A 288,358-nucleotide genomic window follows, 5' to 3' on the forward strand; every position below is an offset into this window, starting at 1 on the left:
CTCCGGCCCTGCACCCCCGCCATGACCTACTACTACCACCCTCATCCGCCCTGGGGACCAGCTCTGCCTGTGGAGAGCTTTACCAACCAAGCTGCGTCACCATCTGCCCTGGGGTTCCCATCCCGCAGCGTCGGCTATAAGTGGCAGAGTACCACAGGTGGCGTCACAAACTACCATCCCCATCATCATCTTTATCTTAACTGACACTGCCGGGGTCACGGAACCGAGCCTTGCCGGCACCACAGCGTCCTAGAAACGGAAACCGCGGCCCGGTAACAAGTCACCCCAGGCCCCGGCACGGGCGTGTCACAGATACTCCTCCCGTGTAGTATCGCACATGTAATACAGACACTCCCCCCGTGTAATATCATATTGTCCTGTATCATCCGTGTCTGCAGCCCTCCAGACATGAAGCGGTTAGTGTTTTCGTGGCTCCCGGTAATGGGTCCCTGTTTGGCTTCAGCTTCCTTGGACTCTGTACTGATTGCACAAAGTGTTTGCTCTCAGATTCCAGGATTTGCCCCTCAGGATTCTGTCTGTTAATCAGAAAGGACGACTTCCCCCACTAATAGAATGATGGCCGAGTCCAGATAACACCCGCTGATTGGGTGAAAATCCTGCACAAGAAGATGTCAGATACATTGTATCACTGTTATTATGGGGCACTGTGGATATCGCTGTTATTATGTGGGCACTGTGAATATCGCTGTTATTATGGGGGCACTGTGGATATCGCTGTTATTATGGGGGCACTGTGGTTATCACTGTTATTATGGGGCACTGTGGATATCACTGTTATTATGGGGACTGGATATCACTGTTATTATGGGGGACTGTGGATATCACTGTTATTATGGGGGACTGTGGATGTTGCTATTATTATGGGGGCGCTGTGGATATCACTGTTATTATGGGGACTGGATATCACTGTTATTATGGGGGACTGTGGATATCACTGTTATTATGGGGACTGGATATCACTGTTATTATGGGGGACTGTGGATATCACTGTTATTATGGGGGACTGTGGATGTTGCTATTATTATGGGGGCGCTGTGGATATCACTGTTATTATGGGGCACTGTGGATATCACTGTTATTATGGGGTACTGTGGATATCGCTGCTATTATGGGGCACTGTGGATATCACTGTTATTATGGGGGACTGTGGATATCAATGTTATTACGGGGGACTGTGGATGTCACTATTATTATGGGGGCGCTATGGATATCACTGTTACTATGGGGGCACTGTGGATATCACTGCTATTATGGGGACTGGATATCACTGTTATTATGGGGGACTGTGGATGTCACTGTTATTATGGGGGCACTGTGGATATCACTGTTATTATGGGGCACTGTGGATATCAGTTATTATGGGGCACTGTGGATATCACTGCTATTATGGGGCACTGTGGATATCACTATTATTATGGGAGCACTGTGGATATCACTATTATTATGGGGCACTGTGGATATCACTGCTATTATGGGGCACTGTGGATATCACTGCTATTATGGGGCACTGTGGATATCACTGTTATTATGGGGCGCTGTGGATATCGCTGTTATTATGGGGCGCTGTGGATATCGCTGTTATTATGGGGCACTGTGGATATCACTGTTATTATGGGACACTGTGGATATCACTGCTATTATGGGGCACTGTGGCTATCACTTATTATGGGGCACTGTGGATATCACTGCTATTATGGGGGACTGTGGATATCACTTATTATGGGGCACTGTGGATATCACTGCTATTATGGGGGACTGTGGATATCACTTATTATGGGGCACTGTGGATATCACTATTATTATGGGGCACTGTGGATATCACTGCTATTATGGGGCACTGTGGATATCACTATTATTATGGGGCACTGTGGATATCACTGCTATTATGGGGTACTGTGGATATCACTATTATTATGGGGCACTGTGGATATCACTGCTATTATGGGGCACTGTGGCTATCACTATTATTATGGGGGACTGTGGATATCACTTATTATGGGGTACTGTGGATATCACTATTATTATGGGGCACTGTGGATATCACTGCTATTATGGGGCACTGTGGATATCACTATTATTATGGAGCAGTGTGGATATCACTGCTATTATGGGGCACTGTGGATATCACTGCTATTATGGGGCACTGTGGATATCACTATTATTATGGGGCACTGTGGATATCACTGCTATTATGGGGTACTGTGGATATCACTATTATTATGGGGCACTGTGGATATCACTGCTATTATGGGGCACTGTGGCTATCACTATTATTATGGGGGACTGTGGATATCACTTATTATGGGGTACTGTGGATATCACTATTATTATGGGGGACTGTGGATATCACTTATTATGGGGTACTGTGGATATCACTATTATTATGGGGCACTGTGGATATCACTGCTATTATGGGGCACTGTAGATATCACTATTATTATGGAGCACTGTGGATATTGCTCCATTTCCTCGTAACTGTCCCTTTCCCGTCACTGACCAGTCACGTGTTCTCAGCACATAAATCCTGAGCTCGGGGCAAAGTCTGCAGTTGGCAGTGTCCAGTCCCGGCTGCGGACCTCCAGCTTCTCTCTTGCAGCCCAGTGTCCAGTCCCGGCTGCGGACATCTAGCTTCTCTCCTGCAGCCCAGTGTCCAGTCCCAGCTGCGGACCTTCACCTTCCCTCCTCCAACCCAGTGTCCAGTCCCAGCTGCGGACCTTCACCTTCCCTCCTGCAGCCCAGTGTCCAGTCCCGGCTCCGGACCACCAGCTTCCCTCCTGCAGCCCAGTGTCCAGTCCCAGCTGCGGACCTCCAGCTTCCCTCCTCCAACCCAGTGTCCAGTCCCAGCTGCGGACCTCCAGCGTCTCTCCTGCAGACCAGTGTTCAGTCTCAGCTGCGGACCTTCAGCTTCCCTCCTGCAGCCCAGTATCCAGTCCTGGCTGTGGACCTACAGCTTACCACCTGCAGCCCAGTAGCCATCATGATCCTTGTCTTCATAGCGGCTCTCCTCGCCCTGGATGGACGTGGCCTCTGCCAGGAGCAGACGTGAGTCTCACACCTGCAGTCCCATGTAAATCTCCGCAGCTCCTGATTCTGGTGATTCTTTGTCACCATCTTCAGGATCTCTGCTTGCTGTCGGTACGTAGCAATGTTCTTGGCTTCAGAACCCGGAGACCTGTACAGACTTTATTCTCTTGGAGCTGGAGGTTTGTTACAGTGTATCAGTCTAGACAATCCGCACATAATACAGATAACCTGCACACTAACCACTATAATAATATAAACATGAAAAATGGTAAAGCATTACTGCTATAGGGACACTATGGACAATGAAAAATACATTTAGCTATCTGGAAAAAATGAAATACATGAAAAATGTTATTGCAAAACTGCTATGAATATGAAAATAGTAGAGATGTTTAGCAAATGTATTGATCAATGCAAATGAGCCCGAACACCAACGACAAGGTAATCTCTAATTTTTCGGGAACCTAACCTTAATGCCTCTCTATATGCTATTAAAAATCTGCAAGTATGGGCAGACAGGCTCCTGGCTTTATAGGATCATGAATAGAGTCTGGTAATAGGGCGGGGTTCTGGGTTCTCAGTCAGAAGAAACTGCATACTAATCAGAAAAAGACTGACTGGAACACCTACGTGTGTGAATTTGGTGCTATCTTAAAAATACATGACATACAAGCACCTAATTCACACACATAGGTGGTCCAGTCAGTCTTTTTTCTGATTAGACAATCTACACAGACCTATGTTGGGATGATCTGATAGATGAGATTGCACAGATGTTATTTACTCCATAAATGTTTAGACAGAGGTTGGTAAGACATAGCAACGAATATGGATCAGAAGATTTCCAGCTGAGGGTTTGTTACATTGTCTCTGTGTTGCAGGTACCTGGTGATGGGCCCCCGGGAGTGGCGAGTTGGTGCACAGGAGACGGTGCTGGTCCAGGCCTTTGGGTACCGGGAAAATCTCCCCATGACAATCTCGTTACTTACTTACCCTGATAAAAGGAAAACATTCCACAGCCAGAGCGTGGAGCTGAACAGTGGCAACAACTACCAGGGACAGGTGACCCTACAGGTGAGTGCGGGGGGAGAAGGGATCAGGGGCGGGGCACAGAGGAAGGGCAGGGGTGGAGCAAAGGGAAGGGCAGGGGTGGGACAAAGGGAAGGGCAGGGGGAGGCAGCAGTGGGGCTCAGGGGAGAGCGGGCGAGGCAAAGGAAAGAGGGGGAATGGCAGGGGTGGGGAAAAGGAAAGGGCACGGACAGGGCAAAGGGAAGGGCAAGGGTGGGGCACAGGGGAGCTCAGGGAGGGGCTGAACAATAGAAGGGCGGGGCACAGGGGAGAGCAGGGGAAGGCAGCTGTGGGGCACAGGGGAGAGACAAAGGGAAGAGTGAGAAAAGTAGGTGGGGCAAAGGGAAGGGCAGGGGCGGGTCACAGGGGAGCTTAGGGAGGGGCTGAACAATAGAAGGGCGGGGCACAGGGGAGAGCAGGGGAAGGTAGCTGTGGGGCACAGGGGAGAAGAGCAGGGGAAGGCAGGGGCAAGGCAAAGGGAAGATCGGAAAAGGCAGGGGTGGGGCAAAGGGAAGGGCAGGGGCAGGGCACAGGGAACTCAGTGAGGGGCTGAACAATAGAAGCTGCGGGGCACAGTTGAGAGTAGGGGAAGGCAGTGGTGGGGTACAGGGTAGGGGCAGGGGAGGGCAAAGGGAAGGGCAGGGGCAGGGCACAGGGGAGCTCAGGGAGGGGCTGAACAATAGAAGGGTGGGACACAGGGGAGAGCAGGGGAAGGCAGGGCGAGTCAAAGGGAAGAGCAGGAAAGGCAGGGGTGGAGCAAAGAGAAGGGAAAGGGCAGAGCACAGGGGAGCTCAGGGAGGGGATGAATAATAGAAGGGCAGGGAACAGGGGAGAATCAGGGGTGGTGCACAGGAAGTCGCTGAGCAGAGGCAGGGCACAGGGGAAAAAGGGAGAGGCTGAGCAGGGGCAGGGCACAGGGGAGAGTGGGGCAGGGGCAAGGCACAGGGGAGAGCGGGGGAAGGCAAGGTGTGAGGCAAGAGTAAGGGGTGGTGAACACAGAGTCGCTAAGCAGGGGTGGGACAGGGGAGAGCAGTGCAGGGGTGAGGCACAGAGGAGAGCGGGGTAAGGCAGAGATGGGGCACAGGGAAGGGTAGGGACGAGGCACAGGGGAGGTGACTAAACAGGTGAGGGGCGCGACACAGGGAAAGGACAAAGGCAGTGCATGGGGAGAGAGGCTGAGTGGGGCACAGGGAAGAGTGGAGCACAGGGAAGAGCGAGGCAGAGGCAGGGCAACTGGGAGAGTGGAGGAAGGCAGAGACGGGGCACAGTAGAGAGTGAGGAAAGGTCAAGGGCGTGGCACAGGGGAGCTCATGTTGGGGGCTAAATAGGAGAGGCGTGGGACACAGGGGAGGGACAGGGAGGCACTGAACAGGGGGTGGTGCACAGGGGAGAGTGGGAGAGGGACTAAACAGGAGAGGTGTGGCCCATAGCGGAGAGCGGGGAGAGGCAGAGCAGGGGAAGGGCAAAAGGTTGGTACATAGGAGGGGTTGAGTAGGAGGGACATGGAAGGGTGAGGGTCAGGAGGACACTGGGGAGAGCGGGGCAGGGTAGGTGCAGGGCACAGGAGAGCACAGGGAAGGACTGAACAGGGGAGAGGCGGAGCATAGGGACAGAAGAGAAGGGACAGGGGCATTGCACAAGGAGTAGCTAAGCAGGGGCGGTGCACAAGGAAGAAGGGGAGAGAGGCTGAGCAGGGGCAGGGCACAGGGGAGTTCCGGGAGAGGGCTAAATAGGAGAGGGGCAGGAGACAGGGAAGTACAAGAGAGGGGCTAAACAGGATAGGGGCACAGCACAAGGGAGAGTGGGGGAGAGGCTGAGCAGGGGCGGGCACAAGGAAGCAATGGGAGGGGCTGGGCAGGAGGGGTATGCGAAGGGCTTCGCAGGGGCGGGGCACAGGCAAGCTAAGGAAAAGGCTGAAAAGCATCAACTACCAGGTGAGCATGGGGGAGGGACACACAGGAGTGTGGCAGAGGGGCTCAGCAGGAGCGGGGCGCAGGGGAGTATCTGAGCAGGGCCGGGCAGAAGGAAGCATGGGGGAGGGACTGATGAGTGGCAACAACTACCAGGGATGGATAACCCTACAGTTGAAAGTGGGGAGGGGCTGAATAGGGATGGGCACAGGGGAAAGCATGGGAAGGGGATGAGCAGGAGAGGGATGAGGCACAGGGGAGCTCGGGGAAGGGGATAAGAACAGGTGCGCATGGAGATGAATATGAGTACAGTGTGGGGCTTAGTACAGGCCAATGCGGTGGAGGGGTGGTGTGCACAGAACACTGAGGGTGGAGAAAGGGCAATATGCAGCTCATTATATCATCTACCATATTCCACCACAAGGTGGTATAATATGGAGGATTTCTGTAAAGTTAGTGCCCCCTTCAGGTGGTGTTCATGTGTTGCCCCCTGGCATCTAATTCCCTGTAGTGACAACCAATGTGGCGGCTCTTCCAGTTCTGGCAGGTTGTCGGCCATTAAACGATCACGCTTTTGGTGACTTCCACAGATACTTCCCGTGGATTTCCCACGAAAGATCGGCACCACGCAGTTTGTGTATTTGCAAGCTCAGAGCAGTTCATTCACGAAGGTGCAGCAAGTTCCCGTCTCACATCTTAACGGCTTCCTGTTCATCCAGTGCGATAAGCCGGTGTACACCCCCGAGCAGTCCGGTGAGTCCCCTCCCACTCCCACACGTGACTTGTGGTCCCGCCCACACGTGGTCCTCGCGTCTGCGGCACATCTCATCCTCCTCTCTCCACAGTGAAGGTTCGGATCTACTCCATGGATGAGGAGTTGAGACCAGCACGCAGAGCGGTCACCGTCACCTTCAAGGTCAGTGATGGCAGCAGCCGAAAACTAATGCTAATGGGAGCTTGTTGTCATAACATCCCAACCTGGAGATGAGGGGTTAATCAGCCGCACAGTGCGTCATACTGGGCCGGCTGTCAGTACGCGTTGGGGACGGTTACAGCTGAGTCACCTGTCAGTCCAAGCAGGAGGCAGTCACAGCTGAGCCGCTTTTCAGTCTGCGCTGGGAGTGGTTACCGCTGAACCAGCTGTCAGTCCACAACGGAGGCATTTACAGCTGAGCCGCCTGTCAGTCCACGCCGGAGGCGATTACAGCTGAGCCAGCTTTCAGTCCGCGTCGGAAGTGGTTACAGCTCAGCCGGCTGTCAGTCCACAACGGAGGCATTTACAGCTGAGTCGCCTGTCAGTCTGCGCCTGAGGCGGTTAGAGTTGAGCCAGCTGTTAGTCCACGCTGGGAGGAGGTAACAGCTGAGCCGGCTTTCAGTACGCACCGGAGGGCGTTACAGATTATCCGGCTGTCAGTCCGCACTGGAGGAGGTTAGAGATGAGCCGGCTGTCAGTTTGCGCTGGTGGCGCTTACAGCTGAGCTGTCAGTCCATGCTGGGGTGCGCTTACAGCTGAGCCAGCTATCAGTGTGCGCTCGGAGGTTACAGCTGAGCCAGCTGTCAGTCCGCACCGGAGGTTACAGCTGAGACAGCTGTCAGTTCGCACCGGAGGTTACAGCTGAGACAGCTGTCAGTTCGCACCGGAGGTTACAGCTGAGACAGCTGTCAGTTCGCACCGGAGGTTACAGCTGAGACAGCTGTCAGTTCGCGCTGGGGGCGTTTACAGCTGAGACAGGTGTCAGTCCATGCTGGGGGAGCTTACAGCTGAATCAGCTATCAGTCCGCTCTGGGAGGTGGTTACAGATGAGCCGGCTGTCTTTCCACACGGGGGGGGGGGGGGGGGGTGGTAACAGCTGACCTGGCTGTCAATCTGTGCTGAGGGCGGGGTTACAGCTGAGTTGGCTGTCAGTCCGTGCTGGGGGTGGTTAGCGTTATGCTGGCTGTCAGTCTGTGTGGGGGGACGGTTAACTGTGCAAAGCTGTGACTGAAGCAGCAGTGTTCCAAGAGAAATAAGGATAATTTCCTCTGATATTCGAGCTGTCACTGCAGCATCAGAAAACTATTATCCTACAAACAGACTAGCCTCATATCTCCAGGAAAATAGTGTATTTTGATGTGACAGGTTACCTTTTAAAGGTATTGACACGATGTAACAGCAGAATAGTGAGTGCAGCTCTGGAGGTGACTGGAGGATAAGACACAATGTCACAGCAGAATAGTGAGCGCATCTCTGGAGGATAAGAGACAATGTCACAGCAGAATAGTGAGCGCAGCTCTGGAGGATAAGACACAATGTCACAGCAGAATAGTGAGCGCAGCTCTGGAAGTTAATTTGGTGTAGTATAAGAGCGCGCTCAGGTTGGGGAGCCCTGGTTGCCGGTTGTAGAATTCTTCTTCTCTTTCTATGAAGGATCCGGACGAGGTGAAGGTGGATGTGATAACGCAGGAGGACGTCACCGGCATCATCTCCTTTCCTGATTTCAAAATCCCCGCCAACCCCAAGTATGTGGCTCCCACCTCCATCTGAATCGGGGGGGAGAGGGGGTGGGGAGGGGGAATCCAGATTGCCGCCATCTTGATTTTGCAATCAGACGTTAAAGGGCTGGCGCAGCCTGAAGATTTGTTAGAACTTTATAATAAAATGATGATTTTCCAGGAGTCTCCCTGTGTGAGAGCTGGAGCCTCCTCCTGCGGGTGCGAATACTGCTGCTATTCACTGGCAGCAGCTGTCATATTGGAATGATCTGGAGCTGCTTCTTAAAATGTTTTCTTTGCGTTTCTGTCACCTGAACATAATTTTTCGTTGTCGTTTTCAGATATGGGACATGGAAGATTGAAGCAGCGTACGGAGCGGACTACACCACGTCTACGGCGGCAGCGTTTGACGTGAAGGAATACGGTACTCATCAGCCCCTGTGCCCGGCCCTCATCACTCCTTCTCACCCCCTGTGCCCTGCCCTCATCACTCCTCGTCACCCCCTGTGCCTGGCCCTCATCACTCCTCGTCACCCCCTGTGCCTGGCCCTCATCACTCCTCGTCACCCCGTGCCTGGCCCTTATCACTCCTCGTCACCCCCTGTGCCAGGCCTTCATCACTCCTCGTCACCCCGTGCCCGGCCTCATCACTCCTTGTCCGCCCCCCTGTGCCCACCCCTCATCACTCCTTGTCACCCCCTGTGCCCGGCCTCATCACTCCTTGTCCGCCCCCCTGTGCCCACCCCTTATCACTCCTCGTCACCCCCTGTGCCTGGCCTTCATCACTCCTCGTCACCCCCTGTGCCCGGCCTCATCACTCCTTGTCCGCCTCCCTGTGCCCACCCCTCATCACTCCTTGTCACCCCCTGTGCCTGGGCCTCATCACTCCTCGTCACCCCCTGTGCCCGGCCTCATCACTCTTTGTCCCTCCCTGTGCCCAGCCCTCATCACTCCTTGCCCCCCCCGTGCCCAGCCCTCATCACTCCTTGTCCCCCCCTGTGCCTGGCCCTCATCACTCCTCGTCACCCTCTGTGCCCTGCCCTCATCACTCCTTCTCACCCCCTGTGCCCTGCCATCATCACTCCTCGTCACCCCCTGTGCCTGGCCTTCATCATTCCTCGCCACCCCCCTGTGCCCGGCCTCATCACTCCTTGCCCCCCCCTGTGCCCAGCCCTCATCACCTCATCACTCCTTGCCCCCCCCCTGTGCTCAAACCTCATCACTCCTCGTCACCCCCTGTGCTCAGCCCTCATCACTCCTCGTCCCCCCCTGTGCCCTCATCACTCCTTATCCCCCCGTGCCCAGCCCTCATCACCCCCTGTGCCCGTCCTCATCACTCCTTGTCCCCAGCCCTCATCACTCCTTGCCCCCCCTCCCCCCGTGCCCAGCCCTCATCACTCCTCGTCACCCCCTGTGCCCAGCCCTCATTACTCCTCGTCACCCCCTGTGCCCAGCCCTCATCACTCCTCGTCACCCCCTGTGCCCGGCCCTCATCACCCCTCGTAGCCACTCACCATTATCTATATGTTTCAGTGCTGCCGAGATTCTTCGTCGCCATCGTACCGGCACAGAACTTCATATCACACGACACTTTTGATGAATTCACGATCACAGTGAAAGCGCAGTAAGTGACCCCCCAAATACAAGGAAGCAGACACCAACTCTAATAGGGGCACTAGAGCTCGGCTGCTCAGTGACGTGTATATTGGGGATTTCAGAGAGGAAAGCTCTCTTTCATGTCATTCTACAAGAAGTGGTGTATGCGTATTCCTGATACAGAGCTCCAAATGCACAGCTCTACTGTACAGCCATAGACATAAATGATGACATTGTACTGCCACATGCCACCACTAGGGGGAGATCCTATCATAGGACTATAATAAATTCAAGGAGCTTTTCCTTGGTGGCTGTATATACTGTACATCCGTGTGAGCTCCCCCTAGTGGTGGCTGTATATACATCCATGTGCTGGGAGCTCCCCTAGTGGTGGATTTATATACATCCATGTGTAGAGCATTGCCCTAGTGGTGGCTGTATATACATCCATGTGCAGAACACTCCCCCTAGTGGTGGCTGTATATACATTCATGTGCAGAGCACTCCCCCTAGTGGTGGCTGTATATACATCCATGTGCTCGGAGCACTCACTAGTGGTGGCTTTATACACATCCATGTGCTCGGAGATCCCCTAGTGGTGGCTGTATATACATCTATGTACAGAGCACTCCCCCTAGTGGTGGCTGTATATACATCCATGTGCTCGGAGCACTCACTAGTGGTGGCTTTATACACATCCATGTGCTCGGAGATCCCCTAGTGGTGGCTGTATATACATCAATGTACAGAGCACTCTCCCTAGTGGTGGCTGTATATACATCCATGTGCAGGGAGCTCCCCCTAATGGTGGCTGTATATACATCCATGTGCAGGGAGCTCCCCCTAATGGTGGCTGTATATACATTCATGTGCTCGGAGCTCCCCCTAGTGGTGGCTGGATACACATCCATGTTCTCGGGGCTCCCCTAGTGGTGGCTGGATACACATCCATGTGCTCAGAGCTCCCCCTAGTGGTGGCTGTATATACATCCATGTGCTCGAAGCTCCCGCTAGTGGTGGCTGTATATACATCTATGTGCTCGAAGCTCCCCCTAGTGGTGGCTGTATACACATCCATGAGCAGAGCAGTCCACATATACTAGATCTAGACCCTCTACTTCTATATGTACATAAGAATATTCCCATTCACTGACAGCAAGTAGAGATCTTGAAACTCTTGAATTTCTGAACATTTCTTGATTTCTTTCAGCTATTACTATGGAAAGAAGCTCGAGCAGGCGAAAGTCTTCATCCGCTATGGAATCATTACGGACGGTGAGAGAAGTATGCTGCCGAAATCCATCGATGTGCTGACGGTAAGAGGGGCGCTGTCAGTTAGCGTCAGGGCCCCCATTATTGGTGTGCGCGGTTCTGGAGGTTGTGCTTCCTCTTGTAGATGAGCGGTGGAGAAGCCGTGTTCCAGTTCAGCAGCCGACGAGCGGTGGCCGAGCTCGGATTGTCAGAGCTGGAGGAGCTGAGCGGATCCTACCTGTATATAACCACCTCGGTGGAGGAGACGGCAGGTAACGTCATGAAGAGGATTGCTGAGAGCGGCCAGCAGATGGCGCTGAACACTACATAATGCAGACGGTGTCCACGCTCAGGGAAGGATCCACGGGGCGTTTGACATTACCTCCGTGTCCGTGCTCAGGGAGGAGGGATCCACGGGGCGTCTGACATTACCTCTGTGTCCGAGCTCAGGGAAGAGGGATCCACGGGGCGTCTGACATTACCTCTGTGTCCGAGCTCAGGGAAGAGGGATCCACGGGGCGTCTGACATTACCACCGTGTCCGTGCTCAGGGAGGAGGGATCCACGGGGCGTCTGACATTACCTCCGTGTCCGTGCTCAGGGAGGGATCCACGGGGCGTCTGACATTACCACCGTGTCCGTGCTCAGGGAGGAGGGATCCACGGGGCGTCTCACAGAACATTATCTCCGTGTCATCTTCTCATTGTCAGGGTCACAGTCAGAAGAAAGCGAAAACGCAGAAGTCAGATACGTGATCACTCCGTATACCCTGAAACTGATCGGGACGCCATTGTACGTGAAGCCCACGCTGCCGTATTATGTGAAGGTGAGCGCTCTGCATCCTGTCAGAGGAGACCCGCAGCGTTCACTGCCAGAGCAGAAATCTGTGGGCAGTCAGAAGACACAGACTGGGCCCTGCACTACTGGCCCCTGCACCACGCTGTCCCCGGTAGTGTGCCCCGCACCACGCTGTTCCCGGTACTGGGCCCTGCACCACTCTGTACCCGGTATTGTCTCCACGCACCATGCTTTCCCGGTATTGTGCCTCGCACCACGCTCTCCCCAGTATTGCCTCCCCGCACCACCCTGTCCCTGGTATTGTCTCCACGCACCACGCTGTGCTGTCCCTGGTATTGTCTCCACGCACCACGCTGTGCTGTCCCTGGTATTGTCTCCCTGCACCACGTTGTCCCCGATATTGTCTCCACGCACCACGATGTCCCAGTATTGCCTCCCCGCACCACACTGTCCCTGGTATTGTCTCCACGCACCACGCTCTCCCCGGTATTGTCTCCCTGCACCACGTTGTCCCCGATATTGTCTCCACGCACCACGCTGTCCCTGGTATTGTCTCCACGCACCACGCTGTCCCTGGTATTGTCTCCACGCACCACGCTGTCCCCGGTATTGTCTCCCTGCACCACGTTGTCCCCGATATTGTCTCCATGCACCACGCTGTCCCTGGCCTAGTATTGTCTCCCTGCACCACGCTGTCCCTGGTATTGTCTCCCTGCACCACGTTGTCCCTGGTATTGTCTCCACGCACCACGCTGTCCCCGATATTGTGCCTCGCACCACGCTCTCCCCAGTATTGTCTCCATGCACCACGCTGTCCCCGGTGTTGTCTCCCTGCACCACGCTGTCCCCGGTATTGTCTCCATGCACCACGCTGTCCCTGGTATTGTCTCCATGCACCACGCTGTCCCTGGTATTGTCTCCATGCACCACGCTGTCCCTGGTATTGTCTCCATGCACCACGCTGTCCCTGGTATTGTCTCCATGCACCACGCTGTCCCCAGTATTGTCTCCCTGCACCACGCTGTCCCCGGTATTGTCTCTACACACCACGCTGTCCCCGGTATTGTCTCCACGCACCACGCTGTCCCCGGTATTGTCTCTACACACCACGCTGTCCCCGGTTTTGTCTCCACGCACCACGCTGTCCCCGGTATTGTCTCCACACACCACACTGTTCCTGGTATTTTCTGCCCACACCACTCTGCCCCCAGTATTGTACCCCGCATCACACTGCCCCCCCGTACTCCACGTATCTGATAACGTCACACGATTGTCACAGGTTCAGCTGAAGGACACGTTGGACAAGGCGGTGCCCAGGATCCGGCTGACCTTCTCCGAGGAGATGGTTGTGGAGGGCGGAGAATCCCTCACCTCGGACACCCATCACTCACAAATGCAGATAACAAATGATAAAGGGATCGCTGAGTTTGTGGTTAACATCCCGGGCAACGTGGAAGCCCTGCACTTTACCGTGAGTCACTGACCGCTGCGGACGCCGCTGCCGATCACAAGCGATTGTCACACCCGATTTATGTCTCTATTAGATAAAGACCGCCAACAACAAACTGCCAGACGAAAATCAGGCGACAGCCACGTACACAGCGACCGCCTACAAGTCACCGACCAAGAGCTACCTGTATATCAACTGGGCACGGGAGAGCGAAGTGCTGCAGGTCGGGGGCTACCTCAATGTCCAAGTGGTGCCCAAAAGCCCATACATGGCCAAACTGAGCCATTACAGCTACCTGGTGAGTGCTGGGGGACCCGGGACTGTGCTGGGGGGACAACGGACTGTGCCATGGGGTCCCCCCGGGACTGTGCTGGGAGGGGCCGGGACTGTCCTGGGGGGACTATGGACTGTGCTGGGAGGGTCTGGGACTGTGCTGGGGGTCCCGGGACTGTGCTGAGGGTCCCGGGACTGTGCTGGGGGGACTATGGACTGTGCTGGGAGGGTCTGGGACTGTGCTGGGGGGACTATGAACTGTGCTGGTAGGGTCTGGGACTGTGCTGGGGGGGGTTTGGGACTGTGCTATGGGGGCCCCTGGGACTGTGCTGGGAGGGGCCCTGGCCTGTGCTGGGGGGCCCGGAGTTGTGCCTCGGGGCCCGGGGCTGTGTTGTGGATGTTGTACCCTGGGGCGGTATTTGTCTGGGGGTCTTAGGGTACCGTCACACTAAACGACGTACCAGCGATTCCGACCGCGATACGACCTGGTCAGGATCGCTGCTACGTCGCTACAGGGTTGCTAGTGAGCTGTCAAACAGTTAAATCTTCCCAGCAACGCAGCAACGATATGGCGGTCGCTGGGACCCTGTAGCATAGCACGATTCAAATCTTGATTAGTAACATAGGCGTGCATCTACATTGCCTTTTCCGCGCCCCCTCTGCTCCGATTGGTGGTCGCAACTGCGTTGTGACTGGCCGGCCTTGCCTTTAGAGAAGGCAACATAATAGCGCTTCCATCCTTCTCCATCCATGTCCATCCTACAGTCCCGATGCAGAATGGACTGTATTACGATCTGCTGCTGCACGCGGTCCGGGACAAGTTAATTCAGCCCTCTGAAATGTACTGCGATCTACAAGCCAGAACAGAGGATGGAAGCGGCCAATCCGTACGCAGTATCGATCACCAATCGGAACAGAGAGGGCGTGGAACACAACGAAGATGCACACCTACGTGAGTCACGAACGAGGTCGTTGGGTAAGGTGTCAAACACACCGGTGCGTGCTGCCCTGCGGGAGCCCGACGGCCAAAAAATGAACCAGAACAGTGTGTAACGATCAGCAATTTCACAGCAGGGGCCAGGTCGCTGCTTAGTGTCACACACAGCGAGATCGCTGATGAGGTCACTAGTACGTCACAAAACCTGTGACTCAGCAGCGATCTCGCTATGTGAGAAGTACCCCTTACTCTACATCTCCATCTTTGGTTTCTCTCCCCTAGGTTATCTCTAAGGGGAAGATTGTAACGTATGATACGGTGCAGAGGGTCTACGACTCGACCTCCCAAAATCTGAACATCCAGATAACGGCGGCCATGGTGCCCTCCATCCGCCTCCTAGTTTATTACATCATCACCGGAGACTCTACCGCTGAGGTCGTGGCTGATTCCATCTGGGTGGACGTGAGAGAGAAATGCGTCAATAATCAGGAGGTGAGAGGAGGCCGAGAGCCGGAGGCCGAGAGCAGGAGGCTGAGAGCCGGGGGCCCCCGTGTACCATTGTAACCAGCTCTGGGGCCACACGTGCAGGAGTCACTGTGCTTTTCTCAGGGGAGGGTCCTGGGTGTCCGGAGGGCTCAATGCTGCGGTCAGAGGGGGGTCCTGGGTGTCCAGGGGGCGCTGTCCTGCATTTAGAGAAGGGTACAGAGTGTCCGGGGGCGCTATGCTCCGGTCAGTGAAGGGTCCTGGGTGTCCAGAGGGTGCTGTGCTGTGGTCAGTAGAGGGTCCTGGGTGTCCGGGGGGGGGCGCTGTCCTGTATTTAGAGGAGGGTACCAAGTGTCCAGGGGCGCTATGCTCAGGTCAGCGGAGGGTCCTGGGGCGCTGTGCTGCGGTCAGTGGAGAGTCCTGGGTGTCCGGGGGGTGCTGTCCTGCATTTAGAGGAGGGTACCGAGTGTCCGGGGCGCTATGCTCCGGTCAGTGGAGGCTCCTGGGTGTCCGGGGGAGCGCTGTGGTCAGTAGAGGGTCCTGGGTGTCCGGAGGGCGCTGTCCTGCATTTTAGAGGAGGGTACCGAGTGTCCAGGGGCACTGTGCAGCATTTAGAGGAGGGTCCTGGGTGTCTGGAAGGCTCAATGCTGCGGTCAGAGGAGGGTTCTGGGTGTCTGAGGGCGCTGATTTTTGGGGTCTTCCTCTCTGCAGGTGCAGCTGTCAGTCAATAGTGGGGGGCTCCTACCCAAGGCCTCGGTGCCGCTCAAAGTCCAAGCTCAGAGCGGATCCATCGTCGCGTTGTCCGCTGTTGACGTCTCTGTCTATGATGTGACCAAGAAGACGCAGAGACCCATGGACAGAGTAAGCACTGCGTCTGTACAGGCCTGAGGTTCTATGACAGTGGACTCGGTCCTAATGGATTGTCTCCATTGTCACAGAACCTCAGCTGTGCTCAGCCTCTGTATGTCATCCTCAGGTTCTCCGGAGGATCGAGGAGAGCGATCTGGGCTGCGGTGCCGGAGCCGGGCAGGATAACAAGGACGTGTTCAGAATCGCCGGTCTGACCTTCATCACAAATGCTAACATCCAGGCATCACAGAGCACAGGTAGGGCATACTGGGGGTTGTAGTGTCCACATAGAACACCAGTATGGCAGCAAAACCGCACCGTGTGTAGGAACAATGTGCGCCGTGCGGACACTCCTAAGGACTAGAGATATTTACCCTGGAGTATTTTCCCCCAACTCACCCACCGGGGGGAGCGGATACTGTCCTCCTACCCAGCCACCGGGAGGTGCGGATACTGTCCTCCTACCCACCCTCTGGGGGAGCGGATACTGTCCTCCTACCCACCCACCGGGAGGTGCGGATATTGTCCTCCTTCCCACCCACCGGGAGGTGCGGATACTGTCCTCCTACCCACCCACCGGGATGTGCGGATACTGTCCTCCTACCCACCCACCGGGGGGAGTGGATACTGTCCTCCTAACCACCTTCTGGGGGAGTGGATACTGTCCTCCTACCCACCCACCGGGAGGTGCGGATACTGTCCTCCTAACCACCCTCTGGGGGAGCGGATACTGTCCTCCTAACCACCCTCTGGGGGAGCGGATACTGTCCTCCTACCCACCCTCTGGGGGAGCAGATACTGTCCTCCTACCCACCCACCGGGAGGTGCGGATACTGTCCTCCTACCCACCCACCGGGAGGTGTGGATACTGTCATCCTACCCACCCTCCGGGAGGTGCGGATACTGTCCTCCTACCCACCCACCGGGATGTGCGGAAACTGTCCTCCTACCCACCCACCGGGAGGTGCGGATACTGTCCTACTACCCACCCACCGGGAGGTGTGGATACTGTCCTCCTACCCACCCACCGGGAGGTGCGGATACTGTCCTCCTATCCACCCACCGGGAGGTGCGGATACTGTCCTCCTACCCACCCTCCGAGAGGTGCGGATACTGTCCCCCTACCCACCCTCCGGGAGGTGCGGATACTGTCACCTACCCACCCTCCGGGAGGTGCGGATACTGTCCCCTACACACCTACCGGGAGAAGCGGATACTGTCCCCCTACCCACCCACCGGGGGAGTGGATACTGTCCCCCTACCCACCTACCGGGATGTGCGAATACTGTCCCCTAGCCACCCACTGGGAGGTGCGAATACTGACCCCCTACCCACACACCGGGGGAGCGAATACTGTCCACCTACCCACCCACCGGTGGAGCGGATACTGTTCCCCTACCTACCCACCGGGGGAGCGGATACTGTCCCCCTACCCACCCTCGGGGGGGGTGAGGATACTGTCCCCCTACCCACCCTCAGGGGGGTGCAGATACTATCCACCTATCCATGCTCTGGGCGTGTGGATACTGACCCCCTTCCCTCCCTCCAGGGGTGAGGATTCTGTTCTCCTACATTCCGAGGGAGCGGATACTGTCTGTCACGAACCGACTCAGAGAGTCCTGCAGGTAATTCCATCACTGCCACCAATATGTCACAAACAGAGTCGTGGGGGGGGGGGGTCACGCAGACGTCCCTCCGCTCATTTGTGGACCTGTAAATCTGCAGCCCCACCCTGACGTCTCTAATAGGTTGGGGCCACATGATACGACCTTGTCACTTCTGCCAACATGCGACGTTCCGCTGCCCCAAAGGGATACGTAAGGTCCGCTTGACGCAATGTAACACTGGCACCTCCTGTCCACGTGGGCACAGGGAGGCTCGGGGAGGGAGACAGAGCAGGCTGCGCAACCTCCGGCGCGACACCCAGCTTTCTCACAACCCCGACAGACTGCCAGATTGTTACGCTCGCTTGGCGAGCAAGGGATTAGTGGACTCACTAGGACACAGCATACAGAAAACACAGATGGACCTGACTGCGGAACCACACCTGGTCTCCACCAGAGCCTCTGATGGTGGAGGGTGTTACGTTGCAGGTGTGAGACCGGGTGCCACTCAGGAAGACAGGTGCTGCCACGGCTGGCCCCAGGGGTATGGGAGCGATAGTCTCTGATGGTAACAGTAGCAGCAGGGTTCCAGCCGGGATGGATGTATGGGTTAATTGATGGGAGCAATAGCAGTGGACGGTGAGGAAACATGCGGCAGCGGGTATCGTGGTAGGCGACCGGCGTGACAGCTTGTAGCAGCAGTGGCAGACTTGGGATAACAACAGCACATTGAAACAGAGACACAGATCAGCAGCAGAATATAGCACACTACAGCAGCAGCAGAGACAGCAGCAACAATGCTATGGGACCTGCGAACTAGCAACGTATCTGACTCATTGTCCAGGCACTTCCCTGAAGGGGAAAGTGCCTTAAATACCTGCAGCTACTCGGCCGAGCTGGGAGGTCACTTCCGGGTAGCGTCGCACTGGCCCTTTAAGAAAAGGGTCGTGTCCGCACATGCAACATACGGGCAGTTCCACGAGGCCTGTGAGGTGTGCATAACATCCGGGAGACAGCACCATGGACCGGGGACAGGGCAGCCACCGCAGGACAGCCAGACAGGTGAGAGAGCCGACATCGCCGCTGGGGAGGGGGCAGGACAGTGCGGGAACACTGGTATGGGCATTACACAGAACCTTTCCACTAGCCCAGTGAACCAGGATTCTGCCGGCCCAGTACAGTAGTCTGCCACCAGTTCCTCGTTTGATATAGGCTTGGTCCGTTAGCAGGACTATATTAGGCCAGAAACCAGCCCAGGTAGCGTCTAATGTTAATCCGAGCTCACGGACAAGGGATTCGGGGATCGAGATAAAAGAAACAGCCCAAGATTAAATTATATATTTAATCGCCTTAAGGGCACACTAGATAATACACTATACACAGGATGGAATTTGCAGAAAATATATGTCAGACGTACAATCACATATAAGTTATGGTTGCAAACAGACACACAGATACATCAGTTACCTTGTACCTTATGGCTAGGCCTGGTGCTGGCTCGGCATAGGGGAGGCGCTGTTGATCCACAAGTTTCCTTAGGACTTTCCCTACACGTAGCACGACGCAACCTCCCAGAGAAAAGACACAAAGAAAATATCCGCTCTTATTTTATGAACCTACGCACCTTCCATGTCCCATCCCACCTTGTGACCTAAGACTGGGCTGGACATGGGATGTGCATTCAGTTTCAAGAAAGTTATGAATTGGCAGTTTTCCCCATATCTCCACCCCTGAATGTCCCACATGGAAGATGTGACCATCATATTCCTACTTTTGATTTGATCGACCAATGGAAAGAAAACACAAAGTATTTGTTGGCTTACCTTGGCGAGTTATTAATTATGGATTGATACACACATCCCACAATTTAAGAAAAATGTGTGACGTGCATCTCGCCATCAGTAAGCCGGAAATATGCCTGCCCTATTATTTTCCATTCTCCAATATTGTAACTTTTTCCCCGAAGCCATATTGACTACAGAATGTGTTTGAAGCCATCTTGAATCTTGCAGTTTCCCCGACCCCTTCCCTAGTTGAATTCATCTTGACAGCAGGGAGCCTGGTTCTATTCAGGAACTCTTCCTGTATCTTGATTAACTTTTGTCATCCTACCATTTGGTCCTTGCTGCAAGGCAGGGGGTGTGTAAATGGAAAGTGACAGCTGACTGACATGTATGAATGTCATATTCCTGACAATATTGTCCCCCTACACACTCTCCTGCGGGTGTGGATACTGTCCTCCTACCCACCCTCCGGGGTGTAGATACTTTACAACCGCTTATTTTTCACTGCATTGAAAATATTGCATTAAATTACAAATACCATTGATTTACTGTCCTGCTGTTTACTGTCTGCAGCTCCCAGACGGCGCTATGTGTTTCCATGGTTACAGGCTACAGTAATCCCTGGACGCTATAGTTGTTACTGTGTGTGTTTCATCCTTTTGTATTTGGGGGTCTATCTGTGCAGATATTGGGGGATACAAAGCCACGCCATAAGTAAAGCAACCAAAGGGCAACCCAACCCAATCCCCCTGCGCCGGCCCTGATAACCCTGGTCCTGATAGCTCTGCCCCTCCACCGGTCCTGGCAGCCCTGCCCTGCACCAGTCCTGGTAGCCCTGCCTTCCATCAGTCTTGGTAACCCTGATCGTGATAGCCCTGCCCCTGCCAGTCGTGGTAGACCTGACACACGCTGGTCCTGGTAGCCCTGCCCCCCCGCTGGTCCTGGTAGCCATTTCCCCCGCCAATTCTGACAGCCCTGCTCCCCAGCCAATTCTGGTAGCTACAGTGGCATGAAAAGGTTTGGGCACCCCTAGTCAAAATTACTGTTATTGTGAACAGCTAAGCAAGTTGAAGATGAAATGATCTCTGAAAGGCATGAAGTTAATGATGACACCTTTCCTTTGTATTTTAGGGGAATATATATATTCATGTTTTGCATTTTTAAATTAACAAAAATGGAAAATGGGTCAATTCAAACGTTTAGGCACCATACACAGTTAGTACCTAGTAGCACCCCTTTTGGCAAGTATCATAGCTTATAAATGCTTTTTTTAGCCAACCAAGAGTGTTTGAAATCTTATTTGAGAGATTTTCATCCATTCTTACTTGGAAAAGTCTTCCAGTTCCTGAGTCGTCTTGCATGCACTGCTCTTTTGAGGTTTACCCACAGATTTTCAATGATGTTCAGATCAGGGGCCATTGTAAAACCTTTAGCTTGCAGCTTTTGAGGTCGTCTATTATGGATTTTCACATGTGTTTAGGATAATATCCATTTGTGGAAGCCATCCTCTTTTCAACTTCAGCTTTTTTACATATAGCGTTATGTTTGCATCAAGAATTAGTTGAAATTTCATTGAATCCATTCTTTTTTTCTACCCGTAAAATGTTCTCCATGCCATTGGCTGCAGCAGAACCCCTCCACATGATTGATCCACCCCCATGGTTAATGGTTGATGAGATACTCTTTTCTTGAAATTCTGTGTCCTTTTTTTCTCCACATCAATCATTGTGGCCAAAGAGTTCTTTTTTAACTTCATCGCTTCACAGGACTTGTTTCCAAAATACATCATCTCCTTTAGATGTTCTTTTGCATACTTCTGACACTGAATTTTATAGTAAAAATGCTGGAGAGGTTTTATTTTGATGACTCTTTCATGAAGGCCATATTTGTGCAGATGTCTCTGAACAGTAGAACAATATACCACAACTCCAGAGTCTGCTAAATCTTCCTGAAGGTCTTTTGCAGTCAATCAGGGGTTCTGATTTTCCTCTCTAGCAATCCTACGAGCAGCTCTCACAGAAACTTTGCTTGGTTTTCCAGACCTTATCTTAACCTCTACTCTTCCTCGTAACTGACATTTTTTAATTACATTTCAAACTGAGGAAAGGGCAGCTTGAAAACACTTTGCTATCTTCTTATAGCTTTCTCCTGCTTTGTGGGCCTCTACCATTTTCATTTTCAGAGTGCTAGGCAGCTGCTTAGAAGAAGCCATGGCTGCTGTTTTTTGGCACAAGGTTAAAGGAGGCTTGTTTTTTATAAAGCTATGAAATTTGCATCACCTGGCATTTCCTAATGATGATAGTGAACAAGCTATAACCCTAACAGGCTAAATAAGGTCTGAAATCTTGGTCAAAGTTATCTGAGCACACAAATCTCCAAGGGTGCCCAAACTTTTGCATCGGCCCATTTTCCTTTTTGTAATTTTTAAAATGTAAAAGATGAAAATACATTTTTTTTTTTTGCTTAAAATGCAAAGGAAATGTGTGATCTTTAACTTTATGCAATTTAGAGATCATTTCATCTTCAACTTGCTTAACTGTTCACAATAACACTAATCTTGACCAGGGGTGCACAAACTTTTACATGCCACTGTATGCCCCCTGCCGATTCTGGTAGCCCTGCCCCCCTCCCACCGGTCCTGGTACCCTGCCCCTCGTTGGTCCTGGGAGCCATGTCCCCCCAACGGTCCTGGTAGCCCTGCCTCCTGTCGGTCCTGGTAACCCTGCTCCTGATAGCCCTGCCCCCCCGCCAGTCCTGGTAGCCCTGCCACCCCTCCCCCGCCAGTCCTGGTAGCCTCTCGAGTGGTATTTTATTTTTACAATGTCTAATTCACTTTTTAGAATTCTCCTGCAATGAAACACCAAGGAAAAAACGATCCGCTTACCTATTGGACGAAACCCAAAAAGCAGGTGAGTGCCCCCTCCCAGTATGTTACGTAGATTCCTCCTGTTCAGCATTGGGTGAGCCGCCCACCTTCATCGCAATCAGGTGACCCTTGTCCCAGCATGGCTGCCCTCAGACTTGACTGAGTTGATTGGGTCATCTTTCTCAGCCCGCAAGTATGATGCCAAGCGTCTCCGGCAATGCTGCGAGGCCGGGGGCCGGGCCTTCATAGAGGACCACCAGTGCACGGCAGGAATAGCGCGGATCAAGAAGGACAAAGGGACACCCTGTATGAATGCCTTCAAGGCTTGTTGCGAAGTGGTGCAGAAAAGAGACCGCGAACTGGCTCAGAAAGACCTAGACATGGGCCGAATGTGTGAGTATTCATAGTGCCGACCCCAAAGGGCAGCAGGAAATAATTGGCTGCCGTCAGGCCCTAGAGGAGCAGCAGGAAATAACTGGCCGTCTTGTTTTCCAGTCATCAGAACGGTGTTGGATCTGGACGAGCCGGAAGTCCGCAGTTACTTCCCCGAGAGCTGGTTGTGGGAAGAGCTCTCCATCTCTGGCAGGTGCTTACAGGGCATGGTCAGGGTTTGCCCCTCAGAGGCGGAGTCTGCAGTTCTGATATATATTGCTCTTATCTCAACAGAGGCTTTAAAGAAACCAGGCTAACCCTCCCCGATTCTCTGACGACGTGGGAGATCCAGGGGATCGGCATGTCTGACAAAGGTACGAGCACAGACTGTGTCCACGTGTGGCACGGACCCCTAGACCTTGCCACCGAGATAAGAGCCCCTAGTGGTCAGGAGGAAGTAAAACAGCAGAGCCACCTAGGGGTCTGGAGAAGATAACAGTGATAGAACAGAGCCCCCTAATAGTCAGGAGAAAGCAACACGAAGGTAACGGGATAGAACAGAGCCCACTAATGGTCTAAAGAAGGTAACAAGAAGATAATGGGATAGAACAGAGCCCCCTAACGGTCCGGAAAAGGTAATGGGATAGAACAGAGCCCTGTAGCGGTCTGGGAAAAGGTAACACGAAGGTAAGGGGATGGAACAGAGCCCACTAGTGGTCCAGAGAAGGTAATGGGATAGAACAGAGCCCCCTAGCGGTTCAGAGAAGGTAAGGTGATAGAACAGAGCCCCCTAGAGGTCCAGAGAAGGTAATGGAATAGAACAGAGCCCGCTAGTAGTCGAGAGAAGGTAATGGAATAGAACAGAGCCCGCTAGTAGTCGAGAGAAGGTAATGGAATAGAACAGAGCCCCCTAGAGGTCCAGAGAAGGTAAGGGGATAGAACAGAGCCTCCAAGAGGTCCGGAGAAGAGAACACGAAGGTAAGGGAATAGAACAGAGCTCCATAGAGGTCCAGAGAAGATAAAAGAATACAACAGAGCCCCCAAGCGGTCCAGAGAAGGTAATGGGATAGAACAGAACCCCCTAATGGTCAGGAGGAGGTAACACAAACGTAACGGGATAGAACAGAGCCCTCTAGTGGTCCAGATAAGGTAACAAGAAGGTAACAGGATAGAACAGAGCCCCCTAGCGGTCTGGAGAAGGTAATGGGATAGAACAGAGCCGCCTAGCGGTCCGGAGAAAGTAACAAGAAGGTAACGGGATAGAACAGAGCCCCCTAGCGGTCCGGAGAAGGTGATGGGATAGAACACAGTCCCCTACTGGTCCGGAGAAGGTAACAAGAATGTAACGGTGATGGAACAGAGCTCCCTAGTGCCCTTTGCTTCTTTGACATTGCTGGTTCTGGTTTTGCAGGCCTTTGTGTGGCGGATCCGGCCCAAATAACTGTGTCTAAAGACCTGTTCATTAACGTTCAGCTGCCGTACTCTGTTATCCGGGGAGAACAAGTGGAGATACAAGTCACCGTCTACAACTATAAGAACTCCAATGTCAAGGCAGGTGATCCCCACTGATGCTCCAGGGAGCCGGGCGGATGCAGTGTTCTGAGGCTGTGAAAATCTGCAGATCTGTGGCTGTCCGTATCTGTGGCTTTGTGAATCTGTGGCTCTGCTGTGTGGATTTGCAGCTCAGTGGTTCACAGGCTGTGTAGATCTGTGGCTCAATGGTTCTGTGGCTGTGCAGTTCTGTAGCTCATTGGTTCAGTGGTTGTGCACATCTGTGACTCTGTGGCTCTTCGGCTGTGTGGATCTGTGGCTCTGCAGCTCTGGTGTGCGGATCTGTGGCTTGGTGGCTGTGCGGATTTGCGGTTCAGCAGCTGTGTAGATCTGTGGCTCTGCGGTTGTATGGATTTGCGACTGCGGATCTGTGGCTGTGTGGTTCTGCGGCTGTCTAGTTCTGTGTCTGTTCGGCTCTATGGCTGTGTGGTTCTGTGATTCTCCATCTGTGTAGATCTGTGGCTCTCTGGCAGTGCGGTTCTGTGGCTGTGTGGGTCTGCAGCTGTGTTGGTCTGCAGCTTTGCGGTTCTGAAGCTGTATAGATCTGTGGGTCAGCAGATCTGTGGCTGTGTGGTTCTGCAATTCTCCGGCTGTGTGGATCTGTGGTTCTCCACCTGTGTGGCTCTGAGGCTGTGTTGATCTGCGGATATGTGGTTCTCAGAATGTATGACTCTGCAGTTGTGTAGATATGTGGTTCTGCGATTCTCCGGCTGTGTGGCTCTGCGGCTGTATGGCTCTGTGGTTCTGCAGGTGTGTGGATCTGTGCTTCTGCAGCTCTGGATCTGTGGCTGTGTGGATCTGTGGTTCTGCGGCTTGGTGGTTTTGCAGCTGTGTGGATCTCTGCTTCTGCAGCTCTGGATCTGCGGCTGTGTGGATCAGTGGTTCTGCGGCTGTGTGGATCAGTGGTTTTGCGTGGATCTGTGGCTGTGTGCTTCTGCGGCTGTGTGGATCTGTACTTTTGCGGATCTAGAGCTGTGTGGATCTTTGCTTTTGCAGCTGTGTGAATCTGTGGTTCTGCGACTTGGTGGTTCTGCGGCTGTGTGGATCTGTGGTTCTGCAGCTGTGTGGATCTGTGGTTCTGCGGCTGTGTGGTTCTGTGACTCTGGATCTGTGGCTGTGTGGATCTGTGGTTCTGTGGCTGTGTGGATCTGTGGTTCTGCGGCTGTGTGGTTCTGTGACTCTGGATCTGTGGCTGTGTGGATCTGTGGTTCTGTGGCTGTGTGGATATGTGGTTCTGCGGCTGTGTGGTTCTGTGACTCTGGATCTGTGGCTGTGTGGATCTGTGGTTCTGTGGCTGTGTGGATCTGTGGTTCTGCGGCTGTGTGGTTCTGTGACTCTGGATCTGTGGCTGTGTGGATCTGTGGTTCTGTGGCTTGGTGGTTCTGTGGCTGTGTGGATCTGTGGTTCTGCGGCTCTTTAACATGCACACCGATTGCTGCATCCCTGTTGCATCTCAGGGCTGTATCTCTGTGTCGGTGGGTAAGGAAATCTGTCTGGTGACTGAACTGAAGAGCGACCATCGTGGGAGATCCCGAGACTGCAGCGAGGAGTTCAGGTCACAGGTGCCGCGGGTATTCACCTACAGCGTCCTGCCCCTGGTGCTCGGTCTGCACACGATCACCTTCACCCTGAGCGGGAACTTCAATGGCGAGTCAGTGGTGAAAACGCTACGGGTCGTGGTAGGTGGCGGAGCAGCAGCGGCTCCTGGGCACCGTCCCTTTAAGTGGCAACATTATGATCACATGACCTCTGCTTATTTTCCAGTCGGAGGGCATTAAAATGGAGCAGAGCGCGGGGTTTACGCTGGATCCGCTGGGGCTGCGCGGTATGTGGGGGAGGAGCTAGCACATCTCATAAGTAAATGAGGCGTCTTCACTTCATGTTTCAATTCATCACATCTTGAAGTTCCACTTGCAGTCAGTGAATGGAAACCTGTGCTGACACAGCTGAGGATCTGTTACATTGTGCAGCAGCACACATCTCTCCTGTTCTGATAGTTTGTATCAGCCATCAGATGGACACGTCTGATGCCATTTACTGACAGCAAGCAGCGGAAACGGTGCTGGACTGAAACAAAACGAAAACAGCAGCTCGGTGCCAGCTGGATTATAACCGGCCCCCGCTGAGCCGGGCACCGAGCGTCCGCCACTAACACCCTCATCATCTGCTCACAGGGGTGACGAAGAGGCAGCAGGACCTCCCCTACCGCATCCCCAGCAACACCGTGCCCAAGTCTGGGGTCAGCCGCATCTTCTCCATCAACGGTGAGGGACTACAAGCCCCAGCATGCACCGCGTCACAGCACTGCATGGGAGAACATGATTTAACAGCAGAATAGTGACCGCAGCTCTGAAGGATAAGACATGATGTAACAGCAGAATAGTGACCGCAGCTCTGGAGGATAAGACATGATGTAACAGCAGAATAGTGACCGCAGGTCTAGAGGATAAGATACGATGTAACAGCAGAATAGTGACCGCAGCTCTGGAGGATAAGACATGAGGTAACAGCAGAATAGTGACCGCAGCTCTGGAGGATAAGACATGATGTAACCGCAGAATAGTGACCGCAGCTCTGGAGGATAACACATGATGTAACAGCAGAATAGTGACCGCAGCTCTGGAGGATAAGACACAATCTAGCAACAAAATAGTGACTGCAGCTCTGCAGAATAAGACACAATGTAATCGCAGAATAGTGACTGCAGCTCTAGAGGTGACTGGAGGATAAGACATGATGTAACAGCAGAATAGTGATTGCAGCTCAGGAGGATAAGACATGATGTAGCAGTAGAATAGTGAGTGCAGCTCTGGAGGTGACTGGAGGATAAGACACGATGTAACAGCAGAATAGTCAGTGCAGCTCTGGAGGTGTACAGGGTTTTGACATGGATCTTTCTTGTCTCTTGTAATCAGGGCATATTATGGGGGAGGTGATAGACTCGGTTCTTAATGCGGACGGGGTGAAGTATCTGGTCAGTTTGCCAAAAGGGAGTGCAGAGATGGAGCTGGCGCGCGTGGCCCCCATATTCTACGTCTATCACTACCTGGAGACGAAGAATCAGTGGAGCCTCCTAGGGACCAAAATCCTCCCCATCCAGCTGGACATGAAGAGGAAGCTGAAAGAAGGTAACGCCCTCGCGGACCCCCAGACCTGTGTCTAGCCCCCATTTCCTGTGCACCCCCCAGATCTGTGTCCAGCCCCCACTCCCTGTGCATCCCCCATCAGATCTGTGTCTGGCCCCCACTCCCTCTGCACCCCGCCACAGATCTGTGCCTGGGCCCGTTGCTGTGCATCCCCCCGTCAGATCTGTGTCGCCCCCACTCCTGCTCATTCTGTGGCCCCCTTATGTCTTCTAGGGGTCAGCAGCGTTCTGGCGTTCAGGAACAGGGATTATTCCTACAGTCTGTGGAGGGACAGTGAGCCGAACACCTGGTACGTACAGGACACCGCTCCTCCCACAATCCTCTGCTTTCCACTCCGCCCTTCTGGGGGGGGAGACTGGAGCTCTGCTCATCCTGATCCTCCTGCTTCATGAAAGCAAATGCTGGCGATGCAGTGAGAACCGACACTGATGTGTAGCAGGGGTGTTATTAGAGTGTTATTACCCCTCACTGAGTGACTGTGGTCTCTCCTCAGGATGACTGCTTTTGCTTTGCGCATCTTCGGGGACATTCAACGATATGTGACCATCGATGAGAAGTCTGTGTGCACCACCCTGCTATGGCTGCTCGACCACTGCCAGGCCACAGACGGCTCCTTCCAGGAGAAGGCCACCTCTTCGCCTGTAAAGCTGCAGGTGAGGAAACCGGGGGACACCTACAATGCAAGACTAGACTCTGGCTATGGGACCAGGGACTGTGGGACCAGGGGATGCAGGACCAGGGGCTGTGGGTAAGCGGATCAGGGTCTGCGGGACCAGGGGCTGTGGGTAAGCGGATCAGGGTCTGTGGGACCAGGGGCTGTGGGTAAGCGGATTAGGGTCTGCGGGACCAGGGGCTGTGGGTAAGCGGATCAGGGTCTGCGGGACCAGGGGCTGTGGGTCTGCGGGACCAGGTGCTGCAGTACCAGGGGCTGTGGTTAAGCGGGATCAGGGGCTCCAGGACCAGGGGCTGCGGGACCAGTGGCTGTGGGTCTGTGGAACCAGGGGCTGCAGGACCAGGGGCTGTGGGTCTGCGGGACCAGGTGCTGCAGTACCAGGGGCTGTGGTTAAGCGGGATCAGGGGCTCCAGGACCAGGGGCTGCGGGACCAGGTGCTGCAGTACCAGGGGCTGTGGGTAAGCGGGATCAGGGGCTGCAGGACCAGGAGCTGCAGGACCAGGGGCTGCGGGACAAGTGGCTGTGGGTCTGTGGAACCAGGGGCTGCAGGACCAGGGGCTGTGGGGAAGCGGGATCAGGAGCTGTGGGACCAGGGGCTGTGGATAAGCTGATCAGGGGCTACGGGACCACAATTATATAAAAGATGCCAGGGCCCAAGCTGCATCAGAGACAAGTCAGACAGGTGAGTGCTCTACATCTTCCGCCCGCTGCCCCGGAATGAGGGGTCCCAGCTTGCATGGCTATATAAAGGAGAGACCTGCCAGTCACTGACAGAGGGCAGGAGAACCCGAGGATCTGCTTGTGACTTGCCAGGGTCCAAGTTGCACATCTTTTAGATCATTGTGGACCCGCAGCCCGTTGACCTGCAGCTTGTGATCCCTCAGCTCATGGCAGTTCTTAGTGCCCCTCTAAATTATTATTATTATAGCGCCATTTATTCCATGGCGCTTTACAAGTGAAAGAGGGTATACGTACAACAATCACTAACAGTACAAAACAGACTGGTACAGGAGGAGAGAGGACCCTGCCCGCGAGAGCTCACAGTCTATAGGAGGGGAGAGGACCCTGCCTGCGAGGGCTCACAGTCTACAGGAGGAGAGAGGACCCTGCCCGCGAGGGCTCACAGTCTACAGGGAATGGGTGATGGTACAATAGGTGAGGACAGAGCTGGTTGCGCAGTGGTTTACTGGACTGAGGGCTATTGTAGGTTGTAGGCTTGTTGGAAGAGATGGGTCTTCAGGTTCCTCTTGAAGCTTTCCACAGTAGGGGAGAGTCTGATATGCTGAGGTAGAGCGTTCCAGAGTATGGGGGAGGCACGGGAGAAATCTTGTACGCGATTGTGAGAAGAGGAGATAAGAGAGGAGTAAAGAAGGAGATCTTGTGAGGATCTGAGGCTATGTGCAGGTAGGTATCGGGAGACTAGGTCACAGATGTAGGCAGGAGACATTGGGAGATGGGAAGCCAGTGAAGGGATTGGCAGAGAGGAGAGACTGGGGAATAGCGAGGGGAGAGGTGGATTAAGCGGGCCGCAGAGTTTAGGATAGATTGGAGGGGTGCAAGAGTTTTGGAAGGGAGGCCAGAGAGCAGGAGGTTGCAGTAGTCGAGGCGGGAAATGATGAGGGCATGCACTAATGTGCATAAATAAACCTTTCCTGCCGCAATAATGGCCTCCTCTATAGAAGTCCTATGTGCTTCAATGTACGGACTGCGGGGAGAGGGGTCAGTACACGGGTGTAGCGGGGGCACCATATGGCTGTAGGAGACCGTCCTGGATTCTGCCCGCTGACCATTCATTCTGCACCTCCAGGGCACCATCCCCCGAGAAGCCTCAGAGAAGACCCTCTACCTCACTGCATACACCGTCATTGCCATCCAGAAGGCTTTCCACATGTGTCCAGTCATCGTGAGTAGCCACATATACACCTCATATACCTGCACACCGGTATACGGACTACACACCCCACATATATACACCATACACACACTAAATACACTGCACACACTATATATACACTGCACACCGGTATACGGACTACACACACACACACTATACTGTATATATACTGCACACTGGTATACAGATTACACACACACACACATACACACTATATACACTGCACACCGGTATACGGACTACACACACACACTATATACACTCTATATATACACTGCACACTGGTATACGGATCACACACTATATACACTACACACACTATATACACTCTATATATACACTGCACACCGGTATACGGACTACACACCCCACATATATACACCATACACACACATACTATATACACTGCACACACTATATATACACTGCACACACTATATATACACTGCACACCAGTATACGGACTACACACACACTATACTGTATATACACTGCACACCGGTATACGGACTACACACACTATATACACTACACACACTATATACACTCTATATACACTGCACACCGGTATACGGACTACACATTATATACACTGCATTCACACTATATATACACTGCACACCGGTATACGGACTACACACACACTATACTTTATATACACTGCACACTGGTATATGGACTACACACACTATACTGTATATACACTGCACACTGGTATACAGACCACACACACACACTTTATACACTGCACACCGGTATACGGACTACACACACTATATACACTACACACACTATATACACTCTATATATACACTGCACACCGGTATATGGACTACACACTACAAACACTGCATACACACTATATATACACTGCACACCGGTATACGGACTACACACACACTATACTGTATATACACTGCACACTGGTATATGGACTACACACATACACACATTATATACACCGCACACACACTATATACTCCGCACACACTATACACCCGCTATACTCACCGTCTGCTCTGTTGTGCAGAATGTGGAGGACAGGCTGAACCTTGCCATAGACTATCTGTCCCGGCACGCGAGTAACGCGCAGAGCACCTTCACGCTGGCGGTCACCGCCTACGCCCTCGCCATATCCCAGGCCACGCTGCAGAGTAAAAGCTATACTCTCGGAAAGCTAAAGAGTGAAGCCTACAGTAAGGGGGCCGGTAAGTAAGAGGCGACCTGCAGGGGGCGCTCTGCTGACTGTGGGACGGCGATGGTCTGTAGGATCAGGCAGAAAAGATAGTGACAGTCTGCAGAATTTATTCTACCAGGAGATCAGCGCTGCCGGAGCCTCAAGGAGCCGCTGCTCTCCCTTCTATTTAAGGAAGACTGCAGACATACAAGCAGGTGCGGCAGGGAGGAGGCCCGGCATATCTCTGCCTATTACAATGGGGTCTTGATGATTTGTTACAGTGTACCAGTGCAGACAATCCTTTGTGTGCTGAACACTGCAGCACATCCCTCCTGTCCTGATGGTTTGTTACAGTTGTGAGGCTGCACTCACTGAATGTACTGAGGGATACTCGCTTGACTGCTAGATTGAGGCATACAGGAACGGTTTCTAGTTAAACAGTCCAATTGGTTTATTCACAAACACATAAACCGTCTTGCAGGGACAAAACATGAGCCTTCCTTCAGCTTTAGAGATATGTATATGACACTGGATATCCCAGCAATACAGGAATATCCTAGCCTTACAGATATGTATATGACACTGGATACTGCCAGCAATATCCCTCGGTCAATATACAACCTCGTTTTGTGAGGTTACCTTTCTGAAGCTTGAGTCGGGCTCCACACACTGACTCCTAACAGTCCAGATCCTCAGAAGGTCTGCCGCTTCCTAAGCACAGAGGGATCGCAGGCTCCACACACTGACTCCTAACAGTCCAGACCCTCAGAAGGTCTGCAACTTCCTAAGCACAAAGCGACCACAGGCACCCCACACTGACTTCTGACAGTCCAGATCCTCAGAAGGTCTGACGCTTCCTAAGCACAGAGGGATCGCAAGCTCCATACACTGACTCCTCACAGTCTAGACCCTCAGATGGTCTGCCGCTTCCTAAGCACAGAGTGACCGCAGGCTCCATACACTGACTCCCAACAGTCCAGACCCTCAGATGGTCTGCCGCTTCCTAAGCACAGAGCGACCGCAGGCTCCATACACTGACTCCTGACAGTCCAGACCCTCAGAAGGTCTGCCGCTTCCTAAGCACAGAGAGACCGCAGGCTCCATACACTGACTCCTCACAGTCCAGACCCTCAGATGGTCTTCCGCTTCCTAAGCACAGAGTGACCGCAGGCTCCATACACTGACTCCTCACAGTCCAGACCCTCAGATGGTCTGCCGCTTCCTAAGCACAGAGTGACCGCAGGCTCCATACACTGACTCCCAACAGTCCAGACCCTCAGATGGTCTGCCGCTTCCTAAGCACAGAGTGACCGCAGGCTCCATACACTGACTCCCAACAGTCCAGACCCTCAGATGGTCTGCCGCTTCCTAAGCACAGAGCGACCGCAGGCTCCATACACTGACTCCTGACAGTCCAGACCCTCAGATGGTCTGCCGCTTCCTAAGCACAGAGTGACCGCAGGCTCCATACACTGACTCCCAACAGTCCAGACCCTCAGATGGTCTTCCGCTTCCTAAGCACAGAGTGACCGCAGGCTCCATACACTGACTCCTCACAGTCCAGACCCTCAGATGGTCTGCCGCTTCCTAAGCACAGAGTGACCGCAGGCTCCATACACTGACTCCCAACAGTCCAGACCCTCAGATGGTCTGCCGCTTCCTAAGCACAGAGTGACCGCAGGCTCCATACACTGACTCCCAACAGTCCAGACCCTCAGATGGTCTGCCGCTTCCTAAGCACAGAGAGACCGCAGGCTCCATACACTGACTCCTGACAGTCCAGACCCTCAGATGGTCTGCCGCTTCCTAAGCACAGAGTGACCGCAGGCTCCATACACTGACTCCTGACAGTCCAGACCCTCAGATGGTCTGCCGCTTCCTAAGCACAGAGAGACCGCAGGCTCCATACACTGACTCCCAACAGTCCAGACCCTCAGATGGTCTGCCGCTTCCTAAGCACAGAGAGACCGCAGGCTCCATACACTGACTCCTGACAGTCCAGACCCTCAGATGGTCTGCCGCTTCCTAAGCACAGAGCCACCACAGGCTACATACACACCAGAGGACCTCCGCCACCGTGATACATAGTAGCCATTTACAATATAGGTAGTCGCTATCTCACGCAGTGTATCAGTGCAGGTGACAGGCTGATTACCCCACAGACGAGTGATGCAACAACATGCAATTATCACAAACCCTCAGCTGTGTGATGGGACGGGCATCAGTCAGAGCTCCTGTAAATCATCTGTCACAGGATCAGCCAGATGGTAGCAGCACTACTCTTGACACCACATCTGCCTAGGGCCGACTTATGTGACACTTGTATCTTCTCGTAGGCTCTCCAGTTTATCGATATTGGAAGGATACATTGAAGAAATTTGACATCACTGAGCCAAGCGCCGAAACTGCCAAGATGGTGGAGACGACGTCCTACGCGTTACTGACCATCCTGAAGAACGCCGACAAGGAGTATGCCCAGCCAGTTCTACGCTGGCTGAAGGAGCAGCAGAGATACGGCGGCGGGTTCTTCTCCACCCAGGTGATGGCGCAAACTCTGCACCGTGCACTTAAGAGGCAGCAAGCCCACAACTCACACCGTGTCACACCAAATCCAGGACACCATCATCGCACTGGAGGCCCTGACTGAGGTCGCAATACTGGACGAGAAACTCACCCTTAACATGGATGTGAAAGTCGCCTACAAGAAATCCGGAGACTTCCAGAACTACCGGCTGACCGACGAGCAGCCCTTCACCAGGCCTGTAGAGGTAAGGACAGCCAGACAGGAGATATTATGCTCCAGAGCTGCAGTCAGTATTCTGCTGTTACACCGTATCTTGTCATCCAGTCACCTCCAGAGCTGCAGTCACTATTCTGCTGTTACATTGTGCCTTATCCCTCAGTCACCTCCAGAGCTGCAGTCACTATTCTGCTAGTTTATCGTGTCTTATCCCCCAGTCACCTCCAGAGCTGTGGTCACTATTCTGCTGTTTTATCGTGTCTTATCCCTCAGTCACCTCCAAAGCTGCAGTCACTATTCTGCTGTTTTATCATGTCTTATCCCTCAGTCACCTCCAGAGCTGCAGTCATTATTCTGCTAGTTTATCGTGTCTTATCCCCCAGTCACCTCCAGAGCTGTGGTCACTATTCTGCTGTTTTATCGTGTCTTATCCCTCAGTCACCTCCAGAGCTGCAGTCACTATTCTGCTGTTTTATCGTGTCTTATCCCTCAGTCACCTCCAGAGCTGCAGTCAATATTCTGCTAGTTTATCGTGTCTTATCCCCCAGTCACCTCCAGAGCTGTGGTCACTATTCTGCTGTTTTATCGTGTCTTATCCCTCAGTCACCTCCAGAGCTGCAGTCACTATTCTGCTGTTTTATCATGTCTTATCCCCAGTCACCTCCAGAGCTGCAGTCACTATTCTGCTGTGACATCATGTCCTATTCCCCAGTCACCTCCAGAGCTGCAGTCACTATTCTGCTGTGACATCATGTCCTATTCCCCAGTCACCTCCAGAGCTGCAGTCACTATTCTGCTGTGACATCATGTCCTATTCCCCAGTCACCTCCAGAGCTGCAGTCACTATTCTGCTAGTTTATCGTGTCTTATCCCTCAGTCACCTCCAGAGCTGTGGTCACTATTCTGCTGTTTTATCGTGTCTTATCCCTCAGTCACCTCCAGAGCTGCAGTCACTATTCTGCTGTTTTATCGTGTCTTATCCCTCAGTCACCTCCAGAGCTGCAGTCACTATTCTGCTGTTTTATCATGTCTTATCCCCAGTCACCTCCAGAGCTGCAGTCATTATTCTGCTAGTTTATCGTGTCTTATCCCCCACTCACCTCCAGAGCTGTGGTCACTATTCTGCTGTTTTATCGTGTCTTATCCCTCAGTCACCTCCAGAGCTGCAGTCACTATTCTGCTGTTTTATCATGTCTTATCCCCAGTCACCTCCAGAGCTGCAGTCACTATTCTGCTGTGACATCATGTCCTATTCCCCAGTCACCTCCAGAGCTGCAGTCACTATTCTGCTGTGACATCATGTCCTATTCCCCTGTCACCTCCAGAGCTGCAGTCACTATTCTGCTAGTTTATCGTGTCTTATCCCTCAGTCACCTCCAGAGCTGCAGTCACTATTCTGCTATTTTCTCATGTCTTATCCCCCAGTCACCTCCAGAGCTGTGGTCACTATTCTGCTGTTTTATCGTGTCTTATCCCTCAGTCACCTCCAGAGCTGCAGTCACTATTCTGCTATTTTATCGTGTCTTATCCCCCAGTCATCTCCAGAACTGAGGTCACTATTCTGCTGTTTTATCGTGTCTTATCCCCCAGTCACCTCCAGAACTGAGGACACTATTCTGCTGTTTTATCGTGTCTTATCCCTCAGTCACCTCCAGAGCTGCAGTCACTATTCTGCTGTTTTATCGTGTCTTATCCCCCAGTCACCTCCAGAGCTGTGGTCACTATTCTGCTGTTTTATCGTGTCCTATTTCCCAGTCACTCACTGCTGTAAGCTTGTTGTTTCTACCATGATGAATAATGATCAGATCGCAGCGATCGTCTGGTCAGGGCGGAGCACTTTGGACACAGGAGGCCATTTCTGACATTGACCCTTTAATTTGTTTCCAGGTTCCAATTTTAGAAGATCTCACAGTCAGTACGAGGAGCGCCCGAGGCATCGCGACAGGAAGTGTACGTACAGCAGGAGGGGGGCACTTACGACATCACCACACTGCGGGCAATGACTGCCAGAAGGAGGAGTTAACAGGGCTCTTCCCCTCTTAGCATAGTGATGTAATCCTGCCAGCCCCGCCCCCGAGGAGCAGCGATACTATAATGCCGTCCTATGCTGTAGCTGTAATGACGCCCTGTGTGTTCTGCAGGTGCGGACTGTGTTTCACATCATGGCCCCCCGACAGGAGAAATGCAAATTTGACCTGCGCATTCAGAAGAAAGAGCCTTGTAAGTATCAACATGTGTGAGGGTTACATGCGCCATTGTGCCACGTGAGCTGTACGTGGACTAGTCCCTCTCTGCAGTACTGCTCTCCGCCTGCGGGGGCAGCATGACAATCACTGCTGGGACGTACTGGCCCCCGTGCATTTGTTATAGTAGATCCGACAGAACCCAGGACAGGGACTGGATGCAATTGTAACAGAACCGCAGCTGTTCATACTTCTTTCCATCCAGAGGTTGCAATGAACTCTTAAAAGGGACCCCGTCCTGATGGCTGATGGCACAGAGCTGATCACACTGATGGACATCTGGGTGGAGACGTGTCAGTGATGCTTGTAGTTTATTCATTGCGATCCCTGGTGATTATCTGCAGGAGTCCAGTGAGCGGTCCTACTCGGGGATTACATGCAGAGAGCTGTCAGACTATTAGGACCACCCAGTGGACCCCTGCAGACAATCACCAGTTACACATTATCTTCTCCATCGTTCTGCTCCAGTCACCGCTCTCCACAGATCGGACGCACAGACAACGGCATCGGCTCCTTAATGCTTGAGAATAGAGAAGATCAGAAAGTTGCAGATCGTTCCGTCATTTATTAACCCTTCATTGCCCTGACATTCCTCCTCCGTCTTGTTTTCTCTTTAGTGCAGACCATATTTGATGACAACACATCTCAGATGCTGCTCTTAGAAGTCTGTGCCAGGTACGACCCCTGAATGTGCATCACACGGACCCCCTGTGACTGGACTATTAAAATCGAGGCATGTGACCGGCAGGCGGCGCTGCTCTCCATCCTCGTGTGATGGGCGGGCAGCTCTGCTCCATCCTCTTGTGTGACCGTCAGCTGCTCTCCATCCTCGTCTGATTGGCGGCCGGCGTTGCTCTCCATGGTCTTGTGTGACCGTCGACTGGAGCTGCTCTCTATTCTCGTGTGACCGGCGGGCGGCGCTGCTCTCCATCCTCGTGTGTGACCGTCAGCCGCTCCTCCATCCTCGTGTGTGACCGTTGGCCGGCGCTGCCCTCCATTCTCTTGTGTGAATGTCGGCCGGCACTGCTCTCCATCCTCGTGTGATCGGCGGCCTGCGCTGTTCTCCATCCTCGTGTGTGACCATTGGCTGGCGCTACTCTCCATCCTCTTGTGTGACTGTCGGCCGGAGCTGCTCTCCATGCTCGTGTGACTGGCGTCCGGAGCTGCTCTCCATTCTCGTGTGATCGGTGGCCATCGGTGCTCTCCATCCTCCTGTGTGATGGGCGGGCAGTGCTGTTTTTCATCCTCCTGTGTGACTGGCGGGCAGTGCTGTTTTTCATCCTCCTGTGTGACTGGCGGGCAGTGCTGTTTTTCATCCTCCTGTGTGACTGGCGGGCAGTGCTGCTCTCCATCCTCCTGTGTGACTGGCAGGCGGTGCTGCTCTCCATCCTCCTGTGTGACTGGCGGGCAGTGCTGCTCCCCATCCTCCTGTGTGACTGGCGGGCGGCGCTGCTCTCCATCCTCCTGTGTGACTGGCGGGCAGTGCTGTTTTTCATCCTCCTGTGTGACTGGCGGGCGGTGCTGCTCTCCATCCTCCTGTGTGACTGGCAGGCGGTGCTGCTCTCCATCCTCCTGTGTGACTGGCAGGCGGTGCTGCTCTCCATCCTCCTGTGTGACTGGCGAGCAGTGCTGCTCTTCATCCTCCTGTGTGACCAATGGACGGCGCTGCTCTCCATCCTCCTGTGTGACTGGCGGGCGGTGCTGTTTTTCATCCTCCTGTGTGACTGGCGGGCGGTGCTGCTCTCCATCCTCCTGTGTGACTGGCGGGCGGTGCTGTTTTTCATCCTCCTGTGTGACTGGCGGGCGGTGCTGCTCTCCATCCTCCTGTGTGACCAATGGACGGCGCTGCTCTCCATCCTCCTGTGTGTCTGGCAGGCGGTGCTGCTCTCCATCCTCCTGTGTGACCAATGGACGGCGCTGCTCTCCATCCTCCTGTGTGACTGGCGGGCGGTGCTGCTCTCCATCCTCCTGTGTGACTGGCGGGCGGTGCTGCTCTTCATCCTCCTGTGTGACTAATGGACAGCGCTGCTCTCCATCCTCCTGTGTGACTGGCGGGCGGTGCTACTCTTCATCCTCCTATGTGACTGGCGGGCGGTGCTACTCTTCATCCTCCTATGTGACTGGCGGGCAGTGCTACTCTTCATCCTCCTGTGTGACTGGCGGGCAGTGCTACTCTTCATCCTCCTGTGTGACTGGCGGGCGGCGGTGCTACTCTTCATCCTCCTGTGTGACTGGTGGGCGGTGCTACTCTTCATCCTCCTATGTGACTGGTGTGCGGTGCTACTCTTCATCCTCCTATGTGACTGGCGGGCAGTGCTACTCTTCATCCTCCTGTGTGACTGGCGGGCGGTGCTACTCTTCATCCTCCTGTGTGACTGGCGGGCGGTGCTACTCTTCATCCTCCTGTGTGACTGGTGGGCGGTGCTACTCTTCATCCTCCTGTGTGACTGGTGGGCAGTGCTGCTCTCCATCCTCCTGTGTGACTGGCGGGCAGAGCTACTCTTCATCCTCCTATGTGACTGGCGGGCAGTGCTACCCTTCATCCTCCTGTGTGACTGGCGGGCGGTGCTACTCTTCATCCTCCTGTGTGACTGGCGGGCGGTGCTGCTCTCCATCCTCCTGTGTGACTGGCGGGCGGTGCTACTCTTCATCCTCCTGTGTGACTGGCGGGCGGTGCTACTCTTCATCCTCCTGTGTGACTGGCGGGCGGCGCTGCTCTCCATCCTCCTGTGTGACTGGCGGGCAGAGCTACTCTTCATCCTCCTATGTGACTGGCGGGCAGTGCTACTCTTCATCCTCCTATGTGACTGGCAGGCGGTGCTACTCTTCATCCTCCTGTGTGACTGGCGGGCGGTGCTACTCTTCATCCTCCTGTGTGACTGGCGGGCGGTGCTACTCTTCATCCTCCTGTGTGACTGGTGGGCGGTGCTACTCTTCATCCTCCTGTGTGACTGGCGGGCGGTGCTACTCTTCATCCTCCTGTGTGACTGGCGGGCGGTGCTGCTCTCCATCCTCCTGTGTGACTGGTAAGCGGTGCTACTCTCCATCCTCCTGTGTGACTGGCAGGCAGTGCTACTCTTCATCCTCCTGTGTGACTGGCGGGCGGTGCTACTCTTCATCCTCCTGTGTGACTGGCAGGCGGTGCTGCTCTCCATCCTCCTGTGTGACTGGCAGGCGGTGCTGCTCTCCATCCTCCTGTGTGACTGGCAGGCGGTGCTGCTCTCCATCCTCCTGTGTGACTGGCAGGCGGTGCTGCTCTCCATCCTCCTGTGTGACTGGCGGGCGGCGTTGCTCTTCATCCTCCTGTGTGACCAGCAGGCGGTGCTACTCTTCATCCTCCTGTGTGACCGGCGGGCGGTGCTACTGTTCATCCTCCTGTGTGACTGGCAGGCGGTGCTGCTCTCCATCCTCCTGTGTGACTGGCGGGCGGCGTTGCTCTTCATCCTCCTGTGTGACCAGCAGGTGGTGCTACTCTTTATCCTCCTGTGTGACCGGTGGGCGGTGCTACTGTTCATCCTCCTGTGTGACCGGCGGGCGGTGCTACTCTTCATCCTCCTGTGTGACCGGCGGGCGGTGCTACTCTTCATCCTCCTGTGTGACTGGCGGGCGGTGCTGCTCTCCATCCTCCTGTGTGACTGGCGGGCAGTGCTACGCTTCATCCTCCTGTGTGACTGGCGGGCGGCGCTGCTCTCCATCCTCCTGTGTGACTGGCGGGCAGTGCTACGCTTCATCCTCCTGTGTGACCGGCGGGCGGTGCTACTCTTCATCCTCCTGTGTGACTGGCAGGCGGTGCTACTCTTCATCCTCCTGTGTGACTGGCGGGCGGTGCTACTCTTCATCCTCCTGTGTGACTGGTGGGCGGTGCTACTCTTCATCCTCCTATGTGACTGGTGGGCGGTGCTACTCTTCATCCTCCTATGTGACTGGTGGGCGGTGCTACTCTTCATCCTCCTATGTGACTGGTGGGCGGTGCTACTCTTCATCCTCCTATGTGACTGGTGGGCGGTGCTACTCTTCATCCTCCTATGTGACTGGTGGGCGGTGCTACTCTTCATCCTCCTGTGTGACTGGCGGGCGGTACTGGTCTCCATCCTCTTGTGTGACTGGTGAGCGGTGCTACTCTTCATCCTCCTGTGTGACCAGTGGACGGCGCTGCTCTCCTGCCTCTGTATAGCACAGTGCTGACCATGGAGCCTCCGTCATGCCCTATACATAGTAAAGTGGTGATCATTTTTACACACGGCCTCTGCTGTATTGCAGATATAAACCCCAACAGGATGAAATCCCTACATCTGGCCAGGCTGTCATGGAAATAACGCTGCTGACCGGGCTGCAGGCGGATGAGAAGCAACTGTACAAGGTAACGGACAGCCGGTCCCAAAGTATAGAGGTCACATAATGTAACTGTCCATGTGCTGCCCCAGCAGAGGTGAGGGGGAGCCATACTGAGATCCAAACAACAGGCAGAGGAGGGGGGAGCCATACTGAGATCCAAACAACAGGCAGAGGCGGGGGGAGCCATACTAAGATCCAACCAACAGGCAGAGGCGGGGAGCAGCCATACTGAGATCCAACCAACAGGCAGAGGCGGGGAGCAGCCATACTGAGATCCAACCAACAGGCAGAGGCGGGGGTGCCATACTGAAGTCCAACCAACAGGCAGAGGTGGGGGGAGCCATGCTGAGATCCAAACAACAGGCAGAGGCGGGGAGCAGCCATACTGAGATCCAACCAACAGGCAGAGGCGGGGGGGTGCCATACTGAAATCCAACCAACAGGCAGAGGCGGGGGGTGCCATGCTGAGATCCAAACAACAGGCAGAGGAGGGGGGGAGCCATACTAAGATCCAACCAACAGGCAGAGGAGGGGGGAGCCATACTGAGATCCAACCAACAGGCAGAGGAGGGGGGAGCCATACTGAGATCCAAACAACAGGCAGAGGAGGGGGGAGCCATACTAAGATCCAACCAACAGGCAGAGGCGGGGAGCAGCCATACTGAGATCCAACCAACAGGCAGAGGCGGGGAGCAGCCATGCTGAGATCCAACCAACAGGCAGAGGCGGGGAGCAGCCATACTGAGATCCAACCAACAGGCAGAGGCGGGGAGCAGCCATGCTGAGATCCAACCAACAGGCAGAGGCGCGGAGCAGCCATGCTGAGATCCAACCAACAGGCAGAGGCGGGGAGCAGCCATACTGAGATCCAACCAACAGGCAGAGGCGGGGGGTGCCATGCTGAGATCCAACCAACAGGCAGAGGCGGGGGGTGCCATACTGAGATCCAACCAACAGGCAGAGGCGGGGGGTGCCATACTGAGATCCAACCAACAGGCAGAGGCGGGGGGTGCCATGCTGAGATCCAACCAACAGGCAGAGGCGGGGGGTGCCATGCTGAGATCCAACCAACAGGCAGAGGTGGGTGGCGCCATTCTAAGATCGAACCAACATGAAGAGCCGGGGGGTGCCATACTGAGATCCAACCAACAGGCAGAGGCGGGGGGGAGCCATACTGAGATCCAACCAACAGGCAGAGGCGGGGGGCGCCATACTGAGATCTATCCAACAGGCACAACAGGCAAAGGCGGGGGGGAGCCATACTGAGATCCAACCAACAAGCAGAGGCGGGGGGGGGGGGAGCCATACTGAAATCCAACCAACAGGGAGAGGTGGGGGGTACCATACTGAGATCGCTACCAACAGGCAGAGGTGGGGGGTGCCATACTGACATCCAACCAACAGGCAGAGGCGGGGAGGAGCCATAATGAGATCCAACCAACAGGCAGAGGTGGGGGGCGTCATACTGAGATCCCTACCAAACAGGCAGAGGAGGGGGGGGAGCCGTACTGAGATCACTACCAATAGGCAGAGGCGGGGGGGAGCCGTACTGAAATCACCACCAATAGGCAGAGGCGGGGGGGAGCCGTACTGAGATCACTACCAATAGGCAGAGGCGGGGGGGAGCCGTACTGAGATCACTACCAATAGGCAGAGGGGGGGGGGAGCCGTACTGAGATCACTACCAATAGGCAGAGGAGGGGGGGGAGCCGTACTGAGATCACTACCAATGGGCAGAGGCATGAGGCGCCGTTCTGAGATCACTACCAATAGGCAGAGGCGGGGGGGAGCCGTACTGAGATCACTACCAATACGCAGGGGGGGGGGGGAGCCGTACTGAGATCACTACCAACAGGCAGAGGCGGGGAGCGCCATACTGAAATCCAACCAACAGGCAGAGGAGGTGGGCGCCATACTGAGATCTAAAAAACAGGCAGAGGTGGGGGGGAGCCATACTGAGATCCAACCAACAGGCAGAGGGGGGGCGTGGGGGGACCCTTCTGAGATCCAACCAACAGGCAGAGGTGGGGGGGAGCTATACTGATATCCAACCAACAGGCAGAGGTGGGGGGTGCCATACTGAGATCCAACCAACAGGCAGAGGCGGGGGAGAGCCATACTGAGATCCAACCAAGAGGCAGGGGGAGCCATACTGAGATCCAACCAACAGGCAGAGGCGGGGGGCAGCTATACTGAGATCCAACCAACAGGCAGAGGCGGGAGGGGAGCCATACCGAGATCCAACCAACAGGCAGAGGCGGGGGGCGTCATACCGAGATCACTACCAAACAGGCAGAGGTGGGGGGTGCCACACTGAGATCCAACCAACAGGCAGAGGCGGGGAGCAGCCATATTGAGATCCAACCAACAGGCAGAGGCGGGGTGGAGCCATATTGAGATCCAACCAACAGGAAGAGGCAGGGGGAGCCATACTGAGATCCAACCAACAGGCAGAGGCGGGGTGGAGCCATATTGAGATCCAACCAACAGGCAGAGGTGGGGGGCGTCATACTGAGATCCAACCAACAGGCAGAGGCGGGGAGCAGCCATACTGAGATCCAACCAACAGGCAGAGGCGGTGAGCAGCCATAGTGAGATCCAACCAACAGGCAGAGGTGGGGGGCGTCATACTGAGATCACTACCAAACAGGGAAAGGCGGGGGGGAGCCATACTGAGATCACTACCAAACAGGCAGAGGAGGGGAGCACTGTATCACTGAAATCACCACCAATAGGCAGAGGCAGGAGGCGCCGTACTGAGATCACTACCAATAGGCAGAGGCGGGGGGGGGGGGGCCGTACTGAGATTACTACCGATAAGCAGTGACTACTGGTTGGTCAGAGATTGCCGGGAAATGACAAAACCGTCATCTGAGCAATTATTGTTCATCTCCATTTTCAGCTTATGAACAGAGTTGATCAGGCCGTCAAAGACTACAGCATAGAAGGAGGAAAAGTCATCTTATATTTTGATTGGGTAAGACTATTGCTGAGCTAAAGACCTGACTCCTCCCTGAAACCAGCTGGACTCCGCCTCCATGCCGTTCACATTCTGTGTAACACGCTGGAGCAATATATATTCTACACTAAGCCACTTCCAAAACATCATCCATGCCTTTATATGCGCCCACTCAGAAAGAGTCTCCTAGTGAAGCCCACTAGTATTCCCACATAGTACAACAAGTCATTATTTCCCCCACTTAGTATAATGTCCCCATAGTACATTCCCCCACACACAGTATGATGTTCCAACAGTACATTCCCCCACACACAGTATGATGTCCAAACAGTACATTCCCCCACACACAGTATGATGTCCCAACAGTACATTCCCCCACACACAGTATGATGTCCTCACAGTACATTCCCCCCACACACAGTATGATGTCCCCACAGTACATTCCCCCCACACACAGTATGATGTCCCCACAGTACATTCCCCACACACAGTATGATGTCCTCACAGTACATTCCCCCCACACACAGTATGATGTCCTCACAGTACATTCCCCCCACACACAGTATGATGTCCTCACAGTACATTCCCCCACACACAGTATGATGTCCCAACAGTACATTCCCCCACACACAGTATGATGTCCTCACAGTACATTCCCCCCATACACAGTATGATGTCCTCACAGTACATTCCCCCCACACACAGTATGATGTCCTCACAGTACATTCCCCCCACACACAGTATGATGTCCTCACAGTACATTCCCCCCACACACAGTATGATGTCCTCACAGTACATTCCCCCACACACAGTATGATGTCCCCACAGTACATTCCCCCCCACACACAGTATGATGTCCCCACAGTACATTCCCCCCCACACACAGTATGATGTCCTCATAGTACATTCCCATCACACACAGTATGATGTCCTCACAGTACATTCCCCCCACACACAGTATGATGTCCTCACAGTACATTCCCCCCACACACAGTATGATGTCCTCACAGTACATTCCCCCCACACACAGTATGATGTCCCCACAGTATATTCCTTCACGCACAGTATGATGTCCTCACAGTACATTCCCCCCACACACAGTATGATGTCCTCACAGTACATTCCCCCACACACAGTATGATGTCCTCACAGTACATTCCCCCCACACACAGTATGATGTCCCCTCAGGACATTTCTCCCACACACAGTATGATGTCCTCACAGTACATTCCCCCACACACAGTATGATGTCCCCACAGTACATTCCCCCCACACACAGTATGATGTCCTCACAGTACATTCCCCCCACACACAGTATGATGTCCTCACAGTACATTCCCCCCACACACAGTATGATGTCCTCACAGTACATTCCCCCACACACAGTATGATGTCCCCACAGTACATTCCCCCACTCACAGTATGATGTCCCCACAGTACATTCCCCCACTCACAGTATGATGTCTCCACAGTACATTCCCCCACACACAGTATGATGTCCCCACAGTACATTCCCCCACTCACAGTATGATGACCTTACAGTACATTCCCCTACACACAGTATGATATCCTCACAGTACATTCCCCTCACACACAGTATGATGTCCTCACAGTACATTCCCCCCACACACAGTATGATGTCCTCACAGTACATTCCCCCACACACAGTATGATGTCCCCACAGTACATTCCCCCACTCACAGTATGATGTCCCCACAGTACATTCCACCACTCACAGTATGATGTCTCCACAGTACATTCCCCCACACACAGTATGATGTCCCCACAGTACATTCCCCCACTCACAGTATGATGACCTTACAGTACATTCCCCTACACACAGTATGATGTCCTCACAGTACTTTCCCCACACACACAGTATGATGTCCCCACAGTACATTCCCCCACACACAGTATGATATCCTCACAGTACATTCCCCCACACACAGTATGATGTCCTCACAGTACATTCCCCCTACACTGTATAATGTCCTCACAGTACATTCCCCCCACACACAGTATGATGTCCCCACAATTCATTTCCCCACACACAGTATGGTGTCCCCACAGTACATTCCCCCACACACAGTATGATGTCCTCACAGTACATTCCCCCACACACAGTATGATGTCCCCACAGTACATTCCTTCACGCACAGTATGAGGTCCCCACAGTACATTCCCCCCACACACAGTATGATGTCCCCACAGTACATTCCCCCCACACACAGTATGGTGTCCCCACAGTACATTCCCCCCAAAGACAGTATGGTGTCCCCACAGTACATTCCCCCCACACACACAGTATGATGTCCTCACAGTACATTCCCCTACATGGTCAGATGCCCCCCTAGGTTCAGTTATGAAATTGGACATTTCCTAATGATTTTGATCTCCTGAATTGTCTCTTCTTTCTATAATATTAGAGTTTCCCTTTCACTGCTACTTACAATTAATGCATACAAGTTTCAGTACTTTGAAACATTATTATTTTTGCAAATATAAAGATGCAGAATATTTTGTTACTCCAATTTTCTGATATTTATTTAGGGGAGACTTAAGCGGGCTTTACACGCTACGATTTCGCTACAGCGATCTCGTTGTGGTCACGGATTTTGTGACGCACATCCGGCCGCTGTAGCGATGTCGTAGCGTGTGACTCCTAGGAGCGATTTTGGATCGTTGCAAAAACGTCCAAAATCGCTCCTCGTTGACATGGGGGTCCGCTGCCAGTTATCGCTGCTGTCGCTGGGGCGACGTTGATCCTTGTCCCTGCGGCAGCACACATCGCTACGTGTGACGCCGCAGGAACGAGGATCATCTCCTTACCTGCCTCTGGCCACAATGCGGAAGGAAGGAGGTGGGCGGGATGTTACGTCCCGCTCATCTCCGCCCCTCCGCTTACATTGGGCGGACGCTTAGTGACGTCACTGTGACGCCAAACGGATCGCTCCCTTAGAAAGCAACCTCTGCTCAAAATATTATGTTTTGCAAAGTGTGCACAGTACCAACATTCCAACCTGTACTTTGAAAAATGAGATTTTTGGCAAAAAATTGCAATTTTTCGAGTTACCTCGCCACGTCACGGCAAATCTCTTGAGGCAGTCCTACACTAAAATATTTTTATTTAAAGTGTGCCAAACGGCCTCACATATGCACAAATAGGACTGCACAGCACGTACCTGGCGCATTTCAGTCTCGTCTCCATGACTAATTCATGGTTGTGGGCGGGATAGGCCCAGGCACATGCTGCTTGGAATATATAGCCTGTGGACAAGGCTAGATGGCAATGTGTGAACAGCCACCAATCGCCAAAAATCAAGACAGATGGAAAAATAACAATGAAGTGCACTGCAATATGGGGTGTAGGACTGCCTCAAGAGATTTGCCGTGACGTGGTGAGGTAGCTCGAAAAATTACAATTTTTTGCCAAAAATCTCATTTTTCAAAGTACAGGTTGGAATGTTGGTACTGTGCACACTTTGCAAAACATAATATTTTGAGTAGAGGTTGCTTTTATGCTGTTTTTTAATTGCTATATAGGTTTTTGGTCGCTCCCTTAGAAAGGAGGCGGTTCGCCGGTCACAGCGACGTCGAAGGATAGGTAAGTATGTGTTACGGGGGTGCGCGATTTTGTGCGCGACAGGCAGCGATATGCCCGTCGCGCACAAACGATGGGGACGGGTGTCATGCTAGCAATATCAGGCCGGATATCGCAGCATGTAAAGCCACCCTTAGCAACATTTCAAAAACTAAAATAAAAGGAAAACAAACTGTCCCTAAACATAAATGAAGATTATAAACGGTTACAGAATTTGCTCCTCATTCAGTGACCACTCTTTTTTTATGGTCTTTTATGTTTGGCTGGTTGTGATGGTGGAATATGGGGGGTTGTGTATCATGTTGTGTAGGTTCATATTTTAGGCGTGGTTCACTGTCCATTCTCTGTATTGCTTGTGTGTACATTTTATTGTCTGTAGTTAATCACCCCCTGTAGTGTTTCTGTCCCTAAAGCCTGCTTCACACGTTGCAATTAGTTGTACAATCGCATTTGCGATGTGACACGCCCAGGTTGCATACGAGATCTTATGAGATCGCACGTAGGTCGTTCATTTGCTGTCACACGTGCGTTAGTAGTCTATGTTAAATTGATCATTTTTGTGTGCGATCCTTTAGATCATGTGTTCTGTGACGTATGCATTGGGCACCCTTTTTTTTTATTTATTGACTTGCCAAGCGTGTATAACGTGTAGGGATGCGTTTTTACTATGTCATCTGCCATTCAGCTCTGCTACATGGCCGCTGACAGCAGACACAGACAGCCATGTAGCAGAGCTGAATGGCAGATGACAGCAGACACAGACAGAGCCGCACGATCAGAATGAACTCGGGTTAACTTCACCCGACTTCATTGTCATGCTGCGGCTCTGTCTGTGTCGTGTCCTGATTAGCGGTCACCTGTGAAGGGCTCACCGGTGACCGCTAAACTCCTGAGTAACTGAGGTGAGCAGCCCTCTCTCATATACTCACCGATCCCCGATCCCTGGCGCAGCGCTGCACGGCATTCACACTGCTCCAGCGGCTTTCACTATTTTGAAAAAGCCGGCCGCTCATTAAACAATCTCGTATTCCCTGCTTTCCCCGCCCACCGGCGCCTATGATTGGTTGCAGTGAGACACGCCCCCACGCTGAGTGACAGGTGTCTCACTGCACCCAATCACAGCAGCCGGTGGGCGTGTTTATACTGTGCAGTGAAATAAATATTAAATAATTAAAAAAAACGGCGTGCGGTCCCCCCCAATTTTAAAACCAGCCAGATAAAGCCATACGGCTGAAGGCTGGTATTCTCAGGATGGGGAGCTCCACGTTATGGGGAGCCCCCCAGCCTAACAATATCAGTCAGCAGCCGCCCAGAATTGCCGCATACATTAGATGCGACAGTTCTGGGACTGTACCCGGCTCTTCCCGATTTGCCCTGGTGCGTTGGCAAATCGGGGTAATAAGGAGTTATTGGCAGCCCATAGCTGCCAATAAGTCCTAGATTAATCATGTCAGGCGTCTCCCCGAGATACCTTCCATGATTAATCTGTAAGTGACAGTAAATAAACACACACACCTGAAAAATCCTTTATTAGAAATAAAAAACACAAACATATACCCTGGCTCACCACTTTAATAAGCCCGGAAAAGCCCTCCATGTCCGGCGTAATTCAGGATGCTCCAGCGTCGCTTCCAGCTGTGCTGCATGGAGGTGACCGGAGCTGCAGAAGACACCGCCGCTCCTGTCACCTCCACGCAGCAACTGAAGACAGCTGCGCGATCAGCTGAGCTGTCACTGAGGTTACCCGCGGCCACCGCTGTATCCAGTGAAAGCGGGTAACCTCAGTGACAGCTCAGCTGATCGCGCTATTCCCTTCATTAGCTGCGTGGAGGTGACAGGAGCGGCGGTGTCTGCTGCAGCTCCGGTCACCTCCATGCAGCAGAGCTGGAAGCGACGCTGGAGCATCCTGAATTACGCCGGACATGGAGGGCTTTTTCGGGCTTATTAAAGTGGTGAACCAGGGTATAGGTTTGTGTTTTTTATTTCTAATAAAGGATTTTTCGGGTGTGTGTGTTTATTTACTGTCACTTACAGATTAATCATGGAAGGTATCTCGGGGATACGCCTGACATGATTAATCTAGGATTTAGTGGCAGCTATGGGCTGCCAATAACTCCTTATTACCCCGATTTGCCAACGCACCAGGGCAAATCGGGAAGAGCCGGGTACAGTCCCAGAACTGTCGCATCTAATGTATGCGTCAATTCTGGGCGGCTGCTGACTGATATTGTTAGGCTGGGGGGCTCCCCCTAACGTGGAGCTCCCCATCCTGAGAATACCAGCCTTAAGCCGTATGGCTTTATCTGGCTGGTTTTAAAATTGGGGGGGACCGCACGCCGTTTTTTTTAATTATTTATTTCACTGCACAGTATAGACACGCCCACCGGCTGCTGTGATTGGGTGCAGTGAGACACCTGTCACTCAGCGTGGGGGCGTGTCTCACTGCAACCAATCATAGGCGCCGGTGGGCGGGGAAAGGAGGGAATACGAGATTATTTAATGAGCGGCCGGCTTTTTCAAAATAGTGAAAGCCGGAGCAGTGTGAATGCCGTGCAGCGCCGCGCCGGTGATCGGTGAGTATGAGAGAGGGGGTAAGAGGGATAGACTGACATTGACAGAGAGAGAGGGACAGAGATAGTGACCGACTGACAGAGATTAGTGAATGACAGACATTGTGAGGCGCTTCAGAACGCAGCTTTTCAGCTGCGCTCTGAAGCGGACCTTTTTTAAGCTGCGGTGCAGAGCGCACACCTGCGCACATAGCCTCAGACATCAAAATCGTATGAGGGATGTCACACGTTACAATTGACTAGGTTCGTGCAACAAAACGTTCAATTCTAGACAAAGATGTGATGTGTATGCGATCAACGGTTTTGAGTTCAATCCTAATCGCTCTTAGGTGTCACACGCAGATACCTGACTAACGATGCCGGATGTGCGTCACTTACAACTTGACCCCAACGACGGATTGTGAGATATATTGAAGCGTGTAAAGCGGGCTTAAGTCTGGGGGAGGGGAGCCTGGGATCCACCTAAACTCTCTGCTTTACCTGGGAGATTAGTCTTTCTGGTTCATTCTGGCTGGCAAGGACAAGAGAGAAGGATTGACCCTCTGAGGGAGACGCTGAGGCTGCGGCCAGCACCCCAGAGAAACTGTGAGAAACTTCGATTTCCCTGGAGAAGGACTGCTGGATGATTGTGACTGAACTCCGGGACATTAGGCCATTTCTGGACTATTTTTACCCTCCGTGTGGCGGCTTATTTGATGGACATTCTGGATTGCATGAAGTAAATATTCTTGGATTGCTTGCTCGTCTCTCTCTCTGTTGATTGTGTGATATCAGAGAAGGACCCCGTCACAACTGGTGGCAGCGGTGGGATCAACAGAGCACAGCCTAATGGAGAACCACCCAAAGAGTGAGTACAGAAACTGGACTGCATCCAGTCTACAGGAGAGAGCCAGAGATCTGGGCCTGCACTACCAGTGACTGACTAAAGAAGCCTTAATTGATCTACTGGTGGGTGCGAGCCAGTCCACCTCCTCCCAGATGTCTAATGGACAAACGCTGGAGACAAGGATCCCTGCCCCAAAAAGCCAGTGGGTGGTATGGTTCGAAGAAGAGATGGCAGCTCTGGGCCCAGGTGTATCTCAGCAGTATAAGGAGGAGGCTGCTCGCCGAGCACAGTGGAGACAAGAAGCAATGGAGTCCGGCAGAGGGAGTAATACGAGTTTTAGTGTAAACCCAGCGATCCGGGAGCCTGTACGGATCACCTGGGCGTACTTCAAGCCATTTGATGAGGCTTCCGGAGATGTGGAAGGGTTCTTCAAGGACTTTGAGCAGCAGTGTGCGGTGATGGAGGTTCCCCACTCTGGCTGGATGCATTTGTTAGTGGGACTCCTAAACGGAAGCCTGGCAGAGGCTTATCGCACCATTGACTCTCAGCGGAATCGGGATTATAACATTGTAAAGCAGACTATCCTGGATTACCATGCTATCACCCCAGAATCACATAGGGGACAGTCCCGAGACCTCCCAGGCACCACAGGGGGATCATTTAGGATGTATGCCCATAAGATGTCCCAGGCATGTCGGAGATGGCTGGAAGCGGAAGACGTTATACAGATATTTCTTATAGAACAATTTCTTTACAAGTGTCCCTCACAAATACGGGAATGGGTCAGAGAGCGCACGCCGCACACCTTGGATAGAGCTGCAGCCCTGGCTGATGAGGCCCTTACTATCCGACCACAATGGAGGAGGCTTCTGGACAATAAGCCACAGCCTGTTCCTGCACACCAGTCCCCTCAGGTTATATCTGCCCCTCCAACCAACCACAGGCCAATGACAACCACTGCTCACAATCCTGGGCTCTAACAGTTCCGACCACGCCCTGGGGGAAACACAGAGAGGAGATGTTATGGGTGCGGGCAACCTGGGCATCTGCAATTGAGTTGTCCTGCAAGGACTCGGGGGGACCCCCACACACCTCCATCTCGTCCGGTACATTTTGTGCACTCCATCCCGCCTGAGGAAGAGTTACCACCACCTCCACTGGAGTGTACCGCTGACCACTGCCCCACAGATGCCCCTTTGGGAGTGTATGGCCTCCGGCCTTTGTCTCCAAGTTCTCCCAATGCCTTTTCCAGCATGCAAATGGAAAGCAGTACGATACAGAAAAGATGCTATGGGTGTGGGCAACCTGGGCACCTGCAATCGGGTTGTCCTGCAAGCAAGCACTCGGAGGGAGCCCCATGCACCTCTACCTCATCCGGTGCATATTGTGTACTCCATCCCGCCTGAGGAAGAGCTATCACCACCTCCACTGGAATGTACCTCTGACCCCTGCAGCATAGATGCACCTTTGGGAGTGTATGGCCTCCGGTCTTTGTCCCCAAGCAACACAGGGCAATGGCGACGCCACCTGCAGGATGTCTTAATCGATGGATACAAAGTGTCGGGATTTAGAGACACAGGGACCTTCCTTACTATCGCTGACTCTCGTGTAGTTCGACCGAGGCAATTCACCAGGGCCCTGGAATCCCCATTGTCCTGGCGGGAGGGACTCGCAAATATATACTGTGAGCTTCTGTGCGTTTGGATTATGGTTATGGAGAAAAACTGTGCTGGATTGGAGTTATGGGAGGACTGCCTGCCAATATCCTCCTGGAAAATGACATTGGGGAGTTACAGTGCCAATTTGTGGGTGCAGAAAGCACAGTTTGAGTGAAGGAGGACACCAAGGGAAGCTTGTGTCGCGGGCGGAGGAGGGGACGCTGCGCTCACCCACTGCTCGGGTCCGGCTACTGCTGCTCGGTGGTGGCTCGAGCGGTGGGCCGGATCCCGGGGACTCGAGCGGCGTTCCTCGCCCGTGAGTGAAAGGGGGGTTGGTGTGTGGTTTGGGGATATTGTCCGTGACGCCACCCACGGTTGTGGTGAAGTTGTGACACCACCGCTGCTCTGTACGGGGATCCCGGGAGCGATGACAGGGAGCAGCGTGGATGTTGGTTCTCCCCTCCGTGGGTAGGGGGATTGGTTGTCCCGGGGCCCAGTGAGGGGTGAGGGATGATGACAGGCGGGTTACGGGGCCTGGTGAGGTGCAGGGTCGCGGGGGGCAGCGCTGTGCCGCAAGGCACGGTGGTACTCACTCAGCCAGTAATTCACACAGAGTCTCTGGTCAAACAAACAGCTGGATGGACGGGTCCCACAGGCGGCTGCGGTTGTTCTCCTCCCGGTAGGTTGATGGTGACTGCCTTTCCCTGCACCTGTGTTGTGTTTACGGTTCCAATGGCTTCCCACCGGTAACCCGCTCCCCAGCTTGGGTGGATGCTGAGAGAGCCCCTTTTGCCCGCAGGCTCTGGCCCTGGGAACTGTAGCCTTGGCGGTGACTGTGTTTCCCTCTACGGTGTGAGCTGTTGCCTTCAATCGGGTCTTGGCTGCTGGGAAACCCCGGAGGTTCCCTTCACTAACGGATTTGACCGGTTTTACGGCGACTCCTAGCCTGGTCGGGGTCCGTAGGCCCTGCCGGATGGTGCTGGCTTCTCTTCACTCCCCGATCCGGTACCGGCGGGCCACCGCCCGTCTCCGGTCCGTACGGTTCACTCCAATCAGCCTCTCCTGCAGACGGTCACCACCGTCTGCCAACCTTGCTGAGTGCCCGGACCACGCACCCGGACACGGTCAGTCTCCTCTGCTACCACTTCACTCTCTCCAACTAAACTGAAACTTTTCCCGCCTCCAGGACTGTGAACTCCTCGGTGGGCGGGACCAACCGCCTGGCCCACCCCCTGGTGTGGACATCAGCCCCTGGAGGAAGGCAACAAGGATGTGTTTGGCTTCGGTGTGCCTAGCTGGGGTGTAGGGTGTGTTGGTGTAGTACCTGTGATGACCTGGCTTGTCCAGGGCACCACACTTGTCTTTACAATGTCACTGCTGTATAAGGGACTATCCACAGCTGAGCAACATGGACTTAAGTGAGGTGGCCAGAGGTCTGTGTAGACCTCATGGCGTACTCACTTGTTAAGGAGGGAGAGGTTGTGATGGTGGAATATGGGGGGTTGTGTATCATGCTGTGTAGGTTCGTATTTTAGGTGTGGTTCACTGTCCATTCTCTGTATTGCTTTTGTGTACATTGTATTGTCTGTCGGTAATCACCCCCTGTAGTGTTTCTGTCCCTAAGTCTGGGGGAGGGGGGCCTGGAATCCACCTAAACTCTCTGCTTACCTGGGAGATTAGTCTTACTGGTTCCATCTAGCTGGGAAGGACAAGAGAGAAGGATTGACCCTCTGAGGGAGACTCTGAGGCTGCAGCCAGCACCCCAGAGAGACTATGATAAACCCCGAGTTCTCTGGAGAAGGACTGCTGGAGGATTGTGACTGAACTCCGGGTTATTTATGCCATTTCTGGACTATTTTTACCCTCCGTGTGGTGGATTATTTGTTGGACATTCTGGATCGCATGAAATAAATATTCTTGGATTGCTTGCTCGTCTCTCGCTCTGTTGATTGTGTGATATCGGAGAAGGACCCCATCACACTGGTTTCTTGTGCTCCTGCATCAGATCATGTCATACCATTGTCCAGCAGTATCTCTAGCATTGATGGATTCGTTTTCCTTGGTATCTTTTCTCCACAGCTGCAATATCTTGATGGAATATCTCACTGCGCTCGTTGCTCGCTGCTTTGCAAATTTGGTAGAAAATAGTCTAGATGCGAATGTAAGAAATTAATCTTTAAAGAACATGTTACAGCCAGGGTCCTTTATACCTTTTGAGGAGATTTTCCACCAACTCTTCCTAGTTATCTGCTCTTGAGTTTCCCAAAAAATTAGTTACCATTAATGTGAATACTCCCATGCTGCCTTTTCCTTATCCTGTAACAAACAGAGAAACTCCTCATCTTAAAGAAGCTGACGAATCTGAGGTCCAATAAAAGACACCGTCCTATATCTTTGCTTCATTCATGTCACACTGTGCTAAGGTAGACGCTGAAGCTACAAGCAGTGTAGCCTCAGAATGCAGTTATCAGACAAACCACAAGAGGGGAGTAAAGTAGTTGGTAAACCAGATCAGCAGCAGGAGATCTCGTCAGTAGCACAGGGATAATCAAACCGTGGTCAGGTGATAGTCGAGGGTCGGAAGACGGGAAGTCACGTATCAACAGAAGGGAGTGACTGAGCCGAAGTTGGGAACGAGGATAGAGGTCAGATGTCAGGAAGTCCAAGTACAAATGAGAGAGGAGGACAAACAGGTCCGGACCGGGATAAGACAGACAAGGAAGGGTACACAGTAGTCAGGGACCGGAAAAGAAGGACGACCGGAGGAGAGAACGGGTCAGAAAAAGGTAGCTCGGAGCAGGACAGATCAGGTAAGTCACCAGAGCCAGTAATATAAGAAATACATTGGAGATTTTACCATATTGGAAAAAATCTCATGAACCAGCGCTGAATAATAAGACACTAATAAACAGAAAACTATTTTATTACAGAAAATCTAATGCATACTACTAAACAAACATTAGCCACAATAAAACCTCAGTATACAATAGGGCTACACTGTCGTGAAGCCCCGGCCGGTGGCGGTCACGATATATAGCAGATCAAAAAAATCCTACTAGAGGCTTAAACCAATAAAATGTTCGAGAATAAAAATATCAGATATATTTTTAGAGGATGATTGTAAAAGCTGAGAAGCCGGTAGGTGGAAAAACCGGTAGGTTGAAAACAATCCTCCTATTTCGGGATACCTGCATCAAGACAAGGACAATGTTCTGTGCTTAGTTGGATTCTCACACGCTGCACTCACAATCCCTGAATGGAGCTGGGTAAACCACGCTCCTAGTATGGAATATAACGGTAAATGTGCCAGCACACTGGGGGCCCGTTACAGATCCCCAGTGTGTATTACCTGACGCTGATACCGATCAGGAGGGTACCGTGGTAGGTGGTCCTTGCGTGGAACAAAGTTTTCCTCCTAGCTGATAGAAACAGCTGATGCCGGGTCCCGATGCACAGAGGATTGCGTCCAGACACCCGAGTGCCAGATGAAAGTCTGCTGGATTTACACAGAAGACAGTCCAAGACTGCAGACTTAGCTAAAGGCTTGTTTTGGGCGTTAGCCCGCCAAGAGAACAGATCCCGTAGTGGATAGAAGGAAGAGACAGTTACGTCCACTTCATAGTCAAGAACTGAGCAAAGTCCAAATCCGACGCGCGTTTCGGGGGCGTCACCGGTCCCCTTCCTCAAGGATCTGCTATATATCGTGACCGCCACCGGCCGGGGCTTCACGACAGTGTAGCCCTATTGTATACTGAGGTTTTATTGTGGCTAATGTTTGTTTAGTAGTATGCATTAGATTTTCTGTAATAAAATAGTTTTCTGTTTATTAGTGTCTTATTATTCAGCGCTGGTTCATGAGATTTTTTCCAATATGGTAAAATCTCCAATGTATTTCTTATAATTTTATCTGGGCAATTTTTTGGGGTGTTTTGCCTGTGTAACCAGCTGCAGAATCTTAAGCAATTACTGGGTTAAGCGCTTACTATTGTCCCAGAGCCAGTAATACATGCTACAGAAGATAAACTATCACTGGCACTGAACCGGAGGTGCAGCACCAGGATATAGTGTCCCGGAAACCGGAGTTAAGGCCGCTTTACACGCTGCGACATCGCTCAAGCGATCTCGTTGGGGTCACGCAATTTGTGACGCACATCCGGTCGCTTTAGCGATGCCGTTGCGTGTGACACCTATGAGCGATTTTGCATTGTTGCAAAAACGTGCAAAATCGCTCATCGGTGACATGGGGGTCCATTCTCTAATATCGTTGCTGCAGCAGTAACGAAGTTGTTCGTCGTTCCTGCGGCAGCACACATCGGTACGTGTGACACCGCAGGAACCTCTCCTTACCTGCGTCCCGCCCGCAATGCATAATGAAGGAGGTGGGCGGGATGTTCGTCCCGCTCATCTCCGCCCCTCCGCTTCTATTGGGCGGCGGTTCAGTGATGCAGCTGTGACGTCGCTGTGACGCTGAACGAACCGCCCCCTTAGAAAGGAGGCGTTTCGCCGGTCACAGCGACGTCGCAGAGCAGTAAGTAATGTGACGGGTGTAAGCGATGTTGTGCGCCACGGGCAGCGATTTGCCCGTGTCGCACAACCGATGGGGGCGGGTACCCACGCTAGCGATATCGGTCACGATATCGCAGCGTATAAAGCGGCCTTTAGGCAGAAAGGAGTTAACCCCTGACATGACCAAGCCGGAGCTGGGTGAAATCACTAATTAATCACTAGAAAGACAATAGATACAAATGCAAAAACATTCTCAAAGTTCTTCATTAGGCCCAACTTGATGTGCAATGGTGATAACTCAATCTTCTTTAGGTCACAAAAGCCAGATGTCGGACATTGTTACTCCCTGGTTGAATGTCGGGGAGGCCGATCTCTTATTGTAGTGATCTTCTCCTGCACGACTTTCCCACTCCCACAGAAAGCAGCAGCATTTTACATTATGTATCCACCTTGGAGACCAAGTATGAGTGCGAGCACCTTTAAGTCACCACTGAGGGGCCACAAATGTTGGTCATAGTTCAGGCCCCATAGCAGCTGTTTCATGTTGTCATAAGTTTCTTTCATGTGGACGGCGCAATTCACTGGAATTGAATGAAGCACATGCAGCAAAACGGATTGTAGGCTTTTTTTGGACGATTCGATGAAGAGCCTATATTCCTCTGGATTAGGACTTATCTTCAGAGCTTCCATTAAACGGTTTATGTTGTTGCCACAAAATCGCCCTCCATGAAAAAGTATTGGACAAAATCTTTATCACGGTTGCGGGGCAAACAAACCCGAAAATCGCCAGGGAGGAGATTCCACTGATGTAGCCGGGACCTAAGAGCGCAGCCTTAAGCGGGCTTTACACGCTACGATTTCGCTACAGCGATCTCGTTGGGGTCACGGATTTTGTGACGCACATCCGGCCGCTGTAGCGATGTCGTAGCGTGTGACTCCTAGGAGCGATTTTGGATCGTTGCAAAAACGTCCAAAATCGCTCCTCGTTGACATGGGGGTCCGCTGCCAGTTATCGCTGCTGTCGCAGGGGCGAAGTCGTTCCTCGTTCCTGCGGCAGTGCACATCGCTACATGTGACGCCGCAGGAACGAGGAACATCTCCTTACCTGCCTCCGGCCACAATGCGGAAGGAAGGAGGTGGGCGGGATGTTACGTCCCGCTCATCTCCGCCCCTCCGCTTTCATTGGGCGGCCACTTAGTGACGTCGCTGTGACGCTGAACGGACCGCCCCCTTAGAAAGGAGGCGGTACGCCGGTCACAGCGACGTCGCTATGCAGGTAAGTATGTGTGACGGGGGTGCCAGATTTCGTGCGCGCCGGGCAGCGATATGACCGTTTCGCACAAACGATGGGGGTGGGTCGCATGCTAGCGATATCGGGCCGATCCAAATCTCTAACAAGATGGTTCGGGTCACTTTGTCTTATAAGGTGAAGAGGTGCAGGTGAGGTTGCTGACGTCTGGGTCATTAGAGGTGTCCTCGTTTTCCTCACTTGGCTCAACTAAAAATGTTTCTGGTGTTTTTGGAGCCGGCAGTTCTTCTGTATGTGCTACTGAGAGTATTGCAGATGGAAGGTTTGGATACTGTAAAGTCCACGTCTTCCTTGCAACTCCTTCCCCAAGGGGGGCTACGTGTAGGGACTTCTCCCCACATGTAGCAAAAAAAAAAAATCCACTTTCTTAATGCAACAACGAGTCAAAACATAGAAACATCAATATGCTAAGAAATCCTAAAACTATACACCTTAGGCCCCCTTCACACGTCCGTGAAAATCACGCACGTGTTTCACGGACGTGTCAAAGATGCGTTTTCCCCTCCGTGAGCCATGTTTATGGCACTACGTGTGTTCTCCGTGTGTTATCCGTGATAACACACGGAGAATGAGAACTTTCAACTGACCTGTCCCTGGCGTCGCTGTCCGTGGTGCTGAACTTCAGTCTCCAGCCCTGCCGACTCCCCGCTGCTGCTGCTTCCGGCCGCAGTGAAGTGAATATTCAATGAGCATAATGAGCGGCGGTCGGCAGCAAGCGACAGGAGGGCTGGAGAAGGGGAGTAAAGATTTGTTATTTTTTTTCTCTAACACGTGAGTTTTCTCCGGCGCGTGTCACACGGGACCGCATCCACACTACATCCGTGTGGTCCGTATGCGGGCCGCGTGACACCCATGATGCCGGAGAAAACGTGGACACGTCTACGTGTGGAACACGGACATGCGTATGCTCCACACGTACACACGTTCCATGGTAAAAGACGCACGTGTGCGCAGACCCATTGATTTTAATGGGTCTACGTGTGCCAGTGTCTCCGGTATGTGCAGGAACGGGCCTACCACGTACCGGAGACACGTGCGTGTGAAGGGGGCCTTACACAGAGAGCATTTATAGAAGTAGGTAATTAGGATACATCATCGTTGTCTTGGAGTCTTTTGACTGATCACACTAAGATGATAAAATACTGATGCCTCAATAGACTACATAGAGGATGTCATATTCGTTTCCAGCGCCACAAAATGAGTTGCGTTGAACTGTTTTGGTATCCGGAGCACTTTGTAGACCAGTGACCGGCTGCGGTTTTGTAGACCAGTGACCGGCTGCGGTTTTGTAGACCACTGACCGGCTGCGGTTTTGTAGACCAGTGACCGGCTGCGGTTTTGTAGAACAGTGACCGGCTGCGGTTTTGTAGAACAGTGACCGGCTGCGGTTTTGTAGACCAGTGACCGGCTGCGGTTTTGTAGACCAGTGACCGGCTGCGGTTTTGTAGACCACTGACCGGCTGCGGTTTTGTAGACCAGTGACCGGCTGCGGTTTTGTAGACCAGTGACCAGCTGCGGTTTTGTAGACCAGTGACCGGCTGCGGTTTTGTAGACCAGTGACCGGCTGCGGTTTTGTAGAACAGTGACCGGCTGCGTTCTGACTCTGCTTCTTGCTGCAGATCTCTTCTGATGATTACACCTGCGCTCCATTATATGTCAGGAACATATTTAAGACGTCTTCTCGGAGCCCCGGGATATTCAAGGTCTACGAGTTTCACGCTCCAGGTGAGTTCTCACTCTGCGGCTGCTCCTTATACCGTCTAGCTCTGTGTAATGCAGAAATATTGCCCACCACCACCACCACCATTAATAATAGTCTTGTCTTCCCCTACAGAACATGAGTGCACCATATTCTACAACCCCCACCTGGACGACACCCTGCAGAGAGTCTGCATCGGAGATGCCTGCAAGTGTATCGCAGGTAAACGAGCCACCATCAAAAGCTGCACCACACACAGTGCACTCCATAATCCTGACACAGGGGTGCTGCAGCGCTGTCCAAAACCAAGGGTCTTCTCTTCAGGCAACTGCAGTGCCAAAACATCAAACATAAAAAGCTCCGTGTCATGCAGCATCGCGCTCTGCACCGATCGTGGACGATCCTCAGCGACGTCTCAGCATCGCGCTCTGCACTAATTGTGGACGATCCTCAGTGATGTCTCAGCATCGCGCTCTGCACCAATTGTGGACGGTCCTCAGCGACGTCTCAGCATCGCCCTCTGCACCAATTGTGGACGGTCCTCAGCGACGTCTCAGCATCGCCCTCTGCACCAATTGTGGACGGTCCTCAGCGACATCTCAGCATCGCCCTCTACACCAATTGTGGACGGTCCTCAGCGACGTCTCAGCATCGCGCTCTGCACTAATTGTGGACGGTCCTCAGCGACGTCTCAGCATCGCCCTCTGCACCAATTGTGGACGGTCCTCAGCGACGTCTCAGCATCGCCCTCTGCACCAATTGTGGACGGTCCTCAGCGACATCTCAGCATCGCACTCTGCACTAATTGTGGACGGTCCTCAGCGACGTCTCAGCATCACACTCTGCACCAATCGTGGAAAATCCTCAGCAATGTGTCGGCATTCATCACTACACCAAATGTGGACATTGCTCAGCAACGTCTCAGGATCGCCCTCTGCACCAATTGTGGACAATGCTCAGCAACGTCTCAGGATCGCCCTCTGCACCAATTGTGGACGATCCTCAGCGACATTTCAGCATCGCCCTCTGCACCAATTGTGGACAATGCTCAGCGACGTCTCAGCATCGCACTCTGAACCAATAGTGGACAATCCTCAGTAACGTATCAGCATCTTGCTTTGCACCAATTATGGATAATCCTCACCAACGTGTCGGCATCGCGCGCTGCACCAATCATGGACAATCCTCAGCGACGTCTCAGCATCGAGCTCTGCACCAATTGTAGCCAGTCCTCAGCGACGTCTCAGCATCGAGCTCTGCACCAATTGTAGCCAGTCCTCAGCGACGTCTCGGCATCGGGCTCTGCACCAATTCTGGCCTGTCCTTAGCGACGTCTCGGCATTGCACACTTCAGTGATTGTTGACAATGTTTCGCAATGTCTGAGGATTGTTATTTGTTACCCCCTCAGAAATGGCTCTAGAGTTCTTATTTGCACATGTAATTTCCCAGAGGAGCATTGCACGGCCTACAAGTCTCCTTACTCCGGTGCAGCACTCTCCACAGATGTCGCCCCTTAGCACTCACCACTACTGTGCATCCATAACAATAGTAATTATGTTTTTGTCCTCAGGCGAATGCCCCAAACCGAAAAACAGACTGGATACGACTACGACGGTGGATCAGCGGAAGGATGCTGCCTGCAAGCGGGACATGACATATGGTGAGGAGGCCGCTAGTATGTATGTGCTCCCTATGTGGGGGAGGGGTGCGCTGAATGACAGGGACCAGAGCAAAGAAACACAAAGGTGGACAGTAAGCACTGACCTGAATACACCTGAAGGGTTGTTACAGTGTGTCAGTGTAGACAACACTGAGCTCTCCCCACTAGACGCCAGGCTGATGGCTCTAATTTACACCGATACATTGCAACAAACCCTCAGCTGTTACTCTGGCTTTTCAGTCACTCTGTTTTGTTGTCACCTTACTCAGCGTATAAAGTGAAAGTCATCTCGTACGAAGAAGAGGGGGAGTTCCTGAAATACACGGTGACCATAGTGGATATATTCAATGCAGGTAAATCCAGGAGGTGGCGATAGAAATGGCATCTGTGCGCCTCCTCTCCCGTCTGTGCCCGGCGCTCACCCTGCACCTCCAATCCCGTCTGTGCCCGGCGCTCACCCTGTGCCTTCTCTCCCGTCTGTGCCCGGCGCTCACCCTGCACCTCCAATCCCGTCTGTGCCCGGCGCTCACCCTGCACCTCCAATCCCGTCTGTGCCCGGCGCTCACCCTGCACCTCCTCTCCCGTCTGTGCCCGGCGCTCACCCTGCGCCTCCTCTCCCGTCTGTGCCCGGCGCTCACCCTGCGCCTCCTCTCCCATCTGTGCCCTGCGTTCACCCTGCGCCTCCTCTCCTGTCTGTGCCCTGCGCTCACCCTGCGCCTTCTCTACCGTCTGTACCCAACACTCACCCTGCACCTCCTCTCCTGTCTGTGCCCGGCGCTCACCCTGCACCTCCAATCCCGTCTGTGCCCGGCGCTCACCCTGCACCTTCTCTCCCATCTGTGCCCAACACTCACCCTGCACCTTCTCTCCCGTCTGTGCCCGGCGCTCACCCTGCGACTCCTCTCCAGTCTGTGCCCCGCGCTCACCCTGCTCCTCCTCTCCCATCTGTGCCCTGCGTTCACCCTGCACCTTCTCTCCCGTCTGTGCCCGGCGCTCACCCTGCGCCTCCTCTCCCATCTGTGCCCTGCGTTCACCCTGCGCCTTCTCTACCGTCTGTACCCAACACTCACCCTGCACCTCCTCTCCCTTCTGTGCCCGGCGCTCACCCTGCGCCTCCTCTCCTGTCTGTGCCCGATGCTCACCCTGCGCCCCCTCTCCAGTCTGTGCCCCGCGCTCACCCTGCGCCTCCTCTGCCGTCTGTGCCCCGCGCTCACCCTGCGCCTCCTCTCCCGTCTGTGCCCGGCGCTCACCCTGCGCCTCCTCTCCCGTCTGTGCCCGGCGCTCACCCTGCGCCTCCTCTCCCGTCTGTGCCCGGCGCTCACCCTGCGCCTCCTCTCCCGTCTGTGCCCGGCGCTCACCCTGCACCTCCAATCCCGTCTGTGCCCGGCGCTCACCCTGCACCTTCTCTCCCGTCTGTGCCCGGCGCTCACCCTGCGACTCCTCTCCAGTCTGTGCCCCGCGCTCTCCCTGCTCCTCCTCTCCCATCTGTGCCATGCGTTCACCCTGCACCTTCTCTCCCGTCTGTGCCCGGCGCTCACCCTGCGCCTCCTCTCCCATCTGTGCCCTGCGTTCACCCTGCGCCTTCTCTACCGTCTGTACCCAACACTCACCCTGCACCTCCTCTCCCTTCTGTGCCCGGCGCTCACCCTGCGCCTCCTCTCCTGTCTGTGCCCGATGCTCACCCTGCGCCCCCTCTCCAGTCTGTGCCCCGCGCTCACCCTGTGCCTCCTCTGCCGTCTGTGCCCCGCGCTCACCCTGTGCCTCCTCTGCCGTCTGTGCCCCGCGCTCACCCTGCGCCTCCTCTCCTGTCTGTGCCCTGCGCTCACCCTGCGCCTTCTCTACCGTCTGTACCCAACACTCACCCTGCACCTCCTCTCCTGTCTGTGCCCGATGCTCACCCTGCGCCTCCTCTCCCATCTGTGCCCTGCGCTCACCCTGCGCCTTCTCTACCGTCTGTACTCAACACTCACCCTGCACCTCCTTTCCTGTCTGTGCCCGGCGCTCACCCTGCACCTCCAATCCCGTCTGTGCCCGTCGCTCACCCTGCACCTCCAATCCCGTCTGTGCCCGGCGCTCACCCTGCGACTCCTCTCCCGTCTGTGCCCGGCGCTCACCCTGCGACTCCTCTCCAGTCTGTGCCCCGCGCTCACCCTGCTCCTCCTCTCCCATCTGTGCCCTGCGTTCACCCTGCACCTTCTCTCCTGTCTGTGCCCGGCGCTCACCCTGCGCCTCCTCTCCCATCTGTGCCCTGCGTTCACCCTGCGCCTTCTCTACCGTCTGTACCCAACACTCACCCTGCACCTTCTCTCCCTTCTGTGCCCGGCGCTCACCCTGCGCCTCCTCTCCTGTCTGTGCCCGATGCTCACCCTGCGCCCCCTCTCCAGTCTGTGCCCCGCGCTCACCCTGTGCCTCCTCTGCCGTCTGTGCCCCGCGCTCACCCTGCGCCTCCTCTCCAGTCTGTGCCCGGCGCTCACCCTGAGCCTCCTCTCCAATCTGTGCCCAGCGCTCACCCTGCGCCTCCTCTCCAGTCTGTGCCCGGCGCTCACCCTGCGCCTCCTCTCCCGTCTGTGCCCGGCGCTCACCCTGCGCCTCCTCTCCCGTCTGTGCCCGGCGCTCACCCTGCGCCTCCTCTCCCGTCTGTGCCCAACACTCACCCTGCGCCTCCTCTTCCGTCCTCAGGGTCTGCCTCAGTGAAGCTCAATAAACAAGTCCGGCTCATCAAGAAGACGACGTGCAACACGTTCACCCTGCAGACCGGAGAACAGTATCTGATCATGGGGAAGGACGGACTGCAGATCCGCGGGGAGCGGGAATATCAGTAAGTGCCTCCGAGGGGGAGGACAAACATCAGTAAGCGCCTCCGAGCATGAACATCCACAAGAGCTGCTGAAGGGGGGAGGACAAACCTAAGTAAGTGCCGCTGAGGGGGGAGAACAAACATCAGTAAGCGCCGCCGAGCATGAACATCCACAAGTGCCGCCGGGGAAGGGGGGAGGAATAACATGAGTAAGCGCCGCCGAGGACAAACATCGAGGCGGGGGGGGCGGTTAGGACACACATCAGTAAGTGCCGTCGAGCATGAACATCCGCAAGTGCCGCCAGGGAGGGGGAGGGAGGACAAACATCAGTAAGCACCCCCGAGCATGAACGTCCGTAAGTGCTGCCGAAAGGGAGGACGGACATCAGTAAGTGCCGCCAAGCATGGACATCCGTCAGTGCTGCCGAGCATGAACATCAGTAAGCGCTACGGAGCATGAACATCTATAAGTGCCGCTGAGGGGGGGGGGGAGGACAAACTTCAGTAAGCGTCGCCGTTGGGGAGGATGAACATCATTCAGTGACGCCGAGGGGGAGGATGAACATCAGTGAGTGCAGCCAAGTATGAATATCAGTAAGTGCCGACGACGAGGACGAACATCAGTAAGGGCCGCCAAGGGGGAGGATGAACACCCTTAAGCGCTGCCGAGCATGAACACCCGTGAGTGCCACCGAGGAAGGGACAAATATCAGTAAGAGCCACAGAGTATAACATAACATCAGTAAGTGCCGACGAGGATGAACATTCGGCGGGGGTGGAATATATATCGGAATGCACCGCTGAGATGAGTGGGGGAGGTAAGCCCGGGAGCAGCGTAACCAGTGCTCCAGCTGTCAGCGGATTGGCTGTAGCAGGTCACATAATTAGCGTATTGGTGCTGCCGTTTCTTTCCTGCAGGTACGAGTATCCCCTGGACTCCAGCACGTGGGTGGAGTGGTGGCCGGAGAAGTCGTCCTGCTGGGACCAGTTCTGTGGACCTTTCCTCTCCATCTTGGACGAATTCTCAGAGAACTTTCTCCTGGAGGGCTGTGCGTCATAGTCAGCTCGCTGTAGCTCCGTTACAGTGTGTCCGCAGAGTCTTCTTCTGTCGCATTTTATAGTCACAGAAATATTGTTTAAATAATAAACCGATTAATTGCCACGAGTACGACAAATTACTCTGCAGAGGCCGCATCTGGACGCCGGACGGAGGCAGTCACTGACCACAGCCTCTGATCACCTGTGACCAGGAAGCGGCACGGATACAATGTAACAGTCGCCATGTCACATGACGTCCCCTACACTGACAGCAACCAGGAGCTGAGCTGCAACACTCGACACAGCCACAACCAGAGGGAGGCGCAGTGACCTGAGAGGGAAAGAAGACAAATCCTAAAATAAGGAGACAGCCACGTTATTACAGCCTGGTATGTTAGAGAGATGGTGTAATGATGAGAGTAGAGAGCAGGGGACCGGGGCTCTAAGACTGACCGTCAGGCTAAGGGACCCTAGCTATCCCTGATCTCAGAGTTACCTCTGAAGGTGAGGATGTCTGAGCCGCCTTCCTGGTCCTGCTCCTGACCAGCACTGATAGTATACCCCAGGGGAGGGCCAGAGCAGGGGTGTGATAATACCAAAAGAGGTAGACAAAGAGGGGAAACCAAAACTCTACCTCACAGCACACACACACACACACACACACACACACACAAAGGGATAAGACAAAAAGAGCTTAGGAGGAAAATAAGAGCAGGGAGGAAACAACAAGATAACCGGAGAACTCTCCACACACAAAGTAAAACAGTCACCAGCAGGACTAGGATACAACAGCACACAGACTGGTTTAGCAAAAGCTATAGTCGGCATGGGAAGACAGGCTCCAGCATCTTAAAAAGGGCAGAGAATAACTTTGATAGGTTTCCCACAACATGTGATCCAAGAGCTAAAAAGCACTAATTTCTGCAAACTCGATCACTAATGGGAACACAGCTGGAGACAGATGATAGCCCTCCATATATCCCCCTTATCCTTCAGAGCTATGGTCCCTATTCTGCTGTTATATCAGGTCTTGTGATGGGCAAACATGGACTGTAAAAGTTCGAATCCACGGAGGACACCAAGTATCCGTGCGCCGATCCCAAACACAGAGTTCTTAGACAACGCCAGGTAATTATCCAGATCCGGCCATCTCGATAAGGAAAATGAGACAAAATAGGAATACAGCAGGCACGTTATACTTACCAGTCTCTGGCATGGCTGTAGCACTACTTCCGGGGCCGCTCATTACGCTCATAAATATTCACTGCTTCCCCCGCCCACCAGTAGTCCTGGTGTCTGATTTGTTGCAGTCAGACCACGCTTCCACCCTGTGTGACAGCATCTGTGATTGCTTGGAATCAAACTCGCTTTCTGCATCTTAATTGTGGTGTAAAAATAAATGTAAAAAATTGCCATAGGGTCCTCCATATTATGATGGAAATATAAAGCATACGGCTACAGGCTGCAGCCATGCGCTTACCTTGGCTGTGTATCAAAATCAGAGGAACCGCATGCAGATTATTTTTAAAAGAAATTATTTAAATAATTGAAAAAAAATGTAGTGTGGTCCTCCCCCAATTTTGATAGCAGACATGAAAAAGCCAGCAGCTGGGGGCTGGTATTCTCAGGCTGGGGAGGCCCATGGTTATTGGGCCCACCCCAGCCTAAAAATAGCAGCATGCCAGAATTTTCGCATTCATTGGATGTGACAATCCCTGCACTTTACCAGGCTCATCCTGATTGTCCTGGTGTGGGGACAATCAGGGTAATAGGGATTAATAATCATAGTTGCCACTATGTCTTTGCTTAGTAATGAGAGGCGTCTACGAAAACCCCCAATTACTAATACTGTAAGTGGAAATAAATTAAAACACAAATACCAAAAAAATCCTTTACTTGATATAAAATTAAAAACCAAAACAAATAAACTCTTCTTTTTCCAATGTATTAACCCTAAACACCCAGTTTAGATGTAATCCACACGAGGTGCCACGATGATCCCGGCTCTGCTACATACTGAAGTCACAGGAGGCAGGCACAGAACATGCCTGCCCGCTGTGGCTTCAGGCAGAAAATGAGCCGCAGCTGTAACATCACCAGGTTATCTGAGGTTACAGCTGAAGGTGCCCCACCTGTGATCGCAGGTAACTTGACCTCTTTAAACTCTGACCTCACTGCAGGTGAGGTCACAAAATTCCCAGACCTGTATCTCCTGGCAGAAAACAGTGGGTTTTTTTTCCCCAAGAGAACCAGATTTGATGCTGAAACTTATACACCAAATTCCTACACCAATACTGCATCTCCTGAGAAAAAAAGCATTAAAACGCGATGCGGTTTTGATGCGATTTTTATTTTTTGCCAGGAGATGCAGATTTGGTGCAGGAATTCAGTGTATAAATTTCAGCATCAAATTTGCATCTCTTGGCAAAAAAAAATGGTTTGGACACGGTTTTGGTGCAATTTTCTGCCAGGAGTTTCAAATTTGGTGCTGAAATGTCTGCACCAGATTTAAACACTAAATTTGCACCTCCTGGCAGGAAACTGCCCCGAAACGGGGTTGAAAGTGTTTGTGTGTTTTTTTGTCAAGTGGGTTTTTTTTTGCCAAGAGATGCAGATTTGGTGCTAAAAGTTATACACCAAATTCCGGCACCAAATCTGCATCTCCTGGCAAAAAAACACATCAATAATGCATCAAAATCGCATCACATTTAGATGCATTTTTTCCCCAGGAGATGCAGTATTGGTGCAAGAAGTGGTGTATAAATTTCAGCACCAAATCTGCATCTCTTGGCAAACCCCCCCCCCCCACGGTTTTCTGCCAGGAGATGCAGGTCTCATTGAAATCAATGAATTCACCTGAGGCGCGGTCAGTTAGTTTAATGAGGTCAGTTTATCTGGGGGTCACAGGTGGAGGGACTGTGAGACCCTCCAGCTGTGACAGCAGATAACCTGAGTGACATCACCGCTCACAGGTGCGGCTCAGTCAGTGTCTGCCTGAAGCTGCAGTGTGCGGTAATGTTGTGTAACATGCCCGTGAGCTGCATCTTCAGTATGTAGCAGAGCCGAGATCCTCGTGGGACATAGGGTGGATTACGACGGAAATGTATTTTGGGTTTAATAAATTGGAGAAAGAGGGTGTTTTTTATTTTATGTCAAATAAAGGATTTTTATCTGTTTTATTTTTATCTATTTCTTTTCACTTACAGTATTAGTAATGGAGAGGTCTCATACACTCTCCTCATTACTAATATATAGGGCTTAAACAACCAATGAATGGCCAAAATCATATAATGGCTAACTCTAAAATGAGAACAAAATCCTACAAAGAACAAAGAGTAAATAGCCTAAAAAATTGAATCAAATTATATCTTTATTGAAACAAAAATCAGCAGACTAACAAAAAACAAACAATGGGGGATAAGCCATGAAAAAATATTTACATCCATAAGCATCATAAAAAAAGCACTGAAAAATAGAAAATGAAAATAGAATACCCTAATGCGCATTTCACCAGGGGCTTCTTTGTGAGGGTATTCTATTTTCATCCTCACAAAGAAGCCCATAGCGAAACGCGCGTTAGGGTATTCTATTTTATTCGTCTGCTCCTTGCATTTTACTCTGGCAGCCTGACACTGGTCTGTATGGCTGCATTTGTATCCTCTTGCTTCTCCATGCTTCTTTTGCTGCTATTTCGGGACTTTGGGCCAATGCAATAATTATTTGCCTCTTCTGCTGCTATTTGCTGCTTTTTGGTGCTTTGGGTTAGTGCAATAAGTACCGTATTTTTCGGACTATAAGACGCACCGGACCATAAGTCGCACCCTGGTTTTGAAGGAGGAAAATAGGAAAATAAAATTTTAAGCAAAAAATGTGGTCATGACACACTGTTATGGGGCGAGGATCTACTGCTGACACTACTTTCGGGGTAATGTCCCAAAATTCTCAACTAAGGTACCAAATCCTGGTAATGATCCTCCTGCCTTGAATATGATCCACATCCTTGTATATATGTCCCTCATCCTGGTATAGCCCCCATCCTGATAAATACCCCCATCCTGCTATAGCCCCCATCCTGTTATATACCCCCATCCTGTTATATACACCCATCCTGTTATATACCCCCATCCTGTTATATACCCCCATCCTGATATATACCCCCATCCTGTTATATACCCCCATCCTGATATATACCCCCATCCTGATATATAGCCCCATCCTGATATATGGCCTCATCCTGATATATACCCCATCCTGCTATATACCCCATCCTGCTATATAACCCATACTGCTATATGGCCTGTATCCTATGGCACAGAAAAAAATAAACGTTTATACTCACCTTGCCTCACTCCCTGCAGCATCGCTCATCTTCCTCTCTGTGTCAGCAGCAGCGCCGCTGACCTGTGTGGAGCCGTTCCCCTGACGTCATCACTGTGCTCACCGATCTCTACAAAGATCAGCGGCCGGCAGACAGGAGGACATCGCAATGATGCAGGAGAACGGTGAGTATCCCGTACTTATTCACTGCCACCCGCGCTCATGATGATGCGCGGAGGGCAGTGAATATAGCCGCACATGATCACTCCAGGCTGTAGTTGCCAGGGGTGGTCAAGCGGCCGGCTGATTATTATACGCGCACCCCCCACCCATCATACCACCCACCTGTTAGCGCCGGCTTCAGCGCTGAGAGATGATGGGCGTGCATATGAAATGAGTGGGTCCACGTGGTCATGGCAGACGCTGCTATAGCCTGCTCATGCCACCGATGACCCGCTCCACCGCAGCACCCTCATTCCCCGCAGCCATGCCCTACATTCAGACTATAAGACGAACCCCCCCACTTTCCCCCAACATTTGGGGGAAAAAAAGTGCGTCTTATAGTCCGAAAACTACGGTATTTGGTTATATCATATATACCAATATCTCTTTGCACTTTTTTTGTCCATCTTGCTGCTGTTTATTTATGATATTTGGGTCGGTGCAATAAATATTGGGCAATGTTATTTATACCAATTTTTGGTTCTTTGTTTAATGATTTAACTACAGCTCATATACTGCCCTTCCCCTCTATTCTGTATATTTTGCACACTTGGGCTTGTTTTATATGCTTGATCCATTTTTCACATGCACGGTTTGAGGCCGTGTTTCTTTTTAGGTCCTTCCTGTTCAGCTATGATTTCTTGAGAGTGTCAGAATTTTCTCGTGATCGTGCAATTTTTGGAGAGTGCAATATTTAATAACAAAAAAATCTTTTTAGAGAAAGTGTAAAATTCACATCAATTTCAAATTATTTCTTTGCACTGAGAACCTCTAGTGGTCAATTTATAGATTTCTTATTAAATAGTCATTGGTGATATACTGTATATGTGCTTTTTTTAGGATGCTTATGGATAAAAAAAAAAAATTTCATGGCTTATCCCCCCCATTGTTTGATTTTTGTTTCAAAAAAGATATCATTTGATTAATTTTTTTGGGCTACTTACTCTATGTTCTTTGTAGAATTTTGTTAATATAGGGCTTAATGGCAGCTGTGAGCTGTCATTAATCCTTGATATTACCCCGATTGTCCATGAACCAGGGCAATCAGGAAGATCCAGGTAAAGTGCTGGGATTATCGCATCTAATGGATAAAACAATCCTGGGACGCTGCTATTTTTAGGCTGTGGGGCGCAATAGACATGGGCCTCCCCAGCCTGAGAATACCAGCCTCCAGCTGTTGGGCTTTATCTTGGCTGGGTATCAAAATTGGGGGGACCGCACGCTTCTTTTTTTAAAAAATGTATTTAAATAATTAAAAGATAAGCCACATATGGTTCCCCTTATTTTCATACACAGCCAAGATAAGGGCATGGCTGGGGGCTGCAGCCTGTAGCTGTGGGCTTTAGCTGTGCTGGTATTATAATATGGGGGGACCCTACACCAATTTATTTATTTTTACACCACTATAGGGACACAGACAGCGAGTGTGATTCCAACAAATCATAGACGTTGCCACACAGGGTGGAGGCGTGGCCTCAATGCAACCAATCAGGCGCCGGGACTGATTGTGGATGGGGAAAGCAGTGAATATGTATGACGGTTAATGAGCGGCCCCAGAAGTAGTGTTACAGCCGCGAAGGAGATTCGGTAACTATAACGCTCTAGTCTTATTCCTTACTTTTACCTTTCTTTTTTTACATTATCCGGGTGGCCGAACCCAAACAGTAACACGGAATTCCCTGAAAACTACCGTGTCCAGGGTCAGTGCATGAGTACAAGGTATTTGGGACATACCCCGAACTTTATAGGACGGGTTCGCCCATCACCAGTTAACAGCCATTCTCCAGTATTTGTGCCGCCATCTGTGATAACGAATCATAGAGCTGTAACGGCTGCTGCTCCACAGAGAACACATTGCTGAGGTTGTTACATAGAATATACAGCGATCTCCCAGAATCTCCTGCACTCACTATATATTTTGGGTGAGTAGGACTGATGGAAATTGAAAAGCTGTGATAAGCAGCGCCTCCGCCTGTCCCCAGCAATGGCAGGAGATCTCATTCCCCGCGTCTCCTAATCACACGATCAGAGAATGGACCCCGTGGCCTCTTTGGACAAGTAATCTGTAAATGTAGACACATTGTATCGCCATGTAACCGATCACAGCCACCAGCTGCCGCTCCCGTTATCTGCTGCTGGAGCGCGGCCTTAATCTCTGTATACTGCACTATGGTTACACGCTGTAGGCAAAGCCTAGTTGTGCGGAAACAACAGCTCACTGATGACTGCGTGTCTGCTCCATTACATGGAGAGGAGGGAAAAGGACAGTGTGAGCCGGCAGCTGGAGGCACGATGAGGCGCAAGGGAGACGAGGCGCGAGAAGGACGACGCATCAGGAGGTGGCAGCAATGCAGGGGGAGAAGGGCCTCACATAGCCCTCCATACAGAATAATGGGCCCCACATAGCCCTCCATACAGAATAATGGGCCCCACATAGCCCTCCATACAGAATAATGGGCCCACATAGCCCTCCATACAGAATAATGGGCCCCACATAGCCCTCCATACAGAATAATGGGCCCCACATAGCCCTCCATACAGAATAATGGGCCCCACATAGCCCTCCATACAGAATAATGGGCCCCACATAGCCCTCCATACAGAATAATGGGCCCCACATAGCCCTCCATACAGAATAATGGGCCCCACATAGCCCTCCATACAGAATAATGGGCCCCACATAGCCCTCCATACAGAATAATGGGCCCCACATAGCCCTCCATACAGAATAATGGGCCCCACATAGCCCTCCATACAGAATAATGGGCCCCACATAGCCCTCCATACAGAATAATGGGCCCCACATAGCCCTCCATACAGAATAATGGGCCCCACATAGCCCTCCATACAGAATAATGGGCCCCACATAGCCCTCCATACAGAATAATGGGCCCCACATAGCCCTCCATACAGAATAATGGGCCCCACATAGCCCTCCACACAGAATAATGGACCCCACATAGCCCTCCATACAGAATAATGGGCCCCACATAGCCCTCCACACAGAATAATGGGCCCCACATAGCCCTCCACACAGAATAATGGGCCCCACATAGCCCTCCACACAGAATAATGGGCCCCACATAGCCCTCCACACAGAATAATCGGCCCCACATAGCCCTCCATACAGAATAATGGGCCCCATATAGCCCTTCATACAGAATAATGGGCCCTACATAGCCCTCCATATTTAATAATGGGCCCACATAGCCCTCCATATTTAATAATGGGCCCCACATAGCCCTCCATATTTAATAATGGGCCCCACATAGCCCTCCATATTTAATAATGGGCCCCTCCATAGCCCTCCATACAGAATAATGGACCCCACATAGTCCTCCATACAGAATAATGGGTCCCACATAACCCTCCATACAGAATAATGGGCCCCACATAGCCCTCCATACAGAATAATGGGCCCCACATAGCCCTCCATACAGAATAATGGGCCCCACATAGCCCTCCATACAGAATAATGGGCCCCACATAGCCTTCCACACAGAATAATGGACCCCACATAGCCCTCCATACAGAATAATGGGCCCCACATAGCCCTCCACACAGAATAATGGGCCCCACATAGCCCTCCACACAGAATAATGGGCCCCACATAGCCCTCCACACAGAATAATGGGCCCCACATAGCCCTCCACACAGAATAATCGGCCCCACATAGCCCTCCATACAGAATAATGGGCCCCATACAGCCCTTCATACAGAATAATGGGCCCTACATAGCCCTCCATATTTAATAATGGGCCCACATAGCCCTCCATATTTAATAATGGGCCCCACATAGCCCTCCATATTTAATAATGGGCCCCACATAGCCCTCCATATTTAATAATGGGCCCCTCCATAGCCCTCCATACAGAATAATGGACCCCACATAGCCCTCCATACAGAATAATGGGTCCCACATAACCCTCCATACAGAATAATGGGCCCCACATAGCCCTCCATACAGAATAATGGGCCCCACATAGCCCTCCATACAGAATAATGGGCCCCACATAGCCCTCCATACAGAATAATGGGCTCCACATAGCCCTCCATACAGAATAATTGGCCCCACATAACCCTCCATACAGAATAATGGGCCCCACATAGCCCTCCATACAGAATAATGGGCCCCACATTGCCCTCCATACAGAATAATGGGCCCCACATAGCCCTCCATACAGAATAATGGGCCCCACATAGCCCTCCATACAGAATAATGGGCCCCACATAGCCCCCCATACAGAATAATGGGCCCCACATAGTCCTCCACAGGAATAATGGGCCCCACATAGCCCTCCATACAGAATAATGGGCCCTACATAGCCCTCCATATTTAATAATGGGCCCACATAGCCCTCCATATTTAGTAACGGGCCCCACATAGCCCTCCATACAGAATAATGGGCCCCACATAGCCCTCCATATTTAAATAATGGGCCCCACACAGCCCTCCATACAGAATAATGGGCCCATCCATAGCCCTCCATACAGAATGGACCCCACATAGTCCTCCATACAAAATAATGGGCCCTACATAGCCCTCCATACAGAATAATGGGCCCCACATAGCCCTCCATACAGAATAATGGGCCCTCCATACAGGGATCTCCCTTTAGTGGTGGCTGCAGACAGGATCTTATGTCTTTCTCTATACAGGGAGCTCCCCCTAATAGAGGCTGCAGACAGAATCTTATCATGTATCTCTGCACACAGGGAGCTCCCCCTAGTGGTGGCTGCAGACAGAATATCTGTAATGCAAGTAACTACTTATGGGTAGAACAGACGGAAGAATAGTCAGGAAAGCCGGGGTCTGGTAACAAGAGGGCACGTATGGATACAAGGAGAAAACAGAGGCGTAGTCAGGTAACAATCTGAGGGTCAGAATTCTAGGAAGGAACGTAGTAGATACAGGGAGTAAACTGATTAGTGGTAAGGTAACAGTCCAAGGTAAAAGCCAGGAGGTCATGGCAGGAACAGAGAGCGAGCAGAGAATAGTCAAACAACAGTCCGGGGTCAGGAAACAAAGATCTGAATTCTAGCAGAAAGACAGGCCAACAGCACAACTACAGAACCAAAATGTACGATTGGCGAGGTACAGAGAGAGCATGCTCAGTAAAGAAGCAGAGCAATTACCAGGATAATGAAAATACCTGAGCAATCATCCAGCTCAGTAGTCCAGGAAAAAAGAGAATTTTGTTACTTACCGTAAATTCTTTTTCTTATAGTTCCGTCATGGGAGACCCAGACCATGGGTGTATAGCTACTGCCTCCGGAGGACACACAAAGTTACTACACTCAAACGTGTAGCTCCTCCCTCCTAGCATATACACCCCCTGCTAGGCAGTCTAGCCAGTTTAGTGCAAAAGCTGAAGGAGGACATCCACCCACAAGAAGAGACAGAGTAAAATCCGGAAGAACCGGAACGTCTGTCTACAACAATAACAGCCGGTGAAGACACACGGAACAAGAAACCTGCCAACAGGCAATAGGGAGGGTGCTGGGTCTCCCATGACGAAACTATAAGAAAAAGAATTTACGGTAAGTAACAAAATTCTCTTTTTCTTCATCGTTCCTATGGGAGACCCAGACCATGGGACGTCCTAAAGCAGTCCATGGGTGGGAATAAACAGACAACTGAGAAGCAGGCAAACCCAACTTCACAAATGGGCGACAGACGCCTGAAAGATGCGTCTGCCTAAGCCCGCGTCTGCCAAAGCAAGAGCATGCCTTGGATAGAGCTTCGAAAAAGTATGCAGACTAATTCGAGCTGCAGTCTGACAGACCTACTGAGCCGTAGCCTGGCGCCTGAAAGCCCAAAAGGCACCGACAGGTCTGATCAAATGTGCTCTGATCCCCAGCGGGGAAGGCACTTGAGTACACTGGCAGGCCTCGGAAATGGCCGACCTAAGCCAACGAACCAGGGTCGGCTTAGATGCCGAGAGACCGCTACGTTGACTAGCAGTCAGTACCAGAGAGAGGTGCACCGCCTAATAACGGCATTGCAAGACACATAGATCCGGGGCGCCCGCACCAGATCCAGGATATGCAACGCTTCCTCAAAGCGATGAACAGGAGCTGGACAAAAGGAAGGCAGGAAAATTGCCCCGGATAAGGTGGAAGCAGTAACCACCTTAAGGAAAAAAGTCCGGAGTCGGACGGAGACCACCTTGTCTTGATGCAAAAGACCAAAAAGGGGGTGACTCAGAGAGAGTGCAGCCAGAACTCCCTGGCGGGAAATTCTAGCCACCAGAAAGATTACTTTCTGTGAAAGATGAAACAAGGAAACCTGCCTAAGAGGCGCAAAGGGGGGTTTCCGGGAACCGGGAGGACCGGATTAAGGTCCCAGGGCTCCATAGGCCGCCGGAAAGGCGGAATGATGTGAGATGCGCCCTTAAAGGAGCGCACCGGAGCCAGCCGGACGATACGCCGCTGGCACATACTGACAGAGCCGAGACCTGTCCCTTAATGAGGGATAGTCCTAGCTGTAGACCGGACTGTGGAAGGGACAGGAGGGTCGGCAAGGCTAAAAAGGTCCAAGGACACTTTGGGGCTCGAGTCATAGCGGAGATGACTTCAGGAAGGATACCAGAAGTCGCCAAGATCCAGGACTCAATAGCTACGCCGTCAATCTGAGAATCCAGAATTCTGACGGAAAAAACGGACCTTTTGAGAAAAGGTCTGGACGGTCCGGAAGATGCCATGGCAACCCAACGGACAGAAGGAGCAGGTCAGGGTACAAAGCCTGCCTGGGTCAGTCTGGAGTAAGAGAATGACCCGACGGCCCCCTTTACTGATCTTGCGCAGGACTCTGGGCAAGAGGTAGAGACGAAGCTGGGATCAAACATGAACCAGTGTGTCTACCGCAAAACCTGAGGATTGTGGACCACGGTTGGACAGCTGAAATAGTCTGCCTCGCAGTTTGGACATCTAGGATGTGGGCTGCGGATACGGTGGACTAGGAGTCCCTTGTCCACTGAAGAATGTTGAGGCGCTAAATTGCCAGGCGGCTGAGTGTCCCGCCCTGGAAGTTGATGTAGGAAAACGCTGTCACGTTGTCCGACTGGACTCGAATGTGCCTAGCCGCCAACAGATGGTGAAGGCTTAGAGAGCTAGGAATACAGCTCTGATTTCCAGCCCATTGATGGAGATATACTGCTCCCAAGGCGGAAAGACCAGCACCCTGGTGAGGGTCACCCGGGACGGGGCCAGGAAGTCCCTGAGACAGAGTGGCCGAAACCACTGAAAACGAGCCCCTGGTCAGTGGCAAAGCCACCACCCCGTGGAAGGAGGGAGTTCGCGTGTGCAGCGGAAAACATCCAGTCTCAGAGGACGCAGGAGAAATTGGGCAAGGAATCACTTCCGTTGACGCCACCGTCTGAACAGCACCTGTATTTGGTGTCTGATAGAACGACGTCGACCGCCAGCGGAGGGACTACTGATCGACTAAGAGCAGCTTTACAAGAGCCGACAGAGTCTCGAATTGCGTCCTTGAGAACCTCTGGTTCGAAGTCAGAGTGGACTTGAACAGAATGACAAGCCACCCGAATAGGTTAGAGTGGCGAGAGTAAGCGAAGTACTCTGCTAAGAGTCTGCACTGGATGAAGCCCCGAGAAGAAGGCCGTCCAGGGCAAACGATCACTGCCAATCCCTAGGGGTGCAGGACCCTAATCACAGCAGCCCCAATGAGAATACTCGAGGGGCCGTGGCTAACCCCAAGGGAAGAGCCACGAATTGGACCACTCCGATGGCAAAACGTAGTCAACGCTGGTGTGAAACTGCGATTGACCCCTGCAGAAAAGCATCACTGATGCCGATGGCCGCTAGGGAATCTCCTTGGGTTCTTGATTGATCCGGTGAAAAAAACACACGGAACAAGACCGAGACTCCATGTGAACACGCCACACCTGACCATGCTTGAAAAGCTAAAGATCCAGGTCGGAAGGCACCGCCCTCTTCGGGTACTAGAAATAGATTTAAACAAAAATCTCAGAACCGTTCCCAGTCGGGAACCGGTACAATTCCTCCATTGGCCTGCAAGAAATGCCACGGCCTGTGAGAAGGCGGCGGCCTTGGAGCCGGGAGGGGGTGACAGAAAAAATCTGTTTGGCGGGTGGACAGAATTCCATCCTGTAGCCATGGGAGATATATCCCGCCCCCACTGAACGGAGACGTGTTACGCCAAGTGGAGAGAGCCTGCCACCGACCAGGAGGAGGTTGGCGTGGCTAGATAGCTCGGAGGAAGCTGACTAAGTGGCAGCATCTCCTGCGGTCTTCTGAAGACGCAGCTTCAAGCCAATTGGTTCTATGAACCTAGGCCGAGCTAGAGGACGATCAGATGGAGGAACGGAAACCACCGAAACCTCTACTGATTCCTGCCCTGGACAGGATCCCTGGTTTAGGTTTGTGGCAAGGAAGAACTCTCCTCGCCAAGAGCTTCCTAAATTTCATCCAGTTGGTCCCGAAGAGACTGGTCCCACCAAAGGGGAGCCCAGCCAGGAACCTCTATAGAGGCATCTGCCTTCCATTTCCGAAGCCACAGGAGCCTGCGGATAGTGAGGAAGTAGCCAAGACCACCGCCGTGCGGTGTCCAGCATGGCAGGCCTGGCAGAGGATGAGAAGACTGAAGTTTGGAAGTTCAGGCAACCGTCTTGGGCATAGCGTCCCTGTGAGGGAAGCATCTCCTCAGAGGAGCCATCAGCCACTGACGTAACGGTCCGGGCCGAGCCACCTGAGGTGAATGAGCCCACCTTTTGACCACCATTGGTGGACAGGGGAAACACAGTCCTCAGAATCACGCTTCATGGGAAGCGACTGTCAGAGCGGACCCTGGGCTGGTCACAGGGCCTGAAAACTGGAGTGGTTAAGGAACACACATAGTGTTCCCCTAGATAAGGTAACTCCGGCGGATTGAGGTCCAGTACAATAATTAATGTACCGTGGGATCCTCATAGAGGTGCCGTCAGCCACTGATACAACTATCCGGGCTGAAAGTCTAGACACCGGAGTGGCCACCCCTGGCGAATGAGTGCACTCCTTGACCACCTCTGATGGGAGGGGGAGACAGGCAGCAGAACCCCGCTGTGGGATCTGCAGGACAGGCTGTGGGCTCGGACGCAGCGGGCTGAAAACTGGAGTGGTTAAGGAACACGCTCCTCGTCCTGTTAAAGGTATACTGATGCCTTTCTGCCAGCGGGGAATACTCCCCTGATACAGGCGGATGGAGGTCCAGTACAAGTATAATGGACGCAATCCAATCATTCGCATCCGCGTCACCTACGGACGGATCAAAGTACCTAAAGTAGCGTCCGAGCCCCTGGTAGGGACATCCTCCTCGCCCAGTGAGTCAGCTCGTAATCAGAGCTGCGGGACGGGGAGTACAGGGGACCCTACGTCTCCCTGTGAGGAGGACGGGGTCTGTGAGCTTTGCTGAGCGAGCAGAAAACGCCCTGAGAAGGGGGCTGCATGCTCAGCAGATGCCGGGACAGCCGACCCCTGGAAAAAAGATTCCCCCAGGGGTCAGCCCCCGAAACCGGAGGAGCTGGAGGGACCATAAATGAGCCTCCAAGCTGAGGGGCCACAGTGGTTATGAGCTCGGTAGAGCCGTACGAGACTACCAAGCCTGCAGCCTCGCTCCGTGAGACATGCTGCAGAGGTGGGGGGCTCTGTCTAGAATGTTTAGAATACCCAAGACAGGGGTTCAGCCCGGGGAGACTCCAGGCTGAGGTACCACCACATAAGAACCATTACAGTGTGTGTCTGTGCTAGTTCAGACAATATGCCTACATGCAGAACATGTAGTGTACAGCCTTGGAGCTTTGCTCCTAGTGTGAGACATGCTGCTGAGGAGGAGGTTCTATAATAAAGAATTAACTCCTTCAGAATGCCCTGCTAGTGTATAAAAGTGCACAACCAGAGGTTGTGACTTATCAGGCCGCTATTATGAGTGCCCCCCGGGTTCCAAGCCTGGACCCCCAGCTAGATATCCACTCCCTCTGCACTGCAGAGCAGCCAGCGCCGACCAGCGTACTAAGAACGCTGAGAAAATGGCGCCCGAGTGAGGGGGGGGGCGGGGGTTAACCCAGGAGCGGGAATCGGAGGGCTAAGTAGATGTACAGGGGAGGGAAACATCTCAACAAGGAGTGTCCTCCCCTGTGCAGAGCGGCCGGTGGACGGCGCTGCAGTGTCCCCCTGCATGTCTGCCATGCAGGGGAACGAAACGAAACTAGGCCGCGGCTGAAGCCGGGGCCTAGAGTTATACATGCGGCCGAAAATCAGGCATCATCGGCGCGGTACACAGTAAAAACCGTGGAACCGGCCGGAACACAGTGAAAAGCAGCATTATCAAAGTAAATCACTGTCCCCCCAATAAAGTGCCCCACATTGCAGAAGGACCCTCTGAATAACGTCTCTATACTTAGCTTTGAGACGCAGGGTCCAGTCCCTGGGTGGGGTGGGGGTCCAGTGCTCCGTCCAGCAGGGTCCTGCCAAAGGGCTGCGGATGGAGGCCGGTCTCCTGCAAGGCAGTGAGAACCGTGTGGGCTCTAACTTCAAGCCAGAGCCCCAGCATGGGATGGTGAAGGAGCGCGGCATGAAGGGCTCTTGCCCTGAATCAACCTTAACAGCACCGCCGCCAGGGGGGTGTGAAGGGACATGCCGGGGGTCCAGTGGACCCGCTTTTCTTCCAAATCCTTAGAAAAAATGAAAAATCAAAAAAGGATGCATGTGTGTGTGTGATCCTCCTGACACAAAGCATGAAACTGGCTAGGACTGCCTAGCAGGGGGTGTATATGCTAGGAGGGAGGAGCTACACGTTTGAGTGTAGTAACTTTGTGTGTCCTCCGGAGGCAGTAGCTATACACCCATGGTCTGGGTCTCCCATAGGAACGATGAAGAAACACAGCAGAGCATCTCCTAGTGCGCAAGATGCTCTGCACAGAGGAATCATGACAGTACCCCCTCTTCAAGAGGGCCACTGGAACCCCAGGTTTCTCAAGGAACTGCCGATTAAAGGCCCTGACAAATCAACTGGCTCTCACAGAATGAGTCGCAGCCCATGATCTCTGCTCGGATCCGTATCCCTTCCAATGAACTAAGTATTGAAGGAAATTCCGGACCCCATGAGAGTCAGTGATCCTTTACACCTCATACTCCAATCCTTCGTCAATGGGGTCAGGAGGAGGTGGGAATGAGGGTGATAAAGCTGAGGGAACAAATGTTTTCAACAGGGACTTATGGAACAAATTCAGTATATGCAAAGACTGAGGAAGTCTCAGTCTAAAAAAGGCCACTGGATTGACCACCTCTAAGATCTCATATGGCACAATAAATTTAAGGTACAATTTAGCCAAGGGTACTTTGAATTTTATATTCCTGGAAGACAACCACACCTTATGTCCCACCTTAAAGACAGGACCCAAAGCGCGTTTCCTATCAGCCTTTAGTTTCCGGCGAGATTGGGTCAACCCAATATTTTTTGTACCTCCCTCCAGACATCCCCAAGCTTTTGTGCGGCGACCTTGACACCAGGACACCCAAATCTTATCCTAGAAAATTCTCCAAAATGGGGATGAAAACCATAGTTATAAAAGAACGGCGAGGTCCCAGTAGATTGATTGACCTGATTGTTGAAGGCAAATTCTGCAAGAGGTAAGAACAAGCATCGTCCTCCTGTCGTGCCGCAACAAAACACCGCAAAATCTGCTCCAATGACTGATTTGTCCTCTCAGTCTGCCGGTTGGTTTCAGGGTGATGAGCAGCGGAAAATGACATATCAATGCCCTACCTTTTACAGAATGCACTCCAAAACTTAGAAATTAATTACACCCCCCTATCGGACATGATATTTAGGGCAATACCATGCAATCTTACCACATGACTGAGGAGCAACCTGGAAAGTGTCTCGGCATTGTGCAACCCCGATAATGGAACAAAATGCGCTTGCTTACTAAATCGGTCAACAACCACCCAAATCACCGTCTTCTCACCAGACATAGGTAAGTCGGTAATGAAATCCATGGACAGATGAGTCCACGGTCTTTCGGGAACTGGTAAAGGAGCCAATTCCCCGGCCGGCAGCTCACGACTTACTTTAGCGCGTGCACAAGTCTCACAAGCAGATACAAAATCCTTAACATCATTATGCATAGATGACCACCAGAAGAGCCTGGAAATAGCCCTCTCAGTGGCTGTGACCCCAGGGTGACCAGTTAACACTGAGTCATGAAATTCCTGTAACAAACACAACCTCAGGTGTACAAGAACAAATAACTTGGACTCTGGAGTAGTGGAAGGAGACAATTACTGAGCATCATGAACCTCTGCCTCCAACTCTGAGGACACCATGGCCACCACAACACACTGAGGAAGAATGGAGGATGGAGGTTCTGGAGGGGAGACAGGATCCACACTACGTGATAAAGCATCAGCCTTCACGTTCTTAGACCCTGGCCTAAACGTGATGGAAAAATTGAATCTCGAGAAAAATAAATAATGCCCACCTGGCTTGTCTAGAGGGTCAACGGTTTGGCTGATTCAATATACACCAATGTTTATGGTCAGTAATAACCGTAATTTGATGAACAGCACCGTCCAAAAAATGCCTCCATTCTTCAAACGCAAGTTGTACAGCAAGCAGCTCATGATTACCGATATCATAATCTCTCTCTGCAGGTGAGAATTTCCTTGAGAAAAAGGCGCATTGCCTCAAGTTGGTTAATGTTTTAGGACCTTGAGACAATACAGCTCTCACCCCAACCTCAGACACATCCACCTCCACGATGAACAGCCTCGTGAGGTCCGGCTGAATAAGGACCAGCGCGGATGTAAAACATTTTTTCAACTTATGAAAGGACCTACCAGCCTCACCCTCAGATCCGTCTCCTTATCTGTGAGATCAGTCAGAGGTAACAATGTGAGAAAATCCCTTCAGGAATTTCCTGTAGTAATTGGCGAACCCCAGAAAACACTGCAACGCTTTTAAGGTCGCTACCTTCCCAGGGTCCATCTTACCCCAATCGCTGACACAATGAACCCCAGAAAACACTGCAATGCTTTAAGGTCGCTCGGTTGCACCCAATCAATTATGGCTTGCACCTTCCCAGGGTCCATCTTACCCCAATCGCTGACACAATGAACCCCAGAAAACACTGCAATGCTTTAAGGTCGCTCGGTTGCACCCAATCAATTATGGCTTGCACCTTCCCAGGGTCCATCTTACCCCAATCGCTGACACAATGAACCCCAGAAAACACTGCAATGCTTTAAGGTCGCTCGGTTGGACCCAATCAATTATGGCTTGCACCTTCCCAGGGTCCATCTTACCCCAATCGCTGACACAATGAACCCCAGAAAACACTGCAATGCTTTAAGGTCGCTCGGTTGGACCCAATCAATTATGGCTTGCACCTTCCCAGGGTCCATCTTACCCCAATCGCTGACACAATGAACCCCAGAAAACACTGGACTGCTTTAAGGTCGCTCGGTTGGACCCAATCAATCATGGCTTGCACCTTCCCAGGGTCCATCTTGAACCCAATCACTGACACAATGAACCCCAGGAATGAGATTTCTTGAACAACAAATGTACATTTTTCTAACTTCACGAACAAGGAATTCTCTCTAAGCCTTTGTAACACAGAGCGGATATATCCATAGAATCCAGATAAGGCGAAAAGATAAGAATATCATCCAGATAAACCGCAATAAACCGTAATCAGAAAAAATGTCGTTCATGAAGTTCTGAAAGACACCGGGTGCATTGGTCAGTCCAAAATGCATCACCAGATTCTCACACAGACCCTCAGACGTTAAGAATGGCGTCTTCCACCCATCCCCTCCTGGATGTGTATTACATTATAAGCCCCTCTAAGATTGAGCTTAGAAAACCATTTGGCCCCAGTCAGCTGATTGTATAGGTCGGGGATAAGTGGAAGCGGATAGGTGTTTTTAATTGTTATCTTATTCAGTTCACGCAAATCGAGGCAGGGTCGGAGTCGGACATCTTTTTTTTGACAAAGATAAATCCAGCAGCTACAGGAGAGGACGGATGTGCCCTTTTCATAAACCTTCCCTTACATATGCCTTCATGGCAGCCGCTCAGGGCTAGACAAGTTATACAGGCGAGCTTTAGGCAATTTGGCATTAGGGACAAGATTGATGGCACAATCATAAAAGCGATGGGGCGGTAAAATCTCTGCCTCTGTTTTTGAAAAAACATCTCTGAAATTCTTCAGGTTCTCCGGAAGACTCCGGACTAGCAGAGAAAACCTGAACAGAATGCAGACATCTCTTATGACAATCAGAACCTCACCTGACAATATCCCTCTGACACCAATCAATGGCAGGATTATGCATGTGCAGCCATGGGATTCCCAACAACAACCCCGCCGGTAAATATCCATCACATAACAGGAGATGGCATCGGTATGGAGCGATCCCACCTTGAGCGTGAATTCCACCTTCCGAAAATGTCCAGTGTGACCACAGTAGAAACAAAGTCCCAGATTGCGACGTTGCCTCCTCTCCTTGTCTCTAGGACTGGCTAGGCCGACTTCCATAAGCTCTGCCTCAGGTAGATGACCAAGGCTGGGAGGACTGAAGGGAACCTCCTGTCGCTCCTCTCGTCTCTCCTGAATCCTGCGGTCCATTTGGATAGCCTGAGTCATGGCCTCCGCCAATGAACCAGGTGGAGAGTGGACAGCCAGAGCATCCTATAAATAAGGCTAGTTTCACACTTGCGTTGGACGGGATCCGTTGCTATCCGCAGCCTTGAGGAATTACGGTAACTGTTACAGGAAACCGTTATATTCCTCATAGACTTCTATTAGCTACGGATAGCAACGGATGGTCTTGAATTGCATCCGCCCCGCAGCGCATCAGTTGTTTTGACGCTGACCGTCAGTGAGCGTCAGGCAGATGGAACGCTGCATGTAACGTTTTTTTGAGCAGCGGAAACCTTTATTTTTCACTGCGCATGCTCTTTTTTTTTTATCACAAACTTTATTTTATTTCTCGGTGGCCGAACGTTCAGCTGAGCGCTCGGCCGCCGGCATGTCAAGGCTCTCAGCTGAACGCTCGGCCGCCGGCATGTCTGTGTGCCCAGCTGAGCGCTCGGCCGCCGGCAAGTCAGGGCGCTTAGCTGATCCGCCGGCATGTCAGGGCACTCAGCTGAACGTTCGGCCGCCGGCATGTCTGTGCGCCCAGCTGAGCGCTTGGCCGCCGGCATGTCAGGGCGCTCAGCTGATCCGCCGGCATGTCAGGGCGCTCAGCTGATCCGCCGGCATGTCAGGGCACTCAGCTGAACGCTCGGCCGCCGGCATGTCAGGGCACTCAGCTGAGCGCTCGGCCGCCGGCTATTAAGAGCGATCAGCTGATCGTTCACAATAGTCGGCTGCCGGTAAACTGTAAGAAGAAAAGAAAAAAAAAAAAAGCTTTCCGTTATTTTGTACGATCCGTAGCATTGCGTTGTGCCACTATATGCAACGCATCCGTTGCATGCGTCACACAACGCAATGCTACAGATCCCGTCCACCAACGCAAGTGTGAAACTAGCCTTATCTGACAGGCCCCTGAGATACTGACACCTGAGGGCTGCATCGTTCCACAGGACCTCAGATGACCATTGTCTGAACTCCGAACTATAATGCTCAGCAGTGCGGCCTCCCTGTGTCAGGTTCATGATCCTTGCCTCTGCCGCCTGGACTCTGTCAGGTTCGTCATATATCAACCCCAAAGCATCAAAAAAGGCGTCAACAGAAGACCGTTCTGGGGCTAACAAAGAAAAAACCCACGACTGAGGACCCCCCCTTAAAAGGGACATAATAGTTCCCACCCGCTGGGACTCACTCCCTGACGATAGGGGTCGTAATGTAATAATTAATGTGCAACTCTCCCTGAAGACTCTGAACTGGTCTTTCTCCCCTGAAAACGTATCAGGGAGCCCTACCACGGGTTCAATGGGAGCTCAGTTGTACGTCAGTCTGTAGTGAGGGGTTCTGGGAGGTTCCCAACATACTAGAAAATTGCCCGGCAAGTGAGTCTGAGAAGCCGCTAATCTCTGCTGCTCCATGGCCAGATCCTGGACCAACTGAGTCAGGTTCACCACCTGATCACAGAGTGTGCGCACTGAATCCATGGGTAGAGAAAAAAAAAGTCTGACCAGTCGTTATGTAATGCAGTCACTACTTACGGATAGTATAGACGGAAGAATAGTCAGGAAAGCCGGGGTGTGGTAACAGGAGGACATGTATGGATACAGGGAGAAAAAGGAGGCATAGTCAGGTCACAGGACGAGGGTCAGAATTCCAGGAAGGCATGTAATAGATACAGGGAGTAAACTGAGACATAGTTCGGTAACGGTCCGAGGTAAAAGCCAGGAGGTCACGGCAGGAACAGGGAGCGAACAGAGGAGTCAAACAACAGTTCGGGGTCAGGAAACAAAGATCTGAATTCTAGCAGAAAGACAGGCCAACAGCACAACTACAGAACCAGAATGTACGACTGGCGAGGTTCAGTGAGAGAATGCTCAGTAAAGAAGCAGAGCAATTACCAGGATAATGAAAACACCTGAGAAATCAATCAACCTGCCAGCTCAGTAGTCCAGGAAAACACAGCAGAGCATCTCCTAGTGCAAGATGCTCTGCACAGAGGAATCATGTATACAGGGTGCTCCCCCTAGTGGTGACTGCAGACAGGATCTTATCATGTATCTCTGTATACAGGGAGCTCCCCCTAGTGGAGGCTACAGACAGGATCTTACCATGTATCTCTTTATACAGGGATCTCCCCCTAGTGGAGGCTGCAGACAGGATCTTATCATGTATCTCTGTATACAGGGCGCTCCCCCTAGTGGTGGCTGCAGCCAGAGTCGTCTCATGCATCTCTGTATACAGGGAGCTCCCTCTAGTGGTGACTGCAGACAGGATCTTATCATGTACAGTACAGACCAAAAGTTTGGACACACATTCTCATTCAAGGAGTTTTCTGCTTTGCACACTCTTGGCATTCTCTTGATGAGCTTCAAGAGGTAGTCACCGGAAATGGTCTTCCAACAGTCTTGAAGGAGTTCCCAGAGATGCTTAGCACTTGCTGGCCCTTTTGCCTTCACTCTGCGGTCCAGCTCATAGCAAACAATCTTGACTGGGTTCAGGTCTGGAGACTGTGGAGGCCAGGTCATCTGGCATAGCACCCCATCACTCTCCTTCTTAGTGAAATAGCCCTTACACAGCCTGGAGGGTTGTTTGGGGTCATTATCCTGTTGAAAAATAAATGATGGTCCAACTAAACGCAAACCGGATGGAATAGCATGCCGCTGCAAGATGCTGTGGTAGCCATGCTGGTTCAGTATGCCTTCAATTTTGAATAAATCCCCAACAGTATCACCAGCAAAGCCCCCCCACACCATCACACCTCCTCCTCCATGCTTCACGGTGGGAACCAGGCATGTAGAGTCCAGTTGTTCACCTTTTCTGCGTTGCACAAAGACACGGTGGTTGGATCCAAAGATCTCAGATTTGGAATCATCAGACCAAAGCACAGATTTCCACTGGTCTAAAGTCCGGAATGTGCTCTTTAGCCCAAACAAGTCTCTTCTGCTTGTTTTTGTCCTTAGCAGTGGTTTCCTAGCAGCTATTTTACCATGAAGGCTGCTGCACAAAGTCTCCTCTTAACAGTTGTTCTAGAGATGTGTCTGCTGCTAGAACTCTGACCTGGTCTCTAATCTGAGCTGCTGTTAACGTGCGATTTCTGAGACTGGTGACTCAGACAAACTTATCCTCCGCAGCAGAGGTGACTCTTGGTCTTCATTTCCTGGTGTGGTCCTCATGTGAGCCAGTTTCTTTGTAGCGTTTGATGGTTTTTGCCACTGCACTTGGAGACAGTTTCAAACGTTTCTCAATTTTTCGGACTGACTGACCTTTATTTTTAAAAGTAATGATGGACACTTGTTTTTCTTTACTTAGAATTCGTATTATGGCAAGAAAAAAGCAGCTAACAGTCTATTCAGTAGGACTATCAGCTGTGAATCCACCAAACTTCTGCACAACACAACTGATGGTCCCAACCCCATTTATAAGGCAAGAAATCCCACTTATTAAACCTGACAGGGCACACCTGCGAAGTGAGAACCATTTCCGGTGGCTACCTCTTGAAGCTCATCAAGAGAATGCCAAGAGTGTGCAAAGCAGTAATCAAAGCAAAAGGTGGCTACTGTGAAGAACCTAGATAGAATATAAGACATATTTTCAGTTGTTTCACACTTTTTTGTTAAGTATTTTAATCCACATGTCTTAATTCATAGTTTTGATGCCTTCAATGTGAATCTACAATTTTCAGAGTCATGAAAATAATGAAAACTCTTTGAATGAGGTGTGTCCAAACGTTTGGTCTGTACTGTATCTGTGTATACAGGGAGCTCCCCCTAGTGGTGACTGCAGACAGAATCTTATGCATCTCTGTAAACAGGGAGCTCCCCTAATGGAGGCTGCAGACAATGTTACCTTGTATCTCTGTGTACAGGGAGCTTCCCCTAGTGGTGGCTGCAGACAGAATCTTATCATGTATCTGTGTATCCTGGGAGCTCCCCCTAGTGGTGGCTGCAGACAGGACCTTATCATGTATCTCTGTATGCAGGAAACTCCCCCTAGTGGAGGCTGCAGACAATGTTATGTTGTATCTCTGTATTCTCTCCCTAGTGGATGTGCAATATCAGAAAGTCAGCAGCTCTGCTTGGATATATTACATGTTAAGAAAAGCAGCTCTGCCCTAACATGAAACAAAGGGTTGTACATTCCTCTGCCTGTTCTTGTGTAGTCTCAGGTCAGTCAGAAATTCTTCGCATTAACACTTTATCTTCTTGTGTGAAATTCATTGTTCCCGAATCCCACATACAGTGGACACCTCTACCCAGGAGATATGGAGATAAGTGAGGCCTGGGAGAATGTGCTGACCTTGGCTCTGCAGCTTGTTTCTTAATTGTTTTCTTCTATATAAAAAGCCAAAGAATGAGTTTTGCAGCAGGAGGGACATGAGGGAGGAACTTGAAGAGTAAGGTAAGATGAGGCGTCAGGTGTGTGAGAATGGAGACCGCCACAGATCCACTGCCCCGGGAGACCGCCACAGATCCACCGCCCCGAGAGACCGCCACAGATCCACCGCCCCGAGAGACCGCCACAGATCCGCCGCCCCTAGAGATCACCACAGATCCGCCACCCCGGGAGACCACCACAGATCCGCCGCCCCGGGAGACCACCACAGATCCGCCGCCCCACAGTCTGCAGAGCTGTGCATCCAGTCACATCCTGTGCTATACTATCTGCAGAGCCGTGCATCCAATCCCATCCTGTGCTGTACTATCTGCTGGGCTGTGCATCCAATCCCATCCTGTGCTGTACTATCTGCAGAGCTGTGCATCCAATCCCATCCTGTGCTGTACTATCTGCAGAGCCGTGCATCCAATCCCATCCTGTACTATCTGCAGAGCCGTGCATCCAATCCCATCCTGTGTTGTACTATCTGCAGAGCCATGCATCCAATCCCATCATGCGCAGTACCCTTGCGCTGAGCCATGCATTCAATCCTATCCTTCACAGTACAATCTGCAGAGCCATGCATCCAATCCTATCCTGCATAGTACAATCTGCAGAGGCATGCATCCAATCCCATCCTGCGCAGTACCCTTGCAGAGCCCTGCATCCAATCCCATCCTGTACACTACAATCTGCAGAGCCATGCATCCAATCCCATCCTACGCAGTACAATCCGCAGAGCCATGCATCCAATTCCATCCTGTGCAGTATCCTTGCGCAGAGCCATGCATCCGATCCTATCCTTCACAGTACAATCTGCAGAGCCATGCATCCAATCCATCCTATCCTGCATAGTACAATCTGCAGAACCGTGCATCCAATCCCATCCTGTGCAGTGCCCTTGCAGAGCCGTGCATCCAATCCCATCTTATGCGATACTGTGCGTTTATTACTGTTGCTGTGACAAAGTGTGCCACTGTCCGTGCCCCCGCCATGGTTTTGATAAGCGGTGCCCCTGCCATGCAGAACACACCAGCATCTCCAGGGAACCAGTTATTGGGGGAATCATCTCCAGTCAAAGGTCTTCCTGAAGAAACTTTAGCCGTTCACCACTGCCCATTAGTGACGTCAGCGCTGACTTATTATCTACTCGTGTAGCAACTCACAAGGGATAAAGGTATCACACTAAAAACTGACCCTGCCGGTGTCTGTACAGACTAGAGCTCTGAACCCTGCCTTACTGGTCTGACCACAGACTGTACAATGGCAACTCTGACCTATTCTGCCTGAACGGCCATCGAGCACTTCATATTCCTCATAAGGAACCGGAGAGCAGAGGGCAAATTACCTGCAGAAGTAGAAAGTGATCCCAGACTGAGTAAGGCTAGTTTCACACTTGCGTTCAGCGCAGTCCGTCACTATGGAGAATAGCGCAGTCCGTTAACGCACTGCGCTATTCTCCATAGACTTGTATGGACGACGCACTGTAAGGCTAGTTTCACACTTGCGTTGGACGGGATCCGTAGCATTGCGTTGTGTGACGCATGCAACGGATGCGTTGCATATAGTGGCACAAGGCATGCTACAGATCGTACAAAATAACGCAATCCGTTGTAGTTTTTTTTCCTTGACTTTGCACATCTGAGCATGCGCAGTTGTGTAAAGACAGCTGCGTTAACGGAATCCGTCAAATGACGCATTCTAACGGAATCCGCCACCATAGGCGTCCATTATCAAAACAACGGACGCCTAACGGATTCCTGCAGATTGCGTTTTTTTGACACTCCGCCAAGCGCAGAAAAACGTTACATGCTGCGTTCCATCCACCCGACGCAGCGTCAAAATAACGACGCTACGTTGTCCAGCGGATGCAACGCAGACACTTGCATTACAGTGCGTCGTCCATACAAGTCTATGGAGAATAGCGCAGTGCGTTAACGGACTGCGCTATTCTCCATAGTGACGGAATGCGCTGAACGCAAGTGTGAAACTAGCCTAACGCAAGTGTCTGCGTTGCATCCGCTGGACGATGCAGCGTCGTTATTTTGACGCTGCGTCGGGCGGATGGAACGCAGCATGTAACAATTTTCTGCGCTTGGCGGAGTGTCAAAAAAACGCAACCTGCAGGAATCCGTTAGGCGTCCGTTGTTTTTATAGTGGATGCCTATGGTGGCGGATTCCGTTAGAATGCGTCATTTGACGGATTCCGTTAACGCAGCTGTCTTTACACAACTGCGCATGCTCAGATGTGTAAAGTCAAGGAAAAAAAACTACAGCGGATTGCGTTATTTTGTACGATCTGTAGCATGCGTTGTGCCACTATATGCAACGCATCCGTTGCATGCATCACACAACGCAATGCTACGGATCCCGTCCAACGCAAGTGTGAAACTAGCCTAAGACAAGCCACAATATACCAGAGAGGGTGAATACTGCTACAGAATATGTGGCCTACATACTGACAACAAACAGATCGGTGCAGGGTGGAGAACATAAACCGCAGAGAGGGATCCTGGCCGGTGTCCACTGACTTGCGGAAACCAACGGGAAAGTCACTGGACATGAAAACATGGAACCCATCACCAGCAGGGAATACCCGCCGGAGGAAGGGATTTAAAGCTGCACCCGAAAGGTGATTGGGCTGACAAACGAGTAACTGAATACAGCTGTTACCCAAAGAGAACTAAATGAAGGATAAACTATATACCCAAAGAAAGGTGAATCTATCAGCAGAGGAGCCGGCCACAGACTCAAGGACTCGAATCCAGATGCATGACCCGTGGAGCCTTCACCTCATAATAATGCTTATTTCTATGTCACCAACATATGCAGCAGCGATTTACAATTTGTACTGAGAATAAAGACATTACAGAGTAACACAGAGGCAACAGGAGGGGGAGAAATAGGGGGGACACAGAGGGAAAAATAAAGAGCTTGTGTACGGTCCGGCCATCAGTGCTGCATGAACCGGTCACTGGTTGGGTGGTAGAGAGAAAAGGAGGAGATGTAGGGCATTGCAGAGCTGTGGAGAGGACGGGTAGGGTGGTAGAGAGAAAAGGAGATGTTGGACAGTGCAGAACTGTGGAGAAGAATGGTAGGATGGTAAAGAGACAAGGAGGACATGTAAGGCAGTGCAAAACTGTGGAGTCGAAGGGTAGGATGGTAGATAGACAAGGAGGAGATGTAGGGTGCTGCAGAACTGTGGAGAGGGCAGGTAGGGTGGTAGAGAGATGAGAAGATGTGGGACAGTACAGAACTGTGGAGAAGAAAGGTAGGATGGTAAAGAGACAAGGAGGACATGTAAGGCAGTGCAAAACTGTGGAGTCGAAGGGTAGGATGATAGATAGACAAGGAGGAGATGTAGGGCGCTGCAGAACTGTGGAGAGGGCAGGTAGGATGGTAAAGAGACAAGGAGGAGATGTAGGGTGCTGCAGAACTGTGGAGAGGGCAGGTAGGATGGTAAAGAGACAAGGAGGAGATGTAGGGCGCTGCAGAACTGTGGAGAGGGCAGGTAGGATGGTAAAGAGACAAGGAGGAGATGTAGGGCGCTGCAGAACTGTGGAGAGGGCAGGTAGGATGGTAAAGAGACAAGGAGGAGATGTAGGGCGCTGCAGAACTGTGGAGAGGAAGGGTAGGATGGTAGAAGGACAAGGAGATGTGGGACAGTGCAGAACTTTGGAGGACGGGAAGAGAATAGACAGAGATGATGAGATGTACATGTGACGACTCATCGTCAATAAGGAATAGCTGACCCCTTGTGTGGTGGTGAAAGGTTCTTAAAGGGACCTGGTGATAGGTTTTTCCCATATGAGCTGCGGCCACACCAGTGAGCCCTTATATAGAGCATTCAAGAATACTGTACATAAGAGCCCAGGCTGCTCCGTAGAACGTAAGAAACACCTTTATAATAATCACCTAGGGGCGGTCCGATGGGCGTCACTGCACTGTGTGAATGATGCCGGACATGTCAAGCATGTGGGGCTGGGCAGGAGGACGGCAATCGCAGCAGAGAGGAGGTGCCAAACCGTACTCTAAAATGCTGTATATAGGGGTCACTGATGCTGGCTGCAGCTTATAAGGGAAAAACCTGGTGTCAGGTTCCCTTTAATTATGCTAGACGTATTATTACTTTGTACTGTAAATTGAGAGACATTGTTTCATGTCAGACTATTTGGTGCCTCTTTCTGTATGTTAATTTGTGGAGTGTCTGCTGATTACGGATTGCATCAGTGCCCTGCGGTGTACGCGCCTGCATTTGGAGGACAATTATGCAGTCTATGATGAAGGAACAGCCATGATTGTCTCCCCCCTAATCTTATAAGGGCCCTTTCACATTGCGTTATTACCTACGTTTACTGGACCCATCGGAGCTTCCAACTGATCCCGCCCCCCCCCCGCAAAAACGGGTTTCAGACGCATGCGCAGACGGGACCATTGACTGTTGTGGAGCAGACGGAGTCACCGTGTGCCCTGTCTTGCACTATTTTCAGGTGTATACGCTCTCTGCAGACTCCGTCTGCTCCATTAGGCTGTGTGCACACGATGCGTTTTTTACCGCGGAAACGCTGCGTTTTGAACCGCAGCGTTTCAGTGGCAAATTGCATGCGTTCAGCTTTCCCAGCAAAGTGTATGGGAAAGCTGAAAAATCAGTGCACATGCTGCGTTTCTTTCCGCAGCGTTTTGGATGCCAAAAATCGGTGCGGAAAGAAAAGCAGCATGTCACTTCTTTTGTGCGTTGTGGCTGCGTTCTCTCCATTGAAATCAATGATGTGGGGTCAGAACGCAGCCACAACGCATGGACCTGCTTTTTTGTTGCGGTCCGCGGCCTTTGTCGGCACGCCAGAACGCAGGCATTTACCTGGAAGTGAGGTCAAGAGGCTTCCTGTTGACCTCACTTCCTGGCAAAGCCCCCGGTGTCGCCAAAGTGCCCGCCCCGACCCCCGACCCCCCTCCCGAAAATCCAACATGGCCGCGCGCACAGTAGCGCACCGGCCGCCCTGCTCCTATGATTTCTGTCGCATGTGCAATAACACATGCGACAGAAAACTGTTCCCCAGGCCCTGCCCGGTCACCCCCTATTCCCCCCGGTGTCATACATACCTGTCCGGTCGCAGCGCTGATCCCCCGCGGCCCCCTCCTCCTCCTTCACAGTGCACGCTGGCCGGTCACATGAGCAGAGCAGCTGACAGCCAGCACAGTGTTCAGTGTGAGCTGTGCTGGCTGCTCGCACTCTGCAGCTGTGACCCGGGGAGAGTGGGTGCAGATTTTTGCACCCACTCTCCTCAAATGGAGGGTCTGCCCTCCTAGAAAATGGGGGATACGTTTCCTGAACGTGCCCCCATATTCTAGAAGGTCCAGAGGCGACGTGGGACATCCATATGGATTTCTGCGGACCCATTTTTTTTTATTAAATTGGAGAACAAGGGAATGATTTGGGGAGTGTTTTTTCTAATAAAACATTTTTTGTTGTCTTTTTTTGCTTTTGTTTACTGTCAATTAGTTATGTCGGGTGTCTGATAGACGCCGTGACATCACTAATTGCTGGGCTTGATGCCAGGTGACATTACACATCTGGCATCAACCCCATTTATTACCCCGTTAGCCAACGCACCAGGGCGCGGGATGAGTTGGGGCGAAGCGCCAGGATTGGCGCATCTAATGGATGCGCCACTTCTGGGGCGGCTGCGGCCTGCTATTTTTAGGCTGGGAAGAGTCCAATAACCATGGCTCTTCCCACCCTGAGAATACCAGACCCCAGCTGTCAGCTTCACCTTGGCTGGTGATCTAATTTGGGGGGACCCCACGTTATTTTTTTTTTTATTCTTTATTTATAAATAAAAAAAAAAAACATGGGGAGCCCTCCAAATTGATCACCAGCCAAGATGAAGCTGCCAGCTGTGGTTTGCAGGCTACAGCTGTCTGCTTTACCCTGACTGGCTATCAAAAATAGGGGGGACCCCACGCCATTTTTTTCATTTTTTTTTATTGGATAAATACTAAGCTAGGCACCCTTTAGTGCCACATGAAAGGTACTAAAGGTGCCAGCTTAGAATATGCAGGCGGGGGTAGGACGTTCTATATATTTGACATCCCTTCATCCATTGACGCTTTTTAGGCTGTGTGTCCACAATCAGGGTTTGCAGCGTTATGGGCGCTGAGTGTTTTCCCTGCGTCCATAACGCTGCGTTGTGCAGTAGAAGCACAGTGGAAGGATTTTTGGAGATCCCATGCCCACTGTGCTTCTTTTCTCCGCAGCATAAACTGACCGGTAGCGTGGCTTCCCGAGCCTCAGCATGTCAATTTATGCTGCGGAGACGAGAGTGTTCTCTGCAGGTAGCATAGAGCTCCACAGCAGCCTGAACCCAAATCGTGGGCATGGGCAGCTGCAGGAAGGCTGACACTGTGTACTAGACGCCGTGTCGCTGGATCATGGCCACATAGCCTTAGGCCCCTTTCACACGTCAGTGATTCTGGGACGTTTGTGCTTTTTTTTAAACGTACCAGGATCACTGACATACGCAGACCCATTATAATGAATGGGTCTGCTCACACGACAGTGATTTTTCACTGCACGTGTCTCCGTGCGGCGTACCCGCGTGTGCGTGATTGCCGCACGGAGACATGTCCATTTTTTTCTGGCATCACTGATGTCCCACGGACCACGCAGTGGTGTGATCCGTGAAACACGTGCCAGAAAAAAACGTGCTTTTAAAATAAAAAACATTTTAACTCACCCGGCTCCAGCGATGTCTTCTGCAGCCCGTCCTCCCTGTTCCTTCTGTGCCGGCTCATTATTGTCGCGCATATTCATGATGCACGACACAGCCGACCCGGAAGCAGCTGCTGCGGGGGTCAGCGCCGGCCGGATGCTGCACCGCGGGAGCGATCAGCACCATGGAGAGCGGGAGCGGGTGCAGGTGAGTTAATCTCTAAGTGCAATCACGGGCCACGGAGAACGGAGCCCGGATTGCACTTAGACAACCCACGTGTGCCGTGATTCACGGCACACGGAGGGACATGTGCGTGTTTTACACGCCAGTGAAAAACGTCAGTGTTTTTCACTGACATGTGAAGCGGGCCTAAAAGTGAGAATATTGTTGCTACAGCAACATTTTGGGTGAAGTAGCTGTGGATTCAAAATGCTTAATATACTCCTGAATAAAATCCTTGATGGGTGCAGATTCCAAAATGGGGTCACTTGTGGGGGTTTTCTGACTTATAGGTACCTAAGGGGCTTGGTGCGCGAAGTTTATTTCAACTTTTCCAAAATTCAAATGGTGCTCCTTCCATTCCAAGCCCTCCCATTTATCCAAACAGAATGTGGAGAAGGAAATGACATCACAGGTTTTTTTTTCCAAAGGTCTGTGTTCAACCAACTTTATTATCACTGACAAGTCTTAAAAAACGCACCTAAAAAAACGCATGAAAAACGCATGAAAAACGCATGAAAAACGCATGCGTTTTCGATGCGTTGTTTCTCAAAAAGCATTGTTTACAATTCTCCCCTCTGCCAGAGGGTGCGTTTTTTTCCGCGCGGAAAAAAAAGCAACGTGTGCACATACCCTTATAGTCAAAGGCCCCGTCGGAGCATGTGTCCGAAACCTGTTTGGGGGGGGGGGGGTGGCGGACAGAAGCTCCGACTCTAACGGTACCCGTGAACGTAGGTAATAACGCAATTCGAAAGGGTCCTAGAGGCAATACCTTGAAATGGGAACTGAGGGATATAAAAAGGGCCTTGCTCCTGTCACCAGTGATTGTACAGGACTTCAGGTTAGGATCCACGGTTCCAGCCTGATGAGCACAGATGTGCTCCACTGCCCAGTGCTGAGCCCATAAATCCACTGGAGAACCCAGGTAGGGTCCATCCAATCAAATACCTCGCTGTGCTGTGTATACTGCATACAGTGTATACAGAACACAGCGTATACAGAGTATACAGTATATCCAGCAGAGCACAGTGTACACAGCACACAGCGTATACAGACTATCCAGCAGAGCACAGTGTATAGAGCACACACTCTGCACACAGTGTATACAGCATAAACAGCACACAGGGTATACAGAGTATACAGTATACACTCCGCACACGGTGCATACAGCACACAGTGTATACAGCACACAGCGTATATAGTATATACTCCGCAAACACTGTATACAGTATATACTCCGCACAGTGTATACAGTATATACTCCGCACAGTGTATACATTATATAGTCCGCACACAGTATATACATTATATAGTACGCACAGTGTATACAGTATATAGTACGCACAGTGTATACAGTATATAGTCCGCAGTGTATACAGTACTCTACACACAATGCATACAGCACAGTATATACTCCGTATACAGTGTATACAGTATATACTCTGCACACAATGTATACAGTATATACTCTGCACACAATGTATACAGTATATACTCTGCACACAATGTATACAGTATATACTCTGCACACAGTTTATACAGTATATACTTTGCACAATGTATACAGTATATACTCCACACACAATGTACACAGCACAGTATATACTCCCCACACAGTGTATATAGTATATACAGCACAGTACAGTATAAACATTATATACTCAGCACACAATGTATGCAGTATATACTCCGCACACATTATATACAGTATATACTCCTCACACAGTGTATACAGTATATACTCCTCACACAGTGTATGCAGTATTATATACTCCTCATACAGTGTATACAGTATATACTCCTCACACCCTGTACCGGCTACCCTCCGGTCTCCTCTCCGGTCTCGGCGGGGCGGGCTCCGGGTTGGGGCTCGGGGTCTGTGCGGCCAATGATGGCGGCGGGGAGTCTCCTCATTACATAACACAAACGTCAAGAATCCGCGGGAAAACTGACGGCGGCTGAACATGGAGCACAGCGGAGGAGCCTGAGGTGAGAGGACCCGACATGTCAGGACCCCCGCACCGACCATATACTGAGGTAACTCCCCCCTCCCCACATGTCAGGACCCCCGCACCGACCATATACTGAGGTAACTCCCCCCTCCCCACATGTCAGGACCCTCACCCCGACCATATACAGAGGTAACTCCCCACATGTCAGGACCCCCGCACCGACCATATACTGAGGTAACCCCCCCCTCCCCACATGTCAGGACCCCCACATCGACCATATACAGAGGTAACTCCCCACATGTCAGGACCCCCACACCGACCATATACTGAGGTGACTCCCCCCTCCTCACATGTCAGGAGTCCTGACATGTGAGGAGGGGGGAGTCACCTCAGTATATGGTCGGTGTAGGGGTCCTGACATGTGGGGAGGGGGGAGTCACCTCAGTATATGGTCGGTGTGGGGGTCCTGACTCAGGACCCCCACACCGACCATATACTGAGGTGACTCCCCCCTCTCCACATGTCAGGACCCCCACACTGACCATATACTGAGGTGTCTTCCCGCTCCCCACATGTCAGGACCCCCACACCGACCATATACTGAGGTGACTCCCTCCTCTCCACATGTCAGGACCCCCACACCGACCATGTACTGAGGTGACTCCCCCCTCCCCACATGTCAGGACCCCCACACCGACCGTATACTGAGGTGACTCCCCCCTCCCTACATGTCAGGACCCCTACACCGACCATATACTGAGGTGACTCCCCACATGTCAGGACCCCCACACCGACCATATACTGAGGTGACTCCCCCCTCCCCACATGTCAGGACCCCCACACCGACCATATACTGAGGTAACTCCCCCCTCCCCACATGTCAGGACCCCCACACCAACCATATACTGAGGTAACTCCCCCCTCCCCACATGTCAGGACCCCCACACCAACCATATACTGAGGTAACTCCCCCCTCCCCACATGTCAGGACCCCCACATCGACCATATACAGAGGTAACTCCCCACATGTCAGGACCCCCACACCGACCATATACTGAGGTAACTCCCCACATGTCAGGACCCCCACACCGACCATATACTCAGGTGACTCCCCACTCCCCACATGTCAGGACCCCCACACCGACCATATACTGAGGTGACTCCCCCCTCTCCACATGTCAGGACCCCCACACTGACCATATACTGAGGTGTCTTCCCGCTCCCCACATGTCAGGACCCCCACACCGACCATATACTGAGGTGACTCCCCCCTCTCCACATGTCAGGACCCCCACACCGACCATATACTGAGGCGACTCCCCCCTCCCCACATGTCAGGACCCCCGCACCGACCATATACTGAGGTGACTCCCCCCTCCCCACATGTCAGGACCCCCACACCGACCATATACTGAGGTGACTCCCCCCTCCCCACATCTCAGGACCCCCACACGGACCATATACTGAGGTACCTCCCCACATGTCAGGACACCCACACAGACTAGGTACAGAGTGCAGCCGGGCATGTGACGGGAGCAGCTGACCCCTCCATCCCACCAGTGCAGCCGGGTATGTGACTGGAGCAGTTGACCCCTCCATTGCTCCAGGGCAGCCGGGCATGTGTCGGGAGCGGCCGACCCCTCCATCCCTCCAGGGCAGCCGGGCATGTGACGGGAGCAGTTGACCCCTCCATTGCTCCAGGGCAGCCGGGCATGTGTCGGAAGCGGCCGACCCCTCCATCCCTCCAGGGCAGCCGGGCATGTGACGGGAGCAGCTGACCCCTCCATCCCACCAGTGCAGCCGGGTATGTGACTGGAGCAGTTGACCCCTCCATCCCTCCAGGGCAGCCAGGCATGAGACGGGAGCAGCCGACCCCTCCATCCCTCCAGTGCAGCCGGGTATGTGACTGGAGAAGTTGACCCCTCCATCCCTCCAGGGCAGCCGGGCATGTGTCGGGAGCGGCTGACCCCTCCATCCCTCTAGGGCAGCCTGGCATGAGACGGGAGCGGCCGACCCCTCCATCCCTCCAGGGCAGCCGGGCATGAGACGGGAGCGGCCGACCCCTCCATCCCTCCAGGGCAGCCGGGCATGAGACGGGAGCGGCCGACCCCTCCATCCCTCCAGGGCAGCCGGGCATGAGACGGGAGCGGCCGACCCCTCCATCCCTCCAGGGCAGCCGGGCATGAGACGGGAGCGGCCGACCCCTCCATCCCTCCAGGGCAGCCGGGCATGAGACGGGAGCGGCCGACCCCTCCATCCCTCCAGGGCAGCCGGGCATGAGACGGGAGCGGCCGACCCCTCCATCCCTCCAGGGCAGCCGGGCATGAGAAGGGAGCGGCCGACCCCTCCATCCCTCCAGGGCAGCCGGGCATGAGAAGGGAGCGGCCGACCCCTCCATCCCTCCAGGGCAGCCGGGCATGAGACGGGAGCGGCCGACCCCTCCATCCCTCCAGGGCAGCCGGGCATGAGACGGGAGCGGCCGACCCCTCCATCCCTCCAGGGCAGCCGGGCATGAGACGGGAGCGGCCGACCCCTCCATCCCTCCAGGGCAGCCGGGCATGAGACGGGAGCGGCCGACCCCTCCATCCCTCCAGGGCAGCCGGGCATGAGACGGGAGCGGCCGACCCCTCCATCCCTCCAGGGCAGCCGGGCATGAGACGGGAGCGGCCGACCCCTCCATCCCTCCAGGGCAGCCGGGCATGTGATGAGAGCGGCCGGCCCCTCCATCCCTCCAGGGCATCCGAGCATGTGACGGGAGTGTCCGGCTCAGGGTCTCCTCGCCTTCCTCACCCTCAGGGCTTGCACTCTATGTGGTCAGGCCCGTGTCCCGGCCCTTGTGGGTGCCTGAGTCGCCTCATAATGAGAAGTACTCTGCATATCATCCACTTCCAGGTGGTAGAGGAGGTAACACTCTGTGTGCACTTGTCTTTGTGGTGGAGCCTTGTCTCAGCTTCCAGGTCCTTCTAGGTCCTCCTGGCAGGTGGTGATGATGAGGTTAGTTCTGGAGTGCGGCTGCTCTGTGTAGCTGCAGCACTGGGACCCGAGCCGCTGATTGCACGTTGTCAGCGATGAGAGTCTGCGGCCGGAGATCTGACTCCTCCTCAGCGATCGGGGTCTGCGGCCGGAGATCTGACTCCTCCTCAGCGATCGGGGTCTGCGGCCGGAGATCTGACTCCTCCTCAGCGATCTGGGTCTGCGGCCGGAGATCTGACTCCTCCTCAGCGATCGGGGTCTGCGGCCGGAGATATGACTCCTCCTCAGCGATGGGCGTCTGCGGCCGGAGATCTGACTCCTCCTCAGCGATCGGGGTCTGCGGCCGGAGATCTGACTCCTCCTCAGCGATCGGGGTCTGCGGCCGGAGATCTGATGACTCCTCAGCGATCGGGGTCTGCGGCCGGAGATCTGACGCCTCCTCAGCGACTGGAGTCTGCGGCCGGAGATCTGACGCCTCCTCAGCGATGGGCGTCTGCGGCCGGATATCTCATGTTGGGGTCACAGATGGCGGGCAGCAGCAGTACGCTCTGCTGCCACCGTAGCTTCACGTTGGGGTCGTACACTGTTGGGGCTTTGCATGTCATCCGATCATTGCCCTGGCCGGTCCTCCTCCATTGGTCCCCCAGCTTGTCTTGTTCTCGGTTCCTCCTGACACTTCACTTTGCAGGCATAGTCTGGCTCTCATCTGTTGAGGCTTTGCATGTCAACCGATCATTGCCCTGGCCGGTTCTCCTCCATCGGGCCCCCAGCTTGTACTCTTCTCAGGTCCTCTTGACGCCTCACTTTGTGGGCAGAGTCTTCTGGCTCTCCTTTTCGAGGCTTTGCATGTCATCCGATCATTGCCCTGCCCGGTCCTCCTTCATCGGGCACCCAGCTTGTACTCTTCTCGGGTCCTCCTGATGCCTCACTTTGTGGGCAGAGTCTTCTGGCTCTCCTTTTCGTGGCTTTGCATGTCCGATCATTGCCCTGGCTGGTCCTCCTTCATCGGGCCCCCAGCTTGTACTCTTCTCGGGTCCTCCTGATGCCTCACTTTGTGGGCAGAGTCTTCTGGTTCTCATCTTTCGGGGCTTTGCATGTCATCCGATCATTTCAGGGATATAGGTTGAGCTCGGAGTTCCCCTTCTGACACATCTGACAAGTTATGAAAGCAGCCGGTGCGGAGACCAAGAGACGTCTCACAGTATGTGCTGCAGCGCTGTGCGCAGCGTCTCACCAAGGTGGAGAGGAACGTGCGTTCTTGAGGTTTTACATTATTAGAAAACAGGAAATACAAATTACAGCGGAGATTTCCGCTCTAGAATAAACTCCCGTGTAACCTGACATTGTGACTCCAGGAGCCCGGCTGCAGGAGAGGACCTCCATCACTGCAAAGCACCGCGGTGAGTACTGAGCCTTGTGTCCACTAGGGGGCAGTATTGGGGTGTGCAGGTAGATTGTAAGCTCTGTGGGCATGGCCATAAACTGTGTCTGGTCCTTCTCTAGACCTGAAGGACCATTTCTTTGCTGTGCATCATATCTCTCACACCGTCTCTGGGTGACACAGGAAGGGGAAGCTGCTACTGACTCATAATCAGAAATATTCTACCAGATGCTGTGAATCGCCACCAACTATCGATCTGATTAACTGTTCTGTGCCTGGTGCAGTCTACAGCCTGCATACAATGGACCTAAGTACCCTCAGTCTCCAGAGGTGCAGGCAGCAGTAGTGAACAGCTCTACCCCTACATACTGAGTGGCTCAGGTAGGAAGGAGAGGGTAGTCGGTGCAATGACCAGTCCACCCAAGTGGCCATCGTAGGAGACCTTTACGACTTAATGCTTTATTCCCAGTTACATTGTACACGACTGTTCTCTGAGTCTCTAGCATTTATTGAGCAGTAGATGAGAACATTGTTATATGCTCTGTCTGGCAGACATGGAAGAGAGGAGCCTGGAGACAACACTTCAAGATGTCTACACGTCCTGCGGGCACCTGCACCGATCATCCATGGAAACGTCTACAAGGAATGGACATAGCTGCTCGGAGCTGATGGTCAGCCAGACTGAAGGGCAATACGTGCTGTGCCGGTGGACAGACGGGCTCTACTACCTCGGGAAGATCAAGAGGGTGAGTGTGGGATAGGTAGGTGGTCCACGATGGATCCGGATGTTGGGAGTCTGTGTGACTGAGAAAGATCCATAAGACCCACGCTCCTGCAGACAGGATGATGGGAGTGATACTATGTGTATGACTGAGAAAGAGGATCATCAGCTCCTGCAGACAGGATGATGAGAGTGATACTATATGTATGACTGAGAAAGAGGATCATCAGCTCCTGCAGACAGGATGATGGGAGTGATACTATGTGTATGACTGAGAAAGAGGATCATCAGCTCCTGCAGACAGGATGATGGGAGTGATACTATATGTATGACTGAGAAAGAGGATCATCAGCTCCTGCAGACAGGATGATGAGAGTGATACTATGTATGACTGAGAAAGAGGATCATCAGCTCCTGCAGACAGGATGATGAGAGTGATACTATATGTATGACTGAGAAAGTGGATCATCAGCTCCTGCAGACAGGATGATGAGAGTGATACTATGTATGACTGAGAAAGTGGATCATCAGCTCCTGCAGACAGGATGATGAGAGTGATACTATGTATGACTGAGAAAGTGGATCATCAGCTCCTGCAGACAGGATGATGGGAGTGATACTATGTATGACTGAGAATGTGGATCATCAGCTCCTGCAGACAGGATGATGGGAGTGATGGGTTCTGTGTACCGTGGTGGATGATACATGAGTAGTTCTGTGCTCTCTGAGGTCAGCTCTGAGGCCACCAGCAGTGGATGGATCCCTCTCACACGCCTGGTATTGGGTCAGCACCGTCCTTCCTATTTACACAGTTTTTCTATCCCTTTACAACCACCAGGGTTATGACTATAGTTTTCGGTGGTCATCCGATGTCACGGCTTTGAGGCCTCATCACTCTGTTAGTGCTCTATGGGTGTGTCAATACACTGTATCACCACGCCCCCAGTGCACCTCCAGCCAAATTTGCATGAGGCTTCAGACTTCGATTTCTCGGCTCTGGTACGTGGGGTCACTACTAGATACAGTCCTCATTGTTATATCTCTAGAGTCGCCACATTATGCACAGAAATAAGCGGCTGAGTCACGTAGCTATAAAACGTGGTCACGTCTCGTCTTCTGCCTTGTAGGTGAGCAGCACAAAGCAGAGCTGCCTCGTGACGTTTGAGGACAACTCCAAGTACTGGGTCCTGTGGAAAGACATTCAGCACGGTAAGTCCCGGATCCATGCATGGTGCAACAAATGACATCACATCTATGGGGGGGGGTGACGTTATTACCGTCAGGTGTGTGGGAAGGTGTGACCTATTACAGTCAGGTGTCCGGGAAGGTGGGACCTATTACAGTCAGGTGTGTGGGAAGGTGTGACATATTACAGTCAGGTGTGGGGAAGGTGGGACCTATTACAGTCAGGTGTCGGGGAAGGGTGTGACATATTACAGTCAGGTGTCGGGGAAGGTGTGACCTATTACAGTCAGGTGTCGGGGAAAGGTGTGACATATTACAGTCAGGTGTCGGGGAAGGTGTGACATATTACAGTCAGGTGTGGGGAAGGTGTGACCTATTACAGTCAGGTGTGTGGGAAGGTGTGACCTATTACAGTCAGGTGTGTGGGAAGATGTGACCTATTACAGTCAGGTGTGTGGGAAGGTGTGACCTATTACAGTCAGGTGTCGGGGAAGGTGTGACCTATTACAGTCAGGTGTCGGGGAAGGTGTGACCTATTACAGTCAGGTGTCGGGGAAGGTGTGACCTATTACAGTCAGGTGTCGGGGAAGGGTGTGACCTATTACAGTCAGGTGTGTGGGAAGGTGTGACCTATTACAGTCAGGTGTGTGGGAAGGTGTGACCTATTACAGTCAGGTGTGTGGGAAGGTGTGACCTATTACAGTCAGGTGTTGGGGAAGGTGTGACCTATTACAGTCAGGTGTTGGGGAAGGTGTGACCTATTACAGTCAGGTGTCGGGGAAGGTGTGACCTATTACAGTCAGGTGTCGGGGAAGGTGTGACCTATTACAGTCAGGTGTGTGGGAAGGTGTGACCTATTAGTCACGTGTCGGGGAAGGTGTGACCTATTACAGTCAGGTGTCGGGGAAGGTGTGACCTATTACAGTCAGGTGTCGGGGAAGGTGTGACCTATTACAGTCAGGTGTCGGGGAAGGTGTGACCTATTACAGTCATGTGTCCGGGAAGGTGTGACCTATTACAGTCAGGTGTGTGGGAAGGTGTGACATATTACAGTCAGGTGTCGGGGAAGGTGTGACCTATTACAGTCAGGTGTCTGGGAAGGTGTGACATATTACAGTCAGGTGTCTGGGAAGGTGTGACATATTACAGTCAGGTGTCGGGGAAGGTGTGACATATTACAGTCAGGTTTCGGGGAAGGTGTGACATATTACAGTCAGGTGTCGGGGAAGGTGTGACATATTACAGTCAGGTGTCGGGGAAGGGTGTGACCTATTACAGTCAGGTGTGTGGGAAGGTGTGACATATTACAGTCAGGTGTGTGGGAAGGTGTGACATATTACAGTCAGGTGTCGGGGAAGGTGTGACATATTACAGTCAGGTGTCGGGGAAGGTGTGACCTATTACAGTCAGGTGTCGGGGAAGGTGTGACCTATTACAGTCAGGTGTCGGGGAAGGTGTGACCTATTACAGTCAGGTGTGTGGGAAGGTGTGACCTATTACAGTCAGGTGTGTGGGAAGGTGTGACATATTACAGTCAGGTGTCCGGGAAGGTGTGACCTATTACAGTCAGGTGTTGGGGAAGGTGTGACATATTACAGTCAGATGTCCGGGAAGGTGTGACATATTACAGTCAGGTGTGTGGGAAGGTGTGACATATTACAGTCAGGTGTCGGGGAAGGGTGTGACTTATTACAGTCAGGTGTGTGGGAAGGTGTGACCTATTACAGTCAGGTGTCGGGGAAGGGTGTGACTTATTACAGTCAGGTGTGTGGGAAGGTGTGATGTTACTACAGACAGTCTTGGAAGGTGTGATGTTTCCTATTCCCTACAGATTGTAATTTCATGTGTGCGGGGATTAGATTTCAGGACTGTTATAGATACCATTCATAGAAGCAGCCAGGAGCTGAAATCAAACTGCAGCTTCCAGTCATTACATGACAAAATGATGCAGCTAAACATAGATCACCAGACTGGAAACCGGTCACAGGATGCGCTGCTGAGAACTGCCCTTAAGCAGTGGTTTCCTACCTAGTAAGAGGGTGAATCTGGGGCCACGGAGGAGGGCACTGTGTGGGGGGGGCCGCGGAGGAGGGCACTGTGTGGGGGGGGGGGTGCGGAGGAGGGCACTGTGTGGGGGGGGGGGCGCGGAGGAGGGCACTGTGTGGGGGGGGCCGCGGAGGAGGGCACTGTGTGGGGGGGGCCGCGGAGGAGGGCACTGTGTGGGGGGGGCCGCGGAGGAGGGCACTGTGTGGGGTGGGCGCGGAGGAGGGCACTGTGTGGGGTGGGCACGGAGGAAGGCACTGTGTGGGGAGGGCACTGTGTGTGGGGTGGGCGCGGAGGTGGGCACTGTGTGGGGGGCCGCGGAGGTGGGCACTGTGTGGGGGGGCCGCGGAGGAGGGCACTGTGTGGGGGGGCCGCGGAGGAGGGCACTGTGTGGGGGGACCGCGGAGGTGGGCACTGTGTGGGGGGCCTTGGAGGAGTTCACTATGTAGGGGGGGCGCGGAGAAGGGCACTGTGTGGGGGGCCGCGGAGGAGGGCACTGTGTACGGGGCCGCGGAGGAGGGCACTGTGTGGGGGGCCGCGGAGGAGGACAATATGTGTGGGGCCGTGGAGGAGGGCACTCAGAGGTGTTTTCTGCATTACTTCCTCTGTCCGCTGGGTTTCCACTCATTGTTACACCTCTTCTGTGGATTTGGGTTATTCTCACAACCATATATCATGTCTGAATCTTCGGCACTTATGTTCCCTGCAGGGGGCTGATGGGGGGGGGGGCTGCGATTGTGTAACCAGAAATTAGTCACTGTTTCTTTGTCGCTCCATTGGGAGACCCAGACAATTGGGTGTATAGCTTCTGCCTCCGGAGGCCACACAAAGTATTACACTTAAAAGTGTAAACCCCTCCCCTCTGCCTATACACCCTCCCGTGCATCACGGGCTCCTCAGTTTTTATGCTTTGTGCGAAGGAGGCACACATGCACGCATAGCTCCACAATTTAGTCAGCAGCAGCTGCTGACTTTATCGGATGGAAGAAAAGAGGGCCCATAACAGGGCCCCCGGCATGCTCCCTTCTCACCCCACTCTGGTCGGCGGTGTTGTTAAGGTTGAGGTACCCATTGCGGGTACACAGGCAGGAGCCACATGTCGTTTTCCTTCCCCATCCCTTAGGGGCTCTGGGTGAAGTGGGATCCTAACCGGTCACCAGGCACTGGGACCGTGCTCCCTCCGCAGCCCCTGAGGGAATCTGCTGGACAGGAGACCGGGTATCGTCAGGGACAGGGCCCTGCTCCTCTGAGGTACTCTGTGTCCCCTTGGGGACGGCGCATAGAGCGCCTGTGTAAGGGACGCTACAGCAGCTGCTGGGTGTGTTTGTGCGCCGGGACTACCGCGCTGACCGCGCTTGTTTCCCGGCCGCATTTATAACTATACTCCCCGGCTTTTGCGGCCTAAACCGCATTCTCCCGCCCCCGAGCCTGCCAGTCAGGGGCAAGGGCGGGACGCTGCACTGCACGTCAGAGCTGAGGGCTGGAGCATACTTTGTATCCTCCTCCCCCCTCACTGAGCACCGTGGGCACCAGATTCCCGCACTTTCTAAGGCACGCCCACGGCTCCCTCCTCCTCTCAGAACGCCGGCAGCCATTGCTATCAGCACTTCTGCCGGTGGAGAACCTCAGGGACGAGCTCCACAAGCTCTGGGAGGCTCAGGCAGGGAATCTGGTAGTCACACAACCGCTGAGAGAGGTCAGTAAGCCGCACCTGTTACTGGGTGCTTGCCCCCCTGGGTGCCGAAGTGTATATTATATGTTTATATTGCATACAGTTACTCTGTACGGCCGCACTATTACTTTGGCTATATACCCTCACTGATTGCTATAGGACACAACAGCATGTCGTCCGCAAGGACTCTATAGAGGATGAAGCGGACGTGGCAGATCAGGGCTCTGATCCTGACACTGCTCTCAACCTTGATACACCTGAGGGGGACGCCATAGTAAACTACCTTATAGCGTCCATCAATCAGGTGTTAGAACTTTCTCCTCCTGCTCCTCCGATTGAGGAGTCAGTTTCTCAGCAGGAGAAATTCCGTTTTAGGTTTCCCAAGCGCACACGAAGTGCGTTCCTTGATCACTCCGACTTCAGAGATACAGTCGAGAAACACCGAGCTTGTCCGGATAAGCGCTTTACTAAGCGCCTTAATGACACACGTTACCCCTTCCCCCCCCCTGACGTAGTCAAGCGTTGGGCTCAGTGTCCCAAGGTGGATCCTCCAGTCTCTAGACTGGCGGCTAGATCCATAGTTGCAGTGGAAGATGGGGCATGACTCAAGAATGCCACTGACAGGCAGATAGAGCTCTGGTTGAAATCCATTTTTCCATCTGAATTCTGCGGCCCTCAACCTGACTGTGTGGCCATTGAGTCCTGGATCCTAGCGTCTTCAGGGTTATCTCAAGAGGTCATTGCCACTATGAGACAGGCTAGGAAACCAACGTCCGCCAAGATTTACCACAGGACGTGGAGGATCTTCTTATCCTGGTGCTCTGATCAGGGTTTTTCTCCTTGGCCATTTGCCTTGCCCACCTTTCTGTCCTTCCTTCAATCCGGACTGGAAAAGGGTTTATCTCTCGGCTCCCTTAAGGGACAAGTATCGGCGCTTTCAGTGTTTTTTCAAAAGCGTCTAGCCAGACTTCCACAGGTACGCACGTTCCTGCAGGGGGTTTGCCACATAGTCCCTCCTTACAAGCGTCCGCTAGAACCTTGGGATCTGAACAGGGTGCTAACGGCTCTTCAGAAACCACCTTTCGAGCCAATGAGGGATATTTCTCTTTCACGCCTTTCGCAGAAAGTGGTCTTCCTAGTGGCAGTCACATCACTTCGGAGAGTGTCTGAGCTAGCAGCGCTGTCATGCAAAGCCCCTTTCCTGGTTTTTCACCAGGACAAGGTGCTTCTGCGTCCGGTTCCGGACTTTCTACCTAAGGTGGTATCCCCCTTTTCATCTCAATCAGGATATCTCCTTACCTTCTTTTTGTCCTCATCCAGTTCACCAATGTGAAAAGGATTTGCACTTGTTAGATCTTGTGAGAGCACTCAGACTCTACATTTCTCGTACGGCGCCCCTGCGCCGCTCGGATGCGCTCTTTGTCCTTGTCGCTGGCCAGCGTAAAGGGTCGCAGGCTTCCAAGTCAACCTTGGCTCGGTGGATTAAGGAACCAATTCTTGAAGCATACCGTTCTTCTGGGCTTGCAGTTCCTTCAGGGCTGAAAGCCCATGCTACCAGAGCCGTGGGTGCGTCCTGGGCATTGCGGCACCAGGCTACGGCTCAGCAGGTGTGTCAGGCGGCTACTTGGTCGAGTCTGCACACTTTCACGAAACACTATCAGGTGCATGCCTATGCTTCGGCAGATGCCAGCCTAGGTAGGCGAGTCCTTCAGGCGGCGGTTGCCCACCTGTAAGAGGGGGCCGTTTTCGGCTCTTTTACCGAGGTATTCTTTTACCCACCCAGGGACTGCTTTTGGACGTCCCAATTGTCTGGGTCTCCCAATGGAGCGACAAAGAAGGGAATTTTGTTTACTTACCGTAAATTCCTTTTCTTCTAGCTCCAATTGGGAGACCCAGCACCCGCCCCTGTTCCCTTCGGGCTGTTTGTTCTTTTGGGTACACATGTTGTTCATGTTGAATTGTTCTTGGTCATGGTTTCAGTTCTCCGAACATCCTTCGGATTGAATTTACCTTAGACCAATTTATAAGTTTCCTCCTTCCTGCTCTTGCACCAAAACTGAGGAGCCCGTGATGCACGGGGGGGGTGTATAGGCAGAGGGGAGGGGTTTACACTTTTAAGTGTAATACTTTGTGTGGCCTCCGGAGGCAGTAGCTATACACCCCAATTGTCTGGGTCTCCCAATAGGAGCTAGAAGAAAAGGAATTTACGGTAAGTAAACAAAATTCCCTTCTTTTGTGGCTGAAGGAACGGTCCACAGTGAGAATGACCCATCATGGAAAGCTCGAATAGAAGGACGGGCAAGGGTCCGTCGTGTAAACAGATCTGGTAGCAGCCGTGTCATATCGTACACCTACTGACTCTGTGGCCTTCAGTTTCCTGGGGACCACATCCCTTTATATGTGGCGGTATTGCCATTATATGCAGAAAACCAGCCTTCTAATGAACCAGTCCCTGGTGGTCCTCACATATGAGGTGCTCGACTGCTGCCAGGTCTGTGGAGCTGACACTAGAAGTTGTAATGAGGCAGGAATGACTACAGCACTGATATAACCCTCACTCCGGAGAGTGTAATACCGTGTCGTGACGGCTGCTGCGGAGCACGGACTGACGTCACAGTATACCCCACTACTTGTAGGAAATATCACCGCCATAATCTATTATTTCCCTATCACAGCTGGTGTGCCGGGAGAGGAGCCGAAGTGCAATAGCTGCATGGGAAAGACGAAATCTGCGCACAACGACATCCTCATATGTGGAAAGTGCGGACTGGGTGAGCGCGATTCTGAACACAGGAAAAATAGCGCAATCGGGGAAAACTACGATGTCCTTGGGGTACAGCATACTGACACTGGGGTACGGGATAATGACACACTGGGGTACGGGATAATGACACTGACACTCTGGGTACGGGATATTGACACACTGGGGTACGGGATAATGACACTGACACTCGGGGTACGGGATAATGACACTGACACTCTGGGTACGGGATAATGACACTGACACTCGGGGTACAGGATAATGACACTAAGGGTTCAGGATGACGCTGTGGGGGTACAGGATAATAACACTGGGGGTGCAGGATAATGACGCTGAGACTGGGGGTACAGGATGATGACGCTGGGGGTACAGGATGATGACGCTGGGGGTACAGGATGATGGCGCTGGGGGTACAGGATGATGGCGCTGGGGGTACAGGATGATGGCGCTGGGGGTACAGGATGATGGCGCTGGGGGTACAGGATGATGGCGCTGGGGGTACAGGATAATGGCGCTGGGGGTACAGGATAATGATGCTGACACTCTGGGTACGGAATGACGACTTCCTGACAGTCACAGCCGCACACGGAGGATATAGCACTTCTGAGCGGTGGAGCAGCTTTTGATAATATACCTGTTGTCCTGGTGAATCCTCTCATCTTCTCTTTGTATAATGTCCTGTGTGAGAATTCTGCGGCTCTTATTGCATAGTTATTTCTTTGTTTGGGATACTATATAAACTGGTCACGTGATGTAATAAAGCAGAGACTTTCAGTATACCACAGAGCAGGGTGTGCTGTATTGAATTCCCGAGCGCTCGTAAAACAAATCTTATTAATTTGGATTTCCAGAGGCCTAGAAAGAGTGTAATGCGGAGACCATGAGATTGCTGGGAATATCCATAGTTGTGACACATTTTACTGGGAAATTTGTACATTTTAATTTGGAGAATGGGATTTTTAAGTGTTTTCTTCATAAATCTGTCACATAAGCAGAACAAATGTCACTGCATCTCCCCTATGCGGTGATATACCCGTGTGTCCCCTGTGCGGTGATATAACAGTGTGTCCCCTGTGCGGTGATATACCCGTGTGTCCCCTGTGCGGTGATATACCCGTGTGTGCCCTGTGCGGTGATATACCCGTGTGTCCCCTGTGCGGTGATATACCCGTGTGTCCCCTGTGCGGTGATATACCCGTGTGTCCCCTGTGCGGTGATATACCCGTGTGTCCCCTGTGCGGTGATATACCCGTGTGTCCCCTGTGCGGTGATATACCCGTGTGTCCCCTGTGCGGTGATATACCCGTGTGTCCCCTGTGTGGTGATATACTGTGTTTTTCTAAAAATAAGACACTGTCTTATATTATTTTGGCCCCCCAAAAAAGCACTAGGGCTTATTTTTGGAGGAGGTCTTATTCTTGGAGAAACACGGTTGTGGGTAAGTTTACCCCCCAAAAAAGCAGACCCCCCCCCCCACTTCCCAGGAGACTCATACTCACCAGACCAGGACGTCTGCGTGGTTCCAAGGTCCTCCTGTGATCTCTGGTCGGTGCTGCACGCCGTCCTACCCTGCTGCTAGCTGACACGCTGACACACACAGCAGATCACAGGCACACACATCAAATCGCACACAGCAGATCACTCACACACACACACACACAGCAGATCACACACACACACACAGCAGATCACACACACACAGCAGATCACACACACACACAGCAGATCACACACACACACAGCAGATCACACACAGCAGATTGCAGATATACACAGCAGATCACACACAGCAGATCACAGGCACACACAGCAGATCACACACACAGCAGATCACACACACACAGCAGATCACTCACACACACACACACACACACACACACGATCACACACACAGCGGATCGCATATATACACAGCAGATCACACACAGCGGATCACAGATACACACAGCCGATCACAGATACACACAGCCGATCACAGATACACACAGCCGATCGCAGGCACACACACAGCAGGTCACAGATATACACAGCAGATCACACACAGCAGATCGCAGGCACACACAGCAGATCACACACACAGCAGATCGCAGGCACACACACAGCAGATCACACACACAGCAGATCACACACACAGCAGATCACACACACAGCAGATCACACACACAGCAGATCACACACACAGCAGATCACACACACACAGCAGATCACACACACACAGCAGATCACTCACACACACAGCAGATCACTCACACACACAGCAGATCACTCACACACACAGCAGATCACTCACACACACAGCAGATCACTCACACACACAGCAGATCACTCACACACACAGCAGATCACTCGCACACACAGCAGATCACTCACACACACAGCAGATCACTCACACACAGCAGATCACTCACACACAGCAGATCACTCACACACACAGCAGATCACTCACACACACAGCAGATCACTCACACACACAGCAGATCACTCACACACAGCAGATCACTCACACACACAGCAGATCACTCACACACGATCACACACACAGCAGATCACACACACAGCAGATCACACACACAGCAGATCACACACACACACACACACACACACACACAGCAGATCACACACACACACACACACACAGCAGATCACACACACACACAGCAGATCACACACACACACACACAGCAGATCACACACACACACACAGCAGATCACACACACACACACACACAGCAGATCACACACACACACACACAGCAGATCACACACACACACACACACACAGCAGATCACACACACACACACACACACACAGCAGATCACACACACACACACACACACACACACACAGCAGATCACACACACACACACACACACACAGCAGATCACACACACACACACACACACACAGCAGATCACACACACACACACACACACACACAGCAGATCACACACACACAGCAGATCACACACACACACACAGCAGATCACACACACACACACAGCAGATCACACACACAGCAGATCACACACACAGCAGATCACACACACAGCCGATCGCAGGCACACAAAGCCGATCGCAGGCACACACAGCCGATCGCAGGCACACAGTGATATACCCGTGTGTCCCCCTGTGTGGTGATATACCCGTGTGTCCCCCTGTGTGGTGATATACCCGTGTGTCCCCCTGTGTGGTGATATACCCGTGTGTCCCCTTTGTGGTGATATACCCGTGTGTCCCGTATCCTCTTCCTCTGTATTCTCTGGACCCCGGGTGTCAGGCGCGTCGCCTCTGAGCGGTGATGACCCTTTTACCGCCTGTGTATACTTTGATGGTGCTCAGGGCCTGGGCCTGCGGACTCTGGGTGAACAGGGATGGCGGTACTATGGACGGATCACACATAATTTTCTCTGCCATGGTAGCACCGCACCATTTCAGGCTGTATTCTTATCTCACAGACTTGTATTCATGGACCTGACCTCATTATTTGGGTCCCGTGGCCTGGAGACGTGACCGGTGCGTACACCATGGGCGGTTACACCTGCTGGGTCATAGTCATTGCATGTTGCCTGTCATTTTTTTCAGGATATCATCAGAAGTGTCACATCCCGGCGGTGGAGAGCGGAGAGGACGGGGATCTGGAGCCGTGGTTCTGCAGACGCTGCGTCTTTGTCCTGGCTGTCAGGGTAAGAGCACTCATTGCCCGATAACTGCGCAGTGTGAACAGTCAGCTGAGCCCCTCATCATGGAGCAACGCTGACGAGTGACCATTAAGCTTGTGTATACAGCATCATTCTCTGCAGCACATTACCCTGTGTAACCGTATGTGCTGCCGAGACCTGTGATGTCTACGCACAGACCCATCCGTTACTGATCGTCCTGTGCGTCTCATCAGCAGGTCACCGGACTAAGGCGGCTATTAATGACCGCCGCTCTGCAGATAGTATAGTGCCACGAGCCACTCACTAAACCCTGCATAACAGGGCAGACAATGGAGAAGCTGCCGAGGACCTCTATTAGATCGCATGGGGTGGATATAATGGGAAACACCCAGCTTTCCAAGGCCCCTGGATGATTGCATCACTAGAGGTAGAGTGGACAAGGTGGTGGCTCAGTGGTTATCATTGTACTTTATATATATATATATATATATATATATATATATATATATATATATATATCTCAAGACGTGGCCAGCACTGTACTATATATAAGGCAGCATGGAGGCTCAATAATCAGCATGTGTATCTCAATAAATTAGAGTATCATCAAAAGTAATTTATTTCAGTAATTCAGTACAAAAAGGGAAACGCATGTATTATATAGAGTCATTACACACAGAGTGAATTATTCATATATATTATATAGAGTCATTCCACAGAGAGTGATCAATTTCTATCTATTATATAGAGTCATTACACACAGAGGGTGATCTATTTCTATCTATTATATAGAATCATTACACACAGAGGGTGATCTATTTCTATATATTATATAGAGCCATTACACAGAGGGTGATCAATTTCTATCTATTATATAGAGTCATTACACACAGAGGGTGATCTATTTCTATCTATTATATAGAATCATTACACACAGAGGGTGATCTATTTCTATATATTATATAGAGCCATTACACAGAGGGTGATCTATTTCTATCTATTATATAGAGTCATTACACACAGAGGGATCTACAGTGCCTACAAGTAGTCTTCAACCCCCTGCAGATTTAGCAGGTTTGATAAGATGCAAATAAGTTAGAGCCTGCAAACTTCAAACAAGAGCAGGATTTATTAACAGATGCATAAATCTTACAAACCAACAAGTTATGTTGCTCAGTTAAATTTTAATAAATTTTCAACATAAAAGTGTGGGTCAATTATTATTCAACCCCTAGGTTTAATATTTTGTGGAATAACCCTTGTTTGCAATTACAGCTAATAATCGTCTTTTATAAGACCTGATCAGGCCGGCACAGGTCTCTGGAGTTATCTTGGCCCACTCCTCCATGCAGATCTTCTCCAAGTTATCTAGGTTCTTTGGGTGTCTCATGTGGACTTTAATCTTGAGCTCCTTCCACAAGTTTTCAATTGGGTTAAGGTCAGGAGACTGACTAGGCCACTGCAACACCTTGATTTTTTCCCTCTTGAACCAGGCCTTGGTTTTCTTGGCTGTGTGCTTTGGGTCGTTGTTTTGTTGGAAGATGAAATGACGACCCATCTTAAGATCCTTGATGGAGGAGCGGAGGTTCTTGGCCAAAATCTCCAGGTAGGCCGTGCTATCCATCTTCCCATGGATGCGGACCAGATGGCCAGGCCCCTTGGCTGAGAAACAGACCCACAGCATGATGCTGCCACCACCATGCTTGACTGTAGGGATGGTATTCTTGGGGTTGTATGCAGTGCCATCCAGTCTCCAAACGTCACGTGTGTGGTTGGCACCAAATATCTCGATCTTGGTCTCATCAGACCAGAGAACCTTGAACCAGTCTGTCTCAGAGTCCTCCAAGTGATCATGAGCAAACTGTAGACGAGCCTTGACATGACGCTTTGAAAGTAAAGGAACCTTACGGGCTCGTCTGGAACGGAGACCATTGCGGTGGAGTACGTTACTTATGGTATTGACTGAAACCAATGTCCCCACTGCCATGAGATCTTCCCGGAGCTCCTTCCTTGTTGTCCTTGGGTTAGCCTTGGCTCTTCGGACAAGCCTGGCCTCTGCACGGGAGGAAACTTTCAAAGGCTGTCCAGGCCGTGGAAGGCTAACAGTAGTTCCATAAGCCTTCCACTTCCGGATGATGCTCTTCAACAGTGGAGACAGGTAGGCCCAACTCCTTGGAAAGGGTTTTGTACCCCTTGCCAGCCTTGTGACCCTCCACGATCTTGTCTCTGATGGCCTTGGAATGCTCCTTTGTCTTTCCCATGTTGACCAAGTATGAGTGCTGGTCACAAGTTTGGGGAGGGTCTTAATTAGTCAGAAAAGGCTGGAAAAAGAGATAATTAATCCAAACATGTGAAGCTCATTGTTCTTTGTGCCTGAAATACTTCTTAATACTTTAGGGGAACCAAACAGAATTCTGGTGGTTTGAGGGGTTGAATAATAAATGACCCTCTGAATAAACTTTTCTTTGTCGCTCTATTGGGAGACCCAGACAATTGGGGTGTATAGGCTATGCCTCCGGAGGCCGCACAAAGTATTACACTTAAAAGTGTTAAGCCCCTCCCCTTCTGCCTATACACCCCCCGTGCTCCCACGGGCTCCTCAGTTTTTTGCTTTGTGCGAAGGAGGTCAGACACGCACGCACAGCTCCACAGATTGGTCAGCAGCAGCTGCTGACCATGTCGGATGGAAGAAAAGTGGGCCCATATAGGGCCCCCAGCATGCTGCCTTCTCACCCCACTCTTGTCGGCGGTGTTGTAAGGTTGAGGTATCCATTGCGGGTACGGAGGCTGGAGCCCACATGCTGCTTTCCTTCCCCATCCCCCTCAGGGCTCTGGTGGAAGTGGGATCCTATCGGTCTCCAGCCACTGAGACCGTGCTTCATCCACAACTCCTGTGGAGCCTGCTGGATAGGAGCCGGGTATCGTTCAGGGACATGGCCCAGCTACTTGGAGGTACTCTGTGTCCCGGTGGGGACCGCGCACAGCAACACTCCAGCTTTGCTGGGTGTGCTAGTGCACCGGGGACCGCGGCGCTGACCGGGTTAATATGTGCCATTACACACTCAGCGTTGCTGAGTGTGTTTATGTATAGGGACTGCCGCACTGACCGCCGCTGCCATGGAATCACTGCGGCGCGGCTGGGACTTGTAGTGCGCCGGGGACTTCCACGCCGGCCGCGCTTTTACGGCGGCCGCGTTTATTACTAGAGTCCCCGGCTTTTTGCGGCCTAGTTCCTTTCCTCCCGCCCACAGCCCTGACAGGCAGGGGAAGGGCGGGACGCTGCACAGAACGAGCAGCACTGAGGGCTGGAGCATGCTTTGCATACTCCACTCCCCTCACTGTGCACAGTGCAGGCACCAGTTCCCGCTCTTTCTGGGTCACGCCCACGGCTCCCTCCTCTCCTCAGGACGCATTCCTGTCAGCTCCTCGGACGCTGCAGAGGGGGACAAAGTCTGGGAGACCCAGGCAGGGACTCTGGTGGCCTCACAACCGCTTTAAGCGGGTGGTAAGCAGCACCTGTGGTGCTAGCCCCATGGTGCAGTAGTGTAACATTATATGTTTATTTTACACTGTATAGTGCACAGTTGATTTCTGGCTATATACCCTATTGTGTTACTCAGGGAAGATAATAGCATGGCGCCCACGAAAGGCAGGGGTGCCAAAACACAGGCTTATTATGTTGCCTGCGCCGCATGTACGACCCCCGCTACCGGCAGGTTCCACTGACCCTCATTGTGTGCACTGTTCGGCCCCTGTGGCACTTGCTCAGCCAGAGCCTCTGCTAGGGGGGGCCCAGGGGGAGCCACCTGCTAACAGTTCAGGTGACAGGGACGGAGTTTGCAAAACTCTCTGAGACTATGGCTAAGATACTAGAAGCCTTGCAGTCCAGGCCGGTATCTCAGCACAGGGACTCTGTTGAATCTTTGTTCCCTGGCCCACCTCAGCTGGACCAACAATGTCCTCCCGGGGTATCTCATGGATCCCAAGCTGAGGGTTCTGACACAGACCCCAGCCCCAGACCGACTAAGCGAGCTCGCTTAGATTTTCCCTTCGACATCTTCATATTGTGCAGGGTCTCAGAGGAGGGAAGCTCTGGTTGATGATGCGGAGACAGCTGATCAGGATTCTGATCCTGAGGCCGCTCTCAATCTTGATACTCCGGACGGGGACGCCATAGTGAACGACCTTATTGCGTCCATCAATCGTATGTTGGATATTTCTCCCTCAGCTCCTCCGGTGGAGGAGTCGGCTTCCCAGCAGGAGAAATTCCGTTTCAGGTTTCCCAAGCGTACACAGAGTATGTTTCTGGACCACTCTGATTTCAGAGAGGCAGTCCAGAATCACCATGCTTGTCCAGATAAGCGTTTTTCTAAACGCCTTAAGGATACACGTTATCCCTTTCCCCCTGACGTGGTCAAAAGTTGGGCTCAGTGTCCCAAAGTGGATCCTCCAATATCCATACTTGCAGTGGAAGATGGGGCTTCACTCAAAGATGCCACTGACAGGCAGATGGAGCTCTGGTTGAAATCCATCTATGAAGCTATCGGCGCTTCTTTTGCCACAGCATTCGCAGCCGTATGGGCGCTACAAGCTATCTCAGCAGGTCAAGCGCAAATTGACGCAGCCACACGCACGTCCGCGCCACAGGTGGCGTCCATAACCACTCAGACGTCGGCATTTGCGTCTTACGCTATTAATGCTGTCCTGGACTCTGCGAGCCGTACAGCGGTTGCAGCCGCCAATTCGGTGGTACTCCGCAGGGCCTTGTGGCTACGGGAATGGAAGGCAGATTCTGTTTCCAAAAAGCGCTTAACCAGTTTGCCAATTTCTGGCGACCGATTGTTTGGCGAGCGTTTGGATGAAATCATCAAACAATCCAAGGGAAAGGATACATCCTTACCCCAGCCCAAACCGAACATACCCCAACAGAGGAAGGGGCAGTCGAGGTTTCGGTCCTTTCGGGGCGCGGGCAGGTCCCAATTCTCCTCGTCCAAAAGGCCTCAGAAAGATCAAAGGAACTCTGATGCATGGCGGTCTAAGTCACGTCCTAAAAAGACCACCGGAGGTGCCGCTACCAAAGCGGCCTCCTCATGACTTTCGGCATCCTCACTCCGCATCCTCGGTCGGTGGCAGGCTCTCCCGCTTTTGCGACACCTGGCTGCCACGGGTAAAAGACCGTTGGGTGAGAGACATTCTGTCTCACGGTTACAAGATAGAGTTCACCTCTCGTCCCCCGACTCGATTCTTCAGGTCATCCCCGCCTCCCGAGCGAGCCGAGGCTCTTCTGCAGGCGCTGGGCATTCTGAAGGCAGAAGGAGTGGTGGTCCCTGTTCCTCTTCAGCAACAGGGCCACGGTTCTTACTCCAACTTGTTTGTGGTCCCAAAGAAGGACGGGTCTTTCCGACCTGTCCTGGACCTGAAACTTCTCAACAAACACGTAAAGACCAGGCGGTTCCGGATGGAATCCCTCCGCTCCGTCATCGCCTCAATGTCCCAGGGAGATTTCCTTGCATCGATCGATATCAAAGATGCTTATCTCCACGTACCGATTGCTCCAGAGCACCAGCGCTTCTTGCGCTTCGCCATAGGAAACGAACACCTGCAGTTCGTGGCACTGCCGTTCGGCCTGGCAACAGCCCCACGGGTTTTCACCAAGGTTATGGCTACTGTAGTAGCGGTCCTCCACTCTCAGGGTCACTCGGTGATCCCGTACTTGGACGATCTGTTGATCAAGGCACCCTCTCTAGAGGCATGCCAACACAGCCTCGACGCTACCCTGGAGACTCTCCAGAGTTTCGGGTGGATCATCAATTTTCCAAAGTCAAATCTGACACCGGCCCAATCGCTGACATACCTTGGCATGGAGTTTCATACCCTCTCAGCGATAGTGAAGCTTCCGCTGATCAAGCAGCGGTCACTACAGACAGGGGTACAATCTCTCCTTCAAGGTCGGTCACACACCTTGAGGCGCCTCATGCACTTCCTGGGGAAGATGGTGGCAGCAATGGAGGCAGTTCCTTTCGCGCAGTTTCACCTGCGTCCTCTTCAATGGGACATCCTACGCAAATGGGACTGGAAGCCGACGTCCCTCGACAGGAACGTCTCCCTCTCGCAGGCGACCAAAGCTTCCCTTCGGTGGTGGCTTCTTCCCACTTCATTATCGAAAGGGAAATTCTTCCTACCCCCATCCTGGGAGGTGGTCACGACGGACGCGAGTCTGTCAGGGTGGGGAGCGGTTTTTCTCCACCACAGGGCTCAGGGTACGTGGACCCAGCAAGAGTCCTCGCTTCAGATCAATGTTCTGGAAATACGGGCAGTGTATCTTGCCCTGAAAGCGTTCCAGCAGTGGCTGGAAGGCAAGCAGATCAGAATTCAGTCGGACAATTCCACAGCGGTGGCATACATCAACCACCAAGGCGGCACACGCAGTCGGCAAGCCTTCCAGGAAGTCCGGCGGATTTTGATGTGGGTGGAAGCCACGGCCTCCACCATCTCTGCAGTTCACATTCCAGGCGTGGAAAACTGGGAAGCAGATTATCTCAGTCGCCAGGGCATGGACGCAGGGGAATGGTCCCTTCACCCGGACGTGTTTCAGGAGATCTGTTGCCGCTGGGGGGTGCCGGACGTCGACCTCATGGCGTCCCGGCACAACAACAAGGTACCGGCGTTCATGGCACGGTCTCCAGATCCCAGAGCTCTGGCGGCAGACGCCTTAGTTCAGGATTGGTCGCAGTTTCAGCTCCCTTATGTGTTTCCTCCGCTGGCACTGTTGCCCAGAGTGTTACGCAAGATCAGGGCCGACTGCCGCCGCGTCATCCTCGTCGCTCCAGACTGGCCGAGGCGGTCGTGGTACCCGGATCTGTGGCATCTCACGGTCGGCCAACCGTGGGCACTACCAGACCGACCAGACTTGCTGTCTCAAGGGCCGTTTTTTCCATCTGAATTCTGCGGCCCTCAACCTGACTGTGTGGCCATTGAGTCCTGGATCCTAGCGTCCTCAGGGTTATCTCAAGACGTCATTGCCACTATGAGACAAGCTAGGAAACCAACGTCCGCCAAGATCTACCACAGGACGTGGAAAATTTTCCTGTCGTGGTGCTCTGCTCAGGGTATTTCTCCCTGGCCTTTTGCCTTGCCCACTTTTCTGTCCTTCCTTCAATCTGGACTGGAAAAGGGTTTGTCGCTCGGCTCCCTTAAGGGACAAGTCTCAGCGCTCTCTGTGTTTTTCCAGAAGCGCCTAGCCAGACTTCCACAGGTACGCACGTTCCTGCAGGGGGTTTGTCACATCGTCCCTCCTTACAAGCGGCCGTTAGAACCCTGGGATCTGAACAGGGTGCTGATGGTTCTTCAGAAACCACCATTCGAGCCAATGAGGGATATTTCTCTCTCACGCCTTTCGCAGAAAGTGGTTTTTCTAGTAGCAGTCACTTCACTTCGCAGAGTGTCTGAGCTAGCTGCACTGTCATGCAAAGCTCCCTTCCTGGTGTTTCACCAGGACAAGGTGGTTCTGCGTCCGGTTCCGGAATTTCTCCCTAAGGTGGTATCCCCCTTTCATCTCAATCAGGATATCTCCTTACCTTCTTTTTGTCCTCATCCAGTTCACCAATGTGAAAAGGATTTGCACTTGTTAGATCTGGTGAGAGCACTCAGACTCTACATTTCTCGTACGGCGCCCCTGCGCCGCTCGGATGCACTCTTTGTCCTTGTCGCTGGCCAGCGTAAAGGGTCACAGGCTTCCAAATCAACCCTGGCTCGGTGGATCAAGGAACCAATTATCGAAGCTTACCGTTTGGCTGGGCTTCCGGTTCCCTCAGGGCTGAAGGCCCATTCTACCAGAGCCGTGGGTGCGTCCTGGGCTTTGAGGCACCAGGCTACGGCTCAGCAGGTGCGTCAGGCGGCTACCTGGTCGAGCCTGCACACTTTTCACGAAGCACTATCAGGTGCATACCTATGCTTCGGCGGATGCCAGCCTAGGTAGACGAGTCCTTCAGGCGGCGGTTGCCCACCTGTAGGAAGAGGCCGTTTTACGGCTCTCTTACGAGGTATTATTTTACCCACCCAGGGACTGCTTTTGGACGTCCCAATTGTCTGGGTCTCCCAATAGAGCGACAAAGAAGAAGGGAATTTTGTTTACTTACCGTAAATTCCTTTTCTTCTAGCTCTAATTGGGAGACCCAGCACCCGCCCCTGTTTTTTTGTGTACACATGTTGTTCATGTTGAATGGTTTCAGTTCTCCGATATTCCTTCGGATTGAAGTTACTTTAAACCAGTTTCTAATTCTTTTTCCTCCTTCCTGCTTTTGCACCAAAACTGAGGAGCCCGTGGGAGCACGGGGGGTGTATAGGCAGAAGGGGAGGGGCTTAACACTTTTAAGTGTAATACTTTGTGCGGCCTCCGGAGGCATAGCCTATACACCCCAATTGTCTGGGTCTCCCAATTAGAGCTAGAAGAAAAGGAATTTACGGTAAGTAAACAAAATTCCCTTCTTCTCAATTTAAAAAAAAATAAAAAAGAAATAACATTCTTTTTTGCTGCATTTCACACTTCCAGGATGATCTACAGTCCAAATGTCACAATGCCAAGTTATTTCCGAATGTGTAAACCTGCTAAATCTGCAGGGGGTTGAATACTACTTGTAGGCACTGTATTCCTATATATTATATAGAGTCATTGCACACAGAGGGATCTAGTTCATGTGTTTATTTCTGTTAATGTTGATGATTACAGCCAATGAAAACCCAAAACTCATTATCTCAGGAAATTAGAATATTATATAAGACCAACTGAATAAATGATGTTACCCTCAGAAATGTTGGCGCCTCCTGAGAAGTCTGTACAGTAAATGCCTCAATACTTGGTCTCGGCTCCTTTTGCATGAATTCCTGCATCATTGCGGCAATGTGGCATGGAGGTGATCAGCCTGTGGCACTGCTGAGGTGTGATGGAAGCCCAGGTTACTTTGATAGCCGCTTTCAGCTCGTCTGCATTGTTGGCTCTGGTGTCTCTCATAGGTTCCCTATGGGGTTTAGGTCAGGAGTTTTCTGGCCATTCAAGCCCAATGATACTGTGGTTAGTAAACCAAGTATTGGTACTTTCTTCGGCGCTCCATTGGGAGACCCAGACGATTGGGTGTATAGCACTGCCTCCGGAGGCCACACAAAGCAATTACACTAAAAAGTGTAAGGCCCCTCCCCTTCTGGCTATACACCCCCAGTGGGATCACTGGCTCACCAGTTTTCTGCTTTGTGCGAAGGAGGTCAGACATCCACGCATAGCTCCACTGTTTGTAGTCAGCAGTAGCTGCTGGCTATATCGGATGGAAGAAAAGAGGGCCCATATGGGGCCCCCAGCATGCTCCCTTCTCACCCGCGGTGGTGCTTGTAAGGTTGAGGTACCTATTGCTGGTACAGAGGCTGGAGCCCACATGCTGTTTTCCTTCCACATCCCCTGGAGGGCTCTGTGGAAGTGGGATCTTGCCGGCCCCCAAGCCCTGAGGCCGGGCTCCATCCACAGACCCAGAGAACCTGCTGGATTTGGAGCGGGAGTGCCGTTCAGGGACAAGGCCCTGCAACTTTCAGGTACTCTGTGTCCCCGGCAGGCACGGACACTCTCAAGGCTTGCTGAGCGTTATAGTGCGCCGGGGACAGTAGCGCTGGGGTTAGGTCACTGCAGCTTTGCTGAGTGACGTTACATGTTGGGAACTACTGCGCCGACCGCTCCTGGAGCGGCGGCGCAGCTGCGACTTGTGGTGCGCCGGGGACTTTGCGCCGACCGCGCTTTTACGGCGGCGGCGCTTCTAACTTTAGCCCCCGGCTTCTGCGGCCTAGCGCCGCTTCGTTCCCGCCCCCACCCTGTCAATCAGGGTAGGGGAGAGACGCTGCTCAATTGGCAGCGCCGAGGGCTGGAGCTTTATTTACATGCTCCAGCCCTCTCACTAGGCACAGTGGGAAGCAGGCTTCCCGCTCTTCGTCTGTATACGCCCAGGGCCCGCCCCCCCTCTCCACAAGGACGCCGGCAGCCATTACACATGCAGTCTGGCTGGGGAAAGGCAGCAGGCTCTGGGAGACCCAGACTAAAGGGATTTCGGCGACCACACACCCGCTCCTAAGCGGGAGGTAAGCAGCACTTTAGTGCTGGCCCCACTAGTGCCTCAGTGTTATATTAGTGTACTTTTTTCTTGGTACCATATATATATATAGTTGCACTGTAAGGTCGCTTCTTGGCTGGACACCCTGTACTGCTCTGAGGAGGCAGCAACATGTCATCCGCAAAACGCAAGGGTGCCAAGGCACAGGCTGTGTACACTGTTTGTACTGCATGTGGGGCTGATCTACCGGCAGGCTCCAATGACTCACATTGTGTGCAATGTTCAGTCCCAGTGGCACTTCGTCAGCCAGAGCCTATGGTGGTAGTGGCCCAGGCAGAGACGCCTGTGAACCCTGCCCCGGTGACGGGGACAGACTTTGCAGTTTTTGCTGATAAAATGTCTGTGACTATGACAAAAATCCTGGAGACCTTGCAGTCCAGGCCAGTTACTCAGACCATGGACACTGCTGTGTCTATGCTCTCCGGTCCCCCTCAGTTGGAACTAATCCGTACTTCAAGGGGGTCTCAAGCATCACAGGCTGAAGTCTCTGACTCAGATGACAGTCCCAGGCAGCCTAAGCGAGCTCGCTGGGAAAGACCCTCCACGTCATCACACTGCTCAGGGTCTCAGCGAGAAGAGTCTCTCTGTGATGAGACTGAGGACGGTGATCAGGATTCTAATCCTGAGGCCCCTCTCAATCTGGATGCCCCTGATGGTGACGCCATGGTTAATGACCTTATATCGGCGATTAATAGGCTGTTGGATATTTCTCCCCCAGCCCCTTCTGCAGAGGAGGCAGCTGCACAGCAGGAGAAGTTCCATTTCCTGTATCCCAAGCGTAAATTAAGTGCTTTTTTGGACCACTCTGACTTCAGAGAATCGATCCAGAAACACGACTCTCATCCAGACAAGCGTTTCTCTAAACGTTCTAAGGATACCCGTTATCCTTTTCCCTCTGAGGTGGCCAAACGCTGGACCCAGTGTCCAAAGGTGGATCCCCCAATTTCCAAGCTTGCGGCTAGATCCATAGTCGCAGTAGAGGATGGCGCTTCACTTAAAGATGCCAACGACAGACAGATGGACCTTTGGTTGAAATCTGTCTATGAAGCTATCGGCGCGTCGTTTGCTCCAGCATTCGCGGCCGTGTGGGCACTCCAAGCTATTTCAGCTGGTTTAGCACAGGTGGATGCTATCATACATCCAGCAGTACCGCAGGTGGCGTCCCTAACTTCGCAAATGTCTGCGTTTGCGACCTATGCTATCAATGCTGTCCTAGAATCTACGAGCCGTACCGCTATGGCGTCCGCCAATTCTGTGGTTTTGCGCAGAGCCTTGTGGTTAAAGGACTGGAAAGCAGATGCTGGTTCCAAAAAATGCTTAACCAGCTTGCCATTATCTAGAGACAGACTGTTTGGTGAGCCATTGGCTGAAATCATAAAACAGTCCAAGGGTAAGGACTCTTCCTTACCACAGCCCAGAGCAAGTAAACCTCAACAGAAAAAGTGGCAGTTGAGGTTTCGGTCCTTTCGAGGCTCGGGCAAGGCCCAATTCTCCTCGTCCAAAAGGACTCAGAAAGAACAAGGGAGCTCAGATTCCTGGCGGGCTCACTCACGCCCCAGGAAAGCAAATGGAGGAACCGCTTCCAAAGCGGCTACCTCATGACTTTCGGCCTCCTCCCTCCGCATCCTCGGTCGGTGGCAGGCTCTCCCGCTTTTGCGACATTTGGCTGTCACAGGTCAAAGCCCGGTGGGTAACAGACATTTTGTCTCGCGGGTACAGAATCGAGTTCAGTTCTCGGCCTCCACTTCGGTTCTTCAGAACCTCCCCACACCCCAACCGAGCAGATGCCCTGCTGCAGGCGGTGGACTCTCTAAGAGCAGAAGGAGTCGTGATCCCTGTCCCCCCTCAGGAACGGGGGCGAGGATTTTACTCCAATCTCTTTGTGGTTCCAAAAAAGGACGGCTCCTTCCGTCCTGTTCTGGACCTAAAACTGCTCAACAAGCATGTGAACGCCAGGCGGTTCCGGATGGAATCCCTCCGCTCAGTCATTGCCTCAATGTCTCAAGGAGATTTCCTAGCATCAATAGACATCAAAGATGCTTATCTCCACGTGCCGATTGCTACAGAGCACCAACGCTTTCTACGCTTCGTGATAGGAGACGACCATCTTCAGTTCGTAGCTCTGCCATTTGGTCTGGCGACAGCCCCTCGGGTGTTCACCAAGATCATGGCGGCAGTGGTAGCAGTCTTGCACTCTCACGGACACTCTGTGATCCCTTACTTGGACGATCTACTGGTCAAGGCACCCTCTCAAGAGGCATGCCAACTCAGCCTGAATGTTGCACTGGAGACTCTCCAGGCGTTCGGGTGGATCATCAACTTCCCAAAGTCAAATCTGTCACCGACCCAATCACTAACGTATCTTGGCATGGAGTTTCATACTCCCTCAGCGATAGTGAAGCTTCCGCTGGACAAGCAGCGGTCTCTACAGACTGGGGTGCAGGCTCTCCTTCAAAGTCAGTCGCACTCCTTAAGACACCTCATGCACTTCCTCGGGAAGATGGTGGCGGCAATAGAGGCGGTTCCGTTTGCGCAGTTTCATCTGCGTCCACTTCAATGGGACATTCTCCGCCAATGGGACGGGAAGTCAACATCCCTGGACAGGAAAGTCTCCCTTTCCCAGACGGCCAAGGACTCTCTGCAGTGGTGGCTTCTTCCCACCTCATTATCACAGGGAAGATCCTTCCTACCACCGTCCTGGGCGGTGGTCACGACAGACGCGAGTCTGTCAGGGTGGGGAGCAGTGTTTCTCCACCACAGGGCTCAGGGTACGTGGACTCAGCAGGAGTCCACCCTTCAGATCAATGTTCTGGAAATCAGAGCAGTGTATCTTGCCCTACTAGCCTTCCAACAGTGGCTGGAAGGGAAGCAGATCCGAATTCAATCGGACAACTCCACAGCGGTGGCATACATCAATCACCAAGGGGGGACACGCAGTCGGCAAGCCTTCCAGGAAGTCCGGCGGATTATGATGTGGGTGGAAGCCACGGCCTCCACCATATCCGCGGTTCACATCCCCGGCGTAGAAAACTGGGAGGCAGACTTCCTCAGTCGCCAGGGCATGGACGCAGGGGAATGGTCCCTTCACCCGGACGTGTTTCAGGAAATCTGTCGCCGATGGGGAAGGCCGGACGTCGACCTAATGGCGTCCCGGCACAACAACAAGGTCCCAACCTTCATGGCACGGTCTCGCGATCAAAGAGCTCTAGCAGCAGACGCCCTAGTGCAAGATTGGTCGCAGTTCCGGCTCCCTTATGTGTTTCCACCTCTGGCACTCTTGCCCAGAGTGCTACGCAAGATCAGATCCGACTGCAGCCGCGTCATACTCGTCGCTCCAGACTGGCCGAGGAGGGCGTGGTATCCGGATCTGTGGCATCTCACGGTCGGCCATCCGTGGGCACTACCAGACCGACCAGACTTACTGTCCCAAGGGCCTTTTTTCCATCAGAATTCTGCGGCCCTGAACCTGACTGTGTGGCCATTGAGTCCTGGATCCTAGCGTCTTCAGGCTTATCCCAAGGGGTCGTTGCCACCATGAGACAGGCTAGGAAGCCCACGTCTGCTAAGATCTACCACAGAACGTGGAGGATATTCTTATCCTGGTGCTCTGCTCAGGGAGTGTCTCCCTGGCCATTTGCATTGCCTACCTTTCTTTCTTTCCTGCAATCTGGGTTAGAAAAAGGTTTGTCGCTCGGCTCCCTTTAAAGGACAAGTCTCGGCGCTATCCGTCTTTTTTCAGAAGCGTCTAGCACGACTTTCTAAGGTGCGCACGTTCCTACAGGGGGTTTGCCATATCGTTCCCCCGTACAAACGGCCGTTAGATCCATGGGATCTGAACAGGGTACTAGTTGCCCTCCAGAAGCCGCCCTTCGAGCCTCTGAGGGAGGTTTCACTTTCTAGACTATCACAGAAAGTGGCTTTTCTGGTAGCGATCACATCTCTTCGGAGAGTGTCTGAGCTGGCAGCGCTGTCTTCCAAGGCTCCCTTCCTGGTCTTCCACCAGGACAAGGTAGTGCTGCGCCCCATTCAGGAGTTTCTCCCGAAGGTGGTATCCTCTTTTCATCTTAATCAGGATATCTCTTTGCCTTCGTTTTGTCCTCATGCAGTTCATCGGTATGAGGAGGATTTACATTTGTTAGATCTGGTGAGAGCACTCAGAATCTACATTTCCCGCACGGCGCCCCTGCGCCGTTCGGATGCACTCTTTGTCCTTGTCGCTGGTAAGCGCAAAGGGTCGCAGGCTTCTAAGGCTACCCTGGCTCGATGGATCAAAGAACCAATTCTTGAAGCCTACCGTTCTGCTGGGCTTCCGGTTCCATCAGGGCTGAAGGCCCATTCTACCAGAGCCGTGGGTGCGTCCTGGGCATTGCGACACCAGGCTACGGCTCAACAGGTGTGCCAGGCAGCTACCTGGTCGAGTCTGCACACTTTCACCAAACATTATCAGGTGCATACCTATGCTTCGGCGGACGCCAGCCTAGGTAGAAGAGTCCTGCAGGCGGCAGTTGCCTCACCGTAGGGGAGGGCTGTCTTCGCAGCTCTAACATGAGGTATTTCTTTACCCACCCAGGGACAGCTTTTGGACGTCCCAATCGTCTGGGTCTCCCAATGGAGCGCCGAAGAAGAAGGGAATTTTGTTACTTACCGTAAATTCCTTTTCTTCTAGCTCCTATTGGGAGACCCAGCACCCGCCCTGTTGTCCTTCGGGACTTTTGGTGGTTTTTCGGGTACACCTGTTGTTCATGTTGAACGGTTTTCAGTTCTCCGACGTTACTTCGGAGTGAATTTGTTTAAACCAGTTATTGGCTTTCCTCCTTCTTGCTTTTGCACTAAAACTGGTGAGCCAGTGATCCCACTGGGGGTGTATAGCCAGAAGGGGAGGGGCCTTACACTTTTTAGTGTAATTGCTTTGTGTGGCCTCCGGAGGCAGTGCTATACACCCAATCGTCTGGGTCTCCCAATAGGAGCTAGAAGAAAAGGAATTTACGGTAAGTAACAAAATTCCCTTCTTTGGCAGTGTGGACAGGCGCCAAGTGCTGCTGGAAAATGACATTACCATCTCCAGAAAGTTTGTCAGCAGAGGGAAGCATGAAATGCTGTAAAATGTCCTGGTAGACGGCTGTGCTGACTTTGGTGTTGATAAAACACAGTGGAGTTACACCAGCAGATGACATGGCTCCCCAAACCATCACTGATTGTGGAGACTTCACACTAGGCTCTGGGACCGCGATTTCCAAATGAGATGCAAAATATTCTGTCCTCGGAAAACAACACCATGGACACTGCAACAGTCCGGTTCTGTTTCTCCTTGGCTCACGCTTTCCTCTGTGCACTCGCTGACTCCGATCGCCATTTCTTTGAAGCCCGCACCAACAGCATCTTCAGGATTGCCCGTGCTTCACCGCCTGCAGCGAACACCAGCAGGGAGTAGCGCCCGCTGCCCCAGCAGGGAGTAGCGCCTGCAGCGAACACCAGCAGGGAGTAGCGCCCGCTGCCCCAGCACAGCGCCGCAGTGAGCATTTGGGCCCCCCTCTGCACCATCCGCAGCATCGTCGAACTCCAGCACCGCCCGTCCAGTGACATCTGCTCCACCACCGCTTACCTCCTCGGTAAGACACCACCGGATTATAAAACAGACTTCATTTTTTTTTTTACTTTTTTTTTTTATTTCTAAACTTGGGGTGCGTCTTATAATCCGATGCGTCTTATAAAATGAAAAGATACGGTAAGTTGAAAGATCTGATTTCACGAGAATCAAACAATATTTGGATCACTAGCGACTATTACACAATGTCCTTCTTTATCAAAAAAGTTGTCGCCAACTAAAAGGAGCTGCGATATTGGCAATGGGGAAGTGCTGGCATTATGAGGAATGGCGTCATTTCTTAGAGGGGCAGTTCATCATGTCACGGTGATTACTTATAATCGGTCCTAAGATCTTTCAGGGTTTTTTTTTGTTTTTTTTTCCTCATTTCTCTTTAATCTATATATATAATTGCCTTATTCTGTCTGTCTGTCTGTCTGTCATGCTCCGAAATTGTGTCCTTACGGTGACTCAAAGCTGATTGGCCGCTGGGCTCGCCATGGCCCCGCCCCCCACACGGATTGGCCTCTCACCCCGGCTCTCTGCAGGCCCCGCCCCCCTCACGCAATGCACGCTCGCTCTGGCCCAACTGACACGGAGCTCCGATTCCCAGGTGAGTACACACACACACATCAGATCACACTCACTCTCACACACACCTCACACATCACAACATCCTGGGATATCGCTTGCTTCTACACCGGCTCCGTCAGGATCCCAGCAGCGCCAGACATAACCTTGCGATGCTGGGATCTTGACGGAGGCCGTGAAAGCTGGTAACCATTATACACATCGGGTAACTAAGGTCCCTTAGTTACCCGATGTGTATCATAGTTACCAGCGTACACCGGCTCACACTCACTCTCATACACACCTCACACACACATCACATCGCATCCACACATCAAGGTCCTGCAGCGGCGGAAAATACACACACACATAACAGCACACACAGACACACACACACATCAGATCACACTCACTCTCACACACACATCACATCGCATCCACATACTCTCACAACATCCTGGGATATCGCTTGCTTCTCGGCGGCGATACTGTGCTGTGAGCTTCCAGGACCTGCCGGAGGATCACATGGCCAGAAGCATGTGGTATCTCCGGATGTTGTGAGTATAAGCGCGTATGTGCAATATCGTCAGTGTGTGTGTGTGTGTGTGTGACTTTATGCGATCGGGTGTGTGTGACTTTATGCGATCGGGTGTGTGTGACTGTATGCGATCGGATCTGTGAGTGTCGGCAGAGGAGCATGGCGTGCTGGAGGAGGCTGGGAGGAGAGAGGCTGATCCTGGGGAAGGCTGGGATGGGGAGCCTGATGGAGCCTGATGCTGGAGACGGAGAGGCTGATGCTGGGGACAGAGAGGCTGATGCTGGAGACAGAGAGGCTGATGCTGGAGACAGAGAGGCTGATGCTGGAGACAGAGAGGCTGATGCTGGAGACAGAGAGGCTGATGCTGGAGACAGAGAGGCTGATGCTGGAGACAGAGAGGCTGATGCTGGGGACAGAGAGGCTGATGCTGGAGACAGAGAGGCTGATGCTGGAGACAGAGAGGCTGATGCTGGGAGGAGAGAGGCTGATGCTGGGGACAGAGAGGCTGATGCTGGGGACAGAGAGGCTGATGCTGGGGACAGAGAGGCTGATGCTGGGGACAGAGAGGCTGATGCTGGGGACAGAGAGGCTGATGCTGGAGAGAGGCTGATGCTGGGAGGAGAGAGGCTGATGCTGGGGACAGAGAGGCTGATGCTGGAGACAGAGAGGCTGATGCTGGAGACAGAGAGGCTGATGCTGGGGACAGAGAGGCTGATGCTGCGGGTAGAGAGGCTGATGCTGGCGCAGCATGGCGGATGGAGCACGTTTGGGAGTGCGCAGCATGGGGGATGCAGCACGATGGGGAGTGCGGAGTATGGTGGATGGAGCACGTTTGGGAGTGCGCAGCATGGCGGATGGAGCACGTTTGGGAGTGCGCAGCATGGCGGATGGAGCACGTTTGGGAGTGCGCAGCATGGCGGATGGAGCACGTTTGGGAGTGCGCAGCATGGCGGATGGAGCACGTTTGGGAATGCGCAGCATGGCGGATGGAGCACGTTTGGGAGTGTGCAGCATGGGGGATGCAGCACGTTTGGGAGTGCGCAGCATGGCGGATGGACCACGTTTGGGAGTGCGCAGCATGGCGGATGGAGCACGTTTGGGAGTGCGCAGCATGGGGGATGCAGCACGATGGGGAGTGCGGAGTATGGTGGATGGAGCACGTTTGGGAGTGCGCAGCATGGCGGATGGAGCACGTTTGGGAGTGCGCAGCATGGCGGATGGAGCACGTTTGGGAGTGCGCAGCATGGCGGATGGAGCACGTTTGGGAGTGCGCAGCATGGGAGATGGAGCACGATGGGGAGTGCGCAGCATGGCGGATGGAGCACGTTTGGGAGTGCGCAGCATGGCGGATGGAGCACGTTTGGGAGTGCGCAGCATGGCGGATGGAGCACGTTTGGGAGTGCGCAGGATGGGAGATGGAGCACGATGGGGGGTGCGCAGTATAGGGGATGGAGCACGATGGGGAGTGCTCTGCATGGGGGATGGAGCACGATGGGGAGTGCGCTGCATGGCGGATGGAGCACGATGGGAAGTGCACACCTCCCCCCAACACACACACACACACACACACACACACACACGCGCGCGCACTGCACAACACACCACACACACACACACACACTGGGAACCACAAACAACTGCCCTACACAGACACCCACACACACAGACAACGCTGCACACACAAATATACGCACATACCGCACAACACACACATTGCACAAAACATACCTCCCCCCCAAAACACACCACACACACACAAACCGCGCAACACACACACAACGCTACAGACACACAGCGCTCCACAAACAACGCAACACACAAACAACACCGCTCTCACCCCCCATCACACCCAGACAACACCCAGAACATGTACAGCGCCCTACACAAACACTTGGTAACTACACACAACAACATCTATATATATATATATATATATATATATATATATATATATATATATATACTAGAAGGTGGCCCGATTCTACGCATCGGGTATTCTAGAATTGACGTATTGTGTAGTTCATGTATGATTTTTGTTATATATATATATCTATATATATATATATATATATATATATATATATATATATATATATATATATATATATATATATATATATATAGATGTTGTTGTGTGTAGTTACCAAGTGTTTGTGTAGGGCGCTGTACATGTTCTGGATGTTGTCTGGGTGTGATGGGGGGTGAGAGCGGTGTTGTTTGTGTGTTGCGTTGTTTGTGGAGCGCTGTGTGTCTGTAGCGTTGTGTGTGTGTTGCGCAGTTTGTGTGTGTGTGGTGTGTTTTGGGGGGAGGTATGTTTTGTGCAATGTGCGTGTTGTGCGGTATGTGCGTATATTTGTGTGTGCAGCGTTGTCTGTGTGTGTGGGTGTCTGTGTAGGGCAGTTGTTTGTGGTTCCCAGTGTGTGTGTGTGGTGTGGTGTGTTGTGCAGTGCTCGCGCGCGCGTATGTGTGTGTGTTGGGGGGAGGTGTGCACTTCCCATCGTGCTCCATCCCCCATGCAGCGCACTCCCCATCGTGCTCCATCCCGTATGCTGCGCACCCCCCATCGTGCTCCATCTCCCATCCTGCGTACTCCCAAACGTGCTCCATCCGCCATGCTGCGCACTCCCAAACGTGCTCCATCCGCCATGCTGCGCACTCCCAAACGTGCTCCATCCGCCATGCTGCGCACTTCCAAACGTGCTCCATCCGCCATGCTGCGCACTCCCTATCGTGCTCCATCCGCCATGCTGCGCACTCCCCATCGTGCTCCATCCGCCATGCTGCGCACTCCCCATCGTGCTCCATCTCCCATGCTGCGCACTCCCAAACGTGCTCCATCCGCCATGCTGCGCACTCCCAAACGTGCTCCATCCGCCATGCTGCGCACTCCCAAACGTGCTCCATCCGCCATGCTGAGCACTCCCAAACGTGCTCCATCCGCCATACTCCGCACTCCCCATCGTGCTCCATCCCCCATGCAGCGCACTCCCCATCGTGCTCCATCTCCCATGCTGCGCACTCCGAAACGTGCTCCATCAGCCATGCTGCGCACTCCCAAACGTGGTCCATCCGCCATGCTGCGCACTCCCAAACGTGCTCCATCCGCCATACTCCGCACTCCCCATCGTGCTGCATCCCCCATGCTACGCACTCCCAAACGTGCTCCATCCGCCATGCTGCGCACTCCCAAACGTGCTCCATCCCCTATGCTGCGCACCCCCCATCGTGCTCCATCTCCCATCCTGCGCACTCCCAAACGTGCTCCATTCGCCATGCTGCGCACTCCCAAACGTGCTCCATCCGCCATGCTGCGCACTCCCCATCGTGCTCCATCCCCCATGCTGCGCACTCCCAAACGTGCTCCATCCGCCATGCTGCGCACTCCCCATCGTGCTCCATCTCCCATGCTGCGCACTCCCAAACGTGCTCCATCCGCCATGCTGCGCACTCCCAAACGTGGTCCATCCGCCATGCTGCGCACTCCCAAACGTGCTCCATCCGCCATACTCCGCACTCCCCATCGTGCTGCATCCCCCATGCTGCGCACTCCCAAACGTGCTCCATCCGCCATACTCCGCACTCCCCATCGTGCTGCATCCCCCATGCTGCGCACTCCCAAACGTGCTCCATCCGCCATGCTGCGCATTTCCAAACGTGCTCCATCCGCCATGCTGCGCACTCCCAAACGTGCTCCATCCGCCATGCTGCGCACTCCCAAACGTGCTCCATCCGCCATGCTGCGTACTCCCAAACGTGCTCCATCCGCCATGCTGCGCACTCCCAAACGTGCTCCATCCGCCATGCTGCGCACTGCCAAACGTGCTCCATCCGCCATGCTGCGCACTCCCAAAGGTGCTCCATCCGCCATGCTGCGCCAGCATCAGCCTCTCTCCTCCCAGCATCAGCCTCTCTGTCCCCAGCCTCCATATCCCAGCCTTCCCCAGGATCAGCCTCTCTCCTCTCAGCCTCCTCCAGCACGCCGTGCTCCTCTGCCGACACTCACAGATCCGATCGCATACACTCACACACACCCAACCGATCGCATACACTCACACACACCCACCCGATCGCATACACTCACACACACCCGATCGCATACACTCACACACACCCGATCGCATACACTCACACACAAAGACACACACACTGACGATATTGCACATACGCGCTGATACTCACAACATCCGGGGATATCACATGCTTCTGGCCATGTGATCCCCCGGCAGGTCCTGGAAGCTCACAACAGCACAGTATCGAGGCCGAGAAGCAAGCGATATCCCAGGATGTTGTGAGTATGTGGATGCGATGTGATGTGTGAGGTGTGTGTGAGTGTGATCTGATTTGTGTGTGTATGTGTGTGTGTGTGTGCTGTTATGTGTGTGTATGTTCCGCAGCTGCAGGACCTTGATGTGTGGATGCGATGTGATGTGTGTGTGAGGTGTGTATGAGAGTGAGTGTGAGCCGGTGTACACTGGTAACTATGATACACATCGGGTAACTAAGGGACCTTAGTTACCCGATGTTTATAATGGTTACCAGCGTTCACGGCCTCCGTCAAGATCCCAGCATCGCAAGGTTATGTCTGGCGCTGCCGGGATCCTGACGGAGCCGGTGTAGAAGCAAGAGATATCCCAGCATGTTGTGATGTGTGAGGTGTGTGTGAGGTGTGTGTGAGAGTGAGTGTGATCCGATGTGTGTGTGTACTCACCTGGGAATCGGAGCTCCGTGTCAGTTGGGCCAGAGCGAGCGTGCATTGCGTGAGGGGGGCGGGGCCTGCAGAGAGCCGGGGCGAGAGGCCAATCCGTGTGGGGGGGCGGGGCCATGGCGAGCCCAGCGGCCAATCAGCTTTGTGTCACCGTAAGGACACAATTTCGGAGCATGACAGACAGACAGACAGAATAAGGCAATTATATATATAGATAACAAAAATCATACATGAACTACACAATACGTAAATTCTAGAATACCCGATGCGTAGAATCGGGCCACCTTCTAGTAGGACTTATAATTTTCTATGTGCGTTTTATTTGATCGTTTTGTGTTTTTGTTATCTGACAAATGCTTTCAATAAAAACTATTGAAACATTAAAAACCCTGTGTACCCGGAGTCTGGTAAGCATGTTAACCCTAGATAAGCTCGATGGTCCTTATTGTTTACCAGGTTTAATTTTGTGGTCACCTATCTCCCCGGGATGAAAAATCACAAAGCTGATGCTTTGTTCCTGAGTTTTCCTGGGGGAGGGCGCTCGGGTGACTTTGTCTCTATTTTACAAGCAAGAGCAAAAAGGTAGCAACAAAAAGACAACAAGGGTTAGCGCTACAACTGCTCAAAGCAAGAATGCACAACAGCCAACAGTAAGTCTGGATCACAACACCTGTGCAGCTTTCTGGACTTGGTCTCCTGTGGCTGCAGCATCTCCAGACTTGTCTCCTGTGGCTGCAGCGTCTCTGGACTTGGTCTCCCGTGGCTGCGGCATCTCCGGACTTGTCTCCTGTGGCTGCAGCATCTCCAGACTTGTCTCCCGTGGCTGTAGTGTCTCCAGACTTGTCTCCCGTGGCTGCAGCATCTCCAGACTTGGTCTCCCGTGGCTGCAGCATCTCCAGACTTGGTCTCCCGTGGCTGCAGCATCTCCAGACTTGGTCTCCCGTGGCTGCAGCATCTCCAGACTTGGTCTCCCGTGGCTGCAGCATCTCCAGACTTGGTCTCCCGTGGCTGCAGCATCTCCAGACTTGTCTCCTGTGGCTGCAGCATCTCCAGACTTGTCTCCCGTGGCTGTAGCGTCACCAGACTTGTTTCCCGTGGCTGTAGCGTCACCAGACTTGTCTCCTGTGGCTGTAGTGTCTCCGGATTTGTCTCCCGTGGCTGCAGCGTCTCCGGACTTGTCTCCCTCGAGCACATCTGGATGTCATTGGTTGGAGATTACACAGGAGCAGCAGATCCGTATGATTTGTACATGCAGAGCCAGAACCTTCCCACATTAGTGACCTCAGTGATGGCGGCCGAGGCTGGAGGTGCGGGGATTTCTGCACGAGGCTCAGACTCCAGACTGGGGAAGTCCAGAGGTTGTGATGATGTTCTTCCATTCTTGGCAGATCGGTGGCAGGTGACTTGTCTCTTCTTGGTGCTGTAAGCTCCATGTTGAGTAGTAATTAGGCAGAAGCCGAGGAGAACTGGATACCGGTGTTTTTGTTAGTGCCGATGGCTGCCGTACTGGTTTCTCGCAGTGATACTGGTGCAGCGGATGGAATATTTGCCATTCAGGGCTCTAGACCTTTGTGGGGCGGTGATGGCTGCTCCATTGCTTAGTATTCAGTCATGTACCTGACTATTGGGCTTCACAATGTGACAGTGAGGATGATGGCTGAGATTTTTCAAATGATTTTGGCCAAATAAAAAGATACAAAACCGCAGCGCAGTCTGTAATGAAAGTGAGTGGATTCTCCGGCCCTGACCCCAATTGGCCACGTCTTCTCCATTATGTATTAGTCACCGGCATTCAGCCGTCCGCCGTCCCGAGACCACTGTTCTCATCATTACTGAAATATGTGGTGGTCAGAAGAGGACGGTGCCGGTGGGGCTGCAGCTGCTGCTACATGATATCTGCTGATAATGCAAACTGCGGCCTCATGGCGGAGAAGGAACCCAGTATTGTGTCGGCCATGGGGCAAAGGGACTGGAAAGAACCTCACAACTACATCATTGCTAATAGGGATTTTTTTTTTTTTTTTTTGCAGAAAGGAGGTGCCCTGAAGAAGGGTCCGATCGCAAAGACCCTCCAGGCAGTGAAGATGTTCCTGACATATTGTCCTGAGGACCTGGACTGGGACACTGCTCACAGAACCAACCAACAGCAGTGCTACTGTTACTGCGGGGGCCCCGGAGAGTAAGCAGTGCCCCCCGCCATGTGCCCCTTGCCATGTTTCCCTTGCCATGTGCCCCCCGCCATGTGCCCCCTGCCATGTATCCCCATGTGCGGCCGCCATGAGTCCTCTCCAAGTGTATCTGCCATGTGCCCCTGCCATGTGCCCCTGCCATGTGTCCCCCGCCATGTGCCCTTGCCGTGTGCTCCTTCCTATATGTCATGTTTGTGTGGTTGTGCATTAGATCAGCCTAATGATAGCAGCGTTGCTCTGTGGATGTGTCACTCAGGGGTGAGGATTGTCCCTTATCCCTGGGGGTCCAATCACTGAGAATGGGGATGTACAGAGCCTTGTGTGATTGGTGCCGGGGCGAGCATGTGAGCTGTCCGGCAGAGCATGGCTTAGTGTTGGAGTACTTGCTCGGCCTCTGCTCCATTTGGATAAGATCTGCACATCTCAGGATTGGTGGGAGTCCAGTGATCGGACCCCCAGTGACCAGTAAGCTATCCTCTACGCTGTGGAGCGGGATAGTACACTGGTTTATTCCCTGGAGATGCCCTCGCCCCGTCTACAGACATCTGCCATATAATGTGATATACCCATATTGGAAAGTCTCCACCGCCCGATCGTCGTCCTTGCTGCTGGGGGACACCGCTGTGGGCTGTGAATAAGGTGTATGAGATATAAGATCTGAATCAGTCCTCGTAAAAGGCTCTCAGTCTCTGGTGCCACCATTGATGGTGTCGTGTCTTCACAGGTGGTATCTGAAGATGATCCAGTGTTGTCGCTGTCGGCAGTGGTTCCACGAGGCTTGTATCCAGTGCCTTAACGAAGCCATGCTGTTTGGAGACAGGTAGAGGCGACGATGTGGTAGGGTGGCCTCATTCTGCGGGGACCTTCACCCACACATATATACTGTCTATACATTTCTGCCTGAGCGGTTTGTGACCTCACTGAATGTAATGGACGCTGATGGTTCAGCCCCAGACGTACAGGTAACTGTAGGTGTTATGGTGCGAGGTCCCAACCGTCACCGCCTTCCCTCATGGTTGTGCAGTCAGTCTGAAGAGGCGACACACAGGGCAGCCCTGCGCCTCTCCTCTACATGCGGGGCCGCCCTGCGCCTCTCCTCTACACGCGGGGCCGCCCTGCGCCTCTCCTCTACACGCGGGGGCCGCCCTGCGCCTCTTCTCTACACCCGGGACCGCCCTGCGCCTTTCCTCTACACCCGGGGCCGCCCTGCGCCTTTCCTCTACACCCGGGGCCGCCCTGCGCCTCTCCTCTACACGCGGGGCCGCCCTGCGCCTCTCCTCTACACGCGGGGCCGCCCTGCGCCTCTCCTCTACACGCGGGGCCGCCCTGCGCCTCTCCTCTACACGCGGGGCCGCCCTGCGCCTCTCCTCTACACGCGGGGCCGCCCTGCGCCTCTCCTCTACACGCGGGGCCGCCCTGCGCCTCTCCTCTACACGCGGGGCCGCCCTGCGCCTCTCCTCTACACGCGGGGCCGCCCTGCGCCTCTCCTCTACACGCGGGGCCGCCCTGCGCCTCTCCTCTACACGCGGGGCCGCCCTGCGCCTCTCCTCTACACGCGGGGCCGCCCTGCGCCTCTCCTCTACACGCGGGGCCGCCCTGCGCCTCTCCTCTACACGCGGGGCCGCCCTGCGCCTCTCCTCTACACGCGGGGCCGCCCTGCTCCACCAGCAAAAAACATTCCTGGAGTTAACCCTGTCAGATACACGGCCGACCACAGGCCCACTGAGCAGCATCTATCAATACTACAGAACACATGGTATATAGGGGCTTGATATACACAGAGAAGGGGGCAGTGAATTGTGACAGATGCTGACAGCAAGACCTGCCATGCTATACCCATGACACGTTCATCATATCTAACGCTTTCTTTCTCCTCAGGTTTTTCATATTCTTCTGCTCTGTCTGCAATCACGGGGTGGAGTTCATCAAGCGGCTGCCACTGCGATGGTAGGAATGCGGCCAATTCCTGTCACTAATGTGCCCTAATCACGGCTAAATGATGTGTGCGCCACTTATTACAGGAGTCTGAGAATCTTTACACTGACAATAGACACAGTCTGCCCATCCGTCTGTCCATAGCTCCTCTTATCTGTCTGTCCATAGCTCCTCTTATCCGTCTGTCCATAGCTCCTCTTATCTGTCTGTCCATAGCTCCTCTTATCTGTCTGTCCATAGCTCCTCTTATCTGTCTGTCCATAGCTCCTCTTATCCGTCTGTCCATAGCTCCTCTTATCCGTCTGTCCATAGCTCCTCTTATCTGTCTGTCCATAGCTCCTCTTATCTGTCTGTCCATAGCTCCTCTTATCCGTCTGTCCATAGCTCCTCTTATCTGTCTGTCCATAGCTCCTCTTATCTGTCTGTCCATAGCTCCTCTTATCTGTCTGTCCATAGCTCCTCTTATCCGTCTGTCCATAGCTCCTCTTATCCGTCTGTCCATAGCTCCTCTTATCTGTCTGTCCATAGCTCCTCTTATCTGTCTGTCCATAGCTCCTCTTATCCGTCTGTCCATAGCTCCTCTTATCCGTCTGTCCACAGCTCCTTCTATCTGTCCATCCATAGCTCCTTTTATCTGTCCGTCCATAGCTCCTCTTATCTGTCCATAGCTCCTCCGATCTGTCCGTCCATAGCGCCTCTTATCTGTCCGTCCGTCCGTCTCATTCTGTGCCCCTTCTGTCAGTATTGCAGTCCCCGGTATCCGTCAATCCTCAGGGCTGATGCTTGTGGCTTGTCTCCTTCCAGGGTGGACCTCGTGCACCTCGCTCTCTACAACCTCGGGGTCCTCAGTAAGAAGAAATACTTTGACTTTGACGAGATCCTGACATTTGTCCATGACAACTGGGAGCAGCTGCAGCTCGGGAAGGTGAGGACTGAGCAGGACATGCAGGGTGTATTGTAGGTGAGGTCCATATACAACAGGCGAGATAAGTATTGGACACGTCACCAATTTTCTAAGTAGATATATTTCTAAATCTGCTATTGACATGAAATTTTTACCTGATGTCGGTAACAACCCATCCAATTAACACAGTTGAAGAAATCACAAGAGATGTCCATAAATTATGTGTTTTATAATGAGAAATGACACAGGAAAATGTATTGCGCACGTTACTGAAATGTATTTAATATTTGGTACTTTGTTGGTGACGAAGCTCCAGACACCTCCTGTATGGAGACGCCTGCATTGCTCAGGTGGATTTTGGCCCATTCTTCCACACACACTCCTAACATCCTGCAGGTCCCGGCTCCTTCTATGATCTCTGAGCTTTAGTTCCTTCCGGACATTTGGATTCAGCTCCGGCGATCGGCTCGGCCATTCTAGCACGTTTATTTTCTTTCTCTGAAACCAGTTAAGACTTTCCTTGGCCGTGTGTTTGGGATCATTGTCTGCTGAAACATCCACCCTCGTTTCATCTTCATCCTCCTGGAAGATGGCGGCAGATTTTTGTCCATTCTTCCTTCCTTCAATTATATGAAGTTTGCCAGTGCCGCCTGCTGAAATCCAGCCCCTCACCATAATCGTCCCACCTCCATACTTCACTTTTGGGGTGATTTGCCTTTTGACCTCCAAAGAGTTCAGTTTTGGTCTCCTCTGACCAGACTATATTCTCCAGTATTTCACAGACTTGTCTAAATGTTGTGGCCAAAACTTTAAACACTCTTGAATGTGTTTGTTGTTCAGCAATGGAGTCTTGCTGGGTGAGCGTGCGTACAGGAGCGTGCATACAGGCCAGGGATGAGGAGTGCATTACTTATTATTTTCTTAGAAACAATTGTACTTGCTGATTCCAGGTCTTTTTGTAGCCTCCACAGGTGTCCTTGGCTCTTGGACAACTCTTCTGATAATTCTTTTCACTTCTGTCTAAAATCTTGAGAGGAGCACCGAGTCGTGGGCGGTTTATGGTGAAATTATATTCTCTCCTCTTCCGGATTAGAAATTCTTCTGTAACCGTGCCATCAGTATTTTTTTACACCAATAAGGTTGTGGAGGTTTTGAGGCGGCTCACTGGTTTGCCCATCATGAGATGTTTCTTGTGTGGCACCTTGGTAATGAGACACCTTTCTATCGGCCATCAGTTAAGCCGGCTGATATTACTTTTCACTAAGTGGCAGAATTGCTTCCAATTACTGACAGATTTCCGCTGGTGTCAGGACTTTCCAGGGCTTTTTGCTTCTCTCTTTTTTAATGTGTTCAATACTTTTTTTCCCGCTGACATTTCTCATTATTACTCATAATTTATGGACGTCTTTGGTTTGATTTCTTTGCCTTCGTGGGTTGGATGCGTTGATGTCAGTGAAATGAAACTGTCCACTTAGGAAGCAACACTGATTGACAATCAATTTCACCTGCTGTTGTGTAAATGGAAGAGACATCAGATGGAAATTATTGGCAATTATCAAGACACCCTCAATAAAGGAGTGTTTCTGCAGGTGGGGACCACAGAGCAAAGCTGAATGTGCGGACAACAAAATCACACAAAAATCATCAATGGAAATCAAATGTTTTAACCAATAAAGGCCTGGATTTGAAGACACACAAAATGAAAGTAGAAACAAGTCAAAATGAAAAGCAAAACAAGACAAAATGAAAGTGGAAACAATTCAAAATGAGGCTCAGTCTTGTGTGTGGCCTCCACGTGCCTGTATGACCTCCCTACAACGCCTGGGCATGCTCCTGATGAGGCTCAGTAGTGTGTGTGGCCTCCACGTGCCTGTATAACCGCCCTACAACGCCTGGGCATGCTCCTGATGAGGCTCAGTAGTGTGTGTGGCCTTCACATGCCTGTATGACCTCCCTACAACGCCTGGGCATGCTCCTGATGAGGCTCAGTAGTGTGTGTGGCCTTCACATGCCTGTATGACCTCCCTACAACACCTGGGCATGCTCCTGATGAGGCTGTGGATGGTCTCCTGAGGGATATCCTCTCAGACCTGACTAAAGCATCCGCCAACTCCTGGACAGTCTGTGGTGCAACGTGACGTTGGTGGATGAAGCGAGACATGTCCCAAATGTGCTCAGTAGGATTCAGGTCTGGGGTACGGGAGGGGCCAGTCCATAGCTTCAATGCCTTCATCTTGCAGGACCTGCGGACACACTACAGCCACATGAGGTCTGGGATTGTCCTGCATTAGCAGGAACACAGGGCCAAGCGCACCAGCATATGGTCTCACAAGGGGTCTGAGGATCTCATCTCGGTACCTAATGGCAGTCAGGCTACCTCTGGCGAGCACATGGAGGGCTGTGTGGCCCTCCAAAGAAATACCACCCCACACCATTACTGACCCACTGCCAAACCGGTTATGTCATGGATGTTGCAGGTAGATTGATCTCCACGGCTCTCTCTGCTTTCTGGCTCATGTTTTGGTCACTTTTGAATGTTGGTTGTGCTCTCACACTCGTGGTAGCATGAGACGGACTCTACAACCCACACAAGTGGCACAGGTAGTGCAGCTCATCCAGGATGGCACATCAATGCGAGCTGTGGCAAGAAGGTTTGCTGTGTCTGTCAGCGTAGTGTCCAGAGGATGGAGGCACTACCAGGAGACAGGCCAGTACCCCAGGAGACGTGGAGGGAGCCGTAGAAGGGCAACAACCCAGCAGCAGGACCGCTACCTCCGCCTTTGTTCAAGGAGGAGTACTGCCAGAGCCCTGCAAAATAACCTCCAGCAGGTCACAAATGTGCATGTATCCGTACAAACGGTTAGAAACTGACTCCATGAGGATGACATCAGGGCCCGACGTCCACAGATGGGGGTTGTGCTCACTGCCCAACACCGTGCAGGACTCTTAGCATTTGCCACAGAACACCAGGTTTGGCAAATTCGCCAGTGGCCCCCTGTGCTCTTCACAGATGAGAGCAGGTTCATACTGAGCACATGTGACAGACGTAACAGAGTCTGGAGACGCCGTGAAGATCGATCTACCTGCAACATCCATGACATAACCAGTTTGGCAGTGGGTCAGTAATGGTGTGGGGTGGCATTTCTTTGGAGGGCCACACAGCCCTCCATGGGCTCGCCAGAGGTAGCCTGACTGCCATTAGGTACCGAGATGAGATCCTCAGACCCCATGTGAGACCATATGCTGGTGCGCTTGGCCCTGGGTTCCTCCTAATGCAGGACAATCCCAGACCTCATGTGGCTTTAGTGTGTCCGCAGTTCCTGCAAGATGAAGGCATTGAAGCTATGGACTGGCCCTCCTGTACCCCAGACCTGAATACGATTGAGCACATCTGGGAAATCATGTCTCGCTTCATCCACCAACATCACGTTGCACCACAGACTGTCCAGGAGTTGGCGGATGCTTTAGTCAGGTCTGAGAGGAGATCCCTCAGGAGACCGTCCGCAACCTCATCAGGAGCATGCCTAGGTGTTGTAGGGACGTCATACAGGCACGTGGAGGCCACACACACTACTGAGCCTCATTTGAAGCATGTCCAGGCGTTGTAGGGACGTCATACAGGCACGTGGAGGCCACACACACTACTGAGCCTCATTTGAAGCATGTCCAGGCGTTGTAGGGAGATCATACAGGCACTTGGAGGCCACACACAAGACTGAGCCTCATTTTGACTTGTTTCCACTTTCATTTTGTGGGTGTCTTCAAATCCAGGCCTTTATTGGTTAAAACATTTGATTTCCATTGATGATTTTTGTGTGATTTTGTTGTCAGCACATTCAGCTTTGTACAGAACAAAGTATTCAATAAGAATATTTCATTCATTCAGATCTAGGATGTGTTTTCTTCGGCGCTCCATTGGGAGACCCAGACGATTGGGTGTATAGCACTGCCTCCGGAGGCCACACAAAGCAATTACACTAAAAAGTGTAAGGCCCCTCCCCTTCTGGCTATACACCCCCAGTGGGATCACTGGCTCACCAGTTTTCTGCTTTGTGCGAAGGAGGTCAGACATCCACGCATAGCTCCACTGTTTAGTCAGCAGTAGCTGCTGACTATGTCGGATGGAAGAAAAGAGGGCCCATATACGGCCCCCAGCATGCTCCCTTCTTACCCCACTTGTGGTTCGTAAGGTTGAGGTACCCATTGCGGGTACGGAGGCTGGAGCCCACATGCTGCTTTCCTTCCCCATCCCCCTGAGGGGCTCTGTGGAAGTGGGATCTTACCGGCCCCCAAGCCCTGAGGCCGGGCTCCATCCACAGACCCAGTGAACCTGATGGATACGGAGCTGTGTACCATTCAGGGACAAGGCCCTGCAACTTTCAGGTACTCTGTGTCCCCGTTCAGGCGGGCACGCACACACCAGACTTGCTGGGTGTGTTAGTGCGCCGGGGACAGTAACGCTGGGGTTTGAGTCACAGCAGCTTAGCTGTGTGACTTCATGTGCTGGGAACTACCGCGCCGGCCACTCTCGGAGCGGCGGCGCGGCTGGGACTTGTAGTGCGCCGGGGACTTAGCGCCGACCGCGCTTTTACGGCGGCGGCGCTTATAAATTTAGTCCCCGGCTTTCTTCGGCGCTCCATTGGGAGACCCAGACGATTGGGTGTATAGTACTGCCTCCGGAGGCCACACAAAGCATTACACTAAAAAGTGTAAGGCCCCTCCCCTTCTGGCTATACACCCCCAGTGGGATCACTGGCTCACCAGTTTTCTGCTTTGTGCGAAGGAGGTCAGACATCCACGCATAGCTCCACTGTTTAGTCAGCAGCAGCTGCTGACTATGTCGGATGGAAGAAAAGAGGGCCCATACTAGGGCCCCCAGCATGCTCCCTTCTCACCCCACTTTATGTCGGCGGTGTTTGTTAAGGTTGAGGTACCCATTGCGGGTACGGAGGCTGGAGCCCACATGCTGTTTTCCTTCCCCATCCCCCTGAGGGGCTCTGAGGAAGTGGGATCTTACCGGCCCCCAAGCCCTGAGGCCGGGCTCCATCCACAGACCCATGGAACCTGCTGGATACGGAGCTGGGTACCGTTCAGGGACAAGGCCCTGCGACATTAAGGTACTCTGTGTCCCCGTATGGCAGGCCACGCACACTCCAGACTTGCTGGGTGTGCTAGTGCGCCGGGGACAGTAGCGCTGAGCGCTGGGGTTACAGTCACTACAGTTTTTCTGAGTGACTTTATGTGTTGGGGACTGCCGCGCCGGCCGCCCCTAGAGCGGCGGCGCGGCTGCGACTTGTAGTGCGCCGGGGACTTAGCGCCGACCGTGCTTTTACGACGGCGTCGCTTATAAATTTAGTCCCCGGCTTCTGCGGCCTAGCTCCGCTTCGTTCCCGCCCCCACCCTGTCAATCAGGGCAAGGGAGAGACGCTGTACGATTAATCAGCGCCGAGGGCTGGAGCCTTATTTACATGCTCCAGCCCTCTCACTCAGCACAGTGGGACGCAGGTTTCCCGCTCTTTGTCTGCACACGCCCAGGGCCCGCCCCTCTCCACAGGACGCCGGCAGCCATTCCTACATGCAGTCTGGCTGGGGAACGGACACAGGCTCTGGGAGACCCAGACAAGGGATTTCTGGCGACCACACACCCGCGTTAAGCGGGCGGTAAGCAGCACTTAAGTGCTGGCCCCACTAGTGCCACAGTGATATTTGTGTACTTTTTTCTCTGTACCATATATATATATATTTTGCACTGTAAGGCCGCTTCTTGGCTGTATACCCCAATTGCTCTGAGGAGACGACAACATGTCATCTGCAAAACGCAAGGGTGCCAAGACACAGGCTGTGAGCGCTGCTTGTGCCGCTTGTGGGGCTGATCTACCGGCAGGTTACAATGACCCCCATTGTGTGCAATGTTCGGTCCCTGTGCCACTTCGTCAATGGTGGTAGTGGCCCAGGCAGAGTCGCCGGTGAACCCTGTCCCGGTGACGGGGACAGAGTTTGCAGTTTTTGCTGACAGGATGTCTGTCACTATGACAAAAATCCTAGAGACCTTGCAGGCCAGGCCAGTTACTCAGTCCATGGACACTGCTGCGGCAATGTTCCCCGGTCCCCCTCAGTTGGAGTTAATCCGTGCTTCAAGGGGGTCCCAGGCATCTCAGCCTGACGGCTCTGATTCAGATGACAGTCCCAGACAGCCTAAGCATGCTCGCTGGGAGAGACCCTCCACGTCATCACGCGGATCAGGGTCTCAGCGAGAAGAGTCTCTACATGATGAGACAGAGGACGGTGATCAGGAATCTAATCCTGAAACCGCTCTCAATCTGGATACTCCTGATGGTGACGCCATGGTAAATGACCTTATAGGGGCCATCAATAGTCTATTGGAAATTTCTCCCCCTGCCCCTTCTGCAGAGGAGGCAGCTGCACAGCAGGAGAAGTTCCATTTCAGGTATCCCAAGCCTAAACTGAGTACTTTTCTGGACCACGCTGACTTCAGAGAATCAGTCCAGAAACACCATGCTTATCCAGACAAGCGTTTCTCCAAACGTCTTAAGGATACACGTTATCCCTTTCCCCCTGACGTGGTCAAACGCTGGACCCAGTGTCCAAAGGTGGACCCCCCAATCTCCAGGCTTGCAGCTAGATCCATAGTTGCAGTGGAAGATGGGGCTTCACTTAAAGATGCCAATGACAGACAGATGGACCTTTGGTTAAAGTCTGTCTATGAAGCTATCGGCGCGTCGTTTGCTCCAGCATTCGCGGCCGTGTGGGCACTCCAAGCTATTTCAGCTGGCCTGGCACAGGTGGACTCTATCATATGTCCAGCAGTGCCGCGAGTAGCGTCCCTAACCTCGCAAATGTCTGCGTTTGCGACTTACGCTATCAACGCTGTCCTGGACTCTACAAGCCGTACCTCAATTGCGTCTGCCAACTCTGTTTTGCGCAGAGCCTTGTGGTTAAAGGAATGGAAAGCGGATTCTGCTTCCAAAAAATGTTTAACCAGCTTGCCACTATCTGTAGATAGACTGTTTGGTGAACAATTGGCTGAAATCATTAAGCAATCCAAGGGTAAGGACTCCTCCTTACCCCAGCCCAGATCAAGCAAACCTCAACAGAGGAAGTGGCAGTCGAGGTTTCGGTCCTTTCGAGGCTCCAGCAAGACCCAATTCTCCTCGTCCAAAGGGACTCAGAAGGAGCAAAGGAGCTCAGATTCCTGGCGGGCTCATTCACGCCCCAAGAAAGCAACCGGAGGAACCGCTTCCAAGGCGGCTGCCTCATGACTTTCGGCCTCAGCCCTCCGCATCCTCGGTCGGTGGCAGGCTCTCCCGCTTTTGCGACATTTGGCTGCCACAGGTCAAAGACCGGTGGGTAGCAGACATTTTGTCTCACGGGTACAGGATAGAATTCAGTTCTCGTCCTCCGCCTCGGTTCTTCAGAACCTCCCCACATCCCGACCGAGCAGATGCCCTTCTGCAGGCGGTGTGCTCACTAAAAGCAGAAGGAGTGGTGATCCCTGTTCCTCTGCAGGAACAAGGGCAAGGTTTTTACTCCAATCTCTTCGTGGTTCCAAAAAAGGACGGCTCGTTCCGTCCTGTTCTGGACCTAAAGCTGCTCAACAAGCATGTGAACGCCAGGCGGTTCCGGATGGAATCCCTCCGCTCCGTCATTGCCTCAATGTCTCAAGGAGATTTCCTTGCATCAATAGACATCAAAGATGCTTATCTCCACGTGCCGATTGCTACAGAGCACCAACGTTTTCTACGTTTCGTGATAGGAGACGACCATCTCCAGTTCGTAGCTCTGCCATTTGGTCTGGCGACAGCCCCACGGGTTTTCACCAAGGTCATGGCGGCAGTGGTAGCAGTCTTGCATTCTCAGGGACATTCGGTGATCCCTTACTTAGACGATCTACTTGTCAAGGCACCCTCTCAAGAGGCATGCCAACACAGCCTGAATGTTGCGCTGGAGACTCTCCAGACTTTCGGGTGGATCATCAACTTTTCAAAGTCAAACCTGGCACCGACTCAATCACTAACGTATCTTGGCATGGAGTTTCATACTCTCTCAGCGATAGTGAAGCTTCCGCTGGACAAGCAGCGGTCTCTACAGACAGGGGTGCAGTCTCTCCTTCAGGGTCAGTCGCACCCCTTAAGGCGCCTCATGCACTTCCTAGGGAAAATGGTGGCAGCAATGGAGGCAGTCCCGTTCGCGCAGTTTCATCTGCGTCCACTTCAATGGGACATTCTCCGCCAATGGGACGGGAAGACAACTTCCCTAGACAGGAAAGTCTCCCTTTCTCAGACGGCCAAGGATTCTCTGCTATGGTGGCTTCTTCCCACCTCATTAACGCAGGGAAGATCATTCCTGCCCCCATCCTGGGCAGTGGTCACGACAGACGCGAGTCTGTCAGGGTGGGGAGCAGTTTTTCTCCACCACAGGGCTCAAGGGACGTGGACTCAGCAGGAGTCCACCCTTCAGATCAATGTTGTGGAAATCAGGGCAGTGTATCTTGCCCTATTAGCCTTCCAGCAGTGGCTGGAAGGAAAGCAGATCCGAATTCAGTCGGACAACTCCACAGCGGTGGCATACATCAACCACCAAGGAGGGACACGCAGTCGGCAAGCCTTCCAGGAAGTCAGGCGGATTCTGATGTGGGTAGAGGAAAGAGCATCCACCATATCAGCAGTTCACATCCCGGGCGTAGAAAACTGGGAAGCAGACTTCCTCAGTCGCCAGGGCATGGACGCAGGGGAATGGTCTCTTCACCCGGACGTGTTTCAGGAAATCTGCCGCCGCTGGGGGGTGCCGGACGTCGACCTAATGGCGTCTCGGCACAACAACAAGGTCCCGACCTTCATAGCGCGGTCTCGCGATCAAAGAGCTCTGGCGGCAGACGCCTTAGTGCAAGATTGGTCGCAGTTCCGGCTCCCTTATGTGTTTCCACCTCTGGCACTCTTGCCCAGAGTGTTACGCAAGATCAGATCCGATTGCGGCCGCGTCATACTTGTCGCCCCAGACTGGCCGAGGAGGTCGTGGTACCCGGATCTGTGGCATCTCACGGTCGGCCAACCGTGGGCACTACCAGACCGTCCAGACTTACTGTCCCAAGGGCCGTTTTTCCATCGGAATTCTGCGGCCCTGAACCTGACTGTGTGGCCATTGAGTCCTGGATCCTAGCGTCTTCAGGATTATCCCAAGGGGTCGTGGCCACCATGAGACAGGCTAGGAAGTCAACTTCTGCTAAGATCTACCACAGAACGTGGAAGATTTTCTTATCCTGGTGCTCTGCACAAGGAGTATCTCCCTGGCCATTCGCGTTACCTGTCTTTCTTTCCTTCCTGCAATCTGGGTTGGAAAAGGGCTTGTCGCTCGGCTCCCTTAAAGGGCAAGTCTCGGCACTATCCGTGTTTTTTCAGAAGCGTCTAGCACGACTTTCTCAGGTGCGCACGTTCCTGCAGGGGGTTTGTCATATCGTACCTCCGTACAGGCGGCCGTTAGATCCGTGGGATCTAAACAAGGTCCTTGTTGCTCTCCAGAAGCCGCCCTTCGAGCCTCTGAGGGATGTGTCACTTTCTCGACTCTCACAGAAAGTGGCCTTTCTGGTAGCGGTCACGTCTCTTCGGAGAGTGTCTGAACTAGCAGCGCTGTCATCCAAAGCTCCTTTCCTGGTGTTCCACCAGGACAAGGTAGTGCTGCGCCCCATTCAGGAGTTTCTCCCTAAGGTGGTATCCTCTTTTCATCTTAATCAGGATATCTCCTTGCCTTCCTTTTATCCGCATGCAGTTCATCGGTATGAGAAGGATTTACATTTGTTGGATCTGGTGAGAGCACTCAGAATCTACATTTCCCGCACGGCGCCCCTGCGCCGCTCGGATGCACTCTTTGTCCTTGTCGCTGGTAAGCGCAAAGGGTCGCAGGCTTCCAAAGCCACCCTGGCTCGATGGATCAAAGAACCAATTCTTGAAGCCTACCGTTCTGCTGGGCTTCCGGTTCCATCAGGGCTGAAGGCCCATTCTACCAGAGCCGTGGGTGCGTCCTGGGCATTACGACACCAGGCTACGGCTCAACAGGTGTGCCAGGCAGCTACCTGGTCGAGTCTGCACACTTTCACCAAACATTATCAGGTGCATACCTATGCTTCGGCGGACGCCAGCCTAGGTAGAAGAGTCCTGCAGGCGGCAGTTGCCTCCCCGTAGGGGAGGGCTGTCTTTGCAGCTCTAACATGAGGTATTTCTTTACCCACCCAGGGACAGCTTTTGGACGTCCCAATCGTCTGGGTCTCCCAATGGAGCGCCGAAGAAGAAGGGAATTTTGTTACTTACCGTAAATTCCTTTTCTTCTAGCTCCTATTGGGAGACCCAGCACCCGCCCTGTTGTCCTTCGGGATTTTTGGTTGTTTTTCGGGTACACATGTTGTTCATGTTGAATGGTTTTCAGTTCTCCGATGTTACTTCGGAGTGAATTTGTTTAAACCAGTTCTTGGCTTTCCTCCTTCTTGCTTTTGCACTAAAACTGGTGAGCCAGTGATCCCACTGGGGGTGTATAGCCAGAAGGGGAGGGGCCTTACACTTTTTAGTGTAATGCTTTGTGTGGCCTCCGGAGGCAGTACTATACACCCAATCGTCTGGGTCTCCCAATAGGAGCTAGAAGAAAAGGAATTTACGGTAAGTAACAAAATTCCCTTCTTTGCGGCCTAGCTCCGCTTCGTTCCCGCCCCCTCCCTGTCAATCAGGGAAGGGGAGAGACGCTGTACGTTTACTCAGCGCCGAGGGCTGGAGCCTTATTTACATGCTCCAGCCCTCTCACTTGGCACAGTGGGACACAGGTTTCCCGCTTTTGGTCTGGCACGCCCAGGGCCCGCCCCCCCCTCCACAGGACGCCGGCAGCCATTCCTGCATGCAGTTCTGGCTGGAGGACGGACACAGGCTCTGGGAGACCCAAGACTAGGTATTTCTGGCGACCACACACCCGCGTTTAGCGGGCGGTAAGCAGCACTTTAGTGCTGGCCCCTCTTGTGCCACAGTGTGTATTGGTGTACTTTTTCCTGTACCAGATATCTATAGATATATACTGCACTGTACGGTCGCTTCTTGGCTGTATACCCTATATTGCTCTGGGAAGACAACAACATGTCATCCACAAAACGCAAGGGTGCCAAGGCACGGGCTGTATACACTGCTTGTACAGCATGTGGGGCTAATCTACCAGCAGGCTCCAACGACTCTCATTGTGTGCAATGTTCAGTCCCAGTGGCACTTCGTCAGCCAGAGCCTATGGTGGTAGTAGCCCAGGCAGAGTCGCCTGTGAACCCTGCCCCGGTGACGGGGACAGAATTTGCAGTCTTTGCTGATAAAATGTCTGTGACTATGACAAAAATCCTGGAGACCTTGCAGTCCAGGCCAGTTGCTCAGACCATGGACACTACTGTCCCTATGTTCCCCGGTCCCCCTCAGTTGGAACTAATCCGTACTTCACGGGGGTCCCAGGCATCACTGGCTGAGGGCTCTGACTCCGATGACAGTCCCAGGCCGCCTAAGCGAGCTCGCTGGGAGAGACCCTCCACGTCATCACGCGGGTCAGGGTCTCAGCGAGAAGGGTCTCTATATGATGAGACAGAGGTGGGTGATCAGGAGTCTAGCCCTGACACCGCACTCAATTTGGATACGCCAGATGGTGACGCCATGGTAAATGACCTTATAGCGGCCATCAATAGGCTGTTGGATATTTCTCCCCCAGCCCCTTCAGCAGAGGAGGCAGCTGCCCAGCAGGAGAAATTCCATTTCCTGTATCCCAAGCGTAAATTGAGCACCTTTCTGGACCACTCTGACTTCAGAGCATCAATCCAGAAACACCATGCTAATCCGGACAAGCGTTTTTCCAAACGTCTTAAGGATACACGTTATCCCTTTCCCCCTGACGTGGTCAAACGCTGGACCCAGTGTCCAAAAGTGGACCCTCCAATATCCAGGCTTGCAGCTAGATCCATAGTTGCAGTGGAGGATGGGGCTTCACTTAAAGATGCCAATGACAGACAGATGGACCTTTGGTTGAAATCTGTCTATGAAGCTATTGGCGCGTCGTTTGCTCCAGCATTCGCGGCCGTGTGGGCGCTCCAAGCTATTTCAGCTGGTTTGGCACAGGTGGACTCTTTCATACGTCCAGCAGTGCCGCAAGTGGCGTCCTTAACTACGCAAATGACTGCGTTTGCGACCTACGCTATTAATGCGGTACTGGACTCTACGAGCCGTACCGCAATGGCTTCCGCCAACTCTGTAGTTTTGCGCAGAGCCTTGTGGTTAAAGGAATGGAAAGCAGATTCTGCTTCTAAAAAATGTTTAACCAGCTTGCCATTATCTGGAGACAGACTGTTTGGTGAGCAATTGGCGGAAATCATTAAACAGTCCAAAGGTAAGGACTCTTCCTTACCCCAGCCCAGATCAAGCAAACCTCAACAGAGGAAGTGGCAGTCAAAGTTTCGGTCCTTTCGAGGCTCGGGCAAGCCCCAATTCTCCTCGTCCAAAGGGACTCAGAAAGAGCAAAGGAGCTCTGATTCCTGGCGGGCTCACTCACGCCCCAAGAAAGCAACCGGAGGTACCGCTTCCAAGGCGGCTGCCTCATGACTTTCGGCCGCCTCCCTCCGCATCCTCGGTCGGTGGCAGGCTCTCCCGCTTTTGCGACATTTGGCTGCCACAGGTCAAAGACCGGTGGGTAACAGACATTTTGTCTCACGGGTACAGGATAGAGTTCAGTTCTCGTCCTCCGCCTCGGTTCTTCAGAACTTCCCTACATCCCGACCGAGCAGATGCCCTTCTGCAGGCGGTGAATTCTCTAAGAGCAGAAGGAGTGGTGGTCCCTGTTCCTCTTCAGGAACAAGGACAAGGTTTTTACTCCAATCTCTTTGTGGTGCCAAAAAAGGACGGCTCATTCCGTCCTGTTCTGGACCTAAAACTGCTCAACAAGCATGTGAACGCCAGGCGGTTCCGGATGGAATCCCTCCGCTCAGTCATTGCCTCAATGTCTCAAGGAGATTTCCTAGCATCAATAGACATCAAAGATGCTTATCTCCACGTGCCGATTGCTACAGAGCACCAACGTTTTCTACGCTTCGTGATAGGAGACGACCATCTTCAGTTCGTAGCTCTGCCATTTGGTCTGGCGACAGCCCCACGGGTGTTCACCAAGGTCATGGCGGCAGTGGTAGCAGTCTTGCACTCTCAGGGACACTCTGTGATCCCTTACTTGGACGATCTACTTGTCAAGGCACCCTCTCAGGAGGCATGCCAACTCAGCCTGAATGTTGCACTGGAGACTCTCCAGACGTTCGGGTGGATCATCAACTTCTCAAAGTCAAATCTGTCACCGACCCAATCGCTAACGTATCTTGGCATGGAGTTTCATACTCTCTCAGCGATAGTGAAGCTTCCGCTGGACAAGCAGAGGTCACTACAGACTGGGGTGCAGGCTCTCCTTCAAAGTCAGTCGCACTCCTTAAGACGCCTCATGCACTTCCTCGGGAAGATGGTGGCGGCAATGGAGGCGGTTCCGTTTGCGCAGTTTCATCTGCGCCCACTTCAATTGGACATTCTCCGCCAATGGGACGGGAAGTCAACATCCCTGGACAGGAAAGTCTCCCTTTCCCAGACGGCCAAAGACTCTCTGCAGTGGTGGCTTCTTCCCACCTCATTATCACAGGGAAGATCCTTCCTACCTCCGTCCTGGGCGGTGGTCACGACGGACGCGAGTCTCTCAGGGTGGGGAGCAGTTTTTCTCCACCACAGGGCTCAGGGTACGTGGACTCAGCAGGAGTCCACCCTTCCGATCAATGTTCTGGAGATCAGAGCAGTGTATCTTGCCCTACTAGCCTTCCAGCAGTGGCTGGAAGGAAAGCAGATCCGAATTCAGTCGGACAACTCCACAGCGGTGGCATACATCAACCACCAAGGGGGGACTCGCAGTCGGCAAGCCTTCCAGGAAGTCCGGCGGATCCTGATGTGGGTGGAAGCCACGGCCTCCACCATATCCGCAGTTCACATCCCCGGCGTAGAAAACTGGGAAGCAGACTTCCTCAGTCGCCAGGGCATGGACGCAGGGGAATGGTCCCTTCACCCGGAAGTGTTTCAGGAAATCTGTCGCCGCTGGGGAAGGCCGGACGTCGATCTAATGGCGTCCCGGCACAACAACAAGGTCCCGACCTTCATGGCACGGTCTCGCGATCACAGAGCTCTGGCGGCAGACGCCTTAGTGCAAGATTGGTCGCAGTTCCGGCTCCCTTATGTGTTTCCACCTCTGGCACTCTTGCCCAGGGTGCTACGCAAGATCAGATCCGACTGCAGCCGCGTCATACTCGTCGCCCCAGACTGGCCAAGGAGGGCGTGGTATCCGGATCTGTGGCGTCTCACGGTCGGCCAACCGTGGGCACTACCAGACCGACCAGACTTACTGTCCCAAGGGCCGTTTTTTCCATCGGAATTCTGCGGCCCTGAACCTGACTGTGTGGCCATTGAGTCCTGGATCCTAGCGTCTTCAGGATTATCCCAAGGGGTCGTTGCCACCATGAGACAGGCTAGGAAGCCCACGTCCGCTAAGATCTACCACAGAACGTGGAGGATATTCTTATCCTGGTGCTCTGCTCAGGGAGTGTCTCCCTGGCCATTTGCATTGCCTACCTTTCTTTCTTTCCTACAATCTGGGTTAGAAAAAGGTTTGTCGCTCGGCTCCCTTAAGGGGCAAGTCTCGGCGCTATCCGTCTTTTTTCAGAAGCGTCTAGCACGACTCTCTAAGGTGCGCACGTTCCTGCAGGGGGTTTGTCATATCGTACCCCCGTACAAGCGACCATTAGATCCATGGGACCTGAACAGGGTGCTAGTTGCCCTCCAGAAGCCGCCCTTCGAGCCTCTGAGGGAGGTTTCACTTTCTAGACTGTCACAGAAAGTGGCTTTTCTGGTAGCGATCACATCTCTTCGGAGAGTGTCTGAGCTAGCAGCGCTGTCATCCAAGGCTCCCTTCCTGGTCTTCCACCAGGACAAGGTAGTGCTGCGCCCCATTCAGGAGTTTCTCCCGAAGGTGGTATCCTCTTTTCATCTTAATCAGGATATCTCTTTGCCTTCTTTTTGTCCTCATGCAGTTCATCGGTATGAGAAGGATTTACATTTGTTAGATCTGGTGCGAGCACTCAGAATCTACATTTGCCGCACGGCGCCCCTGCGCCGTTCGGATGCACTCTTTGTCCTTGTCGCTGGTAAGCGCAAGGGGTCGCAGGCTTCTAAGGCCACCCTGGCTCGATGGATCAAAGAACCAATTCTTGAGGCCTACCGTTCTGCTGGGCTTCCGGTTCCATCAGGGCTGAAGGCCCATTCTACCAGAGCCGTGGGTGCGTCCTGGGCATTGCGTCACCAGGCTACGGCTCAACAGGTGTGCCAGGCAGCTACCTGGTCGAGTCTGCACACTTTCACCAAACATTATCAGGTGCATACCTATGCTTCGGCGGACGCCAGCCTAGGTAGAAGAGTCCTGCAGGCGGCAGTTGCCTACCCGTAGGGGAGGGCTGTCTTTGCAGCTCTAACATGAGGTATTTCTTTACCCACCCAGGGACAGCTTTTGGACGTCCCAATCGTCTGGGTCTCCCAATGGAGCGCCGAAGAAGAAGGGAATTTTGTTACTTACCGTAAATTCCTTTTCTTCTAGCTCCTATTGGGAGACCCAGCACCCGCCCTGTTGTCCTTCGGGATTTTTGGTTGTTTTTCGGGTACACATGTTGTTCATGTTGAATGGTTTTCAGTTCTCCGAGGTTATTTCGGAGGGAATTTGTTTAAACCAGTTATTGGCTTTCCTCCTTCTTGCTTTTGCACTAAAACTGGTGAGCCAGTGATCCCACTGGGGGTGTATAGCCAGAAGGGGAGGGGCCTTACACTTTTTAGTGTAATTGCTTTGTGTGGCCTCCGGAGGCAGTGCTATACACCCAATCGTCTGGGTCTCCCAATAGGAGCTAGAAGAAAAGGAATTTACGGTAAGTAACAAAATTCCCTTCATTTGTAAGTACACTGCTCAAAAAATTAAAGGAAACACTCTGTGTCCGTCGCGGCTGTAACTGCTCCCGCTGCTGCTCACTCTACTTCTGGGGCCGCTAATTAGCCTCATGCATATTCAATGCTTTCCCTGCCCACCGGCAGTCATCGCGTCTCTGATTGGTTGCAGTCAGACCGCATCCCCGTCTTGTATGTCAGCATGTCTGACTGCAACCAATCAGAATATATAGAGTAAAACCTGGCTCAACCCTTAGAATGCTTCTGCTCAAGAGTCAAAAATAAGTCAAGTTATAGAGAAATACAAATACTCCGGCACACATAAGAAAAAAGGAATGAGATGCAGAAAGAGATTTTGTTGATGTTGCTATTTAGGTTGCAGTGGCTGCCCTATATGGTGTCCGTATGGATGAAAACCCTCTCATTTTAACCCTCCGGGGTACCATCTAGGCTGTAGAACATAGTAATACACGGTATTTACTCCAAAATATACCACACTTACGTGTGCCAGAGTATTTCTCTATAACTGCAACCAGTCAGGGGTGATGTGTGTGCGTCTCTATTGGTGTAAACCTAAATAAATAAAAAATAGTCGTAGGGTCCACCCCCACATATATTCCCATACTCGGCATGATAAAGCCGACAGCTGGGGGCTGTTATTCTCAGGTTTGAGAGAATGTTATGATTCAGTGACCGAGGAGGATCAGAAAAAGGACAAAAATGCAGAAACCCAAAAAGTAACCAGAGTGGCTGGAACCTTAACGGACTGCAGACCTAATACTGAAACACAACTAGAAGTAGCCGTGGGACGAGCCTACGATGTCCTAGTCGCTGCGACACAGCCGGAGAACTAAATATTCTTACAGAGAGAAATATAAGAAAAGCTAATCTGCCTCGGAGCAATCCCTAAAGATATAGATTACCCCCCACATGTAAAGACTACGGTGATATAGGAAAACGCAATACGTAGCTAGAAAACAGATTCAGCAAAGATGAGGCCCAAACTATCTGTACAGAAAAGGATAGGAAAGAGCACTGTCTGCAGCCATAAAAACCCTAATAAATCTCAGCACACCTGCTATGCAATAGCCCTGAGCCCACACAGGCTCTCCCCCCACTAAATCAGTACTCTGGTGTTACTGGGATCCAAAAAACACTAATATAGATGAGGGGCTGAATTTAATACCAAGCATGATAAAACACAATACATAGCAGAACATGGAGCTAGGTATACTGACACTCCCAGCGGGGAATGATCCAACTCCACCAAGAACTCCACACAGGCAAAATCAGGAATCAAGCATTAGTATCAAAACAGAAAAAACTACAAGATAGTGGAAACAGTAAGCAGAGGTACAGAGCAACTTATCTTAGAGGAGTACTGGTAGAGAGAAGGGCTGGTTTCAGAATGTCCTTAGCACACAGGAGATACATTGAGCACCGTTTCAGAGATATATTCATCTTCATCAGGACATCAAAGGAACAAATCTTTTGTTTTTGTTCCTTTGATGTCCTGATGAAGGAGATGGATATATCTCTGAAACGCATTGACCCGTATAAACAATAAAGTAATTAAATTAACCTTGGAATCCGTGATTTCAGCGTGGCACTAAACCCGATTTCTTTGTCGCTCCATTGGGAGACCCAGACAATTGGGTGTATAGCTTCTGCCTCCGGAGGCCACACAAAGTATTACACTTTTAAAAAAGTGTAACCCCTCCCCTCTGCCTATACACCCTCCCGTGGATCACGGGCTCCTCAGTTTTATGCTTTGTGTGGAAGGAGGCACACATCCACTCATAAAAAAAAAAGAAAAAGATTTATCATACATAGTATGACAGAAGAAAAGAGGTCCCCTATGGGGTCCCCGGCATGCTCCCTTCTCACCCCACTATGTCGGCGGTGTTGTTAAGGTTGAGGTACCCATTGCGGGTACAAAGGCTGGAGCCACATGCCGTCTCCTTCACCATCCCTTATGCGGCTCTGGGAGAAGTGGGAGCTTCATCTGTCATTCACATGCTGAGACCGTGCTCCATCCGCAGCCCCTGGTGGAACCTGCTGGACCGGAGCGTTTTCATCCCCAGGGACCGGGCCCTGCACCTTCAAGGTACTCTGTGTCCCCATGGGGGGACGGTACGGGGAGAGAGGTCGCCTCTCTCCCCAGTAGCGCCGTCCGTTGTTTTTTCATCGGACTTCCGCGCTGGCCGTGCCTGCTTGTCGGGCACGGCCTTAAATTTAGTCCCCGGCTTCATCGCGGCCTAGTCGCGAAAAATCCCTCCCCCGGGCCTACTTGTCAGGGGGAAGGGCGGTACTACCGACAGAGGGCTGGAGCATCTTTGCATGCCTCCCCTCCCCTCTCATGGACCACTATGGGGCCTCCAGATTCCCGCCTTTTGCCGGCGCCGCCCATGGCTCCACTCCCCCCTTGAGAGCTCCGGCGGCCATGTTTGGCATTCTGCCGGTGTATGCTGCAGCTGCACATCTCTACAGCTCTGGGGGACCCACGACAGGGAATCTGGAGGACACCAGCGGTTGGTAAGCCACACCTGTCACCCGGTGCTGGTTCCCCTAGGGTGCCGTGATATATATATATCTACATATATTATATATATTCGGAACGGCTGTTTAACCCTTTCCCATATACCCTCAGTGGTCGCTCTCCTAAGGGACACTTATTGCTTGCAGCATGTCGTCCACAAGGAGCAAAGCCCTTAAGACACAGGTTTTTTTCGCAGCCTGTACCTCTTGTGGGGCTATGTTGCCTGCGGGATCCACCTACCCTCACTGTGATCAATGCTCGACTCCTGCCACGCTTGCTCAGCCGGAGCCCGGGGCACTTGTGGGCCCCTCGGCTCATGTAGATCCCCCTGCTCCTCATGAGCAGGCTGCAGGGACAGAGTCACCGTCATTGGCCTCTTTCGCTGAGAAACTCTCTCAGTCACTTTCTCAATCCATTGCACAGTCTATGGACAAATGGTCATCTAAGCTCCTTGAGGCTTTGCAGTCCAGACCGGGCTCTTCACAGGCCCCGGCCCCTGTTAGTTTGTCTCCTCCAGGGCCTTCTCGGTCCGCGCCGCAGCGCGCTCCCATGATAGCCCCTAGGTCCCAGGCGGAGGACTCCTGCCCGGATCGCAGTCCCAGACCGGCTAAGCGGCCTCGCTGGGACTCTTCCCCGGCCTCCTCACGCTGCTCTGGATCTCCGCTGGAGGACTCTCAGGATGACGAGGCGGACGTGGGAGCTCAGGGCTCTGACTCTGACTTCGCCCTCAACCTTGATACCCCTGAGGGGGACGCCTTAGTAAATGATCTTATTTCGTCCATCAACCAGGTGTTGGATCTCTCTCCCCCGCCTCCACCGGTAGAGGAGTCGGCTTCTCAGCAGGAGAAACACCAATTTCGGTTCCCCAAACGTACGCGCAATACGTTCTTTGATCACTCTAACTTCAGGGACGCTGTCCAGAAGCCCAGAGCGGTCCCGGACAAGCGTTTTGCTAAAAGGCACTCCGACACGCGTTATCCCTTTTCACCTGAGGTCGTTAAGGGCTGGGCACACTCACCCAAGGTGGATCCGCCAGTCTCTAGATTGGCTGCTAGGTCCGTTGTGTCTGTTGCCGATGGCTCATCCCTGAAGGATGCCACTGACAGACAGATAGAGCTCTTGGTGAAGTCTATTTATGAGGCCACGGGCGCGTCTTTTGTCCCGGCCTTTGCGGCTGTGTGGGCTCTCCAAGCAATCTCGGCATGTCTGACTGAGATTAATGCTGTCACGCGGAATTCTGCTCCGCATGTCTCTTCCTTGACCTCTCAGGCATCAGCATTTTCGTCCTACGCCATGAACGCCGTCCTGGACTATGCTAGCCGTACGGCTGTAGCATCCGCTAACTCCGTGGCAGTCTGCAGGGCCATGTGGCTGCGCGAATGGAAAGCAGACTCTGCTTCCAAAAGGTTCTTAACTGGTTTGCCTTTTTCTGGCGAACATTTGTTTGGCGAACGGTTGGATGAGATTATTAAGGAATCCTCGGGAAAGGACTCTTCCTTACCCCAATCCAAACCTAAGAGACCTCAGCAGAGAAAAATCCAATTGAGGTTTCGGTCCTTTCGTCCCTCCGCCAAGCCCCAATCCTCTTCGTCCAACCGGCCGGAGAAAGGCCAGAAGAACTCCTATGGGTGGCGGTCCAAGTCACGCCCCCAAAAGGCCGCAGGAGGCACTGCCTCCAAGACGGCCTCTTCATGACTCTCGGCCTCATCTAGCCACATCCTCGGTCGGTGGCAGGCTCTCCCGCTTTGGCGACGCCTGGTGGCCACACGTTCAAGACCGATGGGTGAGAGACATTCTGTCTCATGGTTACAGGATAGAGTTCAGCTCTCGACCTACGGCTCGTTTTTTCAGAACCTCCCCACCCCCCGCACAGGCAGACGCACTGTTTCAGGCGGTGGACGCTCTAAAGATGGAAGGAGTTGTGATACCCGTTCCCCTCCAGGAACGTGGTCGCGGATTTTACTCCAACTTGTTCGTGGTGCCAAAAAAGGACAGGTCTTTCCGTCCCGTTCTGGACCTCAAGCTGCTCAACAGACATGTGAGAACCAGACGGTTTCGGATGGAATCTCTCCGCTCGGTCATCGCCTCGATGTCACAAGGAGACTTCCTAGCATCGATCGACATCAAGGATGCTTATCTCCATGTGCCGATCGCACCCGAACATCAACGTTTCCTGCGTTTCGCCATCGGGGACGAACACCTCCAGTTCGTCGCATTGCCCTTCGGCCTGGCGACAGCCCCACGGGTCTTCACCAAAGTCATGGCATCCGTCGTGGCGGTCCTGCACTCTCAGGGCCACTCGGTAATCCCATACTTGGACGATCTCCTAGTCAGGGCCCCTTCTCGGGTGGCGTGTCAACGAAGTCTTACCGTAACTCTGGCGACTCTCCAGCAGTTCGGGTGGATCATCAATTTCCCGAAATCCAAGTTGACGGCGACCCAATCACTGACTTACCTCGGGATGGAGTTTCATACCCTTCCAGCGTTAGTCAAGCTACCGCGGGACAAACAGCTTTCTCTGCAGGCGGGGGTGCAGTCACTTCTTCGGAGTCAGTCACACCCCTTAAGGCGCCTCATGCACTTCCTGGGGAAGATGGTTGCAGCTATGGAGGCAGTGCCGTTCGCGCAATTCCATCTACGGCCACTCCAATGGGACATTCTGCGCAAATGGGACAAGAGTTTGGCTTCCCTCGACAAGAACATCTCTCTTTCACTTGCAACCAAAACATCACTTCAGTGGTGGCTCCTACCCACATCTCTGTACCTGGGCCGTGGTCACCACGGACGCGAGCCTGTCAGGTTGGGGAGCGGTTTTTCTCCACCACAGGGCTCAAGGAACCTGGACTCCAATAGAATCGTCCCTTCAGATCAATGTTCTGGAGATAAGGGCAGTATATCTAGCCCTATTGGCTTTCCATCGGTGGCTGGAGGGCAGGCAGATCCGAATCCAGTCGGACAACGCCACTGCCGTCGCCTACATCAACCACCAAGGCGGCACTCGCAGTCGTCAAGCCTTCCAGGAAGTCGAGCGGATTCTGCAGTGGGTGGAAGCCACAGGCTCCACCATCTCCGCAGTTCACATCCCGGGCGTGGAAAACTGGGAAGCAGATTTTCTCAGTCGTCAGGGCATGGACGTGGGGGAATGGTCTCTTCACCCAGACGTGTTTCGAGAGATCTGTCGCCGCTGGGGAACGCCGGACGTCGATCTCATGGCATCGAGACACAACAACAAGGTCCCGGCCTTCATGGCATGGTCTCAGGATCACAGAGCTCTGGCAGCGGACGCTCTGGTCCAGTATTGGTCGCAGTTTCGACTGCCATATGTGTTTCCCCCTCTGGCAATGCTGCCCAGAGTGCTACGCAAGATCAGGTCCGACTGCCGTCGCTCCATTCTCGTCGCTCCAGACTGGCCGAGGCGGTCGTGGTATCCGGATCTGTGGCATCTCACGGTGGGTCAACCGTGGGCGCTTCCAGACCGTCCAGACTTGCTGTCACAAGGGCCGTTTTTCCATCTGAATTCTGTGGCCCTCAACCTGACTGTGTGGCCATTGAGTCCTGGCTCCTAGCGTCTTCAGGGTTATCTCAGGATGTCATTGCCACCATGAGACAAGCCAGGAAGCCAACGTCCGCCAAAATCTATTACAGGTCTTGGCAACTTTTCTTATCCTGGTGCTCTGATAACGGTTTGTCTCCATGGCCGTTTGCTTTACCCACTTTTCTTTCATTCCTACAATCTGGAATGGACAAGGGTTTGTCCCTCGGCTCTCTCAAGGGCCAAGTGTCGGCGCTCTCCGTGTTTTTTCAAAAGCGTCTAGCCAGGCTTCCGCAGGTCCGCACGTTCCTGCAGGGGGTTTGCCACATGGTTCCACCTTACAAACGTCCGTTGGATCCTTGGGATGTTAACAGGGTTCTGACGGCTCTTCAAAAGCCGCCTTTTGAGCCGCTGCGGGATGTTTCCCTTTCCCGTCTTTCTCAGAAGGTGGCCTTCCTGGTGGCGGTCACATCACTTCGGCGAGTGTCTGAGCTTGCAGCGCTGTCATGCAAAGCTCCCTTCCTGGTTTTCCACCAAGATAAGATGGTCCTGCGTCCTGTCCCGGAATTTCTCCCTAAGGTGGTATCCCCTTTTCATCTAAACCAGGATATCTCCTTGCCTTCCTTTTGCCCTAATCCAATTCACCAGTGTGAAAAGGATTTGCACTCTTTGGATCTAGTGAGAGCACTCCGGCTCTACGTGTCTCGCACGGCGCCCCTGCGCCGTTCAGACGCGCTCTTTGTCCTTGTCGCTGGCCAGCGTAAGGGCTCTCAGGCCTCCAAGGCAACCTTGGCTCGGTGGATCAAGGAACCGATTCTCGAGGCCTACCGTTCTTCTGGGCTTCCACTTCCTTCAGGGTTGAAAGCCCATTCTACCAGAGCCGTAGGTGCGTCCTGGGCTTTGCGGCACCGGGCGACGGCTCAGCAGGTGTGTCAGGCAGCTACGTGGTCTAGTCTGCACACTTTCACGAAGCACTATCAAGTGCATGCCTATGCTTCGGCAGACGCCAGTCTAGGTAGGCGAGTCCTCCAGGCGGCGGTTGCCCACCTGTAAGAGGGGGCCGTTTTCGGCTCCTTTTATTGAGGTATTCTTTTACCCACCCAGGGACTGCTCTTGGACGTCCCAATTGTCTGGGTCTCCCAATGGAGCGACAAAGAAAAAGGGAATTTTGTTTACTTACCGTAAATTCCTTTTCTTCTAGGTCCTATTGGGAGACCCAGCACCCGCCCCTGTGCCCTTCGGGCTGGTTGTTCTTTTGTGTACACATGTTGTTCATGTTGAATTGTTCTTTTGGTTCATGGTTTTCAGTTCTCCAAACATCCTTCGGAGTGAATTTACCCTAGACCAATTTATAAGTTTTCTCCTTCCTGCTTTTGCACCAAAACTGAGGAGCCCGTGATCCACGGGAGGGTGTATAGGCAGAGGGGAGGGGTTACACTTTTTTAAAAGTGTAATACTTTGTGTGGCCTCCGGAGGCAGAAGCTATACACACAATTGTCTGGGTCTCCCAATAGGAGCTAGAAGAAAAGGAATTTACGGTAAGTAAACAAAATTCCCTTTTTCTTCTACCTTGGATATCTACGCTGTAAGGTTCAGGCAGAAATTGAGCCTAAGCGATGAGCGGTGACGTCACTCAGGTTATTTGCGGTGACAGCTGGAGGTTCCCACGGTTCTCCACCTTTCACCTCAGACAACCTGACCTCAGTAAGCTCTGTGACCTCACCTCAGGTAAGACCTGCATCTCTTGGCAGAAAACCGTGTTTTTTTTGCCAAGAGATGCGGATTTGGTACTGAAATTTTTACAGCATATTCCTGCACCAAATCTACACCTCTTGGCAAAAAAAATCGCTTCAAAACACCATACGGTCCCTCTTATTTTGGTTCACAGCCAAAATAAGTGCAGGGCTGCAGCCTGTAGCCGTATGCTTTATCTGTGTTTGTATAATACAGGGGGACCCGACGCCAATATATTTATTTATTTTTACACCAATATACAGTGCCTACAAGTAGTATTCAACCCCCTGCAGATTTAGCAGGTTTGATAAGATGCAAATACGTTAGAGCCTGCAAACTTCAAACAAGAGCAGGATTTATTAACAGATGCATAAATCTTACAAACCAACAAGTTATGTTGCTCAGTTAAATTTTAATAAATTTTCAACATAAAAGTGTGGGTCAATTATTATTCAACCCCTAGGTTTAATATTTTGTGGAATAACCCTTGTTTGCAATTACAGCTAATAATCGTCTTTTATAAGACCTGATCAGGCCGGCACAGGTCTCTGGAGTTATCTTGGCCCACTCCTCCATGCAGATCTTCTCCAAGTTATCTAGGTTCTTTGGGTGTCTCATGTGGACTTTAATCTTGAGCTCCTTCCACAAGTTTTCAATTGGGTTAAGGTCAGGAGACTGACTAGGCCACTGCAACACCTTGATTTTTTCCCTCTTGAACCAGGCCTTGGTTTTCTTGGCTGTGTGCTTTGGGTCATTGTCTTGTTGGAAGATGAAATGACGACCCATCTTAAGATCCTTGATGGAGGAGCGGAGGTTCTTGGCCAAAATCTCCAGGTAGGCCGTGCTATCCATCTTCCCATGGATGCGGACCAGATGGCCAGGCCCCTTGGCTGAGAAACAGCCCCACAGCATGATGCTGCCACCACCATGCTTGACTGTAGGGATGGTATTCGGGTCGTATGCAGTGCCATCCAGTCTCCAAACGTCACGTGTGTGGTTGGCACCAAAGATCTCGATCTTGGTCTCATCAGACCAGAGAACCTTGAACCAGTCTGTCTCAGAGTCCTCCAAGTGATCATGAGCAAACTGTAGACGAGCCTTGACGTGACGCTTTGAAAGTAAAGGTACCTTACGGGCTCGTCTGGAACGGAGACCATTGCAGTGGAGTACGTTACTTATGGTATTGACTGAAACCAATGTCCCCACTGCCATGAGATCTTCCCGGAGCTCCTTCCTTGTTGTCCTTGGGTTAGCCTTGACTCTTCGGACAAGCCTGGCCTCGGCACGGGTGGAAACTTTCAAAGGCTGTCCAGGCCGTGGAAGGCTAACAGTAGTTCCATGAGCCTTCCTCTTCCGGATGATGCTCCCAACAGTGGAGACAGGTAGGCCCAACTCCTTGGAAAGGGTTTTGTACCCCTTGCCAGCCTTGTGACCCCCCACGATCTTGTCTCTGATGGCCTTGGAATGCTTCTTTGTCTTTCCCATGTTGACCAAGTATGAGTGCTGTTCACAAGTTTGGGGAGGGTCTTAATTAGTCAGAAAAGGCTGGAAAAAGATAATTGATCCAAACATGTGAATCTCATTGTTCTTTGTGCCTGAAATTCTTCTTAATACTTTAGGGGAACCAAACAGAATTCTGGTGGTTTGAGGGGTTGAATAATAAATGACCCTCTGAATAAACTTTTCACAATTTAAAAAAAAAAAATAAAAAAAGAAATAACATTCTTTTTTGCTGCATTTCACACTTCCAGGCTGATCTACAGTCCAAATGTCACAATGCCAAGTTATTCCGAATGTGTAAACCTGCTAAATCTGCAGGGGGTTGAATACTACTTGTAGGCACTGTAGACACACAGCGCAGCTTTAGGCCTCTGTCACACGTTCGTGCCTCCGGTACGTGTATGGACAGTTTTCTCACGTACCGGAGACACGGGCACACGTTGACATATGTTTTCCTATAGTTTCGGGCACACGTAAGTATTTTTGCACGGAACGTGTGTCCATTCCGTACTTACGTGTGCCAGTGTGCTCCATACGCTGACATGTCCGTTTTTCTCCAGCATGACGGGTGTCACACGGAATGCAATCGTGTCACACCTAACACACACTGACCACACGGATGTGTTCCGTGTGACACGCGCCGGAGAAAAGACATGTGTCTTTTAAAAAAAAACTAACCTTTACTCACCTTCTCCAGCCCTCCTATCTCTGCCGCTGCTGTCGCTTGCTGCCGACTGCCGCTCATTATGCTCATTTAATATTCACTTCAATGCGGCCGGAAGCAGCAGCAGCGGGGAGTCGGCAGGACCGGAGACCGAAGAGCAGCACCACAGACAGCGACACCAGAGACAGGTGAGCAGAAATTCCCGTTCTCCGTGTGTTATCATGGATAAGACTCGGAGAACACACGTAGGCCATACACACTGCACACCAAGGGCAATCCGCACCTCTGACACGTCCGTGAAAAACGTGCGTGTTTTTCAGGGACGTGTGACAGAGGCCTTAGGAATCCCGACATACTAGACAATATTCAGATCTGGGAGAGTGGGACACTGCCGTCTCCTTGGCCGCGCTGCTTGTTTGGCTGCAGTGGTATCATGGCCGTCTCCTCGGCTGTACTGCTCCTTTGGCTGCAGTGGTATCACGGCCATCTTCGGCTGCGAGCTCGTTTGGCTGCAGTAGTATCACGGCTGTCTTTTCGGCCGCGCTACTTGTTTGGCTGCAATGGTATCAAGACCGTCTCCTTGGCCGCTCTGCTCGTTTGGCTGCAGTAGTCTCACGGCTGTCTCCTCGGCCGCGCTACTTGTTTGGCTGAAGTGGTATCACAGCCGTCTCCTCGGCCGCGCTACTTGTTTAGCTGCAGTGGTATCACAGCCGTCTCCTCGGCCGCGCTATTTGTTTGGTTGCAGTGGTATCACGGCCATCTCCTGAGCCGCACTGTTTGTTTGGCTGCAGTGGTATCACGGCCGTCTCTTCGGCTGTGCTGCTCGTTTAGTCGCAGTGGTATCACGGCCGTCTCCTCGGCTGCTCTGATCGTATAGCTGCAGAGGTATCTGGTGACACAATGTGATGGTAAATGCCCCATAAGATCCAATAATGTAACCTCTGTCTGCACAGTTCAGGGGTAATGTGGGGTCTCCGGTGTCCCGTTGGCTGAGGCAGCGTACCCTCGCTGTGCCGGAGCTGCCGGCCGTGGCAGGAGCAGGGAATGTGTCGTCACTGTAGAGTAATGGAGGGAAATTCCTGAAGAACCGGAAAGTTGTGAAATAATGGAAGTAAGAGCAGAACGGGAGGGCGATACAGCCAATCTGTAGCATAGCCTGTCTGATACTGTGCTGAGCCGTGTATCTAATCCCATCCTGTTTGATACCGTCTGATGAGCTGTGTATCTAATCCTGTCCTGTGATACTGTCTGCTTAGCTGTGTATTTATTCCTGTGTGATGCCATTTGCTGAGCCATGTATCTAATCCTATTTTGTGTGATACTGTCTGCTTAGCTGTGTATCTAATCCTATCCTGTGATACTGTCTGATGAGTAGTGTATCTAATCCTATCCTTTGTGATACTGTCTGCTGAGCTGTGTATCTAATCCTGTCCTGTTTGATACTGTGCTGAGCCGTGTATCTAATCCTATTCTGTGTGATACTGTCTGCTGAGCCATGTATCTAATCCTATTCTGTGTGATACTGCCTGCTGAGCTGGGTATCTAATCCTCTATGATACCATCTGCTGAACCATGCATCTAATCCTCTCCTATGTGATACTGTCTGCTGAACCATGCATCTAATCCTCTCCTATGTGATACTGTCTGCTGAGCTGTGTATCTAATCCTATCCTGTGTGATACTGTCTGCTGAGCTGTGTATCTAATCCTGTCTGCTGTACTCATGCTTCTGTCTGTGTCTTTGCTGCCACCTAGTGAATAAGTCAGTAATTGCTGACCTGAAACGTCGGAAACTCCTCACTTTGTCCAGAAAAATAAGGAATTGTTTTCGGCCACGAGAATTGGGATAAAGAAGAAATGATCAGGTTGTGACCCTGCGTCCGCCGCCCCGGGCACCGCTGTGTGATCTCTACTGTACATTGTGCCCCCCTGTGTATATATACCCCGGGTATAGGCACCCTCCCCTGTGTGTATGACCCCCCCCCACGTGTATATGCTCCTCTGTATATATACCTTCCTGTCTGTCCCTGTGCTCTGACCAGTCACTCATGACTTTTGCAGCTGTCGGTCTTCCCGGTAGAGGAGCGGGGGCAACACCTTCTGGAAGCTTTAAACAGCTACAAAAGCAGGTGAGTGCCAGCGACTATAAGCCGACACCGTGCTGAGCGGCCGCAGCCACATCACTGACCCCCACAGCTATTCCAGTGCTGGGGATGGGGGCTCCATGTAACCATCAGGTATGTACACAAGTCAGTGGCCCCAGTGCACGCAAGTCACGGCTGTCGCTGAGGGGCGGCTGTCACTGAGGGGCTGCTGTCGCTGAGGGGCTGCTGTCACTCAGGCGCAGCTCTTTGGTCGCAGTGCAGTCTCTCATCCTCCCACCCCATGGATCAGTAAAAGACACTCACATTCTGCTCCAAGAAAAAATAAAGCGGATAGTAACTCCACCTCCATTTTATTGCAATGAGTTTCCTACCGTCAGTGGCTGGGTGTTGGAGGAGCTGAATGTTGGAGGAGCCGCGGCCGGGTGTTGGAGGAGCCGCGGCCGGGTGTTGGAGGAGCTGGGTGTTGGAGGAGCCGCGGCCGGGTGTTGGAGGAGCTGGGTGTTGGAGGAGCCGCGGCCGGGTGTTGGAGGAGCTGGGTGTTGGAGGAGCTGCGACCGGATGTTGGAGGAGCTGGGTTGTTGTAGAAGCCGCGGCCGGGTGTTGGAGGAGCTGTGTGTTGGAGGAGCTGCGACCGGATGTTGGAGGAGCTGGGTTGTTGTAGAAGCCACAGCCAGGTGTTGGAGGATCCGGGTGTTGGAGGAGCCACAGCCAGGTGTTGGAGGATCCGGGTGTTGGAGGAGCCGCAGCCGGGTGTTGGAGGATCCGGGTGTTGGAGGATCCGGGTGTTGGAGGAGCCGCAGCCGGGTGTTGGAGGATCCGGGTGTTGGAGCAGCCGCAGCCAGATGTTGTAGGAGCTGGGTGTTGGAGCAACTGGGTGTTGGAGGAGCCATAGCCAGGTGTTGGAGGAGCTGGCTGTTGGAGGAGCTGTGACCGGGTGTTGGAGGAGCTGGGTTGTTGAAGGAGCCGCGGTCCGTGTTGGAGGAGCTATGGTTGGAGTTGGAGGAGTCGCGGCCCGTTTTGGAGGAGCTGAGCCAAAGTTGGAGGAGCTATGGTTGGAGTTGGAGGAGCTGTGGCTCAGTGTTGGAGGAGCTGCTGACGCCTTTCCCCTCTGTGACCTCCGTAGGGGCAGCGCCATTAATCCTTCCCCCATAGACCAGCAGGACGTCGTCTTCTCTGCGCCTCCGATTTAGAAAGTCCAGAATTGTTTATTCCTTTGCTCACAGCCCAGGACTGAGCATCTTGGGAGGAAGAGGGCGTGACGGGAGTGTAGGAGAGCGTCTGGAGAGCGCCCCCTGTTGGCGTATTAGCGATCGTTAATATTGCTTTGGAGGAGCCGCAGTGATTTGGGGGTAGCTCCTCTGGGGGTCTCCTGCTTTGGAGGAGTCGCAGTGATTTGGGGGCAGCTCCTCCGGGGGTCTCTGGCTTTGGAGGAGTCGCAGTGATTTGGGGGCAGCTTCTCCGGGGTCTCTGGCTTTGGAGGAGCTGCAGTGATTTGGGGGCAGCTCCTCCGGGGGTCTCTGGCTTTAGAGGAGCCGCAGTGATTTGGGGGCAGCTTCTCCGGGGTCTCTGGCTTTGGAGGAGCTGCAGTGATTTGGGGGCAGCTCCTCCGGGGGTCTCTGGCTTTAGAGGAGCCGCAGTGATTTGGGGGCAGCTCTTCTGGTGGTCTCTGTCTTTGGAGGAGCAGCAGTGATTTGGGGGCAGCTCCTCCGGGGGTCTCTGGCTGCCTCCTGCCCTGGGCGCAGTGTCTCCTGTATCATTCCGGATTATATACCGTATATACTTTTATATTACAGGTTTCTTTGTGGCAAAGAAATAAAGAGAAAAAAATGCATCTTCCGTTTACGCATCCGGGTGCCGCCCAGTCCTCCCAGTAAGCTGCTACCAGACAAACTGCTGGGGCTGACGGACCCCCGGCCGGGAGGCGGCGTGAAGAAGAAGGGTCGGAGCAAATACAAAAACAGGTAGAATAATTATGTGTGAGCGCTAGGTGCAGCGCCGTGCCGCCAGCATCTCTTACACCGCCATCTTCTTCTTACCTGCAGCCTTCTGCCCCGGGAGAAGAGGAGAGGAGTCCGCAGGAAGCCGGCCCAGTTCCTCCTGGAGGACGCCATCCCCAATGTCAGTACTTCACCATTGTGTGTCTCCTCGCACTGCTGCCTGTCCCTCATAATGCCTTTATGATGAGAATCCTTTCCTCCTGACATTACAGAGTGACTTCACCTCGGCCTGGAGCACCAACCACCACTTGGCGAGCATCTTTGATTTTACGCTGGACGAGATTCAAAGCTTAAAGAGGTAAATTCTGTGTCCGACCATCAGAGACTATCACTAATGCTCGCTCACATTGGCGAATAAAAAAGCCCTCCTGTTTCCGTCCACAAAAGTAGGACAGGTTTCCCCCCATGTGATTGGTGGCTTCTGTTCTACTATTCTACAGTTAGTGTCCTATACTGCAGGACGTAATGTATCTGCAGAGACACATCACTCCCATAGGTGAGGCTCCTCCGACGTCCTGAGTTTCTATCCACCTAAGATCTGCACTCACCGGACGACATTGCTCCAGGTGCTGTCCCGCCTATCCTCACATTGCACTTGTCCTGGTTATAAGCGAGTGTGAGTGAGGCCCAATACAGAGGATAGACGTGCGTCCATACAGCCGGTGCTGAGAAACGACATTCGGCCGTCTGTTATCGCTGGTGCACACTCTGACGTCATACATTATATTTACTTATCATTAATGCCCAGTAATCCAGCACATGCATGCCATCCCTACTCCAGTCACCTCCAGAGCTGCAATCACTATTCTGCTGTTACATAGTGTCTTATCCTCTAGAGCTGCAGTCACTATTCTGCTATTACATCATGTCTTATCCAGTCACCTCCAGAGCTGGAGTCACTATTCTGCTGTTACATCATGTCTTATCCAGTCATTTCCAGAGCTGCACTCACAATACTGTTGTTATATTATGTCTTATCCTCCAGAGCTGCAGTCACTATTTTGCTGTACATCATGTTTTATCCCCTGGTCACCTTCAGAGCTGCGGTCACTGTTATGCTGTTACATCGTGTTTTATCCTCTGGTCACCTACCGAGCAGTAGTCACTGGTTGCTGTTACATCGTGTCCTCCAGTCACCTCAAGAGCTGCGGTCACTGTTCTGCTGTTACATTGTGTCTAATCCTCTGGGCTCCTCCGCAGCTGCAGTCACTATTCTGTTGGTATCAGCGTGTTCTGTGCTCACACGGTACCCGGTTTTTCTGTGTGTTGCACCGCGCTCCTCTGCACTAGTCGCCCTGCTCTCTCCGGCTTCTGTGTGTTCTGTGCGGTTCTTCCCAGTGGTGCTCTGCGCTCCTCTGCACCAGTCGCCCTGCTCTCTCCAGCCTAGGTGTGTTCTGTACTCACACAGTACCAGGTTCTTCCTTGTGTTACGCCACGCTCCTCTGCACCTGTTGTGCTGCTCTCTCCGGCCTCAGTGTGTTCTGCGCTCACACTGTCCCTGGTCCTTCCCTGTTGAACTCTGCGCTCCTCTGCACCAGTCGTGCTGCTCTCTCCAGCCTCTGTGTGTTTTGTGCTCACATGGTCCCTGGTCCTTCCCTGTGGAACTCTGCACTCCTCTGCACCAATCGTGCTGCTCACTCCGGCCTCAGTGTGTTCTGTACTCATCTGCCACCGCACTCACCCATCAGCCGCTGCGCCTCTGCATCTGCCGCCGCACTCACCATCAGCCACTGCCCCTTCCCGGATCTGCTGCCTCCTCAATCTGCTGCCTCCTCTATCTGCTGCAATCCTGCTGCCTAGATCCATCCTGTAAGGTAGCTATGCCCAATCTCACCTCCCACTCCCCTTCCACCCTCCCCCCATCCTCCGCCGCTCCTGCATCCGTTGCGCCCTCACCCATCCTCTGCCGCTCCTCCATCCGCCGCGCCCTCACCCACCTTCCGCCACTCCTGCATCCATTGCGCCCTCTTCCATCCTCTGCAGCTCCTCCATTCACCGCGCACTTTCCCATCCTCCATCCATCTTTTTTTTTCATCCCACCTAGTTCCCCCCCCCCCTTTTTGCAGCACATGCGTGCGTCCTGATTTTTTTTTCCTGTAAACTAAGAAATACAAATAAACTTTGTTTAGGGCCAGTAAAATTATACTGTAGTAATCATCAACTACAGTATTTTTTTTACTGAATATTGTTAAGGGTCAGCCCAGTGCCACACGTAAGAGCGATGCACGAGTCTCGAATCGCATCATCCGGCACGGTCGCTCTCTTCCAGACAGGAGTGTGCGGCTGTGCCGGATGATGCGATGCGAGATATATATATATTTTATAAAATATATATAAAAAATTTTTTTTTTTTTTTTTTCTTCTTCCGACATCTGTATTTTTTATTTTGCCAAACTAATATTTTCTTTGTCGCTCCTTATTGGGAGACCCAGACAATTGGGTGTATAGCTTATGCCTCCGGAGGCCACACAAAGTATTACACTAAAAGTGTAAAGCCCCTCCCCTTCAGCCTATACACCCCCCGTGCTGCCACGGGCTCATCAGTTTTTATGCTTTGTGCGAAGGAGGTCAGACATCCACGCATAGCTCCACAGCTTAGTCAGCAGCAGCTGCTGACTATGTCGGATGGAAGAAAAGAGGGCCCATAACAGGGCCCCCAGCATGCTCCCTTCTCACCCCACTCTTGTCGGCGGTGTTGTTAAGGTTGAGGTATCCATTGCGGGTACGGAGGCTGGAGCCCACATGCTGCTTTCCTTCCCCATCCCTCAATTAGGGCTCTGGGTGAAGTGGGATCCCTTCGGTCTCCAGGCACAGGAGACCGTGCTCCATCCACAGCTCCTGAGGACCATGCTGGATAGGAGCCGAGTATCGTTCAGGGACATGGCCCTGCTACTTTGAGGTACTCTGTGTCCCCGTGGGGACCGCGCACAGCAACACTCCAGCATTGCTGGGTGTGCTAGTGCACCGGGGACAGCAGCGCTGACTGCGTTTGTGCCATTACACACTTCAGCGTCGCTGAGTGTGTTCGTGTAGGGGGACTGCCGCGCTGACCGCCGCTGCCATGGTTATCACTGCGGCGCGGCTGGGACTGTTAGTGCGCCGGGGACTTCCGCGCCGACCGCGCTTATACGGCGGCCGCGCTTATAACTCGAGTCCCCGGCTTTTGCGGCCTAGTCTCGTTTTCTTCCCGCCCCCAGCCCTGCCAGTCAGGGGAAGGGCGGGACGCTGTACAGGACGGCAGCACTGAGGGCTGGAGCATGCTTTGCATACTCCACCCCCCTCACTCTGCACAGTGGGGCACCAGTTCCCGCACTTTTCTGGGTCACGCCCACGGCTCCCTCCTCTCCCCAGGACGCCGGCAGCCATTCCTCTCAGCTCTGCTAACGCTGGAGAGGAGAGACAAGCTCAGGGAGACCCAGGCAGGATTTCTGGTGCCCACACAACCGCTTTGCGAAGGCGGTAAGCAGCACCTGTGGTGCTGGCCCCACTAGTGCAGAAGTGTACTTATAGATTATATGATTATAGACTATACTTTACACTGTATGGTGCACTGTTGATTTTTGTCTATTTACCCTCCTGTATTGCTCAGAGGAGACAACAGCATGTCGTCCACAAATAGCAAGGGTGCCAAAGCACAGACTTACTATGCTGCCTGTGCAGCATGTACGGCTATACTGCCGGCAGGTTCCACTGACCCTCATTGTGTGCAATGCTCGGCCCCTGTGGCACTTTCTCAGCCGGAGCCTCTGCTAGGGGTGGCCCAGGGAGAACCACCTGTTAACACTGTCCAGGTGACAGGGACGGAGTTTGCAGTTTTTACTGAAAGACTTTCTGAGACTATGGCTAAGATATTAGAAGCCTTGCAGTCCAGGCCAGCATCTCAAGCCAGGGGCACTGTGGAATCATTGCCCCCTGGTCCCCCTCAGTTGGAACAGCAATGTCCTCCCGGGGTGTCTCATGGATCCCAGGGTGAGGTCTCTGACACGGACCGCAGCCCCAGACCGACTAAGCGAGCTCGCTATGATATCCCCTCGACATCATCACAATGTTCAGGGTCTCAGCGAGAGGACTCTCTGTATGATGAAGCGGAGGTAGCAGATCAGGATTCTGATCCTGAGGCCGCTCTCAACCTTGATACGCCTGATGGGGACGCCATAGTGAATGATCTTATTGCGTCCATCAATGAAATGTTGGATATTTCTCCCTCACCTCCTCCAGTGGAGGAGTCAGCCTCTCAGCAGGAGAAATTCCGTTTCAGGTTTCCCAAGCGTACAAAGAGTATGTTTCTGGACCACTCTGACTTCAGAGAGGCAGTCCAGAAACACCGAGCTTGTCCAGATAAGCGTTTTTCTTCGGCGCTCTATTGGGAGACCCAGACGATTGGGGTGTATAGCACTGCCTCCGGAGGCCACACAAAGCAATTACACTAAAAAGTGTAAGGCCCCTCCCCTTCTGGCTATACACCCCCAGTGGGATCACTGGCTCACCAGTTTTCTGCTTTGTGCGAAGGAGGTCAGACATCCACGCATAGCTCCACTGTTTGTAGTCAGCAGTAGCTGCTGGCTCTATCGGATGGAAGAAAAGAGGGCCCATATAGGGCCCCCAGCATGCTCCCTTCTCACCCGTGATGGTGCTTGTAAGGTTGAGGTACCTATTGCTGGTACGGAGGCTGGAGCCCACATGCTGTTTTTCCTTCCACATCCCCCTGAGGGGCTCTGTGGAAGTGGGATCCTGCCGGCCCCCAAGCCCTGGGGCCGGGCTCCATCCACAGACCCATAGAACCTGCTGGATTGGGAGCGGGAGTGCCGTTCAGGGACATGGCCCTGCAACTTCAGGTACTCTGTGTCCCCGGCAGGCACGGACACTCTCAGGGCTTGCTGAGCGTTATAGTGCGCCGGGGACAGTGGCGCTGTACGCTGGGGGTTAGGTCACTGCAGCTTTGCTGAGTGACGATTGTGTGTTGGGAACTACTGCGCCGACCGCTCCTGGAGCGGCGGCGCAGCTGCGACTTGTAGTGCGCCGGGGGCTTGGCGCCGACCGCGCTTGTACGGCGGCGGCGTTTTTAACTTTAGCCCCCGGCTTCTGCGGCCTAGCGCCGCTTCGTTCCCGCCCCCACCCTGTCAATCAGGGTAGGGGACAGACGCTGCTCAATGGCTGCGCCGAGGGCTGGAGCCTTATTTACATGCTCCAGCCCTCTCACTAGGCACAAGGGGAAGCAGACTTCCCGCTCTTCGTCGGTGTACGCCCAGGGCCCGCCCCCCCTCTCCACAAGGACGCCGGCAGCCATTACACATGCGATCTGGCTGGAAGGAGGCAGCAGGCTCTGGGAGACCCAGACTAGAGGGATTTCTGGCGACCACACACCGCTCCTAAGCGGGTGGTAAGCTGCACAGTAGTGCAGGCCCCACTAGTGCCTCAGTGATATATTAGTGTACTTCTTTATTGGTACCATATATATATATATATATTTATATAGTGCACTGTAAGGTCGCTTCTGGCTGGACACTCTGTACTGCTCTGAGGACGCAGCAACATGTCATCCGCAAAACGCAAGGCTGCCAAGGCACGGGCTGTGTACACTGTTTGTACTGCATGTGGGGCTAATCTACCAGCAGGCTCCAATGATTCACATTGTGTGCAATGTTCAGTCCCAGTGGCACTTCGCCAGCCAGAGCCTATTGTGGTGGTAGCCCAGGCAGAGACGCCTGTGAACCCTGCCCCGGTGACGGGGACAGACTTTGCAGTGTTTGCTGATAAAATGTCTGAGGCTATGACAAGGATCCTGGAGACCTTGCAGGCCAGGCCAGTTCCTCAGACTATGGACACTGCTGTGGCTATGCTCACTGGTCCCCCTCAGTTGGAACTAATCCGTACTTCAAGGGGGTCTCAAGCATCACAGGCTGAAGTCTCTGACTCAGATGACAGTCCCAGGCAGCCTAAGCGTGCTCGCTGGGAAAGACCCTCGACGTCATCACACTGCTCAGGGTCTCAGCGAGAAGAGTCTCTCTGTGATGAGACTGAGGACGGTGATCAGGAGTCTAATCCTGAGGCCCCTCTCAATCTGGATGCCCCTGATGGTGACGCCATGGTTAATGACCTTATATCGGCGATTAATAGGCTGTTGGATATTTCTCCCCCAGCCCCTTCTGCAGAGGAGGCAGCTGCACAGCAGGAGAAGTTCCATTTCCTTTATCCCAAGCGTAAATTAAGTGCTTTTTTGGACCACTCTGACTTCAGAGAATCAATCCAAAAGCACGACGCTCATCCAGACAAGCGTTTCTCTAAACGTTCTAAGGATACCCGTTATCCTTTTTCCCCTGAAGTGGCCAAACGCTGGACCCAGTGCCCAAAGGTGGATCCCCCAATTTCCAAGCTGGCGGCTAGATCCATAGTCGCAGTAGAAGATGGCGCTTCACTTAAAGATGCCAATGACAGACAGATGGACCTTTGGTTGAAATCTGTCTATGAAGCTATCGGCGCGTCGTTTGCTCCAGCATTCGCGGCCGTGTGGGCACTACAGGCTATTTCAGCGGGTTTAGCACAGGTGGATGCTATCATGCATCCAGCAGTACCACAGGTGGCGTCCCTAACTTCGCAAATGTCTGCGTTTGCGACCTATGCTATCAATGCTGTCCTAGAGTCTACGAGCCGTACATCTATGGCGGCCGCCAATTCTGTGGTTTTGCGCAGAGCCTTATGGTTAAAGGACTGGAAAGCAGATGCTGGTTCCAAAAAATGCTTAACCAGCTTGCCATTATCTAGAGACAGACTGTTTGGTGAGCCATTGGCTGAAATCATAAAACAGTCCAAGGGTAAGGACTCTTCCTTGCCACAGCCCAGAGCAAGTAAACCTCAACAGAAAAAGTGGCAGTCGAGGTTTCGGTCCTTTCGAGGCTCGGGCAAGCCCCAATTCTCCTCGTCCAAAGGGACTCAGAAAGGACAAGGGAGCTCAGATTCCTGGCGGGCTCACTCACGCCCCAGGAAAGCAAATGGAGGAACCGCTTCCAAGGCGGCTACCTCATGACTTTCGGCCTCCTCCCTCCGCATCCTCGGTCGGTGGCAGGCTCTCCCGCTTTTGCGACATTTGGCTGTCACAGGTCAAGGACCGGTGGGTAACAGACATTTTGTCTCGCGGGTACAGAATCGAGTTCAGTTCTCGGCCTCCACTTCGGTTCTTCAGAACCTCCCCACACCCCAACCGAGCAGATGCCCTGCTGCAGGCGGTGGACTCTCTAAGAGCAGAAGGAGTCGTGATCCCTGTCCCCCCTCTGGAACGGGGCCGAGGATTTTACTCCAACCTCTTTGTGGTTCCAAAAAAGGACGGCTCCTTCCGTCCCGTTCTGGACCTAAAACTGCTCAACAAGCATGTGAACGCCAGGCGGTTCCGGATGGAATCCCTCCGCTCAGTCATTGCCTCAATGTCCCAAGGAGATTTCCTAGCGTCAATAGACATCAAAGATGCTTATCTTCACGTGCCGATTGCTACGGAGCACCAACGCTTTCTGCGCTTCGTGATAGGAGACGAACATCTTCAGTTCGTGGCTCTGCCATTTGGTCTGGCGACAGCCCCCCGGGTGTTCACCAAGATCATGGCAGCAGTGGTAGCAGTCTTGCACTCTCACGGACACTCTGTGATCCCTTACTTGGACGATCTATTGGTCAAGGCACCCTCTCAGGAGGCATGCCAACTCAGCCTGAATTTTGCACTGGAGACTCTCCAGGCGTTCGGGTGGATCATCAACTTCCCAAAGTCAAATCTGTCACCGACCCAATCACTAACGTATCTTGGCATGGAGTTTCATACTCTCTCAGCGATAGTGAAGCTTCCGCTGAGCAAGCAGAGGTCACTACAGACGGGGGTGCAGGCTCTCCTTCAGAGTCAGTCGCACTCCTTAAGACGCCTCATGCACTTCCTCGGGAAGATGGTGGCGGCAATGGAGGCGGTTCCGTTTGCGCAGTTTCATCTGCGTCCACTTCAATGGGACATTCTCCGCCAATGGGACGGGAAGTCAAAATCCCTGGACAGGAAAGTCTTCCTTTCCCAGACGGCCAAGGACTCTCTGCAGTGGTGGCTTCTTCCCACCTCATTATCACAGGGAAGATCCTTCCTACCACCGTCCTGGGCGGTGGTCACGACAGACGCGAGTCTGTCAGGGTGGGGAGCAGTGTTTCTTCACCACAGGGCTCAGGGTACGTGGACTCAGCAGGAGTCCAGCCTTCAGATCAATGTTCTGGAAATCAGAGCGGTGTTTCTTGCCCTGCTAGCCTTCCAGCAGTGGCTGGAAGGGAAGCAGATCCGAATTCAATCGGACAACTCCACAGCGGTGGCATACATCAATCACCAGGGCGGGACTCGCAGTCGGCAAGCCTTCCAGGAAGTCCGGCGCATTATGATGTGGGTGGAAGCCACGGCCTCCACCATATCCGCAGTTCACATCCCCGGCGTAGAAAACTGGGAAGCAGACTTCCTCAGTCGCCAGGGCATGGACGCAGGGGAATGGTCCCTTCACCCGGACGTGTTTCAGGAAATCTGTCGCCGATGGGGAAGGCCGGACGTCGATCTAATGGCGTCTCGGCACAACAACAAGGTCCCAACCTTCATGGCACGGTCTCGCGATCAAAGAGCTCTAGCAGCAGACGCCCTAGTGCAAGATTGGTCGCAGTTCCGGCTCCCTTATGTGTTTCCACCTCTGGCACTCTTGCCCAGAGTGCTACGCAAGATCAGATCCGACTGCAGCCGCGTCATACTCGTCGCTCCAGACTGGCCGAGGAGGGCGTGGTATCCGGATCTGTGGCATCTCACGGTCGGCCAACCGTGGGCGCTGCCAGACTGACCAGACTTACTGTCCCAAGGGCCGTTTTTCCATCGGAATTCTGCGGCCCTCAACCTGACTGCGTGGCCATTGAGTCCTGGATCCTAGAGTCTTCAGGCTTATCCCAAGGGGTCGTTGCCACCATGAGACAGGCTAGGAAGCCCACGTCTGCTAAGATCTACCACAGAACGTGGAGGATATTCTTATCCTGGTGCTCTGCTCAGGGAGTGTCTCCCTGGCCATTTGCATTACCTATCCTTCTTTCTTTCCTCCAATCTGGGTTAGAAAAAGGTTTGTCGCTCGGCTCCCTTAAAGGGCAAGTCTCGGCGCTATCTGTCTTTTTTCAGAAGCGTCTAGCTCGACTTTCCAAGGTGCGCACGTTCCTGCAGGGGGTTTGTCATATCGTACCCCCGTACAAGCGACCGTTAGATCCATGGGATCTGAACAGGGTACTAGTTGCCCTCCAGAAGCCGCCCTTCGAGCCTCTGAGGGAGGTTTCACTTTCTAGGCTATCACAGAAAGTGGCTTTTCTGGTAGCGATCACATCTCTTCGGAGAGTGTCTGAGCTGGCAGCGCTGTCATCCAAGGCTCCCTTCCTGGTCTTCCACCAGGACAAGGTAGTGCTGCGCCCCATTCAGGAGTTTCTCCCGAAGGTGGTATCCTCTTTTCATCTTAATCAGGATATCTCTTTGCCTTCGTTTTGTCCTCATGCAGTTCATCGGTATGAGAAGGATTTACATTTGTTAGATCTGGTGAGAGCACTCAGAATCTACATTTCCCGCACAGCGCCCCTGCGCCGTTCGGATGCACTCTTTGTCCTTGTCGCTGGTAAGCGCAAGGGGTCGCAGGCTTCTAAGGCCACCCTGGCTCGATGGATCAAAGAACCAATTCTTGAAGCCTACCGTTCTGCGGGGCTTCAGGTTCCGTCAGGGCTAAAGGCCCATTCTACCAGAGCCGTGGGTGCGTCCTGGGCATTGCGACACCAGGCTACGGCTCAACAGGTGTGCCAGGCAGCTACCTGGTCGAGTCTGCACACTTTCACCAAACATTATCAGGTGCATACCTATGCTTCGGCGGACGCCAGCCTAGGTAGAAAAGTCCTGCAGGCGGCAGTTGCCTCCCCGTAGGGGAGGGCTGTCTTGCAGCTCTAACATGAGGTATTTCTTTACCCACCCAGGGACAGCTTTTGGACGTCCCAATCGTCTGGGTCTCCCAATAGAGCGCCGAAGAAGAAGGGAATTTTGTTACTTACCGTAAATTCCTTTTCTTCTAGCTCTTATTGGGAGACCCAGCACCCGCCCTGTTGTCCTTCGGGATTTTTGGTTTGTTTGCGGGTACACATGTTGTTCATGTTGAACGGTTTTCAGTTCTCCGATGTTTCTCGGAGTGAATTTGTTTAAACCAGTTATTGGCTTTCCTCCTTCTTGCTTTTGCACTAAAACTGGTGAGCCAGTGATCCCACTGGGGGTGTATAGCCAGAAGGGGAGGGGCCTTACACTTTTTAGTGTAATTGCTTTGTGTGGCCTCCGGAGGCAGTGCTATACACCCCAATCGTCTGGGTCTCCCAATAAGAGCTAGAAGAAAAGGAATTTACGGTAAGTAACAAAATTCCCTTCTTCCAAGCGCCTTAAGGATACACGTTACCCTTTCCCCCCTGACGTGGTCAAGGGCTGGACTCAGTGTCCCAAGGTGGATCCTCCAATCTCCAGACTGGCGGCTAGATCCATAGTTGCAGTGGAAGATGGAGCTTCACTCAAGGATGCCACTGACAGACAGATGGAGCTCTGGTTGAAATCCATCTATGAAGCTATCGGCGCGTCTTTTGCTCCAGCATTCGCAGCCGTATGGGCACTCCAAGCTATCTCAGCTGGTCAGGCGCAAATTGACGCACTCACACGTACGTCTGCGCCGCAGGTGGCATCCATAACCTCTCAAACGTCGGCATTTGCGTCCTACGCTATTAATGCTGTCCTGGACTCTGCGAGCCGTACGGCGGTTGCAGCCGACAATTCGGTGGCAATACGCAGGGCCTTGTGGCTGCGGGAATGGAAGGCAGATTCGGCTTCCAAAAAGTGCTTAACTGGATTGCCATTGTCTGGCGACCGTTTGTTTGGTGAGAGATTGGATGAAATCATCAAACAATCCAAGGGAAAGGAAACATCCTTACCCCAGGCCAAACCAAAAACACCCCAACAGAGGAGGGGACAGTCGAGGTTTCGGTCCTTTCAGAGTGCGGGCAGGTCCCAATTCTCCTCGTCCAAAAGGCCGCAGAAGGATCAGAGGAACTCCGACGCATGGCGGTCTAAATCACGCCCTAAAAAGACCGCCGGAGGTGCCGCTACTAAGGCGGCTTCCTCATGACTTACGGCCTCCTCACACCGCATCCTCGGTCGGTGGCAGGCTCTCCCGCTTTTGCGACACCTGGCTGCCACAAGTAAAAGACCGTTGGGTGAGAGACATTTTGTCTCACGGTTACAGGATAGAGTTCAGCTCTCGTCCTCCGACTCGATTCTTCAGAACATCTCCGCCTCCCGAGCGAGCCGAGGCTCTTCTGCAGGCGGTGGGCATTCTGAAGGCAGAAGGAGTGGTGGTCCCGGTTCCTCTTCAGCAACAGGGTCACGGTTTCTACTCCAACCTGTTTGTGGTTCCAAAGAAGGACGGGTCCTCCCGTCCTGTTTTGGACCTAAAACTGCTCAACAAACACGTAAGGACCAGGCGGTTCCGGATGGAATCCCTCCGCTCCGTCATCGCCTCAATGTCCCAAGGAGATTTCCTAGCATCGATCGATATCAAGGATGCTTATCTCCACGTACCAATTGCTCCAGAGCATCAGCGCTTCTTGCGTTTCGCCATAGGAGACGAACACCTTCAGTTCGCGGCACTGCCGTTCGGCCTGGCGACAGCCCCAAGGGTTTTCACCAAGGTCATGGCTACAGTAGTTGCGGTCCTCCACTCTCAGGGTCACTCAGTGATCCCTTACTTAGACGATCTGCTGGTCAAGGCACCCTCTCAAGAGGCATGCCAACACAGCCTCAACGTTACTCTGGAGATTCTCCAGAGTTTCGGGTGGATCATCAATTTTCCAAAGTCAAATCTGACACCGGTCCAATCGCTGACATATCTTGGCATGGAGTTTCATACTCTTCCAGCGATAGTGAAGCTTCCGCTGGACAAACAGCGTTCACTACAGACAGGGGTGCAATCTCTCCTTCAAGGTCGGTCACACCCCTTGAGGCGCCTCATGCACTTCCTGGGGAAGATGGTGGCAGCAATGGAAGCAGTCCCTTTCGCGCAGTTTCACCTGCGTCCACTTCAATGGGACATCCTACGCAAGTGGGACAGGATGCCGACGTCCCTAGACAGGAACGTCTCCCTCTCTCAGGCAACCAAAGCTTCCCTTCGGTGGTGGCTTCTTCCCACCTCATTATCGAAGGGGAAATCCTTCCTACCCCCATCCTGGGCGGTGGTCACGACGGACGCGAGTCTGTCAGGGTGGGGAGCAGTTTTTCTCCACCACAGGGCTCAGGGTACGTGGACTCAGCAAGAGTCCTCACTTCAGATCAATGTTCTGGAGATCAGGGCAGTGTATCTTGCCCTAAAAGCGTTCCAGCAGTGGCTGGAAGGCAAGCAGATCCGAATTCAGTCGGACAACTCCACAGCGGTGGCTTACATCAACCACCAAGGTGGGACACGCAGTCGGCAAGCCTTCCAGGAAGTCCGGCGGATGCTGCTGTGGGTGGAAGCCACAGCATCCACCATATCCGCAGTTCACATCCCGGGCGTAGAAAACTGGGAAGCAGACTTTCTCAGTCGCCAGGGCATGGACGCAGGGGAATGGTCCCTTCACCCGGACGTGTTTCAGGAGATCTGTTGCCGCTGGGGGATGCCGGACGTCGACCTAATGGCGTCACGGCACAACAACAAGGTTCCAACATTCATGGCTCGATCTCAAGATCACAGAGCTCTGGCGGCAGACGCCTTAGTTCAGGATTGGTCGCAGTTTCGGCTTCCTTATGTGTTTCCTCCTCTGGCACTGTTGCCCAGAGCGTTACGCAAGATCAGGGCCGACTGCCGCCGCGTCATCCTCGTCGCTCCAGACTGGCCGAGGAGGTCGTGGTACCCGGATCTGTGGCATCTCACGGTCGGCCGACCGTGGGCACTGCCAGACCGACCAGATTTGCTGTCTCAAGGGCCGTTTTTCCATCTGAATTCTGCGGCCCTCAACCTGACTGTGTGGCCATTGAGTCCTGGATCCTAGCGTCTTCAGGATTATCTCAAGAGGTCATTGCCACTATGAGACAGGCTAGGAAACCAACGTCCGCCAAGATCTAATCCAGTTCACCAATGTGAAAAGGATTTGCACTTGTTAGATCTGGTGAGAGCACTCAGACTCTACATTTCTCGTACGGCGCCCCTGCGCCGCTCGGATGCACTCTTTGTCCTTGTCGCTGGCCAGCGTAAAGGGACACAAGCTTCCAAGTCAACCCTGGCTCGGTGGATCAAGGAACAAATTCTCGAAGCTTACCGTTCCTCGGGGCTTCCGGTTCCCTCAGGACTGAAGGCCCATTCTACCAGGGCCGTGGGAGCGTCCTGGGCCTTGCGACACCAGGCTACGGCTCAGCAGCTGTGTCAGGCAGCTACCTGGTTGAGCCTGCACACTTTCACGAAACACTATCAGGTGCATACCTATGCTTCGGCAGATGCCAGCCTAGGTAGGCGAGTCCTTCAGGCGGCGGTTGCACACCTGTAGGACGGAGCCGTTACGGCTCTATTATGAGGTATTATTTACCCACCCAGGGACTGCTTTTGGACGTCCCAATTGTCTGGGTCTCCCAATAAGGAGCGACAAAGAAGAAGGGAATTTTGTTTACTTACCGTAAATTCCTTTTCTTCTAGCTCCAATTGGGAGACCCAGCACCCGCCCCTGTTTTTGTATACACATGTTGTTCATGTTAAATGGTTTCAGTTCTCCGATATTCCTTCGGATTGAATTTACTTTAAACCAGTTTATAATTTTTTCCTCCTTCGGGCTTTTGCACCAAAACTGATGAGCCCGTGGCAGCACGGGGGGTGTATAGGCTGAAGGGGAGGGGCTTTACACTTTTAGTGTAATACTTTGTGTGGCCTCCGGAGGCATAGCTATACACCCCAATTGTCTGGGTCTCCCAATTGGAGCTAGAAGAAAAGGAATTTACGGTAAGTAAACAAAATTCCCTTCTTTTTTTTATATTGGGGGGGGGGTCTAGTTTCCAAAATGGGGTCACATGTGGGGAGCTCCACTGTTTTGAAATATATCAGGGGTTCTCCAAACGCAACGTGGTGCGGCTATCGATTCCAGCTAATTTTCCATTTAAAAAGTCAAATGACGCTCCTTCCCTCCTGGAGCTCTGCCGTGCGTCCAAACGGTTTTCTGCCATATATGAGGTATCAGCGTACTCAAAACAAATTGCCCAACACATTTTGCGGTCCATTTTATCCTGTTACACCTGTAAAAATTAAAAAATTGAGCCTAAAATAACATTTGTGTGGGAAAAAAAAATACTTTTTTGTTTTGTTTTTATGGCTCAATGTATGAAGCACGAGGGGGCGTGTCCTAGACATGGTGGCGTGAGGAAGCTTACCTCCAGAGCTCCTGCGCCCACAGCTTTATTTTGCAGACTCCTGCGGTCCCTTCTCACCCGAGATGGCCCCCAAGAAAAGACCGGGCGGTGCCCCCGCCTCCGCATCCCCCGGAGTGAGTCAGAAGCCCCAGGGGAGCCTCTCTAGATACCTGGCGGTGTCGGGCCGGGAGCTCCCGCCGGCGGCCCTGGACAAGATGGCGCCGGCGTCTCAGCAGCGTTCCCCGGCTGGGGATTCCCCTGGAGCGACACGGCGCCCGCCCACAGCCTCTGCAGCAGCTCGGGTGTCGGGTGAAGGGGAGAAGTTGGTGAACGTCACAGCAGGGAGACCGGCGGCGGCAGGTCAAGGTACAGAAGCATGGAGGAGGGGGGGACCCACAGGCCCGGCCACACAGCATGTCACTGAGGGGGCAGTGGAGGCCTCGGCATCTGGGGGATCACCTGTGCTGGGATTCCCTGCGTTCCTCTGCACCCCTGGTACACCTCCTTCTCTGGCCCAAGCAGAAGACCCCTTGATGACAGGCGACCAGCCCCCTGGCCCCCCCCGGGATGACTTGCAGGCTTTGAGAGAGCTCATATTGGCACTCCCCAGCAAAAAAGATCTGGAGGATGTGGTGGCCAGGATAGAATCCTCCCAGCAGATGGCGCTGACCACCCTGAGGGAGGAAATGGTGGTGCTGGAAGATAGAATAGAGGCAACAGAGCAAGCACAGGAGTCCCTGGAGGGTAGAATGGAAAGGATTGAACGGGACTGTGAGTCTTCTAATGCCCGCATTAGGGAGCTAGCTCTGCTATTGGACGATCAAGAAAACAGGGGCAGAAGAAATAATATAAGGCTGAAAGGTATACCGGAGGACTGGCCCCAAGATCTGCTGCGCACCAATGTCTTATCCATATTCAATCAAGTCACTGATCGCCCACCTGAGGCCTCCTATCTCTTTGACAGAATTCACAGGGTCGCAAGGCCTGGCCCCAGATCTGCTTCCTTCCCCAGAGACGTTTTATGTCGCTTGCATTATTATGGGGACAGAGAGAGGATTCTTCAGGGAGCCTGGTCGAAGGGCTCTGTGGAAGTAGATGGGGCTGTGGTGAAGCTATTTCCGGACGTCTCCAGCCGCACACTATACATGAGACGGTTGCTTCACCCCCTTCTGCTCAAAATCAAAGAGGCAAGCGCCTCGTACAGATGGGGCCACCCCTTTCATCTGATTGTCCGCAAGGGGGACTCCGTGTTCCCATTGAGGAGGCACTCTGAGCTTTCAAAATTGTATGACTTTCTTGGAATACCAGACTGCTCAATCCCGGACTGGATGGAGTGGGAACCTCAGGCCCCAACAGGGCGGCGAAGGAGGAGGGACGGCGTCCGGGCCTCCCCCTGTGATGATTTTGGAGGGTCATGATATCTCTCGGTTGCTGATGGGTCGGGGAAGTGACCAAAGTGGTGACTGAATGGTCGGGAGAGGAGTATGGTTGGGGGTTACCTGGGGGTGCCCCCTGACCTCCTGGCTCCGATGGCAAGTGGTCTGGCCATACGACTGGCCCAACAGTCCACAGCATACTGACTAATGTTCATTGCAACTTTGATCTGTTGTCGTTGGGTCGTTTGTGGGGCGGGCGGGGGAGGGGGGTTTTTGCATTTCCATCTTGGGTGGGAGGGTCCGTGGGAGGTTAATTTGACAGACCCTCCCCGGTTGTTTGGGGTCTGGGTCATCAGGCTTAAATAAGTGAGGCGCGGGTTGGAGCTCTGGCCACATGTCAGTTCTTGTCCCTATCTATACCTAAGCAGTTTCTGGGCTGGTCCCTGGTACTGCGTGCGGCAGAACAGCTGCTTTTCCACTCTCTGTCTTTTCACTTTCTGCTCTTCTACATCTTTCTCTCTCCCCTGCTAAAGGGTCTTCGCTTTCGCTTGCCTATATTCTTTCCACCCCCCCTCTTCCACTCATCCGTTTTCCCCCTCTCTTTCCCCCTCCCTCTTATTTTCTTTTTTTTTTTTTTTTTTTTTTTTTTTTTTGTGTGTGTAACTTGTTGTTTGTTCCTCCAGAGGTCAGTGACGGAGTATGACGAAGCTGAGACAAGCTGAGCTTCGGGTGGGCTCACTGAATGTTAAGGGTCTTCACAGCCCGGAGAAACGGTCTATTCTCCTGAACCTACTATGGAAAAATCGAATTCAGGTCGCTTTCCTCCAAGAAACACACTACTGTGAGGCAAAACCATACAAACTTGCCGATAGAAGGTATCCTGTTGTGCATCATTCACCCTCCCCTGACTCTAGATCCAGGGGCACAAGCATCTTAATGTCCAGTACGCTCCCATGGGAACTGTTGGACTCTCGTTCGGATGATCAGGGAAGGCTTCTGATGCTCAAGGGACGCATTGCTACTCAGACTTTCACCTTTGTGGCGGTCTACTTGCCAAATTCGGGTCAATGCCCCACATTGCTGCGTTACCTTGAGCAGATAGAGGAATTCTCTGAGGGTACTCTGGTCCTCGGGGGTGACTTTAATGTTGTGTTGGAGCCGCCGAGGGATAGCTCCAAAGGAGTGTCCAGTGTGCCACATTCGGCACTACGTCGCTTGCGACGGGGTTTACATGACCATCAACTAATAGACGCATGGCGATTGCTGCATCCATCAGACAAAGATTTCTCATTTTACTCGGCAGTACATGATTGCTACTCCAGGTTAGACCTCTTTTTCCTCAAACATGGGGATCTACATTCTCTGGTGGCTTCCTCAATCGAGTGCATATCATTCTCTGATCACGCCTTGATCACAATAACTCTATCCCTCGGCTACCCCATCGGGAGGCAGAGTCAATGGACCCTGAACACTTCGCTACTTGACGAACCGGTGACAATGCAGGAAATAAGGGAGGCCTTGAGGGAATATTTCAGCGGCAGCGGGGGGGGAGAGGTGTCCCCGGGCATTGTCTGGGAGGCACACAAATGTGTGGTGAGGGGCCTGTTCATCAAACATGGGGCACGTCTGAAGAGAGAAAGAGAGGCTAAGGTTACATCCCTTCTGACAGACATTAGAGAGTTGGAGGCAATCCACAAGGGGTCTCTGGGAGGGGACGTGGGGGCCATTTTGGTCAAGAAGAGGGAGGAGTTGCGGTCCCTGCTATATTATAAGGCTAGGGGAACATTGGCTAGGTGCAGACGGCATTTCTATGAATTTGGCAATAAGAGTGGCAGGGCCCTGGCTAGAGCTCTGAGGACTCAGAGAGCGAGAGGATATGTTTCGAAGGTGCACATCGCGGGAGACAGGTGGGCTACTCTGCCGAAAGACATTGCCTCCGCTTTTAAAGATTTTTATTCCACCCTTTATGCAGTTGATGAGGGGCGGTCTGGGAAGGCCAGGACGGAATTGCGTAGCCGTATACGGAAGTACATCGCGGACTCCGGCTTGGGTTGTCTCAAGCCGGAGGCTGCGGCTGATCTGGAAAGGCCCATCTCGGAGGAGGAATACTGGTCCGCACTTAAAAAATCTCCCACAGGCAAGGCCCCTGGCCCGGATGGTTTTCCTCTGCTCTATTACAAAAAGTTGGATTCCATTTTGATTTCCCCGTTTCTCTCAGCATTTAACCATGGCCCACATGCTGAAGCTGTCCCCTTGCCAAGGGATACCCTGGCTGCTAATATTGTAGTTATCCCCAAAGAGGGCAAAGACCCTACTTCGTGCTCTAGTTATCGGCCCATTTCTCTCCTCAACACAGACCTGAAGCTCTTCACTAGGATTCTTTCGGATAGACTTTCCCCATTGCTGGGGGAGATTGTTCACCCAGACCAGGCGGGGTTCATGATGGGTAGGGAAGCAAGGGACAATACGACTAAGGCTTTGAACATAATACACAAGGCTAAATCCGATGGGCTGCCTTTGATGCTTCTGTCAACCGACGCAGAAAAAGCGTTCGACAGAGTTAACTGGATTTTTATGGAGGAGGTCTTGCGGGCTGTGGGGTTGGGGAGTATGATGCTTGCTTGGATTTGCTCCCTGTACAGCATCCCTTCGGCAGCAGTCAGAGTGAACGGTCTCCTTTCAGAGAGATTCCCCATTCGCAATGGAACAAGACAGGGCTGTCCTCTCTCGCCCCTGATTTTCATATTGACTCTGGAACCCCTGCTCAGTCGGATCAGACGTAACGTTAACATTTCGGGCCCTAACGCCTCAGGTTCTACTTATAAAATAGCGGCTTATGCGGACGATTTGCTTTTTTTTATTACCAACCCGCGGGTTTCCCTCCCTAACCTTCTGAGAGAGTTGGAAACATACTCCTCTCTATCCAACTTTAAAATTAATATGTCAAAATCGGAGGCCCTAAATATATCTCTTCCCCTTGAGCAAGTCACATCGCTACAATCTGCGTTCGAGTTTAGGTGGGCTAGCCAGTCCCTGAAGTATTTGGGAGTCCAGTTGACTGCGGACCCTAGTCAAATTTACAAGTTGAATTATCTCCCGCTTCTGCAGTCAATTGGGAAAGATTGCGCTAACTGGGGGAAGGGCTACTTCACATGGTTCGGGAGATGTGCAATTTTGAAGATGAATATCCTGCCACGTCTCTTATACCTCTTCCAATCCTTGCCGATTAAAATCCCTAGCTCTTTCTTCAAGGAACTGGCCTCTCTACAGATCAAATTTATCTGGGCCAACAAGCCTGCGAGACTTTCCCGGTCTCTTTTGTGCAGACCTAAGAGTAGGGGAGGCTTGGGTATCCCAGACCTCAAAAAGTATTATTTGGCCACGCACATGGTTAGGGTATTGGACTGGTGCCGTCATTCCGGCACAAAGCCATGGGTGGCCCTAGAACAGAGTTTCTCGGAAATACATCTCCCGGCCATCCCCTGGCTTTTGAACCTCTCCCTGCCGGCTCTGAGATCCCATCCTACCATTGGCGCCACTCTTGAATGCTGTGCGATAGGGGAGGTCAGACGACTCCTTTTGCCAGTGCCTTCTCCTATGACACCCATTCTGGGTGACCCGGAATTCCGTCCTGGTCTTTCGGACCCGGTCTTCAGAAAGTGGGTTCAAGGGGGCAAATTCAGAGCTTGTCATCTGGGTAGAGAGGGGGATTGGCTTTCACTAGCGGATATCCGGGGCTTCTTGCCTTCGGGTCCCCTGGGGGATTGGAGGGCTATGCAGTTGAGGCACTACATGCACTCCCTCCCTCGCTTCAGTCGATATGTCGGACCTCCTACGGGGTTTGAAAAGTTGTGCCTGGGAGAGGGAGTCTTACGGCACTCACTATCTCTGGTATATAATATGCTATCAGATCCGGGGGATTTGCCCCCCCCGGCCTACCTGCTGCAGTGGGAGAGGGACCTGGGGATTAGTTTATCTGACTCACAAAGAAACAACATTCTCCAGCTGGCACATAGAACTTCGATCAGTTCCAGACTGTTGGAAGCTAACTACAAACTGTTGGCTAGGTGGTACAGGGTCCCGACCAGACTCCATAGAATGTTTCCCTCAGTTGACCCAGTCTGTTGGAGATGCGGTCTGGGGGAGGGTGATTTTATGCACATTTTCTGGTCCTGCCCTTCGTTGCAGCGGTTTTGGTCAGAAGTGGGGGAGGTAATCAGACGAGTGACCGGTACTACTGAGACATTGGGTCCGGAGCTGTTCATTCTACAGCTTTCCGAACTCCCGGTCTCTAAATATAGGCGATCTTTGCTTAGATTTCTGGTCATGTCGGCCAGGTCTTGCATCCCGCTTGGTTGGAAGTCTACTACCCCCCCCACGGTGACACAGTGGGTCTCGCGGATTAACGATCTGATGTACATGGAGGATTTGACATCCTCTATTAACGATCGCCAGGAGGACTTTTATCGGACATGGTTTCCATGGATGGAGTTCACCTACTCGGCGGAATATGCGGACTTGCTCTTGGAACCTCAGGAGTAGTGATTTACCCCCCCTTTTTTTTTTTTTTTTCTCTTTCTCTCTCCTTCTCTCTTTCTTTCTCCCCCTCTCTTCTTTCCTTTTCCACACTATTCCCCGATCTTCCTTCCTGCTTTCTTCTTCCACCCCTTTCTCTATTTCTCTCTTTCTCTACAGGCCTTCAATCTTTTTCAGGCTTTGACTTCTTTTTCTTCGCTCTTCTCCCTACTTCCCTAAAGTTGGGTCGGCTTATAAAAGATGTAAACTGGGCCAGACTTGAGTAGTAGTGGAGATGGGAATTGCATATGTGTGCTGACTGTTTGTATATATATTACCGTCATTTCTGTAATAATACCTGCGTCCCAGTTGGGAGCAGGGGATGTATTGTTTGATACGAGTTTGGCTTTAAAATAAAGAATTTAAAAAAATGTATGAAGCACGAGAGGTTTCAAAGTGCTCATTACCCATCTAGATTTATGCCATGGGGTCACTTGTGGGGGAGCTCCATTGTTTAGGCACCTCAGGGGGTCTCCAAACGCAACATGGCATCCGCTAATTATTCAAGACAATTTTGCTTTCAAAAATTCAAATGATGCTCCTTCCCTTCCGAGCCCTGCCGTGCGCCCAAACAATTGATTTCCCCCACATATGAGATATCGGTGTACTCAGGAGAAATTGCAGAATTAATTTTATGATACCCTTGTGAAAATGCTAAATTTTATGGCTAAAGTAACATTTTTGTGTAAAAAAAAAAAAAAAGTTTAAATTTTTCATTTTTTCCTTCCACATTGCTTTCAAGCTCCTAAAGGGTTAATAAACTTCTTGGATGTGGTTTTGAGCAGAGTGAGGGGTGCAGATTTTAGAATGGGGTCACGTTTAGGTATTTTCTGTCACCTAGGTTTCTCAAATCACTCCAAATGTGATGTGGTACATAAACATTTTTTTTTTGTAAATGTTGTTGGAAAAATTGCTGATTAACTTTGACCCCTTCTAACTTCCTAACGGAAAAATAAATAGTTTCTAAAATTGCGCTGGTGTAAAGTAGACACGCGGGAAATGTTATTTCTTCGGCGCTCCATTGGGAGACCCAGACGATTGGGTGTATAGCTACTGCCTCCGGAGGCCACACAAAGTATTACACTAAAAAGTGTAAGGCCCCTCCCCTTCTGCATATACACCCCCCGTGGGATCACGGGCTCCTCAGTTTTCAAGCTTTGTGCGAAGGAGGTCAGACATCCACGCATAGCTCCATTGTTTTAGTCAGCAGCAGCTGCTGACTATGTCGGATGGAAGAAAAGAGGGCCCATACTAGGGCCCCCAGCATGCTCCCTTCTCACCCCACTCTTGTTGGCGGTGTTTGTTAAGGTTGAGGTACCCATTGCGGGTACGGAGGCTGGACCCCACATGCTGCTTTCCTTCCCCATCCCCCTGAGGGCTCTGGTGAAGTGGGATCTTACCGGCCTCCAGGCTCTGAGGCCGGGCTCCATCCACAGACCCGGAGATCCTGCTGGAATGGAGCGGAGTATCGTCAGGGACAGGCCCTGCAACGTTAAGGTACTCTGTGTCCCCGTACAGACAGGCACAGACACACTCCAGCGTTGCTGGGTGTGTTAGTGCGCCGGGGACAGTAGCGCTGCGCGCTTGGGCTTTACTCACTGCAGCTTAGCTGAGTGAGTTTATGTGTCGGGAACTACCGCGCCAGCCGCTGCTGAAGCTGCGGCGCGGCTGAGACTTGTGGTGCGCCGGGGACTTTCGCGCTGCCGTGCTTTTACGACGGCAGCGCTTATGAATCTAGTCCCCGGCTTTTGCGGCCTAGTTACGTTTCGTTCCCGCCCCCAACCCTGCCAGTCAGGGAAGGGGCGAGACGCTGTACAATGATCAGCGCCGAGGGCTGGAGTCTTATTTACATACTCCAGCCCTCTCACTGGGCACAGGGGGACGCCAGTTTCCCGCTCTTGTCTGGGGCACGCCCACGGCCCGCCCCTCTTCACAGGACGCCGGCAGCCATTCCTGCAGGCAATCTAAGCTGGAGAACGGACACAGGCTCTGGGAGACCCAGCAAAGGGATTCTGGCGACCACTTACCCGCTTATGCGGGCGGTAAGCAGCACCTTGGTGCTGACCCCACTATTGCCACAGTGTTTTTTTGTGTACTTTATCCTTGTACTTATATTTGCAAGACCATACACAGACACACGCCAGCATTGCTGGGCGTGTTAGTGCGCCGAGGACAACAGCGCTGCGCGCTTGGACTATACTCACTGCAGCTTAGCTGAGTGAGTTTATCTGTGGGAAACTGCCGCGCTGGAGGCTGCGGCGCGGCTGAGACTTGTGGCTGTACGGTCGCTTCTTGGCGATATACCCCTAGATAGCTCTGAGGAGACAACAGCATGTCGTCAGCATAGAGCAAGGGGGCCAAGGCACAGGCTTTCTATGCTGTCTGTACCGCATGTGAGGCTGTTTTACCGGCAGGTTCCACTAACCCCCATTGGGTAGAGTCTCTGCTAGTGGTGGCCCAGAGAGAGCCACCTGTGAAACTGTCCAGAGGACAGAGTTTGCAGTTTTTTGCGGATAAAATGTCTGGGACTATGACCAAGATTCTAGAAACTTGCAGTCCAGGCCGGTGACTCAGACAATGGGCACTGTTGAACAATGCCCCCCGGTCTCCCTCAGTTGGAACTAATACGTGCTCCAAGGGGGTCCCATACATCCCAGGCTGAAGGCTCTGCACGGACGACAGTCCCAGTCAGCCTAAGCGAGCTCGCTGGGAGAGACCCTCGACTTCACACACTAGTCAGGGTCTCAGCGAGAGGATTCTCTGTATGATGAGGCAGAGGTAGCTGATCAGGATTCTGATCCTGAGACCGCTTTCAATCTGGATGCTCCTAATAGTGACGCCATGGTGAACGATCTCATAGCGTCCATCAATAGACTGGTGGATATTTCTCCCTCAGCCCCTCCAGTGGAGGAGTCAGCTTCGCAGCAGGAGAAATTCCATTTCAGGTATCCCAAGCGTAAATTCAGTACTTTTTTGGGCCACTCTGACTTCAGAGAAGCAGTCCAGAAACACCACGCTTATCCAGACAAGCGTTTCTCCTGACGTGGTCAAGCGCTGGACCCAGTGTCCAAAGGTGGATCCCCCAATCTCCAGGCTTGCGGCTAGATCCTTAGTTGCAGTGGAAGATGGGGCTTCACTTAAAGATGCCATTGTCAGACAGATGGACCTCTGGTTGAAATCTGTCTATGAAGCTATCGGCGTGTCGTTTGCTCCGGCATTCGCAGCCGTATGGGCGCTCCAAGCTATTTCAGCTGGTCTTGCGCAGGTGGACACTGTCACACGTATATCTGTGCCGCAGATGGCGTCCTTAACCTCGCATATGTTTGCATTGCGACTTACGCTATTAATGCTGTCCTGGACCCTACGAGCCGTACGTCAGTGGCGTCCGCCAACTCCGTGGTTTTTACGCAGAGCCTTGTGGTTAAGGGAATGGAAGGCAGATTCTGCTTCCAAAAAGTGTTTAACCAGTTTGCCATTATCTGGTGTCAGACTGTTTGGTGAGCGATTGGATGAAATCATTAAACAGTCCAAGGGTAAGGATTCTTCCTTACACCAGCCCAGATCAAACAAAACCCAACAGAGGAAAGGACAGTCGAGGTTTCGATCCTTTCCAGGCTCGGGCAGGTCCCAGTTTTCCTCGTCCATAAGGACTCAAAAGGCTCAGAGGGGCTCAGATTCCTGGCGGGCTCAATCACGCCCAAAGAAGGCAGCCGGAGGAACCGCTACCAAGGCGGTTTCCTCATGACTTTCAGCCCTCTCTCTCCGCATCCGCGGTCGGTGGCAGACTCTCCCGCTTTGGCGACATTTAGCTGCCACAGGTCAAAAACCGGTGGGTGAGAGACATTTTATCTCACGTGTACAGGATAGAGTTCTGTTCTCGTCCTCCGGCTCGATTCTTCAGAACTTCCCCACCTCCCGACCGAGCCGATGCGCTTCTGCAGGCAGAAGGAGTGGTAATCCCTGTTCCTCTGCAGGAACAAGGTCACGGTTTTTACTCCAATCTGGTTGTGGTGCCAAAAAAGGACGGCTCTTTCCGTTCCGTTCTGGACCTATAACTGCTCAACACATGAAAACCAGGCGGTTCCGGATGGAATCCCTCCGCTCCGTCATTGCCTCAATGTCTCAAGGAGATTTCCTAGCATCAATAGACATCAGGATGCTTATCTCCACGTGCCGATTGCTCCAGAGCACCAGTGTTTGCTACGATTCGTTATAGAAGACGAGCATCTTCAGTTCGTAGCCCTGCCCTTCGGTCTGGCGACAGCCCCACGGGTTTTCACCAAGGTCATGGCAGCAGTGGTAGCAGTCCTGCACTCTCAGGGTCACTCTGTGATCCCTTACTTGGACGATCTACTTGTCAAGGCACCCTCTCAAGAGGCATGCCAACACAGCCTGAACGTTGCGCTGGAGACTCTCCAGAGTTTCGGGTGCATCATCAACTTTTCAAAGTTAATTCTGACCCCGACCCAATCGCTGAGATATCTTGGCATGGAGTTTCATACTCTCTCAGCGATAGTGAAGCTTCCGCTGGACAAACAGCGTTCACTACAGACGGGGGTGCAGTCTCTCCTTCAAGGCCAGTCACACCCCTTAAGACGCCTCATGCACTTCTTAGCGAAGATGGTAGCAGCAATGGAGGCAGTCCCTTTCGCGCAGTTTCATCTGCGTCCACTGCAATGGGACATTCTCCGCCAATGGGATGGGAAGTCGACGTCCCTAGACAGGAACGTCTCCCTTTCTCAGACGGTCAAGGACTCTCTTCAGTGGTGGCTTCTTCCCACCTCATTGTCAAAAGGAAAGTCCTTCCTACCCCCATCCTGGGCGGTGGTCACGACAGACGCGAGTCTGTCAGGGTGGGGAGCAGTCTTTCTCCACCACAGGGCTCAGGGTACGTGGACTCAGCAGGAGTCCACCCTTCAGATCAATGTTCTGGAAATCTGGGCAGTGTATCTTGCCCTGCAACCCTTCCAGCAGTGGCTGGAAGGCAAACAGATCCGAATTCAGTCGGACAACTCCACAGCGGTGGCATACATCAACCACCAAGGCGGAACACGCAGTCGGCAAGCCTCCCAGGCAGTCCGGCGGATTCTGATGTGGGTGGAAGACAGAGCATCCACCATATCCGCAGTTCACATCCCGGGCGTAGAAAACTGGGAAGCAGACTTCTTCAGTCGCCAGGGTATGGACGCAGGGGAATGGTCTCTGCACCCGGACGTGTTTCAGGAAATCTGTAGCCGCTTGGGGATGCCGGACGTCGACCTAATGGCGTCTCGGCACAACAACAAGGTCCCGATTTTCATGGCGCGGTCTCACGATCAAAGAGCTCTGGCGGCAGGCGCCTTAGTTCAGGATGGGTCGCAGTTCCAGCTACCCTATGTGTTTCCCCCTCTGGCACTGTTGCCCAGAGTGCTACGCAAGATCAGCTCCGATTGCCGCCGCGCCATCCTCGTCGCCCCAGACTGGCCGAGGAGGTCGTGGTACCCGGATCTGTGGCATCTCACGGTCGGCCAACCGTGGGCACTACCAGACCGGCCAGACTTACTGTCCCAAGGGCCGTTTTTTCTGTCTGAATTTTACGGCCCTGAACCTGACTGTGTGGCCATTGAGTCCTGGATCCTAGCGTCTTCAGGATTATCTCAAGACGTCATTGCCACCATGAGACGGGCTAGGAAGCCGACGTCTGCCAAGATCTACCACAGGACGTGGAAGATATTCTTATCTTAGTGCTCTGCTCAGGGAGTGTCTCCCTGGCCATTTGCATTGCCTACTTTTCTTTCCTTCCTGCTCTGGTTTGGAAAAAGGTTTGTCGCTCGGCTCCCTTAAAGGACAAGTCCCAGCGCTGTCTGTATTCTTTCAGAAGCGCCTAGCACGACTTCCTCAGGTACGCACGTTCCTGCAGGGGGTTTGTCACATTGTCATCATGGGATCTGAACAGGGTACTAATTGCTCTCCAGAAGCCGTCCTTCGAGCCTCTGAGGGATGTTTTCACTTTCTCGACTTTCACAGAAAGTGGCCTTTCTGGTAGCGGTCACATCTCTTCGGAGAGTGTCCGAACTAGCAGCGCGGTCAGCCAAAGCTCCCTTCCTGGTGTTTCACCAAGACAAGGTAGTGCTGCGCCTGATTCCGGAGTTTCTCCCTAAGGTGGTATCCCCCTTTCTTCTCAATCAGGATATCTCCTTACCTTCCTTTTGTCCTCATCCAGTTCATCGATATGAAATGGATTTGCATTTGTTGGATCTGGTGAGAGCACTCAGAATCTACGTTTCCCGCACGGCGCCCCTGCGCCGCTCGGATGCACTCTTTGTACTTGACTCTGGTCAGCGTAAAGGGTCGCAGGCTTCCAAATCCACCCTGGCTCGATGGATCAAGGAACCAATTCTTGAAGCCTACCGTTCTGCTGGGCTTCCGGTTCCATCAGGGCTGAAGGCCCATTCTGCCAGAGCCGTGGGTGCGTCCTGGGCATTACGGCACCAGGCTACGGCTCAGCAGGTGTGCCAGGCAGCTACCTGGTCGAGTCTGCACACTTTCCCAAGCATTATCAGGTGCATACCTACGCTTAGGCGGATGCCAGCCTAGGTAGAAGAGTCCTGCAGGCGGCGGTTGCCTCCATGTAGGGAAGGGCTGTTTTACGGCCCTAACTTGAGGTATTAATTTACCCACCCAGGGACTGCTTTTGGACGTCCCAATCGTCTGGGTCTCCCAATGGAGCGCCGAAGAAGAAGGGAATTTTGTTACTTACCGTAAATTCCTTTTCTTCTAGCTCCAATTGGGAGACCCAGCACCCGCCCTGTTTCCTTCGGGATTTTTGTTTTTTTCGGGTACACATGTTGTTCATGTTGAATGGTTTCAGTTCTCCGATGTTCCTTCGGATTGAATTTGTTTAACCAGTTATTGGCTTTCCTCCTTCTTGCTTTTGCACTAAAACTGAGGAGCCCGTGATCCCACGGGGGGTGTATATGCAGAAGGGGAGGGGCCTTACACTTTTTAGTGTAATACTTTGTGTGGCCTCCGGAGGCAGTAGCTATACACCCAATCGTCTGGGTCTCCCAATTGGAGCTAGAAGAAAAGGAATTTACGGTAAGTAACAAAATTCCCTTCTTCTTTGTCGCTCCATTGGGAGACCCAGACAATTGGGTGTATAGCTTCTGCCTCCGGAGGTCACACAAAGCATTACACTTAAAAGTGTAAACCCCTCCCCTCTGCCTATACACCCTCCCGTGCATCACGGGCTCCTCAGTTTTATTGCTTTGTGGAAGGAGGCACACATCCACGCAAGCTCCACATTTTAGTCAGCAGTAGCTGCTGACTATATCGGATGGAAGAAAAGTGGGCCCATACAGGGCCCCCAGCATGCTCCCTTCTCACCCCACTCGGGTCGGCGGTGCTGTTAAGGTTGAGGTACCCATTGTGGGTACATAGGCAGGAGCCACATGCTGTTTTCCTTCCCCATCCCTTAGGGGCTCTGGGTGAAGTGGGATCCTGACCGGTCACCAGGCGCTGGGACCGCGCTCCCTCCGCAGCCCCTGGGGGAATCTGCTGGACAGGAGCCGGGTATCATCAGGGACAAGGCCCTGCGACTCTGAGGTACTCTGTGTCCCCTTGGGGACGGCACATAGTGCGCCTGGGTAATGGACACTGCAGCAGCTGCTGGGTGTGTTAGTGCGCCGGGACTACCGCGCTGGCCGCGCTTGTTTGCCGGCCGCGCTTATAACTTTAGTCCCCGGCTTTTGCGGCCTAGTGCCGCATATTCCCGCCCCCGGGCCTGCCAGTCAGGGGTAAGGGCGGGACGCTGCACTGGACGTCAGCGCTGAGGGCAGGAGCATACTTTGTATCCTCCTCCCCCCTCACTGAGCACCGTGGGGCACCAGATTCCCGCACTTTTACAAGGCACGCCCACGGCCCCCTCCTCCTCTCTGAACGCCGGCAGCCATTGCTACAAGACGCTGAAGAACTTCAGAGGGGAGACAACTGAGCTCCACAGCTCTGGGAGGCCCAGGCAGGGATCTGGTGGTCACACAACCGCTGGGAGCGGTCGGTAAGCCGCACCTGTTACTAGGTGCTGGTCCCCCTGGGTGCCGAATTGTATATTTATATGCTTATAGTGTATACATTTACTCTGTACGGCCTCACTGTTAGCGTTTGGCTATATACCCTCACTGATTATTCTAAGAGGAGAAACAGCATGTCGTCTGCAAAAAGCAAGGGTACCAAAGCACAGGCTTACTTTGCAACCTGTACCTCATGTGCGGCAATGCTTCCTGCAGGTTCCACCTACCCTCATTGTGTGCAATGCTCGGCCCCTGTGACACTCACTCAGCCGGAGTCTCAGCCACTGGTGGGACCCCCGGCCCAGGTGGAACCTCCGGCCCCCACTGTCCAGGTGACAGGGACAGAGTTTGCAGTATTTGCTGACAAACTTTCTGAGTCTATGGATAGATGGTCTGCTAAGATACTGGAAGCTTTGCAGTCCAGACCTGTAACACAGGCCCCGGGCACTGTTGATTCATTGCCCCCATGCCCCCCTCGGTCGGAGCAGCAAAGAGCTCCTGGGTCAACTCATAGGTCCCAAGGGGAGGACTCCGACACGGACCGCAGTCCCAGACCGACGAAGCGGGCTCGCTGGGAGCGTCCCTCGACTTCATCACACTGTTCAGGGTCTCAGCATGAAGACTCTCTGGAGGATGAAGCAGATGCGGCAGATCAGGACTCTGATCCTGACGCCGCGCTCAATCTTGATACGCCTGAAGGGGACGCCATAGTAAACGACCTTATAGCGTCAATCAATCAGGTGTTAGATCTTTCTCCTCCACCCCTTCCGATTGAGGAGTCAGCTTCTCAGCAGGAGAAATTTCATTTCTTCGGCGCTCCATTGGGAGACCCAGACGATTGGGTGTATAGTACTGCCTCCGGAGGCCACACAAAGCATTACACTAAAAAGTGTAAGGCCCCTCCCCTTCTGGCTATACACCCCCAGTGGGATCACTGGCTCACCAGTTTTCTGCTTTGTGCGAAGGAGGTCAGACATCCACGCATAGCTCCACTGTTTAGTCAGCAGCAGCTGCTGACTATGTCGGATGGAAGAAAAGAGGGCCCATACTAGGGCCCCCAGCATGCTCCCTTCTCACCCCACTTTATGTCGGCGGTGTTTGTTAAGGTTGAGGTACCCATTGTGGGTACGGAGGCTGGAGCCCACATGCTGTTTTCCTTCCACATCCCCCTGAGGGGCTCTGAGGAAGTGGGATCTTACCGACCCCCAAGCCCTGAGGCCGGGCTCCATCCACAGACCCATGGAACCTGCTGGATACGGAGCTGGGTACCGTTCAGGGACAAGGCCCTGCGACATTCAGGTACTCTGTGTCCCAAACAGGCCGCGCACATTCCAGACTTGCTGGGTGTGCTAGTGCGCCGGGGACAGTAGCGCTGCGCGCTGGGGTTACAGTCACTACAGTTTGTCTGAGTGACTTTATGTGTTGGGGACTGCCGCGCCGGCCGCCCCTGGAGCGGCGGCGCGGCTGCGACTTGTAGTGCGCCGGGCACTTAGCGCCGACCGTGCTTTTACGACGGCGTCGCTTATAAATTTAGTCCCCGGCTTCTGCGGCCTAGCTCCGCTTCGTTCCCGCCCCCACCCTGTCAATCAGGGCAAGGGAGAGACGCTGTACGATTAATCAGCGCCGAGGGCTGGAGCCTTATTTACATGCTCCAGCCCTCTCACTGAGCACAGGGGGACGCAGGTTTCCCGCTCTTTGTCTGCACACGCCCAGGGCCCGCCCCTCTCCATAGGACGCCGGCAGCCATTCCTACATGCAGTCTGGCTGGAGAACGGACACAGGCTCTGGGAGACCCAGACAAGGGATTTCTGGCGACCACACACCCGCGTTAAGCGGGCGGTAAGCAGCACTTTAGTGCTGGCCCCACTAGTGCCACAGTGTTATTTTGGTGTACCTTTTTTCTCTATACCATATATATATATGTATATATATATTGCACTGTAAGGTCGCTTCTTGGCTGTATACCCTATCTTGCTCTGAGGAGACGACAACATGTCATCCGCAAAACGCAAGGGTGCCAAGACACAGGCTGTAAGCGCTGCTTGTGCCGCTTGTGGGGCTGATCTACCGGCAGGTTACAATGACCCCCATTGTGTGCAATGTTCGGTCCCTGTGCCACTTCGTCAGCCGGAGTCTATGGTGGTAGTGGCCCAGGCAGAGTCGCCGGTGAACCCTGTCCCGGTGACGGGGACAGAGTTTGCAGTTTTTGCTGACAAAATGTCTGTCACCATGACAAAGATACTAGAGACCTTGCAGGCCAGGCCAGTTACTCAGACCATGGACACTGCTGCGGCAACGTTCCCTGGTCCCCCTCATTTGGAGTTAATCCGTGATTCAAGGGGGTCCCAGGCATCTCAGCCTGACGGCTCTGATTCAGATGACAGTCCCAGGCAGCCTAAGCGTGCTCGCTGGGAGAGACCCTCCACGTCATCACGCGGATCAGGGTCTCAGCGAGAAGAGTCTCTACATGATGAGACAGAGGAGGGTGATCAGGAGTCTAATCCTGAAACCGCTCTCAATCTGGATACTCCTGATGGTGACGCCGTGGTAAATGACCTTATAGCGGCCATCAATAGTCTATTGGAAATTTCTCCCCCTGCCCCTTCTGCAGAGGAGGCAGCTGCACAGCAGGAGAAGTTCCATTTCAGGTATCCCAAGCGTAAACTGAGTGCTTTTCTGGACCACGCTGACTTCAGAGAATCAGTCCAGAAACACCATGCTTACCCAGACAAGCGTTTCTCCAAACGTCTTAAGGATACACGTTATCCCTTTCCCCCTGACGTGGTCAAACGCTGGACCCAGTGTCCAAAGGTGGACCCCCCAATCTCCAGGCTTGCGGCTAGATCCATAGTTGCAGTGGAGGATGGGGCTTCACTTAAAGATGCCAATGACAGACAGATGGACCTTTGGTTAAAGTCTGTCTATGAAGCTATCGGCGCGTCGTTTGCTCCAGCATTCGCGGCCGTGTGGGCACTCCAAGCTATTTCAGCTGGTCTGGCACAGGTGGACTCTATCATACGTCCAGCAGTGCCGCGAGTAGCGTCCCTAACTTCGCAAATGTCTGCGTTTGCGACTTACGCTATCAACGCTGTCCTGGACTCTACAAGCCGTACCTCAATGGCGTCTGCCAACTCTGTGGTTTTGCGCAGAGCCTTGTGGTTAAAGGAATGGAAAGCGGATTCTGCTTCCAAAAAATGTTTAACCAGCTTGCCACTATCTGTAGATAGACTGTTTGGTGAACAATTGGCTGAAATCATTAAACAATCCAAGGGTAAAGACTCCTCCTTACCCCAGCCCAGATCAAGCAAACCTCAACAGAGGAAGTGGCAGTCGAGGTTTCGGTCCTTTCGAGGCTCCGGCAAGACCCAATTCTCCTCGTCCAAAGGGACTCAGAAGGAGCAAAGGAGCTCAGATTCCTGGCGGGCTCACTCACGCCCCAAGAAAGCAACCGGAGGAACCGCTTCCAAGGCGGCTGCCTCATGACTTTCGGCCTCATCCCTCCGCATCCTCGGTCGGTGGCAGGCTCTCCCGCTTTTGCGACATTTGGCTGCCACAGGTCAAAGACCGGTGGGTAACAGACATTTTGTCTCACGGGTACAGGATAGAGTTCAGTTCTCGTCCTCCGCCTCGGTTCTTCAGAACCTCCCCACATCCCGACCGAGCAGATGCCCTTCTGCAGGCGGTGTGCTCACTAAAAGCAGAAGGAGTGGTGATCCCTGTTCCTCAGCAGGAACAAGGGCAAGGTTTTTACTCCAATCTCTTTGTGGTTCCAAAAAAGGACGGCTCGTTTCGTCCTGTTCTGGACCTAAAGCTGCTCAACAAGCATGTGAACGCCAGGCGGTTCCGGATGGAATCCCTCCGCTCCGTCATTGCTTCAATGTCTCAAGGAGATTTCCTTGCATCAATAGACATCAAAGATGCTTATCTCCACGTGCCGATTGCTACAGAGCACCAACGTTTTCTACGTTTCGTGATAGGAGACGACCATCTCCAGTTCGTAGCTCTGCCATTTGGTCTGGCGACAGCCCCACGGGTTTTCACCAAGGTCATGGCGGCAGTGGTAGCAGTCTTGCATTCTCAGGGACATTCGGTGATCCCTTACTTAGACGATCTACTTGTCAAAGCACCCTCTCAAGAGGCATGCCAACACAGCCTGAATGTTGCGCTGGAGACTCTCCAGACTTTCGGGTGGATCATCAACTTTTCAAAGTCAAACCTGGCACCGACTCAATCACTAACATATCTTGGCATGGAGTTTCATACTCTCTCAGCGATAGTGAAGCTTCCGCTGAACAAGCAGCGGTCACTACAGACAGGTGTGCAGTCTCTCCTTCAGGGTCAGTCGCACCCCTTAAGGCGCCTCATGCACTTCCTAGGGAAGATGGTGGCAGCAATGGAGGCAGTCCCGTTTGCACAGTTTCATCTGCGCCCACTTCAATGGGACATTCTCCGCCAATGGGACGGGAAGACAACTTCCCTAGACAGGAAAGTCTCCCTTTCTCAGACGGCCAAGGACTCTCTGCAATGGTGGCTTCTTCCCACCTCATTATCACAGGGAAGATCATTCCTGCCCCCATCCTGGGCAGTGGTCACGACAGATGCGAGTCTGTCAGGGTGGGGAGCAGTTTTTCTCCACCACAGGGCTCAAGGGACGTGGACTCAGCAGGAGTCCACCCTTCAGATCAATGTTCTGGAAATCAGGGCAGTGTATCTTGCCCTATTAGCCTTCCAGCAGTGGCTGGAAGGAAAGCAGATCCGAATTCAGTCGGACAACTCCACAGCGGTGGCATACATCAACCACCAAGGAGGGACACGCAGTCGGCAAGCCTTCCAGGAAGTCAGGCGGATTCTGATGTGGGTGGAGGAAAGAGCATCCACCATATCAGCAGTTCACATCCCGGGCGTAGAAAACTGGGAAGCAGACTTCCTCAGTCGCCAGGGCATGGACGCAGGGGAATGGTCCCTTCACCCGGACGTGTTTCAGGAAATCTGCCGCCGCTGGGGGGTGCCGGACGTCGACCTAATGGCGTCTCGACACAACAACAAGGTCCCGACCTTCATAGCGCGGTCTCGCGATCAAAGAGCTCTGGCGGCAGACGCCTTAGTGCAAGATTGGTCGCAGTTCCGGCTCCCTTATGTGTTTCCACCTCTGGCACTCTTGCCCAGAGTGTTACGCAAGATCAGATCCGATTGCGGCCGCGTCATACTCGTCGCCCCAGACTGGCCGAGGAGGTCGTGGTACCCGGATCTGTGGCATCTCACGGTCGGCCAACCGTGGGCACTACCAGACCGTCCAGACTTACTGTCCCAAGGGCCGTTTTTCCATCGGAATTCTGCGGCCCTGAACCTGACTGTGTGGCCATTGAGTCCTGGATCCTAGCGTCTTCAGGATTACCCCAAGGGGTCGTGGCCACCATGAGACAGGCTAGGAAGCCCACGTCTGCTAAGATCTACCACAGAACGTGGAAGATTTTCTTATCCTGGTGCTCTGCACAAGGAGTATCCCCCTGGCCATTCGCGTTACCTGTCGTTCTTTCCTTCCTGCAATCTGGGTTGGAAAAGGGCTTGTCGCTCGGCTCCCTTAAAGGGCAAGTCTCGGCACTATCCGTGTTTTTTCAGAAGCGTCTAGCACGACTTTCTCAGGTGCGCACGTTCCTGCAGGGGGTTTGTCATATCGTACCTCCGTACAGGCGGCCGTTAGATCCTTGGGATCTAAACAAGGTCCTTGTTGCTCTCCAGAAGCCGCCCTTCGAGCCTCTGAGGGATGTGTCACTTTCGCGACTCTCACAGAAAGTGGCCTTTCTGGTAGCGGTCACGTCTCTTCGGAGAGTGTCTGAACTAGCAGCGCTGTCATCCAAAGCTCCTTTCCTGGTGTTCCACCAGGACAAGGTAGTGCTGCGCCCCATTCAGGAGTTTCTCCCTAAGGTGGTATCCTCTTTTCATCTTAATCAGGATATCTCCTTGCCTTCCTTTTATCCGCATGCAGTTCATCGGTATGAAAAGGATTTACATTTGTTGGATCTGGTGAGAGCACTCAGAATCTACATTTCCCGCACGGCGCCCCTGCGCCGCTCGGATGCACTCTTTGTCCTTGTCGCTGGTAAGCGCAAAGGGTCGCAGGCTTCCAAAGCCACCCTGGCTCGATGGATCAAAGAACCAATTCTTGAAGCCTACCGTTCTGCTGGGCTTCCGGTTCCATCAGGGCTGAAGGCCCATTCTACCAGAGCCGTGGGTGCGTCCTGGGCATTACGACACCAGGCTACGGCTCAACAGGTGTGCCAGGCAGCTACCTGGTCGAGTCTGCACACTTTCACCAAACATTATCAGGTGCATACCTATGCTTCGGCGGACGCCAGCCTAGGTAGAAGAGTCCTGCAGGCGGCAGTTGCCTCCCCGTAGGGGAGGGCTGTCTTTGCAGCTCTAACATGAGGTATTTCTTTACCCACCCAGGGACAGCTTTTGGACGTCCCAATCTTCTGGGTCTCCCAATGGAGCGCCGAAGAAGAAGGGAATTTTGTTACTTTCCGTAAATTCCTTTTCTTCTAGCTCCTATTGGGAGACCCAGCACCCGCCCTGTTGTCCTTCGGGATTTTTGGTTGTTTTTCGGGTACACATGTTGTTCATGTTGAATGGTTTTCAGTTCTCCGATGTTACTTCGGAGTGAATTTGTTTAAACCAGTTATTGGCTTTCCTCCTTCTTGCTTTTGCACTAAAACTGGTGAGCCAGTGATCCCACTGGGGGTGTATAGCCAGAAGGGGAGGGGCCTTACACTTTTTAGTGTAATGCTTTGTGTGGCCTCCGGAGGCAGTACTATACACCCAATCGTCTGGGTCTCCCAATAGGAGCTAGAAGAAAAGGAATTTACGGTAAGTAACAAAATTCCCTTCTTTAGGTTTCCCAAACGTACACGGAGTGCGTTTCTTGATCACTCCGACTTCAAAGACGCAGTCCAGAAGCACCGAGCTTTTCCGGATAAGCGCTTTACTAAGCGCCTTGCTGACACACGTTATCCCTTCCCCCCTGACGTAGTCAAGGGTTGGGCCCAGTGTCCCAAGGTGGATCCTCCAGTCTCTAGACTGGCGGCCAGATCCATAGTTGCAGTGGCAGATGGTGCATCACTAAAGGATGCCACTGACAGGCAGATAGAGCTCCTGATGAAATCCATCTATGAGGCTATCGGCGCGTCCTTTGCTCCGGCATTTGCTGCCGTATGGGCACTACAAGCTATCTCAGCTTGTCAGTCTGAGATTAATGCACTCACACGAGCCGCGACTCCGCAGGTTGTGTCATTAACCTCTCAGGCGTCGGCGTTTGCGTCCTACGCCATGAATGCGGTACTAGACTCTGCGAGCCGTACAGCGGTAGCATCCGCCAATTCAGTGGCAGTCCGCAGGGCCATGTGACTCTGCTTCCAAGAAATTTTTAACCGGTTTGCCGTTTTCTGGCGACCGCCTGTTTGGCGAGCAATTGGATGAAATCATTAAACAATCCAAGGGTAAGGACTCGTCCTTACCCCAGTCCAAACCTAACAGACCTCAACAACGGAAGGTACAATCGAGGTTTCGGTCCTTTCGGCCCTCAGGCAGGTCTCAATTCTCCTCGTCCAACAGGCCTCAAAAGGATCAGAGGAACTCTGATTCATGGCGGTCTAAGGCACGTCCTAAAAAGACCGCCGGAGGAACCGCTCCCAAAGCGGCCTCCTCATGACTTGCGGACTCCCCAAACCGCATCCTCGGTCGGTGGCAGGCTCTCCCGCTTTTGCGACGCCTGGTTCCCACATGTCCAAGACCGATGGGTGAGAGACATTCTGTCTCACGGTTACAGGATAGAGTTCAATTCTCGTCCTCCGATTTGTTTCTTTAGAACATCTCCGCCCCCCGAGCGAGCCGATGCTCTTCTGCAGGCGGTGAACTCTCTGAAGGCAGAAGGAGTAGTTATCCCCGTTCCCCTTCAGCAATGGGGTCACGGTTTTTACTCCAACTTGTTTGTCGTACCAAAAAAGGACGGATCTTTCCGTCCCGTCCTGGACCTCAAACTGCTCAACAAACACGTGAAAACCAGACGATTCCGGATGGAATCTCTCCGCTCCGTCATCGCCTCGATGTCCCAAGGAGACTTCCTGGCATCAATAGACATCAGGGATGCTTATCTCCACGTGCCGATTGCACCAGAGCATCAGCGCTTCCTGCGTTTCGCCATCGGGGACGAACACCTTCAGTTCGTGGCATTGCCTTTCGGCCTGGCAACAGCCCCACGGGTCTTCACCAAGGTCATGGCAACAGTGGTTGCAGTCCTACACTCTCAGGGACACTCAGTGATCCCTTACTTGGACGATCTTCTTGTCAAGGCCCCCTCTCGGGTGGCATGCCAACACAGCCTGAACATTGCTCTGGAGACACTCCAGAGGTTCGGGTGGATCATCAATTTCCCAAAGTCAAAACTGACACCGACACAATCGCTGACATATCTCGGGATGGAGTTTCACACTCTCCCAGCGATAGTGAAACTTCCGCTGGACAAACAACGATCACTACAGACAGGGGTGCGATCTCTCCTCCGAGCCCAGTCGCACCCCTTGAGACGCCTCATGCACTTCCTAGGGAAGATGGTGGCAACAATGGAGGCAGTTCCATTTGCACAGTTTCATCTGCATCCTCTTCAATGGGACATTCTCCGCAAATGGGACAGGAAATCGACGTCCCTCGACAGGAACGTCTCCCTTTCTCGGGCAGCCAAGGCATCCCTTCAGTGGTGGCTTCTTCCCACTTCTTTGTCGAAGGGGAAATCCTTCCTGCCCCCATCCTGGGCTGTGGTCACGACGGACGCGAGTCTGTCAGGGTGGGGAGCGGTCTTCCTCCACCACAGGGCTCAGGGTACCTGGACTCAGCCAGAGTCCTCCCTTCAGATCAATGTTCTGGAGATAAGGGCAGTGTATCTAGCCCTGAAGGCGTTCCAGCCGTGGCTGGAAGGCAGGCAGATCCGAATTCAGTCGGACAACGTCACGGCGGTGGCATACATCAACCACCAAGGCGGCACGCGCAGTCGGCAAGCCTTCCAGGAAGTTCGGCGGATTCTGCTGTGGGTGGAAGCCACAGCCTCCACCATCTCCGCAGTACACATCCCGGGCGTGGAAAACTGGGAAGCGGACTTTCTCAGTCGCCAGGGCATGGACGCAGGGGAATGGTCTCTTCACCCGGATGTGTTTCAAGAGATCTGTTGCCGCTGGGGGAAGCCGGACGTCGACCTAATGGCGTCCCGGCACAACAACAAGGTCCCGGCATTCATGGCACGGTCTCAAGATCACAGAGCTCTGGCGGCAGACGCCTTAGTTCAGGATTGGTCGCAGTTTCAACTGCCTTATGTCTTTCCTCCTCTGGCACTGCTGCCCAGAGTATTACGCAAGATCAGGTCCGACTGCCGCCGCGCCCTCCTCGTCGCCCCAGACTGGCCAGGGAGGTCGTGGTACCCGGATCTGTGGCATCTCACGGTGGGTCAACCGTGGGCACTACCAGACCGACCAGACTTGCTGTCTCAAGGGCCATTTTTCCATCTGAATTCTGCGGCCCTCAACCTGACTGTGTGGCCATTGAGTCCTGGATCCTAGCGTCTTCAGGGTTATCTCAAGAGGTCATTGCCACTATGAGACAGGCCAGGAAACCAACGTCAGCCAAGATCTACCACAGGACGTGGAGGATCTTCTTATCCTGGTGCTCTGCTCAGGGTTTTATTCCGTGGCCATTTGCCTTGCCCACTTTTCTGTCTTTCCTTCAATCCGGAATGGAAAAGGGGCTGTCTCTCGGCTCTCTTAAGGAACAAGTCTCGGCGCTCTCTGTATTTTTTCAAAAGCGTCTAGCAAGGCTTCCGCAAGTACGCACGTTCCTGCAGGGGGTTTGCCACATAGTCCCCCCTTACAAGCGCCCGCTAGAACCCTGGGATCTGAACAGGGTGCTAATGGCTCTTCAGAAACCACCTTTCGAGCCAATGAGAGATATTTCTCTTTCTCGCCTCTCGCAGAAGGTGGTCTTCCTAGTGGCAGTCACATCACTTCGCAGAGTGTCTGAGCTAGCTGCACTGTCATGCAAAGCTCCCTTCCTGGTGTTTCACCAGGACAAGGTGGTTCTGCGTCCGGTTCCGGAATTTCTCCCGAAGGTGGTATCCCCTTTTCATCTCAATCAGGATATCTCCTTACCTTCCTTTTGCCCTCATCCAGTTCACCAATGTGAAAAGGATTTGCACTTGTTAGATCTTGTGAGAGCACTCCGGCTCTACATTTCTCGTACGGCGCCCCTGCGCCGCTCGGATGCGCTCTTTGTCCTTGTCGCTGGCCAGCGTAAAGGGTCGCAGGCTTCCAAGTCAACCTTGGCTAGGTGGATCAAGGAACCAATTCTTGAAGCCTACCGTTCTTCTGGCCTTCCGGTTCCTTCAGGACTGAAAGCCCATTCTACCAGAGCCGTGGGTGCGTCCTGGGCATTGCGGCACCAGGCTACGGCTCAGCAGGTGTGTCAGGCGGCTACCTGGTCGAGTCTGCACACTTTCACGAAGCACTATCAGGTGCATACCTACGCTTCGGCAGATGCCAGCTTAGGTAGGCGAGTCCTCCAGGCGGCGGTTGCCCACCTGTAGGAAGGGGCCATCTTTCGGCTCTATTACCGGGGTATTCTTTACCCACCCAGGGACTGCTTTTGGACGTCCCAATTGTCTGGGTCTCCCAATGGAGCGACAAAGAAGAAGGGAATTTTGTTTACTTACCGTAAATTCCTTTTCTTCTAGCTCCAATTGGGAGACCTAGCACCCGCCCCTGTTCCCTTCGGGCTGTTGTTCTTTTGTGTACACATGTTGTTCATGTTGAATTGTTCTTGGTTCATGGTTTAAGTTCTCCGAACATCCTTCGGATTGAATTTACCTTAGACCAATTTATAAGTTTCCTCCTTCCTGCTTTTGCACCAAAACTGAGGAGCCCGTGATGCACGGGAGGGTGTATAGGCAGAGGGGAGGGGTTTACACTTTTAAGTGTAATGCTTTGTGTGACCTCCGGAGGCATAAGCTATACACCCAATTGTCTGGGTCTCCCAATTGGAGCTAGAAGAAAAGGAATTTACGGTAAGTAAACAAAATTCCCTTCTTAGTAACTATGTTGTGTGACATATCTGTCAGATTTATGGGCATAAAATGTCAAATTTTGAAAATTGCGAAATTTTTGGCGAATTTCCGAAATTTTCACAAATAAACAGAAAACATATCGTCCTAAATTTACCACTGACATAAAGTACAATATGTCACGAAAAAACAATGTCAGAATCGCCAGGATCCGTTGAAGCGTTCCAGAGTTTAGAACCTCATAAAGTGAAACTGGTCAAAATTGCAAAAAATGGCCTGGTCTTTAAGGTGAAAATAGGCTGGGGGCTGAAGGGGTTAATTAAGTATATGATCCAATGGCTCTCCTCAACAATCAAAGCTTCATTAAAATCTTATGAAGGTTTTAATTTGCATATGCTTTCATACCACTAACATAACTTTGATCATATACCTTATTTTTCGCACTTTTGTTCCCCCAAATTTTGGGGGAAAGTAGGGGGTGCGTCTTATAAGCCGAATATACGGGGGGGAGGGGTGTATATATAAATATATATAACACTGCAGGGTCCGCTCTGGAGCGCTGCTGGGGGGCAGGTGAACGCTGCGGGCGGCAGCGTTAGATCTCCTGCTCCCGCTCATATAATATGCACAGCCACTGTCCATCACCGTGGTGCTGAAACCGCAGTGACGGGCTGGGGGAGCGGTGCATATTATATGAGCCTGCGCCCCACTGTGATGGCACATGATCCCCCCCCTGTGTTAGATATGGCCCCCATGCTGCTGCTCATCCTAAAACAAAAAACCTTTACTTACCCCCTCCAGCGTGTCTCCCGGTGTCTCTGCTTCCACTGTGATCAGGCATGCAGAGATGATCTCACTCTGCTGTGCCGATCACATGACCGGCAGCAAGAACCAGGAAGTGGAGGAACAAAAGCACGGAGGGAGACAGGAGGGAGATCAGCGCTGGAGGAGGTAAGGAAAGAGTGTTTTATTTTACTATGGGCAGCAGCATGGGGGCGATATCTAACACAGGGAAACGTATGCAACCCATAGGGGGCCATAGGCAGCACAGGGGAACGTATGCAATCCATAGGGGGCCATAGGCAGCACAGGGGAATGTGTGTAATCCATAGGGGGCCATAGGCAGCACAGGGGAATGTATGCAATCCATAGGGGGCCATAGGCAGCACAGGGGAACGTATGCAATCCATAGGCAGCACAGGGGACTGTGTGTAATCCATAGGAAGCCATAGGCAGCACAGGGGAATGTATGCAATCCATAGGGGGCCATAGGCAGCACAGGGGAATGTGTGCAATCCATAGGGGGCCATAGGCAGCACAGGGGAACGTATGCAATCCATAGGCAGCACAGGGGACTGTGTGTAATCCATAGGAAGCCATAGGCAGCACAGGGGAATGTATGCAATCCATAGGGGGCCATAGGCAGCACAGGGGAATGTGTGCTATCCATAGGGGGCCATAGGCAGCACAGGGGAACGTATGCAATCCATAGGCAGCACAGGGGACTGTGTGTAATCCATAGGAAGCCATAGGCAGCACAGGGGAATGTATGCAATCCATAGGGGGCCATAGGCAGCACAGGGGAATGTGTGCAATCCATAGGGGGCCATAGGCAGCACAGGGGAATGTGTGCAATCCATAGGGGGCCATAGGCAGCACAGGGGAACGTGTGCAATCCATAGGGGGCCATAGGCAGCACAGGGGAACGTGTGCAATCCATAGGGGGCCATAGGCAGCACAGGGGAACGTGTGCAATCCATAGGGGGCCATAGGCAGCACAGGGGAACGTGTGCCAGCACAAGGGGGCTATATTCAATATAAGGGGGCCATATCCAGATTAAGGGGGCTAATTTTAGGATGGGGTGCTATGAGGGACATACACCCTATATGATTTGTTAGACGGACACTGGCATTATAAGATGGACCCCATTTAACATTAAAAAAAATTTCTCTTTTCCTTCACCAAATTTCGGGGTGCGTCTTTTATAATCAGGTGCGTCTTATAAAGCGAAAAATACGGTATAGTCTCATGTGTCCACTTTTACTACTAACCTTAACCCTTTTACTATAATAAATGGAAAAGTGTATAACATTTTGTAAATATAAATAATAATGCCCATTTGTCATTATTTGTAATATGGAATGATTGTCCCTATAGTGCTATCCATGGCATAACACAATGTATATAAAATCATAAATTAAGTTAAAAATGATGGAAATTGCACTAGGGATATAACAATTCATTCCATTTTAAAATATTTTGTTTCTTCGGCGCTCCATTGGGAGACCCAGACGATTGGGTGTATAGTACTGCCTCCGGAGGCCACACAAAGCATTACACTAAAAAGTGTAAGGCCCCTCCCCTTCTGGCTATACACCCCCAGTGGGATCACTGGCTCACCAGTTTTCTGCTTTGTGCGAAGGAGGTCAGACATCCACGCATAGCTCCACTGTTTAGTCAGCAGCAGCTGCTGACTATGTCGGATGGAAGAAAAGAGGGCCCATACTAGGGCCCCCAGCATGCTCCCTTCTCACCCCACTTTTGTCGGGTGTTTGTTAAGGTTGAGGTACCCATTGCGGGTACGGAGGCTGGAGCCCACATGCTGTTTTCCTTCCCCATCCCCCCTCAGGGCTCTGGGCGAAGTGGGATCTTACAGGTCTCCAGGCACTGAGACCGGGCTCCATCCACAGACCCAGAGAACCTGCTGGATATGGAGCTGAGTATCGTCAGGGACAGGCCCTGCTACATTAAGGTACTCTGTGTCCCCGGGCAAGCGCGCACACACACACCAGCATTGCTGGGAGTGTTAGTGCGCCAGAGGCAACAGCGCGGAGCGCTCGTGCTATTATTCACTACAGCTTTGCTGAGTGACTTTATGTATTGGGAACTGCCGCGCCGGCCGCTGCTGGGTGTTTTTTACATTGTGTCGCGGCTGGGACTTGTGGTGCGCCGGGGACTTCCGCGCTGGCCGTGCACATGGACGGCCGCGCTTATTACTCGAGTCCCCGGCTTTGCGGCCTAGTTTTCATTTCGTTCCCGCCTCCAGCCCTGCCAGTCAGGGGTGAGGCGGGACGCTGTACAGACAGTCAGCGCCGAGGGCTGGAGTCTGCTTTGCATTCTCCAGCCCCCTTCACTGGACACAGTGGGACGCCAGTTTCCCGCTCTTGTCTGGGGCACGCCCACGGCCCGCCCCTCGTCACACGAGCTGGAGAAGGACGCCGGCAGCCATTCCTGCACGCAGTCCGAGCTGGGGAACGGAGACATGCTCTGGGCAACCACTCACAGGGCTCTGGCGACCACACACCCGCGTTATAGGCGGGCGGTAAGCAGCACCTGAAGTGCTGACCCCACTAAATACCGAAGTGTCCATTTGTATTTTATGCTTGTATGCTATACACTGCACTGTACGGTCGCTATCTTTGGCTATATGCCCTCCTAGATGGCGAGATAACAGCAGCAAAAAAGCAAGGGTGCTAAGGCACAGTTTTTCTATGCTGCTTGTATTGCATGTGCTGAAGTGTTCATTTGTACTTATGCTTGTATGCTATACATTGCACTGTACGGTCGCTACTCTTGGCTATATTCTCCTAGAGGGCTGGACAACAGCAGCAAAAAAGCAAGGGTGCCAAGGCACAGGCTTTATAGGCTGCTTGTATTGCATGTGCTGAAGTGTTCATTTGTACTTATGCTTGTATGCTATACATTGCACTGTACGGTCGCTACTCTTGGCTATATTCTCCTAGATGGCTGGACAACAGCAGCAAAAAAGCAAGGGTGCCAAGGCACAGGCTTTCTATGCTGCTTGTATGGCATGTGCTGAAGTGTTTATGCTTGTATGCTATACATTGCATAGATGGCTAGAATACAGCAGCAAAAAAGCAACACAGGCTTTCTATGCTGCTTTTCCTGCATGTGATACTGTTCCACCGGCAGGTTCCACTGACCCCCATTGTGTGCAATGCTCCCCTGTAGCACTTGGTCAGCCGGGGTCTCTACTAGAGGTGGCCAAAGGAACCACCTGTGAACCCTGTCCAGGGACAGGGACGGAGTTGCAGTTTCGGCTGATAGATTGTCATGGGATAGAGACTTTGCAGTCCAGACAGGCCATGGGCAATCTTGATTAATGCTCCCTGGCCACCCTCATTTGGAACATAATCAGTGCTCCGGGGGGGTCCCAGGCATTCCAGGGTGAAGGCTCTGACACGGACGGCAGTCCCAGACAGCCTAAGCTAGCTCGCTGGGTGCGGCACTCGGCTTCATCACTGGTCAAGGTCCCAGCGGGAGGACTCTCTGTATGATGAGGCAGACGTAGCTGATCAGGGCTTTGGTCCTGACACCGCTCTCAATCCGGATACACCGGATGGTGACGCCATAGTGAATGATCTTATAGCGTCCATCAATGGAATGTTGGATATTGCTCCCTCAGCTCCCCCAGTGGAGGAGTCAGCTTTACAGCAGGAGAAATCCTTTTTCAGTATCTCATGCGTATATTGAGTACTTTCTTCGGCGCTCTATTGGGAGACCCAGACGATTGGGTGTATAGCACTGCCTCCGGAGGCCACACAAAGCAATTACACTAAAAAGTGTAAGGCCCCTCCCCTTCTGGCTATACACCCCCAGTGGGATCACTGGCTCACCAGTTTTCTGCTTTGTGCGAAGGAGGTCAGACATCCACGCATAGCTCCACTGTTTGTAGTCAGCAGTAGCTGCTGGCTATATCGGATGGAAGAAAAGAGGGCCCATATGGGGCCCCCAGCATGCTCCCTTCTCACCCGCGGTGGTGCTTGTAAGGTTGAGGTACCTATTGCTGGTACAGAGGCTGGAGCCCACATGCTGTTTTCCTTCCACATCCCCTGGAGGGCTCTGTGGAAGTGGGATCTTGCCGGCCCCCAAGCCCTGGGGCCGGGCTCCATCCACAGACCCAGAGAACCTGCTGGATTTGGAGCGGGAGTGCCGTTCAGGGACAAGGCCCTGCAACTTTCAGGTACTCTGTGTCCCCAGCAGGCACGGACACTCTCAAGGCTTGCTGAGCGTTATAGTGCGCCGGGGACAGTAGCGCTGTGCGCTGGGGTTAGGTCACTGCAGCTTTGCTGAGTGACGTTACATGTTGGGAACTACTGCGCCGACCGCTACTGGAGCGGCGGCGCAGCTGCGACTTGTGGTGCGCCGGGGACTTTGCGCCGACCGCGCTTTTACGGCGGCGGCGCTTCTAACTTTAGCCCCCGGCTTCTGCGGCCTAGCGCCGCTTCGTTCCCGCCCCCACCCTGTCAATCAGGGTAGGGGAGAGACGCTGCTCAATAGGCAGCGCCGAGGGCTGGAGCTTTATTTACATGCTCCAGCCCTCTCACTAGGCACAGTGGGAAGCAGGCTTCCCGCTTTTCGTCTGTATACGCCCAGGGCCCGCCCCCCCTCTCCACAAGGACGCCGGCAGCCATTACACATGCGGTCTGGCTAGGGAAAGGCAGCAGGCTCTGGGAGACCCAGACTAAAGGGATTTCGGCGACCACACACCCGCTCCTAAGCGGGCGGTAAGCTGCACTTTAGTGCTGGCCCCACTTGTGCCTCAGTGTTATATTAGTGTACTTTTTTCTTGGTACCATATATATATATATTTGCACTGTAAGGTCGCTTCTTGGCTGGACACCCTGTACTGCTCTGAGGAGGCAGCAACATGTCATCCGCAAAACGCAAGGGTGCCAAGGCACAGGCTGTGTACACTGTTTGTACTGCATGTGGGGCTGATCTACCGGCAGGCTCCAAAGACTCACATTGTATGCAATGTTCAGTCCCAGTGGCACTTCGTCAGCCAGAGCCTAATGTGGTGGTAGCCCAGGCTGAGACGCCTGTGAACCCTGCCCCGGTGACGGGGACAGACTTTGCAGTTTTTGCTGATAAAATGTCTGTGACTATGGCAAAAATCCTGGAGACCTTGCAGTCCAGGCCAGTTGCTCAGGCCATGGACACTGCTGTGTCTATGCTCTCCGGTCCCCCTCAGTTGGAACTAATCCGTACTTCAGGGGGGTCTCAAGCATCACAGGCTGAAGTCTCTGACTCAGATGACAGTCCCAGGCAGCCTAAGCGAGCTCGCTGGGAAAGACCCTCCACGTCTTCACACTGTTCAGGGTCTCAGCGACAAGAGTCTCTCTGTGATGAGACTGAGGACGGTGACCAGGATTCTAATCCTGAGGCCCCTCTCAATCTGGATGCCCCTGATGGTGACGCCATGGTTAATGACCTTATATCGGCAATTAATAGGCTGTTGGATATTTCTCCCCCAGCCCCTTCTGCAGAGGAGGCAGCTGCACAGCAGGAGAAGTTCCATTTCCTATATCCCAAGCGTAAATTAAGTGCTTTTTTGGACCACTCTGATTTCAGAGAATCGATCCAGAAACACGACGCTCATCCAGACAAGCGTTTCTCTAAACGTTCTAAGGATACCAGTTATCCTTTTCCCTCTGAGGTGGCCAAGCGCTGGACCCAGTGTCCAAAGGTGGATCCCCCAATTTCCAAGCTTGCGGCTAGATCCATAGTCGCAGTAGAGGATGGCGCGTCACTTAAAGATGCCAACGACAGACAGATGGACCTTTGGTTGAAATCTGTCTATGAATCTATCGGCGCGTCGTTTGCTCCAGCATTCGCGGCCGTGTGGGCACTCCAAGCTATTTCAGCTGGTTTAGCACAGGTGGATGCTTTCATACATCCAGCAGTGCCGCAAGTGGCGTCCCTAACTTCGCAAATGTCTGCGTTTGCGACCTATGCTATCAATGCTGTCCTAGAATCTACGAGCCGTACCGCTATGGCGTCCGCCAATTCTGTGGTTTTGCGCAGAGCCTTGTGGTTAAAGGACTGGAAAGCAGATGCTGGTTCCAAAAAATGCTTAACCAGCTTGCCATTATCTAGAGACAGACTGTTTGGTGAGCCATTGGCTGAAATCATAAAACAGTCCAAGGGTAAGGACTCTTCCTTACCACAGCCCAGAGCAAGTAAACCTCAACAGAAAAAGTGGCAGTCGAGGTTTCGGTCCTTTCGAGGCTCGGGCAAGGCCCAATTCTCCTCGTCCAAAAGGACTCAGAAGGAACAAGGGAGCTCAGATTCCTGGCGGGCTCACTCACGCCCCAGGAAAGCAAATGGAGGAACCGCTTCCAAAGCGGCTACCTCATGACTTTCGGCCTCCTCCCTCCGCATCCTCGGTCGGTGGCAGGCTCTCCCGCTTTTGCGACATTTGGCTGTCACAGGTCAAAGACCGGTGGGTAACAGACATTCTGTCTCGCGGGTACAGAATCGAGTTCAGTTCTCGGCCTCCACTTCGGTTCTTCAGAACCTCCCCACACCCCAACCGAGCAGATGCCCTGCTGCAGGCGGTGGACTCTCTAAGAGCAGAAGGAGTCGTGATCCCTGTCCCCCCTCTCGAACGGGGGCGAGGATTTTACTCCAATCTCTTTGTGGTTCCAAAAAAGGACGGCTCCTTCCGTCCTGTTCTGGACCTAAAACTGCTCAACAAGCATGTGAACGCCAGGCGGTTCCGGATGGAATCCCTCCGCTCAGTCATTGCCTCTATGTCTCAAGGAGATTTCCTAGCATCAATAGACATCAAAGATGCTTATCTCCACGTGCCGATTGCTACAGAGCACCAATGCTTTCTACGCTTCGTGATAGGAGACGACCATCTTCAGTTCGTAGCTCTGCCATTTGGTCTGGCGACAGCCCCTCGGGTGTTCACCAAGATCATGGCGGCAGTGGTAGCAGTCTTGCACTCTCACGGACACTCTGTGATCCCTTACTTGGACGATCTACTGGTCAAGGCACCCTCTCAAGAGGCATGCCGACTCAGCCTGAATGTTGCACTGGAGACTCTCCAGGCGTTCGGGTGGATCATCAACTTCCCAAAGTCAAATCTGTCACCGACCCAATCACTAACGTATCTTGGCATGGAGTTTCATACTCTCTCAGCGATAGTGAAGCTTCCGCTGGACAAGCAGCGGTCTCTACAGACTGGGGTGCAGGCTCTCCTTCAAAGTCAGCCGCACTCCTTAAGACGCCTCATGCACTTCCTCGGGAAGATGGTGGCGGCAATAGAGGCGGTTCCGTTTGCGCAGTTTCATCTGCGTCCACTTCAATGGGACATTCTCCGCCAATGGGACGGGAAGTCAACATCCCTGGACAGGAAGGTCTCCCTTTCCCAGACGGCCAAAGACTCTCTCCAGTGGTGGCTTCTTCCCACCTCATTATCACAGGGAAGATCCTTCCTACCACCGTCTTGGGCGGTGGTCACGACAGATGCGAGTCTGTCAGGGTGGGGAGCGGTCTTTCTCCACCACAGGGCTCAGGGTACGTGGTCTCAGCAGGAGTCCACCCTTCAGATCAATGTTCTGGAAATCAGAGCAGTGTATCTTGCCCTACTAGCCTTCCAGCAGTGGCTGGAAGGAAGGCAGATCCGAATTCAGTCGGACAACTCCACAGCGGTGGCATACATCAACCACCAAGGGGGGACACGCAGTCGGCAAGCTTTCCAGGAAGTCCGGCGGATTCTGATGTGGGTGGAAGCCACAGCCTCCACCATTTCCGCGGTTCACATCCCCGGCGTAGAAAACTGGGAAGCAGACTTCCTCAGTCGCCAGGGCATGGACGCAGGGGAATGGTCCCTTCACCCAGACGTGTTTCAGGAAATCTGTCGCCGCTGGGGGGTGCCGGACGTCGACCTAATGGCGTCACGGCACAACAACAAGGTCCCAACCTTCATGGCACGGTCTCGCGATCAAAGAGCGCTGGCGGCAGACGCCCTAGTGCAAGATTGGTCGCAGTTCCGGCTCCCTTATGTGTTTCCACCTCTGGCACTCCTACCCAGAGTGCTACGCAAGATCAGATCCGATTGCAGCCGCGTCATACTTGTCGCCCCAGACTGGCCGAGGAGGGCGTGGTATCCGGATCTGTGGCAGCTCACGGTCGGCCAACCGTGGGCACTCCCAGACCGACCAGACTTACTGTCCCAAGGGCCGTTTTTCCATCGGAATTCTGCGGCCCTGAACCTGACTGTGTGGCCATTGAGTCCTGGATCCTAACGTCTTCAGGATTGTCCCAAGGGGTCGTTGCCACCATGTGACAGGCTAGGAAGCCCACGTCTGCTAAGATCTACCACAGAACGTGGAGGATATTTTTATCCTGGTGCTCTGCTCAGGGAGTGTCTCCCTGGCCATTTGCATTGCCTACCTTTCTTTCTTTCCTGCAATCTGGGTTAGAAAAAGGTTTGTCGCTCGGCTCCCTTAAAGGTCAAGTCTCGGCGCTATCCGTCTTTTTTCAGAGGCGTTTGGCACGCCTTCCTAAGGTGCGCACTTTCCTACAGGGGGTTTGCCATATCGTACCCCCGTACAAGCGGCCGTTAGATCCATGGGATCTGAACAGGGTACTAGTTGCCCTCCAGAAGCCGCCCTTCGAGCCTCTGAAGGAGGTTTCACTTTCTAGACTATCACAGAAAGTGGCTTTTCTGGTAGCGATCACATCTCTTCGGAGAGTGTCTGAGCTGGCAGCACTATCATCCAAGGCTCCCTTCCTGGTCTTCCACCAGGACAAGGTTGTGCTGCGTCCTATTCAGGAGTTTCTCCCGAAGGTGGTATCCTCTTTTCATCTTAATCAGGATATCTCTTTGCCTTCGTTTTGTCCTCATGCAGTTCATCGGTATGAGAAGGATTTACATTTGTTAGATCTGGTGAGAGCACTCAGAATCTACATTTCCCGCACGGCGCCCTTGCGCCGTTCGGATGCACTCTTTGTCCTTGTCGCTGGTAAGCGCAAAGGGTCGCAGGCTTCTAAAGCCACCCTGGCTCGATGGATCAAAGAACCAATTCTTGAAGCCTACCGTTCTGCTGGGCTTCCGGTTCCATCAGGGCTGAAGGCCCATTCTACCAGAGCCGTGGGTGCATCCTGGGCATTACGACACCAGGCTACGGCTCAACAGGTGTGCCAGGCAGCTACCTGGTCGAGTCTGCACACTTTCACCAAACATTATCAGGTGCATACCTATGCTTCGGCGGACGCCAGCCTAGGTAGAAGAGTCCTGCAGGCGGCAGTTGCCTCCCCGTAGGGGAGGGCTGTCTTGCAGCTCTAACATGAGGTATTTCTTTACCCACCCAGGGACAGCTTTTGGACGTCCCAATCGTCTGGGTCTCCCAATAGAGCGCCGAAGAAGAAGGGAATTTTGTTACTTACCGTAAATTCCTTTTCTTCTAGCTCTTATTGGGAGACCCAGCACCCGCCCTGTTGTCCTTCGGGATTGTTGGTTTGTTTGCGGGTACACATGTTGTTCATGTTGAACGGTTTTCAGTTCTCCGATGTTACTCGGAGAGAATTTGTTTAAACCAGTTATTGGCTTTCCTCCTTCTTGCTTTTGCACTAAAACTGGTGAGCCAGTGATCCCACTGGGGGTGTATAGCCAGAAGGGGAGGGGCCTTACACTTTTTAGTGTAATTGCTTTGTGTGGCCTCCGGAGGCAGTGCTATACACCCAATCGTCTGGGTCTCCCAATAAGAGCTAGAAGAAAAGGAATTTACGGTAAGTAACAAAATTCCCTTCTTTCTGGCCACGCTGACTTCAGAGAAGCAGTTCAGAAACACCACGCTTACCAGATAAGCGTTTTCTCCAAACGTATTAAGGATACACGTTATCTCTTCCCCCTGACGTGGTAAAGCGCTGGACCCAGGGTCCAAAGGTGGATCCCCCAATCTCCAGGCTTGCGGCTAGATCCATAGTTGCATTGGAGATGGGACGTCACTTAAAGATGCCATTGACAGACAGATGGACCTCTGGTTGAAATCTGTCTGTGAAGCTATCAGCGTGTCGGTTGCTCCGGCATTCGCAGCCGTATGGGCACTCTAAGCTATTTCAGCTGGTCTTGCGCAGCTGGTCTTGAGCACATGTACATCTGTGCCGCAGGTGGTGTCCTTAACCTCGCAATGTCTGCATTGCGACTTATCCTAGTAATGCTGTCCTGGGGGGACAGTCGAGGTTTCGGTCCTTCCCAGGCTCGGGCAGGTCCCAATTGTCCTCGTCCAAAAGGGCTCAAAAGGCTCAGAGGGGCTCAAATTCCGGCCGGGCTCAATCACGCCCAAGGAAGGCTGCAGGAGGAACCGCTACCAAGGCGGTCTCCTCATGACTTCAGCTCTCTCTCTCCGCATCCGCGGTTGGTGGCAGACTCTCCCGCTTGGCGACATTTAGCTGCCGCAGGTCACAGACCGGTGGGTGAGAGACATTGTGTCTCACGTGTACAGGACATTCCCCCCCCCCCCACCGAGCCGATGCTCTTCTGCAGGCAGAAGGAGTGGTAATCCCTGTTCCTCTTCAGGAACAAGACACGGTTTTTTCCTCCAATCTGATTGGGGTGCCAAAAAAGGGTGGCTCTTTCCGTTCCGTTCTGGACCTAAAACTGCTCACCAAGCACGTGAAGGCCAGGCGGTTCCGGATGTAACCCTCCGCTCCGTCATTGCCTCAATGTCTCAAGGAGATTTCCTAGCATCAATAGATATCAGGATGCTTATCTCCACGTGCCGATTGCTCCAGAGCACCAGCGTTTGCTACGTTTCGTTATTGAAGACGAGCATCTTAAGTGCGTAGCCCTGCCCTTCGGTCTGGCGACAGCCCTACGGGTTTTCACCAAGTTCAGGGCAGCAGTGGGAGCAGTCCTGCACTCTCAGGGTCACTCTGTGATCCTTACTGGGACGATCCACTTGTCAAGGCACCCTCTCAAGAGGCATGCCAACATAGCCTGAACGGGGCGCTGGAGACTCTCCAGAGTTTCGGGTGGATCATCAACTTTTCAAGGTTACATCGGGCACCGACCCAATCGCTGACATATCTGGGCATGGAGTTTCACACTCCCTCAGCGATAGTGAAGCTTCCGCTGGACAAGCAGCGTTCACTACAGACGGGGGTGCAGTCTCTCCTTCAAGGCCAGTCACACCCCTTAAGACGCCTCATGCTGAGGCAGTCACTTTCGCGCAGTTTCATCTGCGTCCACTTCAATGGGACATGCTTTGCCAATGGGTTGGGGAGTCGACGTCCCTAGACAGGAACGTTTCCCTTCTCAGACGGTCAAGGACTCTCTTCAGAGGAGTCCATCCTTCAGATCAATGTTCTGGAAATCTGGGCAGTGTATCTTGCCCTGCAAGCCTTCCAGCAGTGGCTGGAAGGAAAACAGATCCGAATTCAGTCGGACAATTCCACAGCGGTGGCAGACATCGCCCACCAAGGCGGAACACGCATCGCCAAGCCTACCAGGCAATCCGGCGGATTCTGACGTGGGTGGGGGACAGAGCATCCACCATATCCGCAGTTCACATCCCGGGCGTAGAAAATTGGGAAGCAGACTTCCTCAGTCGCCTGGGCATGGACGCAGGGGAATGGCCTCTGCACCCAGAATGGTGTCAGGAAATCTGTAGCAGCTGGGGGATGCCGGACGTCGACCTAATGGCGTCTCGGCACAACAACAAGGTCCCGATTTTCATGGCGCGGTCTCACGAGCAAAGAGCTCTGGCGGCAGGCGCCCTAGTTCAGGATTGGTCGCAGTTCCAGCTTCCCTATGTGTTTCCACCTCTGGCACTGTTGCCCAGAGTGCTACGCAAGCTCAGCTCCGCTTGCCGCCGCGCCATCCTCGTCGTCCCAGACTGGCCGAGGAGGTCGTGGTTCCCGGATCTGTGGCATCTCACGGTCGGCCAACCGTGGGCACTCTCAGACCGGCCAGACTTACTGTCCCAAGGGCCGTTTTTTCCACTGAATTCTACGGCCCTGATCCTGACTGTATGGCCATCGAGTCCGAGATCCTAGCGTCTTCAGGATTATCTCAAGACGTCATTGCCACCATGAGACGGGCTAGGAAGCCGACGTCTGCCAAGATCTACCACAAGACGTGGAAGTTATTCTTATCTTGGTGCTCTGCTTCGGGAGTGTCTCCCTGGCCATTTGCATTGTCTCCTTTTTCCTCCCTTCCTGCATCTGGATTGGGAAAAGGTTTGTCGCTCGGCTCCCTTAAAGGACAAGTCGCAGCGCTGTCGGTATTCTTTCAGAAGCGCCTAGTACGACTTCCTCAGGTACGCACGTTCCTGCAGGGGGGTTATCACATTGTCCCTCCGTACAAGAGGCCGTTAGACCCATGGGATCTGCACAGGGTATTAATTGCTCTCCAGGAGCCGCCCTTCGAGCCTCTGAGGGATGTTTTCACTTTCTCGACTTTCACAGAAAGTGGCCTTTCTGGTAGCGGTCACGTCTCTTCGGAGAGTGTCCGAACTAGCAGCGCGGTCATCCAAAGCTCCCTTCCTGGTGTTCACCAAGATAAGGTAGTGCTGCGTCCGATCCCAGAGTTTCTCCCTAAGGTGGTATCCCCTTTTTATCACAATCAGGATATCTCCTTACCTTCCTTTTATCCATTTCATCGATATGTAATGGCTTTGCATTGTTGGATCTGGTGTAGAGCACCCAGAATCTACATTCCCGCACGGCGCCCCTGCGCCGCTCGGATGCACTATTTGTCCTTGTCACTGGTCAGCGCAAGGGATCGCAGGCTGCAAAATCCACCCTGGCTCGATGGATCAAGGAACCAATTCTTGAAGCCTACCGTTCTGCGGGGCTTCCGGTTCCATCAGGGCTGAAGGCCCATTCTACCAGAGCCGTGGGTGCGTCCTGGGCATTACGACACCAGGCTACGGCTCAACAGGTGTGCCAGGCAGCTACCTGGTCGAGTCTGCACACTTTCACCAAACATTATCAGGTGCATACCTATGCTTCGGCGGACGCCAGCCTAGGTAGAAGAGTCCTGCAGGCGGCAGTTGCCTCCCCGTAGGGGAGGGCTGTCTTTGCAGCTCTAACATGAGGTTTTTCTTTACCCACCCAGGGACAGCTTTTGGACGTCCCAATCGTCTGGGTCTCCCAATGGAGCGCCGAAGAAGAAGGGAATTTTGTTACTTACCGTAAATTCCTTTTCTTCTAGCTCCTATTGGGAGACCCAGCACCCGCCCTGTTGTCCTTCGGGATTTTTGGTTGTTTTTCGGGTACACATGTTGTTCATGTTGAATGGTTTTCAGTTCTCCGATGTTACTTCGGAGTGAATTTGTTTAAACCAGTTATTGGCTTTCCTCCTTCTTGCTTTTGCACTAAAACTGGTGAGCCAGTGATCCCACTGGGGGTGTATAGCCAGAAGGGGAGGGGCCTTACACTTTTTAGTGTAATGCTTTGTGTGGCCTCCGGAGGCAGTACTATACACCCAATCGTCTGGGTCTCCCAATAGGAGCTAGAAGAAAAGGAATTTACGGTAAGTAACAAAATTCCCTTCATTTGAGTGGTTTTAAATGTATTGCCAAAGTTTGTCTGCTCTTTATTTTACTCTGCACATGTTTTTGTCCCACTAATTGGCCCATTCCCTCCCACATGGGTGTATTAGGGGGGTTAAAAAGACGGATAGAGACATGGAATCCAGTGTCATGATTAAGGGCGTTTAGCCAGAAACTAATTGACCTCGCTGGTATCACTGCCTTAGGGGCACTTTGCACACTACGATATCGCAGGTGCGATGTCGGAGGGGTCAAATCGAAAGTGACGCACATCCGGCGTCGCAGTCGATATCTTAGTGTGTAAATCGTTTGATACGATTAACGAGCGCAAAAGCGTTGTAATCGTATCATCGGTGTAATGTCCGACATTTTCATAATTGCGCTGCAGCGACGGTACGATGTTGTTCCTCGTTCCCCTGCGGCAGCACACATCTCTGTGTGAGAAGCCGCAGGAGCGAGGAACGTCAGCTTACCTGTGTCACCGCGGCTCACGCCGGCTATGCGGAAGGAAGGAGGTGGGCGGGATGTTTACGTCCCACTCATCTCCGCCCCTCCGCTTCTATTGGCCGCCTGCCGTGTGACGTCGCTGTGATGCCGCACGACCTGCCCCCTTAGGAAGGAGGCGGTTCGCCGCCTAGAGAGACGTCGCAGGGCAGGTGAGTGCGTATGAAGCTGCCGTAGCGAAAATGTTCGCTACGGCAGCGATCACAAGATATCGCAGCTGCGACGGGGGCGGGGACTATCGCGCTCAGCATCGCAAGCATCAGCTTGCGATGTCGTAGTGTGCAAAGTGCCCCTTTGTGTCTGTATTGCACTTTAAAAGGAAAATAAAAATATTATCCACTGTTTGGAGCTGGAATATATATTTTCTTTTCCGGAGCTGCAGTCACTGTTCTGCTGGTATTGGTGTGTTCTGTGCTCACACGGTTCCTCGTCCTTCCCTGTGGAGCTCTGCGCTCCTCTGCACCAGTCATGCTGTGCTCTCCGGCCTCAGTGTGTTCTGTGCTCACACGGTTCCTGGTCCTTCCCTGTGTTGCGCCGCGCTCTTGTGTTGTGCTGCGCTCCTCTGCACCAGTCGTTCTGCTCTTCGGCCCAGTTCCCTCTTTGATAATAGTTTTTCATTCTAGTGCCAGTTCTGGACAGAATTTTGCGTCGGACCTGGACTCCACAGATGCCACCAGCAGCTCCGGATCGGCCTCCACCAGTCTCTCCTGCGAGTCGCAGTAAGTGCTGATATGTGAAGGATACTGTGGCTGCTTCCATCTGCAGACAGTGCGGGCATGTCTCACAGCTGAGGATTTGTTACAATTGGAGCCAGTGTAGACAATCTGTCAGGGGTCTGCAAGTTACTACAAGCAAAGCTGATGATGATGATGAGATTAATGAGGTCTGAGTGATGAGATCCCACTGATAATCAGTGAGCAGCAGCCGTCTGCTGACCCCCATTATAGGGCTGGCAGTCATACTCGTGTACAGTCTCATAGAGACCCCATAGACACAGCAGTCATGCCCTCCAGCTGTCTGCTGAACCCCCATTAGGGGGCGCTCTCACTGCTCCTCCTGGACTTATACAATGTAATGATCCCTGGAGAGCGGAGACTTGCACAGCAGTTGTTTTTATTTACTGACAGGATGCAGAGGCGGTGAAGGAGGTGTAGGGGTGGTGGACGAGGCGCAGTGCACACGGATGGCTGATGACCCTGTTTTGTGCCTTCTTTTAGGGGCCAGGTAGGAAGCAAGAAGAGAAAGTTGACATCAAGGATCTATTCCCCCTTTGAATCCAAGAGGCGTGCGGTGACCCGTCCCGAGCGGCTGGGCAGCTGCGCCGGCGAGTCCATAGAGTTTATCAGGGCGTCCGATTTCCAAGACAACGGCATGGACGGGCACACCTACGAAAGCGTCAGCGAGGACGACGTGTCACTGCCGCACCTCAAGACCTCCATCACTAATTACTTTGGAGCGGCGGGCAGGTTGGCATGTGGAGAGAAGTACCAGGTCCTGGCGCGAAGGATCACCCCGGAGGGCAAAGTTCAGTACCTGGTGGAGTGGGACGGCACAACCCCGTACTGAGAGATTTATAACCTACCTATATATCATGTCTGTTAGCACGGCCGCTGTGGAGAGGCCAGAGACGCTTATTATATTCTGCCATTATGAAGAAAGCACTTATACAGGGTACAAGGCCGGCTGCCGTCTACACAGTGCGCACTTACAGTGTCGGTGCACCTGCAGTGAATGTTGCCGGCTACAGTGCAGGTATGAAGAAGGGAAAACTTGGTTCACCACCCCCGGCTGCTTTACGAGAAATCCCAAACTGCTGAGCTCCGCAACCGGGAGAGAAAAAGCAAAAATCCAGCCCTGCCCTCCGTCCGGTAAAGGATCTTCAGGGACATCTGCGTCTGACGCCTTTCTACAAGCTTTTTTTTTTTTTTTTTTTAAATCAGATACTTTTTTATTAAAACAGAATACATACAACAGAATAACAAATCGGCATCCAAATTAAATTTATCACATCTATTACCCCTTTAACTCCCCCTCCCGCCCCCTCCCCCACCCTGGCAGCAACACTTCTCCCCGATACTACATCCCATTTAGTACACACTTAGGATACCCTTCAACTGTAGTATAGCAACCATCCCGTTGTGCAGGAGGAACAACTAGTAACACGAATAAAACAAAACATACACATCAGAGGTCTCAGACGGCTATCCCCGTCCCATATCAGTTTACTGGTCCATCACTCGTCTTATTCGCATTGCAGCCAAGGAGACCATAGCTTCTCAAACATTTTGACATTTCCCCTTCTTTCATACACTCCCCGTTCCAGCTGAAGAATACACTTCACCCTTTTAATGTACTCTCCCCTGGTCGGGGGGTCTTTTTTAATCCAGGACCTGGCGATTAGCTTTCTTGCCGCATATAGCAGCCTAGCAATGACAATTTTCATAGTATTTTCCACCCCAAGCTCCTCAACATATCCCAATAGGCATATCACTGGTTCCCTGGCGAGGACACACCCATATGTTCTTCCTATCTTGTGGATAACCTTAGTCCAAAAGGAGACCAGTCTCGGACAAGACCACATCATGTGAAAAATACCTGCGTCAGATCCCTGACACCTTGGACACTCCGAATTCCTTTTCAACCCCATTTTAAACATCAGTAAAGGAGACCTATATACCCGGTGAATCACGTATAGGTGAGACAGTCTGGCCAGTTCGCTCATGGAAAGTTTAGGGACATACTCCAGGATACTCTCCCACACCTCCTCCGTTATCGGCCCAACTTCCTCCTCCCATTTAGATTTAGTTTTAATTGGGTATTCTAAAAGAAAGGTATGTAGTATATCTTTATACGTGCCAGAAATGATCCCTTTAGTGCTTCCTCCGCCCTTACACACATACTCCAGTACCAGGTCAGTCTGTATGGCCACACTTTGTTTAGCCGCTTGGGCTGCAATCGCATGTTTTAATTGTCTGTAGTGGAGCCAGCCGGACGCCGGTAACTGAAACTCACTCTGTAACTGCGGGAACGACTTCACAATTCCTCCGTCCAATATCTGATGCATGTATACTACACCCTTGCGTCTCCACTCCTCAATATTCCCCATTTTCTGAATCTCCGGGAGATTACTGTTATCCCAGATAGGTGTAAACTTAGTTAACCGGGTCACCCCTCTCACCCTTTTCAGCCTATCCCAGGTCTTATTTATAAGTGCCATTGTAGGAGATGTTCTACCCAGTAGCCCCACCGCACCATCCTCTAGTCCCATTACCAATGGACTTCTACCCACTATGTATTCCAGTACTTCTTTAATGCCCCCATCTTTCTCTCGATCAGACCAACCCCTGAGGTGTTGACATTGCGCCGCTATATAATACAATTCCGGATTTGGGATTGCTAGACCCCCCTCATCCTTCGGCCTTTGTAAAGTCTCTAATCGCACCCTAGGCTGCTTTTTACCCCACACCAGGTCCCTAAACAGCGAGTTTATCCCTTTAAATCTTTTCCTTGAAATACAAACAGGGGCATTGTGCAGTATGTATAGAAGTTTAGGCATTACTACCATCTTTAGCAAATTAACCCTTCCAACAACTGACAAATGTAGCTTGTTCCAGGCATCCACCTTGGCTCTCAATTTTTTAAGGAGAGGCCATAAGTTCACCTGTATGTATTTTTCTACTGGCAGAGATATCTGGATACCTAGATATTTAAATTCGTCCACATTCTTCAATTTGTTAGCCCCAGTATCCTCATTTGTCCAGGCTACTTCCCCATCCACTTTAAAGAGGCTTGATTTAGACCAATTAATGGTCAGTCCCGAAACTTCTCCAAATCTCTCTATTATCTGCATGGCATGATCCAATGAGGCTGATGGATCCCCCAAGAAAAGTAATAAATCGTCAGCATAAAGAGCTATTTTCTCCTCTAAATGCCCATACTTAAATCCATGGATCTCCTTTGTTTTCCTAATGGCCGCCGCCAGAGGCTCTATTGCAATAGCAAATAGGAGCGGCGATAGTGGGCAGCCCTGTCTCGTTCCCCGGTGCAACTCAAACGCTGAGGAGGTCATACCGTTAACTCTAACTTTAGCAGTAGGCCTATTATACAACAGCTGCACCCACTTTACAAACCGTGGGCCAAAACCCATATGCTGCAACACTTTCCACAGATACCCCCACTCAACACTATCGAACGCTTTCTGGGCATCTTCTACAAGCTTTTAATCATAGTCTAAACCAATGGTAGAAGAGCGATCACATTCCGGACGGACAGCGACCTCTAAATTCATCTGTTCCATCCTCCCTCAGTCATATCACATTAAGGACCGCGACCCCTACATTCAGCTGTTCCATCCTCCCTCAGTCATATCACATTAAGGACCGCGACCCCTACATTCAGCTGTTCCATCCTCCTTCAGTCATATCACATTAAGGACCGCAACCCCTACATTCGGCTGTTCCATCCTCCCTCAGTCACATCACATTCAGGACCGCGACCCCTACATTCAGCTGTTCCATCCTCCCTCAGTCATATCACATTAAGGACCGCAACCCCTACATTCATCTGTTCCATCCTCCCTCAGTCACATCACTTTCAGGACAATGACCTCTACATTCAGCTGTTCCATCCTCCCTCAGTCACATCACTTTCAGGACAGTGACCTCTACATTCAGCTGTTCCATCCTCCCTCAGTCACATCACTTTCAGGACAGTGACCTCTACATTCAGCTGTTCCATCCTCCCTCAGTCATCACATTCAGGACAGTGACCTCTACATTCAGCTGTTCCATCCTCCCTCAGTCACATCACATTCAGGACAGCGACCTCTAAATTCATCTGTTCCATCCTCCCTCAGTCATATCACATTAAGGACCGCGACCCCTACATTCAGCTGTTCCATCCTCCCTCAGTCAGATCACATTCAGGACAGCGACCTCTACGTTCAGCTGTTCCATCCTCCCTCAGTCACATCACATTCAGGACAGCGACCTCTACATTCATCTGTTCCATCCTCCCTCAGTCACATCACATTCAGGACAGCGACCTCTACATTCAGCTGTTCCATCCTCCCTCAGTCATATCACATTCAGGACCGCGACCTCTACATTCAGCTGTTCCATCCTCCCTCAGTCATATCACATTCAGGACCGTGACCTCTACATTCAGCTGTTCCATCCTCCCTCAGTCACATCACATTCAGGACAGCGACCTCTACATTCATCTGTTCCATCCTCCCTCAGTCATCACATTCAGGACAGCGACCTCTACATTCAGCTGTTCCATCCTCCCTCAGTCATATCACATTCAGGACAGCGACCTCTACATTCAGCTGTTCCATCCTCCCTCAGTCATATCACATTCAGGACCGCGACCTCTACATTCAGCTGTTCCATCCTCCCTCAGTCAGATCACATTCAGGACAGTGACCTCTACATTCAGCTGTTCCATCCTCCCTCAGTCACATCACATTCAGGACCGCGACCTCTACATTCAGCTGCTCCATCCTCCCTCAGTCAGATCACATTCAGGACAGTGACCTCTACATTCAGCTGTTCCATCCTCCCTCAGTCATATCACATTCAGGACAGCGACCTCTACATTCAGCTGTTCCATCCTCCCTCAGTCACATCACATTCAGGACCGCGACCTCTACATTCAGCTGCTCCATCCTCCCTCAGTCAGATCACATTCAGGACAGTGACCTCTACATTCAGCTGTTCCATCCTCCCTCAGTCATATCACATTCAGGACAGCGACCTCTACATTCAGCTGCTCCATCCTCCCTCAGTCAGATCACATTCAGGACAGTGACCTCTACATTCAGCTGCTCCATCCTCCCTCAGTCATCACATTCAGGACAGTGACCTCTACATTCAGCTGTTCCATCCTCCCTCAGTCATCACATTCAGGACAGCGACCTCTACATTCAGCTGCTCCATCCTCCCTCAGTCACATCACATTCAGGACAGTGACCTCTACATTCAGCTGTTCCATCCTCCCTCAGTCATCACATTCAGGACAGCGACCTCTACATTCAGCTGTTCCATCCTCCCTCAGTCACATCACATTTAGGACAGCGACCTCTACATTCAGCTGTTCCATCCTCCCTCAGTCACATCACATTCAGGACAGCGACCTCTACATTCATCTGTTCCATCCTCCCTCAGTCATCACTTTCAGGACAGTGACCTCTACATTCATCTGTTCCATCCTCCCTCAGTCACATCACATTCAGGACAGTGACCTCTACATTCAGCTGTTCCATCCTCCCTCAGTCACATCACATTCAGGACAGTGACCTCTATATTCAGCTGCTCCATCCTCCCTCAGTCACATCACATTCAGGACAGCGACCTCTACATTCAGCTGCTCCATCCTCCCTCAGTCACATCACATTCAGGACAGCGACCTCTACATTCAGCTGCTCCATCCTCCCTCAGTCACATCACATTCAGGACAGCGACCTCTACATTCAGCTGCTCCATCCTCCTTCAGTCATATCACATTCAGGACATTGACCTCTACATTCAGCTGTTCCATCCTCCTTCAGTCATCATATTCAGGACAGTGACCTCTATATTCAGCTGCTCCATCCTCCCTCAGTCATCACATTCAGGACAGCGACCTCTACATTCAGCTGCTCCATCCTCCCTCAGTCATCATATTCAGGACAGTGACCTCTACATTCAGCTGTTCCATCCTCCCTCAGTCACATCACATTCAGGACAGTGACCTCTACATTCATCTGTTCCATCCTCCCTCAGTCACATCACATTCAGGACAGTGACCTCTACATTCATCTGTTCCATCCTCCCTCAGTCACATCACATTCAGGACAGCGACCTCTACATTCAGCTGTTCCATCCTCCCTCAGTCATCACATTCAGGACAGCGACCTCTACATTCAGCTGTTCCATCCTCCCTCAGTCACATCACATTCAGGACAGTGACCTCTACATTCAGCTGTTCCATCCTCCCTCAGTCACATCACATTCAGGACAGCGACCTCTACATTCAGCTGTTCCATCCTCCCTCAGTCATATCACATTCAGGACAGTGACCTCTACATTCAGCTGTTCCATCCTCCCTCAGTCATATCACATTCAGGACAGCGACCTCTACATTCAGCTGTTCCATCCTCCCTCAGTCACATCACATTCAGGACCGCGACCTCTACATTCAGCTGCTCCATCCTCCCTCAGTCAGATCACATTCAGGACAGTGACCTCTACATTCAGCTGTTCCATCCTCCCTCAGTCATATCACATTCAGGACAGCGACCTCTACATTCAGCTGCTCCATCCTCCCTCAGTCAGATCACATTCAGGACAGTGACCTCTACATTCAGCTGCTCCATCCTCCCTCAGTCATCACATTCAGGACAGTGACCTCTACATTCAGCTGTTCCATCCTCCCTCAGTCATCACATTCAGGACAGCGACCTCTACATTCAGCTGCTCCATCCTCCCTCAGTCACATCACATTCAGGACAGTGACCTCTACATTCAGCTGTTCCATCCTCCCTCAGTCATCACATTCAGGACAGCGACCTCTACATTCAGCTGTTCCATCCTCCCTCAGTCACATCACATTTAGGACAGCGACCTCTACATTCAGCTGTTCCATCCTCCCTCAGTCACATCACATTCAGGACAGCGACCTCTACATTCATCTGTTCCATCCTCCCTCAGTCATCACTTTCAGGACAGTGACCTCTACATTCATCTGTTCCATCCTCCCTCAGTCACATCACATTCAGGACAGTGACCTCTACATTCAGCTGTTCCATCCTCCCTCAGTCACATCACATTCAGGACAGTGACCTCTATATTCAGCTGCTCCATCCTCCCTCAGTCACATCACATTCAGGACAGCGACCTCTACATTCAGCTGCTCCATCCTCCCTCAGTCACATCACATTCAGGACAGCGACCTCTACATTCAGCTGCTCCATCCTCCCTCAGTCACATCACATTCAGGACAGCGACCTCTACATTCAGCTGCTCCATCCTCCTTCAGTCATATCACATTCAGGACATTGACCTCTACATTCAGCTGTTCCATCCTCCTTCAGTCATCATATTCAGGACAGTGACCTCTATATTCAGCTGCTCCATCCTCCCTCAGTCATCACATTCAGGACAGCGACCTCTACATTCAGCTGCTCCATCCTCCCTCAGTCATCATATTCAGGACAGTGACCTCTACATTCAGCTGTTCCATCCTCCCTCAGTCACATCACATTCAGGACAGTGACCTCTACATTCATCTGTTCCATCCTCCCTCAGTCACATCACATTCAGGACAGTGACCTCTACATTCATCTGTTCCATCCTCCCTCAGTCACATCACATTCAGGACAGCGACCTCTACATTCAGCTGTTCCATCCTCCCTCAGTCATCACATTCAGGACAGCGACCTCTACATTCAGCTGTTCCATCCTCCCTCAGTCACATCACATTCAGGACAGTGACCTCTACATTCAGCTGTTCCATCCTCCCTCAGTCACATCACATTCAGGACAGCGACCTCTACATTCAGCTGTTCCATCCTCCCTCAGTCATCACATTCAGGACAGCGACCTCTACATTCAGCTGTTCCATCCTCCCTCAGTCACATCACATTCAGGACAGTGACCTCTACATTCAGCTGTTCCATCCTCCCTCAGTCACATCACATTCAGGACAGCGACCTCTACATTCAGCTGCTCCATCCTCCCTCAGTCACATCACATTCAGGACAGCGACCTCTACGTTCAGCTGCACCATCCTCCCTCAGTCATCACATTCAGGACAGCGACCTCTACATTCAGCTGTTCCATCCTCCCTCAGTCACATCACTTTCAGGACAGTGACCTCTACATTCAGCTGTTCCATCCTCCCTCAGTTATCACATTCAGGACAGCGACCTCTACATTCAGCTGTTCCATCCTCCCTCAGTCATCACATTCAGCTGCTCCATCCTCCCTCAGTCACATCACATTCAGGACAGTGACCTCTACATTCATCTGTTCCATCCTCCCTCAGTCACATCACATTCAGGACAGTGACCTCTACATTCATCTGTTCCATCCTCCCTCAGTCACATCACATTCAGGACAGCGACCTCTACATTCATCTGTTCCATCCTCCCTCAGTCTTGTAGAAAGGCGTCCGATGCCCCGTGGGTCCTTTACAGGGACCTGACTCTAAATGGACATCAGATAAAGAACTAGATTTTTTTCGGACGGCAGTGCTGGATTTTTCCTTGTACTGCAGGGATCTCTGACACCACTGAGGGTCGGACACACTTCAGCACCAATGAAGACCTCCACAACTCTTGGGACAACAGGGGATGGTGGGAGCTCCTGGGATGTCAGGGGATGGAGGTAGCCCCCGGGATGTCAGCTGGATGGGGAGAGCTCCCGGGACGTCAGGCTGGATGGGGAGAGCTCGCGGGACGTCAGGCTGGATGGGGAGAGCTCGCGGGACGTCAGGCTGGATGGGGAGAGCTCGCGGGACGTCAGGCTGGATGGGGAGAGCTCGCGGGACGTCAGGCTGGATGGGGAGAGCTCGCGGGACGTCAGGCTGGATGGGGAGAGCTCGCGGGACGTCAGGCTGGATGGGGAGAGCTCCCAGGATGTCAGGGGTATGCGGAAGCTCCTGGGACATCAGGGAGATGGTGGGAGCTCCCGGAACGTCAGGGGTATGGGGGAGCTGTCAGGCGGATGGGGGGAGCTCCCGGGACGTAAGACTGGATGGGCGGAGCTCCCGGGACATCAAACTGGATGGGGGGAGCTCCCAGGACGCCAGGCTCGATGGGGAGAGCTTCCGGGACATCAGGCTGGATGGGGAGAGCTTCCGGGACGTCAGGCTGGATGGGCGGAGCTCCCGGGACATCAAACTGGATGGGGGGAGCTCCCGGGATGTTAGGCTGGATGGGGAGAGCTCCCGGGACGTCAGGCTGGATGGGGGGAGCTCTTGGGACGTCAGGCTGGATGGGGAGAGCTCCCGGGATGTCAGGGGTATGGGGAAGCTCCTGGGACATCAGGGAGATGGTGGGAGCTCCCGGGACGTCAGGGGTATGAGGGAGTTTTCAGGACGTCAGGCGGATGGGGGAGCCCCCGGGATATGAGGAGGATGGGGGGAGCCCCCGGGACATCAGGCTGTAAGGGGGGGAGCTGTCAGGACATCAGTGGGATGAGAGAACAAGATGATCATGTATGAAATATAACATTCTTGATCATGTACCCCAGCGTCAGCTGTTGGCCGATAGTCTGGAGTCCCTGTGCACATAACTGTGGGATCAGACAACTGTAGGGTTCGCTCACATTGGTGTAAAAACTCTGCAATGCGAGAAAATATTGGATTTTACTCGCACCAATGTTATTTAATCAGGCAGAGCAGGGGGTTTTTCTTTTTTTCCTCAGCTGTTTTCAGCCCGAGTAAAAGATGACCGCGTGCTGGGAGTGGAGACGGAAATCATCCGAGACTCACCAATGCAAGTTTATGGGTGCGAGGAAGAAAACTGATGGCACTCAGAGAGCCCTAGTGGCATTCTGTAGGATAGGACATAGACATCACTAAAAAGACATTCGAGCAGATGAAGAACTTTATTACCAAAAGATAAGGACAGAGATGGAAAAGGAACATCTGAAGAGCAAGACAAGGAGGCTCAGAAAGAACAGTGACGCCGAAATCTTCAGCCAAGAGTGAGGACAAAGACTGGCCTCACAGGGCCTGTAATCACCGTTATCATCCATCCTGCACAGATCCATTTGCAAAAAAAGTTCTGCACACACAACTTTTTTGTCCGTTATGTAACAGATGTCTGCCGGATCCATTTTTAACACGTGGAGCCTATAGACAACAGATCCATTACCTGATTGCTATTTATTGTCCAATTATAACGGATCCATTCTAACAAATAGGCTACGTTCACATATCCTGTAGTTAACTGAGCCTGAACACATGAAGGCAAGATGGAAAGAATACATGGAGCACCTCTACAAGAATGTGATACCGAAAGAAACTGAGACTGGAAATGATAGAGCAGAGCATCCTGAACAAGAAAGTCATTGCTTCGATAAAGCCTCTGTCAAAAAACAAAGCACCTAGATGTGACAATTGTCCAATAGAGCTAATAAAGTCTTGTGAAGCCGCAGCAAATGTCATCACACGCCGGTGATCACTGGTAATGGCCCAAGGACTGGACAAGATCAGGGTTTATTCCTATTCTGAAGAAGGGGCCGCTGCCGATAGTTTCTACAATCGGACTATTGCGCTCAATCCTCATGCCAGCACAATACTACTGAAGGCCCTACAGAGAAGCCTACAGCCTTACTGTGACCAAGAGCGTCCAGAGGAACAAGCAGAAGTCAGAAAATGCCGAGGAACAAGAGCTGTAACTGCCGACATTAGATGTATGGTGGAAAAGGCCAAAGAATATAACAGGGAGATCGATTTCTGCCTTGACTACAGCAAAGCCAATGACTGTGATCACCAGACACTTTGGAAAACCATGAAGGATCCGGGTGCAGAACCATTTGATCAGCCTCATCGGGAACCTTTATATCCACCAAGAAGTAACAATCCGAATGGAGCGTGGTGACACGGCACGGCTCAAAGTAGAGTGAGGTGTCAGTCAAGGCGGCATCCAGCCACCATGTCTCTGCAATTTATATGCAGAAGATATTGTCAAGAAGGAATCAATATTGCTGGACAAATCATCAACAATCTTAAATACGCAGAAGGTACAACATAGCAACAAGCGCAGATGGAAGGAAGGATTATTACTGAGGGTCAAGATGGAAAGACCGAACATGAGACTCCTACTCCATACAAAGAAGACATAGATACTGACTATTGCCTCTGAGGCGGATGGCGATGAACTGGAAGATGTAAAGATCTTCAACCTCCTTGGATCAATGATCACTCAAGATGAAGAGATGACACCGGAAGTCAATAGGAGAAAAGCTATGGGCAAATCAACAATGAAGTCACTGGACAAGATCCTCAAAACCAGCAACATTTCACTGGTGACGAAGACACGGCTCCTACATAGTCTGGTCTTCTCTGTAGTAAAATATGGATGCAGAATCTAGACGATAAAGAAACCAGAAGAATCAACACATTCAAAATGTGGAGCAGGAGAAGGAGGTTATCAACACCATGGATGGCAAGAAACAAACAATTCTGGAACAAATCAAGCCAGACATGTCACTGGAAGCAAAGATCACCGAGCTACAACTCATCTACACGTCATACAAAGAGTAATCACTAGAGAAGAACATCACGGCCGGAAGAATAGAAGGAACAAGGCAACGAGAAAGGCCAGCAACCTGATGGCTTCATACAATCAAGATAATGACTGAGAAGACCCTGGTGGACCTATGTAGGCAGAGGAGACCCTGGTGGACCTATCTAGGCAGAGGAGACCCTGGTGGACCTATCTAGGCGGAGGAGACCCTGGTGGACCTATCTAGGCGGAGGAGACCCTGGTGGACCTATCTAGGCAGAGGAGACCCTGGTGGACCTATCTAGGCAGAGGAGACCCTGGTGGACCTATCTAGGCAGAGGAGACCCTGGTGGACCTATCTAGGCAGAGGAGACCCTGGTGGACCTATCTAGGCAGAGGAGACCCTGGTGGACCTATCTAGGCAGAGGAGACCCTGGTGGACCTATCTAGGCAGAGGAGATCCTGGTGGACCTATCTAGGCTGCACAAGATCAATCTTCTCCTACAGAGCGTGCATCCATACAGTCGCCATGCCTCAAGATGGAGCTGAAGGCTGTTTATTATTATTAAGCACAGAACATTAAATGATAATAGCTGCTGAGAAAAAAAACACGTCCTATGGATGCTAGGAAAGAAAAAAAAATTGCGCACTCGCATGACTGACATAGGAAACACCTAATGGATGTCACTCAGCCCACTGTTCTGGAAGAGAATGGGACCAACATTTTTATTACCCAGTGTGAGCGAACCCATAAACTGTATGGGGTCTTCGGGCTCATGGGGGGTCTCTGGAGATGGGCTCTGTGTTTGGTGACTGATATTGTCTCTCTGGTGAGGAGGTCAGATGTCATTTATGGAGTGGTGACTTTCCCTTACATTCAGTGTCATGCAGCGGAGCGTGTGCCGTGCTCCTGGTGATGTATCGGCAGCCGGCCTCCTCCACCTTGTCTCTTTTGCACCTTAATTTACTAACTCCTAATATTGACTGCTAACAGAGAGCAGTAGAGCATAAATGCACAGACAAGTGAGACTGACAGAGAGGTGGGACAGGGCAGTGGCCGATCTTCCTCCGTTATATGAGGGTCCCATTGTAGTAAATATTAGCTTGGTGCCAGTCGGGCAGCGGCCACGCTCATCTGCACTCGGCTCAGACCATTGGAAAATTGTGCAATTAGATGTGACCGGAGACCACAGACCGATGGTGTCACCGTGGAGAGGGGTCATGCCTCTTCTACAATGGATTATATCCGTTCTGACAGTCGGGGGTGCTGTTTAATTAAAGGGGATGTCTTAAAAATAACTTTGCAATTTACCACTTATTAAAAACCTCTCTGTGTTCTCAACAACGGAGGGATTTTTAATGATAGTTTTGTCCAGGTTACGTCTACCCCTGCAGTTTAGCAGAAGAGGCTGGTCTCCAAGGCAAGGAGCTCGGACCTTAGAAGTCCTGCTCTGAGGCCATGTGGATCGGTGGAGCGCTCCTGCCGACAGAGGATTAGTCCACTCCTTGGCTGTATTCTCATATTGGATTCACATCTATTCCAAACACTTGACATATAACATAAGTGCGTGTGCTGCTAAGAGACTGCCAGTAATGGGGATGGAGCGCTTATTCCCGACTGTCCCGCCAGCAGTCACTCAAAAGACGAGTACATTCCCCGACCGTCTAGCCAATGGTCACCCAAAAGACTAGTATATTACCGACCGTCCCTCCAGCGGTCACCCAAAAGACGAGTACATTCCCGACTATCTAGCCAATGGTCACCCAAAAGACGAGTACATTCCCGACTGTCTCACCAATGGTCACCCAAAAGACTAGTACATTCCCGACTATCTAGCCAATGGTCACCCAAAAGACGAGTACATTCCCGACTATCTAGCCAATGGTCACCCAAAAGACGAGTACATTCCCGACTGTCTCACCAATGGTCACCCAAAAGACTAGTACATTCCCGACTATCTAGCCAATGGTCACCCAAAAGATGAGTACATGCCCAGCTGTCCTGCCAGCGGTCACCAAGAAGTCAATAAAATGCTTGGTCCTGATGATAGTCATGGTTTCTGCCTATATATATATATATATATATATATATATATATATATATATATATATATATATATATATATATATATATATATATATATATATATATATATATATATATATATATATATAATATGGTGTGGACACGGCCCTCTTTTATGCAGCCAGATATTGAGAAATCTGCTGCAAACTAAAATAAATAAGGAAAAGCGCGCAAACCCCAAATCTGGAGGGTGTCAGGTGCTTCACTTTGCAGCACCCATTTGCAACTTTTCTGACATCTCATATGATACCTTTGGTCAATGAGTCAGTAGGATGGACCTCTTAAATTTATAAAGGGGATGCCATGTGCTCGGTCAATCAGAAGGTTGGAGAGACCTGACGTGATCTCATAGGAACTGGTTGTAGCAGCACCAGACCTCGTGACCATCCAGCTCTATTTGTGCCCTCTGCCTATCTGCACTCTTCCCCCTCTCTGTGCCCTTCATCGCCCTGTCCCCTCCACCTATTCACATGCCTCCGCACCTTCCACCTCTGCCTATTTGCGCCCTCCAACTATCCACAGCCTTCCACCTCTCTGCTCCTTCCACCTATCCGCACCTCTTCGGCTCGTCCACCCATTTTCTCCCTCCACCTATCCGTGCCTTCCACCTATCCACACACTTCCAGCTCTGTGCGTCTTCCTCCTATCTGCAACTATCCGCTCCCCTCCTCCACTTATCCGCATCTTCCATCTGTCCGCGAATCCACCTATCCACACATTTCCACCTCTCTGCGCCTTCCACTTATCTACGTCTCTCCTGCGCAACTCCTACCCGTCACCGCGCGACTTCTCCACCGTACCTGGGGGTTGAGGGTAGCTGACACTATGGCGGCCCGTATACACGTGGTGCACACATGTTCGTTTGCTCGTTAGTATTTTATTAATGTAAAGGTTTTTTGTAGCTGCCGAGTATTGATTGTATCTTATAGATCGTATTTTATCATCTGCTGCTAATAATCATCTCCTCGTGGTCTCCGGAGCGTGGCGTGGACCCATCAGACACTCGCCATCAGTCTGCGCTGGCTCCGGACATATTCACGGCTCTTATATTTTATTGCTCAAAGATTTATACAAATGAGTGAATTGTAGAAGATGTTATATATCTGATTGTGATGTCACAATAAAGTGTATATCTTCCACTCCTAATTACATGGAGGACACTGCTCGGGTGAGACAGCACCAAGGAAGGACATTCACAAGGAGACGTGGGCGAGTGGGTGGCTGAAGTATCTGACCGTGCCTGCACGGTATGTGGGGAGGACGAGCAGTGAAATGTGCCCGAGACAATACCAAGCATTACCCAGAGGGGGGTGCGATCCCCTCCACCATACCAAGCAATACCCAGCGGGGGGAGCGGTTCCCTCCGCCATACCGAGCATTACTCAGCGGGGGGCGCGATCCTCTCCCCCATACCAAGCATTACGCAGCGGGAGGGCGCGGTCCCCTCCCCTATACTAAGCATTGCCCAGCAGGGGGCGTGGTCCCCTCCCCCATACCTTGAATTACCCAGCGGGGAGTACACTTTGCCCGTCATGGCCCCCTGCCTTGGCTGCTTGAGGTGCAGATCTTCATTCAGGAACTCTGCGAGGACCGGATGGGGTGACGTTTCCGCCGCACCAGGCGGATTTGTGGTAAAGCCTCTCTTTTTACGTCTTGGTGTCTTTATCCTTTCCATTTACATTGTTGTGAGGTTTTGCGTTTCTTCCCGTCGGACAGAATAGCGGACATCACATCTCTGGCAGCCCGGACAGAGGAGCGGATGTCACATCTCCTTTAGCCCAGACAGAGGAGCGGATGTCACATCTCCTTTAGCCCAGACAGAGGAGCGGACGTCACATCTCCAGTAGCACAGATAGGGGAGCGGATGTCACATCCCCAGCATCCCGGACAGAGGAGCGGACGTCACATCCCTGGCAGCCCTGATAGGGGAGCGGACATCACATCCCCGGTAGCCTGGAGAGGGGAGCAGACATCACATCCCCGGTAGCCTGGAGAGGGGAGCAGACATCACATCCCCGGTAGCCCTGATAGGGGAGCGAACGTCACATCCCCGGCAGCCCAGACAGAGCAGCGGACGTCACATCCCTGGTAGCCTGGACAGAGGAGAGGACGTCACATCCTTGATAGCCTGTACAGGGGAGCGAACGTCACATCCCCGGCAGCCCTGATATGGGAGCGGACGTTGTAAATGTCACGCTGTGCAAAGGCTAGTGAGACGCAGTACAGCGTAATCCCCACTTGGTGGCAGCAGGGTAGTGAAGGAGAGACAAAGAAACACTGTAATGGAAAGGCAGCTGAAGTACAGCAGAGTAACTCTAGCAATGTTAACATGCGAATCACCAGGGGGCAAAAGAGTAGTGAGACAGGCAGACAAACGGGGGAGGGTCAGAGTCAGGACACAGCAGGGAGGCAGAACAGATCAGGAACACTCACCAGAGCCAGTATACACACTGCAGGGCAGAAATATCACTGGCACTGAGCCATAGGTAGAGAGGAAATATATAGCATCCTGGGATCCAGAACGAGGCAAGGGAAGTTAACCCATGACATGACCAGGCCAGAGCTGGGTGTAACCAGCAGCAGGGAAAAGCCGGCCTGGATCATGACAGTGACAACATGGACTCTGTCAGTGCCTAGCATGGGTTACATTTCTTAAAATTCAGCCAGACATGAAGATAGTTTGTTTATAGACGGGGATAAGTCCCTCATTGTTTCTACAAGACTCTTAAGGCCCAGTCACACTAAACAACTTACCAGCGATCCCAACAACGATCCAACCTGATAGGGATCGCTGGTAAGTTGCTAGGAGGTTGCTGGTGAGATGTCACACTGCGACGCTCCAGCGATCCCACCAGCAACCTGACCTGGCAGGGATCGCTGGAGCGTGGCTACACGAGTTGCTGGTGAGCTCACCAGTGACCAGCCCCCAGCGCCGCGTGGAAGCGATGCTGCGCTTAGTAACTAAGGTAACCAACCCGATATTTACCTTGGTTACCAGCACACACCGCTTAGCGCTGGCTCCCTAGTCTAGCTACAGTACACATGGGGTTAATTACCCAATGTGTACTGCAGCTACATGTGCAGGGAGCCGCGCACACTGCTTAGCGCTGGCTCCTTGCTCTCCTAGCTCCAGTACACATGGGGTTAATTACCTGATGTGTACTGCAGCTACATGTGCAGAGAGCAGGAGCCGGCACTGACAGTGTGAGAGCGGCGGACGCTGGTAATGAAGGTAAATATCGGGTAACCAAGGTAAGGCTATGTGCGCATGTTGCGTACTTCACTGCAGAAATTTCTGCAGCGATCTGAAGAGCACATGTGCTCTTTAAATCGCTGCAGAAATGTCCGTAGTGAAAAAAAAAAGCCGATTCCATGCGCTCTGCCTGCAGCTCCTGCCATAGACAGAGCAGGAGCTGCCGGCAAAGTGCACGGAAGAAGTGACATGTCACTTCTTTTTGCGCAGCGCTTCGGCAGTAGCCGAAGCACTGCGCTCTTAAACGCCACGTGCGCACGGCCCCTGCACAATCTCCATAGACTGTGCAGGGGACGCAGGACGCATGCAGTTACGCTGCGCTACAAAGCGCAGCGTAACTGCATGTATTTACGCAACGTGCGCACATAGCCTAAGGGCATGTGCACACGTTGCTTTTTTTTCAGCGCGGAAAAAAACACCCTCTGGCAGAGGGGAGAATTGTAAACAATGCTTTTTTGAGAAAAAGGCATCGAAAACGCATGCGTTTTTCATGCGTTTTTTTAGGTGCGTTTTTTAAGACTTGTCAGTGTTAATAAAGTTGGTTGAACACAGACCTTTGGAAAAAAAAACCTGTGATGTCATTTCCTTCTCCACATTCTGTTTGGATAAATGGGAGGGCTTGGAATGGAAGGAGCACCATTTGAATTTTGGAAAAGTTGAAATAAACTTAGCGCACCATGTCACATTAGCAGAGCCCCTTGGGTACCTAATAGTGTTGAGCGAGTATGCTTGTTACTACTCGGTACTCGCACGAGTATCACTGTACTCGGGCTACTCGGCGGGGACCGAGTAATTTCGCGATACTCGTGCTGTACTCGTGGTCTTCATGTTGGCGCTCTTTTGAGAGCCAGCCCTCATGCAGGGATTGGCTGGCAGACCGCAATGCCACAGCCCTGTTACTTGTGGAATTGCAGTGATTGGCCGGCCCTCACAGAATGACCGTGCCTTTAGCCCGACACTTCCCCGCTCGGCTACGGCCCCTCCCGCACTCCACTCCGCGTGTATATATATATATGCACGCTTACACACACACGCACGTTTTTTTTTTTAATTTACAGTTTTATGGTTTCTACATGCTGCCGGTGGTCATTTCACAAAAATACTCGGGTCTCCCATAGGATAACATTGGGCTCGGTGCTCGGGCCGAGTACACGAGTATCTTGGGATGCTCGGCCCGAGCCTCGAGCACCCGAGCTTTTTAGTACTCGCTCATCACTAGTACCTATACGTCAGAAAACCCCCACAAGTGACCCCATTTTGGAATCTGCACCCCTCAAGGATTTTATTCAGGAGTATATTAAGCATTTTGAATCTACAGCTACTTCACCCAAAATGTTGCTGTAGCAACAATATTCTCACTTTTAGGCCCGTTTCACACGTCCGTGAAAAACAGTGACGTTTTTCACTGGCGTGTAAAACATGCACATGTCCCTCCGTGTGCCGTGAATCACGGCACACATGGGTTGTCTAAGTGCAATCCGGGCTCCGTTCTCCGTGGCCCGTGATTGCACTTAGAGATTAACTCACCTGTGCCCGCTCCCGCTCTCCATGGTGCTGATCGCTCACGCGGTGCAGCATCCGGCTGGCGCTGACCCCCGCAGCAGCTGCTTCCGGGTCGGCTGTGTCGCACATCATGAATATGCGCGACAATAATGAGCCGGCTCAGAAGCAGCCGGCAGAACGGGCTGCAGAGGACATCGCTGGACGCCGGGAGAGTAAAAATGATTTTTATTTTAAAAGCACTTTTTTTCTGGCACGTGTTTCACGGACCACACCACTGCGTGGTCCGTGGAACATCAGTGATGCCAGAAAAAAATGGACATGTCTCCGTGCGGCAATCACGCACACGCGGGTACGCTGCACGGAGACACGTGCAGTGAAAAATCACTGATGTGTGAGCAGACCCATTCATTATAATGGGTCTGCGTAAGTAAGTGATTCTGGTACGTTTAAAAAAAAGCACAAACGTCCCAGAATCACTGACGTGTGAAACAGGCCTAAGGCTATGTGGCCATGATCCAGCGACACGGCGTCCAGTACACAGTGTCAGCCTCCTGCAGAGATGTGAGTGTTGTCCACGGGAGAACGCAGCTGGCCATGCCCACGATTTGGGTTCAGGCTGCTGTGGAGCTCTATGCTACCTGCAGAGAACACTCTCGTCTCCGCAGCATAAATTGACATGCTGAGGCTCGGGAAGCTGCGCCACCGGTCGGTTTATGCTGCGGAGAAAAGAAGCACAATGGGCATGAGATTTCTAAAAATCCTTCCACTGTGCTTCTACTGCACAACGCAGCGTCATGGACGCAGGGAAAACAATCTGCGCCCAAAACGCTGCAAACTCCGATTGTGGGCATCCAGCCTAAAAAGCGTCAATGGAGGTCAAATATATATACAACGTCCCACCCCCCCCCCCGCATATTCTAAGCTGGCACCTTTAGTACCTTTCATGTGCACTAAAGGGTGCCTAGCCTAGTTTTTATCACAAAAACAAAAAAAAAAATGGCGTGGGGTCCCCCCTATTTTTGATAGCCAGTCAGGGTAAAGCAGACAGCTGTAGCCTGCAAACCACAGCTGGCAGCTTCATCTTGTCTGGTGATCAATTTGGAGGGCTCCCCAGGTTTTTTTTTTTATTTATAAATAAAAATAATAAAAAAAAAATAACATGGGGTCCCCCCAAATTAGATCACCAGCCAAGGTGAAGCTGACAGCTGAGGTCTGGTATTCTCAGGGTGGGAAGAGCCATGGTTATTGGACTCTTCCCAGCCTAAAAATAGCAGGCCACAGCCGCCCCAGAAGTGGCGCATCCATTAGATGCGCCAATCCTGGCGCTTCGCCCCAACTCATCCCGCGCCCTGGTGCGTTGGCTAACGGGGTAATAAATGGGGTTGATACCAGATGTGTAATGTCACCTGGCATCAAGCCCAGCAATTAGTGATGTCACGGCGTCTATCAGACACCCGACATAACTAATTGACAGTAAACAAAAGCAAAAAAAGACAACAAAAAATTTATTAGAAAAAACACTCCCCAAATCATTCCCTTGTTCTCCAATTTAATAAAAAAAATGGGTCCGCAGAAATCCATTTGGATGTCCCACGTCGGCTCTGGACCTTCTAGAATATGGGGGCACGTTCAGGGAACGTATCCCCCATTTTCTAGGAGGGCAGACCCTCCATTTGAGGAGAGTGGGTGCCAAAAATCTGCACCCACTCTCCCCGGGTCACAGCTGCAGAGTGCCGAGCAGCCAGCACAGCTCACACTGAACACAGTGCTGGCTGTCAGCTGCTCTGCTCATGTGACCGGCCGGCGTCTGCTGTGAAGGAGGAGGGAGCCGCGGGGGATCAGCGCTGCGACCGGACAGGTATGTATGACACCGGGGGGAATTGGGGTGAACGGGCAGGGCCTGTGTGCATTTTTTGTCGCATGTCTCAAGGCACATGCGACAGATAACATAGGAGCAGGGCGGCCGGTGCGCTACTGTGCGCGCGGCCATGTTGGATTTTCGGGAGGGGGGTCGGGGGTCGGGGCGGGCACTTTGGCGACACCGGGGGCTTTGCCAGGAAGTGAGGTCAACAGGAAACCTCTTGACCTCACTTCCAGGTAAATGCCTGCGTTCTGGCGTGCCGACAAAGCCCGCGGACCGCAACAAAAAAGCAGGTCCATGCGGTGTAGCTGCGTTCTGACCCCACATCATTGATTTCAATGGGTGAGAGAACGCAGCCACAACGCACAAAAGAAGTGACATGCTGCTTTTCTTTCCGCACCGATTTTTGGCATCCAAAACGCTGCGGAAAGAAACGCAGCGTGTGCACTGATTTTTCAGCTTTCCCATACACTTTGCTGGGAAAGCTGAACGCATGCAATTTGCCACTGAAACGCTGCGGTTCAAAACGCAGCGTTTCCGCGGTAAAAAACGCAACGTGTGCACACAGCCTAAGGGCTTCTTGGTTACCTGATGTTTACTGTGGTTACAAGAGTCCGCAGAAGCCGGCTCCTGCTGTCTAGACATTTAGTTGTTGCTCTGTCGCTGTCACACACAGCGATCTGTGCTTCACAGCGGGACAGCAACAACTAAAAAATGGTCCAGGACATTCAGCAACAACCAACGACCTCACAGCAGGGGCCGGGTTGTTGCTGGATGTCACACACAGCAACATCACTAGCAACATCGCTGTTACGTCACAAAAGTTGTTCATTAGCAGCGATGTTGCTAGCGATGTTGTTTAGTGTGACTGGGCCTTTAGGAGTTTAGTGTTACAGTTCTTGTTGACTCATGTAATTGCATTGGCCAGTGAAGGTCAGATACCCAGACAAATCAATTATGCGAACCTCCCATTGTATTACGATGTGTATTGCTAGATGTGATGTAACTTAGCTGTCTCTCCCTTGTCTCTGGATATTTTGTATACGGCTTGAAATCTAGCCAATAAGAGCCCAGTCTTATCCACCAATCATGAAGATGCCAATGATCTGAATGGAGAGCTCAGGGGTATAAGAAGGAGGACTGTCCATTGCCCGGGTAGACTCCTGCTATCTGCTACCAATCGAGGATCTGCGGATCCGATTGGCAAGCCATAACCGAACCTGAATTATAATACGATATGGACTTCAGCATCGAATGCAAGGATTCGGCTGAGCTATCAAGAACTACCTAAGGATTGAATCCAGCTTGGTACAATACAGTCACCTGACCACAGCCTTTGTGGTCCTCAGACAGCTTCCTAAAGCTGGCGTTATTCCATTCTCGGTGTGTGCCCGCCGAAAGTGGGGTGCTGCTGGTTTGGAGTAAGTAGCCCTGGAACCTCTGAGGCACGGACATTCTAATCCCTGGTGAGCCAGCGGAAGGGTGATAAACTGTTGCCAATTACATTCTGTGGTTTTGCTGGTTATGTGCTATGTGCCGTTAATTGTTTGAGGATCCAAAAAAATCTTAATATTGTGATTCCCTCACCCTGTGTTGTCTGAGTAGGGTTCTGCCCATGGTTAAGGAGGTCGGGCGCTCAGTTGGGATGAGCCCTGGGCCATGCTGTCTTTCTAAAGGCGGCTGGGCCAGCGGACGAGAGCACCCACTGACCCCCGTGTCTCCACAGATGTCACATCCCCGGTAGCCTGGACAGGGGAGCAGACGTCACATACCCGGCAGCTCGAACAGGGTAGCGGACGTCACATCCCTGGTAGCCCGGACAGAGGAGCGGACGTCACATCCCCGGTAGCCTGGACAGAGGAGCGAACGTCACATCTCCGGTAGCACGGACAGAGGAGCGGACCTCACATCCCCGGTAGCCTGGACAGAGGAGCGAACGTCACATCTCCGGTAGCCTGGACAGAAGAGCGGACGTCACATCCCCGGCAGCCCGGACAGAGCAGTGGACGTCACATCCCTGGCAGTCTGGACAGGGAAGCGGACGTCACATCTCCAGTAGCTTTGGACAGGGGAGCGGACGTCACATCCCCTGCAGCCTGCACATCGGCACTTCGATTTTCCACACAAACAAATAGGACAATTGTTTCGAAGGTTTTGTTTGCACTTTTATCAACACTTTATGTGCGGACCCCTGGGAACAGTGTGAACAGATCCAAAACGCTGCAGAAAACGAAGATCTTCCCATAGAAGGACCAGATACCGGTCTCACTAGAAAAAGAGTGCCCGCAAATAACGACTACCTCCCCCAAAACCTGAAATGGCTGACAACAGAGAGCACATCCAGCAACGATGTGCAGAGTGAAGTACTGGCGGACTATAGACGCTCCACAGTCACTCTGTACAGTAAGGCCACACGACCCCGGTCACCACTTGTAACTCCTCACGGCCGGTCGCACGGGGTCATTTCTTCGCTGTCACCTCCTCTATGTACTTGGAATAGTCCACGTCCTCCTGATGGATGGAAACAGTCATAAAGTCTGGAGCTGCAAAGGGATGAACGTACCTGGGAATGGGGAGACAGCAAAATCATAGACACGTCACTCTGACAGCAAGCTGGTGACAGACCTGTGATTCTGCATGTACATGGTAGGTAAAGTTCTGGGCACCATCAGGACCTGACCACACTGCATTATAAAACAATCAGAAGTGTGTAAACCTTAGCCAAAAATATAAATCTGCTGCTCCTGCTGGGGATGGGGCCCAACTGCTGGGGACAGATCCCAGTTACTGGGGACGGGGCCCGACTGCTGGCAACGGATCCCAATTACTGGGGACGGGGCCCGACTGCTGGGAACGGATCCCAATTACTGGGGGCGGGGCCCGACTGCTGGTGACTGATCCCAATTACTGGCAACAGATGTCGACTGCTGGTAACTGGGCTCGACTGCTGGGGACAGATCCCAATTACTGGCAACAGATGCCGACTGCTGGGGACAGATCCCAATTACTGGCAACAGATGCCGACTGCTGGGGACACATCCCAATTACTGGCAACAGATGCAGACTGCTGGGGACAGATCCCAATTACTGGTGACGGATGCCGACTGCTGTGGATGGGGCCCGACTGCTGGTGACTGATCGCAATTACTGGTGACGGATGACGACTGCTGTGGACGGGGCCTGACTGCTGGTGACTGATTGCAATTACTGGCAACGGATGGCGACAGGACCCGACTACTGTTGACGGATCTTGACTGCATTACGTCGTCACATGTCGCTGATCACCTGCATTCTCACATGTGCCTGCATGCTGATGGTTTCCACTATCTTGCGTTCCTCTCAGTGTTGTTCTTTCTGATGTTATAGAGCATAAATGTCACATTCTTTAGCTGGAGGCTTCAGCGTTAGAGAAGTAAGTGAACCCTAGAGATAAGTGTAGATAATGATACACAGCACGTACCGCACGTATCCGGATAGCTCGGGTACCCTCGCCGTCCGCGTCTTAACAACCTGAAATAAAAATCCCAAATCTTTATAGGAACAAACTATAATCTGCTTATGATAGGACGGCATGTCACGGCCTCTTAAAGGGGAATTGTCCTCCCAGCGATTGTCCTTACTGACATTTTATGTGACCCCCGTCCCATCATATACAGCTATATACACAGAAAGGGGCCGGCGTACAATGCTGAGATGGCTGGAAACAGTCAGCGCAGCTTCCCCTTTAAATGAAGCGTCCTGTCAGTCACTGGTCGGTGACTATGACATTCCTGAGCCTCGTTATCCCGCTGGATTAGATTCACAGAATGCAGATTACGCTCCTGTTATTACAGCACGGGTGGGGGCTGGGGCGCGTAGAACGACTGCACCTGACAACCGCCCGTGGTGGGGGATGGGGCGCGGAGAATGGCGCCCTACGACTGCACCTGACAATCGCCAGTGGTGGGGGATGGGGCGCGGAGAACGACGGCACCTGACAACCGCCTGTGGAGGGGGATGGGGCGCGGAGAACGACGGCACCTGACAACCGCCTGTGGAGGGGGATGGGGCGCGGAGAATGGCTGCACCTGACAACTGCCTGTGGAGGGGGATGGGATGCGGAGAACGACGGCACCTGACAACCGCCTGTGGAGGGGGATGGGGCGCGGAGAATGGCTGCACCTGACAACTGCCTGTGGAGGGGGATGGGATGCGGAGAACGACGGCACCTGACAACCGCCTGTGGAGGGGGATGGGGCGCGGAGAATGGCTGCACCTGACAACCGCCTGTGGAGGGGGATGGGATGCGGAGAACGACGGCACCTGACAACCGCCTGTGGAGGGGGATGGGGCACGGAGAACGACAGCACCTGACAACTTACCAGCAGAACCTCACTGGACTCCTCTATCTGCCCCTTCCAGATGTATCTGTGGAACAAGAGAACATTAATAACAACCCCGAAAAATTGTCACCCAGTAACTGAGCAATCAGCGATGGGAGGTCGGGTGCTGTGGTCACCCCGTGTCACATCAGCATAAAGGGACAGCTACTCTGAGCAGATGTGCTGACAACCTTCCTTGTTGTCAGCCCCGCCCCCTGGTGATGCACACCCGTTAAATTGTCAGGTTTTTGTCATGTAAAAAATTCGACCAAGAAGAATAATTTCAGGACTTTCCCCCTTTTTTTTATTGTCACCCGTAATCTGTACAAATCACTGAGACACAAACTGATAGTGGACATAATAACTAATGCGGTGCATAAGTGTGAGCACCCTCTGGTGATTGGAACTGTGCATGTGCTCACAATCAGCCAATCACATTTACCCCATGTTAGTGTTACACACTATTCCCAGGTCCGGGTTCTGCTTTCCTCATTCCAGTCCGCTAAATTCTGTTGTGCTCCACATCAGGCTCTGCAGGTGGCCCGGCGTGATCCCATGTGATTGCCTGGGCCTACCAAAGCCCCACCAAGACTCACTCATATGTCCTGGTATAAAGACCTTAGTGTCCTGAGTCCTGTCTGCCTGCAGGTTCCAGCACCTCTGCTACTGGTCCCCTGTCTGCCTGCGACTTCTAGTACCTCTGCTACTGGACACCTGTCTGCCTGGAGATTCCAGTACCTCTGATACTGGTCCCCTGTCTGCCTGTGGCTTCTAGTACCTCTGCTACCAGTCCCCTGTCTGCCTGCAGCTTCCAGCACCTCTGCTACCAGTCTCCTGTCTGCCTGCAGCTTCTAGTACCTCTGCTAGCTGCCTCCTGTCTGTCTGTGGCTTCCAGTACCTCTGCTACCAGTCCACTGTCTGCCTGCGGCTTCCAGTACCTCTGCTACCGGACGTCTGTCTGCCTGCAGCTTCCAGTACCTCTGCCACCTGTCTGCCTGCAGCTTCCAGTACCTCTGCTACCGGTCCCATGTCTGCCTGCAGATTCCAGTACCTCTGTTACCAGTCCCCTGTGTGCCTGTGGCCTCTAGTACCTCTGCTACTGGACTCCTGTCTACCTGCAGCTTCCAGCAGCTTCTGCTACCGGATTCCTGTCTGCCTGCAGCTTCTAGCACCTCTGCTACCGGATTCCTGTCTGCCTGTGGCTTCCGGTACTTCTGTTACCGGTCCTCTGTCTGCCTGCAGCTTATAGTATCTATGCTACTGGTCCTTTGTCTGCCTCCAGCGTCCAGTACCTCTGCTAATGGTTCCCTGTCTGCCTGCGTCTTCCAGTACCTCTGCTACTGGTTCCCTGTCTGCATGCAGCTTCTACTACCTCTACTACTGGTCCCGTCTGCCCTTGTCTACCAGTACCGCTGTTATGAGTCCCCTGTTTGCCTGTGGATTACAGTACCTTTTCTACCCGTTTCCCTCATGCCTCACCTGCCCACTGCACCAATGGCCATGGCCTGTGTGACCATTTTGGCTTAGAGGATCCACCTCACCAGGTGAGCCTAAACAGGTACACAGTAGTCAGTGCACGGTCGCTGTCATTTACAACTAATCTGATTAAGCCACAGAGAAAGTGTTGCTGTTCTAGGAGGATTTTCTGGTCTGTAAACAGCTGACAACACAGCAAAGGATTTCATTTTGGAGAGTTATCAGTCAGGAAAAAGTACAGAAACATTTCCCATGCATTGGTTCTATCATGGACATTATCAAAAAGGGGCATTCATGTGGCATAATAGTGACATTACCAAGAACTGGACGTGCCTCAAAAATTGATAAAAAGGCAAGAAGATAATTGGTCAGTAGGGTGCCAAGAGGCAGACAGCAACATTAAAGGAGCTGCAGGAATATCTGACCAGTCCTGGCAGTGTCCTGCATGTGACAACAATCTCCTGTATTTTTCATACACTGACGAGCAGAAGGGTAACAATGTGTTGCACTTCTGACTTCCAGCCTCCATATCTCTCCGTCCTCTACAGCTCTGAGTGTGAGACGTCTTCATCTTATAGACAATCATCTTCTCATACATAAATGTGACTGCAGATATTCAGCAGATAATTAGATCTGCAGATTCTCATGTCTCTGCATTGTTACTGTTTTGCTCCTAGAAATCTACATTTTAATGTTTAATATTTTGTTAGTATTGTGTAAATCCACCTTTGGCTTTCAGCTCTGCCAGATCCATCTGCGCATGCTCTCAATCAGATTCAGGCATTTCGAGACCGAAATCCGATTGTAACAGTCGCGCCCCTGGTCTGTCCCTCACTCAGCAGGGACAATGGTGCACTCAACATCCTGACCGCTCTGCGGTGCCTCCTACTCCGGCCCTGCCTCAGCTCCCTGCTCCATGCGCATACCACACAGGTCTCCCAGGAGTGCGCTTGGGATGCACGCTCTTTCTCCACCTCTTAAAGGGGCAGTGCGCTCATTCAGGAAATGCCTCCAGCTTATGGCTGGGAGGCATGAGGCATAACCTGTGTCCTATACCCTCAGCATGTCCTGTATCGGCAGCCTGTATCCAGTACCTGTGTCCTGCATACCTATACCCGAGTTCCAGTCGGTACTAGGCATCACGCTTGTGTCAGCCATTCTCTTTGTACCTGGCATGGTGCTGGTTCTTGTTGCCCAGCTAGTACCAGCTGTCCTGTCAGTTACCCAGCATCTGAACCTGCATTGCTGAACTCCTGGGGCCAGCTGCCGCAGAGCTGGAGACTGCCCTGGAGTTGTACCTGGCGGGTATCCTCCAACACAAGCCTAACCTCACCATCAGAGGCACTAGTGAAGACTGGGTAGTCCTGAAGTTATGCCTCTTCTGGGTAAGCCCAGACCCATTTTGCAGCGGGTCCACATCCACCAGCATGACACTGATCCCAGGTCTCTTCTACATGTTGCCATTGTTACCTTTTTGCTTGTCAGTGTATATCTGAACTGTGGGGGGAGAGGGCTAGATGGAAGCCTTATCTTACAAAGAGAATGATCCATGCTCGGCTGTGTGCTGCCAAAACTTCCGTCATTCACACAGGAGTTACAGAAAAATAGAAGACCTACTACAGGGAGACCCCACACCCAACTGGTCCCTGTACAGACCCTTAGCCGCACAACACCACCTCAGATCTGACTCCCTAAAAAGCTGTCGAGGGGTTTCTCGTACCTCCTAATGGACAAGAGGGGAGGCCGTGACACACTGCCTACAAAGGAAAGTGTCCAGGATTATACAAAAACCAGAGTGAAACTAAAACACATTCATATAAGATATGTGCTGGGAAAAGCGACTCGCAGCAGGAGCCCAACTGGTGCCTACCCAAAGGTAAACCCTTAGGATATGTCCGCACAGTGCAGTTTAGTGTTCACAAAAATGCAGCGCCTGTGCCACAAACTACACCCAAAAACAGCGTGTGCATGGGGCCTAAAGATGAAGGGCTGAACTACTAGTCATAATTACACCTAAAGGTATAGACAGCAAGGAGGTGCAGTGAAGGTGACGATATAAAACTCAACCCAGAATGTGATAGGGCAGAGCAAAAAAAAAACCAGGAAAATGAGAAACACCTGGAGAGAAGCAAACCAAGAGGGGAGAACAAAGACAATAAGAACCATCAGCATTTAGACAGGAAATAAAAGACAATAGCCCAGCAGATAGGGGAACTGACCACGCAACAGCAGCTCACTGGATCCAATCCCTAAACAGAGCCATAACAGTACCCTCTTCTGTAAGGGGCCAGTGGACCCTTAGAATACCCTACTGTGTGATGTCACTGACCTCTCTCTTACCAGGTGATCCACATACGGATCCTCCCAATCAACCCGGCACTTATCTTCAGGACCATAACCTTCCCACTTGGATAGATACTGTAGACGGCGCCTGACCCACCTGAAGCCAATGACTCGCTCTACCTCACACTCCCGATCCCCTTCAAAATCCACCTCAATTTTGTCTTCAGGACGTCATTTTTTAAAAAGGAAAGAATGGAAGGAATTGATTCTCTAATCACTAGGACGATGCACCTTACCCATCACAGGATTTAGACTTGTAATCATTTTATACCTACAAAGTTAGGTGCAAACTTCCTAGATGTCCTGTAAGCGGAGATTCTCTGATGACAACCACACCAAACCCCCCACCTTCACCCCTGGGTGATTCCAAGAGCCATAACTTTTTCTTTTTCCATCCATATCGCCATATCAGGGCTTGTTTTTTGTGGGGCAAGTTGCACTTTTAAACGACACCGTTCATTCTGCCCCATATTGTACTGGAAAACGGGAAAAATTCCAAGTGCAGAGAAATTGAAAAAAAAATTGTGCAATTCCACAATAGTTTTTTGGATTTTTTTTATTTACTATATTCACTATGTGGTAAAACGGATGTGTCGGTGTGATGCCTCGGGTCGGTGCGATGCCTCGGGTCGGTGCGATGCCTCGGGTCGGTGCGATGTCTAATGTGCTGAGTTCTGTACCCCTCTGGCATCTCTACAAGCCACAATTTGCATAGGTTCACAAGTTTCAACTAAAGGCCCAGTCACACTAAACAACTTACCAGCGATCCCAACAACGATCCAACCTGATAGGGATCGCTGGTAAGTTGCTAGGAGGTCGCTGGTGAGATGTCACACTAAGCGACGCACCAGCGATCCCACCAGCAACCTGACCTGGTGGGGATCGCTGGAGCGTCGCTACACATGGAAGCATGCTGCGCTTGGTAACTAAGGTAAATATCGGGTAACCAACCCGATATTTACCTTGGTTACCAGCGCACACCGCTTAGCGCTGGCTCCCTGCACACCTAGCCACAGTACACATCGGGTTAATTACCTGATGTGTACTCTGCTACGTGTGCAGGCAGCAGGAGCCGGCTTCTGCGGACGCTGGTAACCACAGTAAACATCGGGTAACCAAGAAGCCCTTACCTTGGTTACCCGATATTTACCTTCGTTACCAGCGTCCGCCGCTCTCACACTGCCAGTGCCGGCTCCCTGTTCCCTGCACTCCTAGCCACAGTACACATCGGGTTAATTACCCGATGTGTACTCCGGCTACGTGTGCAGAGAGCAGGGAGCCGGCACTGACAGCTGAGAGCGGCGGACGCTGGTAACGAAGGTAAATATCGGGTAACCAAGGAAAGGGCTTCTTGGTTACCCGATATTTACCCGGCTCCTGCTGCCTGCACATTTAGTTGTTGCTCTCTCACTGTCACACAGCGGTGTGTGCTTCACAACGGGACAGCAACAACTAAAAAATGGTCCAGGACATTCAGCAACAACCAGCGACCTCACAGCAGGGGCCAGGTTGTTGCTGGATGTCACACACAGCAACATCGCTAGCAACATCGCTGCTACGTCACAAAAGTTGTTCCTTAGCAGCGGTATTGCTAGCTAAGCGTTGCTTAGTGTGACGTGGCCTTAACAGAGGTGGAGACGACTCGGAAACATCTTTATATGTGCCTCCATCTCTCAGGAGTCTGTTTAAACAAACAAGTATCATGGCCTCTGTGAGGCAAACCCTGGGATATGAAGATGAATTATGACTTCCAGTCATAATCGCTCTCATCACTCCATGGCAGTGCCCCCTCCCTTCTTGTTCTCAATGTCCACCATCTGGGAAGGTGTCACATCCCACTTACACCTCCAACAGCCATCTCCTGTGATATGGAGATGAGATGATGTGGGAACAATGGACACAGGATGACTCCCTGCCGTGACCCTGTGGTAGGAGCTGCTCATTAGCAAGCTTGGAAGTATCCAGACAGAACGACTCCAGTAAAAAATGGTTCATATCTCGCAAGCCATATTTCCGATAAATATGGCAACCATAAAAATGGTGTCTCCGCATGCGGACGATGCTGGCACACCCTTTTTTATGGGAGCGGGAGCTTGGGAAATACCCCAGGCGTGATATCAGCCAATGTGGAACTAGTAGACAAGTCACGAGTCCTCTCATTCTGTAGCTAAATTCATAACTGTCACAATGAGAGTATTGGCGTCCGCCTACGACGCTCCCAGGCCAAGTTATGGCCATATTCCAGGTTGTGGATTTTGTCCATAACTCCAGCCAGGGGTGGAGCAGTGCTCCCTCTGAGGTCACGAAGGTAGGAGGGGACCTGGATTTGCCCAGGTTGATAACCCTACTTCGGCCATTTTCCAGTGTTCTTTCGCTGGGGGTCACGTGCAGGAAACATCTGTGGGAGTTCCTAGAAACCTGGTCTACAGCGCCCCCCTGTGGCCAGACGCACAAGGTAACTGATTGAATTGCATACCTGTTTGTAAACCATGCTTTATCTGTAACTGTACTCTGACATATGTATATTCTGTAGATTCCCTATTGTATATATTGTAGTTTCTAGTGTGCTTTAGGCCGATTAAATTATATAATTAATCTTGGGCTGTTCTGTTATCTCGATCTTGAATCCCACGTCTGTGTGTTCGGCTAATAGTTACCGTGAAGCGGTTGGTGGCAGCGAGTTGTGCCAAGGATTATTGTGGGGAGGCCAGTGAGATTCGGGGAGGTTTTATATATTCCGCCCGCGGAGGTCGGGGGAATATATACCCTACTCTCACCGGGGACCCTTCAATAATCGGCATAAGTAGTATAGCGGCCTCCTTGCTTATTGTCGGGCAATTCCATAATTGGCCTGACTATAAGAGGGGCGCTAGAGAGCGCGTCACGTGCTCTGTCTGTCGGTCGGGAGGTATAAAGGAGGGGTGACCCCCACTTGTTACCCCCCGATTGTGACGTACTGGTAGCCAGCGCGGGGGATTTCTGAGTGACCCCCCCCGGTGGTTTGTGACATATTGGTGGCAAGCGGTGGGATCGAGATAATAGTGTGTGTGAGTGTGAGACCCATACTCCCAGACACTAAAGACTGCCTGCAGCAGCTGTGGCTGCTGGGGTCTTCAGACCAGACCAACACTAGAGTGTCAGAGTGCAGATACTGTAAGGTGTGTGGAGGCATCAGGTGTCAGTTCTGTGTCAGTGACCAAAGTCTGCAACAATGGCTGAGAGCACCAGGAGCAAAGCCAAAGGAATGGCCGATGCTCAGGCCAGAGACGATGAGGAGGTTGTCCACGAGCCCTCCAGGAGCTCGACGCCAGAAAACCGTTCTGCAGAGGACAGCGCCCAACCTGGCAATTATGGACAAGATGAGGAGCAGCTCACCCAAGGGTCCTCAACGAGCCAGATGCCAGCCCTCCGCTCTGCAATGGACAGTGAAGCACCAGGCTCCGCAGCGGGCCGCAGATCACCACGTGCCATTCCACCGAGCCTGGGAGGCTCGGATAGCCTTCTTCAAATGGCTATGGCCCTTCTCCAGGCTGGAGACCGGGATACCTACGAGATACTCATGGCCGAGCGTGAGCGACAGGCAGCGCGTGACGCTGAGGCTGCGGAGCGGCAAGCAGTGCGTGAGGCTGCGGAGCGGCAAGCAGCACGTGAAGAGCGCCAGGCAGAGCGTGACTACCAGCTGCAGCTAGCTCAGCTCCGGCCCTCATCAGCCACACGTGACCTTCAAGACACCAAACTTCCAAAGGTCCGTGTTGAGGACTTCCCAGTGCTGGAGAAGGATGGAGACTTGGACTCTTTCTTGACTGCTTTTGAACGGACTTGCCTGCAGCACCATCTGGACAAGGACCAGTGGGCCAAATACCTGACCCCCCGTTTAAGGGGTAAGGCCCTGGATATCCTTGGGGACTTGCCTGCTGAGGCAGATCAGGGCTACGACACCATCAAGCGGGCCCTGATCCAACAGTACAACCTCACTCCAGAGTCCTACCGCAAGAAGTTCCGGAGCCTACAGAAGGGACCAAAGGACTCCTGGGCTGACCACCGGCGGGCACTTGCCCGAGCTGCCGACCACTGGACCCAAGGCCTGCAGCTTTCCACCGGACCGGAGATCCTGGACTTGTTCATCACGGAGCAACTCTTGTGGAACTGCCCTGAGGATCTCCGCCAGTTCATCCGAGACCAGAAGCCAAAGGGGTCCACGGCTACAGCTGCCCTGGCCGATGACTACACCAACAATCGGGCTCCTGAGGCCAGGAGAGCAGCCACCAGCAGCACCTGGAGAGGGGGTAAGATGAACTCTGCGACTGCCCCACCTGCCCCTAGACTGCAGGGGGTGTCCCCCTCAACTCCCCTCTCCAGGCCCGTGGCAGAACCAAGACGGTGCCACCAGTGCAACCTACCTGGACACTTCAAGGCCATGTGCCCTCAGCGTCCCAAGGCCCCGGCTCCGTCCCCGTCCCAAGGGCCGCCCAAGGTGTATTGTGTGGGTGGGGGTGGTGGTAGGTCCCTGGACAGCTTCCAACCTGTCACCGTCGGCCGGTCTGTGACCATGGGACTGCGAGACAGCGCCTCGGAGGTGACTCTGGTGCGGCCTGAGATGGTGTCCCCCCAAGACTTGATCCCTGGAAAAACCCTCGCTGTCTCCGGGATTGGAGGCATTGACCCGGCGCTGCCTGTTGCTGACATTTATGTGGACTGGGGCGCAGGGCGAGGGGTGAGGGAGGTGGGGGTAACTGATCGGATCCCCGCAAACGTGCTACTTGGGACAGATTTGGGGCAGATAACCTCCCAGTTTGGGCCCCAACCAAGGGCTGAACCTTCAGCCAGTACTGACATGCCTCCGGACAATGTTAATGTGTTATCTATGAATGATGTAAGGGAGGAGGGAGTGAACTCTGATATTTCTGCTTGCATAGACACCATAGACACACACACAGCTGCAGCTGTGACAGGGGAGGGGGTCAGAGAAAGGTGTGACAATGCCTCTACAAGTAATCAGCCTGTGAGCTGGGATCTGTTGCCCTCTGCAGGGATAAGCAGAGAGCAGGGTGCTGCAGGGGGAGGACCAGTGTGTGGGGTGGGGGCTACCACAGCAAATGTGGGGTCCCCAGAGATTTCACAGCGGGGTTCTGTTGCTGCAGGAGGGGAACAGGCAGGTGAGATTGGGGCCGGTCCAGGAGCGGAAGTGCTCCCAGGTAAGATCTCGGTGCATGGTTCCCCCACAACCGGGGTGTCAGGAAGCCAGGTAGGTCTGCCTGAACCGGCGACTTGGTCAGGAACGGAGGAGGAGCAGGCACGACCCACGGTCGCAGCGGCTGTGGCCGCTGTCACCCGCAGTGGGAGTGCTGGAAGCCAAGGGGCCTCCCAGAGGTCCGATAGCTCTTCCCCTTCTGACCCAGTGGCAGCCGAGTCAGGTGGAGGCCAGGACACAGGTCCCGGGGTACTGACCGAAGATGTGACAGTCTCGTCGATTCTGGCCACATCTAGTCAGGGGTTTCAGGCAGCGTTAGAAGCTGACGACAGCCTGAAAGCTCTTAAGGAGCAGGCGGCACAGCCTCCCTCGGACTCGGACCCGGAGCGAGTGGTCTGGGACCAAGGACGGCTGTACCGGGCCACGGTCCAGCAGGGTTCACCGGAGGCGTGGCCCAGGGACCGACAGTTGGTGGTACCCTATCCGTTCCGGACGGAGTTGTTGCGGATCGCACATGAGATTCCGATGGCCGGACACCTAGGGATCGCTAAGACCAAGGCCAGGTTAAACCAGCATTTCTACTGGCCAAAAATGGGGGCCGATGTGGCTGCCTACTGCCGTTCGTGTGAAACCTGTCAGAGAGTGGGGAAGGCGGGGCCACACCCCAAAGCCCCACTGGTATCTCTGCCCATCATCGATGAGCCTTTCAGGAGGGTGGCTGTGGATCTGGTCGGCCCGCTGGCCATCCCCAGCAGCTCCGGGAAACGCTTCATACTGACAGTAGTGGACTATGCCACCCGGTACCCAGAAGCAGTGGCCTTGTCGTCCATTCGGGCTGACAAGGTGGCCACCGCATTGCTGGAGATTTTCTCCCGAGTGGGTTTTCCCCAGGAAATGCTCACTGACCGGGGGACCCAATTCATGTCCCAGCTGATGGAGGCCCTCTGTAAGCAAGTCCAGGTGCGACATCTGGTGGCCAGCCCGTACCATCCACAGACTAATGGCCTGTGCGAGCGGTTCAATGGCACCTTAAAGCAGATGCTTAAGATGTTGGTCGACTCCCATGGGCGTGACTGGGAGCGGTATCTCCCACACCTGTTATTTGCTTACCGGGAGGTTCCACAGGCCTCAACAGGATTCTCACCGTTTGAGCTCCTGTACGGGCGACGTGTGCGGGGCCCCCTGGCTCTGGTGAAAGAGGCTTGGGAAGGGGGATTTGGCCACCCCTGGAGTGTCGGTTATCGAGTATGTCATGCGCTTCCGGGACAAAATGCAGGCCTTGACGCAACTGGTACACGACAATATGGCTCAAGCCCAGGCCGATCAGAAGCGTTGGTACGACCAGAACGCTTGTGAGAGGACCTACCAAGTGGGTCAAAAGGTGTGGGTACTGGTCCCCGTACCACAGGACAAGCTTCAGGCAGCCTGGGAAGGCCCATACCTCGTGTACCAGCAGCTCAACCCTGTGACGTACCTGGACACCCTGGACCCTGCCCGTGGAAGGCGGGAGCCCTTCCATGTGAACATGATGAAGGCACATCATGAGCGGGAGGCGTGTGCGCTCCCCGTGTGCAACCTGCCCGAGGAGGGAGAAGCGGAAACCCTCTTGGATATGCTAGCCCAGGTTAGGGCCGGCGGATCCATTGAGGATGTGGAGGTTGGCCACCAGCTCTTGGAGGACCAACGGTCCCAGCTGTGGGCCACCCTCCTCCCCTTCCGGGGGTTGTTTACCAACCAGCCCGGAAGGACTGACTTGGCTGTCCATCACGTGGACACTGGGGATCATCCCCCGATCCGGCGTTCAGCATATCGGGTCTCCCTGGAGGTGCAGCAACACATGCGCCAGGAGATTGACGAGATGCTGAAGCTGGGGGTGATCCAGGCATCCAACAGCGCTTGGGCCTCGCCTGTAGTCCTCGTCCCTAAGAAGGACCGAACCACTCGGTTCTGCGTGGACTACAGGGGGCTCAATGCTGTCACGGTCGCCGATGCGTACCCAATGCCACGCATCGATGACCTGCTCGATCAGTTGGCCGGGGCTCAGTACCTGACCATCATGGACCTGAGCCGGGGATATTGGCAGATCCCCCTGACTCGCAAGGCCAGGGAACGCTCTGCCTTTATTACCCCATTTGGACTATACGAGTCCACGGTGATGCCATTCGGGATGAGGAATGCCCCTGCCACTTTCCAGCGGATGGTCAACACCCTGCTCAAGGGACTTGAAGGGTACGCGGCCGCGTACCTGGATGACATTGCCGTCTTCAGTCCCACCTGGGAGGACCACCTAGAGCATCTAGCACAGGTGCTCAGGCGGATCCACCGGGCAGGTTTGACCATCAAGCCGGGAAAGTGTCAGCTGGCCATGAGCGAGGTCCAGTACCTCGGTCACCGGGTAGGCGGGAGAACACTGAAGCCCGAGCCTGAGAAGGTGGAGGCCATCGCATCCTGGCCCACCCCCAGGACCAAGAAGCAGGTGATGTCCGTCTTAGGGACCGCCGGGTACTATAGGAGGTTTGTTCCACGCTATAGTAGCCTGGCAAAGCCCTTGACGGACCTCACCAAGAAGAAGCTGCCCTCTGCAGTCGATTGGACAATGGACTGCGAGACAGCCTTCCAGGCCCTAAAGGACGCCCTGTCCAGCCCGCCCGTGCTACAGGCAGCCGACTTCACGCGGCCGTTTGTAGTACAGACCGACGCCAGTGACTTCGGCCTCGGTGCGGTGCTCAGCCAGGTGGACTCTGCGAGCCAAGAGCACCCAGTCTTGTACCTGAGCAGGAAGCTGTTACCAAGGGAAGTGGCCTATTCCACGATGGAGAAGGAGTGCCTGGCCATAGTGTGGGCCCTGCAGCGTCTGCAACCCTATCTATACGGGCGCCACTTCATCGTGGAGACGGACCACAATCCCCTCAGCTGGTTGCACACCGTCTCTGGGACGAATGGGCGATTGTTGCGATGGAGCCTTGCGCTCCAGCAATACAACTTCACCATTCGCCACAAAAGGGGCCGTGACCACGGTAACGCAGACGGGCTGTCCCGACAAGGAGAGGTCGCGGACGGGCGCACGGGGGAACACCAGAGTGTGCTGCCCCCTAGCGCCCTCAAAAGGGGGGAGGTGTGAGGCAAACCCTGGGATATGAAGATGAATTATGACTTCCAGTCATAATCGCTCTCATCACTCCATGGCAGTGCCCCCTCCCTTCTTGTTCTCAATGTCCACCATCTGGGAAGGTGTCACATCCCACTTACACCTCCAACAGCCATCTCCTGTGATATGGAGATGAGATGATGTGGGAACAATGGACACAGGATGACTCCCTGCCGTGACCCTGTGGTAGGAGCTGCTATCTCATTAGCAAGCTTGGAAGTATCCAGACAGAACGACTCCAGTAAAAAATGGTTCATATCTCGCAAGCCATATTTCCGATAAATATGGCAACCATAAAAATGGTGTCTCCGCATGCGGACGATGCTGGCACACCCTTTTTTATGGGAGCGGGAGCTTGGGAAATACCCCAGGCGTGATATCAGCCAATGTGGAACTAGTAGACAAGTCACGAGTCCTCTCATTCTGTAGCTAAATTCATAACTGTCACAATGAGAGTATTGGCGTCCGCCTACGACGCTCCCAGGCCAAGTTATGGCCATATTCCAGGTTGTGGATTTTGTCCATAACTCCAGCCAGGGGTGGAGCAGTGCTCCCTCTGAGGTCACGAAGGTAGGAGGGGACCTGGATTTGCCCAGGTTGATAACCCTACTTCGGCCATTTTCCAGTGTTCTTTCGCTGGGGGTCACGTGCAGGAAACATCTGTGGGAGTTCCTAGAAACCTGGTCTACAGCGCCCCCCTGTGGCCAGACGCACAAGGTAACTGATTGAATTGCATACCTGTTTGTAAACCATGCTTTATCTGTAACTGTACTCTGACATATGTATATTCTGTAGATTCCCTATTGTATATATTGTAGTTTCTAGTGTGCTTTAGGCTGATTAAATTATATAATTAATCTTGGGCTGTTCTGTTATCTCGATCTTGAATCCCACGTCTGTGTGTTCGGCTAATAGTTACCGTGAAGCGGTTGGTGGCAGCGAGTTGTGCCAAGGATTATTGTGGGGAGGCCAGTGAGATTCGGGGAGGTTTTATATATTCCGCCCGCGGAGGTCGGGGGAATATATACCCTACTCTCACCGGGGACCCTTCAATAATCGGCATAAGTAGTATAGCGGCCTCCTTGCTTATTGTCGGGCAATTCCATAATTGGCCTGACTATAAGAGGGGCGCTAGAGAGCGCGTCACGTGCTCTGTCTGTCGGTCGGGAGGTATAAAGGAGGGGTGACCCCCACTTGTTACCCCCCGATTGTGACGTACTGGTAGCCAGCGCGGGGGATTTCTGAGTGACCCCCCCCGGTGGTTTGTGACATATTGCGCGGGGGATTTCTGAGTGACCCCCCCCGGTGGTTTGTGACAGCCTCTTCCAGGGACTGCGGACGAGGACTGTAGGCCATCATATCCTTAATCTGATCTGAAAGTCCTTGACAGATCTGACTTTGAAGAGCGGGGTCCTTTTAGGAGGTCTTTAATTCCCGCGTCTAACCTCTGAGCATTAGCCCTCAGCTATACGAGTTCCCTGACCCAACTTACGGATCTTGAGTTTATCCACAACAACTTTGTCAGGGTCGTCCTAAATGAGACCAAGAGAGGACAAGGCTGGGAATCCACAGGCATAGAAAATACCCAAGCCTGTGGATCCCCACGAAGCAAAAACAATAAAATGCCCACTCACCTTGGACACAGAAGTAAGGACGTATACATGAGGCAAAAAACATTGAGAACTTCTGTGCCAGTGAAAGTACCCGGACATTACCTTGGATTCAAGCGCGATGCCTTGTTGGCTCGAGACACTTAGAGCGGCCAAACAAGTGAGCTGTTGTTGATGCCACCTCCAAGGATAACGTTTGTGATCATGCTAACGCCTCAACACACTACGGCTGGCTATAATTTTATGGCCATAAACACACTCATACAAGGGTAACGGAAAAAGTGAAGACCACCTGCAGCAAGATGCAGCACGCGCACCCAACTGGTCCCTATACAAACTAGAAATATCCTAGCCGGACAAGTAAAAACACCACCTCAGACATGACTCCCTAAATGGCCGCCGAGAGGTTTCCCGTACCTCCTGAAGGACCAGAGGGGACCCCGCAACACACTGCCTACAAGGGTAGAGGAAAGTGTCCAGGATGATAGAAAATCCCACATAGAGAAACTAAAACATAAGATGAAAGGAATATATACTGGGAAGAAAAACCGACTCACAGCAGGAGCACAACTGGTGTTCACCCAAAGGTATCCCTATTCTGAAGGACTGAAATAGCAGACACAAGTCCACCTACAGGTATAGCCAGCAAGTGAAGATACAAAACCCAACCTAGACTGTGATAGGGCAGAGCAAAACAGCAAAAGGAGAAACACCTGGAGAGGAGCGAACCAAGAAAGGAGAACAAAGACAATAAGAACCATCAGCATTTGGACAGAGAGGAAAAGACAATAGCCCAGCAGACTGGGGAACCAACCTTGCAACAGCAGGTCACTGGATCCAATCCCCAAACTGAGCCATCACAGTCCCCCAAAAGCAGATTGGGAACGTGTCCTGTTTGAGGAGACCGAGGGGTAACGTTTTAGCCAAATTTCCCAAAGGTGCAAAGTCAGCACTGCACATCCCCAGTTGATCCCTCTCCCCACAGTGCGGCCTGGTGGGGGCAGCATTGTGCTCTGGGGCTGTTTTTTTGGCAGCTGGAACTGGAGCTTTAGTCATGGGGGAGGGAATAATGAACATCAAATATCAGGCAATTCTGCAATTAAACCTTCTGGCCTCTGCGAAAAGCTGAAGATGAAGAGGAAGTCCCAAATGAGCAAAATAACAGACTCACCAGAAGAAGATGGAAGTTCTGGAACGGCCGAGCCGGACCTGACTCCAGCGGACAATCTGTGGTGCCCTGAAGAGGGCACTGTACACAGGAGACCCCCGAAATCTGCCAGATGTGGAGGAGGGGAATAGATCGAAAATTCTAGAGGTGATAGACCCTCACCAAAAAAAAGCTGAATGTGTCAGAAATTCACAGGGGACTACACCAAAGCATTAGTGTATGGGTGTGCAGATTTATGCAACCACATTATTTACTTATTCTTTTTTTCCACCCCAAAAGATTTCAGTTTATCAGTGATATTTACAGATTCTGGGTGACAATAAAGGGGTAAAAGTCCTGAAATTATTCTTGATAGGATTATTTACAAAACCTGGCAGTTTATCAGGGGCGTGTAGACTTTTGTATCCACTGTATTACTGCTGACAACCTATATATCATGTGTGACAGGGTGTCAGCCCCGCCCCTTCCTTTGGGGGATGTATATAAGGGGCCCCCTGTCTCTGTGATAGAATTGTCAGGGTGAATAATTCATGACCGTTCTACTCACAGTGATGAGCTTTTTGGCATAATGTTCACACTGGCAGCCAGTTTTTTCTCCAATACGCCCCTAGGGAGAGAGTGAAGAGACATGACGGGGTTAAAACCGGGTCCAGGCACAAAAGTAACTGAGCCGCAACGCAATTGGTCCGACATGTAGAATGACTAATGAGAGCGGCGATATCACCACTGATCACTGGCGATGGATAGGTGGTGCTCGTAGTGATGTAACCGCTGATCTCTGGTGATGGATAGGAGGTGCTTGCAGTGATGTCACTGCTGATCTCTGGTGATGGATAGGTGGTGCTTGTAGTGATGTAACTGCTGATCACTGGCGATGGATAGGTGGTGCTCGTAGTGATGTCACCACTGCTCACTGGCGATGGATAGGTGGTGCTCGTAGTGATGTAAATGCTGATCTCTGGTGATGGATAGGCGGCGTTGTCAGTGATGTCACCACTGATCACTGGTGATGGATAGGAGGTGTTCTCAGTGATGTCACTGCTGATCTCTGGTGATGGATAGGCGGCGTTGTCAGTGATGTCACCACTGATCACTGGTGATGGATAGGAGGTGTTCTCAGTGATGTCACTGCTGATCTCTGGTGATGGATAGGCGGTGTTCTCAGTGATGTCACCGCTGATCTCTGGTGATGGATAGGCGGTGTTCTCAGTGATGTCACTGCTGATCTCTGGTGATTGGTAGGCGGCGTTGTCAGTGATGTCACCACTGATCACTGGTGATGGGTAGGTGGTGCTCACAGTGATGTCACCACTGATCACTGGTGATGGGATAGGTGGTGCTCGCAGTGATGTCACCGCTGATCTCTGGTGATGGATAGGCGGTGTTCTCAGTGATGTCACCGCTAATCTCTGGTGATGGATAGGTGGTGTTCTCAGTGATGTCACCGCTGATCTCTGGTGATGGATAGGCGGTGTTCTCAGTGATGTCACTGCTGATCTCTGGTGATGGATAGGTGGTGTTCTCAGTGATGTCACCGCTGATCTCTGGTGATGGATAGGTGGTGTTCTCAGTGATGTCACCGCTGATCTCTGGTGATGGATAGGCGGTGTTCTCAGTGATGTCACTGCTGATCTCTGGTGATGGATAGGCGGTGTTCACAGTGATGTCACTGCTGATCTCTGGTGATGGATAGGCGGTGTTCTCAGTGATGTCACCGCTGATCTCTGGTGATGGATAGGCAGTGTTCTCAGTGATGTCACTGCTGATCTCTGGTGATGGATAGGAGGTGTTCTCAGTGATGTCACTGCTGATCTCTGGTGATGGATAGGAGGTGTTCTCAGTGATGTCACTGCTGATCTCTGGTGATGGATAGGAGGTGTTCTCAGTGATGTCACTGCTGATCTCTGGTGATGGATAGGCGGTGTTCTCAGTGATGTCACCGCTGATTCTATTATGTCACCTGTGATCATGTTACCTGGCAATCTCTCGGGCTATCTGCTCGTTGGGGCAGTTGATGAGGGCAATGGAGTGAGATCCGGAGATGTAGCATCCAGTAATCACTCCGTGAAGCTGCTGGTATGCGCTCCACAGGATGGGGTGCAGAAGAGACGAACCGACCATCACCTGAAACACAAACAAGGAGATATATTGTGTGATCTTCTCTCCATGATTCTTAATGTTCCCATTCACTGACTCAGAGCAGAGATGTTGAAATAGATGAGGAACTGAAGCAAAGTATATTAGAAAGCTCAGATTACATGACTGATCCCTCAGTGGTGGCTTCGGGTGGCCGTGCCCGGGTCGCTCGTGCAACGAGGGTAAAGGATCTCTCCTGATAAAGCCGCAGTGGAAACTCTGTTATCAGTGCACAGCTCCAATGTCACTGGAGCAGAGACTGCGGCCCTGACCGGTGCACCGCCAGCCGCCGAAACGGCAGTCACCACTAAATGTACAACGGGGACGACCACACTGCACATATGGGTCTATTGCCAGGAGAACGCTCCACCGACTCTCTACATGAGAAGGCTCTACACGAGGACACTCTACAAGAAGACACTACATGAGGACGCTCTACACGAGGACGCTTTGCCTGAGGACACTACACGAGGACGCTCTACCCGAGGATGCTCTACCCAAGGACTGCTCTACACGAGGACTGCTCTACACGAGGACTGCTCTACACGAGGACTGCTCTACACGAGGACTGCTCTACACGAGGACTGCTCTACACGAGGACTGCTCTACACGAGGACTGCTCTACACGAGGACTGCTCTACACGAAGACACCCTACACAAGGACACTCTATCCGAGGCTGCTCTACATGAGAACACTCTACCCGAGAAGGCTCTAGACGAGGCTGCTCTACATGATGACACTACACGAAGACGCTATACACGAGCATGCTCTACATGAGGACACCACAGAAGGCTGCTCTACACGAGGACACACTACACAAGGATGCTCTACATGACACTACACGAGGACACTCTACATTAGGACGTTGTATATGAGGATGCTCTGCACAAAGCTGCTCTACACAAGGCTGCTTTACATGAGGTCACTACTCGAGCACGCTCTACACGAGGACGCTCTACACGAGGAGGCTCTACGGGAGCACACTACACGAGGCTGCCCTACACGAGGATGCTCTACGCGAGGATGCTCTACACGAGGCTGCTATACACAGGAGTGCTCTACACGAGGACGCTCTACACGAGGAGGCTCTACGGGAGCACACTACACGAGGCTGCCCTACACGAGGCTGCCCTACACGAGGATGCTCTACACGAGGACGCTTTACACAAGGCTGTTCTACACAAGAAGGGTCTACACAGGACTGCCTTACATGAGGACGCTCTACACGAGACTGCTGTACATGTGGACGCTCTTCACGAGGGCGCTCTACACGAGGACTGTCTACAAGAGGACTCTCTACACGAGGATGCCCCACACGAGGATGATCTACACGAGGACGCTCTACCCGAGGCTGCTCTACATGAGAAGGCTCTACACAGGACTGCTTTACACGAGGACGCTCTACCCGAGGACGCTCTACCTGAGGACGCTCTACCTGAGAAGGCTCTACACAGGACTGCTTTACACGAGGACGCTCTACCCGAGGACGCTCTACCTGAGGACGCTCTACCTGAGAAGGCTCTACACAGGACTGCTTTACACGAGGACGCTCTACCCGAGGACGCTCTACCCGAGTACGCTCTACCCGAGGACGCGCTACACGAGGACGCTCTACCCGAGGACGCTCTACCCGAGGACGCTCTACCCGAGGACGCTCTACACGAGGACGCTCTACACGAGGACGCTCTACCCGAGGACGCTCTACATGAGAAGGCTCTACACAGGACTGCTTTACACGAGGGCACTCTACACGAGGACACTCTACACGAGGACACTACACGAGGACACTCTACACGAGGACACTCTACACGAGGACACTCTACACGAGGACACTCTACACGAGGACACTCTACACGAGGACACTGTACATCAGCACGATCTACACGATCGGTCATTTTTCATCTCCAGAAATGTTAGAAGTGAACTTAATCACTAACTTTGGGGACGGCGATTATTATTTTAACCCTTCACTGCCAGCTCTGAGAAATACATGGCAGGGGTTGTGCCAGTGTGGCGCCCCTGACCTGGTCAGGCACCACTGAGTACTGCACCCATGCTGGGGACAGTACAATACAGGTAATCCAGAAGGCTGACCGGGGTGTGGTACACAGGCGCATAGTAATCAGCTCTCACACATGTACCCATGAGAGGACCCCTGGGGATCCCAGGAGGGGGAAAAGCCTTGACCTTCACTGGAATAGTGGAGGGGGCCAAAAGCCTCCATCTCCTCTCAAGGGGTGTGGTAAGAGAGTCTGGTTGCTAGGTGGCGTAGGCAAGAACAGGAGAGGAGGAGCAGTGAGCCAGTTCAGAGCAGAGTCCAGGGAGCTCCGAGAGGAGCTGACCCCTTCCCCTGGGCTGCTGGAGTCTGACAGCGTCCGCGCAGTGGCTACCGACGGGGGAGAACGGTCAACTAGGAGTGCTACCCGAAACCCATCTCCAGCTAAAGAGAGAGCACGGCGTGGGAAGTAAGGAGACTGCTAGGGAGTACCAGGCCCAAACGGGCGGCAGATCCCGAAGCGGAGATAGATCCAGCTTTCTTTTGCTAAACCTGCCGGTGTGGGGCTCTCAAAGCCCACGCCACAACACCACAAAAGCCGCAGCCACGTAGCCACAGTTAGGGCCCATAGCTCACAGGAGGCAAGAAGCTGGAGTGATCTGGCCCAGGCGACAAGCACACGGCAAACGAAGGGGAGAGAGGCTTCAGCATCTTCCCTGGGTGACCCCCATAGGGACTAAAAGTCGGGGTTACCCCAAACCACCAAGGGCTAAGGAAGGCGAGTTAGTAGTCACCCTCACAAGTCAGCCTGAAGGACACCTGGTTCCCACCTGGTTCATCCCAGCTACGCCCGGGTTACTCACCCTGCCACCTGAAGTGAGTAAAAACCCTGAAAGACATTCTGCCTGTGTGGAGTTATTCTGCGCCTTGTGGTACTACGCACCTACATCGGGCCCTGGGGCTTGCCTCACTCTCAGGAGGCTATTCCAACTAACTGCACATACCATCAGCCCCAGGCGACCCTCAACCTGCAGTGGCGGTCCCTACTGGCCGCAATACTGAGAGTGGCGTCACGACAAGAAGAAGATCTCCTACCTGTGACCAGATCCAGCTACGTGGAGTCCCTGAAGGTAATGCACCGACACAACACCTGTGGGGCTTCACACCAGGACTGCAGATGCCAAGAATATTTACTAATTAACCCTGTGCAGTCCGGGGGCCGTCACCTCCTGCCACATCCATCCCAGGAGAGAAAGAAGAAAAGAGGCTCACCAGCACCGCCGTCATCCAGCCGGAGCGCAGCCAGCTCTGGGGGGGCGGCTGACACCCCATGTTCACCGGCCGCCTGACACCCCACCTTCCCGCATAGCGATATGAGCTGAGCTCGGCTTGCTGTGCCGCTCTTCTCAGGACTTGTTGCTTCTGCCCTGAGGACTTGGTCGTCAGTCTCCATCCCTCCCCTTCCAGCTCCCAGCAAATCCCCTGCTGCCTCCATGTGCTCAACCCGAGCCGTCACTGCCGCAGCATCTGCAGATGCCACCAGCAGCAAGGGTTAAAGGCACTGAGGGGGGTGCCCCAGAGGTGGGCACATTACCCAACTGTTCACCTGTCCTACAGCTGCCTCCCCCAGTAATGGTTGATAACAGGGAGTAATAGATTGTACTCACCTATCCTACAGTCGCCTCCCCCAGTAATGGCTGATAACAGGGAGTAATAGATTGTAGTCACCTGTCCTACAGTCTCCTCCCCAGTAATGGCTGATAAAAGGGAGTAATAGATTGTACTCACCTTTCCTACAGCTGCCTCCCCCAGTAATGGTTGATAACAGGGAGTAATAGATTGTACTCACCTATCCTACAGTCGCCTCCCCCAGTAATGGCTGATAACAGGGAGTAATAGATTACTCATCTGTCCTACAGTCTCCTCCCCCAGTAATGGCTGATAACAGGGAGTAATAGATTGTAGTCACCTGTCCTACAGTCTCCTCCCCAGTAATGGCTGATAACAGGGAGTAATAGATTGTAGTCACCTGTCCTACAGTCTCCTCCCCAGTAATGGCTGATAACAAGGAGTAATAGATTGTAGTCACCTGTCCTACAGTGTCCTCCTCCAGTAATGGCTGATAACAAGGAGTAATAGATTATAGTCACTTGTCCTACAGTCTCCTCCCCAATAATGGCTGATAACAGGGAGTGATAGATTGTACTCACTTATCCTACAGTCTCCTTCCCCAGTAATGGCTGATAACAGAGAGTAATAGATTGTAGTCATCTCCCCCAGTAATGGCTGATAACAGGGAGTAATAGATTATACTCTCCTGTCCTACAGTCTCCTCCCCCAGTAATGGCTGATAAAAGGGAGTAATAGATTGTACTCACCTATCCTACAGTCTCCTCCCCCAGTAATGGCTGATAAAAGGGAGTAATAGATTGTACTCACCTATCCTACAGTCTCCTCCCCAGTAATGGCTGATAACAGGGAGTAATAGATTGTACTCACCTATCCTACAGTCTGCTCCCCAATAATGGCTGATAATAGGGAGTAATAGATTGTACTCACCTGTCCTACAGTCTCCTCCCCAGTAATGGCTGATAACAGGGAGTAATAGATTGTACTCACCTGTTTTACAGTCTCCTCCCCCAGTAATGGCTGATAACGGGGAGTAATAGATTGTACTCACCTGTCCTACAGTCTCCTCCCCAGTAATGGCTGATAACAGGGAGTAATAGATTGTACTCACCTGTCCTACAGTCTCCTCCCCAGTAATGGCTGATAACAGGGAGTAATAGATTGTACTCACCTGTCCTACAGTCTCCTCCCCAGTAATGGCTGATAACAGGGAGTAATAGATTGTACTCACCTGTTCTACAGTCTCCTCTCCCAGTAATGGCTGATAACAGGGAGTCATAGACTACTCACCTATCCTACAATCTCCTCCCCCAGTAATGGCTGATAACAGGGAGTAATAGATTGTAGTCACCTGTCCTAGGCTCCTCCCCCAGTGATGGCTGATACCAGTTGTGAGGTCAGTGGGGGTCTCGTCCGCTGGTTGTCTTTACTGCTTGGGCCAGGGCTCATCTCACGCACTTATGGCTGTTCCCTGATTGTTCGCTGATTCACTTAAGGGCGCGTTACACGCAGCGATGTCGCTAGCGATCGTACCCACCCCCGTCGTTTGTGTGTCACGGGTAAATCGCTGCCCGTGGTGCACAATATCGCTAGTACCCGGAGGACGCAGTTGCCGGAGGACGCAGGAACGCTGTTGTTCATCGTTCCTGGGGTGTCACACGTAGCGATGTGGGCTGCCTCAGGAACGACGAACAACCTGCATCCAAAATCAGCAACGATATTTGGGAAATGGACAACATGTCAACAACCAACGATTTGGTAAGTATTTTGCATCATTAGCGGTCGCTCGTACGTGTCACACGCGACGACGTCGCTAACGAGGCCGGTTGTGCGTCACGAACTCTGTGACCCCCAACGACATCTCGTTAGCGATGTCGTTGCATGTAAAGCCCCCTTTAGACTGTATAATTGTCCTCCACAGACCAGTGCACCGCAGGACGCTGATACAACCCGGAATCAGCAGACACTCCACAAATTCACATAAGAAAGAGGCTCCGAACAGTCTGACATGAAGCAATGTCTCTCGTCTCTGGATTTACTGAACAAATTAATAATATGTCTGGCATAATTAACCCCTTCACATTTGATACACCTATACATCATGGTCGGATAGAGGTTCCCGACCAATAATATATAGTTATGTCATGGGAATCATGCGGGTCACAGGAGCCGGGAGCACGGCCTAAGTTATAGGCGAGCTCCGACTGTCACAGCTAGGGGACGCTCCCTGCGCCATCTCTGGCTGTTATATCTCGTACATGCCGCCATCAGTAGTGATCCCAGCATTTAGGAGGCTGAGAGAGGGGGTATGCTCCTTCTCCCATGCGATCGGGACCCCCGCACAAGCGGTGCCATGGCAGCCTGAGGTCATCACAGCAACCTCCACTCAGCCAGCTATGACGAGCCTGTTAGACCACGCCAGGGGCAGATCTCACAGGCTTCTGCCTGAAGTGACAGGATCATGTTCTGCAATGCTGCTGTATGGCGGTATTTTATACCGTCTCGCAGAGTAATGAACGTTAATAGCGCATACAGGAATGAAGTAAAAAATAAAAAAAGGAAAAAAAATAAAAAATGTTTAAAAAATAAAAATATAAAATAAAGAACAAAACAAATGAAAAAAATATTATACCAATGAATACACATATTTGGTATTGCCGCGTCCGAAACACCCCGATCTATAAAACTGTCACACTAGTTAACCCCTTCAGTGAACGCCATTAATAAATAAAAAAGAAGCAAGAACTGTGTCCTTTCATCATACAGCTGACAAATAAGTGGAGTAAAACGCGATCATAACCTCAGATATAAATAAAAAATGGTCAAGAAAAAACAAGACCTGAAGAATCAAACACCTCATCACCTGTAACCATCACTATGTAATTATGCCAGAGACCAGGGGCCCTGACTGCGGGAGAAGAAAGGCGATTCCAGCAGCGAAATAGGAAAGGGTTCTTTACAGTTACAGCAGTCAGATTGTGGAATGCCGACCACAAGAGGTAGTAATGGCCGAAACAATAACAGCTTTATATCAGGGCGGATGATTCCTCAGGACAATATTGTGGGTTATAAAGGATTTAGTGATGAAATGTAGAATTGGTGGAGGAAGGTGAACTAGATTGACGGGGGCTTTATTCACCTATGTAACTATGTATATACCGCAGTCACAGCCCCTCCTGTGATGTATATACAACAGTCCCAGCCCCTCCTGTGATGTCTATACAGCCCCTCCTGTGAGGTAGATACAGCCCCTCCTGTGATGTAGATACAGCGTCTCCTGGGATGTATATACAGCGTCTCCTGGGATGTATATACAGCGTCTCCTGGGATGTATATACAGCCCCTCCTGTGATGTAGATACAGACCCTCCTGTGATGTAGATACAGCCCCTCCTGTGATGTAGATACAGCGTCTCCTGGGATGTATATACAGCGTCTCCTGGGATGTATATACAGCGTCTCCTGGGATGTATATACAGCGTCTCCTGGGATGTATAGACTGCCCCTCCTGTGATGTATATACGGACCCTCCTGTGATGTATATACAGCCCCTCCTGTGATGTATATACAGCCCCTCTTGTGATGTATATACGGCCCCTCCTGTGATGTATATATAGCCCCTCCTGTGATGTATATACAGCCCCTCTTGTGATGTATATACAGCGTCTCCTGGGATGTATAGACTGCCCCTCCTGTGATGTATATACGGCCCCTCCTGTGATGTATATACGGCTTCTCCTGTGATGTATATACGGCCCCTCTTGTGATGTATATACGGCCCCTCCTGTGATGTATATATAGCCCCTCCTGTGATGTATATACAGCCCCTCTTGTGATGTATATACAGCGTCTCCTGGGATGTATAGACTGCCCCTCCTGTGATGTATATACGGCCCCTCCTGTGATGTATATACGGCTTCTCCTGTGATGTATATACGGCCCCTCTTGTGATGTATATACGGCCCCTCCTGTGATGTATATATAGCCCCTCCTGTGATGTATATACAGCCCCTCTTGTGATGTATATACAGCGTCTCCTGGGATGTATAGACTGCCCCTCCTGTGATGTATATACGGCCCCTCCTGTGATGTATATACGGCCCCTCCTGTGATGTACATACAGCGTCTCCTGGGATGTATATACAGCGTCTCCTGGGATGTATATACAGCGTCTCCTGGGATGTATAGACTACCCCTCCTGTGATGTATATACGGCCCCTCCTGTGATGTATATACAGCCCCTCCTGTGATGTATATACGGCCCCTCTTGTGATGTATATACGGCCCCTCTTGTGATGTATATACGGCCCCTCCTGTGATGTATATATAGCCCCTCCTGTGATGTATATATAGCCCCTCTTGTGATGTATATACAGCTTCTCCTGGGATGTATAGACTGCCCCTCCTGTGATGTATATACGGCCCCTCCTGTGATGTATATACAGCCCCTCCTGTGATGTATATACAGCGTCTCCTGGGATGTACATGTGGCGCCCTGGCCTAGCCAGGTTGTCACAGACAACACACTAACACACCCCACCCCCATCAGACAGGGGCAACAGCCAAACACAAAACCCTTGTTGCCTCCCTCCAGGGTCTGATGTCAACAACAGGTGGGGAGGAGCTAAGCGGTTGGCTCCACCCACCGAGGAGTTCACAGGCCTGGATGCGGGAAAAGTGACAGTTTAGTCCAGGAGGTGGAAGTGAGAGGAGTAAACACTTGGGTGTCTGGGTTTGTGGCCCAGGCACTGACAGCAAGGTTGGCAGACGGTGGTGGCCGTCTGCAGGAGTGGTGGAGCAACGCGGAACCGTAGGACCAGGGTCGGGCGACGGTCTGCCGGTACCGACCGGGGAGCGAAGTGAAGCCAGCACACACAGGCAGGGCCATCGGACCCCGACCAGGCTTGGAGCCGCCGACAATAGTCAGATCTGAATGTGACTGGAACCCCAGGGGTTTCACAACAGCAAAAGTCCCGATTGAAGGCAACCGCCCACACCGTGAGGGTATACAGCTACCGGCTAAGGCTAGAGACCCAAGGGCCAGCGCCTGCGGGCAAACGGGCTCCTCCGGTACCCATACACCGGGAGCGGACTACCGTTGGGAATCCATAGTAGTCAGAAGAAGAACATCCAGGTGCGGGGAAAGACAGCCGCCATCACCTGTCCGGGGAGAAAGACACTGCAGCCGGCTGCGGGACCCGTCCATCCAGCCGTTTGGTTTACCAAGGACTTTGTACCTTTCTTGCTGAGTACACCCGTGCCATCCGCCACCGCGCCGCGCTGTCCCTGCAACCCTGCACCTCACCCACCCTGCCTCCCCGTCACATCACCGGGCCCCGGGACCACCGACCCCTACCCACGGCGGGGGAAAACAACATCCCAGCAACTCCCTACCATCGCTCCCGGGATCCCCGTCACCAGCAGCGGTGGTGCCTATCTTCACCAAGATCCGTGGGTGGCGTCACGGACTAAATCCCCCAAACCAACCACCCCTTTCACTCACGGGCGAGGAGTCCCCGGATCCGGCCCACCGCTCGAGCCACCGAGCAGCCATCGCAGCAGCGCCGGACCCGAGCGTTAGCGAGAGCGCAGCGGCGTCCTCTCCGCCCGCGATATATATATGGCCCCTCCTGTGATGTATATACAGCCCCTCCTCTGATGCATATACAGCCCCTCCTGTGATGTATATACAACCCCTCCTGTGATGTATATACAGCCCCTCCTGTGATGTATATACGGCCCCTCCTCTGTTGTATATACGGCATCTCCTGTGATGTATATCCAGCCCCTCCTGTGATGTATATACAGCCCCTCCTATGATGTATATACGGCGTCTCCTGTGATGTATATACAGCCCCTCCTGTGATGTATATACAGCCCCTCCTGTGATGTATATACAGAGCCAGTTCTTCACCTGCTAGTGACTTGCTTGTTTGGCCTCCCATAGATCACAGTACGGCGCGGCTCACATTTATCCTGCGCTCTACGCTGAGCGCTTACATCGGGGATTACGTGTAAATCTATGAAAAATATAAATCAGACAGAAACAATGGAAAACTCCCTGTAATGAGGCAGAGGAGTCACTTTGACCTCACGTGAGGTGTGGGTGCACTCAGGAGGGGTGCACAGCAGATTGTATGATCCATTATCTCCTGTTTCTCTTATGAAAATGCAAATTTGGGTCTAAAGTAACATTTTTGTGGGAAAAAAAGTGCAATTTTCATTTTTCCTTCCACGTTGCTTTAGTTCCTGTGAAGCCCCTGAAGGGTTTGAAGGGTTAATAAGCCTCGTGGATGTGGTGTTGAGCAGAGTGATGGGTGCAGTGTTTAGAATGGGGTCATTTTGGGTGTTTTCTGTCACCTCGGTCCCCCAGTCTCTTCACATGTGATCTGCTCCCTAAAAAATGGTTTTGTAAATTTTGTAGGAATAATGTCAATGTCCTGACGACCTCTGACCCTTCTGACGCCCTAAAAAGCAATGTGTGACGTGCGGGGTGTGGGCACTATTGTGTGTTAGAACTCGCGGGGTTAAGAGCAGAAAATTCAACGTTTCAAATTTTCTACATTTTTGCTAAATTTCCGATATTTTCACAAATAAACGCAAAAAATATCGTCCTAAATTTACCCCGAACATGAAGTCCAATATGTGCCGAAAACCAACGTCAGAACCACCGGGATCCGCGTACAGGGACACCGGGGGGGAAGGTGGAGCCAGGCGGGGGGGGAGGGGTTAACAATGCCCCCCCACACACAAGCAACCCCTCACTGAGGCCATAGACCCGATCTGTGGTGCCCTGTTCTGTTCATCCTGAGCCTCCTGGTTCATGAGCACGTTGCCATATTACAGTGACCCAGTGGAGTGCACTACATAGCCCAGCGCTGTGTGCCGCTCAGCGTGTGTGGACAGCCGGGTGACGCTCCTGCCTCTGCTCCTCCTGGATTTTTGGCTTTTTTCTGCTGTTTATTCTGGAGCCAAATGTGGAGTCTGCAGGTATCAGGGACGCCTGTGTCTCTGCTGCTCCAAAATAAAGGAGCCATTGAGCGGCAGAGACAGAGCAGCATTCACAGCGTCTGCACTGACTGCCTCCATTCACTGCACTGCAGGCGCGGTGCCAGGCTGTGCCCGAGCTGTGCCAAGCTATTCCCGAGTCGTGCACGACTGTGTCTGAGCTGTGCCCGACTGTCTGAGCTGTGCCCGACTGTGTCCGAGCTGTGCCCGAGCTATGCACGACTGTGTCCGAGCTGTGCCCGAGCTGTGCACGACTGTGCCCGAGCTGTGCACGACTGTGTCCGAGCTGTGCACGACTGTGTCCGAGCTGTGCACGACTGTGTCCGAGCTGTGCACGACTGTGTCCGAGCTGTGCACGACTGTGCCCGAGCTGTGCACGACTGTGTCCGAGCTGTGCACGACTGTGTCCGAGCTGTGCACGACTGTGCCCGAGCTGTGCACGACTGTGTCCGAGCTGTGCATGACTGTGCCCGAGCTGTGCACGACTGTGTCCGAGCTGTGCCCGAGCTGTGCACGACTGTGTCCGAGCTGTGTCCTAGCTGTGCACGACTGTGCCCGAGCTGTGCACGACTGTGTCCTAGCTGTGCACGACTGTGCCCGAGCTGTGCACGACTGTGTCCGAGCTGTGCCCGAGCTGTGCACGACTGTGTCCGAGCTGTGCACGACTGTGTCCGAGCTGTGCATGACTGTGCCCGAGCTGTGCATGACTGTGTCCGAGCTGTGCCCGAGCTGTGCACGACTGTGCCCGAGCTGTGCACGACTGTGTCCGAGCTGTGCACGACTGTGTCCGAGCTGTGCACGACTGTGCCCGAGCTGTGCACGACTGTGTCCGAGCTGTGCATGACTGTGCCCGAGCTGTGCACGACTGTGTCCGAGCTGTGCCCGAGCTGTGCACGACTGTGTCCGAGCTGTGTCCTAGCTGTGCACGACTGTGCCCGAGCTGTGCACGACTGTGTCCTAGCTGTGCATGACTGTGCCCGAGCTGTGCACGACTGTGTCCGAGCTGTGCACGACTGTGCCCGAGCTGTGCACGACTGTGTCCGAGCTGTGCCCGAGCTGTGCACGACTGTGCCCGAGCTGTGCACGACTGTTTCCGAGCTGTGCCCGAGCTGTGCACGACTGTGTCCGAGCTGTGCACGACTGTGTCCGAGCTATGCCCGAGCCGTGCACGACTGTGTCCGAGCTGTGCCAGGCAGGGCCGCCCCACGCCAACATTTTCTGCAGCGAAACATGCAGCAAATCCGCAGAAAACCCGCGTCAAAATCCGGTAAGTGCGCACAGGGCCTAAATCCACTCAAATCACAGGAAACGAGTCTCGCTGCTTCGTAGGACGGCCGAGCGGATCTCCTAGTGTCGATTATGATGCCTGATCTGAAGGTCTCTGTTATCAGCAGATCGATCCCAACTCAGCGCTGCTGTCTACAATTCAATGAGATCGAGACCAGGACCTCTAGTGATTGGGGGAGTGATCGGGGGAGATTGGGGCAGTGATCGGGGAAAGATTGGGGCAGTGATCGGGGGTGATTGGGACAGTGATCGGGGGGAGATTGGGGCAGTGATCGGGGGGTGATTGGGGCAGTGATCGGGGAGAGATTGGGGCAGTGATCGGGGGAGATTGGGACAGTGATCGGGGGGAGATTGGGGCAGTGATCGGGGGGAGATTGGGGCAGTGATCGGGGGAGATTGGGACAGTGATCGGGGGGAGATTGGGGCAGTGATCGGGGGAGATTGGGACAGTGATCGGGGGGAGATTGGGGCAGTGATCGGGGGGAGATTGGGGCAGTGATCGGGGAGAGATTGAGGCAGTGATCGGGGGGTGATTGGGGCAGTGATCGGGGAGAGATTGGGGCAGTGATAGGGGGAGATTGAAGCAGTGATCGGGGAGAGATTGGGGCAGTGATCGGGGGGAGATTGGGACAGTGATCGGGGGGAGATTGGGGCAGTGATCGGGGGAGATTGAAGCAGTGATCGGGGGGAGATTGGGGCAGTGATCGGGGGAGATTGGGACAGTGATCGGGGGGAGATTGGGACAGTGATCGGGGGGAGATTGGGGCAGTGATCGGGGGGAGATTGGGGCAGTGATCGGGGGAGATTGGGGCAGTGATCGGGGGGTGATTGAGGCAGTGATCTGGGTGTAATTGGGGTGAGGATCCGGAGTGATGGGGGCAGTGATCTGGGGGAGATTGGAGCAGTAATGTGGGGGTGATTTTGCAGTTATCCAGGATGCAAATCTGGTAGTGATCCATGCATGGATCTGTGGGTAATCGGCATGCGGATCTTGGAGTGATTAGTGCGTGGATCTGTTAGTGATGGTGAAATGAGCACCAGGCACCCAAGAACAACGCCTCCAAGTCTTCTAATCCCGGATCGGGCGTCTTCCTCCATATCAGGCAGCCCCAGACAATATCCGTAAGCATCACAGTGTCATCCAGCATAACACATCCATGGATAGTGACTGCCAATACAACTACCAACCACCTCTCCAGATGGACCAGGCAGGGGTGATCGAGTCACCAGCTCTCTGTGCCATGGTCCTGGAACCTCTACACCTCTCCGGATGGACCAGGCAGGGGTGATCGAGTCACCAGCTCTCTGTGCCATGGTCCTGGAACTTCTACACCTCTCCGGATGGACCAGGCAGGGGTGATCGAGTCACCAGCTCTCTGTGCCATGGTCCTGGAACTTCTACACCTCTCCGGATGGACCAGGCAGGGGTGATCGAGTCACCAGCTCTCTGTGCCATGGTCCTGGAACTTCTACACCTCTCCGGATGGACCAGGCAGGGGTGATCGAGCCACCAGCTCTCTGTGCCATGGTCCTGGAACCTCTACACCTCTCCGGATGGACCAGGCAGGGGTGATCGAGTCACCAGCTCTCTGTGCCATGGTCCTGGAACTTCTACACCTCTCCGGATGGACCAGGCAGGGGTGATCGAGTCACCAGCTCTCTGTGCCATGGTCCTGGAAGCTCTACACCTCTCCGGATGGACCAGGCAGGGGTGATCGAGTCACCAGCTCTCTGTGCCATGGTCCTGGAACCTCTACACCTCTCCGGATGGACCAGGCAGGGGTGATCGAGCCACCAGCTCTCTGTGGCATGGGGTTAGCAGCTGGTGGAGGAAGCCTATATTAGAGGAGGTTAGGGTCAGGCACCGTGGTGCGGGGGGTGTCCAAAAATTAAGACACTCTCTGTTGTCAGGAAGGGTGAGGTAGAATGCCTGTATCTAGGCTCCGCCCCCTTGTCACTGACAATGAGGCCTAGTCTGTACCCATCCCCCGACCTTCCCCTACAGTGACACCAATAACATCTGCTATACTGTGTCCATGTCCTCTTTATCCTCCTCATAGGAGGGGTCTCTGTAGTGTCCCCCGCGGGGGGTCCAGACCCTCATCTACAGCCTCACTTGCGAGAGACCCCAACTAATGACAGTGAGGTAATACCAGGGCCGGCCACCAGACCGCGGAGTGTGTGTGATGTGCCACCAGACGGCAGTGTGTGTGATGTGCCACCAGAGGGCAGAGTGTGTGTGATGTGCCACCAGACCGCGGAGTGTGTGTGATGTGCCACCAGACGGCAGAGTGTGTGTGATGTGCCACCAGAGGGCAGAGTGTGTGTGATGTGCCACCAGACCGCGGAGTGTGTGTGATGTGCCACCAGAGGGCAGTGTGTGTGATGTGCCACCAGATGGCAGAGTGTGTGTGATGTGCCACCAGATGGCAGAGTGTGTGTGATGTGCTACCAGAGGGCAGAGTGTGTGTGATGTGCCACCAGAGGGCAGAGTGTGTGTGATGTGCCACCAGACCGCGGAGTGTGTGTGATGTGCCACCAGACCGCGGAGTGTGTGTGATGTGCTACCAGAGGGCAGAGTGTGTGTGATGTGCCACCAGAGGGCAGAGTGTGTGTGATGTGCCACCAGACCGCGGAGTGTGTGTGATGTGCCACCAGAGGGCAGTGTGTGTGATGTGCCACCAGATGGCAGAGTGTGTGTGATGTGCCACCAGATGGCAGAGTGTGTGTGATGTGCTACCAGAGGGCAGAGTGTGTGTGATGTGCCACCAGAGGGCAGAGTGTGTGTGATGTGCCACCAGACCGCGGAGTGTGTGTGATGTGCCACCAGACCGCGGAGTGTGTGTGATGTGCTACCAGAGGGCAGAGTGTGTGTGATGTGCCACCAGAGGGCAGAGTGTGTGTGATGTGCCACCAGACCGCGGAGTGTGTGTGATGTGCCACCAGAGGGCAGAGTGTGTGTGATGTGCCACCAGACCGCGGAGTGTGTGTGATGTGCCACCAGAGGGCAGAGTGTGTGTGATGTGCCACCAGACCGCGGAGTGTGTGTGATGTGCCACCAGAGGGCAGAGTGTGTGTGATGTGCCACCAGAGGGCAGAGTGTGTGTGATGTGCCACCAGATGGAAGAGTGTGTGATGTGCCACCAGACGGCAGAGTGTGTGTGATGTGCCACCAGATGGCAGAGTTTGTGTGATGTGCCACCAGACCGCGGAGTGTGTGTGATGTGCCACCAGAGGGCAGAGTGTGTGTGATGTGCCACCAGAGGGCAGAGTGTGTGTGATGTGCCACCAGATGGCAGAGTTTGTGTGATGTGCCACCAGAGGGCAGAGTGTGTGTGATGTGCCACCAGAGGGCAGAGTGTGTGTGATGTGCCACCAGAGGGCAGAGTGTGTGTGATGTGCCACCAGATGGCAGAGTTTGTGTGATGTGACAACAGACCGCGGAGTGTGTGTGATGTGCCACCAGAGGGCAGAGTGTGTGATGTGCCACCAGACGGCAGAGTGTGTGTGATGTGCCACCAGACGGCAGAGTGTGTGTGATGTGCCACCAGAGGGCAGAGTGTGTGTGATGTGCCACCAGACAGCAGAGTGTGTGTGATGTGCCACCAGAGGGCAGAGTGTGTGTGATGTGCCACCAGAGGGCAGAGTGTGTGTGATGTGCCACCAGAGGGCAGAGTGTGTGTGATGTGCCACCAGAGGGCAGAGTGTGTGTGATGTGCCACTAGAGGGCAGAGTGTGTGATGTGCCACCAGACGGCAGAGTGTGTGTGATGTGCCACCAGACGGCAGTGTGTGATGTGCCACCAGAGGGCAGAGTGTGAGTGATGTGCCACCAGAGGGCAGAGTGTGTGATGTGCCACCATACGGCAGAGTGTGTGTGATGTGCCACCAGACGGCAGAGTGTGTGTGATGTGCCACCAGAGGGCAGAGTGTGTGTTATGTGCCACCAGAGGGCAGAGTGTGTGTGATGTGCCACCAGATGGCAGAGTGTGTGTGATGTGCCACCAGAGGGCAGAGTGTGTGTGATGTGCCACCAGAGGGCAGAGTGTGTGTTATGTGCCACCAGAGGGCAGAGTGTGTGTGATGTGCCACCAGATGGCAGAGTGTGTGTGATGTGCCACCAGAGGGCAGAGTGTGTGTGATGTGCCACCAGACGGCAGTGTGTGTGATGTGCCACCAGATGGCGGAGTGTGTGTGATGTGCCACCAAACGGCAGTGTGTGATGTGCCACCAGAGGGCAGAGTGTGAGTGATGTGCCACCAGACGGCAGAGTGTGTGTGATGTGCCACCAGATGGCAGTGTGTGATGTGCCACCAGACGGCAGAGTGTGTGTGATGTGCCACCAGACGGCAGAGTGTGTGTGATGTGCCACCAGACGGCAGAGTGTGTGCGATGTGCCACCAGAGGGCAGAGTGTGTGTGATGTGCCACCAGACGGCAGTGTGTGTGATGTGCCACCAGATGGCAGTGTGTGATGTGCCACCAGAGGGCAGAGTGTGAGTGATGTGCCACCAGATGGCAGTGTGTGATGTGCCACCAGACGGCAGAGTGTGTGTGATGTGCCACCAGACGGCAGAGTGTGTGTGATGTGCCACCAGAGGGCAGAGTGTGTGTGATGTGCCACCAGAGGGCAGAGTGTGTGTGATGTGCCACCAGAGGGCAGAGTGTGTGTGATGTGCCACCAGACGGCAGAGTGTGTGTGATGTGCCACCAGACGGCAGAGTGTGTGTGATGTGCCACCAGACGGCAGTGTGTGATGTGCCACCAGAGGGCAGAGTGTGAGTGATGTGCCACCAGATGGCAGAGTGTGTGTGATGTGCCACCAGACGGCAGAGTGTGTGTGATGTGCCACCAGAGGGCAGAGTGTGTGTGATGTGCCACCAGAGGGCAGAGTGTGTGTGATGTGCCACCAGACAGCAGAGTGTGTGTGATGTGCCACCAGAGGGCAGAGTGTGTGTGATGTGCCACCAAACGGCAGTGTGTGATGTGCCACCAGAGGGCAGAGTGTGTGTGATGTGCCACCAGAGGGCAGAGTGTGTGTGATGTGCCACCAGACAGCAGAGTGTGTGTGATGTGCCACCAGAGGGCAGAGAGTGTGTGATGTGCCACCAGAGGGCAGAGTGTGTGTGATGTGCCACTAGAGGGCAGAGTGTGTGATGTGCCACCAGACGGCAGAGTGTGTGTGATGTGCCACCAGAGGGCAGTGTGTGATGTGCCACCAGATGGCGGAGTGTGTGTGATGTGCCACCAAACGGCAGTGTGCGATGTGCCACCAGATAGCAGAGTGTGAGTGATGTGCCACCAGATGGCAGAGTGTGTGTGATGTGCCACCAGATAGCAGAGTGTGAGTGATGTGCCACCAGATGGCAGAGTGTGTGTGATGTGCCACCAAACGGCAGTGTGTGATGTGCCACCAGACGGCAGAGTGTGTGTGATGTGCCACCAGAGGGCAGAGTGTGTGTGATGTGCCACCAGAGGGCAGAGTGTGTGTGATGTGCCACCAGACAGCAGAGTGTGTGTGATGTGCCACCAGACAGCAGAGTGTGTGTGATGTGCCACCAGATGGCAGAGTGTGTGTGATGTGCCACCAGATGGCAGAGTGTGTGTGATGTTACAGCAGTACCAGCCTCTATGTAGTAGTGTCTGCACCTTCCTCCCTGTTCACACCTGACCCTCAGGCTGCACAGTAATGTCTCCTCTACTGCAGATAACACTCAGCCTGAGAAGGATCCTTCTGTCTGCAAACAGTGGGAGGGGGGAAGGTGGGCTGTGACCTGTGCGGGGGTCATGGTGCAGGGGGCGGAGGCGGTGAGCTGTGACCTGTGCGGGGGTCAAGGTGCAGGGAGCTGGAGAGCTGAGCGGTGACCTGTGCGGAAGTCATGGGGCAGGGAGGTGAGCTGTGATCTGTTAGGGGATCATGGTGCAGGGGAGGTGATCTCTGCGGGGGTCTTGGGGCGGGAGGTGAGCTGTGACCTGTGCGGGGGTCATCATGCAGGGGAGGTGAACTGTGACCTGTCCGGGGGTCTTGGTGCAGGGGCGGGGGAGGTGAGCTGTGACCTGTGTGGGGGTCTTGGTGCAGGGGTGGGGGAGGTGAGCTGTGTGACTTGTGCAGTGGGCGGGGGAGGTGAGCTGTGACCTGTGCAGGGGGCGGGGGAGGTGAGCTGTGAGTGACCTGTGCGGGGGTCTTTGGGCGGGGGAGGTGAGCTGTGACCTGTGTGGGGGTCTTGGTGCAGGGGTGGGGGAGGTGAGCTGTGACTTGTGCAGTGGGCGGGGGAGGTGAGCTGTGACCTGTGCAGTGGGCGGGGGAGGTGAGCTGTGACCTGTGCGGGGGTCTTGGGGCGGGGGTGGTGAGCTGTGACCTGTGCGGGGTCTTCGCAGTGCAGTTGATGATTCTGATTGATACATGCAGTAGGATCAGCTCAGCCCCGTGTGTGCAGCGCTTTCTGTGGATCATCAGCAGCGGTGTCTGTGAGCACCGATATCCTCCGGCTGTAGAGGGCTATATGAGTGTCACCTAGTGATGTGTCGGTCGCGAACGATCAAACACAAAGATCCGGCTCCCTGCAGTGACTGACAGGAGCCGGATCACCAGTGTGAGCCAATAAAATCTCTAAAGGGCTCTTTTCGCCTCTGAAACCCCGCCCACCCGCGGCTAAACTCCGCCTACTCAACAATCTAATTGGTCACTTGGAAGTGGGTGGGGTTTTGCAGCGGGTGGGCGGGTTTCAGCGGCGTCACTATAATCTTTAAATATGTGTTCACTTGCGGTGAATACATATTTAATAAGGAGCTGGGAACGATCTGAAAGATCCGGCTCTTTCTGGTGAGCGGAGCCATGGGAACCGGATCACCAAATAGAGCCGCACTGTCACCAGCGTCTCACAGTGATAACTGCGTGCTGTTCACTACCAATCCCAGAATCCCTCAGGTTTTGTGACGTCACTGGAGGGGCGGGGCTCCTGAGTGTCATCCCGTCCCTCCGTTGCTGTAGTAACCGCTGCAGTCTCGCGGGGTTTGATTCATTGTAAGATGGCGGCGTCCATAGAGGATCTGTTGAGTGCGGTGTCCGGAAGCGCGGAGCCCACAGAGGCGCTGAGGAGCCTGAAGACGGCGGCGCTGGCCCTGCCCCTGAGCGTCCTGAGGGAGCGGGTCCCGGAACTGCGGCTGGGGGCGTGTTCAGCGCCATGGCGGGGGGCGGACAGGTGAGGGGGCGGGGACACGTGCAGGGGGCGGGTACCGGAGCTGCGGCTGGGGGGCGTGTTCAGTGCAATGATGGGGGCGGGGACATGTAAGAGACGTTCAGTGCACGGTGAGGGGGCGCGGAGCGAGTGGTGAGAGGGAAGAGACAGGTGAGGTCGAGATAGGTGAGGAGGCGGGGCAACATGTGAGGGGGAGGAGCGACAGGTGAGACAGGGGGGACATGTGAGGGGGAGGAGCGACAGGTGAGGAGGCGGGGGGGACATGTGAGGGGGAGGAACGACTGGTGAGGAGGCGGGGGGGACATGTGAGGGGGGAGGAGCGACTGGTGAGGAGGCGGGGGGGACATGTGAGGGGGAGGAGCGACAGGTGAGGAGGCGGGGGGGACATGTGAGGGGGAGGAGCGACTGGTGAGGAGGCGGGGGGGACATGTGAGGGGGAGGAGCGACAGGTGAGGAGGCGGGGGGGACATGTGAGGGGGAGAACGACAGGTGAGGAGGCGGGGGGGACATGTGAGGGGGAGGAACGACTGGTGAGGAGGCGGGGGGGACATGTGAGGGGGAGGAGCGACAGGTGAGGAGGCGGGGGGGGACATGTGAGGGGGAGGAGCGACAGGTGAGGAGGCGGGGGGGACATGTGAGGGGGAGGAGCGACAGGTGAGGAGGCGGGGGGGACATGTGAGGGGGAGGAGCGACAGGTGAGGAGGCGGGGGGGACATGTGAGGGGGAGGAGCGACAGGTGAGGAGGCGGGGGGGGACATGTGAGGGGGAGGAGCGACAGGTGAGGAGGCGGGGGGGACATGTGAGGGGGAGGAGCGACAGGTGAGGAGGCGGGGGGGACATGTGAGGGGGAGGAGCGACAGGTGAGGAGGCGGGGGGGACATGTGAGGGGGAGGAGCGACAGGTGAGGAGGCGGGGGGGACATGTGAGGGGGAGGAGCGACAGGTGAGGAGGCGGGGGGGACATGTGAGGGGGAGGAGCGACAGGTGAGGAGGCGGGGGGGACATGTGAGGGGGAGGAGCGACAGGTGAGGAGGCGGGGGGACATGTGAGGGGGAGGAGCGACAGGTGAGGAGGCGGGGGGGACATGTGAGGGGGAGGAGCGACAGGTGAGGAGGCGGGGGGGACATGTGAGGGGGAGGAGCGACAGGTGAGGAGGCGGGGGGGACATGTGAGGGGGAGGAGCGACAGGTGAGGAGGCGGGGGGGACATGTGAGGGGGAGGAGCGACAGGTGAGGAGGCGGGGGGGACATGTGAGGGGAGGAGCGACAGGTGAGGAGGCGGGGGGGACATGTGAGGGGGAGGAGCGACAGGTGAGGAGGCGGGGGGGACATGTGAGGGGGAGGAGCGACAGGTGAGGAGGCGGGGGGGACATGTGAGGGGGAGGAGCGACAGGTGAGGAGGCGGGGGGGACATGTGAGGGGGAGGAGCGACAGGTGTGGAGGCGGGGGGGACATGTGAAGGGGAGGAGCGACAGATGAGGAGGCAGGGGGGGGACATGTGAGGAGGAGGGGACAGGTCAGAAGAGCCTGAGTATGTGTCTATATACATCCACATACAGCCCCGGTGTATGCCGTGTACCCCATGTCCGGTGTGTCCCCTCCTCAGGGAGCAGGCCGCGCTGTGTGTGGTGATTCTTCAGCGCTTTCTTCAGGCCTCAGATCCACTTCACGTCGTTCGGAATTACAAGGAAGAACTTCACCGGGGGCTGCACCACCCAGAGGAGGCCGTGCGTCTGCTGGCGGTATCACAGGTGAGGGCGGGGGTCCGGGCCGTATCACAGGTGAGGGCGGGGGTCCAGGCCGTATCACAGGTGAGGGCGGGGGTTCGGGCCGTATCACAGGTGAGGGCGGGGGTTCGGGCCGTATCACAGGTGAGGGCGGGGGTTCGGGCCGTATCACAGGTGAGGGCGGGGGTCC

The 288,358-nt window shown here is 52.8% G+C and overlaps 4 protein-coding genes across 5 annotated transcripts in view; 3 read left to right on the forward strand and 1 right to left on the reverse strand.

Annotated features, from left to right (window-relative positions):
• Positions 1 to 3,933: 3,933 nt before the first annotated feature.
• On the forward strand, positions 3,934 to 65,258 carry LOC142250708 (complement C5-like). The gene is made up of 40 exons (XM_075322906.1): positions 3,934 to 4,119; positions 6,614 to 6,776; positions 6,869 to 6,939; positions 8,431 to 8,522; positions 8,837 to 8,919; positions 10,029 to 10,119; positions 11,302 to 11,407; positions 11,488 to 11,614; positions 12,052 to 12,167; positions 13,419 to 13,610; positions 13,684 to 13,887; positions 15,082 to 15,291; positions 15,994 to 16,143; positions 16,259 to 16,388; positions 22,360 to 22,428; positions 22,572 to 22,778; positions 22,881 to 22,971; positions 23,052 to 23,131; positions 24,169 to 24,308; positions 25,766 to 25,987; positions 26,073 to 26,133; positions 26,483 to 26,572; positions 27,224 to 27,436; positions 27,668 to 27,743; positions 27,948 to 28,107; positions 29,935 to 30,030; positions 31,052 to 31,229; positions 33,535 to 33,737; positions 33,814 to 33,966; positions 35,826 to 35,888; positions 36,080 to 36,158; positions 36,799 to 36,856; positions 40,442 to 40,541; positions 43,419 to 43,493; positions 59,565 to 59,670; positions 59,780 to 59,866; positions 61,216 to 61,305; positions 61,575 to 61,658; positions 63,985 to 64,123; positions 65,021 to 65,258. The coding sequence occupies exons 1-40, from the start codon at positions 3,937 to 3,939 to the stop codon at positions 65,160 to 65,162; spliced, it is 4,980 nt and encodes a 1,659-aa protein (XP_075179021.1). The 5' UTR covers positions 3,934 to 3,936; the 3' UTR covers positions 65,163 to 65,258.
• Positions 65,259 to 97,575: 32,317 nt separating this feature from the next.
• PHF19 (PHD finger protein 19) lies at positions 97,576 to 226,885 on the forward strand. The gene is made up of 15 exons (XM_075324322.1): positions 97,576 to 97,622; positions 102,492 to 102,685; positions 103,788 to 103,869; positions 110,236 to 110,331; positions 113,905 to 114,005; positions 137,557 to 137,705; positions 138,440 to 138,535; positions 139,594 to 139,662; positions 140,455 to 140,575; positions 168,606 to 168,673; positions 170,443 to 170,610; positions 170,692 to 170,767; positions 170,859 to 170,944; positions 225,597 to 225,692; positions 226,191 to 226,885. Exons 2-15 carry the CDS (start codon positions 102,494 to 102,496, stop codon positions 226,537 to 226,539), a joined length of 1,749 nt encoding a protein of 582 aa, XP_075180437.1. The 5' UTR covers positions 97,576 to 97,622; positions 102,492 to 102,493; the 3' UTR covers positions 226,540 to 226,885.
• Positions 226,886 to 248,055: 21,170 nt separating this feature from the next.
• On the reverse strand, positions 248,056 to 270,749 carry LOC142250709 (protein CutA homolog). Of its 2 annotated transcripts, XM_075322909.1 has the most exons (7): positions 270,596 to 270,749; positions 270,419 to 270,494; positions 267,166 to 267,314; positions 265,738 to 265,797; positions 250,255 to 250,300; positions 249,354 to 249,403; positions 248,056 to 248,456 (listed from the first exon to the last, which is right to left on the reverse strand). In XM_075322909.1, the coding sequence occupies exons 3-7, from the start codon at positions 267,309 to 267,311 to the stop codon at positions 248,354 to 248,356; spliced, it is 405 nt and encodes a 134-aa protein (XP_075179024.1). In that variant the 5' UTR covers positions 267,312 to 267,314; positions 270,419 to 270,494; positions 270,596 to 270,749; the 3' UTR covers positions 248,056 to 248,353. The 2 variants fall into 2 exon arrangements, with proteins under 2 accessions (XP_075179024.1, XP_075179023.1); XM_075322908.1 differs by lacking the exon at positions 270,419 to 270,494.
• A 15,486-nt stretch (positions 270,750 to 286,235) lies between these two features.
• The window catches only part of PSMD5 (proteasome 26S subunit, non-ATPase 5), a 9,874-nt gene continuing 7,751 nt past the window's right edge, over positions 286,236 to 288,358 (forward strand). Inside the window, 2 exon segments of the mRNA XM_075324335.1 lie at positions 286,236 to 286,446; positions 288,048 to 288,192. Of these exon segments, the coding sequence (XP_075180450.1) occupies positions 286,274 to 286,446; positions 288,048 to 288,192 (318 nt within the window). The 5' untranslated portion in view covers positions 286,236 to 286,273.

This window comes from Anomaloglossus baeobatrachus, chromosome 9, assembly GCF_048569485.1.
Source record: "Anomaloglossus baeobatrachus isolate aAnoBae1 chromosome 9, aAnoBae1.hap1, whole genome shotgun sequence".
In the NCBI taxonomy this organism is placed as follows: Eukaryota; Metazoa; Chordata; class Amphibia; order Anura; family Aromobatidae; genus Anomaloglossus; species Anomaloglossus baeobatrachus.

Bases quoted from the DNA above. Each gene is read 5' to 3' on its own strand.
- LOC142250708 (XM_075322906.1), top strand. From the start codon at position 3,937: ATGGGCCCCCGGGAGTGGCGAGTTGGTGCACAGGAGACGGTGCTGGTC. The intron at 22,779-22,880 runs GTGAGTATTCAT...CTTGTTTTCCAG, and splicing joins CCTAGACATGGGCCGAATGT to TCATCAGAACGGTGTTGGAT. The intron at 31,230-33,534 runs GTAAGTAAGAGG...ATCTTCTCGTAG, and splicing joins AGCCTACAGTAAGGGGGCCG to GCTCTCCAGTTTATCGATAT.
- PHF19 (XM_075324322.1), top strand. From the start codon at position 102,494: ATGGAAGAGAGGAGCCTGGAGACAACACTTCAAGATGTCTACACGTCC. The intron at 137,706-138,439 runs GTAAGCAGTGCC...GTGTCTTCACAG, and splicing joins TACTGCGGGGGCCCCGGAGA to GTGGTATCTGAAGATGATCC. The intron at 225,693-226,190 runs GTAAGTGCTGAT...GCCTTCTTTTAG, and splicing joins AGTCTCTCCTGCGAGTCGCA to GGGCCAGGTAGGAAGCAAGA.
- LOC142250709 (XM_075322908.1), bottom strand. From the start codon at position 270,655: ATGGGGTGTCAGCCGCCCCCCCAGAGCTGGCTGCGCTCCGGCTGGATG. The intron at 267,315-270,595 runs GTGAGCCTCTTT...TTTGTGTTTCAG, and splicing joins GCTGGATGACGGCGGTGCTG to GTGATGGTCGGTTCGTCTCT. The intron at 248,457-249,353 runs GTACGTGCTGTG...CCCCATTCCCAG, and splicing joins GAGCTATCCGGATACGTGCG to GTACGTTCATCCCTTTGCAG.